The 216,560-nt window shown below is 41.2% G+C and overlaps 2 protein-coding genes, 1 non-coding gene and 1 pseudogene across 21 annotated transcripts; 2 read left to right on the top strand and 2 right to left on the bottom strand.

Moving 5' to 3' along the window:
- Positions 1-48,495: 48,495 nt before the first annotated feature.
- On the top strand, positions 48,496-115,148 carry Map7d3 (MAP7 domain containing 3). 9 transcript variants are annotated; one of them, XM_063280108.1, is made up of 17 exons: positions 48,496-48,619; positions 66,099-66,214; positions 94,451-94,543; positions 94,628-94,711; positions 95,551-95,714; positions 97,344-97,452; positions 98,634-98,726; positions 102,593-103,260; positions 104,015-104,148; positions 104,387-104,559; positions 106,478-106,607; positions 108,100-108,244; positions 108,967-109,074; positions 111,681-111,768; positions 112,286-112,472; positions 113,681-114,060; positions 114,923-115,148. In XM_063280108.1, exons 2-17 carry the CDS (start codon positions 66,205-66,207, stop codon positions 114,928-114,930), a joined length of 2,574 nt encoding a protein of 857 aa, XP_063136178.1. In that variant the 5' UTR covers positions 48,496-48,619; positions 66,099-66,204; the 3' UTR covers positions 114,931-115,148. The 9 variants fall into 9 exon arrangements, 8 of the variants coding, with proteins under 8 accessions (XP_063136178.1, XP_063136176.1, XP_038955782.1 ...); XM_063280106.1 differs by having other exon boundaries at positions 48,533-48,619; positions 102,593-103,284; XM_039099852.2 differs by lacking the exons at positions 48,496-48,619; positions 66,099-66,214 and adding exons at positions 86,865-87,238; positions 109,960-110,013 and having other exon boundaries at positions 102,593-103,284.
- Positions 115,149-119,444: 4,296 nt separating this feature from the next.
- On the bottom strand, positions 119,445-178,941 carry Fhl1 (four and a half LIM domains 1). 11 transcript variants are annotated; one of them, XM_006257672.5, is made up of 8 exons: positions 178,814-178,941; positions 158,918-158,974; positions 124,625-124,806; positions 123,464-123,638; positions 122,736-122,905; positions 122,132-122,318; positions 121,348-121,547; positions 119,447-120,944 (listed from the first exon to the last, which is right to left on the bottom strand). In XM_006257672.5, exons 3-8 carry the CDS (start codon positions 124,778-124,780, stop codon positions 120,861-120,863), a joined length of 972 nt encoding a protein of 323 aa, XP_006257734.1. In that variant the 5' UTR covers positions 124,781-124,806; positions 158,918-158,974; positions 178,814-178,941; the 3' UTR covers positions 119,447-120,860. The 11 variants fall into 11 exon arrangements, with proteins under 11 accessions (NP_001258128.1, NP_001029098.1, NP_001258129.1 ...); XM_006257674.5 differs by having other exon boundaries at positions 178,797-178,890; XM_006257673.4 differs by lacking the exon at positions 178,814-178,941 and adding an exon at positions 178,516-178,666.
- On the bottom strand, positions 163,007-163,112 carry LOC120099414 (U6 spliceosomal RNA). Its single transcript, XR_005498602.1, has one exon. It is a non-coding gene; the product is annotated as a U6 spliceosomal RNA (small nuclear RNA).
- Positions 178,942-195,851: 16,910 nt separating the features above from the next.
- On the top strand, positions 195,852-196,547 carry Btf3-ps4 (basic transcription factor 3, pseudogene 4; annotated as a pseudogene).
- The last annotated feature ends 20,013 nt before the right edge of the window (positions 196,548-216,560 follow it).

The raw sequence follows: 216,560 nt of genomic DNA, 5'->3' as shown, positions 1-216,560 counted from the left end.
TATTTGACATTGACATTGACGTGTGATTCTTTGGCAGGAGAATTTCTCCCTAATTATATTTGCTTGGGCTAATAAGAAAAGTTAGCTTAGTGTCCCCCAAGCACACACCAGCTGAACGATTTGAAGACATAGTTGATAGTAAATGGCTAGTGGTAGGAGAAGACTGAGGGAAGGCAGCCCAGACTTCAAATTTGCTCACAATCCTCATGCATATAATCAAAAGAGAATTATTTCCACCCACCTAACTGCCTTATTACATTCATGATGCAATAGCAACTTGTTTCTCAGATGCCTTTTTCTGGGCCAAATTACAGATTGCTTCTGCCTCTGGAGACTGCTTCTCACTGAGCAGCCCTGACAAAGGATTGCAGCCTGCATAACTGGACAACACAGAAGCTCTGGGGTGTCTGCTGGGCCTCAGGAATAGTAGACATAGCTCGACCCAATGGCATCCTTGCATATCCTTTCTGAGGCCCACATAGACTTAAAGACCTCAAGGAATCCACAGAACCAGTTACAAACAGCATGGGAGGTCTGGCTCTGGCATTCATCAGCTTTCTGAACTTGGCCTCAGTGTTTGCTTGGGAAAAATGAAGATTTGGAATGAAAAGGGTTATTTATGCATCTGCCTCCAGAAGGAGCCACCACTTATTTACATTAGAATCCATACCAGATAACCCCTACCTTCAAGGTCTTTGAGAATATTCGAAGACTAAGTGAGATGGCATTCACAGAGTCTCCCCAAACATCGCTTAAACATCTCAATGGTACTCTTTTTTATTTATTCTTCTATAATGGTTCCTTGTTCTAAGTTTCCATTATCCTCTCTTATCTACTTCCCCCTCCCACCAAATCTTTTTTATCCTCAGTTCCTTCCCTACTTTCCTGTCTATTTTCTGCAAATCCACTCCATTTAATAAGGATTGTGTGCATGAGTACATGGGATATATTTATTCAAGTGAGGACAATGCACCAGTGTCTATACCACTGAGGAATTCAACTCACTCTCTGTATAACTTTTAATAGTCTATAACTACTCTGGGAAGAGGGAGGTCTTATGAGCCCTGTGATAGAATGTTAATGGGTCCAGTTGTGATGGTTTTATATGCTTGGCCCAGGGAGTGGCACTATTATGAGTTATGGCCTTTTGAAGTAGGTGTGTCACTATAGGCATGGGCTTAAGACCCTCCAAATTGCCTGGAAGTCAGTCTTCTGCTAGCAGCCTTCAGATGAAGATGTAGAACTCTCAGCTCCTCCTGCCTCTCCTCCATGCCTGCCTGGATGCCACCATGTTCCCACCTTGATGATAATGGACTGAACCTCTGAACCTGTAAGCCAACCCCAGTTAATTGCTATCCTTTATAAGACTTACATTGGTCATGGTGTCTGTTCACAGCAGTAAAACCCTAACTAAGACAGAAGTTGATACCAGGGACTGGGGTATTTCTGTAATAGTCCTGACCATGCTTTTGTTTAGAAGAAGGTGAATTTGGGGATTTTGGATTTGGAAAGTCATGAGATGCTTTAAATGGGGTTTAATAGGCTATCGTAGTAGGAATATGGAAGACTTTGTTGCTGAAAGTAATTTGAACTGTGCAGACCAGGTCCAAGAGGTGACCGAAAAGAATTTCAGTGTGTGGTGTAGAGACTGTTCTTGTGGTATTTTGTGGAAGAACGTTGTCACGTTTTACCCTTGTCTGAAGACTTTACCTGAGGCTAAGGTAAAGAGATTTATATTAATTGCATTGACAAAGCAAGTCTCAAAAATGCCCAGCAGAGATTTTGTTCTCTGGTTAAGTCTCATAAAGAGCACTTTGAAGAAGCATAGCAAGCTTAGCAAGGAAAAAGATAAACTATACAGTTCGAGTATTAAACGGGCACCAGGAAGTGAAGTGAAGCAGAGTCCTGTGTTCTAGGAGAGAGGAGATTAAGAAAATGAGACTTTACTTCCGCTGTTTACCGGGAGTCCCAAACCCGTGGATCCCAGCCCACAGCAGCTCTCTGCTCCCAAACCCCGTGGGAGAGAGACCTCACTGCCTGGTCAGGTGGGCACTCCTGAGGCTGCAGAGCGGAAGAGACCACCAACACTGCCCACCCCTGCCCACATCCCCGGCCCAAGAGGAAACAGTATACGGCCTCTGGGTTCCCGTAGAAGAGGGCCCAAGAGCAGCAGGACCGCTGCGCCTGAGACACCGCCATAACCTGAAGAGAGCTACCAGATAAACAGTTCTCAGCACCCAAATCCCGTGGGAGGGAGAGCTAAACCTTCAGAGAGGCAGACACACATGGGAAACCAGAAGAGACTGCACTCTGCACACATCTCTGACGCCAGAGGAAAACACCCCACGAGCAAACTTGAGCCTCGGGACCACAGGTAAGACCAACTATTCTGCTGCAAGTGAGCTGCCTGGTGAACTCCAGACACAGGCCCACAGGAACAGCTGAAGACCTGTAGATAGGAAAAACTACACGCCTGAAAGCAGAACACTCTGTCCCCATAACTGGCTGAAAGAAAACAGGAAAACAGGTCTACAGCACTCCTGACACACAGGCTTCTAGGACAGTCTAGCCACTGTCAGAAATAGCAGAACAAAGTAACACTAGAGATAATCTGATGGCGAGAGGCAAGCGCAGGAACCCAAGCAACAGAAACCAAGACTACATGGCATCATCGGAGCCCAATTCTCCCACCAAAGCAAACACGGAATATCCAAACACACCAGAAAAGCAAGATCTAGTTTCAAAATCATATTTGATCATGATGCTGGAGTACTTCAAGAAAGACATGAAGAACTCCCTTAGAGAACAAGTAGAAGCCTACAGAGAGGAATCGCAAAAATCCCTGAAAGAATTCCAGGAAAACACAATCAAACAGTTGAAGGATTTAAAAATGGAAATAGAGACCGGATAAACAGTTCTCTACACCCAAATCCCGTGGGAGAGAGAGCTAAACCTTCAGAGAGGCAGACAAGCCTGGGAAACCAGAAGTGACTGCTCCCTGCACACACATCTCGGACGCCAGAGGAAAAAGCCAAAGACCATCTGGAACCCTGGTGCACTGAAGCTCCCGGAAGGGGCAGCACAGGTCTTCCTGGTTGCTGCCGCTGCAGAGAGCCCGTGGGGAGCACCCCACGAGCGAACCTGAGCCTCGGGACCACAGGTAAGACCAAATTTTCTGCTGCAAGAAAGCTGCCTGGTGGGCTTGGGACACAGGAAAGCAGAATTTCTCTAGGACCGGGCACGTTCTGTGTTTACCGGAAGTCCCACACCCGCGGATCCCGGCCCGCAGCAGCTCTCTGCTCCCAGACCCGGTGAGAGAGAGACCCAACCGCCTGGTCAGGTGGGCACTCCTGAGGCTGCAGAGCGGAAGAGACCACCAACTCTGCTCACCCCTGCCCACATCCCTGGCCCAAGAGGAAACTGTATAAGGCCTCTGGGCTCCCGTGGGGGAGGGCCCAGGAGCGGCAGGACCCCTGTGCCTGAGACACCACCGGAACCTGAAAGAAACAGACCGGATAAACAGTTCTCTGCACCCAAATCCCGTGGGAGGGAGAGCTAAACCTTCAGAGAGGCAGACAAGCCTGGGAAACCAGAAGTGACTGCTCCCTGCACACACATCTCGGACGCCAGAGGAAAAAGCCAAAGACCATCTGGAACCCTGGTGCACTGAAGTTCCTGGAAGGGGCGGCACAGGTCTTCCTGGTTGCTGCCGCTGCAGAGAGCCCGTGGGCAGCACCCCACAAGCGAACCTGAGCCTCGGGACCACAGGTAAGACCAAATTTTCTGCTGCAAGAAAGCTGCCTGGTGAACTCAAGACACAGGCCCACAGGAACAGCTGAAGACCTGTAGAGAGGAAAAACTACACGCCAGAAAGCAGAACACTCTGTCCCCATAACTGACTGAAAGAGAGGAAAACAGGTCTACAGCACTCCTGACACACAGGCTTATAGGACAGTCTAGCCACTGTCAGAAATAGCAGAACAAAGTAACACTAGAGATAATCTGATGGCGAGAGGCAAGCGCAGGAACCCAAGCAACAGAAACCAAGACTACATGGCACCATTGGAGCACAATTCTCCCATCAAAACAAACATGGAATATCCAAACACACCAGAAAAGCAAGATCTATTTTCAAAATCATATTTGATCATGATGCTGGAGGACTTCAAGAAAGACATGAAGAACTCCCTTAGGGAAACACAGGAAAACATTAATAAACAAGTAGAAGCCTACAGAGAGGAATCGCAAAAATCCCTGAAAGAATTCCAGGAAAACACAATCAAACAGTTGAAGGAATTAAAAATGGAAATAGAAGCAATCAAGAAAGAACACATGGAAACAACCCTGGATATAGAAAACCAAAAGAAGAGACAAGGAGCTGTAGATACAAGCCTCACCAACAGAATTCAAGAGATGGAAGAGAGAATCTCAGGAGCAGAAGATTCCATAGAAATCATTGACTCAACTGTCAAAGATAATGTAAAGCGGAAAAAGCTACTGGTCCAAAACATACAGGAAATCCAGGACTCAATGAAAAGATCAAACCTAAGGATAATAGGTATAGAAGAGAGTGAAGATTCCCAGCTCAAAGGACCAGTAAATATCTTCAACAAAATCATAGAAGAAAACTTCCTTAACCTAAAAAAAGAGATACCCATAGACATACAAGAAGCCTACAGAACTCCAAATAGATTGGACCAGAAAAGAAACACCTCCCGTCACATAATTGTCAAAACACCAAACGCACAAAATAAAGAAAGAATATTAAAAGCAGTAAGGGAAAAAGGTCAAGTAACATATAAAGGGAGACCTATCAGAATCACACCAGACTTCTCGCCAGAAACTATGAAGGCCAGAAGATCCTGGACTGATGTCATACAGACCCTAAGAGAACACAAATGCCAGCCCAGGTTACTGTATCCAGCAAAACTCTCAATTAACATTGATGGAGAAACCAAGATATTCCATGACAAAACCAAATTTATACAATATCTTTCTACAAATCCAGCACTACAAAGGATAATAAATGGTAAAGCCAACATAAGGAGGCAAGCTATACCCTAGAAGAAGCAAGAAACTAATCGTCTTGGCAACAAAACAAAGAGAATGAAAGCACACAAACATAACCTCACATCCAAATATGAATATAAAGGGAAGCAATAATCACTATTCCTTAATATCTCTCAATATCAATGGCCTCAACTCCCCAATAAAAAGACATAGATTAACAAACTGGATACGCAATGAGGACCCTGCATTCTGCTGCCTACAGGAAACACACCTCAGAGACAAAGACAGACACTACCTCAGAGTGAAAGGCTGGAAAACAACTTTCCAAGCAAATGGTCAGAAGAAGCAAGCTGGAGTAGCCATTCTAATATCAAATAAAATCAATTTCCAACTAAAAGTCATCAAAAAATATAAGGAAGGACACTTCATATTCATCAAAGGAAAAATCCACCAAGATGAACTCTCAATCCTAAATATCTATGCCCCAAATACAAGGGCACCTACATACGTAAAAGAAACCTTACTAAAGCTCAAAACACACATTGCACCTCACACAATAATAGTGGGAGACTTCAACACCCCACTCTCATCAATGGACAGATCATGGAAACAGAAATTAAACAGTGATGTCGACAGACTAAGAGAAGTCATGAGCCAAATGGACTTAACGGATATTTATAGAACATTCTATCCTAAAGCAAAAGGATATACCTTCTTCTCAGCTCCTCATGGTACTTTCTCCAAAATTGACCATATAATTGGTCAAAAAACGGGCCTCAACAGGTACAGAAAGATAGAGATAATCCCATGCGTGCTATCGGACCACCACGGCCTAAAACTGGTCTTCAATAACAATAAGGGAAGAATGCCCACATATACGTGGAAATTGAACAATGCTCTACTCAATGATAACCTGGTCAAGGAAGAAATAAAGAAAGAAATTAAAAACTTTTTAGAATTTAATGAAAATGAAGATACAACATACCCAAACTTATGGGACACAATGAAAGCTGTGCTAAGAGGAAAACTCATAGCGCTGAGTGCCTGCAGAAAGAAACAGGAAAGAGCATATGTCAGCAGCTTGACAGCACACCTAAAAGCTCTAGAACAAAAAGAAGCAAATACACCCAGGAGGAGTAGAAGGCAGGAAATAATCAAACTCAGAGCTGAAATCAACCAAGTAGAAACAAAAAGGACGATAGAAAGAATCAACAGAACCAAAAGTTGGTTCTTTGAGAAAATCAACAAGATAGATAAACCCTTAGCCAGACTAACGAGAGGACACAGAGAGTGCGTCCAAATTAACAAAATTAGAAATGAAAAGGGAGACATAACTACAGATTCAGAGGAAATTCAAAAAATCATCAGATCTTACTATAAAAACCTATATTCAACAAAATTTGAAAATCTTCAGGAAATGGACAAATTCCTAGACAGATACCAGGTATCGAAGTTAAATCAGGAACAGATAAACCAGTTAAACAACCCCATAACTCCTAAGGAAATAGAAGCAGTCATTAAAGGTCTCCCAACCAAAAAGAGCCCAGGTCCAGACGGGTTTAGTGCAGAATTCTATCAAACCTTCATAGAAGACCTCATACCAATATTATCCAAACTATTCCACAAAATTGAAACAGATGGAGCACTACCAAATTCCTTCTACGAAGCCACAATTACTCTTATACCTAAACCACACAAAGACACAACAAAGAAAGAGAACTTCAGACCAATTTCCCTTATGAATATCGATGCAAAAATACTCAATAAAATTCTGGCAAACCGAATTCAAGAGCACATCAAAACAATCATCCACCATGATCAAGTAGGCTTCATCCCAGGCATGCAGGGATGGTTTAATATACGGAAAACCATCAACGTGATCCATCATATAAACAAACTGAAAGAACAAAACCACACGATCATTTCATTAGATGCTGAGAAAGCATTTGACAAAATTCAACACCCCTTCATGATAAAAGTCCTGGAAAGAATAGGAATTCAAGGCCCATACCTAAACATAGTAAAAGCCATATACAGCAAACCAGTTGCTAACATTAAACTAAATGGAGAGAAACTTGAAGCAATCCCACTAAAATCAGGGACTAGACAAGGCTGCCCACTCTCTCCCTACTTATTCAATATAGTTCTTGAAGTTCTAGCCAGAGCAATCAGACAACAAAAGGAGGCCAGGGGGATACATATCGGAAAAGAAGAAGTCAAAATATCACTCTTTGCAGATGATATGATAGTATATTTAAGTGATCCCAAAAGTTCCACCAGAGAACTACTAAAGCTGATAAACAACTTCAGCAAAGTGGCTGGGTATAAAATTAACTCAAATAAATCAGTAGCCTTCCTCTACACAAAAGAGAAACAAGCCGAGAAAGAAATTAGGGAAACGACACCCTTCATAATAGACCCAAATAATATAAAGTACCTCGGTGTGACTTTAACCAAGCAAGTAAAAGATCTGTACAATAAGAACTTCAAGACACTGAGGAAAGAAATTGAAGAAGACCTCAGAAGATGGAAAGATCTCCCATGCTCATGGATTGGCAGGATTAATATAGTAAAAATGGCCATTTTACCAAAAGCAATCTACAGATTCAATGCAATCCCCATCAAAATACCAATCCAATTCTACAAAGAGTTAGACAGAACAATTTGCAAATTCATCTGGAATAACAAAAAACCCAGGATAGCTAAAGCTATCCTCAACAATAAAAGGACTTCAGGGGGAATCACTATCCCTGAACTCAAGCAGTATTACAGAGCAATAGTGATAAAAACTGCATGGTATTGGTACAGAGACAGACAGATAGACCAATGGAATAGAATTGAAGACCCAGAAATGAACCCACACACCTATGGTCACTTGATTTTTGACAAAGGAGCCAAAACCATCCAATGGAAAAAAGATAGCATTTTCAGCAAATGGTGCTGGTTCAACTGGAGGTCAACATGTAGAAGAATGCAGATCGATCCATGCTTATCACCCTGTACAAATCTTAAGTCCAAGTGGATCAAGGACCTCCACATCAAACCAGACACACTCAAACTAATAGAAGAAAAACTAGGGAAGCATCTGGAACACATGGGCACTGGAAAAAATTTCCTGAACAAAACACCAATGGCTTATGCTCTAAGATCAAGAATCGACAAATGGGATCTCATAAAGCTGCAAGGCTTCTGTAAGGCAAAGGACACGGTGGTTAGGACAAAACGGCAACCAACAGATTGGGAAAAGATCTTTACCTATCCTACAACAGATAGAGGCCTTATATCCAAAATATACAAAGAACTCAAGAAGTTAGACCGCAGGGAAACAAATAACCCTATTAAAAAATGGGGTTCAGAGCTAAACAAAGAATTCACAGCTGAGGAATGCCGAATGGCTGAGAAACACCTAAAGAAATGTTCAACATCTTTAGTCATAAGGGAAATGCAAAGCAAAACAACCCTGAGATTTCACCTCACACCAGTGAGAATGGCTAAGATCAAAAACTCAGGTGACAGCAGATGCTGGCGAGGATGTGGAGAAAGAGGAACACTCCTCCATTGTTGGTGGGATTGCAGACTGGTAAAACCATTCTGGAAATCAGTCTGGAGGTTCCTCAGAAAATTGGACATTGAACTGCCTGAGGATCCAGCTATACCTCTCTTGGGCATATACCCAAAAGATGCCTCAACATATAAAAGAGACACGTGCTCCACTATGTTCATCGCAGCCTTATTTATAATAGCCAGAAAATGGAAAGAACCCAGATGCCCTTCAACAGAGGAATGGATACAGAAACTGTGGTACATCTACACAATGGAATATTACTCAGCTATCAAAAACAACGAGTTTATGAAATTCGTAGGCAAATGGTTGGAACTGGAAAATATCATCCTGAGTGAGCTAACCCAATCACAGAAAGACATACATGGTATGCACTCATTGATAAGTGGCTATTAGCCCAAATGCTTGAATTACCCTAGATCCCTAGAACAAACGAAACTCAAGACGGATGATCAAAATGTGAATGGTTCACTCCTTCTTTAAAAGGGGAACAAGAATACCCTTGGCAGGGAAGAGAGAGGCAAAGAGTAAAACAGACACAGAAGGAACACCCATTCAGAGCCTGCCCCACATGTGGCCCATACATATACAGCCACCCAATTAGACAAGGTGGATGAAGCAAAAGAAGTGCAGGCCGACAGGAGCCGGATGTAGATCGCTCCCGAGAGACACAGCCAGAATACAGCAAACACAGAGGCGAATGCCAGCAGCAAACCACTGAACTGAGAATAGGTCCCCCATTGAAGGAATCAGAGAAAGAACTGGAAGAGCTTGAAGGGGCTCGAGACCCCAAAAGTACAACAATGCCAAGCAACCAGAGCTTCCAGGGACTAAGCCACTACCTAAAGGCTATACATGGACTGACCCTGGACTCTGACCCCATAGGTACCAATGAATATCCTAGTAAGAGCACCAGTGGAAGGGGAAGCCCTGGGTCCTGCTAAGACTGAACCCCCAGTGAACTAGACTGGTGGGGGGAGGGCGGCAATGGGGGGAGGATGGGGAGGGGGACACCCATTAGGAAGGGGAGGGGGGAGGGGGATGTTTGCCCGGAAACCGGGAAAGGGAATAACACTCGAAATGTATACAAGAAATACTCATGTTAATAAAAAAAAAGAAAGAAAGAAAATGAGACTTTGGAGAAAGATCCTACCCAGCTAAATTTAGATCCAGGCATGGTACACACATTTAATCCCAAGAGATAAAACCATACAGATCTCTGAGTACAAGGCCAGCCTGGGACAGAGCAAGTTCTTGGTGAAGAAAAGCTTAAATTCAGGCATGGAGGTACAGGAAACTGGCATGCAGATTTCTGAGTTCAAGGATTATCTACAAAACAAGATCTAGGACAGTCAAACTTAGGCAGTGAAGGAGTTGAAAACAGAAAGCTAGTGAAAATGTAATAGAATAAGGTGGCCATGTTACAGGTCCTGCAAACAACAGGACTCAGCAGCTTAGGCCATGTGACTCTCGCTTTGGAGTGAAATATAGAAAGGACTTCTGGGACCATTGAATCAGATTAGCTGGAGCTAAGAAATTATTGGTGATTAAGAAGAGACCAGCATCACTGAGGGGACTTCTGGGAAGTGTTTTCTGAAAGCACAAAGAAGTTGTGTTCCAGAGATAGCCAAGGTTGTACCTGGTGATGCAGCCATACTTGGTAATGTGTAAGGGTCACCTAGGTGGTACTAGATATGAAGGCATGAAAAGGTCATGAAGAGAAGCTAAGACTGGGCACTGTGAAAGACTATGGAAGGCCAATGGTGAAGGTGCAGCTTCAATTGTAGTTGATGGCCCAGGACTGAAGGGGTCTTGCAAAGGAGTTAAAGCTTGGCACCATGAAGAGAGCCTATGAGAGGGTATTGATGAAGCCTACTTGCAGCAGAAGACCTCAGTGTATTGGAGATGCCAGTACCATGGGATGATCACCAGTAGCAGCATCAGCAGTGGAGTGGATCAACCTTAGTTAGCTTAGAGTGCTACAGAGGGCACAGCCGGAGAAGTGATGCAAGCCCTTTGGTGGACCCCAGAAGATCATGTGTCAAACCCAGACACATGTCAATCACAGAAACAAGAAGCTATAACAGTGAAGTTGCATTGGAGACCCCAAGATGTTTGAGATGCCATAGCCATGGGTTATCTGCTGAGGAAAGCTGCTAACGGAGTGAAAACATCCCAGGAGAAAGATGTTTGCTGCAGTCAACAAAGATGAAAAAGGAGCTGGAGATCTGAAGACAGCTTTGCCATCAGTCATGGAGATGCAGAGTTTGGAGTTGGTCAGGTGGTTTCTCATCTTCTTTTGGAGATTACAGTTAAGTGATTGGATGAATCACAGAAAAGACTTTGAACATTGAACTTTTAGCATTGTTGATACTGCTACAGACTATGGGGACTTTTGAAGTTGGACTAAATGTATTATGCATTATGCTCTGTTTAGGTATGGCTCCCATTGACTCATGTTTGAACAAGCCTATGGGGCCAGGGAGTGGAATGTGAGAGTTTTATATGCTTGGCCCAGGGAGTGGCACTATTAGGAGTTATGGCCTTTTTGGAGTAGGTGTGTCACTATAGGCATGGGCTTAAGACCCTCCAAGTTACCTGGAAGTCAGTCTTCTGCTAGCAGCCTTTAGATGAAAATGTAGAACTCTCAGCTCCACCTGCACCATGTCTGCCTGGATGCCACCATGTTCCCACTTTGATGATAATGGACTGAACCTCTGAACCTGTAAGCCAGCCCCAGTTAAATGTTGTCCTTTATAAGACTTGCATTGGTCATGGTGTCTGTTCACAGCAGTAAAAGCCTAGGACACCAGTCTTCTGTAGGTCGACAGTGCCTCTCTGAGTTCATATGTGTGACATCCATGTCATGTCCAGAAGACAGTATTTCACAACATTCCTTTCCATCATTCTGTCTTTGCATTCTACCTCCTTTTCTACAATGTTCCCTGAGTCTGTTTCAAGCTGTGGCACATACTTCCACACATCCTCAAATTGCATGTATACACATATACACATTTTCATTTGCATGTGCACACACACAAACACACACACACACACACATACACACACTGTACACACATGCAGGATCTCCTATTGTTCCCAGCTATTCTGATCATATTATCCTATTATCACATGGCTAATAAATTATTAAAGCCACAAGATGAAAATTGCCATGAAGTCCAGGTATCAGTTATTATTAGTTAACATTGTTTTGTTGGTGACAGTGGTGGTTTTGCACAGCTCAATAAGATGATATCAAATCATTTAAGAATGCCATTTATGGTGGGCATAAATCTTTAGAGTTTACTTAGCCCTTTAAAAAGAATGTATCAGGGGTTAGGGGTTTAGCTCAGTGGTAAAATGTTTGCAGGCTCTGGGTTTGGTCTTCAACTCTGAGAAAATGAAAAGAGGTAAAAAGAATGTATAATAATCTTATAGGCTCTCTGGGCCTCTTCTCTCTTTAATTCACTAACGCATTCAGATATCAAGAGAAATGAACGATCAGCTTACAAAATCAGAAATATAAAGACCAACAGTATAAAAAAGGTATACATTTCATTATTTTCAAACATATTAAAAGAATGATGCATCATTTTTTAATAGACAAAAATTTTTATAACTAATTTTTTTAGTTAAGGTCTTAGTTTATAGCCCAAGCTGCCCAGGCTGGCCTCAAACTCATGGTCCTCTCATCTCTATCCTACCCCTCACTGTTCTGGGTATAGAAGTATATGCTTACCATGCCCTGCTCTAGACAAGTTAAAATTTTAACAAGTTGAGAATACCTAGTATTGACAAGCCTGTGGGGAAATGAGTCATTCTTACATGCTGCTAGTGGGAGGGCCAATTAAGAAGCATTTTGGAAGAGCAATTTGAGAATCCCTATGACAATTCTTATTGTGTATAATTGTACGTATACTTTTGACCTTGCAATTCCCGTTCTACTAGTTTATTCTAGACAAATATACATATACACAGAGAAAGACTCACAGAGATGCAGGTACAAGCATATATCGTTGTGGTCACGGATTTTTTTTTCAGTTTAAACAACTTCATACTCATATACAATACGCTATGATCACGATTCACCTCAGTATCCTGTCTCAATCCCTCCCCAATCCTGTCAACCCTCTTACCCTCTTCTTTCCAACTCATTCCCTTCCTACATTCTCATTCCTTCTTTCTTCCTCCTTTTTTTCATGCAGGCCATGTGCAGGTAGTCAGACCTGCTGTGTGGTCATGATTGTATGGTTCATGTCATATCGAAAAGCTTCACTCCTCTCCATCCTCTAGCTCCCAAAACATTTCCAATCTCTCATCCATGATGTTCCCTGGGATTTGGAAGGGGTGACACAAATACCCTATTTAGGGCTCAGCACCACTCAATGGTCGATTAGTCTCAACAGTTATTCAAATCTGCAAGGATATAGATTGAAGCATTGTTGCTAATGAAGAAAATTACCAATCTCTGGATATATCAATAAATGACTAGTAATGCGGCCTCTGCAACAGAGTATGAAAACACATGAGGTAGGCTTCTGTAGTCACATACTTTTCAATGCTGAACAGTTTGTGAGATGGGACTCAAGTGTGTATTTCATGGTGGCACATGCCTTTAATCCCAGCACTCAAGAGGCAGAACCAAGTGGTTCTCTGTAAATCAAGGCTGCTTTGATCTACATAGCAAGTTTCAAGCCCTCCAGAGTCACAGTGAGTCCCTGTCTCAACAAAAAGTATTAAAAGATCTGAAAGAACACACATTAATTTAAAAGTTTTTTTACCTAAGTTGAGATTCTGGGGGGTTTCATTTTCTATTCTACTTATTACATGAATGTCTTCATATTTTAAACAATATACAATTAATGATCACTTATAATCAGTAAAATAGAGATAAATGGCTGGTTTAATGAATGGATAGATACATACATGCATACATACATACGTACGTACGTCCATATATACATACATACAAAGATACATAGATATAGATAGATAGGTAGAGAGAGAGAGACAGAGACAGAGAGAGACAGAGACAGAGACAGAGACAGATCACTGTAGCTTTTCTTAGGATTCTGTAGACTTTACTTAAATGTAAGAATAGTGTGGTGTGCAGTCAAAAATGCTACACTGCATTGTAGTTCTTTCTTCTCCTAGCCCCTTGGGCAAGGGCAATTAGTGCATATAAAGCTTTCAGAGAAGTTTCTGGCAGATGAATGCTATAAAAATGTTAAACAAACAAATCCCTGTCACTTCTTTATGCTTCCTTTTACCATGGCAAGATGGGAATAGTAATTACCAGAGTCAGAAGGTGGGTGGGCATCATAAAATATGATGCAGTGCTAACATTTAGGTTATTGGTGTGATCATGTTCACAAACTGTGAAGCACTTTGTAAATGTCGACTGCGGTGTTTTCCCGTGTCCCTAGTAGAAGCCTCTTTCTTCTGTGACCTCATCTGCAGCCCTCTAAGCCCTCTTGCTACCTCCAGGCTTCTGGCAGGGCTCTGAGGAGGCAGGACTATGACAAAGTGAGCAAGACTTTGGCCCCTCTGTTTCACTAAGCAGGCGGCATTTTCCAGTGAGCCTCTCAAGGGCCTACTTTAAAGGCCCCTTGCGTCTTTGTATATGATTTTGCTGCCCATTGCCCATGTCTGCTTACATGCTGCCATCTGTTCCCTGGCGATTCTCCAGGCCACAGTGCATGATCACTCCCCAAAGTGTGTTCTCTCTTGATTTGCCTCTGCGTCCATTGACCTATACATATGCTTTCCATCCTCTCTAAACTCCATTTGTAGGTTTTCCTACATAAAGGGGGCGAGGTTGTTTCTATCATAATAGTGATATTTTGCTTTATTTTTACATGTGTGGGTTTTTTGCCTGTACATATATCCATAAACCAGGTGCATGCCTAGTACCTGCAGAGGTCAGAAGAGGGCGTCCAAACCCCTGCTACTGGAGATACAAATGGTTCTGTGTCAGCATGTCATCATGACATGAACCCAAGTCCTCTGGAAGAGCACCAAGTGCTCTTGGAACAACGAACTCTCTAGCCCTCTATTGGATGTTGGTTTAAAGGAATAGTGAAAATCATCTAAAAAGTAAAAGATAAGACCAAAGTCAGCTAGAGAACCCTGATAGCAAGAGACAGGTGCTGTTAATATGTTGGTACATTTTCTCTGACTTGATTTCTCTACGTGAGGGTTTTCCTTGTTTTTGGCTCCTTGCATTTTCACATACTATTATAGCATGAGCATGTTCTACTGTAAGAAAAACTCATCAGAAACTTGATTAGAATACCTATTGCTTTTGGCACAAGGAACACCAGGCATCATTTTATTTGTCCTGGAAGTTTCACCATTTTCAAGTGTAGAACTTCAATGGCATTTATCATGCTCACATTAGTATACAACCATCATCTAGTTATAGAATGTTTGCTTCAACACAAAAGAAAAATTGTACCCACTAAGCACTGGGTCTATGTACGTTTGCTCCTTCCCATACCCCTGGTAACTTCTAAGCCGATCTCTATGGATTTGCCTGTTCTGGGCAGTTCAGTTGGCTAGTTAGTATTAAACATCAACTTGACACAGCCTAAAATCACCTGGGAATACTCTCAATTAAGAAATCAACTAGCTGTTGGTTGACATAGGAAGAGTCAGCCTATTCCGGGCAGCACCACTCCCTGGACAGGGGAAAGCTAGCAGTAAGAAGTAGGCAGGTAGCACAGATGCATTCACTCCTGCTCTCCTACTGTGGGTGTGCTGTGACTGGCTGTTTCAGTTCCTGTCTTACTTCCCCAAAATGATGAACTATTTTGGAATTTGTGAGCCAAACAAACCCTTTCCTCCATTAAGTTGTGTTTTTCAGAGTGTTTTATCACAGTAACAGAAATGAAGTTACAATATGCAATTGTACAGTATGTGACTTCTTATGTCTAGCTTTCTTTATTTAATAGAGTGTAGCAGGTAGTAGTACGCTTCCTCCCCACTCCATATCTGAATGACATTCCATTACATGGATATTATATTTTCTTGACTAATTCATATTAGCTTTTTCATCTTCACCTATTACTAACATTTTAGGATGCTTATCAGTTATTTTGTTTCAATAAAATGTTTTTAATTCTTTCTGTGCCATTTGTTTTGCTGCAATTCATTCAATACTATTCAAAGTGAATGGTTTTGTTTTGAAAATTTTAGCTTTAATTTAGTTTGTTTTGAGACTGAATCTCCATATACAGCCTAGCGTGGCCTTGAACCCATGAACTTTCTGCCTCAGCTTCTCATATGCTGGAATTACAGGTATACACTAACAGCATGATTATTGTATGCCATTCATTTTGTTTCAGCATGTTTTTATTTCTTTTGGAATTACTGGTTAATATAGTAATTTTATGTTTAATTATGTTTAATATAAACAGCCAAATTAATATAAACAGTTAAACAGTAATTATATTTAATATAAACAGAGAAATTGTTATTTAGAATAACAATTTTCAAAAATGCATCATTTTACATTCCAACTAGCAAGGTATAGGGATTTCGATTTCTCCACACCCTCAGTAGCATTTGTTATTATTAATTTCAGAGGTATGAAAAAGTATCTCATTGTGGGTTTGCTTTGCATTTTGCTAATGATTAATGACACAGACTATTCATATTCTCCTGAGATAATTCCATATCTTCTTTGGAAAAATATCTATTAGTCCATTACCCATATTTAATTGAATAATGAATCTAAACTAAGCATTTTTTATGACTTATGAATACTAAGCCATTAACAGACATAAATTGCAGATATAGTCTTTCATTCTGATGGTTTTCCCAATAATGTTTTTGGATACATTTTTTTTCTCTTTGTATCTTTGGATACAGTTTAAAGTGTTGATTAACACTAACTTATCAATTTTGACTTTGTTATTGGTGTTTGTCATCTTGGTGTTCTTTCTAAAAATTCATTACCAAAGCTCACTCAGGCCCTGAAGATTTGCATCTAAAAGTGTTACATAGTTCTGGCATTTAACTCTTGTGTTCATTTTTGTGTCAATTGTACATTCTATGAGGTGTTAGGTTCCCACTTTGTTAGCACATAGAAGGATTTTTGTGTCTGTTTACCCCATATGTGGCTCTGTCCTATTTGAGGAGACAGAGTTACAGGTGGACAGGTAGGCGAGTGGAGAGCTGTTCATTATGCACCAATGTCAGGACGTAGACTTGGAATCCAGAAAATATGATCATAATGAACGTGTGCCTTCCCTGGGTTTTAGAGAACTTTTGGCAAAAGAACAGCAGAAAACTGCTTCTCCCTACCAGAATCTCAAAGGAAAATATATTAATTTTAAAATACATGAATAAAATGTTTAGGACTCTAAAATACAAACGATCTCAATAATGTACTTAATGTACTTAAGCTGAAAACAATAGTAAGTAATCATCAGAAGTAGTCTTGCTAACTTATGTCTTTTCCCTTGCAAACTTTTCTCTTGACATGTTCAAGTGGTAACTGGGGTTCCAGATGTACCAGCTAACATAATTTTAGAAGACAACAAACGGGGTTCTCCTATGATCAAGCATTGTGGGTATGGTCTGCTCATGGAGATCCATCCACGAAAGCATCTGCTTCCTTCTTTTTGACTGAAGACCTCTAAGCTAATCAGTCCAACAGAACATCAGTGCTTGTGTCAATTTGCCTAGGCTACTATAACAATAAACCACACAGTAGACATCTTAGAAAATTTAAATTTACTGTCAAAAATCTACTGTTTTTGTAGTCAAGGTCAAAGTGTTGGCAAATGTGATTCCATCTAGGGAATGTCCAGAAGAAATCTGTTCCATGGCTCTCTCTTAGTTTTTGGGCGTTTGTTGTTGTCTTAGTATTCGTGAACCAGTAGACAAATCCTCGGTGTATGACTTTAGTTGCACATAGCTTTTTCCCTGTGTGCATGTCCAGATCCAAATCTATTCTTTTAATAAAGATATTCACATTGCACTGGGAGCTAACTGTTCCAGTATGATGACGTCTTAACCAGTCACTTTTACAATAACTTTATTTCTAAACAATATCACAGGGTTGGGGATTTAGCTCAGTAGGGTTGGGGATTTAGCTCAGGTTTGGTCCCCAGCTCCAAAAAAAAAAACAAAAACAAAAAGAAAAAAAAACAAAAAACGATATCACATTCTGAGGTTAGGACTTCAACATATAGATTTGGGGAAGGCATGAATCAACTGACAACACTGTGAAGGGCTCAAAGCCCAGTATCTTGAATTCAATGACCATGTCTCACTCAATAAGTGTATGTCCTCACACATAAATCCAGAAGCTCTCTGAAAATGAGCATTGGAGTCAATGCTACAGCAACTGTAGAAATGTAACCCATCAGAGAGAGGAGAGAAGGGAGAGCAGTTCTGGGGAAAAGTCCATCCAAGGCCATGATAACACGTGTACTTTGGAAAGGTGTTAAAAATATAGCTTATTGCAAAAGGGTTCTCCCAGTGCACACAAAGCCTTGCTTTCAATTCCTAACCATGCAAAACAATGACAAAGAAAATGTTTCTATTGCTATAGTTAGAGAACCTGACCATTCGGCAAAGGGCACTCCATGCATGTCAAATGGCAATATCACTCATAAGGTAAGGGAAGAGCTTTTATTATCCTGAACCCTTGCTAATCAATATTGCAAAGCATTGAAAAGCAGTTGTAGACCAGATCTCTGCTTAGGAAGCCCATAACTTCTTGAGAAGCTGTATTATACAGGCGCCTGATAATGCGTGGGGATTTCATTATATGCATCACCATAGCCATAGTGTGAATAGCCACAGAGAACCAGAGTTGCTATCTGCCACCCACTAACAACACTTCCTGCTGGTCATCCCACAAAATAAATCACCTTACTCATAAACCCAGAACCCCTTTGGAAAATTAATTTGCTATGTGTCAGGATTAGAGCACAGTAATATAATGAATATGATACAAAAGGTCTCTGGCCTTGTTAGATTACATTGCAAGGATAGAGGCAGTCAATAAGAAAGTAAATAAAATAATTACCAATTGTGAGAAGTGCTCTGAGGGAAATTAACAGACTGATGAGCTAGATAATGGGAAAAATCAGAAACAAGAGGAATAGGAATGTCTGAGGTTGTCATGCTAGTTAAAAGCTTCTCTGGTGAAGCGCTGGTTTACTCCTCAGCAAACAAGGTTCACAGAGACATGGGATAAGTGGTAACCCAGATATGGGTAAAAGCATGCAGGAGAGTCTCTCAGTGGACTGTAGTTCTCATTTTCTTTTCTTTTCTTTTTTTTTTTCATTAACTTGAGTATTTCTTGTATACATTTCGAGTGTTATTCCCTTTCCCGGTATCCGGGCAAACATCCCCCTCCCCCCTCCCCTTCCTTATGGGTGTTCCCCTCCCAACCCTCCCTCCATTGCCGCCCTCCACCCACCAGTCTAGTTCACTGGGGGTTCAGTCTTAGCAGGACCCAGGGCTTCCCCTTCCACTGGTGCTCTTACTAGGATATTCATTGCTACCTACGAGGTCAGAGTCCAGGGTCAGTCCATGTATAGACTTTAGGTAGTGGCTTAGTCCCTGGAAGCTCTGGTTGCTTGACATTGTTGTACTTTTGGGGTCTCGAGCCCCTTCAAGCTCTTCCAGTTCTTTCTCTGATTCCTTCAACGGGGGTCCTATTCTCAGTTCAGTGGTTTGCTGCTGGCATTCGCCTCTGTATTTGCTGTATTCTGGCTGTGTCTCTCAGGAGAGATCTACATCCGGCTCCTGTCGGTCTGCACTTCTTTACTTCATCCATCTTGTCTAATTGTGTGGCTGTATATGTATGGGCCACATGTGGGGCACGCTCTGAATGGGTGTTCCTTCAGTCTCTGTTTTAATCTTTGCCTCTCTCTTCCCTGCCAAGGGTATTCTTGTTCCCCTTTTAAAGAAGGAGTGAAGCATTCACATTTTGATCATCCGTCTTGAGTTTCTTTTGTTCTAGGCATCTAGGGTAATTCAAGCATTTGGGCTAATAGCCACTTATCAATGAGTGCATACCATGTATGTCTTTCTGTGATTGGGTTAGCTCACTCAGGATGATATTTTCCAGTTCCAACCATTTGCCTACGAATTTCATAAAGTCGTTTTTGATAGCTGAGTAATATTCCATTGTGTAGATATACCACATTTTCTGTATCCATTTCTCTGTTGAAGGGCATCTGGGTTCTTTCCAGCTTCTGGCTATTATAAATAAGGCTGCAATGAACATAGTGGAGCACGTGTCTTTTTTATATGTTGGGGCATCTTTTGGGTATATGCCCAAGAGAGGTATAGCTGGATCCTCAGGCAGTTCAATGTCCAATTTTCTGAGGATTCTCCAGACTGATTTCCAGAATGGTTGTACCAGTATGCAATCCCACCAACAATGGAGGAGTGTTCCTCTTTCTCCACATCCTCGCCAGCATCTGCTGTCCCCTGAGTTTTTGATCTTAGCCATTCTCACTGGTGTGAGGTGAAATCTCAGGGTTGTTTTGATTTGCATTTTCCTTATGACTAAAGATGTTGAACATTTCTTTAGGTGTTTCTCAGCCATTCGGCATTCCTCAGCTGTGAATTCTTTGTTTAGCTCTGAACCCCATTTTTTTTCTTTTTTTTTTTTTTATTAACTTGAGTATTTCTTATATACATTTCGAGTGTTATTCCCTTTCCCGGTTTCCGGGCAAACATCCCCCTCCCCCCTCCCCTTCCTTATGGGTGTTCCCCTCCCAACCCTCCCCCCATTGCCGCCCTCCCCCCATAGACTAGTTCACTGGGGGTTCAGTCTTAGCAGGACCCAGAGCTTCCCCTTCCACTGGTGCTCTTACTAGGATATTCATTGCTACCTATGGGGTCAGAGTCCAGGGTCAGTCCATGTATAGTCTTTAGGTAGTGGCTTAGTCCCTGGAAGCTCTGGTTGCTTGGCATTGTTGTACTTTTGGGGTCTCGAGTCCCTTCAAGCTCTTCCAGTTCTTTCTCTGATTCCTTCAATAGGGGACCTATTCTCAGTTCAGTGGTTTGCTGCTGGCATTCGCCTCTATATTTGCTGTATTCTGGCTGTGTCTCTCAGGAGCGATCTACATCCGGCTCCTGTCGGTCTGCACTTCTTTGCTTCATCCATCTTGTCTAATTGGGTGGCTGTATATGTATGGGCCACATGTGGGGCAGGCTCTGAATGGGTGTTCGTTCAGTCTCTGTTTTAATCTTTGCCTCTCCCTTCCCTGCCAAGGGTATTCTTTTTCCTCATTTAAAGAAGGAGTGAAGCATTCACATTTTGATCATCCGTCTTGAGTTTCGTTTGTTCTAGGGATCTAGGGTAATTCAAGCATTTGGGCTAATAGCCACTTATCAATGAGTGCATACCATGTATGTCTTTCTGTGATTGGGTTAGCTCACTCAGGATGATATTTTCCAGTTCCAACCATTTGCCTACGAATTTCATAAACTCGTTGTTTTTGATAGCTGAGTAATATTCCATTGTGTAGATGTACCACATTTTCTGTATCCATTCCTCTGTTGAAGGGCATCTGGGTTCTTTCCATTTTCTGGCTATTATAAATAAGGCTGCGATGAACATAGTGGAGCACGTGTCTCTTTTATATGTTGAGGCATCTTTTGGGTATATGCCCAAGAGAGGTATAGCTGGATCCTCAGGCAGTTCAATGTCCAATTTTCTGACGAACCTCCAGACTGATTTCCAGAATGGTTTTACCAGTCTGCAATCCCACCAACAATGGAGGAGTGTTCCTCTTTCTCCACATCCTCGCCAGCATCTGCTGTCACCTGAGTTTTTGATCTTAGCCAATCGCACTGGTGTGAGGTGAAATCTCAGGGTTGTTTTGATTTGCATTTCCCTTATGACTAAAGATGTTGAACATTTCTTTAGGTGTTTCTCCGCCATTCGGCATTCCTCAGCTGTGAATTCTTTGTTTAGCTCTGAACCCCATTTTTTAATAGGGTTATTTGTTTCCCTGCGGTCTAACTTCTTGAGTTCTTTGTATATTTTGGATATAAGGCCTCTATCTGTTGTGGGATTGGTAAAGATCTTTTCCCAATCTGTTGTAGTTCTCATTTTCAAGGAACTCCAGGAAGCCACCATATCAGAGTAAGACAATGGAGAAGCATCGTGGAAAATGGGACCCAAGAGGCAGCTGGGCACCAGATCATGCCATGTCTCTTAGAGTTTGAATTGTAGTCTGTGGTAGGAGCTTCATGGACAGTTTTGAGTAAAAGAATTGCATGGTTTTTACTGATATTCTGAAAGGTTCTTCTGGCTGCTACAACGAGAAGTGATTGCAATAGGAATAGGGATTCCACTTGGGAGGCTACTGAAGTGAATTGAAAGGAGATATAGTAGTAGCCAGACCATGCTAGCACGGATGGAATACACACACACACACACACACACACACACACACAGAGAGAGAGAGAGAGAGAGAGAGAGAGAGAGAGAGAGAGAGAGAGAGATTTGGCATATAGAAGTGCATAAACTATAGTCAATGAATTAGATGTGGATGGAGAAAGAAAAGGAAAGAATTCAGCATGGGCAAATAGTATACATAGAACTAAAGGAAAATCATAAAGTTAGCTAACAGTAAAATTACTAGAACCTCATCAAGGTTTCTATGTCGTAAGAAGAACATATATAATAAAATTCTAGGCTGGATATCTTTCTCTATATACAAGGCAAACAAGGGGAAAGCCAGCATTTGAGATCTACTCTTCAAGCTATGCGTTTTCCCCGTTAATATTTTTACTGCTGGTAAATAAAAATTCTATTATCTATTTGCCTGAGGCAATACAAGGTTTTTAAACCACCTTCAATGTAATGCTCAGTCCCTCAAAAAATTGGCCTATGTTGGCCTTTCCTGTGTGTAATATGCTAGCTCCGAAAGCTCTATGACTATGCCAACTCAAGAAAACATATTATTTGAAAATTTTCAAAATAAAAATTATACACAGCAAAGTCTGAAAGGTCTAATTTTGCAGTCTGGGAGCTCTGACTATTGTCAGATGAAATGTCTGGGGCAGGCAAAAAGCTCAATGATAAAGCTCTTACTGGGTATGCACAAGGCCCTGGGTTCAATATCCAGAATCATAAAACAAATAAGCAAGGCAGCAAAAATGTCTGGTTAGTATAGTAGTATGTGATAGGCTCAGCACTCTGGGGGCTGGAGCAGGAAGATCACGATTCCTACATCAGCCTGGGCTGCACAGTGATTTGTAGGCCAGCCTGTAGTATAAAGCGAGACCATTTCCAAATAAATAAATCAAAATCATTTATTATAACACATGAAAGATGTTCTACATTATAGGAAAACACAAAACCACAGTAATATATCAGTTCGTACCACTAAGATGGCTATAATCAAAAGACAGACAGAAACGAGTATTGGAAAGCGTGGAGAGAAATCTGATTCTACCCGTACTGCTAGCAGCGATGTAAAAATGAAGCAGCTCCTTTGAAAAATAACCTGAAAGCTTCTTAAAATGTTGCTCATAAAGTTACCATATGAATCAGCAATTCCACTCCTGGACACACTTCCAAAAGGAATGAAAGCATATGTTCATTTAAGAAAAAAAAATGCTTGTGTACAAATGCTCTCAGCAGTATCATTCGCACTAGCCAAAAAGTGAAAACAAACTTAAATATGTATCAGCTGATGAACGGGAAACTTCAATGGATATCCATAAAAGTAAAGTCATGGCACATGGGTGAACCCTGGGGGAAATAAGTTAAACGATGGAAGCCAAACACAATAGGTCAAATACTCTGTGACTCTTAAATGGAATTCTCTTAAGAGACAAACTCATAGGAATAGAAGGCAGACCAATGCTTGCTAAGGTCTAACTTGGGGGAAAAGGATGAGCTTTCTTTTAAGGGTGATGAAAACTCTCTGAAATTAGATAATAGTGACAGGTACACAACTTTCTAAATACATCAAAAATCATTGAATTATATTTTAATAACCTATTTATTTTATGAACATTGGTGTTTTGACTGCATATATATCTGTGTGAGGGTGTCAGATCCCCTTGAACAGGAGTTGCAGACAGTTGTGAGCTGCCACGTGGGTGCTGGGAATTGAACCCAGGTCCTCTGGAACAGCAGCAGTTCCACTTAATCACTGAACCATCTCTTCAGCCCCCATAAGCTTGTGTTTTTTTGCCATCTGTCAAATGGCCAATTCTCACAACCTCCCAGAACAGCGGAGTTCTTTTTTGTGATGTCAGAAGTGTTCTTTATCATCACTGTCTATATAGTAGTAACTAATCACTTGTAGGAGCTCAGTGCTTAACATGTAGTTTGTGTTACTTTTATTTAAATTGACTGAGTTTAAGAGCTCTGTAGTGTAAGTATTCACCACATTGTACAGTTCAGCTCTGGAGTTTACAGAGGAATTTCCAATAGCTACTCAAACTTCATCCTTTTCGCCTTTCTCAGAAAATAAGCATGACTCAAAACAAACAAAACAAAATGGAGGGGTAACCTTTCCATGACTACACAAATATCTTTCAGATAAGGTTTCCTTACCTAACTCTTAACTACATCCTAATATTCTCTGACCAAGTAGATCTTGGCCAATTTTTTTGACATGGTTCTCGGGCCTTCCTACGCCAAATGAGCCCTGATCAAGTTGTCTCTCAATATGTGAGAACTTATTAAGAAATTTAATTCCAGACCAAATGAACTATTCAGGATCAGAGTAAAAGATTCAAAGGTATCAAATGTTGAGCTTGTTTTCAATGCCCTATGATTATGTAAAAAAAACCAGCAAACACCCCAGCTATCCTTCCACTCATGAAGACTGTTCTGAAACACATTATAAGGAAGGCACAGTGGTACATCCCTATAATCTTAGCACTTGAAAAGCCGAGGCAGGAAGAATATGAGTTTTAGGCCAGTGTGGACTACAATAACAAGACCCTGTCTACAAATAAATCTTAATTTATTCTTGTTTGTTTGTTTGTTTTGGCATTTTAGGTGTTTTATTGTCATTGCTGTTGTTTTGTGGTTGGTTTGTTTGTTTGTTTGTTTGTTTGTTCTTGAGACAGGATCTCTCTATGTAGTACTGAAACTCACTGGACCAGGCTGGCCTTAAACTCACAGAGATGCTCTTGCCTCCAGAGTGCTGGGATTAAAGGTGTGCACTGCCACACAGCACCTAGCCTCCTATAACACATTCTCCACAGCAAAACCTGCCCTGTTGCAGTTGACCTGTTCTCTCTCTCTCTCTCTCTCTCTCTCTCTCTCTCTCTCTCTCTCTCTCTCTCTCTCTCTCTTCCTCTTTCCCTCAATTTTGTGAGAACTTTGGGGAAAGGTTCATCTGAAAACCAGGAGAGCCTTCACCAGTCATGAAATTGGCTGACATTTGACCTTGAATCCCCCATTCTCTGCAACAGTGATAAACAAAGGCTTAAAACATCTCATCAGGGCAAACTTATATTTGGGGTCTTTTCTACCTGTTCTTGTGTGACCCTTTACCTCTTGCTACATCTTGCAAGTACTTGACCCCCAAGTCTACTGTTGGGCCCTTCCTGTCACCCCTGCTCTTCCCCGCTGGACTTTAGAACAGATGTTTTCTTCTTGCTGACCCTTGGGATTCTTCTATATGTGTAGTTTGCTGTACTGTCAACCTGTCCAGTTAAAGCGTCTCTGAATCACTCTCTGCTTGATCTGCCCTTAATCTCTCCCCAACAACTATCCTCACAGTTAGGAGGCTGGTGACTCGTCAAGAACCTGAAGGGAACTGAATCTTAGTTATATTATAATTTCAAGGACAAGAGATTTTTTTCCAGGAAGAAAGTAATGCATTGCTCACCAATGGAAGAACAATTTTACCTAATGATTTGATAACCACAAAGAATTACCACTTGGAGTCATAAACTCAAGATGTAAACATTTTGAAGAAACTTATAATGCTTAAAAGTGAGATCCATCCATTTAAAACCTTGTACATATCTCATAATTTTGACTAAGGACATTGCTCAAAAACATGATGCAGGCCTTTCCGTACCACGTCTCTTCTGTTTTTCATGACAACATTGAACTCATATACCACTGTTCATGCCATTCTGAGTCCTGTGTTCCATTACCCACAACTCAGTAAGGTTTGTGTAGCATTGCCACCAAACAGAGGTCTAAAGTTTTTAACATTAAACTGAGTTGATTTATAAAAATAAGTACATGTGTACTGTATACCAAGTGCCTAATGAGACCTGTGGTATAGATTTTGGATAAGAAAATAAAAGAAAAAAGTTTTTTGCCTTGAGGAAGCAGACCAGGGAAAGATAAATCAACATCTTAGCAGGTAGGTAATGCCAAGTGACAAAGTTGCCACTGTGCCCTGCAGGTCCCATTTCAAGCTTTATTATAAGAAATGCAGTTTCCCATCAGGCCCTGCATGCAGCAAGGAGCTAGTTGGTGTGTGCTATTGATGGTGATGATGATGTATTTTTCCAGAAATTAGCTCTGAACTCTGGGCATTGTTCAGATAAAACCCCAAGTTAGTGTCATGAGAAATTGTCACTCACTGGTACATATGACCTTTCAGCTAAGGGTTGATTGGCTAAATGAGCAATGTTATCTACTGAGTTCACTCTGTACAGATGAGATTGTTATATTTAAAGACAATCTTCTCCTTGATTCTTAAAATTACCGGCTACTTCGGTCAACTAACTGCCTGTCACCTATTTAACGCCAACATAGAAAGAAAGCTTCTATCTCCACTGCTCCTGTCAGAGAATGTAAGCTCAAACCCTTCTAGACATACACCTGTGTGTCACTGTCATTTAATAGATTCCTGAGCATACCTCAGTTTCCACATCTATATGCTACTAATTATCTCCATTAGCATATATAACAGACAAAAATAGTATCAGAATCCTCCAGGAAGTTTAAATAAAGCATTATGCATGGGAGGAAATAGTCCAAAAGAAAACCCAAATGTTTTATTAGGAATAAGATGGCTATCAAATGATATCTTTTTGTATAAGACCAGTTTACCTTCATTCCCATAAAATGCTGAATAAGTGCATTTGTACACTGACATTATAGCATGTCCTACAGCCAGATTGACCAACTAGGAGCAGCCAGAAAATCTTTAGCAGTACTATTTTCCAAATAGTTTATTTCTAGGACCTTCTATGTTCAAAGAAAGAATAAAAATATATTTATTGTCTTACCTGAGAGAAAGATAAAACTTGAAAGAAGAATCAATCCATAAAGCCTCTGATATGGCATGTGTTTTCCCATTGTCTACCCTGTGTTCGAAGAGTCAAAATATGCCTAGGTCAGATTCAAAAGCAACAATTTCTAAGTACGTATGATCACACTTTGACCTCACATTCTGCCGAAGGGATTCCCCTCTATTAGCCATTCTCAGTGGCTAGAACCATACTAACTGATTTTATTATACCCCTACTGTGTGTCACTTTGTTACTCACTGGGAATATAATGATAAAAAAAAAGAAGAAATACATTCCCAGAAGGCAATTAGCTCTGTGGAAAGGTCTATATAATAGTAGTAGTAGTAGTAGTAGTAGTAGTAGTAGTAGTAGTAGTAGTAGTAGTAGTAATAGTAATAGACCATAATCAGTGTGAAACTACTTGCTGTTTTAATGGTCATTAGATTTTAAGTGGGTTGTGTTTTCAGGTGTGTGTGTGTGTGTGTGTGTGTGTGTGTGTGTGTGTGTGTGCTTTTCAGTTAAGGCACAACTTACATATTTTTGTGGACTACACTGTGTTGCTGTGGCGCATGCATACTTTGTGTAATAATCATGGCAGGGTTGAAGGAACACCATGCAAGATGGCCTATTGACAAAAGTAACTCATCAACCAAGCCTTATCCTTGAAGCAGATCTGCATCTAGAAATCTGGCCTCCATCTCATTATTTTCACTCAGCTTCTCTAATTAATTGCAAGCGAAGTTTCTTATTTGGGAAATGTATTGAACGTCCTCATCCCTTTTCCCTAAGCACAATTGCGGCTTAAATATAAACTGTGCTTAAGACCACAAATTCTTACGGGAATTTATTACAGAAAGCTGGAAGAAGGCTGCTAACAGGCATTTTCTGATTCTGAGTGAAATGCACTCCTGAATGATTTGCTACTGATTTAGGCATTTTTTTCCTCCTATAGGGTAATGTAATATATTGTATTTCTTCACACTTCTATGTAGGGCTCGGAGTTAATAGATTCACTTTTACATTTAATATCAGTATAAAAGCCAATTAGGAAATCAGATGAATCTTGAGCTTGCTATGAGCACCAGCCATTAATCAGGCTTTTCATATTTACTGCATTGTACTGCCATTCTCATTAGAATAATGAGAGATTTGTATGACTTGGGTGGGTTTTCTCACATACACGCTTAGAAGTGAGAAGGTATCTAAATCTTTTGTGAATCCTGCGATAAAATGCAGCTTAAGTTTATGGTGTTATATGATGACTCTCCTGAGAATCTAGAAACTATCAGTGGGACCATACTTATTTCCATTCCTTAATTTTCCTGAGCCTCAGTTTCCTTATCTGTAAAAATGTTGATAATAATCTGCCTATTTCTCAGAGCTGCTATGAGAAAGAATCAATTAAGATGGTATTTCAAAGGTAATTTTCAAAATATAAAGTGTTATAAAAATGTGTATGATGGATTGCTATCTACAAAATGGAATTTTGGACAGCAAACCAGCCAATTTATATCTATTTTCCATTTCCTTTAAACTTTTATAAAATTATATTGAATAAATAAATCAGTGGCCATCCATTACAGAATACTATGCAGCTGCTAAAAGGAATAGAAAAGTCTACATGTCTGCTGAGGAAGGGAGGGTGCTCTAGAAGATTCCCCATATATCCAATAAAATTCTATATTACTTGCTTCTTTCATATTGACCATAAAGTGAATATATGATTTTTAAATGAAGGTAAAGATGAAAGAAAAAAGAAAGAGAGAGAGGGGAAGGAAAACAAAAGGATTAATGTTGGAAGAATGAAAAAATAAATGTATTTTTATACTATTTGTGATTCTGTGCTGTTTGGGTTTTTTTTTTCTTGTTGGTTTGTTGGTTTATTTGCTTTTTTCTTTCTTTCTTTCTTTTTTTTTTTTTTTTTGGCAACGTACCTGCAGCATCTTTACAATTTTTAGAACTAACAGGAAGAAAGAAAAGATTAAAAAATGGAAGAGAAGAGAACAAAATGGTGGAGATTGAGGATTTATTCTTTATGAGTAATAATTACTATGAAAGAAGAGAGAAAAATGAAAAAGAAAGAGAACCTGAGGAAAGGAAGAAGAAAAGAACGAGAGAAGGGAGGGAGAAAATCACTTACCTGGGAAGAGGATCTGTTTAACTTCCCACCCTGGTGGCCCTGGAGTTTCCAAAGGAAGAGTTTGCCTCACAAATGGTGAGATCTGGACTCCAAATTTCTACTTTAGGCATGAAGTGCAATGAGCAGAAATGAGAGATTTGTTGTCTGCTTGCCAGGCCTTGGGCCCCTTTTATTCTGGATGAAAACAGCCTTTCTGCTCCTAGCTTTATGAGGCATATTGGCCAGGGCAGATCCTCTTTTGTGGCCTGTAGCACGTCATGCAGCTTCTCTCCCATGCATAAAATCAGCCTGAGCAAAGTCCTCAGGTTATTACACACCTGCAATAACCCATTAATTTCAGGGCTCTTTCCCAATTTTCATTAAGGATTATCATCTGTCCCTGGTTAATTATTGCTTCAATTAAGTTGGATATATTAAACGGGTGCTTGCTCACTTACTTAAGGCTCATTTCACTTTATTGAGAAAATAGACCCTGAAGGGTAGTCAGAACTGAGTGAAAAGCAGAGGCCAAGAAGACATTAACACATTCACATCTTCCTTGGCGGTGAATAGGTTTTACTGAACCAATTCTTGAGACATTTTTTGGGTGCCAGGGGTCCAGTTTTTGTTTCAAAAGGCAGCAAGACAGTTTGGGGGCTATAATGAATATCATTGGCCATGAACATATCGCCAAATCCCATCAGAGATTCAGAAATGATCTGTACTTCACAGATGAGAACTCTAAGGTTCTCAAGAGTAGATTGACCTGCCCAGAGTCAGAGTTTGTGAGAGCAGAGCAGGAATTAGTGCTAAGATCAGACTCTCCAGAACCTGGCATTTTTGTCTCCATCTCATTTTTTAACTATCTATCTATCTATCTATCTATCTATCTATCTATCTATCTATCTATCTATCTATTTATTGTATGTGAGTACTGTAGCTGTCTTCAGACTCACCAGAAGAGGGCATCAGATCCCATTACACATGGTTGTGAGCCACCATGTGGTTGCTGCAAATTGAACTCAGGACCTTTGGAAGAACAGCCAGTGCTCTTAACTGCTGAGCCATCTTTCCAGCCCCTCCATGTCATTCTTTAAGTGGAAATTTTCAGTCTAATAGGATCAGTCTAACTGATCTGAAGGCCAGACATCTCCATGAGGAAAAAGAAACAATGTATAAGGATTATCTGTCACTAACTCCTGAGCACAGAAGTTGTGACTAATATAACAGAGAAGAGCCAAGGCTCAGTAGAAAGACAGTTGTGATTAGGACTCATCTATGTGACTTAAGGCTAGCTTCTTGACATCTAGGAAGCCCCAACACAAATAGTGGACTTCATGTATTATAAACGTTTCCTGAGCTACAATGTATAAAGGGGCTTAAATCATACCTCCAGTGCCACAGACCCTGCCTTGGACTTCAAGGCATCTTCCTTACACTAGGTATTTGGTAAATTTGTCAAAGAACATCATGGTACTTCTCTGATGTTTGCTGCTTCCCATCATGGTTGCTCATTGACCCCTCTACATACTGAGCTGTGGAAGGGCATGAATTTTATGTTATTCACAGGTTCACATATAACTAACATATATAACACATAAAACTGACAGAGGGTCCACAATCAATATTTTATATGTGAATGACAATATCTTTCTCCTTTACTATAGTGTAAATATCTTAGAAATGGAGACACATGTCTCTATTCTCTTTGTATCCTGACACAGGAGCTAACATAGTGCCTGAGATCAAAACTGCTTAATGAATATTTTCGGAACTGAAGGTTACCATGGTTTGAGTATGAATAATATTTCCAAAGTCCATATATAAAGGCGTGGGCCTCAGACTGGTACTATTAGCTCTGTGGAGCTTTAAGAGATAGAGCCTAGCATGCGATCTGTAGGTTACTGGGAGTAAACCCTTGAAGGAGACTGTGGAACCTCGGTTTCTCATTCTTTCACTTTTACCTTCCATAAAATATAAGTACTTGCTCTGATATAAGTTTCTACCTTGAAGCATTGTCCTATCAGAGCCTCAAAGAAATAATCTTGGGCTTAAATCTCCAAAACTGTAAGCTAAAATAAACGTTATTACTTCATAAGTAAGACAATTTATTATAGTAATAGAAAGCTTACTAATAGAAAGATGAAAATAATTTAGGGAGAATGTATTCAAACATATATCAGTCAAAATTGTCTGGAAGAAAATACTGGTGAGAATAGCTGCTGCTGGAGAGAAATACTGGGAGATCTTAGGTGAAAAGGAAGCTCAATTTTCTCTGCTCACAATTTTTAGAATGTTTGAATTTTAATCATTGGCTTGTGTGATTTTCAAAGAAAAACACTGCATTTTTTTCAAAGAAAATCCAACATAGTTCAATGAAATAACTAACTAGAGAGTGAAACTTTGCAAAAAATTCAAGCTAGAACTCTTTTGCCAGAAAAGAAGTGCCACCTGGGATGACTTCAGTGGGTCTCCTCCATTCAGTGGGAGGTTAGAAAGAGAAGGTTGACCTGGGATGGCTTCAGTGGGTCTCCTCCATTCAGTGGGAGGTTAGAAAGAGAAGATTGACCAGGGATGGCTTCAGTGGGTCTCCTCCATTCAGTGGGAGGTTAGAAAGAGAAGATTGACCTGGGATGGCTTCAGTGGGTCTCCTCCATTTAGTGGGAGGTTGGAAGGAGAAGGTTGACCTGGGATGGCTTCAGTGGGTCTCCTCCATTCAGTGGGAGGTTAGAAGGAGAAGGTTGACCATCTGTTCTCCATATCTACAGAGTAATAGGAAATGGGCTGAAATTGCAGTGGGAGATGAGGTTAGACATAAATAAGTCATTATTGACGACAGGGGTTGATAAATACCCGAAAAGGCTATCACAGGATGTTATGCACTCCCCATCCATGGAAACTCAAAGGTCTAGCGAGCCATATGGCTCTTGTTTGCCTTCTCACAGGCAAGGCTGACTCGAGTGACTTGAGAGTCTGTCTCCATTTCTAACACTAGAAAATGCTTTTACTTTGTGGCTATCTAAGCTGTCATCATCCTCCCTTCCTAGGTGGAAGCATTCTATCAAAGCATTTGGGAGAATGAAGATTTCCATACAATATAGTTCCAACTACCAGACAGCTGTTGAGTATGGGCTCAGCTGTTGAAGAAGGAAAAGGATCCATGATGGAGGAAAAATCATGTGATCATGTGTGTTGGTGATTTCCTAAGAGACCTTGAAAAAACAGTTTTGATTATATTTGATTGGTACCTTAAACACCACCATTAAACTAGTTGTCCTTGTCATTCTCGTGTGTTCTGTCATATTTTTGTTCTCTCTGTTAGCATCCTTTAACAACGCGTCCAATTTCTTTATATAATACTGCTGCTTGTTTCTATGATATAAATTTGTGTGCTTTTAATAAGTATGAGTACCATACCCAAAGAAAGGCAGCACAGCATAGAAGCTGGCAGAGTTTGAAACTAGACTGCTTGGGTTTCCTGATACCTTACTGCCTCACTGCAGAATGGAGATAATGATGCTGATAACATAATTGTAATGAGACCCACTTCTGACATTTTCGTATTGTAAATGGCATGCTATACATGGAGCACTTAAAATGTTGCCTATATATCACAAATTCTTTATAAGCATTCACTATCACTGCATATTCTTCCGCAGCTTATTTCTCCAGACCAACTGCGTTTATTTAGTCAATATTTGAGTGCTCACCACATAAGGTGTAAAACAGAGATGCTGGGATTTTGGAAGCAAACAAAGCTGGAACACTTTTGTCTTGCCTTATAAATTCTATGAGATCTTGTGGGACACTATGAGATCTTAGATGGACATGAAACAAAACAAATGAATAAAACATATAGCATATCAGATGATGATAAATACCATCGACTAAAAGCTTTCTAAAATGAAGATGGGGATGCCATTTCAAACAGAGAAACTAAGGGTATCCTCACACATACAGTGACCTTGAACCATAAAGGAAGTAAAGGAGTACTTTGTGGGCGTTTCCAAGGAAAGAGTGTGCTAGTCAAAGAACCATTAGGAATTCAGGTACGCTGACCTCAGTGTGAAGCCTTTCCAGGAGCCACACTGAGGTCAATGTGCCTAAACTGAAAGAAGAGAGGGAAAACAGCGAAGAGAAGAGAAATCATGCATGTCTGGATCACATGGGATCTTCTGGGCCATTCTAGGAACTTTGTTTTTGCTCTGGAGAAATGGAAAGACCATGCTAGATTTTAAAAACACACTTTACTTTGAAATAGCATCAAACTTTTAGAAAAGTTAATAGAAGAGAACAAAGAACTCTCCTCTCACCTTCATCAAGAACCTCCGAGTTTTGACATTTTGCCACTTTGCCCTTATCTCTCCTTATGCATATTTTTAGCAGTTGAGAATAAATTGGACACATCAGGCCCTTCACTCAAAATAATTCAGCAGGCATTTTCCTACCAACAATTCTCTAAGTGAGGAAGGTAGCATTGCTGTACTACTATCTCATACACAGACCCTGCTCGTGTTTAGCCAACTTTCTCACTAATGTTCTTTATTTCATTTCGCCCTTGATCCTGGATCCAGTCTAGGATCAGACATTGCTTTTAGTTGTCACGATTTTTCAGTCTCCTTTAATCTGGAAATGTTCCACAGTTTTCTTTGGCTTTGATGACATTGACATTTTGGAAGCATATAGACCAGCTATTTTATAGAATGTGCCTCAATTTGGGCTTGTCTAATCTTCATGATTCAGGTTGGGAATTTTCAACAGGAACAGCACAGCAATGATGTGGTGTCTTTCTCAGTGGATCACATTATCACACATATGTCAATTTGTCCCAGGACTGAGGATTGTAACCTGGATTACTTGATTGGGGTACTGTCTGCCAAATTCCTCTATTTCACCCATTTTTCTCACTTGTAATTTGTAAGTGAACTGTGCAAAAACACTTTCAGTCCATTCGAGTATTTTGTTCATACAAAAATCTTCAGCTCACTTGTTAATTTTTCTGTCTCCATCATTTTCTTAGCCAGCATTCTACTAAAAGGAAGAAAAGTTTGCCTTTCTCTCATATTTGCTCATCATATTAGTACAAGTTCATCGACTTTCCATTGGAATCAAAGAGTTATAGTCTATCATAAATATTAGGCTGTACCTTGGAGAAGTGGTTAAATGTTTGGGAGCATATAGTGCTCTTGCAGAGAACCTGGATTTGAATCCCAGCACCCAAATGACCACTTATAACCATCTCCAGTTCCACAGGATGCAATGACTACTTCTGACCTCCACAGTCATGATCCACATGATATTCATGCACAGATATACATGCAGACAAAACATGTATACACATACAACAAAATAAAAAATGAATGTATTATACGGATACTCAGATTGCCACACTTAGCCAGTGAATCTCCATTTTAGTTCATTTCATTTCATGTGAATGGGTATTTTGCTTGCACACACCTCATGCCTGCAGAAGCTAAAAGAGGATATTGGACCCCTGGAACTGGAATTATAGACTATTATGAACTTCTCTGTGGGTCCTGAGAATTGAACCCAAGTCCTCTGGAAGAGCAACCAGTAAACCATTTATTTAGCCAGAAAACCTTTTAAACTGGCTTCTGTCTCCTTTTGACATGGCCTCCATGTTCTTGGAGTACTTCTTTACTTTCTTGAACAAGATATTCCCGGTTTATTTTGCATTCTTCCTGGTCTTGAACCTAGAACTCACTGTTTCTCTAAGGATCCCTGCTTTCTTTTAGAGGAGAATGTTATCTAGAAACCAAGACCTTCTCAGCACCTACATGGAGGCTCACAAACATGTTTAAGAGCAATCACTGCTCTTACAGATGACTGAGGTTTAGTTCCCACCATCCATGGTTCACAACTGCCTGTAACACCAGGAGATCGGATGCCATCCTCTGGCCTCTCTGGGCACCTTATACTATGGCATGCACACACAGAAACATGTACACACATACAAATAAACAAAAATACAAATACACATTTTTGGGGAAAAAGCTTTCACTGAGTAGGAGAAGAGAGGACTATATATATGAAGTTATGCTATTAAGGCTGGCAGTGTTCCCCACAAGATCTGTAAGCTATCTAACAAAAACCCCAGTACCATACATGAGAAACTCCCTTTTGTTGGTCAAGGTAGTTCAAGGGACTCTTAAAACAATATAAGCTGTGTTGGTTCCATCAGTTGCTTCCTACAGGTTGAAAATAAGCTTCTATTGCTGAAGACACCACACACTTGGAAGCAGGACTTGTCCTACTTGTGGTCTACGTTCATAGTACCAGAAGATATATACAAACTGCCAAGTGAGTGAAGCAATCAATATTCCTACCCAGCTGTGAAGTTTGTGAACCATAAGGATGGCCAGCATGGCAAGGTGCCCCTAACAGTGCAATAGTGGCACGTATATCTTGCTGATCACCAATAGCTCTCTAATTGAACTCAAGGCCTGATCAACAGGATGTTAAATCATGAATGATTTCCATATATGTATGAATATGTGTATATGTATATGTATGTGTATGTGTAATATATAATCAAAGAAAACGAGATTATGAATTTGAAACTCAGAGATTTGAGAGAGGTTGGAGATGGATACAGGAGAGGTTGGAGAGAAGAAAGTAATGGGTGAGAGATACAACTGTATTTTATTTAAAAAACAAGGATGACACCAATGAATATCCCAAAAGAGATAGGGGGAAAGCCGACAAAGTTTCAAAACTACATAAAGAACTATAGGCAACAGACGAAAGCTGGGATCAAGGGAGGTGGTCTTCTCCAGGGAAGAGCACACAAATTGGTTGTCCAATGCCAAATGGTCAGCCCTGAAAACATAGATACAAATAATGTCACATGGATTGAACAGGTTATATTTAGGAATATACATGTATGTGTATATAATATATGCAATATACGCAATAACAATTAGTGAAAAAAGAAGCTATTCATTAGAAAGAAAATGGGAAGGGTATATGGGAGTATTTGGAGGGAGGAAAGAGAAGGGAGAAATGCTGCAATTAAATTATACTCTCAAAAATTAAATAATAATAAAAAGAAGAAGAGCACATACCCTCCAAATCTTATCAGAGCCTACTTATAGCCTTCTTCCTAATCTTCTGTGATTCCGGGCTAAGGCTATCCACATAAGTCATATTCTTTAAGCCAGTTGGGAAACTGTATAATGCCTTAAGTTTAATGGAAAAAAAATCTTCTTTTCTGAACCATTTCTTTCAGGGTCTTGGAAACAGGTTTCATTACCAGGTCTTATTAGCAACAATCAAAGCTTTAAAGTCTTTCACTCAGTTCTAAGCTATCATAGTGCTGGAAAGTATGATGCAGACTGCTGAGCTAGAAAAGACATCAATGGTCTTATCTAATATTCAACCCTGCAAGCTACAATACTAACCTAGCAGACAAGATGATCCATCTGATACAGTAATAGCGAGGCTGTTTGGGTAACTTTATTAGATTTGAGGCTCACTCCACAAGAGACAATTCATGGCTACTTCTATAAACATGGTCAAAACCCATGACTGGGGAAACCATAGGTCATAGATGAAAACTTATTGACGTTTTTTTTTCTAAATGGCTGTGTTATCCAACATCCTTTCATTTATTCATGTTTATATCCACAGATCTGTGCTGTTGTCCCTTGGTTAGAGAAACTTATCCCCACAGCAGGTAGTGGTTAGTCCAGAAACACAGTTCTGTTCAAAGTGCTGAGAATAAGCAAACTTAGCATCATCCCTCTAGGAAGACTCAGTGAACATTTAGGAAGTAGGGGAGGAAGGAATGCAAGAACTATAAGATGAGGATTTCTGTTTCCATCTGCACCCCAGAGCTAACCCTGTGCCACAGCTCTGCATATCTACCCAAGTCCTGCCCGGAGAGAGCTGGTCTCGCAGGAGTGCTGAGATCACAAGTTCACAGGCTCACAGGCTCACAAGAGGGATAAGCTCCAGGCAAAGACAACAAGGCCAGCTAACACCAGATATAACCAGATGGCGAGAGGCAAGCACAAGAAAATAAGCAACAGAAACCAATGCTACTTGGCATCATCAGAACTCAGTTCTCCCACTACAACAAGCCCTAAATACCCCATCACACCAGAAAAACAAGATTTGGATTTAAAATGACATAATGATGATAGAGGACTTTAAGAAGGACATAAATAACTCCCTTAAAGAAATACAGGACAACACAGATAAACAGATAGAAGTCCTTAAAGAGGAAACACATAAGTCCCCTAAAGAAACACAGGAAAACATAAACAAACAGGTGAAGGAATTGAATAAAACCATCCAGAATCTAAAAATGGAAATAGAAAAAAATAAACAAATCACAAAGGGAACTAACCCTGGACATAGAAAACCTAGGGAAGAGATCGGGAGTCATAAACGCAAGCATCAGCAACAAAATACAAGAGATAGAATAGAGAATCTCAGGGATAGAAGATACCATAGAAAACATTGACACAAGCATCAAAGAAAATGGAAAATGCAAAAAGCTCCTAACCCAAAATATCCAGGAAATCCAGGACACAATGTGAAGATCAAACCTATAGGTACAGAAGAAAGTGAAGACTCCCAATGTAAAGGGCCAGTAAATATCTTCAACGAAATTATAGAAGAAAACTTCCCTAACCTAAAGAAAGAGATGCCCATAAACATACAAGAAGCCTACAGAACACCAAATAGATTGGACCAGAAAAGAAGTTCCTCCTGTCACATAATAGTCAAAACACCAAACGCACAAAACAAAGAAAGAATATTAAAAGCAGTAAGGGAAAAAGGTCAAGTAACATATAAAGGCAGACCTATCAGAATTACACCAGACATACCAACAGAGAATCTAAAAGCCAGAAGATCCTGGGAAGATTTCAGATAGACCCTAAGAGAACACAAATGCCAGCCCAGGCTACTATATCCAGCAAAACTCTCAATCACCATAGATGGAGAAACCAAGATATTCCATGACAAAACCAAATTTACACAATATCTTTCCACAAATCCAGCCCTACAAGGATAATAGATGAAAAACTCCAACATAAGGAGGGAAACTACACCCTAGAAAAAGCAAGAAAGTAATCTTCTTTCAACAAACCCAAAAGAAGAGAGACACACAAACATAGTCCCACCTCTAACAACAAAAATAACAGGAAGCAACAGTCACTGGTCCTTAATACCTCTTAACATCAATGGACTCAATTCCCCAATAAAAAGACATAGATTAACTGACTGAATGCCTAAACAGGACCCAACATTTTGCTACATACAGGAAATGCACCTCAGTGACAAAGACAGAAACTACCTCAGAGTAAAAGGTTGGAAAACAATTTTCCAAGCAAATGGTCACAAGAATCAAGTTGTAGTATCCATTCTAATGACAAATAAAATTGACTTTCAACCAAAAGTTATCAAAAAGATAAGGAAGAAAGAAAAAATCATCATCAAAGAAAAAAATCTACCAAGATAAAATCTCAATTCTAAACATCTATGCCCCAAATGCAAGGGCACCCTCATTCAAAAAAACTTTACTAAAGCTCAAAGCACAAATTGCACTGCACTCAATAATAGTGGGAGACTTCAACACTCCACTCTCATCAATGGACAGATCATGGAAACAGAAACTAAATAGAGACACGGTGAAACTAACAGAAGTTATGAACCAAAGGAATTTAACATATCTACAGAACAATTCATCCTAAAACAAAAGAATGTACCTTCTTCTCAGCACCTCATGGTACCTTCTCAAAAACTGACCACATAATCTAGTCACAAAACAGGCCTCAACAGATATAAGAAGATTGAAATAATTCCATACATCCTATCAGATCACAACAGACTAAGGCTGATCTTTAAGAACAACAAAAATGACAGAAAGCCCACATACACATGGTAGCTGAGCAATGCTCTACTCAATTATAACTTGATCAGGGAAGAAATAAGAAAGAAATTAAAGACACTTTAGACTTTAATGAGAACAAAGGCACTACATACCCAAACTTATGGGACACAACGAAAGCAGTGCTAAGAGGAAAACTCATAGCTCTGAGTGCCTCCAAAAAGAAAGTGGAGAAAGCATACACTAGCAGCTTGAGAGTACATCTGAAAGCTCTAAAACAAAAACAAAAACAAAAAACCAAATACACTCAAGAGGAGTAGAAGGCAGGAAATAATCAGACTCAGGGCTGAAATCAACCAAGTAGAAAGAAAGAGAACTATACAAAGAATCAACAAAATCTGGATCTGGTTCTTTGAGAAGATCAACAAGACAGATAAACTCTTAGCCAGACTAACCGGAAGACACAGATACAGTGTCCAAATCCATCAACTTAATCCACTATGTAAACAAACTCAAAGGAAAAAAAACACATGATCATCTCATTAAATGTAGAGAAAGCATTTGACAAAATTCAATACCCCTTCTTCATGTTAAAGTCTTGGAAAGATCAGGAATTCAAGGCCCATACCTAAACATAATAAAAGCAATATACAGTAAACCAGTAGACAACATCAAACTAAATGAAGAGAAACTTGAAGCAATCCCACTAAAATCAGGGACTAGACAAGGCTGCCCACTCTCTCCCTACTTATTCAATAAAGTACTCGAAGTCCTAGCCAGAGCAATCAGACAACAAAAGGAGGTCAGAGGGATAAAAATTAGAAAGGAAGAAGTCAAAATAGCACTATTTGCAGATGATATGATAGTATACTTAAGTGACCTCAAAAATTCCACCAGAGAACTCCTAAACCTGATAAACGACTTCAGCAAAATGGCTGGATATAAAATTGATTCAAACAAATCAGTAGCCTTCCTCTACTCAAAGGATAAACAGGCTGAGAAAAAAATAGGGAAATAACACCCTTCACAATAGTTCCAAATAATATAAAATATCTTGGTGTAACTTTAACCAAGCAAGTGAAAGATCTGGATGACAAGAACTTCAAGTCTCTGAAGAAAGAAATTGAAGAAGATCTCAGAAGACGGAAAGACCTCCCATGCTCATGGATTGGCAGGATTAATATAGTAAAAATGGCTACCTTGCCAAAAGCAATCTACAGATTCAATGCAATCCCCATCAAAATTCCAACTCAATTCTTCATAGAGTTAGAAAGAACAATTTGCAAATTCATTGGGAATAACAAAAAACCCAGGATAGCAAGAAAACTATTCTCAACCATAAAAGAACTAAAGAACTTCTGGGGGAATCACCCTCCCTGACCTCAAGCTCTACTATAGAGCAATGGTGACAAAAAAAACTGTATGGTATTGGTACAGAGAAAGGCAGGTAGATAAATAGAATAGAATTGAAGACCCAGAAATGAACCCACACACCTATGGTCACTTGATCTTTGACAAAGGAGCTAAAATCATCCAATGGAAAAAAGATAGCACTTTCAACAAATGGTGCTGGTTCAACTGGAGGTCAGCATGTCGAAGAATGCAAATCCATCCATTCTTATTTCCTTGTACAAGGCTCAAGTCCTCCATAAGGATCAAGGACCTCCACATAAAACCAGATACACTGAATCTAATAGAAGAGAAAATGGGGAAGAGTCTCAAACACATGGACACAGGGGAAATTTTTGTGAACAGAACACCAATGGGCCATGCTTTAAGAGCAACAATAGATAAATGGGACCTCAAAAAACTGCAAAGCTTCTGTAAGACAAAGGACACTGTCAATAGGACAAAATGGCAACCAAGAGATTGGGAAAAGATCTTTACCAATCCTACATCTGATAAAGGGCTAAATCTAATATGTATAATACAAATAGCTCAAGACGTTAGACTCAGAGAACCAAATAACCCTATTAAAATGGGGTATAGAGCTAAACAGAGAATTCTCAACTGAGGAATATTGAATGGCTGAGAAGTACCCAACAAAATGTTCAACATCCTTGGTCTTTAGGGAAATAAATGCAAATCAAAACAATTCTGAGATTCTACCTCACACCAGTCAGAATGGCTAAGAACAAAAACTCAGGTGACAACAGATGCTGTCAAGGATGTGGAGAAAAAGGAGCACTCCTCCATTGTTGGTGGGACTGCAAGCTGTTACAGCCACTCTGGAAATCAGTATTGGGGTTCCACTATTTGAGGACTCAGCTATACCACTCCTGAGCATATACCCAAAAGATTCTCAAACATAAAACAAGGATACATGTTCCACTATGTTCATCGCAACCATATTTATAATAGCCAGAAGCTGGAAAGAACACAGATGCCCTTCAACAGAGGGATGGATACAGAAAATGTGGCACATCTGCACAATGGAGTACTACTCAGCTATCAAAAACAACATTTTCATGAAATTCACAGGCAAATGGACAGAACTACAAAATAGTACCCTGAGTGAGGTAACCCAGTAACAAAAGAACACACATGGTATGCTCTCACTGTTAAGTGGATCTTAGCCCTTTAAAAGCTCAAAATACCCATGATACAACTCACAGACCATATTTAGCTCAAGAAGAGGGAAGACCAAAGTGTGGGTGCTTCAGTCCTTCTTTGAAGGGGAACCAAAATGTTCACAGGAGATAGAAGGTAGAAAAGACTTGAGAGAAAGAGAGGAGGGGGAGGTAAAAAGGGAGCAGGATCAGGTATGAGAGTACACGGGAATGGTATACAGAGGGTCAGGAATTTGTGTGTATCAGTAGGGGAGGGAGATCTAGGGGTAGCCACCAGAAAGTCCCAGATGCCAGGAAAGCAAGAGGCTCCCAGGACCCAGTGGGGAGGACATTAGATGAAATTCCCAACAAAAGGGAAAGAGAACCTGTAGAAACTATATGCAGAGGTTAGGCAAGGTCCCAGTTTGGGGAATGGGGCCACCCACTCATCTTCACTTTTTTTTCTTATTTTTTTTATTAACTTGAGTATTTCTTATATACATTTTGAGTGTTATTCCCTTTCCCGGTTTCCGGGCAAACATCTCCCTCCCCTCTCCCCGCTCCCCTTCTTTATGGGTGTTCCCCTCCCCATCCTCCCCCCCTTGTCGCCCTTCCCCCAACAATCTAGTTAACTGGGAGTTCAGTCTTAGCAGGACCCAGGGCTTCCCCTTCCATTGGTGCTCTTACTAGGATATTCATTGCTACCTATGAGGTCAGAGTCCAGGGTCAGTCCATGTATAGTCTTTAGGTAGTGGCTTAGTCCCTGGAAGCTCTGGTTGCTTGGCATTGTTGTACATATGGGGTCTCGAGCCCCTTCAAGCTCTTCCAGTTCTTTCTCTGATTCCTTCAACGGGGGTCCTATTCTCAATTCAGTGGTTTGCTGCTGGCATACGCCTCTGTGTTTGCTGTATTATGGCTGTGTCTCTCGGGAGAGATCTACAAAGATTAAAACAGACACAGAAGGAACACCCATTCAGAGCCTGCCCCACATGTGGCCCAGGCATATACAGCCATCCAATTAGACAAGATGGATGAAGCAAAGAAGTGCAGGCCGACAGGAGCCGGATGTAGATCATCTTCACATTTTTAACCCAGAACTGCTCCTATCTAAAGGAAATGCAGGGACAAAGAGTGGAACAGAGACAGAAGGAAAGGCCATCAAGAGACTGGCCCACCTGGGGATCCAGCCCATATGCATACAGCCACCAAACCTAGACAACATTGATGAAGCCAAGAAATGCATACTGACAGGAGCCTGATATAGCTGTCTCCTGAGAGGTCTACCAGAGCCTGACAAATACATATGTGGGTGCTCACAGCCAACCATTGGACTGAGAGGGGGACCCCAATGGAGGAGTTAGAGAAAGGACTGACGGAGCTGAAAGGGTTTGCAACCCAATAGGAAGAACACCAATATCAATCAACCAGACCCCCCAAGAGCTCCCAGAGACTAAACCACCTACCAATATGTACACATGAGGGACCCATGGCTCCAGCCACATATGTAGCAGAGGGTGGCATTGTCTGGCATCAATAGGAAGAGAAGCCCTTGGTCTTATGAAAGCTGAATACCCCAGCATAAGGGAATGCCAGGGCAGGGAGGTGGGAATGGGGGGGTGGGGGAGTACCTTCATAGAAGCAGACTTATTACTGAATTTTTGGGCTTCATTAAATGAGTTGGAAAGCATTCATGTAAATGAGGCTTTACTTAATATTCTATCATTTGGCATTGTATGTGAGAATAAAGCTCTAGGTGGTATACAAGTAACAGTAAGAGTCACTCACAATAAGCAGGAGGGGGAAGTGGCTGGCATCCAGTAATCTGCACAGTGAGTAGTTCTGATGTTGTACATGGTTAGACAAAATTCTAAAACTCTGTTTTACTGTGTCATAATATTGAAGTGCCTTATCTGACACACTTCTTTGAGATTGTTCATATTTCACAGGCAAATTATACATGGCAGTTAAGACCATGAAGCTGGCTTCTGTCAACATTGAGGCCGGGCTGTAGGCATCAGACTTCTTACAAGATTGAAACATGGCTCCTCTGTGTCTCTTGTCAGAACAGGTAAAGTCAGATGGAAGGATGTTGTTCCCCCTCTCCATAGATGGTCAGAAGATGGCATTAGGTTTAATGTCTATGTTTAGACTGTGATGAATCTCTCCTATTTGTTACAGGAATATCTATGGTATAAAAATGGTCACATGGTAAGAATTCAATATAAAAGGACCCTATGAATATCATATAAACCAGCTATAATGCAAACAGCTATCAGAAAAGTCTATCAACAACAGTCTCAAAGTCACAAGAGTATGTTATGAAATTTAAATCCAATAGAGACTTTTAGATAAGTAGGAAGTCTTTTCTTTTAGCCTAATCACAAGTTACTGTGTTTTCACTGTAGTCTTTTAACAGATGTAACAAGGATTTATTCTCATCCGGCTCCAAGTTTAGCTGGCTGAGAGAAACAAGGACAATGGGACTATAGTGACCACACAACCTAAGGAGTCTATGTTAATTTTCTTGGACTTCAGAAGTAGACATGCTACCATGTATTACTTCTGACAGCATCAGAACCAAGTTTCAGACGGCCTTACTAGTATTATACCCACTATGGGAATTATAGCAAAGCATAAGAATAAAGAGGTAGACCTCCTTGAAGTTCTCCTTAATAACTTCCATTTGTCTCATTCTGGAGGCTTCTAAGTGTCCTTCTTAAAGAGATATGAACCACTAGAGGAAACGGTAGATTTAAAACCCTGAAACCAGGTCCGAGTATGTTGCTGAGATGGCTCTGCAGATAAAGGTGCTTTTCACCAAGCCCGAGAGCCTGAGTTCAATCCCTTTGATGTCTGCACATACACTGTGACTCGTGTGTACCCACAAACAGAACACATACACACAAAGAAAAAAGTAAATGAGTTTTTATTACAACTATCCAAGATACGGTAGTATGTGGCAGGAGACAAAGCCATATTGCAGAAGCAGTACCACAGTATAGATTGCATTAGGAATGCAACCATCACTTAATACATTAAGAATGATCCAATTATTAACCTGTATTTTCTAATTTTTTCAACATATTGTCTAGTGTCAAGAATATTTATTTCAAGTTTTATTATTTTATAAAAAAAGAATATTGATTTGAGGAGGCATCATAAATATTGCCCCTTTTATGAGGATGTGGTAGTTGCTGCAAAGGAGAAGTTACAGATGCTATGTTCAATATAAAATAGAAAATATAATAATATTTGAAATTAAAAATTAAAGAATGATCTGATTAGTGTCTCTTATGATGGACAAATCCCTTTAGGAGGGTTAAACCCTTCCTGCAAAGGTTAAAGAGAGAGAACTGATCTCTGTAATCAAGCTCCCCTTCCAATGAGTGTCCATTCCTAATTGACTGGATCTTTGTGATACGGTCATTATGAAGACCTCAAGTACAAGCATTTTGTTGATGTGAGGTCAAGATCAAAGTTTTACCAGATAAAAGGTTGGTTGGGCTGAATGCTGTGAGGGAAACAAGCGCCAGAAGAGACCTGTAAAAGGGAATCTACCTCCTGAAGTGTTTAGGGAACAGCTATTACATTTTTGTCAGCAGTGTTAGGCAGGGGGTGACATATGTGGCACTCAGCTAACTGCAGAGCTGTGGTTACTGGAAAAACATGTAAGAGTTTTGTTTCTTTTCTTAGGTGGTACATAGCGAGGCAAAAATAATAGGATGGAGATAAGGAGTGTCACATTAGCATTCCAGAAAGCATCTAAGTGGAATAATAAGTGAGATTGGTGGAAGTGTAAAGACAGAAAAGGGTGTTGCAGAATCCAAAAATTAATCTCCTTTCAACTAGGGTGGAAACTGTCCATCTCTGAAGTTTGTGGAGGATTCCTCAGACTCTGAAACTGAAGGTCATCTGATAGACCTGATGTGCATAATGAAAATGAACTTATGTATTTCTTTTGAGTTGGGAAACATGGATCCAAGCATCAGCACTTTGGTATTATAAGACTATATCAGCTGATACTCGTATCTGATAAGGTCCTTTTCAACTAGGCTTGATGGCTGTTTTTCTTTGGTATATTATCCATAAGAATAAACCTGCAAGCTAAAGATCATCCAGAAGCTGTTAAGACGGATGTTTTTGAAATACAGGTTGTGTCTCCTGATGACTGAAGTTGAAGATGCTTATGAGCTTCTTGCATTAATTGATTATATGTTCGCAATAAGGTAGAGTCCAAGGTGAGAGTGAAATGTCCGGGCACTTGGGGTGGCTTACCACTGACTCCAAAGATAATTCAAGACTCCCAGAAAAAAACTGATCTTGTAAATAATAAAGTGACTCATCCTATTTTAGACCATGAGATTTCCTGGCTGCAGCTTCCTCAAGCTCCTGCTGTCACATATCCCCAAACTGTGGGCCCAAATCAATCTTTCATCCTTTAAGTGACTTTTCTCTAGTATTTTGTTAAAGCAGCAAGAAAAGTCCTGAAGGGATGGGCCTGTAGCACATTGGAAGTCCCTGTCTAACATGCCCAGGGCCCTAAATTCAATCCACAGTACTAGGAACAGACTTGAGTTTGTCTTTATAATACTTCATTTTGAAATTAAAATAAAGAAACGTAACAAATATAGTATCTCCAAAAGGCGAGCGAACAACAACAAAGCCCAAGAGATGATAGCCATCTTCAAGCCAAGGAGGGAGGGTCCAGAACAGATCCTTAATTCCATGTCCCTCAAAAAGGGCCAGCTCTGCTGATATCTCCATTTACGAATTGGGGCAACAAATGTTTGTTTGCCACTTGACCACTGTTGGGGAAACTAAATTATAGCATCTCAAGGAAACAAATACAGGGCTATAGCTAACCAGGAAAGTCAAAGAATTAAAAGTTAAAAGTTAAGCCATCTTGGAAATGAACAATCGTAAGATGTATTTTTAGCCTATTGAAGCATGAAGCACATTTCCAAGATTTCAAAGGGTCCTCAAGGATTTGACTCTGGTATGTGAGCCACCTTTCCAGTTACCCACAATTGTGTTCTTAGCAAGTAGAACGTGTTTGGGAAACATGCCTAAAATAACTTTAAAATTGTCCCCATCAATATTCATTTAATATCTTGGCCAATCTATCTCCTTTCTTATGGGTAATATCATGAAGAATATTTTAATTTCATTTTTAAAATTTGGCACTTTTCAGTCAGCCATTCTAGCAGTGGTAAATGTTATTTCTATGCAAGAGAGTCTTGAAATTTTTCCCAGTATATTTTTTCCCAATTAGAGGCTTGTGTTTGATGGTGAACAATAATATCGTTTAATTCCTCTAAGGATTCTCCTTTGTGAATGATTACAGAAGCAATTACCTTGGTTTAAGCTGCTCGTTTAGTCTGGTTGTTAGTTAAAGCGTGTGATTCTGGTTCCTTCTCCTTTGAATGATGCTCATATATAAAAGTTCTTTACTTTTTCCATTTCTACAGGTATTTCAGTTGAGGTGAGAAAATCTCCGTTTCAAAATAATTTGAGGTCAAACTAACCTAACACCATATAACTATTCCTATAACTATTACTGTATTTTGTGCTGCTTGTTAATTCCAAACAATGACAATCAATGAAGCTGTCAGAATAGATTTCATAACTTTATCTTCTGTAAATGTATCTATATGATAGCATACCCTATGTACCAGGATCTAGGTTTTGTGAGTTTGGGATGTTTGTTGTTGTTTGTTTTTGTTTTCTGATGTGAGAGTGTGGTTGTTTTGTTATGTTATGTTTTGTTTTGTTTTGTTTTGTCTGGTTGGTTGGTTGGTTGTGGGGTTTTTGGTTTTGTTTTTTCTCTGTGTAGTCCTGGCTGTGCTGGAACTCACTCTGTAGACCAGGCTGGCCTCACATTCAGAGATCCGCCTGCCTCTGCCTTCCAAGTGCTGGGATTAAAGGTGTACATGTGCCACCAACACCTGACTCTAGTTTTACTTCTTTGTTTGTTTGTTTGTTTGTTTGTTTTGTTTTGTTTCATTTTTTGAGACAGGATCTCACTATGTATCCCTGACTGACCTAGAATAAGCTATATAGACAAGGCTGGCCATGAACTCACAGAAACAGTTAAGAAGGTCTATACAGATCTGTTTGTTGTTTCACCTGTTAGTAAGTAAAGTGTTCTCCTTTTCAGATAAAAAGGAGCAATAATCTTATATCCTATAATTCACAAAAGACAGAGCAACAATGTTTTACAGAAGTCCAGACAGCAAACTAAACAGGACTTAAGTGAGCTTCTGCTTGGTGGTGTGTGGTGGTGTTAGGTGATGAAGTTTGAGCCCAGGGCCTGATTTCTTAATCCCATGCTCTATCATTAAGCTTCACTTCCAGCAAGTGTTTTTTAATACAATGGTTTTTATTTGTTTGTGGAGTACTTTTTTACAGTTCAGAAAAGAATTAAACTCTTCATGTAAGTTACTATTACTATTTTTAATTTTATTTTTATCATCTTTTTTTTTAATTTTTTTTAAGATTTATTTACTTATTAGTACACTGTAGCTGTCTTCAGACACACCAGTAGAAGGCATCTGATTACAGATGGTTGTGAGCCACCATGTGGTTGCTGGGATTTGAACTCAGGACCTCTGGAAGAGCAGCTAGTGCTCTTAACCTCTGAGCCATCTCTCCAGCCCTATTTTTATCATCTTATTATGATCATGTATGAGTGCTTATGTGAGTATGTGCACATGAATTCAGGTACCCACAAAGACAAGAGGCATTGGATCCACTGCAGCTGACATTACGGGTGATTGTGAGCTGCCTAATATAGGTCCTCTGGAAGACCTGTATGTGCTCTGAACCACTAAACCATCTCTCCAGCCTTACTATTACTACTCTACCTCTGAAATAAATGACTAGGCCTTGGCCACTGTCCTAATAAGAGACCCAATAGACAAGCTGCTGCTGATACCCATGGCATATCAATACTACTTTTTGAATGAAAAGGCCAATGGGATTGTGGATACAAAATGTTAGGAAATGTTTGTGATAAACAGTTATTACACCCATTTTTGTGCTTATAGATAAGTATTCTTTACCTTGAAAAGTATTTATGCATTGACATATACTCATATGTAACCTAACCTTGGCCTACTTACATCATACCTCAGGCTATGTCATAATAGCTTGCTTAGGACACAATAAGGCCTAGTGGGTGGGATCAAGATATAAATACAGGGTCACTCCCTGGGGCACCTCAGTCCCTAGAGAAGAGCCAGAAAGAACACATCAAGACACATCTTTGTGAAGAGGCTCATTTAGAGAATTAACAACATTCTTCCACCAACCAGGTAAGCAGTTACATTTGACATTAATTAAGGCGCAAAGAATGAAGCAGACCAAGCTGACAGGACGTAGGAGGGAATGGGAGGTTCAGTGGGTGGAATACATGCAAGCAATAGTAAAGTGGAGTCGCCAAGCCAGGATTTAGGGGGTGAACTCTCCCACAAAAATTTTCTTTATGTATTATTCATGTGTTGGTTGATTGCTTTTCCTCCAAAGGGAATTGGAGACAACTGGAAAGGATCCATTCAATATAAACATGTTTGAGATAAAGTAAGAAATAGAAGGTAAAGGGATAGAAGGTAAAGGGATAGAAGGTAAAGGTACTAAGCAGGCATCATGGCCCATAAGTGAGGCAAAGATTGAGTTCTAGGGTCTTAATCCACTCTAGAAGCAAAAGGAAGAATTTAAACTAAGGGCTGGAAGAAGGCTTCAAAGGGGATTGTAGAGCAGGACTTGGAAAGGTAAGGACCTTTCCTTGGGTGACAATGAAGTAAATATCATTTTAGGTAGAAGGAGGGTAGTAGTTCCTACACTGGGACCTAAGTGTCTGCAACAGAGATGGTGGAGAGGAGCCATGGGAGACGGATACAACTGAGGGTAGGAACAAGTGACAAGTGATGCAGGGTGCTCAGTGGTTGCTAAGGTTCTGGAAGTGAGCTCCTTTCCAATCACTCAGCACCTCCCCAAAGGTGCTAAGGAACACAAAGCTTAATTTGAAAGATTTAGAGAAAATGCTGGATAACAGGGCAAGTGGTATATTTTAATGTGGCCATACAGTAACAGAATTTACTGAATTTTCTTTTTTTTTAAAGATTATTTATTATATATAAGTACACCGTAGCTGTCTTCAGACACACCAGAAGAGGGCATCGGATCTCTTTACAGATGGTTGTGAGCCACCATGTGGTTGCTGGGAATTGAACTCAGGACCTCTGGAAGAGCAGTTGGGTGCTCTTAACCGCTGAGCCATCTCTCCAGCCCCTTACTGAATTTTCAACATGCACAGACACTAAAACACAATGTACAGTCTTCCATAAGTCACCATTTCCAAAATTAATATCACATTTAGTAAAAAAAAACCTACACATTTCTCTAGATGTTGCAGCTCAAGTTTTATCACAGGGACATATGGAATATGAATCTATGATATCACAATGTTAGCAGGGAATCTGGGTGGAGACAGTTGAAGATAAGAGAGAAATACGACCAAGAGATACTTCAAGGACTTCCTAGTAAAATAGTTATCTATGGGAACATTCCTTTCCTAAAGGAAGCAGATCACGAGGTGAGGCTCACATTCTCTAACATTATAACCATGTTACCAGAAAGTACTTTTATCATCACTAAAGGAGCCATGCTGCCTCTGGGACCCTGATGACCCTTGTAGCAAAAGATCATTAGTGGAAGGGAAGGCAGGCCAATGGACACTCCAAGACAATGTGCTTGATTACCATGACAATATCTAATAGTTGGTGATTATGTCATTTAAAATAAAATGTTCCAAGAGAGTAATTTTCCCTCCAAATCACTACAAGCACCATAAATACACCATACTTTAGCAAAGAGAATGAATTGAATCTGATGCTGTTATACATGTTGTTAATAAATTATTCATATTTTAGGAAAAGATAACCATACACTGCCTGAAAAAAGCCATAGGAGGGAGGAGTCCTGGAATCTCCAAAGTGAGGTGTTGAAAGCCTCTCTGTTAGGGTCTCTCACTGGGAGAGTGCAGCCAGTGACAGTATTACTCCCTAATCAACACTTCCTAAGTAGCCAATATTCTTCACAAAATGCCAATTCACAGGACAACAACAGAGAAAGCAAGAGGTTTATTCCCTGAGCATAACACTGCCTCACTGAAATTTCAACATGCACAGACACTAAAAGAAAATTTATAGTCTTCCATCAGTCACCATTTCCAAAATTAATATCATATTTAGTAAAAAAAATACCCTACATATTACTATTGATGTTGCAGCTCAAGTTTTATCACAGGGACATATGGAAGGGAAGGGTCATGATGCTTAAGTATGGGAAATATGTCTTCATTACCCAAATATTCTCATTGGTAGAGGGTAAGCCAATAGCTAAGTTCAAAATGACATCACCTGTTACCACCAGCAGCTGTAAAGTTTCATAATTACATCACTTGTTACCACCAATAGCTGTTTATATTTCTAATGGCATCACCCGATACCACCAATAGCTGTCTAGTTTCATAATGCCATCACCTAGCTTACTACCATAGATCCCCAAAACCATAAGATCTTCATGAAGACTCTGTAGGCATGCTTTGAAAGTGTAATGTTTGCAGTTATTAGGCCTCCATAAAAGCATATGAATCTCCATCTGTGCAATTAAAGGCTTAATGAATTCATGTTTTACATGACTCTTGATATACCTAAGTACAAGATGCCCTGTCAGTAGCTGGACACACTTAAAAAAAAAGAAAAGAAGACACAAAACTTCCATTGTGAGGCATGTATAGCCTATGTACTGAGGCTTCCCATTAGAAGAATGTGGTTGTCCCCTGCTTAATCAAAACCATTGATTCAAAGACTACCCACTGTATTTTCCCATGAAAAAGACCAGACTTACAAGTTTAATCATTAAGATGAGTAGGAGAATGTGAGTAATGTCCTTTTCATGACATCTGTATGTTACATAAGACATACTCTAATCTATGGTACAAAATTCTGAGTGCCACAGATGTCATCAAACCTATACCAAATCCAGTGTGGAAATATTGCCTACATTTTATAATTCAGTTTTTGAAATTAGTTCCTATGCAGTATGCTACACCCTTCTCAATATAAAATATGCAACCATAGAGTTAGTACAGAGAAAATTGGTGGGGACAGACCAGGAGTTAATGTGTCCTTTAGAGCTTCTACACTATACACATGCCACAACACCTAAGGACAGAAGTTGAAGATTACATATTTTATTACTTCCATAACTAATCCAGATTTCTAAAAGTTCTCTCTGTGTTGTTATTCGAATTTCAGTATGAGGAATTTGATGATACTGAGTAAATCCATGGGAGGGCGAGACAAAAGGACTGAGGGAGGGAAGGAGGGAGGAAGGGAGGGAGGGGGCGTGCAGGTGAAAAGCAGAAAGGAAGGCAGAAGGGAGGGAAGAACCATGTTGCCTCATTTCCAAGTTAGGGGGAGGCACTCCTTATTGAAGCTTTCTCATTGGTGAAAAGTGAGCCAATGGCTGCACTTCTTCACAATGATGTCATCTCTTACCATGATAAATACGGTATTAAGACTTGATAGGTACCATCCTAGAACATAGTATTTTCCACATAAAACACAATACCCATACCATGTGCTCTAGCATGGGAAATAAGGATAGACGATTACAAGAATCATCTCTGGAACTGTTTTTCAGGTGTAGTCACAGTGTACATTCAGAGTATTTAAAGAAGCCATGTGAGGCATAGATGGCTTCTTCACTAAGGTTTCCCACTGGGAGCTGCTCTCTGCTCTCCTCAATCAGGGCCACGCTTCAGTTAACCACTGTGTTTACTTCTCAGAACAAAACACAGACTCTAAAACCATGAAAAATAGTCATATTAGTCTTAGTGACTGATTAGTCCCATGACCTTGGTACCTCACTAGCACACTCAGTTAAGGGAGTTACAAACGTCATCACTTCTACAGCCAATGTTTAAAAATTACTTGCATATTAAAATTCACTTTTGAACACAGGACGCTGAAATGCTAAGGTCACAAGAACCATTGCAACCACCTTTGGAAGCATGAACACTTTAAACGTTCCCATTGGTGGAAAATAAACCAATAGCTACCTGCCTTTGTGATGATATCATCTGTTACCATAGTTAGAAGCCAAGTTAATAGGGCAGCAGGTAAGGTTGCAGCCTTTAATCCTAGCACTAAGGAGCCAGAGGCAGAAGGATTTCTGAGTTTGCTTCTAGCCTGGTCAACAAATCAAGTTCCAGAGCAGCCAGGGTTGCTACACAGAGAAACCCTGTCTCAAAACAACAACAACAATAAGAACAACAACAAAGAATTGTGATTCTAATGTAGGAGTGGGCAGTGGTGGCCAACACCTTTAATTCCAGCACTTGGGAGGCAGAGGCAGGCAGATCTCTGATTTCGAGGTCTGCCTAGTCTACAGAATGAGTTCCAAGAAAGCCAGGGCTACACAGAGATACTGTCTCAAAAATATGAAAAGAAAAACCTGAGGGGGTGGTTTGAAATATGGTAAGAGTCAGAGGACCAGGAAGTCTGCTGTGAGATTGTCTCTTCTAGAAATGACAGGAAAACTTCAGCCGTGATACCCTAACAATATGGCTGCCTAAGCAAGGACCTCATCAATAAACATGCTAATATGGAAGGGGTAAATCTCATGTGTTCCTATCTCTAGATAAAATATCTAAAAGCTACTAAGGAAAGATGAGAATGGGCCAATAGTTTTTCCCAGGGATGAGGTCCCTAATTGGTTACCTAATAGCAAGTGGTCAAGCCTGAAATCAAACAAACAAGTAACACTTGTTATTGTTACTATTTAATGGTTGTGTGTGTGTGTGTGTGTGTGTGTGTGTGTGTGCGCGCGCGCGTGTATATGTGTATCTCCAATTTAAATTTCATCATTTCTTCTCTTCCCCCTCCTTCCTCTAATCCCTTTCATGCACTCCTCTGCCATATATATATTTGAAGATGGCATTAGTCATCCTTGACACTACTCTTCTCATGTACGCACAGGATGCTCTCTATCTGGCTGAAGAGACCACCAGCAGCAGGAAGAAAACATGATGCCTCAGTGTGAGGCATTGATGATCTCACCATTAAGGTTACTCATTTGAGGGAAATGGCTTGGAGATGTCCTCCTTACTCAAAGGCTCTCCTGGACTCATATTTTGATCACTTCTCACCACAAAACTCAAATCATGGGTTTGAACTGCAAGTAGTGATCTAAATAGTCCTGACAAATAGTGCTGCCTTCATGACCTCCTCTCCGTCACAGAGTAATTCATCCTGGAAGACCCAACTGAGAGGGTTATCGTCACTTGTAGATTGAATCCTATTTTGAAGCTTCACCTATACATTAGTAGTCACATATCAGCACAGGCATATTTCAGAGACTAAGAGGATCCGTGGAAGGAAGACCCTTTTACCTCCTCTGGGAGACATCATATTCTCTTTCTGGAGATATTATATTGGTGAAACATGAGCCAATGGCTGCCTTTCTTCATAGTGACAGCAAGTGATATAATCTTTTGCCACTCTATCACTTCATATCATATAGTTTACCACTAAGACCTATAACGGTAATCTTATTTTCTTTTTTTTTTATTAACTTGAGTATTTCTTATATACATTTCGAGTGTTATTCCCTTTCCCAGTTTCCGGGCAAACATCCCCCTCCCCCCTCCCCTTTCTTATCGGTGTTCCCCTCCCCACCCTCCCCCCATTGTCCCCCTCCCCCCAACAGTCTAGTTCACTGGGGGTTCAGTCTTAGCAGGACCCAGGGCTTCCCCTTCCACTGGTGCTCTTACTAGGATATTCATTGCTACCTATGAGGTCAGAGTCCAGGGTCAGTCCATGTATAGTCTTTAGGTAGTGGCTTAGTCCCTGAAAGCTCTGGTTGCTTGGCATTGTTGTTCATAAGGGGTCTTGAGCCCCTTCAAGCTCTTCCAGTTCTTTCTCTGATTCCTTCAACGGGGGACCTATTCTCAGTTCAGTGGTTTGCTGCTGGCATTCGCCTCTGTATTTGCTGTATTCTGGCTGTGTCTCTCAGGAGCGATCTACATCCGGCTCCTGTCGGTCTGCACTTCTTTGCTTCATCCATCTTGTCTAATTGGATGGCTGTATATGCATGGGCCACATGTGGGGCAGACTCTGAATGGGTGTTCCTTCAGTCTCTGTTTTAATCTTTGCCTCTCTCTTCCCTGCCAAGGGTATTCTTGTTCCCCTTTTAAAGAAGGAGTGAACCATTCACATTTTGATCATCTGTCTTGAGTTTCATTTGTTCTAGGCATTTAGGGTAATTCAAGCATTTGGGCTAATAGCCACTTATCAGTGAGTGCATACCATGTATGTCTTTCTGTGTTTGGGTTAGCTCACTCAGGATGATATTTTCCAGTTCCAGCCATTTGCCTACGAATTTCATAAAGTCGTTGTTTTTGATAGCTGAGTAATATTCCATTGTGTAGATGTACCACATTTTCTGTATCCATTCCTCTGTTGAAGGGCATCTGGGTTCTTTCCAGCTTCTGGCTATTATAAATAAGGCTGCAATGAACATAGTGGAGCACGTGTCTTTTTTATATGTTGGGGCATCTTTTGGGTATATGCCCAAGAGAGGTATAGCTGGATCCTCAGGCAGTTCAATGTCCAATTTTCTGAGGATCCTCCAGACTGATTTCCAGAATGGTTGTACCAGTTTGCAATCCCACCAACAATGGAGGAGTGTTCCTCTTTCTCCACATCCTCGCCAGCATCTGTTGTCCCCTGAGTTTTTGATCTTAGCCATTCTCACTGGTGTGAGGTGAAATCTCAGGGTTGTTTTGATTTGCAGGTAATCTTATTTTCTAAGACCGCCCATGTCACTCTTTGTGGCAGTGAAGTTCCCAGAAAGTCCTAGCCTCTATGGCATCTGAACTTTCAGGGAATCCAACTAAAACAAATAATTTAGAGTGGTGTAAATGCTATCACTTCCATAAATAATATGAATATTCCTAAGAATGCTTCAGTGTGTTCATCTCAGTGGCTGGGAATCTGTGAGAGATCATGGACTTTTTACAAAAATGCTAGATTTTTTTTCTGTGTGTATATGTGTGCATCACATGCAGGAATGCTTGTGAAGATCCATGGAGGGATTCCAGGGGCTTGTGAATCCTCTGAACTGGATGGAAGAATGGTTATTAGCCACAAAGTGTGTGCCAGGAACTGAACCCAGGTCCTCTGCAAGAGCAGTAAATGCTATAACTACAAAGATATCATTCCAGCCCCACCCCATGCTTTCCCAGTGGTGGAAGGTGGGTCAAAGGCTGTCTTGTTGACCCCACATGTTGCCACACTCAAATGTATCCTTTCCATAAGATTGAGATCGTGTTGGTACTACAAATTTCAATTAATTTCAATACAAGGATGCATGAGATGATAAGGAAGTGGGCAAGGAGCTTCTTTTGGTATCATAAAGTCTCCATTTAATCTTTCTTACTGCAGAAAATTAGGCAAATGGCTGCCCTATTTCATAATTGTTTCATTATTTGTCATTGTAATCAATAGGTCAATTCAATACTACTGAATTCCACATCATAAAATGTGTCATTGCCTGAATAATCAAATGTTATTTGAAAACCTCATCCTTCCTAAAAATAATCTCTATTTAGAACTCCTAGATTTAAGACTAGCAGGTAGGCTGGAGAGATGGCTCAGCGGTTAAGAGCACTGATTGCTCTTTCGGAGGTCCTGAGTTCAATTCCCAGCAACCACATGGTGGCTCACAACCATCTGTAATAGGATCTGATACCCTCTTCTAGTGTGTCTGAAACAGCTACAGTGTACTCATATACATTAAATAAATAAATCTTTAAAAATATTTTAAAAAATAAGTCTACCAGTTGAGTTTGGAAAAATGGATTCTCCCAAATTACAGTTATGCATTCATATCCTACATACCCAAGAATTAATGAAGGATTTAAGAAATTGCATCTGATGTTACTCTTAGCACAGGTCTTTCGCATGCAAGACAACTGTCCTGACATTGAGCTATATCCCACCCCAGATAGCAACCCTGTTGCCTCTTTGATGTTCTAGTGAACTCTCCACTAACTTTTCCCATTAGAAAAGAGAGCAAATGTTTTCTTTGTTGTTACCATTAGGCAAGGCCATTGCACGACTCACTGATGTGTTCACACTCATGCCAGAATGTCTCACGTGTTTGTTCCCTGAATGGTCATGAGAATGATTTTAGTGTGTATTGTCTTCTGAGGAGATTTATACCTGCACCCAGGTTATCTTCTATAAGAATAGAATTCGGAAGGCTCCTTCTTCCATTACTAAGACTATTTAAAAACATTACCTATGTATTGCTATTCACATTTCTGCAGGAATATTTTTCAGAGCATTGAAGACCCAAGGAGGGAGCATCCATGGTGCTTTGATAATGCACTCATTAGTCTTGCTATCCCATAGGTAGAAGCTGGCCCACTGCTTGCACTGGTTCATGATGCCATAATCTGTTGCCAGAAACAGGATGCTAGTTTAACATCACAAAACTTAAAAACCACAGGCTCTAACCACTTGAAAAAAACTAATGTGGCTGGACGTGGTGGCACATGCCTTTAATTCTCACACTCAAAAGGCATAGGTGGGCAGATTTATGAGTTTGAAGCTACCCTGATCTACAGAAAGAGTTATAGGATGCCAGGAGTATTCAGAGAAACCCTGTCTTGAAAGAAAAAGGAAAAAGGAAAACTAATGTTCCCTACATTATTATACCTCCCTACCTTTACCCAGTTTTCTGCTAGGAAAATGTCATTATAGTTTCAGAAGTCAAATTTAACTTTCTATTTTTTCATGTTTTCTTGGATATTTTTTTATTTACATTTCAAATGTTATCCCCTTTCCCGGTTTCCCATCCATAAACCCCCTATGTAATCCCCGCTCCCCCTTCTTCTCCGACCCTGTCCTGCCTCCCTGCCCTAACAATCCCCTACACTATGGGGTCCAGCCTTGGCAGAATCAAGGGCTTCTTCTCCCATTGGTTCCCAAAAAGGCCATCCTCTGCTACATACGCAGCTGCAGCCATGGGTCTGTCCATGTGTACGCTTTGGATGGTGGTTTAGTCCCTGGGAGCTCTGATTGGTGGTATTGTTGTTCTTATGGGGTTGCAAACCCCTTCAACTCCTTCAATCCTTTCTCCAACTCCTGCATTTGGGGACCCCGTTCTCAGTTCAATGGTTGGCTGTGAGCATTCACCTCTGTATTTGTCATGCTCCGGCAGAGCCACTCAGGAGACAGCTATATCAGGCTCCTGTCAGCATGCACTTCTTGGCTTCATCAATACTGTTTGGGTTTGGTGGCTGTATATGGGCTCAATCCTCAGGTGCAGCAGTCTCTGGATGGCCTTTCCTTCAGTCTCTGCTCCAAACTTTGTCTCTTTATCTCCTCCTATGAATATTTCTGTCCCCCCTTCTAAGAAGGACTGAAGCATCCACACATTGGTCATTCTTCTATTTGAGCTTTATGTGGTCTGTGGATTGTATCTTGGGTAGTCCAAGCTTTTGGACTAAAAGCCACTTATCAGTGAGTGCACACTATGTGTGTTCTTTTGTGACTGAGTTACCTCACTCAGGATGATATTTTCTAGTTCCATCCATTTGCCTAAGAATTTTATGAAGTCTTTAGTTTTAATAGCTTAGTAGTACTCCATTGTGTAAATGTACCACATTTTCTGTATCTATTCCTCTTTTGAGGGAGATCTGGGTTCTTTCCAGCTTCTAGCTATTATAAATAAGACTGCTATGAACATAGCAGATCATGTGTCTTTGTTAAATGTTGGAACATCTTTTGAGCATAAGCCCAGGAAAGGTAGAACTGTGTCCTCAGGTAGTAACTACTATGTCCAATTTTCTGAGGAATCTCCAGACTGATTTCTAGAGTGGTTGTACCAGTTTGCAATCCCACCAACAATGGAGGAGTGTCCTCTTTCTCCACATCCAGCATAACCTGTCACCTGATTTTTTTTTATTAACTTGAGCATTTCTTATATACATTTCGAGTGTTATTCCCTTTCCCGGTTTCCGGGCAAACATCCCCCTCCCCCCTCCCCTTCTTTATGGGTGTTCCCCTCCCCATCCTCCCCCCCTTGCCGCCCTACCCCCAACAATCTAGTTCACTGGGGGTTCAGTCTTAGCAGGAACAAGGGCTTCCCCTTCCACTGGTGCTCTTACTAGGATATTCATTGCTACCTATGAGGTCAGAGTCCAGGGTCAGTCCATGTATAGTCTTTAGGTAGTGGCTTAATCCCTGGAAGCTCTGGTTGCTTGGCATTGTTGTACATATGGGGTCTCGAGCCCCTTCAAGCTCTTCCAGTTCTTTCTCTTCTTCCTTCAACGGGAGTCCTGTTCTCAGTTTAGTGGTTTGCTGCTGGCATTCGCCTCTGTATTTGCTGTATTCTGGCTGTGTCTCTCAGGAGAGATCTACATCCGGCTCCTGTCTGCCTGCACTTCTTTGCTTCATCCATCTTGTCTAATTGGGTGGCTGTATATGTATGGGCCACATGTGGGGCAGGCTCTGAATGGGTGTTCCTTCTGTCTCTGTTTTAATCTTTGCCTCTCTATTCCCTGCCAAGGGTATTCTTGTTCCCCTTTTAAAGAAGGAGTGAAGCATTCACATTTTGATCTTCCGTCTTGAGTTTCATGTGTTCTATGCATCTAGGGTAATTCAAGCTCTTGGGCTAATAGCCACTTATCAATGAGTGCATACCATGTGTGTTTTTCTGTGACTGGGTTACCTTACTCAGGATGATATTTTCGAGTTCCAACCATTTGCCTATGAATTTCATAAGGGCATTGTTTTTGATAGCTGAGTAATATTCCATTGTGTAGATGTACCACATTTTCTGTATCCATTCCTCTGTTGAAGGGCATCTGGGTTCTTTCCAGCTTCTGGCTATTATAAATAAGGCTGCTATGAACATAGTGGAGCACGTGTCTTTTTTATATGTTGGGGCATCTTTTGGGTATATGCCCAAGAGAGGTATAGCTGGATCCTCAGGCAGTTGAATGTCCAATTTTCTGAGGAACCTCCAGACTGATTTCCAGAATGGTTGTACCAGTCTGCAACCCCACTAACAATGGAGGAGTGTTCCTCTTTCTCCGCATCCTTGCCAGCATCTGCTGTCACCTGAGTTTTTGATCTTAGCCATTCACACTGGTGTGAGGTGAAATCTCAGGGTTGTTTTGATTTGCATTTCCCTTATGACTAAAGATGTTGAACATTTCTTTAGGTGTTTCTCGGCCATTCGGCATTCCTCAGCTGTGAATTCTTTGTTTAGCTCTGAACCCCATTTTTTAATTCACCTGATGTTTTTAACTTAGCCATTCTGACTGGTATGAGATAGAATCTCAGTGTTGTTTTGATTTGCATTTTCCTAAGGACTGAGGATATTGAACATTTCTTTAGTTGTTTCTCAGCAATTCCATATTTTTCAGTTGAGAATTCTTTGTTTAGCCCTGTACCCCATCTTTAATTAATTTTTTATTTCATTCTCTAGAGTCTAACTTCTTGAGTTCTTTGTATATGTTGGATATTAGCCTTCTATTGGATGTAAGATTTGTAAAGATCATTCCCATCTGTTGTTTGCCATTTTGTTCAAATGAAGTGTCCTTTGCCTTACAGAAGTTTTGCAATTTTATAAAGTCCCATTTGCCGATTATTGTTCTCAGTGCATAAGCCATGGGTGTTTTGTTCAGGAAATTTTCCCAAATGCCCATGTGTTGGACATTTTTCTTCTATTAGTTTGAGTGTATCTGGTTTTATGTGGAGGTCCTTGATCCATGTGGACTTGAGCTTGATCCAGGGCACTAAAAATGGGTCGATTTGCATTCTTCTACATGCTGACCTCCAGTTGAACCAGCACCATTTGTTGAAAATGCTACCTTTTTTCCACTGGATGGTTTTAGCTCCTTTATCAAAGATCAAGTGACCATAGGTGTGTGGGTTCATTTCTGGGTCTTCAATTCTATTCCATTTATCTACCTGTCTGTCTCTGTACCAATACCATACAGTGTTTTTTATCACCATTGCTCTATAATAGAGCTTGAGGTCAGGGAAAGTTATTCTCCCAGAAGTTCTTTTATGGTTGAGAATAGTTTTCATGCTATCCTGGGTGTTTTGTTATTTCCAATGAATTTGCAAATTGCTCTTTCTAACTCTATGAAGAATTGAGTTGGAATTTTGATGGGGATTGCATTGAATCTGTAGATCGCTTTTGGCAATGTGGCCATTTTTACTATATTAATCCTGCCAATCCATGAGCATGAGAGATCTTTCCATCTTCTGAGATCTTCTTCAATTTCTTTCTTCAGAGACTTGAAGTTCTTGTCATACATATTTTTCACTTGCTTGGTTAGAGTCACACCAAGGTATTTTATGTTATTTGGGACTATTGTGAAGGGTATCATTTCCCTATTTTCTTTCTCAGCCTGTTTATCCTTTGAATAGAGTAAGGCTCCTGAATTGTTTGAGTTAATTTTATATCCAGCCACTTTGCTGAAGGTGTTTATCAGGTTTAGTAGTTCTCTAGTGAAACTTTTGGGATCACTTAAGTACACTATCATATCATTTGCAAATAGTGATATTTTGACTTCTTCCTTTCCCATCTGTATCCCTTTGATCTCCTTTTGTTGTCTGATTGCTCTGACTAGGATTAGAGTACTATATTGAATAAGTAGGGAGAGAGTTGGAAGCCTTGTCTGTCCCTGATTTCAGTGATTGCTTCAAGTTTCTTTCCATTTAGTTTGATATTGGCTACTGGTTTGCTGTATATGGCTTTTTACTCTGTTTAGGTATGGGCCTTGAATTCTTGATCTTTCCAAGACTTTTAACATGAAGAAGGGATGTTGAATTTTGTCAAATGCTTTCTCAGCAACTACTGAGATTATCATGTGGTTTTTTTTCTTTGAGTTTGTTTACAAAGTGTATTATGGTGATGGATTTTCATACGTTGAAACATTTTTTGCATTCCTGTGATAAAGCCTACTTGATCATGATGGATGATCATTCTGATATGTTCTTGGATTCAGTTTGCAAGAGTTTATTGAATAATTTTGCATCAATATCCATAAGGGAAATTGGTCTGAAGTTTTCTTTCCTTGTTGGGTCTTTGTGTGGTTTAAGTATAAGCATAATTGTGACTTCATAGAATGAATTGGGTAGTTTTCCTTCTGTTTCTCTTTTGTGGAATAGTTCGGAGAGTATTGGCATTAGGTCTTCTATGAAGGTCTGATAGAATTCTCCACTACACCCATCTGGTTCTGAGCTTTTTTTTTTTTTTTTTTTTTTTTTTTTTTGGTTGAGAGATTTTTTATGACAGCTTCTATTTCTTTAGGAGTTATGGGACTGTTTAGATGGTTCACCTGATTCTGACTTAACTTTGGTACCTGATATCTGTCTAGAAAATTGTCCATTTTATCCAGATTTTCCAGTTTTTTGAGTATAGACTTCTGTAGTAGGCCTGATGATTTTTTGAATTCCTCACATTCTGTTATGTCTCCCTTTTCATTTCTGATTTTATTATTTGGATACTCTCTATTCTCTCTAGTTAATCTGGCTTAGGGTTTATCTATTGTGGTGATTTTCTCAAAGAACCAGCTTTTGGTTCTATTGATTCTTTGTATAGTCCTTTTTGTTTCTACTTGGTTGATTTCAGGCATGAACTTGATTATTTCCTGCCATCTCTTGGGTGTCTTTGCTTCTCTTTGTTCTGGAGATTTTAGGTGTGCTTTCAAGCTTCTAGTATATGCTCTCTTCAGTTTCTTTTTGGAGGCACTCAGAGCTATGAGGTTTTCCTCTTAGCATTACTTTCATTGTGTCCTGTAAGTTTGGGTGTGTTGTGTCTTTATTTTCATTAAATTCTAAAAAGTCTCTAATTTCTTTCTTTCTTTCTCCCTTGACCAAGTTATAATTGAGTAGAGCATTGTTCAGCTTCCATGTGTATGTGGGCTTTCTTTCATTTTTGTTATTGAAGATCAGCCTCCATCCGTAGTGATCTGATAGGATGCATGGGATTATTTCAATCTTCTTGTATCTGTTGAGGCCTGTTTTGTGACTGATTATGTGGTCAGTTCTGAAGAAGGTACCATGAGGCACTGAGAAGAAGGAATATTCTTTTGTTTTGGAATGAAATGTTCTATAGATATCTGTTAAATCCATTTGGTTCATAACTTCTGTTAGTTTCTCTGTGTCTCTGTTTAGTTTCTGTTTTCATGATCTGTCCATTGACGAGAGTGGAGTGTTGAAGTTTCTCACTATTATTGTGTGAGCTACAATGTATGCTTTGAGCTTTAGTAAGGTTTCTTTTATGTATGTAGGTGCCCTAGCATTTGGAGCATAGATATTCGGGATTGAGAGTTCATCTTGGTGGATTTTTCCTTTGATGAATATGAAGTGTCCTTCCTTGTATTTTTTCATAATTATTGGTTGAAATTTGATTTTATTACATATCAGAATGGCTATTCCAGCTTGTTTCATGGGACTATTTGCTTGGAAAATTGTTTTCCAGCCTTTTACTCTGAGGTAGTGTCTGTCTTTGTCACTGAGGTGTGTTTCCTATATGCAGAAAAAGTGCTGGGTCCTCTTTTTGTATACAGTCTGTTAGTCTATGACTCTTTACTGAGTAATTGAGTCCATTAATGTTGAGAGATATTAGAAACCAATGATTGTTGTTTCCTGTTATTTTTGTTATTAGAGGTGATATTATGTATGTGTGACTATCTTCTTTCAGGTTAGTAGAAAGAAGATTACTTTCTTGATTTTTCTAGGGTGTAGTTTCCCTCCTTGTGTTGGAATTTTCCACCTATTTTCCTTTGTAGAGCTGGATTTGTGGAAAGATATTGTGTAAATTTGATTTTGTCATGGAATATCTTGGTCTCTCCATCTATGGTAATTAAGAGTTTTGTTGGATATAGTAACCTGGGCTGGCATTTGTTTTCTCCTAAGGTCTTTATGACATCTGCCCAGGATCTTCTAACTTTCATAGTCTCTGGCGAGAAGTCTGGTGTGATTCTGATAGGTCTGCCTTTATATGTTACTTGACTTTTTCCCTTACCTTGTTTTGTGCATTTGGTGTTTCGACTATTATGTGATGGGAAGAATTTCTTTTCTGGCCCAATCTATTTGGGGTTCTGTAGGCTTCTTGTATGTTTATGGGCATCTCTTTCTTTAGGTTAGGGAAGTTTTCTTCTATCATTTTGTTGGAAATATTTACTGGCCCTTTAAGTTGGGCATTTTCGCTCTCTTCTATACCTGTTATTCTTAGGTTTGATATTTTCATTGTGTCCTGGATTTCCTGGGTGTTTTGGGTTAGGAGTTTTTTGTGTTTTGAATTTTCTTTGATGGTTGTGTCAGTGTTTTCTATGGTATCTTCTGCCCCTGAGATTCTCTCTTCTATCTCTTGTATTCTGTCTGTGTCTATGACTCCTGAACTCTTTCCTAGGTTTTCTTTCTCAAGGATTGTTTCCCTTTGTCATTTCTTTATTGTTTCTATTTCATTTTTTGATCCTGGATGGTTTTGTTCAATTCCTTCACCTGTCTGGTTGATTTTTGTGTTTCCTCTTTAAGGGTTGCTACCTGTTTGCCTGTGTTGTCCTATATTTCTTTAAGGTAGTTATTTATGTCCTTCTTAAAGTCCTCTAACATCTTCATGAGTTGTGATTTTAAATCAAAATATTGGTTTTCCAATGTGTTGAGGTATGCAGGGCTTGCTGTGCTGGGGTAACTGAGTTCTGATGATGCCAAGTAGCATTGGTTTCTGTTGCTTAGGTTCTTGCCTTTGCCTCCTGCCATCTGCTTATCTCTGCTGTTAGCTAGTTTTGCTGTCTTTGACAGTGGCTTGACTCCCCTGTAAGACTATGTGTCAGCACTACTGGAAGACCAGCTCTTTCTCAGGGGGATCTGGGTACAGAGAGCTGTGGAACAGGGTCAACTCAGGGTTCAGGCAGAAACCGGAAGGATCCTGTCCCCTCAGGCTTCTCCTCTGTTCCTGTGTCTTGAGGGCTCCAGATGGGTTCCTCTTGGGCCAGTAATGTGAGCAGGAATAGTGGTCTCACCTGTGCTCTTGGGTGTGTCAGCACTTCTGAGAATCCAGCTCTCTCCCAGTGGGATCTGGGTTCCGAGAGCTGTGGCACAGGGTCAGTTCCGGGCACAGGCGGAAACTGGAAGTATCCTGTCCCAGAATGCTCCTTGATTCCTGTGTCCAGAGGGCTCTGTGAGGGTTCCTCTTGGGCCAAATCTAACTTTCTTCTTCATACTCCTACATAAACTATTCTCTGAGTTTATGGATATTTTGCAGGAAGAAGCTGTGATATCTCCATTGTGAAGTATTGGTGGAAACTGACCATATTTTCCTAAGGTCCCAGTATCATCAAACCATCATTGTATTTGACTCCTAACCCAGTACCTCTTACCATATACTCCGTTAACTCTGGATGCTTTAACCCTCCCCTTACCAGTTTTCCCTTAAGTATAGTGCTTCCAACAAGAGGGAGTTCATTGGGTTGCAAAAGCCACCTCTGGGGAAACTACCAACATATTTGGCCAATACTGTGTCTAAGGTACCCATGGATTAGAAAAGCCATAATGTTTACATGGTGTTGAGAGGCCTGTAAATCTACAGATTCCCATTGATGGAATCTGAGCCAATGGGTAGCCTCTTATCTAAGAATAGTCTTCTCCCTCTGCCAACCACAGGTGGGCTTTGTGTCAGATATAAAGGTAAAAAGGTTTCTCTCCCATTACCACTCTCCTGAGTATAGAAAAAGCATATAAGGGGTTTTTTTTGGAAGAAACCATTTAAAAGCTCATAGTCTTGAGACATTAAGTGCAAAATGTCACTGAGAGTTTGTGGAATAGGATACTTATTGTGAAAAATCATAAAGATGTTAAAAAAATCTCTGGGTATAATTATATATATAAATGTATATATAATATGCTACCTATATAATTTGCATATTTCATGAACATATAATATTAATTAATGGTGGCAGTGTCAATCAGAATATGCACGGGCCTTTTCCTGGCCCCATTGGGATCTTTTGAAACTGACTTTAATTTGCTTTCGGTATATATATGAATTGGGCCACCGTTGCTATGGAGACGTTAAAGCTCATCCAAACTTCTGTGTGGTTATGTCTGAAATTATGTCTTTGGGGAGATTCACATTATGAGAATGAGGACTGTGGGTGTCTGCCTCTCAAGGTTCCACTTGTTACCAGCTGCCATCATCTACTAAACTAGAAAGACTCATAGATTCCCAAGCCTAATAGATGATTATATTTCATAGTAGATCTTTTATCCTGTCAACCATCCTGAATAACATACCAAATTAATTTGGGGGCATAAATGGATGTGCTTTTTAGGAGAATTTGGCTCTATTTTCAGCTGTGAATTATGCATTAGTAGGAATTATTTGGACAGCATTCATCATCATTTCCGAAGTTAATGAAATTCCATTACACTTTGGTACATTTTCATTTCACCCTGTGGTAAATTAATTCTTCCTTATTCTCCCTATCTGTCTCTGTCTCCAATTCTCCTTTTGCATCATTTACAACAGTTACAAACACAGAGGAGCTTCCTAGTTCAGAGAAGTTAAATAAGGATCAGGAAAAACAGATGTTACTGATTCCATCTATGATGATTTATTCTGTGACCCAGTGCCAAGATGACTGCGGAAGACTGCTTGTTTTCTCAAATGCTACCGTTGTTTGTCCTACTCTAGAAGTCAGAGCTGGGCAAGACTGGAGCTGAAGGACTGGGCTGCTACTTAGAAGACTGGAACCCCGACTTGACACCATTCACACCTGCCACCTCAGCAGCAGCAGCACATGTCTCCAGGTGGGATGCAGAATGACTTACTTGACTGGAGGGGGTGGGGAGATCCACTGGCTAATGAAAAGGCCAGCCACAGAAGAAGCAAACCTGTAGCTGTCCTTGGTGATGAGTGTCTCTGGTTATTATCAGTCTAGTCCTTCCTGGCCCCATCCTGTTTCCAAACCTAATATTGATTGCCTGGATCCTGCTCTCACAGGTCCCCTGCCCAATAAGTAAACAAATGTCTTTTGTCTAACTCCTTAGGAACAGACCAAAGTGCATCCAGGAAGTTGGTGCAGTACTGCTCTTATAGATGGCTCTGTACAACTCTAGACTCTTTTTTTCAGATAATAGGTTAGTCACTGAAAAGGAGTTCTGCCTCTGAACACAAAAAGCACCAGTGTTTGAGTGCTTTGGAGTATCTTTGGGAACATTGCCGAGTTCTGTACCAAACTCATCAGTAGTTTCCACAGCATCAATGGAAATAATGTCCCTCACACAGACATAGCATGAGGAAGAAATGAAATAAGGCATAGGGAAGTATCAAGCACTGGGGCTAATACTTGGTAAATGGCAGTCATTATGACCATTACTGGCTCATTCTAATGTTTCCTGACCACCTCCTGAGTCTTTGCTCCTTTTGTCCTCTGTTTGCTATTATGCTTGCTTGCTTCCCATTCGTCCTCCACGGGGCTTAGAGAGGTAATGGTGGCCACCAGAACAGGACACATCCGGCCCCAACCACTATATGAAAAGTTCAAGAAATACAGAACTTCTTTCTGCAGTCTTTAATACCCAACACTGAGTTCTGTGGGAAGGTGGATAGATAGATGGAAAGACAGAGACGGGAGGCAGAGAGAGATGCTGGAAGATGCTGAGAGTCATGGAGTAGTATAGGTGGAGAGGGATAAAGATCTAAAGTCCCGCCCAAGATGAAAAACTGCAGGAAAAGGGGGGAGATAATCTTCAGTGTTTAACGATTCTGTCACACATGTAATAACTGACATAGTATACTTTCTTTGCCTCCAGAAAAATTTGTTTTATTTATGAATGAGGATTTGAATCCTTTTCAGAAATGTCTTCTAAATTCTTCCCTATTAAAACCATATACAAAAGCCATTTGACTTCCATAGATGAAAAAAATGTTCAATCAATTCGGTTGGAACAATTAGAAATTATCACAGTTGCAAATACTTCGGGTTGATGGCATTTGGTCAAACGACCCAGAATGAAATCAGCCAGATGGCAATGGCATTGATTATACACACACTGGGATTTTCCAGTTTAAAAAAATGGCTTCCCAGTGAACAATTCAGACAAGCAATAACATCACAGAATCCTGCTTACATAGAGTGGTCAACACTTTTGATTATTTTTCATCTTACTGTGCAATACATGTGTGTTTGTTCAGACTCTTCAATGATCTCTATTTCAATTAAGTCCAGACACGTCCCCTTCTGAAGTAAAAAAGAGACAGCATAGATTTATTTTCCTGTATCAGCCAGCCTGACAGATACTCAGGTAAACATAGTCATAGCAACATCTGTACAGTAAGCTGCTTGGAGCTCTTAAGCCAGGCAAGTGATTGGAGTCAGGTAAAGATAAGAGGGACCTTGATGGTAATTTATAGTTGTTGGGGAAAGGACAGAGCTAGGGAGGTACCCTATTCTTGATGAATGCAGAGACCATTAATGAGGGGAAGTAATCAATATTGATTGATTGTGGAGGGTACACTAAATCCTGTGATGACATGCCTCTCTTTATCAGTGGTTCTGCGAGAGCCACTGATCCTGGGAAGCTTTATAGAAACATCCCAACTTTAAAAGGCAGTATGGTATACAGACAGTGAAGCCTTTTCTCCAGCAATATTTCATTTAAATAACAATCATAGCAGATATACTCTCCTTTTTGACCAAACTTCATGTTAAGATCATAAACTTGAGTCTTCTCTTCACAGACCAAATTAGTACACATTCCACTGGCAATACATAAGAGGTTCACGTTCTCTGTATCCTGCTCAGCTTTGGATACTAAAGCTTTTTGGTTTTGGTTAAGCCATCCAGATAGGTACACAATGGCATCTTAGTATGGCTTGAATCAGCATTTCTCTGATGACTCACAGGGTTGAGAACCTTTCCATCGGCCTGTTTGCTAGCACTCTACTTGGTATATGGTAAGTGCTCCTACCCAGGATTTCACATCATTCCCTCCTGCTTCTTCCCCTAGTGCATAATTTCAACAGAGGCTACCTGCTTCCAATTTAAAGTAGCAGTTACAAGCTTGGAGACATAGCACTGTGGAGCAAGGGGGGGAAAGGAGATATTTGGGGGGAACTACTCACATACCATATCACAGAAGTGACCACTGACATCTCAGAGGAGGAACTGACCTAATTCTGAAAAAAAAACAATAAAAAATTCATGTGGGGTTGGGGATTTAGCTCAGTGGTAGAGCGCTTGCCTAGCAATTGCAAGGCTCTGGGTTTGGTCCTCAGCTCCAGAAAAAAAAGAAAGAAAGAAAAAATTCAGCACTAGCTCCTTTGTGCTATTCACACAACATATACACAGGTTCTTAACTAGAATGTTTTATAGTAAAATGTATACCATAGATAGATAGATTTACTTGTTATATATATATATATATGTGTGTGTGTGTGTGTGTATACATACATATATATACATATATATATATATATATTGTATATGAGATCTTCAAAGGAAGTGGGGATGAAATATGTAATAATTTGGTTTGTGAAGAGTAGACATAAGTTCCTGGTCAAAACCTGAGTTTGGTGAAAGAGTTTTTCTGTCATATACATATGTGCACAGTATATATTATGCCTTGGGTCTCAAGTGGTCAGAAGAGGACATTGGAGTCACTGGAACTAGGGCTACAGAAGGGTTTGAGTCACTGTGTGTGTACTAAAAATTGAACCTAGGTCCTCTAAAACAAGTGCTCTTAATTACTGAGCCATCTCAACAATCCTAGGTAGATAGATTGAAGGAGGTCTATAAGAAGTCATTGAGGAAGCAGGATGGTGGTAGTACACACTTTAGTCCCAACACTTGGGAGGCAGAGGCAGGTGGATCTCTGTGAGTTCAAGGCCAGTCAGGTCTACACATCATTATTATGTGCAAGCACATCTAATGCATACAAAATGAAATGAGAACTCTTACTATCATTATGATCTTCCCTTGGCACTCAGTAATGAAGTCTCTGATGTTTACTTCTTTTTCACTTTAAACACACGCACACATTCGACTCTTGATGCCTAGGATGTGAATACAAAGTTCCTTTTGCTTTACAAAGTTGCCTGGAACATAGCCAACAACAGACAATATACAACACAAGGGAATCTCATGACATAGGAGGCCTACTCTGGCTCCTGGAAAGGAGCTCATGGTCTTCCTGTCTTCTATCCAAGGCTGACTTTAGAAAACAACCGCAGCTTCTGTTTGTTATCCTTATACTCACCTTGGTGCTCTGAGTCTGGCCTGCATGTGTTATATGCACCCCATGTGTGCCCACAGAGGTCAGAAGAGCACATCACATCCCTTGAAACTGGAACCACAGACAGTTCGTTAACTGCTACGTGGATGTTGGAAATCCAATCCAGGTCCCCTGGAAGAACACCAAATGCTGTTAACTACTGAGCCCTTACTCCAAATTCTTCTCAATTGGCTGTTTCCCTTGATGACCCTCACTGAACGCAAAGATTTTGATTTTGAATTCACTTCCTCTTTCTTCCTATTTCCTGTTCACATATTTTAAATGTCCCTGGTTTATTATTCTCTGCTTTTAAAAAAGCTACAGAGAAATAAAATGATAAATTGATGTTAAACTATACTCCTGTCCAGGCTACCAACAAATGTCAAAGGAGGTGTAGAGCAAGAGAGAGATTATTGTGGTACATATTCTGCTAGGAATATAGAGATATGTGCTAGACAGGTGATGGCTGGCTGGAGGGGGTATAAAAGGGTACTCAATGATCCTCTTCACCTAATCATTAACTCGAGGAGACAGAAGGAATAGTTAACAACAAACATTAGTAGGAGGTGGATTCCTTTCTGAGACTAATTCTGTAAACACTTGTTTATTCCTGATTAGATTTTTGCCTGTGAAAGAGAAAGGTTTGAACATCTTCGCTGCAATTAATTCTTCAGTTGTCCATGTTAATGGACAGAGGCAATTGCTCTGAAAATCTCAAACAATGGTAGCTACTGCAGTGTTCTCCCCATCCGTCATATGTCTTCCTACAACCAGTCTCCTCCACCCACAGCTAGCAAGCAATTGTTTGTGCAGTCGGTGAAATGTTTTCCTGGGGTAATCTCTCCCCCTACAGGCCAATTGATTATTTCTCAAAGTATGCCAGGAAAGGAAGCTCTGCAGAGGACCATCCGCCTTGGGAGCTAAAGTGCATGCTAGCCACCTTTTTCCTGGTATTAGTGAATCGGAGAAGGCTGATTGGGAACTCAAATCATCAGGAGAAGCTATGGGATTTTAAGTAAACTGCTCTCTGAGCCTCAGCTTATTCAACTGTAAAATGGGACCATAAAACACACGGTACAATGGTTATCCTTGTTAATATCAGCAGTCATTACTACTGGTATTGTTATTAAGGTTGCTGGCTACCAAAAGCCTGGACATAAGTGAATTGTTTCAACAAGAGGATTCGAATTTGCCATACTTAAGGAGAATAAAAGCTATTATTTTTGAAAGAAAAGGCATTCTAAGCTGGGCCTGGTGACACAGACCCATAATCGCAATGTCTGTGGAGGCTGACGTAGGAGAAACTCAAAGGCTGGATCTCGAGAGTGAGTTCAGGGACAGGCTGAGTAACTTAGTGAGACACTATCACAACATAAATGGTGGGAAGAGTTGGGAGGGCAAGGGTTGACGATGCAGTTCAGCAGCCCAGCTCTCCTCTAATATGCTCAGCATCCTAGAACCAATCCCTGGCTCCGCAAAACAAACACCTAACAGATTCTTGCAGGGACTTCTGCTCTGTAGCTTCACTTGCTATTGCCTTTCCTAATGGTGGGAACAAAGGTAAGGCTCTGCCTGGCACACTACAAGCCCATGATAGGACTTCTGTCTAATGAGGTTTGTCATCCACTACAGTGGGGACATTTCCTGCAGCCCAGGTTTTGGTGAAAGTCCCACCAAGAGATCCCCGCCATGTCCCCCCATCCCAGCCTAGCAGAGAGTACCTCTTGATGCTTGAAACTTTCTGAGTTTCTGTTTCCTCAGAATCCCTCCCAGCCAGAGTGACTTGGATTCCTTTAAGTATATCCCCAGCATTAATACCTCTAGTAGACCCAGGAGCTCTATTTTCTTCCAAAGGTGCCTTGACAGATATCCACTCTCATTCAATCAGACCTGCTTCTCCTACATCAACTATGTGTGTCCTTGGTCAAATCAGTTTTCCTCTTCGGCTTCTACTACAGGGCTCTAAAAGCGAGGACTGATCTCTCCTTTCAGATGTTCTAAGGTCCTACGAATTTAGGTAGGACACGGGAAGAACACAGTATAAGTGGATGCTTGGGAGTCTAGCTTCCTCTGACAGCCTCTGAGCATAAGATCTATAAGTCAAGCAGGCTAACTACTTAACCAGGGACCAGAGTAGGTCTCCTCCCAACCCATTATGCTCAAATACAAACATGTTGGCTTGAAGATAATGAAGGAGCGCTGGAGGGATGGCTCAATAGTTAAGAGCACTTACCGCTCTTGGCACAGGACCCAGCTTCGTTCCCAGCACCTACATCAGGTAGCTCACAACTGCCTAGAACTTCAGTTCTAGGAGATGAGATACCCTCTTCCAACCTCTGCCAGCACTAGGCACACACACAGACACAGACACAGACACACACACAGACACACACACACACACACACACACACACACACACACTTAAAGCACAAATAAATAAATGGATAAATCCTTTTTTAAAAAAATTAAAAAAGAGCGGTTTGGTGGATCGTGCCTTTAATGTCAGCACTTGGGAGGCAGAGACAGCTGGTTCTCTGGGTTCAAAGCCAGCCTGGTCTACAGAGTGAGTTCCAAGACAGCCAGTGCTCTACAGAGAAACACACAGGCTTCAAGAAACCCTGTTTTGAAAAAAACAAAAATTAATTTAAAGAAGATAAGGTAACAGTTGATGTCTAATATACCAGTGGAATCCCTAAGTTAACTTCTCAACAGACTGATGGTGTTTTTCTGTGGGTCTACCGGGCTTGACTTTGTGTGCATGCCATGTTACATTTTACCCACTAGGTGGCAGCAAAACTCAGCTTTACTGAAGAGCAGAGCCTGATACTTTTTTGGGGGGAGAAGGGGCATTTTTATGATGACCTCTATTACACACATTCAGGTTTTAAGTATCTGTTTTATTTTCTGAACAGCCAAACGTGTTTGGCTCCAATGAACAGTAGTCACAAACAAATTGCAGATCTCAGAACGGGGCATCAAACTTGATAAACTTCCTGGCACCATGTAGACGGATGGTGTGCCAGCTCAAATCCTAAAGGTATCAGTAGTTCAACAAGGAACAGATCCTCTGGATTCAACTGTAATGATTCATTTCCATTGTCAACTTGTCACAATCATAGAGAAGTGTATCAACAAGGAACTATCTAGATGAAGTAGGTATGTAGGTATGCCTATGGAGAGGTGTCTTGATTTCATTAATTGATGTTCAAAGACATGGCCACTATAGGCAACAACATTCCCTAGGTCTGTGTTCTGCGCTGTGTAAGAATAGAGAAAGGTATTTAAGTACTAGTAATAATGTACGTATTCATATCTCTCTGCTCTTGATTGAATATGGTGTGTACTCCTGGTTCAAGTTACAACTGTCTTGACTTTCATGGTACAATGGACTGTGACCTGGAATTGTGAGCTAAAATAAACCTTTTTTCTTCCCTATGAAAAAAAAGAAAGGGGCATCAAGCATAAAGCTAGGAAAGACTGAGAATAATCACTGGGGGTGATCTCATGAATCCGCATAGGTGGAAGAAAGTTGGAGTGGCTCGCCTGATGTAGTTAATGGCTCAGGTCTCCTTACCTTCAATGTCAGTCCCTTACCCTTTCCATCTCTTACCCTTTCCATCAGAATTAAGTGAGATAGCAAGACACATCGTACTCATGAAGAGGTTACACACAAGTAGGCATTTCTTGCACTGGAAGGGACAATCCACACAGTTAAGTATGTCCCATGCCAGGACGTTTGGTTGATTTCCTGTGACAAAGCCTGATACCACATACTCCATATGGTTCCTCTCCACAATATTGGACAGGATATGCATTTTCAAAAAAATAGTGATGATTTAAAGAAATAAAAAATGTCAACCTACGTAAGGCCTTTCCCAGTGTGAAGGGTATCTGATTTGAGTTATGAAGGTTCCATGGGTCTGTCTAATCCTGGCTCTCTCCCTTAGGAGAAGAATGGACAGAGGATAGTGACTTCTTCAAGCCTATCCTATTCCATCAGTTACTCACAAAGACAGGAGGTAAACGAGACTTTTCCCTGAAAGTTTTTGGATTCAACATCTGCAACACCTAATCTCTTTAAAGATATGAATAAGAAATTCTTGTGTAAAAATACTGGTGAGTACCATACAGGCGCACACTCTGGCAAATAACAACCTCTAGCAGGACGGATCGCCAGGGCCATGCCCCTCAAAATATATTTTTCAGGACAGAAACCACTAAGCCCATCCCACCTCATGGCTATTAGGCCAAGTTATGTGGCTAATGGAAACCTATAGAATCACTGTAGCTAAATTAGGGACTGGACAGAGGCCTCGGTAGTTAAGAACACTGGCTAATATTAAAATGAGAAGGGTTTGGATCTCAGCATCCTCTAATGCCCAAGACTCCAGGACTAGGGGACTCAACACCCTCTTCTGGCCTCTACAGACACCAGGTATGTGCATGATACACATCCCTACAAGCACTCACACATGCATGTAAAATCATTTTTTTCTTGAAGTTTGGGACAGGCATCATGGCACATATCTTTAATCCCAGCATTTGGGAAGCAGACACAGGCAGCTGTCTGTGAGTTTGGAACCTAAGTGGCTTAGAACAGCTCCAGACCAGCGAAGGAGATATAGGAAGACCCACTCTGAAAGAAAGAATTGCTAATCAGTGCAGCTAAAGTAAAGCCAAGTGCTAGTAGAACCTTACATTTACAAAGTGACCACCCATTTTTGGGCACGGCTTGTTTACACTTTATGAGGCACCTTGGCGTCTTTATTTCTATTTCATTTGATACTTAAAACACTATGCAGACAGTATGATGAGTAGTCAGGCATATGTGTGCAATCCCATGCCCCAAGAGGCAGAGACAGAAGGATCATGTGAGCCTAAGAGTTTGGAGCCAAACTAAACGACATGTGGAGGATGCTATGACCCAAAAAACAAAAACAAAAACAAAAACAAAAACACCAGAGGGAACAAATGTTCTAGAATCAGGCAAATTTGAATTCGTATCATAGAAGGCATATTTGAGCAATGTGACTCTAGGCATGTCAATTTCCTTCCTTTCTCACTTTTAATTTTTCTTTTATTTGGTAATATCCCAGGAGGGCATGCATGTATGTGTGCACTCACACAGGTGGGGAATGTCATGGCTTCAGCATAGAGGTCAGAGAAGTATGTTCAGGAGTCTATTCTGTTTTTCTACTGTGCATTCCAGACAATGGACTCATTTTAAGGTTGGCAAGGCAGGCACTTTTACCAATTAGCTGGTCTAAGTTAAATATTGTGCTAAGCCTCAGTTTGTTTCCTGTTCCATAAAAATGGGATGAAGCATTCATCCTAAGGTTTGTTATGAGGAGCAAGAAGTCATAGACTACACTCTCAGACACATCACTTATTAAATGATGAATGATTTGTAAGTGATCAAAGATTATACCCCAGGGTACATGGATCCAGATAGAATCTCATAAAAGGGGGCAGGGGGTGTGTAGTCCATGGGTATGAACACATACCATGAATCCCAGCACTGAGGCAGAGCTGAGACAGGATTACCATGAGTTTGAGCGAGTATAAAGTACACAGTGAGTACCAAGCCAACCAGGGTTACATGGGAAGACTCTCTTTCAAAAGAACCAAGCCAAAAAGGCTACAGGAGGGCCAGGGAAGTTTAATTATCAGCTGATATTTGGAACCTAAATCACCAGTTTATGTAATTGAAGATGTAAGCAAGTCTCTAGCATCCGGTTCTATAAAGCACTCTTCCTACTGTGGCTTTCACAAGTGCTTTGGTATCCATTCCCTTCTGCAGAAGCAAGGTTGTTTCTGATTCTACACACAAGAGGAAGTCACAAAAAGGCCAGCAAAGGGCTGGAGAGATGGCTCAGCGGTTAAGAGCACCCGACTGCTCTTCCAGAGGTCATGAGTTCAATTCCCAGCAACCACATGGTGGCTCACAACCATCTGTAAAGAGATCTGATGCCCTCTTCTGGTGTATCTGAAGACAGCTACAGTGTACTTATATATAATAAATAAATAAATCTTTAAAAAAAATCAATTAAAAAAAAAAAGGCCAGCAAAATACTCACTGTGGGAGGGTTAGAGAGAAGAAAGTATAAGCGGAGATCCCTCAAGTTCCTTTCTAGGCCTAAAGATAGCATTCACCCCTTCTCCCCAATGATCTAGTCTCCCCATCCCTGTTGCTACACAGATATGACACACAGATATGACAAACTGATGGAGGGTGATTTGGTTTGAAAGCTCTTCATACACATCCTCCACGCCCTCAGCCTCCTTTTCCCAAGACCATACTCTAAAGAAGCGATCTCAAATAAAACAGACGGTAGGAGAGTGGGAAAATTGCCAGGCCAATTCAAAGTTCACTGTTTTTAATGATGGAAATCCTGGAAGAAGGAATAAAGAACCAGTCCTGAAGTTCATCAAAAGTAATCTAAAGGGGTTGGGGATTTAGCTCAGTGGTAGAGCGCTTGCCTAGCAAGCGCAAGGCCCTGGGTTCGGTCCTCAGCGCAAAAAAAAAAAAAAAAAATCTAAAAGCAGATAACCTATTTAACCAAACGAAATGCTATTTAGGCGTTAGGTAGTAAGTATGTGGACTGGATTAAGTGAGAAATGTTGATAGCAACACTATGTAGATGGCAACATTACATCTAAGTCTGGCTAAAATATATGGCCATTGATACAAAGAAAAACTGTAGTAGATAAATCATCTTCACACTGATTTGGTTTAGCTACTGTGCATGACATTTAAAAACACAATCTCCAGGCTGGAGAGATGGCTCAGTGGTTAAGAGCACTGACTGCTCTTTCAGAGGTCCTGAGTTCAATTCGCAGCAACCACATCTGTAATGGGATCTGATGACCTCTTTTGGTGTGTCTGAAGACAGCTACAGTGTACTTATACACATAAAATAAATGTCAAAAACACACACAATCTCCTTTAAGCCTCAGGATAGCATGCTTTTTTGATAATTTCTATATTCATAGATTCTTCTTGAACTATAATTTGTATTGCATATTATAACTGCTGCAGCATTTAGAAAATGCAAATTTCGAATGAATGGTCTTGCCATTTACTAGCTGTTAGATCTTGAGCAAAACACTACGCCTCAGTTACTTCTTTTGTCAAATAAGGGAGAGGCTAAATCTTAGTGTCTTTGAGTTGTCGGAAAACCAGACTTTTGGTTTTCCTTCCTTATGTGGTCCTGGGAATGCCAGCTCAAAAAGCATCCATTAATGGAATTTGAAATATATGGTGAAAAAATGCTTGGTGGTGTGGGCCTTTAATCCTCACACTTGGGGGTCAGGGTCAAGTGAATCTGTGAGTTCAAGGCTACCCAGACCTACATGGTGAGTCCTAGAGACAGTCAGGGCTATATAATGAGATCCTGTGCAAAGAAAAAGAAGAAAGAAAGAAGAAAGAAACAAAAGAAAAGAAGAAAAGAAAAGAGAAAAAAGGAAAACAAGAACATTGGTAACTACTCTGGAGAACAGTGTCACTGATCTTCCTGTTATGAAGCAATTCTCAACACAAAATCTTCTATTAAAATTATTGCTATTTCTGTGAATTTTGGAGACCATGCTCAAGGTGCTTCCTTTCCACCACATCCTCAGAATTGGCAGTAGTGTAGGTGAAGGGAGAGGAATCCAGGGTCTAGATAGCTGAAGTTGACTGGTTCTACTGTGGTATCTCCAAGGCTGAAGGAAAGCTTGATACCCCATTGTTTTCCATTAGCTTTCAAGTAACCTAGTCTTCTAGGTACCACAGAAGAGCTTTCCTGAAGGAGCATGTGCTGCTACATGCTTGCCCTACCACTGTCTCTGTCCTTCAACAAAGCCTGTATGTCTTCCTCTGCCAGAAACCACCAAGGCCGAGGACCTATGGCTCACATTCTGCACTGCATACACTCTCTTGAGAGATGCTTTCTCCTCTTTCTGTGAGATTGACTTTCCAGTAAGCCTGTCTCAGTGTGTAACAAGTGAAGGGAAGGTTCAAATGCCACGGTGACAGTCATGCTAGCAGAGAGCCATCTGTTTAGAATATGTTTGCTCTCTCTGACTTCTGGCTTCTCCACAAGACCAGCCTGGGGCAGGTCTGACTGGGCCTGAGACTCCCCACAGTGATTTGCAGTCACCCCTTGTCAACAGACTCTACCTTGTCCTCTTACTGAAGGAGGCTTTATCTTCCCCAGTCGCTGAGGGAAGTGCTGGCTCTCAGGGAAGTTCCAGGTTTGTTTGTTTTGTTTTGTTTTTGTTTTTGTTTTTTGTTTTTTTTTTTTTTTGGTTCTTTTTTTCGGAGCTGGGGACCGAACCCAGGGCCTTGCACTTCCTAGGTAAGCGCTCTACCACTGAGCTAAATCCCCAGCCCCCCAGGTTTGTTTTCTTAAAAGAAAGATTCCAGCATGGGAATGACTTATTTACAACCCCTCCCAAAGCAAGCCTGTTTGTTAGAGAGTTACCCACACTTATTATTCTTTGCCTGAAAACTTGATTCCTGTCTCCAACTGCAAAAGCTCTCAGCCACCATTTGCATTATAAATGCTTGCTCTCTAGGCCTTCTCTGTCTGCCTAGCTGATCTCCAGGTGGAACATCTGCCGGACTCAAGCCCCACAGGAAGACTTAAGGCACTGCCGGTGAAGGGCCACAGGGGACTTTTTCTTTTCTTTCTAAAAACTCCTACCGGGGTAGGGTTAAGCGGCAGAATTACCTATTTCAATCTGAGCTCTATAACTCTGTAAATTCAAGACCAAACTCATCTACATAGAGTTCCAGGCTAGTCATGGAAACGTAATGAGACCCTGGCTCAAATAATAGTGATAGGGGATACTTCTCATACTATTACTGTCAAGGACAGGTGAAGTGGTGTAAATGAAGTGTGCAATTCACATACTGCCTTCTAGTAGAAACTGTTATTACAACCAGCCACTTTCATGAATCCTGATATTTTACATCAACTCGTTAGAATCTCAGTGAAACAGTTATAAGCAGCGGTCAATACTCGTCATTTTGCAGATGAGGAAACTGAGGCTGAAGGCCACATTGTCCTTGGATGGCTCCACTGGGTCCTGGACCCAGGCTGTTAGGTTCTAAGCCCACAGGCTTTTCAGCACCCTGCCATGGCGGGGGGGGGGGGGGTTGCTGCCTGTACCAGTCAGCCAATCAGTTATTGCCCTGCTAGTCCGTTACTCACATTTGAATGCTTATATAATGACAGCATTTCTCCCTGAACCAATTTCCTCCAAATGTCATTTCCTCCTTCTATAAACAGACTGAACACATCCCTGACTCCCAGTTGAACAAAGCCATTTCACATTTCAGATTTTCTTAACCCCCGCAGTAAGCCCTATAGCAATTCCACAGGTCCATGGCTAAATTCCAGCTCACTGTGGAAGATGTGGGAATAATGGAGGCTAAGAAAAGAGCAAGAGAGCAAAGAGAGGTGCCTTAAGTGCTGCCTTACCCAACTATTTCCCAGCAGCCTACGGACTAAGACCCAAATGAAACATATGGAGATGGAAAAAACATATGTTGTGCATACCGGGGTCCATGTTCCTATTAAATATACAAACTGGGTCATTTCAAATCACGAGAACATGAAGTAAGCTACCGAAATATGTCCACAGAGTCCAATTGAAGTCACTGCTTTACTTCTCATACCTTTCTTCTTGAAGAGACACATATCAGCAGGAAACCAGGACACACAAATCTAGAAAAGCCAAAACCGGGTCTGCCCATCCTCACCCCCACACCAAGCAAAGAGGAATTGACTGTTAGTGCCAAAAGACTGATTTACATGGACTTAATTATCCCCAGGCAGAATAGCAAATTTCATCATCATCATCCACAAAACTTTACTGAATGTGAACCATACAGAAAACATGGTACTGGCCACTATGAAAAACTCATACAAGAGCTTGCCATTCCAAGTCTGTTAAACGCAGAAGTGCTATTTCTTCCCCAAAGTCTCTCAGGTATGCTGGGGCCTGGCTGTCTCCCCCTTCCCATCGTGGATTACAGATTTAGTAGTTCATTTAGCCTTTGGTTTAGCCTGCCAGACACTGTTTTCAGTGCCCCTCTTCCTCTTCCTCAACCTACTGAAAAAAGAAAGTCCTGAGTTTTAGGAGTCAAATTATCCTGATTTTGAACCCTGACTGAGAGGTGGGGGGAGGGATAGGATCAGGATGCAAAAGCCTTCAAACCAAGATGAATAATGCCTGGGAGGACGGAGTGAGAAACGAATCTGGAACAGCAAGGGCCAAGCCCAAGGAACCTTTACAAAAAGGCTCGATGGACAGCCAGAAGTGCGTCTTCCAAACTTTACAGCACCTCCTTGCATTTCCCTCTGAACTCTTCTCAGTTTCCTTCGGTGAATATTAGTCAAACTCCAGCTGCGTTGCCTAACCGGTCCTGCCCAGTACCAGAGCAAGCAAACTGTAATGCTCATTTTACATTTCTTTCAAAAGATAATTTGGATAGCCCTTCACATGTGAATAGAAGGCAGCATTAGAAAGAGTGTCGCGAGAGCCAGGTTTCATCTATAGGAGCTGGAGTTAAGTCCTGTCCCTGAGTCCAAAAGAAAATGTAAGGACTAAATTAGTAATGCTAATACTCTTTCCTACCTGTGGCATTCTGGGATCAGTCTTTCCCAGTAGCAGTAACAGCTGGAACTCAAAGCAGAGCATTCCCTGAGAACAAAGACATTGAGCTTGTTTGTCTACTAACTCATACACAACCTTAACTTTTCCCTCTTTTCCTCCTTCTTCTGCCTTTGCAGTCTTGACTGTGAGGCCAACTTGAACCTTAGAAGGATTACTCCATTGTTGTTGTTGTTGTTGTTGTTGTTGTTGTTGTTGTTGTTGTTGTCCTTTACCCCAGCTACACACAAAGACCAAGGGAACCCATTAATGAAACCTGCTTCTGGTCTTAGGTGCTCACATGTACATGTAGGTCTCAAGCTGCCCCCACAAAAATACTGTGCTTTCCAGTGAATCCCTGTGTAAGATGTGAATATTCTTCCATTCCCTAATGTTCATTTAGATAGCTCACTTGAAAATGTAGATAGCATGGACCAGCACATGTGGTGGGCAAAATAGGGAAGTGGGCATGCTGTGTGTGTTACGTCAGACTCTTCCTCTTCCACAGTGATCGAAAATATTAAGGTATCTAGTGCTATGACGCAATGGACCCTAAACATTATTCAGTACCCTTCTTTAGGAATATATGTTATATAAATAACATTTACAACACCAGCAACTATAAGCATAGGACCAAGCAATCTTCTTTTAAAGATTTACTTATTATATATGAGTACACTGTCCTGTCTTCAGACACACCAGAAGAGGGCATCAGATCTCATTACAGATGGTTGTGAGCCACCATGTGGTTGCTGGGAATTGAACTCAGGACCTCTGGAAGAGCAGTCAGTGCTCTTAACCGCTGAGCCATGTCTCCAGCCCCGCAATCTGTATCGTAACAAAGCCTCCTGATTCTTCATTCCCTTCCATCTGTATCTTGCAGAGTTTTAAATCCTGACGTTCCTTTAAAGGGCACGCCTTGCCGTTTTATGCTTCTTGGCATCCTATGAACCTTCCTTTACATTTCAGGACTGTTTTTAGAATAACGGTGTTTATTCTACTTTATTTGAAGTCAAGGGGAAAAAGACATCTTCTTGCCCCTTAATAATTTTAAGTCTAGACCTTTTCAACACCCCAAGAGGCCATTGCAAATATTTTCATGCCTTTCTCGTTTGGTATCCGAGGAGGTTTTTAGTACTTTCTTTCATTTATTTTGCAAATATTCCTTGAAGGATAAACAGTGTGATAAATGTGCTAATTTTCCTTCACACACATATTTTGAAATGAGGCCCAGTGTTAGAGCCAACCCTTTCTAGAAGGGAGTTCTTTAAGAGTCAAATCCATCTCTATTGCAGGCTATGTTAAACCCTTGTTTTTAAGGACTTCCTAGTCAATGAATGTTAGGACTAGGTCAAGACAAAAAGTGAAGCAAGTGTACCTTGGGGCTTATCAACTGAGCAATCAGGAGGTATGCTGAGAGGAGCACTAGCCCTAGAAACAGAGATCTCAATCCCGACCCTGTGGCTGTAGTGCTAATTTGGGCAGGTTAGCTGCCCTTCTGTGTCTGTGTGTGAGGCCTGGAGGGTAATGGAAGCTAGCTCACCAAGTTGTGGTAAAGACTATGAGAAATAATCCATGCGAGACCTGTAGCACTCTGCTTACCCTTGAGTGTTCATCCAATGACAACATTTGCTATCTCCTGGAAAGTACGAAAGCTTTACCTGAAGCTCCAGCCGCTCTTTGCCGAGGCCACGCCCTTCCTCTCTGAGCTCCGTCCAGTTTGTCCTTGATGGTACTGATGACTTCTTTTTCCCCTTCTCCTTATTTCACTTTTCCCACCCTGATGAGCTCAGGTGATGAAAATCAGCCCTTCATTTCAGGTAAGAGCTTCACTCTGTAAATTGCAATGGCACAGAAGCAGAGGCCCCTGAAATGGGAAAGCAAGGCCCGTCAGGTAGTCTAGGAAGAGAAGGCTCTGAAGTGTCATTTGGAGATATGGAGGGAGGGTGAGGACAGAATGAAATAGCATTTCCTGTGCATTGAATTCAGGGCAAGAGTCAGAGAAGAAAGGGAGGAAAGGGCAAAAGTAGAAGCTGGTCCCAACTCTGGATGTGATAGATGAAGCTGACACATAGTTAGGATGACTACAAAGTGCCACCACATGGCTTAACAGTCCTGGAACACGACCGCTATTGTGGCTGCTTCAAGGCAAATGTGTCTGAGTCAGTAAATTCTTCTGGATGTTTATTCAATATGAAGTCAATTTTTTAAGGTATACACACACACACACACACACACACACACACACACACATACACACACACACATACACACACACACACACTGTCACTGCTTCAGACACACCAGAAGAGGGTATCAGACCCCATTACAGATGGCTGTGAGCCACCATGTAGTTACTGAGAATTGAACCCAGGTCCTCTGGAAGAGCAGCCAGTGCTTTTAACCACTCAGCCATCTCTCCAGTCCTGAAGTCAAATTTTTAAAACTTCATCTTTAATTGAGGCAAAATAACAATTCTTAGGCGTATCATGGATATGATTTCTGAATATATTTCCTGCTAATGCAAGATTGGAGGGGAAGGAACAGTCAAATGAGATACCAAAAACTCAGCAGGATTCCAGTTCTCTTCTGCTCACAAGGGAATCTACACTTTCCAAATTCAGGGAGGAGAGAAGAGGCCCTTCCAGGTTTCTTTGCCAGTTCTGAGTCTGTTTTGGCTCCCAAATAAACTTTGCTCTCCGTAAGCTGGCAGCCTTCCACTCCAATCTTTTTCTGAGAAATGTAGAACATAGTTGGGGCTCCATAGGGAACTGTTGCAGCCTCAAGGAAGCAGTGTAAGTGTCCTCTGGAATCAATCAAGCTTAGAGTCAGCTTGAGATTTGCAGACCCTGGAAGGAAGGACTTCATTCCTTGCCTCTAGGAAGGACTTCATTCCTCTGCCTCTGTTAGAGGCACAATAGGTGGTCAGTAAAAGTACAATTGAATGCCTTGCCTCACTGCATGAAAACTAAGTTTCACTGCAGTGTATCAAAGATGTTAGAGCAAAAGGCTAGCTATAGATTAGACAGGTATTTTAAGGCCCCTCAATGCTGGGCACAGGGGCACACAACTGTAGTCCTAGGAATGAATAGGCTGAACCAGGAGGGTCACATGTTTAAGGCCAACTCGAACTTCGGAGTAAAACATTATTTGAAGATATAATAAAGGGGCATCTCAAGTAAGGAAACAAAAGGACCCTGGTTGGATTTCTGTCCAGTCATTAAATAATGGAACAATTGGAAATTCTGAAAACAAGTTATGATATTAGATAACTTTATGTACTCTGTAGTTTTTAAAAAAAAAAAAAAACTTAAGTGTTATCGTTTTAAAAGACATTTGGGGGCTGGCTGGAGAGCACCGTTGCTTTTCCAGAGGACCCGGGTTTAATTCTCAGCATCCGTGTGGTGGATGACTCACCAACTGTCTTTAACTCCAGCCTTAAGGACTCAATATCCTCGTCTGTCCTTTGTAGGTACTGCATATACATAGTGCACAGACAAACTCAGGTAAAACTCTCATGCATATAAAAGTAAACATACTTTAATTAATTAATTCATTAATAATAAACAAGAGGGTTTTTTTAGTTAAAATACAGATTCCTTAGATGAGTTTGGAAAACAGATGAAGCCATGTCTTGTTCAGCTACCATAGTCTGAAATGAACGAAGACACGCTTACCCTGCATCTTAATCTCAAGACAAAAGTGCTGTTTTTTTTTTCCTAAAGCCCTCTTTGGTCACTCCAAGCACAAGTGATTTCTAATTCCTCTGGCCTCTTAGAATAATTTTACTCATCCATCCAGCCCTTCACACATTGTCAGCTTTTGGTTCTTTGCAAATGTCTTAGCTTTTCTTCCTTTCCAATATCCTGGCTAGTTTAAGGCCTTAAAAGTGTATAACAGACTGATGGTGGTAACATAGGCCTTTAATCCTAGCACTAGGGAGGCAGAGACAGGTAGATCTCAAGTTCGACGTTAGCCTGGTCTACAGAGTGAGTTCTAGGACAGCCAGGGCTACAAAAAGAAATCCTATCTCAAAAACAACAAAAGAGGCTATAAATACTATAAGAATATGTATTTTGCTGTCTCGCATGTAATTCACAAATTCAAAGGGTTGATATGTAAAATTAAACTGAAGATAAAATTTCTAGATTAAAAAAAAATGAAAACATGGCCTTGAGAGTTGGCCCAGTAGTTAAGAGCACTTGTTGCTCTTGCAGAGGACCCGGGTTCAATTCTCAACACCTAGCCATCTGTATGACAGTCATCTGTAACCCCAGTGACCACTATGGTCATCAGAGATGCATGTGTTGCACATACATATATGCATGCAAATGACCTGAACATAAAATAATGAAATAAGCAAATCTTTTAAAAAGAAAGAAGCTAAGCAAACCTGTAGAAGAAGTCAAAGAATGGGAAAAGTAAACTGTGTACATCTATCTAGAGGTTTGGGGAGGAGTTGTTTTTATGTTTGTTTGTTATACATTTTAGAGTGTTTGTCATTGTGTTTTTTCCCCTAAATACTTACCAATATGTTTTTGATATTGAACTGTCACTCCTAATTTTTTTAGCATTTATTTATTTATTTATTTAATTTATTTTATGTATGTAAGTATACTGTCACTGTCTTCAGACACAACAGAAGAGGGCATCAGATCTCATTACAAACAGTTGTGAGCCACCATGTGGTTGCTGGGAATTGAACTCAGGACCTCTGGAAGAGAGCAGTCAGTGCTCTTAACCACTGAGCCATCTCTCCAGCCCTTAGCATTTCTTTCTTAAGGGGGCATTTTTCTATGTGCGTACATGATTTTCACAACCAAGGAACTTGTCCTTGGTACAGTGCTATTTACTGTGCTGTTCATACTCAAATGTTTCCAATGTCTCCACCATGAGCACCTTTTTCTAGTCCCAGCTGGGAATTGAGCCTTCATGAATGTTAAGCCAGAACCCTACCACAAAGTTGTATCTCCAGCCTTTGAGTGAAAGATTGTTGTTGTTATTATTATTATTATTATTATTATTATTATTATTATTATTATTATTATTATTATTTTGAGACAGGGTTTTTCTGTGTATGCCTGGCTGTCCTGGAACTCACTCTGTAGACCAGACTGGCCTCAGACTCACAGAGATCTGCCTGCCTCTCCCTCCTGAGTGCTGAGCTTGTGCCAGCAAACCTGGACTGAAATCAAGGTGCTCAGCAGTGTTTCTAGACTGTCCTTGGTCTGTTGAGGCTCTTGTGATCTAAAGTAACTCCTCAATTGTACAGTCTTTCATAAAATTGGCATTTTATGTCACCCTAAATTTGTCTGAATGTTCCTTCATTTCTAGATTTGGGCTGGACCTTTTAAAAGTAAGAAACGACAGGGATGTTTATGTGTTTTGCCAGATTGTCTATCTGTGATGTCTGTGTTTTGCATGTGTGGGCTTTACTAATGTCCTAAGCATAACTGTGCCATAGGAGCAATCGTGGCTACCGTCCTGGTTCTACTGCAAGATGCTGTACTGTACTCGCTGAGAAGCAGGGCTTTGATGCTCTAACTGATTTTGTTCCCCTCAATACTTTCTGTCCACTTTAAACTTGTGCCAGAGCTAGAGAGGTGCTTTGTTTTGTGCTAACTTTCATTTGTGTCGAGTGCTGAAGGGTTTGAGCTGTTGTTTTAAAAATTTAGTGACCATTTGTGTTTTCTGTCCTTTGAAGAGGTCTGTTTATGCCTCTTGACCACATTGGAAGATCATCTTATATCCTTTCATATGTTTGCACGTTGTAAGTTACACCATTTATCTTCTATTCTAAAAGGTTTCACCTTTATTTTTAAGTTGGGTGTATGGGGCGGAGTATGTGAGTGCAAGTGCTCCTGTAGGCCAAGGGCATCGGGTTACCCTGGAGTGGAATTGGGAGCCATCTGACTTGGGTCCTCTGAGGGAGCAGTATTTATTCTTATACACTGAACCTTCACTACAGATCCCGTTTCTCTTCACTTTCATGAGATTTCCTTACATGAGATGAAATACATGCGTACTCTTGGTACTTGGGGTCCAAATTCGAACACTGTCACTTACTGTGTGACCCTAGACAAATGATTTTAATTTTGTTTAGTTTCCTTGCCTGTAAGTTGGGGGTAGTAGTGGTACATACTTTCCAGGAAGTAGGGGGCTGATAAGTTTATGTATTACTGCAAGTGCTAAGTGTCATGGTACACAGTAAGGGGTGGGTTGTCAGTCGCTGTCACTGCAGTTAAGAGCTCCCATATCACCTGAAGACTCAGGTGGGGTTGATGAAGACTCAGAGCTTTGTCCTATAAAGAGACGCCTGTACTTTCCTCAACCATAACTGCCTTCCCATAACCTTGTGTTAACATACACACTAATAAGAGAGGTGACACACCATCTATTCCCCTCTCACATCCTCCACCCCCAAACTGAGCTTATCATGTAGTGCTTCAAAGTACAGGAAGATCCTTAGCAAATGGGTGTTACCTGAACTTATGGATGGGGAGCTATGGAATGTTGCAGCATTCCTAAGTAGAGGTGATAAAGGGAAAAGAACTTTCAATGGCTAAGTGGGCAGCAGATTGGCTGGTGCCCAGAACGCATCGCGATAGAGCCTCTAATATAAGAAAAAATTTCCTCAGACAAAGTTAATAGCTTTCCAGCCTGTGTAGCGACCTGGCACGTGAAAGCTAATGCTACCTATATTGAAGGTCTGTGGGAAGAGCGGGGACTACCCGAGCCCGGCCCCGCCCCGCCCCCCGGGGTCCCTGCCCAGGCGGAGGCCAAGGCAGAAGCGGCGGCGCCTGCGCTCTGCCGCCCAAGAACCTCCAGTGGTTCTCAACTTCTCTCTGAAGATGGCGGACCCCACTTTTGCTGGTACCACTAATGGCACATCTTTGCGGGGTCTACGTGAACGATTGGGTGAGTGCGATGGAGCAGGCAGTGGGGTTGATGTAGCCCCAGGAACCAGTAGAGTAGCGTGGCTCCGCAACTTTTCTGTGGGGAATTCCCTTGTCTTGCCTGGTCTAGGATCCCCCTCATCTCTCTGAACACCTTATGGCTGGGGCAAGAGAGATCAGAGAACCGGAGCATGAAGGAGAAAACATTGGCCAGCGCTGTCAACAGTCCAAAGACCACTGCTGGGCGGGCGGGCGGGCGGGCGGGCGCCACCAAACCCCTGCTCCAGCCGGGGCTGCATCGGGGACCAGTGACGCCGGAGCAACTGAGGGAAAGCTCAGAAGTGAGTGGGCGCTGGTCCGTGCTGGGCACATCCACACTTTGGGCTGGCCCTGCCAGGATCCGAAAGTTTGGGTTTTCCCTGCATCCCAAGGTGTTGGCTTTTTCAAGGTCAAGATCAAGGGAGGAATGAGCTGGTGCTTAGGGCTAACAAAGTTGCAAAGAGACTTGACTCTGTAAAGTTGGCCTCGTGATTTCATCGCTAGACTGAACTGAATGAGAATCCTCACCTACCAATACTTTTTCCTCAACAGGTCTTATAATCAAAACTTTTACTGTCTGGGGAGAAAAAAAAAGGTTGGTGGTGTGTGTGAATCTTAACAATTTAGCAGCACCTATTTAATTCAGGAAATTGTGTGAGGAGGTAATATTTCTTGCTGCTTGCTTTCTGCTTGCTGACAAAGCTAGTTTGCTCAGAAACGCCTGTGAATAAAATTATTTTGATTGCTATGAAAATCCTTAGGGAGTTTTACATTGTAATTAGATGTGTGTGTGTGTGTGTGTGTGTGTGTGTGTGTGTGTGCGCGCGCGCGCGTGTATTCACTTAATGGGTTTATGCATTTTAGTATGCTAATACTAAAGAAATATATTTTTAAAATCACATTTTATATTTTCTGCACATTGTTTTAAATTAAAACCGTTCAGCCAGTTGAGCTTTAAAAACCGTGTAACTTGTCGCTTCTCTCTCCTTGTTTGTTTAAATTCGCACATGATTTCTCCGTTTAGAACACCTTACTCAAAGACTGGGACTTAGAAATGCAGTCAAAGCTACTAAGACCGAGACCCAGATTATCAGCGTTTTAGTGCCGGAGAAACCTTAAAGTTGGTCGAGCAGCCAGAATCCCAGACTCAGAAATCTCGAGCAGCTTCCACAGCTTGAAGGTGTGCTGTCTTGGGCAGCCCGCTATTTGTGTTACTGTTTAGAAGAGTGCAGTCCGCTGAGAGGAGTGCTCTGCTCTAACAATGGCTGCTGGACACAAAGGTTTCAGCAGTTTCCCACCAGCCTTCATCTTTCAGTAGCTATTTGTTCTGCTGTCAGTTGTTTCCTGAGCAGAGAAAAAAAATTTAAAAACGATTCTTTTTTAGAGAGCAGATTCAAAAGAATGTGTGCGATTATGCCATTCAGAAGTAATGTGTGCCACAAAAATACCAGTAGTAAAACAGGGACTGAGACAGAAGAATCTACTCTTCAAATTTAACCAACTTGTACTTTATCTGAGCTGTTAGCTCCCTAAGACTTACAGGCAAATCTGTTTTCTTTCCTGAAATGGTAAGACCTCTACGCCAGCAATTGCAGGGGCACGTTCAAGATTACCCCTTAAAAAGAGTCCCAGGTAGCCCTTCCCCCATGCAAACCAACATCCCAAATCCCATTCATTCTGTGAGCACTAGGGCTGTCCCTTTAGTTTCTTAATTATTTGAACTATCTGTCTTGAACTGTTACGCCTTGGTAGTTAATAACCATACTTCTGTGATATGACCTAGGGAAATATTCGCTGCGCTTTGGCACAAAGGTAAGAACAGTGTTCTCCAAGCCCTTGCCCAGGATTGTGGGGAATTTGAGATACAACCGTCCATGGAGTTCAAGGTTCCGGAGTCCTCTATAACCCATCTTAATGCACATAGTCTCATTGTTTCTTTCCCTCAATTTGCATGCCATCGTACTGATGCTTGCTTCTCACCTTCCTACACGTTGACAGAAGACATGTCTTTGGTACAGTTTATATTTATTTGCCTTAATTTAAAAAAAAGTAAACACTGGCTCTCCTAGCATCTTCCTAATGCATCAGAATAGAGCCTTGGGGGTGCTGAGGGCATGGAGGTGTGGTTCCAGGGGGGAAGGGCACATTGCTTAGCATAATAGAGGCCCTGAGTTCAATCCCAATCACCATACAAGAAAGACAATGAGCTACTTTTTAAAACCTTGCCTGAGCCTCACATCCAGAGGAAAGGTTCTTCTGGCTTGTCCTGAAAGTGGCTTAGGCAGTTAGTGTATAACCAGCCTAGAAAGTACCTGATATGGGTAACTTATAAATATCTTGTTATATTGAACTCAATCTCTCAGTATCTGCCTGTTAATACTTTGCTTCTAGATTTGGGTCTATAAATTCTTGATTTTTTAAAGATTTATTTATTTATTTATTTATTTATTTATTTATTTATTTATTTCATGTATGTGAGTACACTGTCACTGCTTCAGACACACCAGAAGAGGGCATCAGATCCCATTACAGATGGTTGTGAGCCACCATGTGGTTGCTGGGAATTGAACTCAGGACCTCTGGATGAGCAGTCAGTGCTCTTAACCACTGAGCCATCTCTCCAGCCCCCAAATTCTTGATTTTTAAACGACTTTTATTTTGTATGTATGAATGTTTCTGCCTGCATGTAAGAACACCATCAACATGCAGTGCCTGTGGAGGCCAAAAGAAGGCAGTAGGACCCCCGGAACTGTTAGTCCACTCCCAGTCTATACAGAAAACTGAGCCTGAGTCCACTTCACCAGGAGTGAGTGCCCATACCCAAGTCACCTCTCCAGCCCAAATACTTAATTTTTTACCTTGACAAAACGTTTTTCCCTCAATTTCATACAAACTCTTTGAAGAAAATACTTGGTTTATAGTATCTTGTCTGTCATTTTATGTTTTCATTTTCTTTACTTTTTTTATTGGATATTTTTTATTTACATTTCAAATGTTATTCCCTTTCCCAGTTTCCCTGGATATAATCCCCCAAGTCCCCTCCCCTTCTATAAGGGTGTTCCCCCTCCCTTCCCGTCCTCCCAAAATTCCCTTACACTGGGGGGTCCAGCCTTGGCAGGACCAAGGGCTTCTCTGCTACATATGCAGCTGGAGCCATGGGTCTGTCCATACGTACTCTTTGGATGGTGGTTTAGTCCCTGGGAGCTCTGGTTGGTTGGTATTGTTGTTCTTATGGTGTTGCAAGCCCCTTCAGCTCTTTCAATCCTTTCTCTAACTCCTCCAACGGGGACCCTGTTCTCAGTTCAATGGTTGGCTGCTGGCATTCAGATTTTTTATTTGTCACACTCAGAAGACAGCTATATCAGGCTCCTGTCAGGATATACTTCTTGACGCCAGCAATATTGTCTGGGTTTGGTGGCTGTATGTATATGGGCTGGATCCCCAGGTGGGGCAGGCTCTGAATGGCCTTTCCTTCTGTCTCTGCTCCAAACTTTGTCTCCATATCTCTTCCTATGAATATTTTTGTCGTCCCCCTACCCCTCCACCTTTATGAAGGACTGAAGCATACGCACTTTGGTCTTCCTTCTTCTTAAGCTTCACATGGTCTGTGGATTGTATCTTGGGTAATCTGAGCTTTTTGGGTGAATATCCACTTATCACTGAATGCATACCATGTTTGACTTTTTTTGTGACTGGGTTACCTCACTCAGGATGATATTTTCTAGTCCATCCATTTGCCTAAGAATTTCATGAAGTCATAGCTAAGTAGTACTCCATTGTGTAAATGTACAACATTTTCTGTATCCATTCCTCTGTTGAAGGGCATCTGGGTTCACTCTAGCTTCTGGCTATTATAAATAAGGCTGCGATGAACATAGTGGAGCACGTGTCTTTGTTATACGTTGGGGCATCTTTTGGGTATAGGCCCAAGAGAGGTATAACTGGGTCCTCAGGTAGCTCAATGTCCAGTTTTCTGAGGAACCTCCAGACTGATTTCCAGAGTGGTTGTACCAGTCTGCAAGACCACCAACAATGAAGGAGTGTTCCTCTTTCTCCACATCCTCGCCAGCATTTGCTGTCACCTGAGTTTTTGATCTTAGCCATTCTCACTGGCATGAGGTAGAATCTCAGGGTTGTTTTGATTTGCATTTCCCTTATGACTAAAGATGTTGAACATTTCTTTAGGTGCTTCTCAGCCATTTGGCATTCCTCAGCTGTGAATTCTTTGTTTAGATCTGAACCCCATTTTTAATAGGGTTATTTGTCTCCCTGCGGTCTAACTTCTTGAGTTCTTTGTATATGCTAGGTATTAGTCCTTTATCAGATGTAGGATTGGTAACATTCTTTTCTCAATCTGTTGGTTGTCCTAATGACAGTGTCCTTTGCTTTACAGAAGCTTTGAAATTTTATGAAGTCCCATTTGTCGATTCTTGTTCTTAGAGCACAAGCCATGGGAATTTTCCCCTATGTCCATGTGTTTGAGGATCTTCCCCACTTTTTCTTCTATTAGAGTGAATCTGGTTTGATGTGGAGGTCCTTGATCCACTTGGACTTAAGCTTTGTACAGGGTGATAAGCATGGATCGATCTGCATTCTTCTACATGTTGACCTCCAGTTGAACCAGCACCATTTGCTGAAAATGCTATCTTTTTTCCATTGGATGGTCTTGGCTCCTTTGTCAAAAATCAAGTGCCCATAGGTGTGTGGGTTCATTTCTGGGTCTTCAATTCTGTTCCATTGGTCTATCTGTCTGTCTCTGTACCAATACCATGCAGTTTTTATCACTATCGCTCTGTAATACTGCTTGAGTTCAGGGATAGTTATTCCCCCTGAAATCTTTTTATTGTTGAGGATAGTTTTTGCTATCCTGGGATTTTTGTTATTCCAAATGAATTTGAAAATTGCTCTTTCTAACTCTATGAAGAATTGGATTGGAATTTTGATGGGGATTGCATTGAATCTGCAGATCACTTTTGGTAAAATGGCCATTTTTACTACATTAATCCTGCCAATCCATGAGCATGGGAGGTCTTTCCATTTTCTGAGGACTTCTTCAATTTCTTTCCTCAGAGTCTTGAAGTTCTTGTCATACAGAACTTTCACTTGCTTGGTTAAAGTCACACCGAGGTATTTTTTGAAGGGTGTCATTTCCCTAATTTCCTCTCAGCCTGTTTATACTTTGAGTAGAGGAAGGCTACTGATTTATTTGAGTTAATTTTATACCCAGCCACTTTGCTGAAGTTGTTTATCAGCTTTAGTAGTTCTCTGGTGGAACTTTAGGGCTCACTTAAATGTACTGTCATATCATCTGCAAATAGTGATATTTTGACCTCTTCTTTTCCAATCTGTATCCCCTTGATCTCCTTTTGTTGTCTGATTGCTCTGGCTAGAACTTCAAGAACTATATTGAATAAGTAGGGAGAGAGTGGGCAGCCTTGTCTAGTCCCTGATTTTAGTGGGGTTGTTTCAAGTTTCTCTCCATTTATGTTTTGGTGTGCAAGACAAGGTTTCTCTGTGTAACAGCCCTGGCCATCCTGGAACTTGCTCTGTAGACCCAGGGTGGCCTTGAACTCAGATATCTGCCAGCCTCTGCCTCCCAAGTGCTGGGATTAAAGGTGTGCACCACCACCGCCTGCATCTGATGTACTTTAAAAAGCCATACATCACTAAGTTAACTTCTTTACGTGTTTTTGTGCTGCCATTGCTAGTCACAACTGGAATTATCTTTTTTTTTTCTTTTTTAAGGGCGATATAACAACAGAATCTGAGGAAATTCAAAAAGTCATCAAATCCTGCTACAAAATCCTACATTCAACAAAACTGGAAAATTTGAATGAAATGGACAATTTTTTTTGTTTCTACTTCTTTTTTTATTAATTTTTTTTTCGGAGCTGGGGACCGAACCCAGGGCCTTGCGCTTGCTAGGCAAGCGCTCTACCACTGAGCTAAATCCCCAACCATTAATTTTTTTATTAACTTGAGTATTTCTTATTTACATTTTGATTGTTATTCCCCCTAACCCCCCCTCCCCTTCTTTATGGGTGTTCCCCATCCTCCCCCCATTGCCACCCTCCCCGCATAGTCTAGTTCACTGGGGGTTCAGTCTTAGCAGGACCCAGGGCTTCCCCTTCCACTGGTGCTCTTACTAGGATATTCATTGCTACCTATGGGGTCAGAGTCCAGGGTCAGTCCATGTATAGTCTTTAGGTAGTGGCTTAGTCCCTGGAAGCTCTGGTTGCTTGACATTGTTGTACATATGGGGTCTCGAGCCCCTTCAAGCTCTTCCAGTTCTTTCTCTGATTCCTTCAACGGGGGTCCCGTTCTCATTTCAGTGGTTTGCTGCTGGCATTCGCCTCTGTATTTGCTGTATTCTGGCTGTGTCTCTCAGGAGCGATCTACATCCGGCTCCTGTCGGTCTGCACTTCTTTGCTTCATCCATCTTGTCTAATTGGGTGGCTGTATATGTATGGGCCACATGTGGGGCAGGCTCTGAATGGGTGTTCCTTCAGTCTCTGTTTTAATCTTTGCCTCTCTATTCCCTGCCAAGGGTATTCTTGTTCCCCTTTTAAAGAAGGAGTGAAGCATTCACATTTTGATCATCCGTCTTGAGTTTCATTTGTTCTAGGCATCTAGGGTAATTCAAGCATTTGGGCTAATAGCCACTTATCAATGAGTGCATACCATGTGTGTTTTTCTGTGATTGGGTTACCTCACTCAGGATGATATTTTCCAGTTCCAACCATTTGCCTATGAATTTCATAAAGTCATTGTTTTTGATAGCTGGGTAATATTCCTTATGTCAACAAACGCCATAAACTTTTTAAAGATGTATTTATTATGTATACAGTGTTCCACCTGCATGTACACGTGCAGGCCAGAAGAGGGCACCAGATCTCATTATAGATGGTTGTGAGCCACTATGTGGTTGCTGGCTCATGACCTCTGGATGAGCAGACAGTGCTCTTAACCTCTGAGCCATCTCTCCAGCCCCATAAACTTTTAAGTCTTTGTTGAATTGTTGTTGAACATAAATAAGTTCTTAGCCCATCTTTTCGTGATTGACGAAGATCAAGCAGTAATGTTTTACTTCATAGAAAAGATCCAATCTTTCCCCATCAATGACAAATGGTTATGGATTTCTGTTCTTCTATAGGCTGCTAATGTCTCAGGCTTTTTCCTTATCCTTGTGTTTTAGTTGCCGTAGCTCAAGAACTAGCTGAAGAAAGGAGACGTAAACGTGGTCTTGAGTCTTCTGCAGTTTCACTTAAGAAATCGTCATGTACACCTGGTATACTCTCAGTGATATTCTGATATATCAGTGCTGTAGCTTTGACATTTGATAACATACTAATGGGTAATTCCTCTTTTGTAGTTTTAGATGGTTCTGTCCTTAAAAATGATGTCAAACAGCAGCTAGCCAAGGAACGCAGAGAAGAACAGAAACGTCAGCAAGAGGGTATGCATAGTGGACAGTGCTATCTATGCACAGCTCATGTTTTCCTCACTAGGCTTTAGTCACTTCGCTTCATCTACTTACATGACAAATTATAATTTTATTACATAAAATATTACATTTAATTAAGTCCATTTACTAACCAACACCACAGAGGCCCCTGAAGAATCTGGGACCGATTTATTTCATTGTTGAAGGAGGGGTTTAAGTTAGCTTCGGTCATTGAAAATTGAAGTCTGGGACTCTCTTTGACATTGTGAAAGTAAGCAGAATGGGATGTCAGTAAAAATGGGACTTGGTATAAATGAAAACTTTCTCCAACTTGGGTGCATGCTATAAAACTGCATGTTCTTCTTTGATCCAAATCAGCTGACAAATGTTCCGATTTATTCAAGTGGAATATTATAAGTGATTTTTTTCATGGTAGTAGGAGAGAGTAGTGTGTTAGGGAGAACATTTTATGACTGGACAGGTATGAATTCTCTGGTTGCAGTCAGAAAATAATGACTAGTAAAACAAGCTCTTACATCATGGGGTAGACTTTGAAGTCTATTCATGTAACACAAGAAAACATGTCTTCCTTCTTTGGAATTTTAGTTTGGCTAGGCCAAGAGTCATCTGGCTTAAGCATGCCAATTCTTGCCAGTTCAGTGAACACCTTGTGAAAAGTGGTTCTTTAATGCCTACATTTATTTATACACTGTGCATGTTATTTACTAGACCAGGTTATGTTGTCTTAAGACTGATAAGGAGACAAGGTAACATTTTTTCCTTCTATGTATGTAATGTGGAAAACTTTTCTTGGCTTTAACACTATGAAAATATTGCTTGGAACATTTCAGCCAACAAGGAAAAACAACTGCTTGAGAAAGAACAGAAGGCGAAGCTGCAGTACGAAAAACAGTTGGAAGAAAAACACCGCAAGCTGAAGGAACAAAAGGAAAAGGACGAACGACGACGAGCATCTGCAGAAGAAAAAAGGAAACAGAAGCAGGCAGAAGACAAAGTATGGCACATTAAAGTCTGTCTGTTTACTGTGGGCATCATGTACACTTGAGATTGCTGACTCTGTAGAAAGGAAGGGAATCTCACCTTTTACTATTTTCTTCCGTTTTCCTTAACCTCAGCCCAAGTCCTTAAACACTAACTTCAGGAGGAAAGAGGAAGCTTGAAGGTGCAGACACTGAACCCCTTTGGCTTTCAGAAGGCAATCTCAGTGTATCTTGGTTTGGGTTTACTCAGAACTATTCTCTACGATCTGTATAAAGACTCCAACCCCAGCACACCACCTCTCTGACAGGTCTCATATGCAGGGTGATTTCTCCAAACTTACCTGGTCTTGTCACTCCCTGAGAAAGTATGAACCATTATAGACAGTTTGAAAAGCAACAATCATAAATTAGAAAACAATACAGAGTGATTAAGAATCCCTGGTGGACAACTTCAGTCCGAGACAGTTCCAGAATAGTAAAAGAGGAAGTTTAGAGAGAAACAAAGAACACAACAGAAGCAAATGTCAGTGTAGACAAAAAAGGAACCAGAGACGTGGCAAGAAAAAGAAAGGCTAAAGGAATTCAACACCAAAGAACTAGTGGGGGAGAGGCACAGGCAAAGCCGAGTATACTGACATTGTTAAAAAAAAAAAAAAGTATTATGTTTCCCTTTAGCCTAAGAGGAGCAGGGCAGGCTCTGTAACGATGTTATGTAACAGTTGCTGTTAGGCTAGAGAGGTGGCTCAGTGGTTAAGAGCACTCACTGCTCTTTCAGGGGTCCCAAGTTCAAATCCCAGCAACCACATGGTGACTCACAACCATCTGTAATGGGATCTGATACCCTCTTCTGGTGTGTCTGAGGACAGCTACAGTGTACTTATATATAATAAAAACAGTTGCTGTTAGGAAGCAGAATACCCCTGGCCCTAAAGATTTTTTCACTGGAACATAGTCCATGGTACGTTATAGTATAGGGATGATACACCCCTGAACAAAGAACTCATTTCTAAGCATGCACTTGTTCTACCACACCATGACATGTGATTTGTGTGACTGTTATCCTCACCAGTTCAGGTTGCAGGAGAGGTCAATAGAAACATATTGCTTGCCTTAAAAACAATTCTTACTTAGCACCAGGATTTAAGTTTTAACAGACAGGAACATAATAGATGAATAACTTTGACTTCTGGACATGTCACCATTTTCTCTTTTCACAAAAGATACAATACTTAGAAAATATCATCCATCCAACATGATAAAATGAATGATTGAGGGAATCAAGCAGAAGTGAGAACTGAGGGAGGCAAACAGCAATGTAAAGCACTGATTACTTGGCAGGACAGGACACTCCAGTCTTTGTCCAGTGGCTTTAGAACTTTGGCTCCATGCTTTCTAATGATAAAAGTGAGAAAAGAAGCATGGTCAATTCCTCAGCATAGCAGTCAGAAAAGAAAAACAAGTTACTCAGTGATAGCATGGAGATTCATTAATGAAATTGAAACATGTCTCCAAGTATTTTAAACTTTTATCCACTTAAAAAAGAAATGTAGCGATGGAGTTAGTTTTGGAAACAACTTAAACCTTGGCTTTAGATTATGGTAATCTAATAACCATATAAAATGGTCTGGATTTTTTTTAAATAGGAAAAATTTAAGGCTGTTGTGTCTCGTACAATGGAGCGATGCAATCTCATTGATAAACGTCAGAAAAGGTGGTCGTGGGAGGGTAGTGTGATGAATACTGACAAATCTGGTAAGTAATCTAGTTGTTAAATTTCAGTTTCTTAGTGTCCATTTTCACTGTCAGTTATTGGTAGAAGGCTGCATGCAGCACGAGCTGTTCTTTATGTCCTAAACGAAAATGTGATACAGAGTAAACTTCTATCACCTGCCAAAGCAGAACCAATAAGATTTTATAATGGATTTTAATTCAGAATATGCTCAACTTTATTTAAATTTACATTAAGCACAAGAATGATGAATATGTAAATATTTTTTTATAAACTAAGTCCAAGGCTGGAGAAATAGCTCAGTCATTTTAAAGCATTTGCCTTGCAAGCTATAGGACCTGAGGTTGCTCTCCAGAATCCACTTAAAAATAAATTATGTGTAGTAATATAAACTCCCAGTTGTAGCACTGCAAAGGTAGTGGCTGATTTGTAATAGCTCTTGACGCTACTTTATGATTTCTTGAAGTATGCTGATGAAAGAATTACAGGACTTAGGCTTACACCTGACGTCATCACATTATCAATCCAAAGAATTTTCATTTGACATAATAGTGTTAATATTTATTTTATAAGACTAAAAGAAAAAGAAATCTTGTTTAAAAGATGACCCTTCAGTATCCTAAGCTAGAATATTTCAGACAAAATGGGAAGTATTCACACAAAGCCAACTGTTTTATAGTTTTGTTACTTTGTGACATCTATAGCAAATATAATTTTTTTTTGGTTTAAAAACAGTCATAATTAAATTACCCATTATTGTTAGACATTACCATGGATGGTTTTATTAAAGGTTATATGTTTCAATTTAGGAAGATTGCTGTTGTCAAAATTAGATATTTTCCATATTAAATTTTATCATTTTGGGTTTTTTTTTTTTGAGACAGGATTTTACTGTGTAGCCTTGACTGTCCTGGAACTCGGTCTATAGACCAAGTTGTCCTCAAACTCACAGAGATCCTCCTGCCTCTTGAGTAACCCCTGACACCACCTGGCATCATTTTCTAAGTAACTCTGTTCTCACTTCAATAAGATAATGAGCAAATAATTTTAAACTTTGTGGCTGTAGACTATATAATATTTGAAATTAAATAAATTCTTTGAAGCAAGATTTGAAAAGATATTTAAACTGCCTAATACACCAAGTGAGTCACTCCTGAGTTCCTAAGTAGTTTCTAGAAAAGTGATCTTTGCACTTGACGTTTAGGAAAACCGGAAAATAAACGAAGCTCCTCTATGAGTAGAAAAGAAAACCAATTGCAGACCAGTGGTGATTTGCAACATGTGAACAACAGACCAAGTGAGTGCTTATTTCTAAGTAGAAATCTTAAATTCTGGTTTAAAGAAGTGTTTAGCTCAGCTTTGTGTTGCTTAGAAAGTTGTTCAAGAGAGGCTGGAAAGCTGGTTCAGTGGTTAAGAGAACTTCCAGAGGTCCTGAGTTCAATTCCCAGCAACCACATGGTGGCTCTCAACCATCTGTAATGAGACTTGATGCCCTCTTCTGGTGTGTTTGAAAACAGCTACAGTGTACTTACATATAGTAAATAAGTCTTTTAAAAAAGGAAAATTGTTCAAGGAAACATGCTTATGTATGTGTGGCCCAAAAAGTAGTCAAAAGTGAGCTCATGGATCTGAAAAAGAACAAGTAAAGGGAGGGGTGTATGGGAAGGTTTGGAGGGAGGAGAGGGGAGGAAGAAATTATATAATTATGTTATGGTCTCAAAAATGAAAAAACACTTTTTGAAAAACATCATTCAAGAAAGTGCCAGGAGTTAGGAAAGTGCAAGAGTAAATAATCTGGCCTTTCTTTCCCATGTGCTGCAAACTTCCTGGCATATGCGCATATGACAGGGAGTCTAGAGTGAAGCTGAAGCAATCAATCAGACGATGTGAGTGTAAAGAGATTTGTATTGCAGGACTACTGTTCTCGATTCACTTTAAACATTCCATGAGTTCTCATTGGGGAATTATAAATTACTGGCTCCATTTTAAACAAAGCTTTACTCTGTCGCCTTCATGGTTTTCCTGCTGATTTTTCTTTTTACAAGAATCACAATTATTACTGAAATATTTCTTTAAGTTCTCTTTAATTTTATGTTTATTTAGTGATTGCATGCATGCATGTATCCATGTGTGTGGAGGCCAGAGGAGAATTTGTGTCAGTCAGTTCTGTCTGCCGTGTGAGTTCCGGGAATGAAAACAAGACCTTAGGCTGCATAGTGGCACAGTCTCCCATTACCCATCTTCGTCTCTCTGTCTCTGTTCTTAGTGTTGTTTTTTTGTTTATGACAGGATCTCACACTGTAGCCCTGACATAGTCCAGGATGGCTTTAACTTCATAGCAATTCTTCTGTCTCAGCCCTCCTCAGAGCTGACACAGCAGGCATCAGCTCCTTGCCTAATTTTCAAGTGATTTCTTTCTGACAGTTTTTCTCCCCTACCATGTCCCTTCTTGTATTGTGTTATCCTATTCAACTTTGCTCCTCTGATACTATGATAAAACACTGGCCAAAGGCATCTTAGGGAAGAAAGGGTTTGTTTGACTTACAGCTTGGACTCCGATTGCTCAAGGAAGCCAGGGCAGGAACTCAAACAGGAGGTTGAAGCAGAAACTGTAAAGAAATACTGCTTCCTGGCTTCTTCCCCTCTGGCTTGCTCACATACATTTCTTTTTTTTTTCACATACATTTCTTATGGGGATCAAAGCCTACATCAGTCTGCCATGAAGAAAATGTCCCACAGTCATGCATGGCCACAGGCTAGTCTGATGGAGGCAATTATTTAATGGAAGGTTCTTCAGTTTCAGTCATGTTGACAATGAAAGGTAACCAGTATACACGGTTCACCCTACTACAGAAGACTTTAGCAAACTGAATCAGGTTAAATCCTTTGGAAAGAAATGCAATTTGTGCTAGGGATCTTTATAAACATAAAGACTGTTAGAGCAAAATACTTATGTAAAAACATCACTTTTGGCAAGAGAGTTTTATTCAGTCCCAGGTTGCATTTGGTAGTGAATTTTTGTCAGTGGTCATAGCCAATATATCTGTCTTATCTGTAGGAATCACTGTGAAGGTTGATTTGCTAGAGATAATCGTTTTCTTCATGTGTAAGTTCTATTATAGAGACATAGGGTGGGAAATAGTTCCGATATATCCTGCCTGCCTGCCTGCCTGCCTGCCTTCCTTCCTTCTTTCCATCCTTCCTTCATTCCTTCCTTGCAAGTTATTGTATTATGTGGTGGCCTGTCCCCCTTCTTCAGCTATCCAACAGGTTAGTGCAGTCATATGACAGTTCTATTATTAGTGATAATTCTTGCATTTGTGTGCGAAACTTCCAAATGAATGTTTGTATTTGGATTCATCATGTCCTGCTTTAATGCAGTTTTTAGTAGGAATGAGAAAATATTCTTTGTTAATTCTATTCTAAAACAGCCAAGTATGCAGTGCTTTACATATTCATCTGAAATATCTAGACCTAGCTTAGCACTTAACATTTTGCAGAGGACACAGGTTAGGTTCCCATCGCCCACATGGCAGTTCACAACTGTCTATAACTCCATTTCCAGGGACTCTAACATCCTCTTCTGGCCTTTGAGGGTACCAGGCATGCATGTACACACACACACACGGGGGGGGGGAGCAGAAGAGGAGAGGAGAGGAGAGGAGAGGAGAGGAGAGGAGAGGAGAGGAGAGGAGAGGGCAAACACTCACGTGTAAAAGTATCTTTTATTTGCCTGAAGTAATTATTGTCTCTGAGGTTTAGTGCCTCATTCTGCTAACAGTCTGCTCACTGCCTACTCCAGGTAGCTTCTAGCCTCCATACAATCTCATCTAGGTCCAGAATGTTTTCACCCTCTGAGACTTGCTGCTCAATAAGCTCACCCCTTCCTAGTTCTTTCTGAGCTCTGGCTGGTTCAACTCAAGTGTTCTTCTGGCTTAAACTGTCTCCAAGCTGACTGATTTAATCTGGCTTCTCTCTCTCAGCCTCTCCTGAATTGCTCTGCTTGGCCTCATACTAACATTAGCAATCTGCTCTTTTTTTTTTTTTTAAGTTTTACTTATTTATTATATGTAAGTACACTGTAGCTGTCTTCAGACACACCACAAGAGGGCATCAGATCTCATTACAGATGGTTGTGAGCCACCATGTGCTTCTGGGATTTGAACTCAGGACCTCTGGAAGGGCGGTCAGTGCTCTTAACCGCTGACCCATCAATCCAGCCCTAGCCATCTGTTCTAATCTTCTGTCTTTTCATTATCTGGCTCACTCTGTCTTCACCTATGTCTAGCTTGCGCTCTCTCTCTCTCTCTCTCTCTCTCTCTCTCTCCATCTAAACCAGTAAAACTGCCTGCTTCCTCTCTCTCTGCATTGCTCTCTAGCTTCCCTTTCCTCTTTCATGAGAGTTGGACACATCATATTTTGTCAAATCTTTCTCTGATTTGTCACTTTGTCTGCCACTCAATTGGATATCACCTTCAAACTTTGGTATTCTTTCTACAAACTAACTTTACCTTCATTGTTTGGGATTAAAGGTAAGTACTAAAGGCATCCCTATATTCTGGTCAGAAGGATTAAAGGTATGGGTTGAGGGCTGGTCAGAATGAGCCAGATAATGAAGAGACAGAAGGTTAGAACAGGTTGCTAATGTTAGTATGAGGTCAAGCAGAGCAATTCCAGAGAGGCTGAGAGAGAGAAGCCAGATTAAATCAGTCAGCTTGGAGAGAGTTTAAGTCAGAAGAACACCACAACTAGAAACAATCTCTGTGTTCACAGTGTGGTCAAATACTCATGCCCATAACAACACTTGTGCACATAAAATAAAAGTAAATCTTTTTAAAATGTGGCAGGGATTTTGAAATGCAGTATGATAAGAATAGAAATGTTTTGCTGCAAGTGTCCACTTTATAGGCCAGCTCATTTTCATGTGTAGTAAACCACTGATATTACAGAATTCTGTTGATGTTGCTTCTGTAATACTAAATTTTTGATGTTCCAGTCTATGTCTATGATACATTTCACTTAACAATTCCTATTTTCTGTGAAATTTCTATAATTTCCTATTAAAAAGCCTCTTTTCTCTGTTCATACTGTGTTCATACTGTGTACACAGTAGTCAAATTACTACCTTTATATGGAATTTACTGTGTTCTCATTCACTTATAGGCATGACCAAATATGTTTTCCGCTATGTTACTGTACCAATGTTTACTAGTGAAGAGCTAAAGTCTTCTGCTATGTTCTGTAAACCATCAGCAAAAGCACCAGTTACAGCAAAATTAGAAGTAACACCCATAAAGAAAGTAGAAACTCCTCTCAAGGGAGATGTGGAAGGACCAGCAAAGGTGGTGAATCTAGAAATCCCACCCAAAATAACAATTGAAGTACCCTCTCCAACGAACTTGGAAGAACCATCTGAAGGTGATGTGGAAGTAAAACTCCAAAACATGGAGGACATCTCTAAAGTTAAAGTGGAAATTTCTCCAGAGGCAGATGTCAAAGTATCTATTGATGAGAACATAGCAAGATACCCTAAACCAAATGTTGAAGAACTCCCCTCAGTGAGTATGGATGCCTCTTCAAGTATTGAACCATCCTCCACGGTGAGTGAGGACTCATTCCCCTCCCCGAGTACAGCATCATCCTCCTTTGTGAGTGTGGAAATATCTCCTGTTGTCAGCTTGGATGCCTCACCTGAAACAAGCATAGATGCCTCACCTGAATCAAGTATGGACTCAGGGAGTATGGAAGTGGCCTTAGGAAACAATCTAGAAGCACCTCTTCAGGCCAGTGAGGAATCATACTTTGATGAGAGTGTGCAAGAACAACCTCAGGTAAATGTTGCAGGATCACCAAAGGTGAGTGTGTAAGCACAGCCTAAGCGAGGGGAGTGTGTAAGCACAGCCTAAGCGAGGGGAGTGTATGAAGCACAGCCTAGGCAAACATTAAGGCATTGCCCACGGTGACTGTGGTAGCACTTTTGAGGGAGTGGTGGAAGTTTCACCATAGGCAAGTGGGAAAATGCCTTCTAAGATGTGCAAACATCTCCCAAAGCTAAAGGGACTCCAGAGGTTTGTTAGTCCGTTAATGTGAGATGCTTCCATACTTTGAGGAAAAAAACATTTTTGAAGAATATTCTGGATTGTTCAGTGAGGTTTTAAAATTGAATTTGAATTATTAAAATAGAAGTTTTTTTAAGATATATTTTTATTTATTTTTCATTATACTGCTGCTGTCTATAGACACACCAGAAGAGGACACCAAGATCCCATTACAGATGGTTGTGAGCCACCATGTGGTTGCTGGGAATTGAACTCAGGACCTCTGGAAGAGCAGTCAGTGCTCTTAACTGCTGAGCCATGTCTCCAGCCCCCGAAGTAGATTTTAAAAATGTATTTCTATGATACACTTGCATTGTGTAATCTCTTAGTTGAGAGAAAAAAAGTATCTAATTTTCATGAATTAAAAGAAAATTAGAGACTTCAAGAACCATGACACTATTTTATTCAGAGTATTTTCTTATGAAAAGATAGATATAGTATAACAATTGCTAGCAATTTTTTTATCTTATTGAATTGGTATGTTCAGAACCCAGAAATGGACAAAAGGAACGTAAACCTAAACCTTACCACCAAGAAACAAGCACCATGCCACATACCATGTTACCGATGGCCATCATCTCCTGCCCTTGGGTGGCGCCCACCTTCTCCCTTAAAGGCTCTGTAAGTAACCTATTTGCAGTTCCTCCTTATGTGAATTTTACTGAAACAAAGGTATGTCCAACATGAAATAATATAGTATGTAAGGTAAATAATTGCATGTGGGAAAAATGAAGTAGCTTTACTTTGCCCATTATGAAAATCTCCAGTTTAAAATGTCCTTGTAGTGTCACTGTATTGCATTGTATAAAATCATATACTGAGAAGTAATCCATACACACTTGTTACTTTTTCATGGCAGGCAGAGTCGAAAGATACGACCTCCGTCTCCCCTACCAGTCTCATCAAGATTATCAACGAAGACTTCTTTGTCATATAGAATAACCCCAGTTCAGAATATCCTATATGTGCCAAATGCATTAGGTATAATAGCAGCAAAGAAAGACAACATCCAAAAGCACATGATCCAAAAAGGTAACTTCTTTCTCTAAGGAATTTATTGTAGCATCACAGAAAAGCTTGAAGTACTTGAATCGTCATAATTGTATTCCTAGTTAACAGGACTTTGGGGAGTGGTCTTTGGTTTAATGAGAATTAACCAAGCACTGGTCTCTGGAATGCTTCTTCTCTGCTGGCTTATCCACTCCTCTGTTTGGAAATTTTATTTTTGGAACAGTTGTTAAAAGCATAATTTAATTGAGAGGGTTGATATATTATTCTTGTGGGCCCTTACAGTTCAGATATTGGTTTGATTTCGGTGGGTTCACTTAGCTACCGGTGGATGAATACATTTCATCAGATGTAGGCCAGTTTCCATGTACATACATGACATGTGCTAACTTGTGCTGTATCCATTTTCTTTAAAGTGCACCCTGTTATTTTCCCTATCACATGAATTTTTATAGATGTCAGTGCTACTCTGTCTCAAACATAATAGAGAATTTGGTTCTTATAAGAAATTCCAGTGAATTCTCTGTATCAAATTATCTTTTATTGTGAATTAGTTATTCTTGATATCTTAAAATTTTCATTTCTATGTAGTAGTTTATCTAATACAACAGAATTGGTTGTATCAACTAAATATTAGAATATACATCTCTGTGTTGAGCCAGGCATGATGGCACATGGCTTTAATTCCAGAACTCAGGAGGCAGAGGCAGGTGGAATCTATGAATCTGTGACTGCCTAATCTACAGAGTTAGTTCTAGTATAGCCAGAACAAAGCATATAGTGAGACTCTGTCTGAAACTATATATACATATATATATATATGTTTGAGATATATATTTTGAGATATATAGATGTATTTAATATATTTAATATATGCCTGATTTTACAGATAGTCTTGGCTTCTTTTGTCACCTGCAGCTATATACATGTGGTTATCAAAGAGTGGCTAACTATAGGAAACAAAAGTTGTCAAAGTTTAGGCAAACAGCAATAAAAATAATGTGCAAATTCCACATATATGCAGATATGATCTGTTTGGTTGGGTATTTAAGGGTTTTTTTTAAACATTTATTTATTTATGTATAGTGTTTTGCCTGCATATATGCTTATACACCAGAAGAGGGAGCCAAGATCTCATCACAGATGGATGTGGTTGGTGGGATTTGAACTCGGGACCTCTGGAAGAACAGTCAGTGCTCTTAAGCGCTGAGTCATTTCTCCAGCCCTGAGTATTTAAGATTTTTACTCCTCATTTGGATCAGGCATAAACTTGACTTCAGCATATTTTACTCTTTCCTCATAAAGTCCTTGATTGACCTGTCTTACATAGTTAAACCAAAGCAGAAACACACCATTGCATTTTTAGTATTTGAATATGTGCTTATTTGAAAGAGACAACTTGCTAATTTTGTTGTTTGAGAATTGGGGTTTGAACAATTTCCCTAATTAGCATTTGATTTATTTTGATCTGTGTGATGGTTTGAATAAGCTTGACCCATAGGAAATGGCACTATTAGGAGGTGTGGCCTCCTTGGAGTAGGTGTGGCCTTGTTGGAGAAGTGTGTCACTGTGTAGGTGGGACTTGAGGTCCTATGTTCAGGCTCCACTCAGTGAGGAAGAGAACCTCCTCCTAGCTGCCCATGAGAAAGCCTCCTGGCTGCAGTGAGATCAAGGTGTAGAACTCTCAGCTCCTCCTGCACCATGCCTAACTACACATCACCATGCTTCCGCCATGAACCTCCTGAGCCTGTAAGCCCCAATTAAATGTTGTCCTGTTAAGAGCTGCCTTGGTCATGGTGTCTGTCACAGCAGTAAAAACCCTAACTAAGACATTCTGTGTTCATATACTTTTTAATGTTGGGGGGGTATCTCATTTACTTCTTTGTGGGGTTGAAAGGAAGTTGGTCCTCTAATCAATGTTTCACATGTTTCTTTAAACTAGAATCTGGTTATAAAAGTATGCCAAGTGGTGAAGTTGCCAAGAAAGCTTTGGTACAGGTGCAGCATGCTGCTTATGAACAAAAAGGCAAAAAGGAGAAAGAAAGAGTCCAGAAAGAAGAGATAAAGCAAAGGTCAGCACACAATAATCCTTTTTAGCCTAGCACCTTGGGTCTCAGTTCAAACTTTGAAATTTTGCCCTCAAATTCTAAGTTTCAAAAATGATAATTTATTTTTTTCTTCAGTGAGGAAAAGTCTGTCATTGGCTTATAATCAAGTAAAGGAGTGTGTGTGTGTGTGTGTGTGTGTGTGTGAGAGAGAGAGAGAGAGAGAGAGACAGAGACAGAGACAGAGACAGAGACAGAGAAACAGAGACGGGGGGAGGTGGGGAGAAAAGAAAGAAGAAAGAGACAAGGTGGTGGTGGTACACGCCTTTAATCCCAGCACTCAGTAGTCAGAGTTTGAGGTCAGCCTGGTCTATATAGTGAATTCCAGGACAGCCAGGGCTACACAGAAAAACAAAAAAACAAAATCGTGGGTTTGGGGGCTGGAGAGAGTAGAAGAGGAGGAGGAGGAGGAGGAGGAGGAGGAGGAGGAGGAGGAGGAGGAGGAGGAGGAGGAGGAAGAGGAGGAGGAGGAGGTGGAGGAGGAGGAGGAGGAGGAGGCAGCGGCGGTGGCGAGGAAAGAGAAAGGACAAATGAAAACCACTTAGCACTTAGAAAGTTCCCAGACTGTAGAGAAACACATCCTTGTCAGTCTCCATACATCCTGCACCACTAAGATGTGGTAGGACAGTGTAAAAAGAAACCAAAATCACGTCCAGGATTCCCTGTCAGCAGCAGCACTAGAGCACCCAGCATTTCCGTTTACCTTTATGGGAAGGACAAAAAGACATGGATGGGGTCGGGTGAGGAGACAGACAGAAAGATACAAACAGATATTGAGAAAGGACTGAGATTGATCTTCGTCTCCAGGGTCTCATTTAACCAGTGAGTTACTCCTAGAAGACTGTAGTTCAGCTGTGTTCACTTGAACGTGAATTTTCTTGCTCTTCCACCTTTTATGTTGTATCTTGTAATGCAAATTCCTGTCCACAGAGTGTACAAAATATCTATAGTACCGACTTTATTTCTGAGTTACAATTTTTAAAGTACCGTCGCTTAGAAAAAAGATACTTTGAACAGCAAGAAATTTATAACCTGAAAGTTATTATTCCTTGTCTTATGCAAACAGAGATAATCTAGCACTCGAAAGCACTGAATACTGACACACAGTTAGACCCTCCTCCAGATTACCTGTCATCCCTAGGTGACATCGGTGTGTTCATAGCTAAAGAAGACGTTAAAGAGTCTGTCTAAAATAATTAAAGACTGACTATTTTTCTCTTGCATTTGTGTCTAAAGTGGTCGTACTTATTGGAACTCCTTCTGCATGCCCAAAGGTCTGCTTCCCTCATTTAAAAAGGGTCAGATTATATACATCTTGGATAGTAAGAACTCAGAAAATATAGCAAATCTGCCATATATGTAAATTGTATTACTATAATACACTATAAATGCTTCAATAGTCCTGCAAGCTACATACACTAGCAGCTAAAAAATACTAAAGTTGTTTTAATATCCTCAGCATTGCTAGGAAATCAGAAGTTATGGAGAAGAAACTGAATGAAGTCCCAGCAGGAGAATCCTCACCACGCAAAGATGAGCAACGAGAAAAAGATCCAACAAAGCCACTTCTTGAGTTACCAGAAGACCAGAAAGAACAGCTACAGGTTTGTGACATTGGCACGGGGAACCAGTTTAGAAAGTGCATTTGCAATAGATAGTAGCAGTCTGGACCACTGAGCAGACACAGCGTTCTCTGGCTGCAGTTTTACATTATGGTCTCCAAAAAAAAGACATTGCCATAGCCTACCTTATCTTTTTAGCTTTAGTGTATCATTCATCAGAATGATTTGCATGTAAGTTCCTTAAAAACTTGTATACCTTGGCAGGAAACTTGGATACATTTTTCCCCATAGCTTTTAAGAAATGGAAGAAAGTTACCTCCTTGCCACATTAATAACTTGAAAACAGGTACTTTTAAAGCAGTGGTTCTTAACCTGTGGGTTCTGACCTCTTGGAAGGACAGAATGACCCTTCCACGGGGGTTATATATCAGATATTCTGCATGTAAGGTATTTACAGTTCACAACAGTAGCAAAATTATAGTTAGGAAGTAGCAATGAAGTAATTTGATGGTTGGGGTTAACATAACCGGAGGAACTGTATTAAAGGTCACAGCATTAGAGAGGTTAAGAACCACTGCTTTATAGTAAGATGGACAGATATTCAGAAGGGTCATTTTCATGCCTGAAACATTTCAGATCACATTAATCTCAATCTGTGCTTTTTAACAAGACTTTGAATATGGATAATAAATGCGCGCCAAACTAAAATTTTCTTGTTATTCAGATATAGTGAAACTAGTAATATTTTTGCACAAATTTCCTAGAAAGGGGACAGCGCCATGATGAACCCTCACGACAGTGCTGAACAGAGAAAGAAGGAACAGGAAAGAATTATGCTACAAAATTGGCAAGAAAGATTAGAAAGGAAAAAGGTAATTTTCTGTTATATGTGTTTTGTGTTAATTAATGTTGAAAATCCTGAATCAGGTATGTGTTAGCCCTCAGCTGTGTCCCCACTGTGGCTGTTTACCCAAAGGAGCTGACTTCTGTACAAAAGGCTGTCCTTTTATTGGTGGTCCTGGACCTCAGGGCTGGCAGTATAGCAATGTCTCAATGTACCAAACCTGTAGGATCAATGTTCTTTTTAACAGGATGATTCTAGGCTGACAGAGGTTAGTGGAAGTTAGAGTTTCTAAATTGGGCTGGCTTTGCAGTACATATGGTGGGAAGAAGTGGAGGCCTCTTTGAAAGCCCATGGTTTGGAAAGTTTGTGAGGTAGGGCCTCATTTTATGCAACTCTATGCAGTGCTTGGGGTGGGGTACTACAAGGTCTCTGTCAGTCCAAGGCAGCGAGCAAACTAAAACTCTCCTCACCTTATGCACTTGAGAGAATTCCTACCCCTCCCTAGAGAGCATCCTTCTCTGGTTTAGGAAGGAGACCTCAGGGAGCCACAGCATCATTAAAGTGCACTGTCTTCATTAATGTTCGATGCAGTCATGGTCTAAGAGTTCTGAGTAGTTTGCAACGATATGTGTTTAGTCTAACATGAATTTCCCTGCGTGTGAAAGGGGGAACGTGGGATTGCCATTGGTGTGTTCATGTTGTGACAGTAAGAGCAACTGCTGCCACTCACAGCGTTTTATAGATGAACCAAGAACCAGAAGAAGAACACAGCTGCCCTGAGACTTTTGTTAAATCTGTGGTTTTGAGACAGTCATGGGCATTGCCTGCTATACAGTGGGGTACTCAACAGCTTCAAGGACACTGTCTTTTTTAAAAATCTTTCACATTTACATTTTTCTTTCCCTTTAAATAGAGGGTTGAGGAAATAATGAAGTGGACAAGGAAGACAGATGAGAATACCTCTAAGGTAGTCTCCGCCCACACCCAAGTGTATATGACTTCCTCTTCCTTCCTGCTCTTGGTATCTCTTCATTTTTATCAGTCTGCTGGTAATGAAATACAATGTCACATATGTATGTCGCTGGTCCTTAAGGACCTAGAGCTTGCTTTTCTAACTCTAGTTTGATTTCATGTTCTCTTGTGTAAAATGCTTGCTTAGGTCTTCTTGCCTAAAACTTTGGATCAGTTTGTCTTTTTCTTATTTTTTAATAGTTCCTTGAATAGTCTAGATCCCACTTTTGTGGTTGCTGCTGTCGCTGTGCTGTTATATGTTTGAGGCTGTCTTCTTGCAATCTGTGCCTTGTCTTACTATCATTTTCTGTTAGGGAGAAGCGCCTAATGTTAATGTTGATTTTATAAATATCGTCTGATAACTTAAATGCTTTTTATATACTTCCTGAACACTCAGACATCCACTTTGATGAGCCTTTGCCCATCATGTGTCTAGCTGCCGATTCTGTCACCCGCATTTCTTACTGATTTGCAGGGCTTTTTACCTACTCTAAGTAGAAGTTCTTCGGAGGTATGTGTTTCTATCTTTTAATATCTTTTTGTGAAATTATTTAGCCCGTTCCCCTGTCTGGGGATGGTTGCTTGCATGTGTTTTCTCCTGACAAGCCTTTTGAATGGAGCACATGCCCTTGAGACTTATTTTTCTCTACATTCTGGCCCATTTACCTTTGGTTACAAGCTGTTCTTTATACCTGGTCCTAGTTATCCCCGCAATAAAAGTACATGACAAATGTCTTATGGAAATGTTGTTTCTAAGAAGTGTAGAGTGTTGTTTTGATACCACAGTTTAAGCTCCAGGTGTAGCTTGCCACTACCAGCCCTCATTCAGATTCCCTTGGACCTACAGATAAAAAGCAACAACAATAACAACAACAACAACAACAACAACAACAACACACACACACACACACACACACACACACACACACACACACTAGTTAATCTTAAAATGCCTTTGCTATCTCAGAGTCTGGGTACTCCTAAACCTCTCCTGTCACCCCAGTCATAAGTGGATAGAGTGGCCATTGGCCACTCCAAACAAAACCTTGCATGGCTAGTTAGCTTTATCTTCTGTTGCTACTGTCTCTTCCCCCCTCTCCCCTTCTCATTCTCCCTGCATCCTCCTGTGCTACTCTGAGTGTTCCACCCCATCCTCAGACATTGGTCAGTGGGATCTTTATTGATCAATCAAGAACCAATTGGGGAACAGAACCACCCCCTACAGAGAAGTGCTTTGAGTCACTACCTCAAAGCTCGTTCAACTCATTGACCCAAGAGCTTTTACAACAGTACTTGCTCCTGTGTTCATCTTGCTTTTGCTTACTGTTCTCACCCTGGCTTCACTAGCATTCTAAGCAGAGGATGAATATGAGGTGAGGGCTTGGAGGCCTTGCCTGCACTCTTGTTCAAGGGAATGGTTCATTTTCAAGTGTTGCCCTAGCTGACAAAATTAAGGTCACCTGCCTGTCATGAGGGCAGTTAAGGAGATCGATTCTTTTTTTTTTTAACCTTTTATTCGAAATGCCAAAAATTGTCCAACCATGTAATCTTTACTTCTTTGAGATTCTAGACCAGGATGGTCAAATACATATAATCATAACTTTCTCTGCTAACCATACATAGGCTTCAGAAATATCTTCTTCATCTGAGGATGACGCTGATGATGAAGACGAAACAGGAAGTGAAGACTCTGTTGAGATGCTTCCATCAGGTTTGCTTGGCCCTCGTGGTGGCATATACGAGCGGTGCTACTACCGGAAATGGATTGGCTTTAAGAAGCCTGCTGAAAATGCAGACAGAGCACAGTGGGTCTGCTTTTGAATGAGAGGAGAGCTGAAAGCAATAAGGAGCATGTGAAGTCAAACCAGATTCAAGGGCAGAATCAGCTAGTTGGGAGATTGAGGGGTCAGGGGTAGGAAACAAAACCAACCTTTGACACATCAGTCCTTACTAGCAAAGAAAAGATGGAGTTCTTTAAAGATGTGTTCCCTATCATCACCAGGGAATTAAGAGCCAGACAAATGAACGCACATGCGGGGCAGTTCTCAGCTGGCCTGCCATGTTGAGGCTGCTCAGGCTAAGGCTGGGTCTCTTTGCCCAGACTAATGCCTGTCTGGCTCTCACTCCCATGGGTAGGGACTCCCATTCTATCACACTAGGATCAGAGGTTTTGATTTCTCTTGTCTATGTTGTTGAAGTTTCAGCTTTCGTGGTCTTCTCTCCTCTAGGAAGAAAAATGTCCATGAAACACAAAAAGTTTCACAAATATGCCAAGATGAAGCCTCAAAAGTTGGTGTTTTTGCAAGCGGGAACTGGTGAGGTTGATACTGAGAAAAATGTATATTTTAATGGGGACGTGAAAGATGCCAAACAAAAAGATCCCAAATACTCTACAATTCAAGCAAAAGTCTCAAAGTAAGTCTCTTAGCACTTTAGTCATCCAAGTAAATATGGATGTGGGGAAGTATGAATGGCATTCTTAGAATCCGGAATAATATTTATTATGATTGAGCACTTAGTTTGCATATACCAAACATGTCAGGCCCCAACTTAATGGAAATAAAACAATGTCTACAGCAGTCTCTGGGCCAAGATCATCATCCCCATCTCTTACAGACAATGAAACTGAGATAGATACACGAAGACTTTAGACATTAAGTGCGAAATTCAAACTCAGATTAATCCGACATCAAGTTGCTTGTGTTTTCATGATAACTGTGGATTCATTTATTGAGTGTATAAAACAGGCACTACCTGTCTTCATTTTCACTGCTACTCGGAGATTGATAAGCATATGCTTCTTTCACATAATGTAAGCAGGCTCAGAGGTTAAGTGGGCAGAGTAGGACTTGGTTGTTAAAAATGAACACTGCCCAGATGATAGCCTGAACAATTATAAAGCTCTTCGGCCCACTAGAGTATATAAATGTCTGCTAAGGGGCTAGGTTCTGGTAACAGCAGCAAAGGGCTACCACACTGAACTCTTAAACCAGTTCTTTAGTTGCCTCTTCCCATCTGTGTCCTTGACTGACGTTAAGAAAGGCAACGGGAAGCTAGAAAGATGACTGGGTGGGTAAAAACACTTACCATATAAGCTTAAAGACCTGAGTTCAAATCCAAGCATCCACACAAAAAGCCAGGTGTGACCACGTGCCCCAACCTGTAGCCCTACTTATGGGATTGGGGAAATAGAGATAGGAGGGTCCCTAAGGCTTTCCAGCTACCAATTTAGCTTCAGGTTCAGTGAGAAGAGAGAGCCTGTTTGAAAGGAATGAGGTAGAAAGTGATAGAGCAGAGCATCAAGTATCCCCTTTGGCATCTTTAGCATATGCGTGTGATAGCGCACGCACATACAACACACACACACACACACACACACACACACACACACACACACACACACGGTTCCTGGGTTCGGATGTGCCCTGGTGTCTCCAGGATATCTAGGATATAATTTGAATGACACTGTGCTCTGTAATCTACATGGTTCCTTCTGGCCCTTCTCATTCTAATATGTGGAAAGGTGATTTATTATATCCAAGGCACCCCTTAGAATTTAAATGATACATCTCCTTTCATGGTTTTGGAATAACCAGGATTCTAACTACAATATTTCATTCCAGGATATCAACTAAAAGACCACCTACCCGCCCAATAAGAAGCAGAAAAATAAAGGAAGGTGGCACCACCATCCGTCCTACTCAAAGTGTCACTACCAGTCACCAGTGGTTTTGTGATAAGCTTATAGACCTTAGTCACACCACTGAATCACCTGTCGTAAAGACCACTCCTGGTAACAACAAACAAAGTTCAACTGATCCTAAGATATCTCACCAAGGTCCTCAGGCACCTGCGGACCACAAGAAAAGAGTCAAAGCTGTCTCTGCCCCTTTAACCGAGGTTTTCTCCCACCTCCACATAGCTGGAAGAGCAACTAATCTTGAACATCCCTTTGCTTCCAGCTATTCCAGACTGGCATTTGGAGGAGAGGTAGAAGACAGTGGTGAGTTCGTAGGAATGATCTTCACTAAGTTAGATTTGAGAGAATCTATGACTTTATACTGCATCTCCTGCCACATATAAAATAAGTCCTTTTCAGGATCTGGCTTTCTCTGAGCTCTTGCTCCTGACTCCCAGATAAGTACAGTGGAGAGCAGGGAGAAATCTTTACACTTTATCTTTCATCCTGCACTTCCAAACCAAAGGGCTATTGTGTTTCTCTTTAAGAGTTTGTCAGCCAGGTGGTGGTGGTACACATCTTTAATCCCAGCACTCAGGAGGCAGAGGCAGGTGGATCCCTGAATTCAAGTCCAGCCTTGTCTACAGATAAAGTTCTAGGACAGCCAGGGCTATGGGGAGAAACCCTGCCTCAATAAAAAAAAAAAAGTTGTCAGGATTAGGATAGTGATCATCAGGCAAGCTTTAGGGCCGGAGTTTGATCTCCAGCAGTCATGTCAAAAGCCAGGTGTATTCTAGGCACTGGGGAAGCAGAGACAGGAGGATCTAGGGTTTGCCAATGTAAGCTGAGTCAGTCTGGGATTCAGTGAGGACTTTATTTTTTTTAAAAAAAAGAGCCAATAGTAAGTAGAAGGCATTGGACAGCTAACTCTGGCCTCCAAATTCATCAAGACAGCATGCATATCCACCTAACCCCTCCCCAACAAAACCCTTCCTCTTGTCAAAAGCAGTGTGGGCTCTTTGGGCATTGGTGAGGTGGGCATTTAGAAAAGAACACCAGGGTGTCAGAATGTGCTAAGGGCTTGGCCCAATAGTCAGTCACTCCGAGGGGACACCGAGGGTGAGTTCCCATGACAATATAAGCACCTAATCTACTCTTTTTTCTTATACTTTTCTTCCCTGGTTAGATGTGTAAATCCTGTGGGGCCTTGAAGATTGATCGTCTTCAGTCTATTAAAACTCCCAAGGCCAAGACTCAAAATTGTCTCCTTTATACTTGAACCTAGCAAAAGAAATACCTGTCCAAGAAAAAAAGGAAAACAACAAACAAAAACCCATCTGACGGTCACCGTGAGAAAATGTTAATATCACTAGAGTTTTAATTAAAAAAAAAGTTTCTGTTTTCCTTGAAAACATCTCTGTTGTCTCTTTCTTAGGTGTTCTATCCAGGAGTGTGTGCTTCAAGGGGATTCTTCAATGAGTGTCTCTATGACAGGATCTATTTGAAATCCTAAAATAGTTTATTTCATGGGGACACTACTTCAACAACTAGAAACATTGATCATGTAGAGTACATAAGAGATTCCTGAGGAGTATGGAGTGTTCACAAGACTTGTGTCAGACAATTCCTAATACACACCAAAGGTTATGGGACACCACACTGCCTGTGCACATGTGCCTCTTACAATTCCGCTCTGATCCCTGTCCAGTGCTGATGCTTCCAAAAGCCAGGATCTGAAAAATAGAAGCTTAGAACCATCAATGTCTTTCATGCTTTCATCAGTGTTTTGTGTTGAAGCACATAACAGGGCTTAGCCACAGCGTGTATTATAATGTCACATACATATAGCAGTACTTGGCTCTTGTCTCATGGAGTCTGATTAACTCCCTTAAAGATTGTATACTTCTATCTTCATCCTGAGGCCTGTCCTTCAGTATATACCCCTATCTAGGCGCTTGTGACACATGAAGAGAAAAGCCGAGCTATTCTTCAGTTCCAATGCAGGTGCACAGATGTATACCTATGCACGTTCACACATGTGTACACACACACATGCATGCATGCGCACACGCAATGTGACTCCATAAACCTAGGACAAATATTCCTTGTCCTGACACCAATGACCTTCAGTGTTGAATCACAAATGGTTTAAAGCAGGGCAATGTTGCTTTGGCCATTAAGAATTTGCAAAAGAAGACAATTACATTTTCCGATCCTTGGTCCTTGCTTATGTATTATTGCAGGATGCATTGAGTTTAAAGGATATTTTTAGATACTGGTCCTTACATGTAGACAGCAAAAGGTGATTGTCCTGAAAGACAATCTTCTGATATTTCTCTACATGTGCTGAATCACTTTAAGTAAGTGCCGTATGACATTAATGTCTCAGATAACACAAGCTTTGTTTTCATTACGATAATAGAAATGCAGTGATGGTTATATGAAGGGGATACCAAGTGTCAAGCAAGACATGAATACGGGGTCCTGGCAAGTGCAACAAACAATAAAATCTTCATTCTCTGTTCATCTAGATGGTGGTTATGCAGACTTCCAGGTTTAGAACAGGAAATCCGTGTGTCTTCAAACCCTGTTCTTCTTTGTTGTTTTAGTTTACTTTTGTTTTTCTGATAGGGTTTTACTGTATAGCCCTGGCTGTCCTGGAACTTGATCTGTAGACCAGGCTGGCCTTGAACTCAGAGATTCCCCCAGCCTCTGCCTCCCAAGTGTTGGGGTTAAAGGTGTGTGCCACCATTTACTGCCGAGCAGAAAGTTTGGTATTTATTTCCTGATTGACCTATTATAGCTAAGACCCATTTTAAAGTAGGTTTTGATAATGTTTTGTTTTTACTATGGTGAAATTCATGTAATCTCCCCTCCCTCACTCCTTCCCTCATTCCCTTTTCATTATTTGTTAAGTCTGGATCTTGCTGTGTTGCCAAGTCTGGTTGGAAACTTAAAATTTCAAGCTGCCTTCTGACTCATGTGGCTCCCATGTAGTGACAGGTATAAGCCGCTTCACCATTAGAAATGACCATTTTTACCCACATATGTACTTTTTGAGGCTGTGCGATCCCCTTTTAACCCTTCGATTTGTATCTTCCTTTGATAAGGAAAACATTACAGAGTGTGTGTGTGTGTGTGTGTGTGTGTAAATGTATGAAAGGCTTACATCAGTCTTGTGTCATCTTTCAGGAGCCACTTTGGCTTTTGAGACAAGGTCTCTCCCTGAGGCCTACTTACTAGGTTGGTCTGCCTGTTTCTACCTCCCTGGCACTGTGGTTACAAGCATGAGGCCCCCACACCTCAAGGTTTTAGGTGGGTGCTGGGAATCAAACTCAGGTCATAACGCTTAAGAGACAAGCACTTTACCAACTGAGCTACCTCTCCAACATGAAACTTTTTAAAAACTGCTTTATAAGTCTATGCTGACTGTTGGTATGTTCTTACGTTACACATTTCTTCATGGGCTAAGTGAACCATGTCACTGGCCCAAGGTTTGAATCTTAAAATGTGGTTTGTCCAGGCACTGTAGCACTGTGCCTGTAATCCTAGCACTCTGGGAGACGCTAGCATGATTATTGGAAGTTCCACTGACTGCACAAATCAATTCAATCTGTTACTCATGCTTTACCACAGTAAGTTTTGCTTTTTCTACAGTTGGCCCCTTTATCCCTAATCTTTGTGAACTGGTGCTTATAAGGCTGTGGCAGCCATGGTTCACTGTGGCCTGTAGAGTAGGTGGAGACACCAAAGCAGTTTGTCTGGTGCTGACGACAGAAGTCTCGCTAACACTGTTTGCATAGTCCCCGGATACCAGTTACCCACTAAATTCTCCTGTGACTGTGCCATATGCACACAATTTTGAAATGAGCCATTCTTTCTTTAATGAGTACACTGTGGCTGTCTTCAGACACACCAGAAGAGGGCATCAGATCCCATTACAGATGGTTGTGAGCCACCATGTGGTTGCTGGGATTTGAACTCAGGACCTCCGGAAGAGCAGTCAGTGCTCTTAACCACTGAGCCATCTCTTCATTTTTAAAAAGAAGAAACAAGCTTGGTGAATTGTCTCCTGCCCAGGATGTGAACCCAGGCAATCCTGCATCGGTCCTCACCCTGATAGATGCAAGTTATGTTCTTGTCTTGATGAATGCTTCTCTGCTTATGGTGTAGTTACTAGCTATGTAACCCCCATTTCTCCTGAACTCAGTCATGCCATAAATAGGTGTCTTCTATAGTGGATATCCTGATGACTTTCCTTACTGGGATGTCCATTTCTGTGACAGTGCACTGTCATAATTGACATATTAATAATACACTCAATATGACTGCTCTCCTATGAGCTGTGTAACAAGCTCATAGCAAGCTTAATCTCTCTGAACTTGTATTTTTGCTATCTGGAAAATGGGCCTAGCATTTGTTGTGAGATTAGACCCAGTGTGTAGGAAGTGTTTGATCTTACACTGTTGTAAGTTCAGTGTTAGGGGTAAGCAACTGCAGAGACAAATGCCTGGTGGGTCTGTTTCTTGGGTATGGAAGGATGTTTTGTTGCAGACGTGGACCAAGTGGTAGAGGTGGTTTTGGGTATTTTAGGCAGTGTAGCTTAAAAAAAAAAAACATTTTATGTCTGAGTACACACCAGAAGAGGGCATCAAATCTCATTACAGATGGTTGTGAGCCACCGTGTAGTTGCAGGGAATTGAACTCAGGACCTCTGGAAAAACATCCAGTGCTCTCAACAAGTGTAGCTTTTCTTTAGCTGGTGTGGCGCAGAGGCATGGCCTCAGAAACCTGTATCCTAGGTGCTTTTCACTGGTTTAAAGCTGTTTCCACAGTTAATTTCTCTAAAAAGAGACATACCCAGAGGGGATGGTCCACATTCTTAACTGTCAATCTCTAGCACAACAGAAAAAAAAAGGCTTGAAGTGGATTCTGACAAGTTTCAACCCTCTTCTCAGATGGCAGATGCTTCAGCAGAACAAGAGACCACTCTGACCCCATTGATTCTCAAGATTGTGACATTCACCAAAAAGATCATTTTTAAAATTTTTGCCAGGGCAGGGCTTGTGGAAGCCTAACACGTTGCCACCCCTACACTCCACCTTTAGCTGCAATGTAGCTTATCAAAGTGCCCGAGGCTTCTGGAACCTCCTATAGGAGGAAGCGCTGGGCACAGAAAGTGAGCACAATGGGCACACATTGCTCTTGGCCTCCTGAGCTCTCTTAACCCCTGGGGCAGAGAAAGGGTGGGTGGGTGGGTAAGAATGTGAGCTCCAGGAGTTCCAACTGCATGGGTTGCACAGTATCCCAGGCCAGCCTGCTCTTCCCTATCTCTCAACAGAAGACGTGGGCTCAAAGCACAAGCTGGGTAAAGGTAGGAAGGACAGTGGGTGAGGATACAACAGCACAGGGTCCTGGGCTCTGGAGAGCCAACCAGAAAGGAAAGAGGGAGGTCTCATTTGGGATTCCCTTCCTGCCTGTCCTGCCCAAACAAGAAGTGTCAATTCTTGCCTTTCGTGGGATGTGGAAATCCAGGAAGCACCATGAGGTGGTTTTTGTTTTGAAAACTGGACCAGAGTGGCCCTACAGGTTTGTGCATCGCAATGAACTCTTTCCTTGAAGTCAGGAGCAAGGTCCCCCAAGTCTCTGGGGTAACAGTATATTACATTCTCGTGTTTCCTTTGGGCAGAATAAAAAGGCAGGAGGCGTGTTCTTTCTATGCTGCTTTATTTTTGTAAGGATACATTGAAACATTCGATGGAAACAGCTAATGACAAATATGGAAATGAGGTGTGGGCATCTAGAAGCACTCCTACAGTAATATATGAGTGTATTTTCATTACATCTTTACTTTGATATTGGCTCGTTATACATGTGGTATAATGGAGAGTACGATCAGGGAGGCAATCCTGCATTTCAGAGGAGGAGGAAACCCAGCCCTGCCTGTAAAGGGTGAGGGCTACCCTGACAGCCCCAGAGATCTAACTCAACTCTGCAGGGAAAGTTCTCTAGGAATCACAAGGAAAGGGACTCTGCACTCTTCCTGAACGCAGACAAAGAGCAGACAATGGTTATGCTACAAGGACTTCACCTTGTCACTACTTTGAAACGTATTCTTGTTGATGACAGCCCTGTGCCTGCTCAGCTGCCACTCTAGAGCTTTTGTCACTTCTACAGGATCAATCGCAAAACTGCAGGAACGTTTGAGGAGGCTCATATATTGTCATGCAAGTTTCCAACTCCATAAACTATTTTACTACTCATTAAAACAAAATTTTTAAAAAAAATGAAAAAGGACAGGAGAGTTAGTCTTGTTAAGCTTCCAGAAGTAGTCACCGTGGCGAGTTTGTTCTGAAACAGGCTTGTTTGCTCAGATCTGCTTAGGTGCTCCAAATCACCTGTGTTCCATGGTTTAAAGTAGGAACGCTCAGAGAACACGCCACATAGGGGAGTCAAACATTAGTAGGGGGGGAAAGTCACTTGAGAATTACAGCAAAGTTCAAAATGTTAGTTCTCTGGAAATCTGTGTTAGTCGTGTGAAAGCACAAAAGAACAGAAGGGAGGTCAGAGTTTTGATAAGGAAGTTAAACCATGCATTCTGGCAAGTTCTTAAAAAGGCGAGGAGGGAGTTGGAGCAGCCGCTGCAACTCCTGCACAGCAGTCACGTGACCGCACAGTGCGTCCCGACTGAGCCCCAAAGGCATCTCAGTGGGAACTTTGTCGCCTATGCTTTTTGCTTGCATCATGAAGTGGCTACATGGTTAGCACTTTTCTGCTCTATGGGAAACATGCAGAAGAGTCAGTCTACGTTTTTGTTTTGCCATTGCAGCAACAGAGAAATTATTTTTGCTGCGAGGTTGCTCTTTTCTAAATTCTAATATGATCACTGTGTGTCCTCGGTTGATTAATACTGTAAAATGAGAGCAAAGACAGAAAGAGCAATTTGAAAGAGGTGAAAGCCCACTCTTGCCCTATGGATGGTGCAGAGAGAGTGAGCAAAGGACACAAAGTATGCTTCAAATGCCATTTTACAGGACAGGAGCCCCTGTCAAGTTACAGCTTTTTGGCACAGTCAGGACAATACACCTGCTCATTATGAAAGACAAAGCGCTTGTTGGCCAGATTCACGGAGCATTTTTTGCAGTGGAAGCAGTAGTCGTGCCAGGATTGTCCTTCATAGGCCACCACACTGGAGCCTTTACCAAACCCTGTGGAAAAACACAAGAAAACAGAGAGAGCTGAATGAAGACTGATGAGGAAGCCAGGAGTCAGAGATAAAATGACAACTTGCCCGTTCATAGAGCCGACAGGCACACAGTCAGTGTCTGCCTGGCTCTCTGCTCCCCTCTACTCGACCGCGCATTGTCCCCCGCGCCGCCACTGTCCCCCGCGCCGCCGCAACCCTTCTATGGCTGTCAAGGACCTGAAAAGATGCCAGAGCTCAGCTAATGGCTTCCTTGATTTAAAGAACCCCTGTTCCCATACCACCACCACTATAGCTCTGTGACGAACACCGACCTCCCAGCATAACAAGTCTTTTTAAGTCAGGGCCATGACATCAAAGTGGCCACCAGGAGGCAACCTTGGGCTGTTTGTAGGGTGTACACTTACCGGGCCTCGAGGAGCTGCTAAGCTTCGATTTTTTCTATAAAGAACCACCACCCACGAGGGACAAGTCCTCTCTCCACCCGGATGCCTGCCCCGGAGGTTGGCGCTGGGAAACAGGGTGAGAGGCAAGCGTTTCCCGTGGCACACTGGGGACTTCCTAGCTTTAGAGACTGGGTGGCTCACTCTTGACACAGTCCTTTTCCCTGAGGATGGCAAAAGTCTTCTCAAATGTACATTTCAAGGCTCCCCCGGGAGATGGGAAAATTGGGAAAGGGCCCAGGGCACGTGGATCGCGGCCGCGAGATGAGGAATGAAGTGATTAGCTTTGCTTCTGATCACAAGAAGGTTAAAATTAAATAACAATGACCCTGCTAGCAGACCCTACTGAACTAGCCTTCTACTCTGGGGTGGTATAAAGCCCGGTGAAAGCTTTCCATCCTCCCTAACCCTCCCCTTTCCCTCTCTTTACCCCTGGCCTCCCACTAGCTCCTCCCACCTGTTTCCTCTTGCCCTGTACCCTTCAGGCCGGGGCACTGCCTTGCTTTCAGGCTTGCCTAGCATGGTTAGTTGGTCAACAGTAGTCAGGAAGGGCTGTGCATTCCTTGCAAGGATTAACCTGGCCTGGGAGACAATCCAAAGTATTTGGAGGGGCCTTTAGGGCCACAATGGTAGGGGTAGAAGAATGTTGTCTAAGGGCCTTTTGTGGATGGAACCGACGCCAGGAAAATGAGATGGTTACCATGCCAAAACCTAGCGTGGCAGACTTAGCAAGGACTCTTTAGCCTACCAGTGATGGGGTTCTTGCATCCAGCACACTTCTTGGCCACAAAGTTCTTGTAGCAATCCACGCAGTAATACTGGTCCTCCACAGCGGTGAAACGCTGCCCCGCCAGCTTCTTAGAGCAGGTAACACACACAAAGCACTCGGCATGCCAGGGCTGATCCTGGTAAGTGATTCCTCCAGATGTGATGGCCTAGACCAGGGAGTGTAGCACCGGGATTCAGATTCAACAACCAGGCACTGTGCTGGGTGCTTTGGGATACAGTATCTCATTTCATTACCACTACAGCCATGGGAGGAAGGTGCTATTATTATCCCCAATTTACAGATGAGGAGACCAAGGCCTAGACAAGGTGCGCCTCTTTGGAAGGTAATAAAGTGGAGGAGTCAGGCCTCCAGAGCCAGGGCTGCCGGCTCAGAATAGAGGGGCACAGACAATCAGCTGTGGCACTGCTTTCTAAGCCTTGGCTCCTCGTCTGTAAAATGGGCACAATAATTCCTACGTCACAGGGCTATCATGAAGATGGAATGAGATAATGTGCGTGCAAGTGCTCTGCAAACTGCCAAACTCCAGGGAAACAGCACTTGATGCAAAACTACCACAACATACCTTGTTGCATTTCACGCAATGCTTGGCAAACTTGGTCTCATGGCAAGTCACACAGTAGAAGTCCTCCCCTTTCGGGAAGAAGCTTCCGGTCCCAATGACTTGCTTGCAGTTGCTGCAGGTGAAGCAGTCTTTATGCCAGATGGTGCCCTTGTACTCCACATTCTGGTCTCCTGCAGGGGGAAATGATTGGATAGCCCCACTGACAGGCTCTGCAGGGAGCCGCATCCACTCAGCTCCCCAGCCCACCCCCAGAGGTGAGGGGATGCAGGCCCTGCAGTCAGTGGCCTCCCTCAATCTATCTGAGTGCTACCAGCAGTCATGCCAACCCAGGGTTGTGTCACGGGTGGGGATCCTGGCTGGACCATTTAGGAGGGGTACCTGAATCCCCACTCCCCACCTCCAGCGCTGCAATGACTTAATAGCTCCACTAGGGGTCTGCCTAACCCAAAAATGCCCGAGGAAGCATGCATGGATCACTTACTACACCCAAAAGAGGAAATGCTACATACTTTTCACTTCATTCTCTTGCCACAGACTGTTCTCTCCAGTGTTCGTTAGTCTCCGAGTGTGTGCTTGTGTGTGAGCATATATATGTACGCATATATATACACGTATGTATATGGGTACATATATATGCTAAAATCTCAAAGCAGCTCACAGCAAAGTTAGCCCCAACATGACAAGCAAGCACACAGCATGTCTGCCCTCAGGGTGGGAGGGGCCAGTACCTGCCACAATGGCCTTGAAGCACCCTTTGCACCTGGGGGAGTCCTCCCGAGTGGCGCACTTGTTGCACAGGATCTTGCCATCCTTGGACACAAAGGTCTCACTGGCCAAGGGGTGAAGGCACTTGGCACAGCGGAAGCAGGTGTCGTGCCAGTAGCGATTCTTATAGTGCACCTCCTGGACATCAAGCAGAGCAGGGTGGCCACTGTGAGGGGCACTGGGACCAGTGGCCGCAGCCTTACCATTAGATACGAGGTTCTCCAGGGCCAGGTAACTACTCACGCCAATGTCAGCCCCCTCCATGCGGGGATGCCCTGTGGTGAGTGCTTTTAGGAGTAACAGGAAGAGTAGTACTGTAGTGAAGACGAAAGCCTCCCAGTTCCCAAAGCACATAAGAGTAGTGGGGGGAAAGCCCCCATCACAAATCTGCAATCCAAAAGGCTCCGGAATCTCAAGCGCTTTAAGGGTTAACAGACAGATCTCAGAAGGAGAAAAGGACACATCTGGTCTCACGGGCCAGGGCACAGTCACAGTGTCAAAGCACAACACACAGTTTATTCTGTGTCCCTGGGGAAAGTAAGACCCTCCAGTCTATTCAGCTGCAGTGCATAAATGCCATTCCACAGACAACAAAAGGAGGCCAGAGAGGATGAATTCGAGAGGAAGCATGCAGGAGCTGGGCAATGCTCAAAAGGGGTGGGAGGGAGAAAAGGGAAAGGGGGGAAATGACAGAATTATATTAATTTAAAAAACACTGTATAACATCACCTTCAGGCTATGTACATAGAGTACATATGTACATTTACAAATGTAAATGAATTTTGGGTTTAGACTTGAGTATCATTATCAAGAGCCTTCATTAAATATGGAGAAGTATTATAAAATAAGAAATCCAAAAAAAAAAAAAAAAAGCGCCAAACACTTCTCTTGCTAGCCATTTCAGATAAAGGCTATCAAACCTATACTCGCAGTGCCTTAACAGACCATCGCGTCCAAAGACCATATCATATATATTTTAAGCTAGGGACATGAGAAACACCTGCCTCAAGTAGTCAAGGCTGCTGTGAGGAGAATTCAAAATGGCAGCGCTGCTGGCAAGGCTACAGGAAAACACCTGAAGCCCACCCAGCCTGCCCCGTTGCCCCATCAGCTACAACAGTTACCTTAGCATCAGCGCTTATGGGCTTGCGGCATTCCACGCAGGTGTTGGCGCAGAACTTGTCAAAGCACTTCAGGCAGCAGTGACGGCCATCCTTCTGCACATACTTCTTCCCCTGCAAGGGGTCCCTGCAGTAGTGACAGTCGAACTTCTCAGACATGGTGCCCACCTTATAGCTGGAGGGACCTATAGGGGCAAAGAAGTAGAACAAATGAGTAAGGAGACCACAAAGATGCTCAGCCATACGAGGCCCTGGAGGTCCCAGTGCACTACTGCGCATGTACCTAGGAAAACCGAGTCCTCAGGGTGGAGCTTCCACTTAAGCCTGGCTAATTACCAAGTGTCACAGCAACAGATGCTTCACTATGGCTCCCAGGAAGAAAACGCTTCTGATTCGAACTCTTAAGTGTCACACACAAAGGGCCAGTAACTCCCTGGGGACATGTCAGAAATCACTGTGCTGACTCAGAGGAGAGCAAGTGGGCCAGACCTTATGCTGGCTAAGGTCACCACACAGGAGGATTCTGGGAGATTCACACATTGTTGAAAAGTAACCAAGAATGGAAAGGGGAATGGGAGGGTAAGGTAGAGCAGAAAAAATAAAAGACTATTGGGCAAGGCAGGTGTACTGTGTGCACCACAGCACTGGTCCACAAGATGTCTTACTCGCTTGCACAGACAGTTCAAAAGAATGGGGCAGAGCAGGGCATGGAACCACTGCTCCCACGGCTGCCCACCACACAGCAAGCCAGAAGCCTTCCTGCCAGCTCTGACGCCATATTCTGTCACCTTTTAGGGTGGGGGCAAATATTTTCAGGTGGTCTCACTTCCCTCCTGTCTATACAGTTCTATTAATCCAAACAGAAACTTAACAGCTAAGTCATATTCCCCACCCACCCACCCACCCACCCAGGCACACATGCAGCCCTCATGAACTTGTTTCAAATGTTTTACTCCTTGAAAAGATCCCAGAGAGTTTTGTCCCAGATAGTTTCCTAGTGGCTGAGGTCTGGGCATTCTCGCCTGGCCTGGGCACACTCTGCAATTATGAATGATTTGTCACAGTGAAGTATGGTTTGGGGACACATTAAAGTCAAATCTCTCTCGGGTCCAGACAGTGAGGGCTGGCCTATCCGAGCAAGTATTACTTTTTGGTATAGCCGCTGTTCCCCACAGCAGAAGTTTTAAGTATAATGTGGAAATCCGACTTTTGCAAAGGGCTAATCCAATCATTCCGAGAACGTCGTCCTCCCTCCACTCCCTTCACTGTCCACCAGCACCCCAGCTGTGTTCCTAGGCAACCCTAAGTAACAAGCCTACAGAAGCCCAGAGCCCCGCTAAGGTCCTCTGCTGTCGGTCCCTTTGCCAAGTCATTTTTCTAGAGAATCCTGCCACCAGGAAGGGTTTCTATTAGTCCCACTTTCTTTACACATATGCTAATTTTCTTCTCCCATTAAAAAAGGAATTTGCATAAGTAAATAGACAGTAATTATTTAATTTGTGTTAGAACCACAAGAACTGAGACCATTTGAACTGAAACTATTCATCCTGCGTGTACTTGAGAGAAAGAATGGAGAAAGAAATGAGCAGTTGCCTGCTACTCACCGCAGCTCTTCCACCAACTGAATGGCCCCAAACTCCTGCTCTGGGTTCTATTCCCAGGTTTTTTTTTTTAAAAGCAACCACATGTCCAAGTTGTTTGGATTCTGCTGCCATGGGCAACCAAATAGCAGAGTGAGCTAAGGAAACCACACCCTTTGTCTGGGAACGCGCTTGGGCCGAGGCTGGTGAACTCTCATTTGGACTGTCACTCTCTTATGTCAGGCTCTCTCCACAAGGGAAAGTAGGGCCATGGAACATACACAACGTCCACTGACAGACACATCCACCACCCAGGCCCTCATGTCAGAGAACTGACACAGGAAGTACATGAGTGACATTTCTGTAAAATGACCTTTGCTTGGCACAGTTATATCACTGTCAAGTCAATAGAGAAAATGAGAAACTAGCCCTTGCCCGTGCTTTTCTCTAAGAACCCTATGCAATGTTGTCTTGTGTATCTAGGTAGACACAAACTACACACACACAAGGAAGCCTGCCCGATCTCCTTGAGTCACCCAGTTACTTTGAGGCATCTGTTGCAACTTCTTGTGGCCTACAGGTACAAGTACCTGTCGCCATGACAGCCTGTGGAAAAACCCTTTCCATCTACCTGGTCTCTCCCATTTGTTTGCTCTGCCATGTGGAAATTGTGTAACAATTGGTTGTAGACCTCAACATAGATGGGCTTTCCTGCTAAGAGTTGATTTGAAAACCCAACTGGTTCTTTAGATACCAGGTAGTTGCCAGGTCAGTCTGCTGGTACAGACCTGCACTCCCTGCTCCTCAGGGGAATTAGACAGAAGGATCCCAGGTTCAAGGCCTATCTGCTCTATAGAGGGAATTCAAAGAGCAACTGAATGAAACTGCCACCTCATGATTTTTTTTCTTTTTTTTAAGTTTTAAAAGGCTCAGGATAAAAGGGCACGATCCCTGTCTAACATGCATGAGTCCCTGGTTTTAATCCTTTAATCCTTTAAACCATAAACTAAGTCAAATCAAAGAGTAAGTACAAGGAACTCAAAGGATCAATGGCTCTAAGTGCCAATGGCAAGGGAGCAGATTTTGTACAGCACAGCAATCCTATCGTCCATATTTGAAAAGCAGTCATTCTCCCTTACTGGCTTGTCTATTTCTTGTTTACCCTCACTCTCTCAATGTCTAGAAAGGCACTAATGGATTCTAAATACTTAAGAACTGAACTGATTCCCACCTAAAAGGGGTCCTACCTTTTGGTGTTGCTGAGCCCTTCCTTTATGGTTAAAATAAGTGCTGGCATCACACAAAAGGAAATAAAATGCTAGAAAACACAGCAAATTTCATTTATAGGCACCTAGGAGTTTTGTCTTGGCTTTACTTTTAGACAAAGACTAATGCTGTAGCCAAGACTGGTCGTGATCTTGTAGTAAACCTTATACTTTGACCTCTTAAATGTTGAGATTTTTACAGGCATACTGTGGCACCTCGAGGTTCTCAAGAGAAAGCTAGTTACACCAGGGTTCAGAGTACCAGACAAGATATCTGCCAAGCTTTCCTTCTTTTAAAAGCACATATTTTCAGAGACAATCCCAGGAGCAAGGTTTCAGCCTTTTGACAGTGTGACATGTGCCGATTCACACTTATAGCCGTCCTAGGATGCATGGAGTCTGCAGGCTGAAGGCTGGATATGTCTATAGCAAAGTGTATTAGAAATATTCATCAATGAAAATATACACACCTCCACTTCATTCCTTTAACACAGGCTCCTAAAACACACCAAAGAGACAGTAAATGGGTCAACTCCAAGTTAATGGTACTGGTTTAAAAAAAGTCCTCAAGACTCAATGCTTTAAGTTTTAGCTTTTGGCAGGACGTCTCTTTAGGTTGTCTGTCTGTCTGTCTGTTTGTCTGTTCTTGTTGTTGTTGTTGCTGCTGCGGAGACAGGATTTACAACCTTGGCTGCCTTGGAACTTGCTCTGGAGACCAGGTTGCCTCGAACTTGAGATCCACCTGCGTCTGCCTCCAGAGTGCTGGGATTAAAGGTGTGTGCTATGGCTGCCACCACCCTACTTATATTTTTTCTATTTTAAAAGCAGGAAAAATCAGGATCACCTCAGATTCCTCCCCACAATATACTTAAGGCCAGATTCTGTATGCAGCTGGAGAAGACAGATTTCAAAGGGTCTATTTTAGGACTGATTTTTAACAGTTGACTCAAGTCACTTCTATGTGTGGAAACAACTATTAATCAAGATAAAATAGGCAAGTCTAGGAATGTTGGATTTCTCATCTAATGCAAAAACAATTTGGAAATACTTAAAGTATGTAGTAATGTCAAATACATTAACTTTATTTATTTATTTAGCAAAAGTCTAAGTGAAACTTTGAGCAACCTGAATTATTTAACCTCTCATTTTTTTTCTAACTATATTAGTTAGTATAAAACTATTTCAAGCCCTTATAGCATATGCTTTACTACAAAGCTGGAGTAATATATTCCTACTGGTGAGACAGTCGCTACACCAAAACCTCACATAAAATATGCATAATACTTTAGGGACAAAACCATTCCCAGGAATTAACATCAGGTGCTAAGGACAAACAACAATGCTGGCACAAAGGTCCTTAAGGAGGATACATGTCCTAAGTGGCGGGTGCCAAGGAAGATGGAACCACATTTCAGAATCCGTTGCGGGGAGGTGAAGCTGGCAGTTTACCCCTCGCCTTCATTACAAATCAGCAGACAAGAAAGGAAAAGGGACCGCCTTTGTGGGGCTCTCTCTGCTGAGTCTCACATGCTTCCGCATTTATCTCTTTAGAGATAATTCTATCCCCTTAGCCATTTCTAAGTACATGAAATGTTCAACCTTTTACACCCTACAAACTTCTAGACACATTTGCTTTGACCTACAGTGGTTTTAACTTGGAAAGGTCACCTATCATTAAATGAAAATATTGCTACATGCACTGACAATGCTGCTTCCCTTGTTGCTTCTTCTGGACACTGTGTCCTAGGGTATCCTCTCGGATGAATTTTAATCTCGGAGTGGCCTTCATTTGTACATGGAAGTGATGTTTCTGCCAGTATAATAGCAGCCGAGGGACCTAGTTCAGGACCTTATATATAGAAATTATTCACTGTGCTCTACTGGCAGACAGATGGGAAAAGGTCACCACTGTTGACCTTCTAAAACTTCAGTGTGTGAACAAGCACTCAAAATGGATGCTGATCCAATGATCCGAGCCGCTATTTCTAGGCAATATTGACTTTTCTTTTGGGAGAATTTTTTTCTTTTATGAACCAAATTCTCTTCTACATTTATGGGTAAATGAACCTGATATGGTGCAAAATCCTATGTCCTGATTTTAAAGCTCAACTCCCATTATCCTAAGGTCCTCACATTTAAACAACACCTCTCAGTCATGTAAATTGTCATCTGATTTTTCCAAGATATCTTTGGTATAAATGTGTTTAAGGAAAGCAATTCTGGATGCTTCACTTAAGACAGATAGAAATAGGGCTGGAGAGATGGCTCAGTGGTTAAGAGCACCGACTGCTCTTCCAGAGGTTCTGAGTTCAATTCCCAGCAACCACATGGTGGCTCACAACCATCTGTAATGGGGTTGGGTGTGTCTGAAGACAGCAACAGTGTGCTTATATACATTAAGTAAATAAATAAATCTTAAAAAAGACAGAGAAATATAGCTAAGTGATGAAATGTTACCTCTCCATTCTAAGGTGTCAGCCTGACTTTCTTTCTATGCCTGCTTCAAAAGACACATTATTCTTCATTTAATAAGCATGCTTCCTCTTTCAGGAAAAAAAAATGAAAAACTTGATTTATATCCAACATGCCAGGAGGTGCCTACAGAAACATAAGTATCTTAACCAAAGAATTTAGAGACTAGAGAAGTGCATCTATCAGTTAAATGCTTGTGTGAGCAGGAGGAACTGACTTTGGCTTCCCTGCACCCACATGAAAAGGTAGGTACACTGGTGTGTGCCTGAGGGACTAGGAACAGGACAATCCCTGAAGCTTGTCCTGGCCAGCCATCATAGCTGAACTGATCAGCTCCAGTTTCAGTGACAGACCCTGCCTCCAAAAATAAATAACTAAAAACACCCAACACTGACCACTGGCCTTTCTACAAGCACGCATATGAACGTATGGGGATACAGATGTGTACACACACACACACACACACACACACACACACACACACACTTAAGCAGCCTCACACAGATGTGTACACACACAAGAGAAAAATGACCTAGCTTCACATAGAATCATACACATATCCACCGAACACTTAGAAGCAAAGAACCAATGTGTATCTATTAATTAAAGCAGGGAACCCCACTGTAACACTTCTTAGTGTCTACCTGTTAGAGAAGATTTGTATTGCACAAAATCTTGCTTGGGGTTTCATATACTTTCTAAAGTCTTTCTTATTAATGCTCATTTGTCCCTCAAACCAAGTGGTTCAAATGAATATTTCAGGAGAAAGTGGGTGTTCCGTGGAGGCACCCTTCTTTCTCTGTATGCTTTGCCTGACTGCTCTAACCAAGCAAACAGTGAACACCACCCAGAGGGAAAACAAAAGCCAGCTCATTGCTTAGTGTGGCAAGTCGGTGTCATAGCAATAAATGTTGGCTTCCAGAGAAAAGGACAGAGTGCACTCCTCGGGACATTCAACAAATGGAAGGAAGCCTCGGCTGATGAATAGGACACTTGTGTGACACCTGGAGGTGTTGTCAGACGCTTGGGAATAAACACCTAAATAGTCTCGAGGAGATGGAACTTATGAGTCATAGGTGAAAAGCAGTCTCTCATCAAATTTTGTAGAAAATTCAGCAAAAGTTTATTATTGTTGCTTAAAAATACAACATGAACATAATGATTCAGTGTTATGCGTAACCTCTAGAATGCCACATTTGATTCAAAAAATTAAGAGCTCTTTTGCGTCACTGATGTACAGATACCACCATTTTAGTTCTGTGTGGTCTAAGAAGGGTTGGATATCAATTATTAAATGAAACTGTATCTGTGTTTATTCTTCCATCACACAAACCTGGGACTTACAGACTCTGTCTTGGGTTTTAAGAAAGCACTTCTTCCAATTCCTCTCTTCTTCCCCCAACTCTCAATTTCCAGTTTTAGCATTAAAAGGGGAGGGGCAGTGGGCACTTGGCAGGCAGAGGCAGGTGGATCCCTGAATCCCAGGACAGCCTGGTCCACAAAGTGAGTTCCAGGACAGCCAGGACTACACAGTAAAATGCTGTCTCACAAACAAAAGGCGGTGGGTGCTGGCAGGTGTCTGAAGTAGTTTGTTGACTTGTGAAAAAAACTAGTAACTGCAGGATATAAAAAATAATCTGAATTCTCTCTACACCCTATCCATGGACCTTGACTCAAAAAGCCAAAGAGTAACAGGAATTAAATTGATGGGGTTTTTCTTTTCAGACAAAAATGTCCACTGCTGAAAGTATACAACTTTGTCCTTCAAATGTCCTACTTGTATGGATGGCCATTAAAAATGAGTCCAAAACCAAAGATCTGAGCCTTCCTGTTGCTTTCAAAGCCCAGTCGTCTCCTTCTGTGAGGGCTTCTCTCTCCTCTATGAAAGTAGTTACTCTCTGCTTCTGTGAACCAAAGACCTTCCCACAATGCAGACTGTTAGTCCTTAATTTGTAAAATCATATAATAACAATTTTGGTATTATTTATTATTTTGTAGTTACCACCTAAGAATTTAAGTAATATTTTTTAGGCAGTCCAATTGTAACTAATCTACCAGTTGATGTGGAATCAAGGTCTATTAGGAAAACTAGTCCAGCTAGTGGGTTGGTAGAAAATCACCACTTCAGACATGTGGTACCAATCCATGTTGGTAAAACAATCTCTGAGGGTTATAGAAAAATCATCAAACAGCCTTTAAACACATGATAACAAAGCGGAAAGTATGTATTAATGTGAGGAACTTCAGTGCAGTATATGTGCTTGGAAATACTGAAAAAAGGAATTTCTTCAAAAACTGTTGCCATTGTCAAAAATATCAACAGGCAATCCCAAGTTTCAACCATAAAACTTCCAAACATAAAAATAAAAAAAGTAAAGAGACTACCATCAATAGTCCCTTAACCTGAAAGTTGGGAGACAGGACCAAGTGTTTGGTTTTTGCCCAACGAGCTTCATCAGCTCCAAGCAGGGGAGCTGTTACTTGGGCAGAGGGCAGCAAAGCAACAGCTACATTCTTGGCTTTAGGGAGTGACAGAGGCAGCAGATAATTTCTCAGGACCTGGCTTCCACCCACCAGCCCCTATTTCACAGGCCAAAAGGCTCCCTAATGCCAGGCTCTAAAACTTGAGGAAACCCTCACTCATGGTCCGTAAGGAATAGAAAAGTTTTTCAGCTAAGAATAACAAATACCATGTTTCCCATAACAAAGAGACCTTTAACTGATTCTTTAGAAAAATTAAGAATATTGTTCAAAAAAAGGAAAGATGTCTTAAGTCATTTATGGATACTTTGTTACAGATAAAATCCTCCTTCCATCTCCAGACTCAATTTCCCTTTCCCTAAATACCTAGAGTACTGTAGAGATGAATGACCCAAAATTCCTAAAACCCAGGCCAAACAACAACAAAATCAAAGTTCTTTCCTCATATCATATCTTAGTTTCACACAAGGCATCCTGAAATGTAAAATAAAGTAAAAAACAAATCTAACAAAAAAAATCAATCAAGCATCTAAGCTAATTTGAGGAAGAAGGCTTTCATCTTTAAAACAGAACGAACAGCAGCCAGGATTTACTTACCATTTACACAGCACTAAAATCATTCAATTCAAAATTATCGTTTAGACCAGTGACAGATTCATTGGCCTGAAACAACTATCCTCTGGATCAGAGAAAGAACGGGGAGATTTTTTTTTACCTGAGTGTCTTTGAGAAGCCATGGCTCAGAGGCCAAGTTCAGGAGCGGCACCTACACCCGTCTTCTCTCAAGCCCAGATGATGAGGCTCATTTGTGAACATACATTTAAGGGGAAGCAGCTCACACAAAAATAACCAAGAGCAGATGTCCCACCCTCCCCTGAGATCACAACCTTAATCCCACTAGAAAATTCTTAACCATTTTAGGTGATCCAAGGGAGAAGAATAGGACCCAGTAAAAATACCAAACGCTACATATAAATACCTGCGAGGCTACTCAGCATCCAAATTTGCTTCCGAGCCAGAAAGGCCACATAGAAAGTCATCCCTGGACCGGGATAAAATTGGACTCAGCTCTGACATAGCTTAATGCTGAGCCAACCTTATTAATTTACTTTCTATGCCACAGGAGCTTGCCTTTGGTCCTATAAATAATGCATATTTGTTCCGCTAATGATGAAAGTAACAATAGGAGATGGACTTTTGCTACCAGTGTAATTAAAGGAAGACACCACAATGAGAGGGCTTAAGAGCATTATAGACATTTACTGTCTTCCTGGATATGGACCAGCAAGTAGCAGATCAGTGTGACAGGGAACAATTGTAAGCGCCCTAAGTCCAGCATCAAACAGAACAGTATGGTACGGATCCCACACGCACGCACGCACTCTTTGCTACATCTACCATAGAGACAGTCTACCTGACATTTTTCCTGTTACAGATAATGATAAAAACAAGAATAAAATATCAACCATCATACATATAGTAGTTCCATGAGATAACATTGGCTGGACACTGGTGATTGTGAACAGGTTCTAAGAAAAGCCTCAAAGTCTGTCTAGGAGGACCTTTCCTTTGCCCTGGCTCCCACCTCACTGGCTTCCTTGCTGTCTCCTGTACCTCTCAGCCCAAAGCCTCTCCCAGCTGTTCTTCTCCCCATGTCAAGTCTTCACTCCAAGCCACTCCAAGAATAAAGTCTCCAACCACACAGTTCTAACTGGGCGCTCCCATCCTCGCCCTGCTACTATCCCCAATCCAGTGTTCCTTCAGTTCCACCGCCCTTCTAAAAGCAGACATCAAAGTGACTTCTTGTTTGTGTTTGTGTTTTTCTCATTCTTTCTTCTGCTCCGTGTTAGCGGCTTCATTTAGAATATAACTGAGCTCCCAGGAAGTACTCAAAAGCTATGTGTTCGAGGAATATATTAAGACAAGCCAAATGTGTCAATTAATCCTCCAAAACACAGTCCCATCTAGACTCTAAAAAGTGACTTTGGTTATACACTCCAGGAAAGGGAGCAGACTTTCACTGAGGGACAGGCCCTGGGCTAGATACTTAGCAACCACTATCTTGTCTGATTGGAGTAGGCACATGTGGTGTGGCGAGATGGATAAATGAGTTTCCCAGTTATTTTGGTCTTCAAGCTTTCGAGGAGAAATTTCTCAAAAAGATAGCTGAAATTTCTGCTTACTTACTCTTGCTTATCTGGAAACTGACATAAGAATAAAATTCAGGATATTCAGTTGAAAAAAAAAACAAGCCTAGGAAAATAAAATACATGACATTGTGCTCACTTCCACACCTTCCTCGATTCTTGTTTTTATCATTTAACATTTCCTTGTTCAGGATGATAAACTTATAACAGGCTGACTACTTACAACAATACCACACCCTTAAAATCAATGTACACTGTTCACCTAGGGTAAATGCTCTTACTTTCTTAGATAATTAACCTTACAGATCTTTAGTAAGGCATTCTTTTCAGTAGGCCTGTGTATTTTTAAATGCCTAACAGTGCTGTGGACAATAACCTTTGTATAGCTAATGCTGTCTCAGAGGACATCAGTTCTCGTTTCAAGTTTGACACTGGGGTGGCAGTTCATTTAGGTGTTAGCTCATTTTGAAAAGCAAACACAGATTATGGACATATGGCTTCATGAAGTTGGCAAATACACTTGGGTCTATTTTGCCTCAAATATAAGAGAACATATAATAAAGATAAGAGAACTATTTTGTGATCGCTAGTCAATGACAACAAGCCAGTGTGATCTGAGTCCTCAATCTACTACTGCATTTATTCCACTTGCGACAAACACCAACCATATACCTTGGCTTAACTAAGTAAGAGACTTTATAAGGCATAACTGCCATCTTCTTGGACATTGGCTCTGAATGTTATTATCATCTCTCACAAAATTAGACTTTTCACCAAACTAAAAACATTATGGGATATTTTTGATGATATTGTTGGTTACCTTATGGAACTTGATGGGAAGACCCTCTTGAAGAAGATACTACATATGGAGTCTTAGAACATTGAGAAATCAAGCTAGTATTCATCTTTAAGCTTCCTTCCTACTGGGTAGCTTTCACAGTGCTGGAAGGTACTATATACAGTACCAGAAGAGAAGAGTAATCATTGTCTTACCCAGCTATGAACCATGCAAGTTACAAGAACAACTGGACTGATAAGATCAGCCTGGTGGGGCAAGAGTGGCATGAATGTTATGAGAGTAACCAACCACTTTATGATTATATTTAAGTCCCACCTTACAAGATGAACACCACATCCGGTGCCATTATTAGAGCTAAGAACTGATGGCTGGACAGGTCATAGACTATAAGAGAGGGCATACTACAGTTACTCTGCTATACGGGCATAGTATTACCTGACTTCTAATGAATTACTATTATAGCCACGAATTAGTGCATATCTCAACTCTCATCAGAGTCTTCTTTTTGTAGTAGACGACAATTAACAGAAAAATGCCATAATTGGTCAAAGCATAAAGGCTAATACTGAAGAATGTTCAATCCTAAATAGGACTTCTATTCTACATCCCCTTTCCCAAGGTTTATAGGTGTTTGTGGAAGAGGAAAAAGAAAGAATGTAAGAGCCAGGTGTCATGGGTGACCACAAGGAAATAGTGTTTTCCAGCCACAACAGGGCCTTTGCACATATGAATTCATAGCAATCATGATACTATGTACAAAACCTTCACAGCGCTAGCCAGACAAAATCCCAGTTTAGAGGGTGGATACCAAGTACAACCTCTAGCTGAGTAGCTATTGCCAACTGATAGCTGCTGGGAGAGAAAGAATCCTTTTTCTTTAAGGCTGTGGGCCCTGGAAGGGTGACCAGGCTTCAGTGGAAGGCCACATACCTAAGAGTATAGGAGTCACACAAACTGTACTTGATTGGTTCAAAAAACAGACAACACGGGGCCACGGGAGTTGAATGTGGTAGAATGTTAGAGACAGACGTGAATATGATCAAGATATATTGTATGAAATTTTCAAAGAACTAATTAAATTTGAGGATAAAATGGAAATAAATTAAAACGTTAAAAATATTTTATATGAGTAAAATCATTTCTCAGTAACAACAGATAATGGTTCAAACAGCTTAGTGGCTTCTTAGCAGATACCCAAACAGTCATTAACTTCATTGGCATTTGAGCTAATGTTGTTATACATCAACAGTATGATGTTTAACAATCTCTTTGATAATCATTGTACTGTTTACAAAAATGTACTGTTTACACTACTGTCGGGGAAGTTGGCTGGCAGTCAGTCAACAATTCTCTTTGGCACCTATCCTGTGCTAGCCAGATCAGGATGAATTTTTATTGAGTGCTAGGCACCAAATCTCTTCAGTCCCCTCTAGCATGTGATCCTCTCAAGGTCATTTATATCAGTTTATCTACTCAGTCGTGTCCTCTAACTATTCATGGATACATTCTATCTTCTCAATGGGATCTAGCCATGATTATACTACCCCATACATTCATCTTTCTTATATGAAAACCACTTCTTAAATATTACTACTATGTGCTGCAAAGTGATTTTCTAGACAGGAAAAATAAAGTGTAATCCTTACTGTGAAGTATTATGTGGATAAATATACAAATTATTTTTGTGGAAGGCAGAGCATGATATTACAGGAAAGACATATAATGTTAACACTATTTATCATTGGCAGAAATTATGTCAAGATCAGGACCAGAAAACAATTGATAGAGATCATGGCACCTATGCCATGACTTATTCGTGAATAGTGAAGACTGTACTGGGCAAAGAAGGTGGAAAGGCCATTCAAGAAGAAAATAGAATGTGGGTCAAGTTTTGAGAGGAATACGAAGCCCACTCAAGAAGCAGGATCAAGTGTTGTTGGGAGAAGTCTATTACAAGCAGAGTGGCAAGGAAGTAATGCAACCAAGACTAGAGGCAGGAAAGCCAAAGCACATAGGGCTTAGTTTTCGATTGGTGCACAGGAAGAGTATGACCTTAGCAATATAGGCAGTGATAAGGGTAGCTATCAGAGGAAGAGCCTAAAGGCTGGGAAGCGGCCTTGAAGGGTACTGCATTTGACCAGATATTATAGGACTAAAAGAATGTGAGATGCTGGCAATGGGGACAGAAAGGAAGGACTAGGTAGAGGGGATATTATAGGACAGGAAAATGGGGGTTACTGGTTGCAAAGGAGGGGATACAGACAACAAGCCACCTGCAGTTGAGATTCTAGGTGAGCAGGAAAATACGGAAAGGAGTGGCACTTCATTCAGTCCTCTACAGTAACATTCTTCTGTAACAGCAACAGCAAACACACTTTAATGGGATCTAGACCTTTTAAAGCCAAGAAAGACTGAATGTGAGATAACAATGGACTCTCACCTGTGAGAATTCTCATGCTGCAATTAATCCTAAACTCTATCTCTCGACTGCCACTGTGTGGATCACACTACTGAGTTCAAATGGGTGAAAACAAGAGTCAAACAGCAAATTCAGTGACCCATTTGGTGCACGTATATCTCAGGAGCTCCTCCTCATTCACAGTGACTTCTGGTCAGCCTTTGGTCTCACTCTATTTTCTTTTGACTCAAGACATTTTCCAAATTACTGAAAACTTAAACAATTAACTACCACTAGTCGTGGCCAAAATCAAGAGCCTGATCATAATCCCGAATGGAGTCTTGGTGGTTTCATCATGAACTTTTATATATTATTTTATTCTTGCCTACTACTAATAAATTAATACACTGTATGTTTCCCTCAGTATAATTTTGTCAGACTAAAAGTCCCTCCACCACCATTTCTCCCGAGTGAGTCTAAACACAAGATTAACGCATCTCGTCATGTACTATGATATGATGTGATTCAGTGTTGACCTGTCCAGAGTATTTTTCACCCTGTGTACTCCTGCCAGAAATAAGTCCAGAGCAGCCTCAGCCATCTCGAGTTCCTGGCACTCTCTAAGGCTGGAAGAGCCCTATTGCCAACTGACATGTCCAATTTTGCAATGTCACTTCTTAAATGTCACAATTCCCAGCATACCCATGAAAGAGCAAAATGAAGGAACACTCTGGGACCACACGAGTGCCATATCATAACACAAGAGGCAAATGAAAGCCCAAAAGTCTGCTTGCTCCCAAGGTCTCAGAATCTCAGAGAAAAAACAAGACTGGCTATGGAGAGGGAAATACCCACTACAAATGGCAGAAGACACACAAAACAAAGACTACAAATAGCAAGGCGAATTGAAAATGCCACATAAGTGTAGGGAAGATAATTCACATTGCAATTCACCATGGCCCAGGGTTTCTTTATAATACTCACATGGGGTTACGAAGGAAGTACGTGCCATGCTCCCTTTCCTTTGATTTTAAAAAATGTCATTCCATGATTAGCAATAATTTTAAAGTCTCTTGTCCCTCAAGTCTATCCTTTCCCAAATTTTTAAAGACCCTCATCAAAAATACAGAAACTATCACAACCATATCCAATAGATGTTTCTCATGAGACTCTGACCAGAAGTCACCATTAATGTAATTAACACTGAAGGTATGGCTACTAAAGTAAGGCTTTATAATGGCCTCAGGTATTAAAACAAATGAACAACAACAACAAAAACCAGAGGTGGTACTTAAAAGAGAAAGAGAAAATTGGAACAAGGAAATAAGAAAACTTTTAGAAGAAAACATATAATGTAAATATAGACTCTCAGATAAAGAGAAAATAAATGTCTTATGAATCTGAGATGCTACTGGTAGAGATAAATCTTTGTCATATTTTAGGTGTTAAAATTCTCTCCTAGTCTATTTCTACCAGTCACTTGTGATCTATTTTATTTCTCTGTTGCCATGTGCCATGATTCAAAACACCCTTTCAAGCATCTCCAGTCCTGGCATTCACCAAGTCCACCTGTTATGGGCCTTTCAAGCCTCAGAGAGATGTTAGAGGGCTAAGCATTCCATGGCGCTATTCTATCATTTACCCAGCTATCCTCAAAGGGAAGAACAAGCCAAATAAAGTACCCATGCCTTTAGTCTTTCTTTGGTAGTGGGGCTGGAATCCAGGGCCTTGAACATGCTGGGCAAGCACTCTATTATTGAGCTACAACCCTCCCCCTTGTATCTTTATCCTTAGTGCTGACAACTTTGATTGACTGCCTTGATTAGAAAGAGTCCATAGTTCTTCACAAACCCTCCTCCTTCCTTGTATGAAATACTCAGACTGGTGGCATATAAGCTGTCTTCTTCTTACCAAAGGACTAGGGTGGCTATTTTACACTATTATGCATTCCTCTCCTCAAACTATAACCAGAGCATAGCTCTTGAACTGAAGCTTTGTGGTTGAAGAAACTCAGGAGTGATTGAGTGGGGTTTGCTCAAAACAGAGTCAGAAAATGTGGTGGAATGTAAGGGTGACAGGAAAAAAGAGTCCAAGAAGTGCCTGGATGCCACCAGGAAGCCCCTACTTTGTTAGGTGCTGGAGGTAACCATTGGAGGAGCCAATCTGGATTTGGGGCAAACTGAAAAAAAAATCAAACGACTAAAGCTCACTTGGCTTCTATCTGTCTCTGTTTGCCCCACAAATGTCTCAATCTAGACTCCACCCAAGAGTACTTACAAGCACATCCAAGAGAGTGGCAGCCCACAGTGACTCATGTTGAGGGCAAACAAGAACAACTTTCTGTGGAAAGAGCTATTCTGCTGTGCCATGCCAGGCACTATTTTGTGAAAACTGACCTGGTAATCTTGGTGTGTGGTCTACCAATAGAATATAGCTCCAATGGGTAGCTTGTCTTCCCTGACAGTCAGTCTATAGATGATGAGAACAGAGATTCTAGAAGGAGCAGAATACATTACAGGTCAAGTCTGGGGTATTCTCATTTGCATAGACTATTTCATAGTCATGCTGAAAATAATTTCCAACTCAAAGACACTGTTCCTCATATACAGTCAAACTGATTCCAATAAGGGGTCTTTAGTCATTATAGCACAAAACCTGGGAATGAGGCTTATGATAAATGATGATTGTGGTTCCTCATCTTTCATAATTATCAACAGAGACTAACTTGATTCACTAACTCTGAGATTTGGGACAATTATGAGAGCTGGAAATAAAACATAGTGGATTCTCTCATGTGACACTAAGAATCTAGTCAACAAGACTATAAACTCTGGCTAACTTCAAAGTGACACCGAGCTGTAACACAGAAAGACTAGGTTGAAGGGATCCACCAGAACAGCTGACGCTTCAGAAAAAGAGTGAGCAGTTTCAGATCTCCGCGAGCGGAACAATATGTTCTCTACGGTAGTCGGCAAGCACACTGAACACAATGAGAACACAAGGACAAGCAAACGGGCCTCACGGAAAGGAGTGCGGTAGGGTTGTGGATAGCACACAGTAGGAGAGCACAGGCTTACACACAGGCAAGGCCCTGGATACAGTCCATTAGCATACCTCAAAAAGGATCTTAACTAGGTCTAAGGTGGCAGAAGCTAGTAAAAGACATACTTGGAAAGACTGTCCCATTAACCTTAATTTCAGCCCATCTTGTTCTCTAAAGTTTTAGCATTATGTATATACATGGTTTTCTTGCACATATATTTGTCTACCATGTGCATGGCTGGTACTTGTGGAGGTCAGAACAGGGCATCGAAACCCCTAGAACTAGCATTTTAGACAGTTGAGAATCACATGTGGATGCTAGGAATGAAAAACAAGTCTTCTGCAAGAATACCAAGTGCTTGTAACTCATGAGTCATCTCTCCAGCCTCATTCTCACTTATTTTTGAGCAGTGGAACAATCAAAAAGAACAAATATGGGGAGTGTGCACCTCTTGTACATGAAGCCAGATTACTTCAGGTATGAAAAATGAGACAGAGTAATTAATTATTCTACTGCATTCAGGGACTTTCAAACTGTGAATTGAACAGAACTTTTCAAATTCTCCCGTAGAAGAAATTTAAGCCTTACTTTTACATGAGATTAGTTCAACAATCATCATCTTAAAGTAAAAGAAATTGTGACTTTCCTCCAAATTTAATATGGGTATATGTTTTATAAATATGAAGTTCAGGTAAAATAATGTATTGGCTGATGCAATGCAGTCTGGAGCCATGTCTAGATGGAGAGTCTACCTTTAACACTTCTTTAGCGTATGACATAAGAAAATTTTATTTAACTTCTCTGATATTCAACCTGCTCATCTATAGAATGGAAATAATGATGGGACCTATGTGATACTATTCTTATGAAAAATTAAAGCATATTTGTAATTCAGCACAATGAGTGACACACAGCAATCACTACATATTATTTATATAACAACACTGCAAAAAATGTAGTTGTCCCAAACACCAGCTTCCTGCAAGTAGAATTTATTAAGTTCACCAGTTCACAGGAGGTATGTGGAAAGGAGATAAGAACTTGGGACCTTGGCCAAGAGTCTGGTTTTAAAGACCATGGGCCTGAGAATAACTAGAGAACTTGGAGCAAAGTTCAAAGTCCTCAGGACTCAGAGGAATGAAGGCTGGCACCAGAAAAGCCCATAGGCAAGGGCTGCATATCCAAACACGAATAAGAATGGTTTCTGAACAAACAAGAGAGACCAAGCGACAACAAAGCTCTCTGGATTCTCAAGGGCATGGCTAGGTAGATGGAGGGCACCTGCCTAGTCTTGGGGTGACTACAGGTCTTTCCTATATCCTTCCTACAAAGAAAGAACCCAATTAACAAAGTGATGAGAAGGCCTTTTTTGACCAGAGTTTACAGACATTTCAACATGACTTCTGAGTATGAATAAATAAGGAAGATTAACTTTGGCTCACCTGCATCTCAGAACTTAAGTTGATTCTCAGCATCACCAACAAAAAGAGGCTGCTTATAGCTAGGAACCAGCTCTGGGATGCGGACCACAATTGCATTCTATAAGCCAATTTTCAGTGAATGCCAGGGGAATGTATATCAAAGAGATATTTGATTAAGTCATGTATAGGACAGACTCAGCAGTTCAAGTGAATTTGCCAGTGTTGGATCATAGCTTGAGGAAGTATGGGAAAGGCCTAAGGTCTCAAGTGTTAGATATAAGGCACTGTTTGCTCTGCACACGATCAAACACACACCAAAGTCATCCTCACATGTCTATGCCAAGATGAATTCCAGGTTAAAAATCAAAAAGAATAATTTTCTAACCAACCTGTGGGCAGGACAAATGTAATGGCAGCAACTGGCCCTCTACACATAGCAATTCACAATGAGCCAGTCCCTAGGAAAGAATGTGACTATGGAAAAAAAAGCTCTATTGTCAGGTATACAGAGATCACCAAGACTCCTAAAGTTTATCTCCTCCTTAAACCGTATGACTCAACTCACTCCAAGAGAACAAATGGAAAGAAACAGGAGCAATGTAAAACTCCTGGGAAGTAATAAGACAAGAGCTGCGGAGAGCTGTGGGGTCAGCTTGGAGGAAAGGGCAGACTGCTCTCATGTCTTCCCTAGACTTCTGTGCAAACTCCCCTCTAGTGGCAGAGCCTAGGGAAGGCCCACAGTCATAATGTCTCAACCCCATGCCATTAAAAATTAATTTTACTCACACTTCTAGCAATCAGGGATTCATCTGCCTTAACAGTATTCCTCTACAAAATAAAGATTGTTGGTGAAATGGTAGTAAAAGAAGCCAAAAGGCATCAAGTCTTCTGGAGTTACCAGCAATGGTATGTAAAAATATTTCAGAATGACAGTATTTCTTATGTAGAAAACTCAAGAAAGCTGTGCATGGCTTTACATGTTCACAATGATCATTAAAGCTTCCAAGTTCTAGACTTCACCAAGTTGTAGTAGAGATAAAATACACGACAAAAATAACACAGCATAAGAACCCACCCTTTTAATGCACATACTTCAATATGTCTAGCACATTCATATAGTTAAATAACCATCCATACTATCTAACTCCAGAACACGGTTACCACTCCCAAAGAAGCCTGGCCTTCTTAGCAGTCACTTTCTTCTTCCATACCCAGTCCTTTCAATCTACTTTCTGTCTCTATGGAGTTGCCACTTCAGCGCATGTTATATTATAGAAATGGGATCGTACAACATGTAGTGCCCTGGCTAACTAGGAATTTATATCAACATGACACAAGCTAATCATCTGACAGGAGGGAACCCAAATTGAGAAAACACATCCATAAGATCTGACGCTAAGGTATTTTCTTAATTAGTAATTGATAAGGGAGGGCCCAGCCCATTGTAGATGATGTCATCCCTGGGCTGGTGGTCCTGGGTTCCATATGAAAGCAAGCTGAGCAAGCCATGAGAAGGAAGTCAGTAAGCAGCACCCTTCCATGGCCTCTGCATCAGCTCCTGCTTCCAGATTCCTGCCCTGTTTGAGTTGCTGTGATGACTTCCTTCTATAATGAGCATTGCTTCTGGAAGTATAATCCAAATAGACCCTTTCCTCCCCAAGTTGTTTTTGTTCATGGTGTTTCATCACAGCACTAGTAACCCAACTAAGACAATTGGCATTCCATGTCCAATCTCTTTCACTAATTTTATTTCATTATTCCATAGCTGAATGATATTCTAATATATAGATGCACAATATATTCTTCATTCATGTATTAGCTGACACATTTGGAATGTCTCTACTTTTTTTTTTTAAAGTTGTTACTAATGTGTTTTATTTATGAGACAGGCTTCTGTTAGAGGTAAAATTGGAAAGATAAATTACACAAAATCAGAATTCAGAGAATTCTGGAATCTATTCTCAACATGGACTATTTATATTTAGTTCAAAAGCATGTCTCTACTTTTTGAATAGAATAAGTAATGCTACTAGAAGTATCTTTTTGTGAGAGGATTTTTTAAATATGTGCTTTTACATTTTCTTACATTTATTTATTTAGTGGGTTGTGTGTACACATTCAGAGCTCAAAAGACAACTTGAGGGAGTTGGTTCTCATCATATTGGTTCCAGGAATTGAACTCAGGTATCCTGGCTTGGCAGCAAGCCCCTTTACCTGTTAAGCCATTTCACCAGTCCTTAAACATATATTTGCACACCTTTAATCCCAGCACTTGGGAGTCAGAGGCAGGCAGATTCTATGAGTTGGAGGTCAGCCTGGCTTACAGAGTGAGTCCCAGGACAGCCATACATAGTTAGAGCCTGTCTCAAAAATAACAAAAGTACAAGAGTATATACTGAAACGCTATTCTCCCATTGCCTGTCACCACCTATCCACTTCTTCCTGTGAATTCATGCTCATTGGTATGTTTGAGACAGATTCACATCAGGTACCCCAGGCTAGCCTTAACCTTGTGCTCCTCCTACCTCAGCCTCCATTGTCTTCTGAGGTTTCCAGAGACACTGGGGATCTAGGAAGCTAAGTATTCCTTATCTTTTTCACTCTTTTATAACAACACAAATTAAACAGGAAGAGGCTGTGAATATGAGAGGGAGTCTGGGGGTATCAATATGGGAAGGGCTGCAAGCGAGAGAGGGAGAGATTATATATCTTAATCTCTTTATAAGTCTGGGGATATTTTATTATATATTCAGTTCTTTACCTTGCTTTTTTCTGTTTATTCCGTTGCAATTTCTATTTCTATTTAGATATGCGCCCATGCCAGTACATAATGGGCTTCCATCATTTAACATGTAGACAGTATGCAATTGCATGGATACAGCACAACTGAGTAGGTAACTCCACTGTTTCCAGATCTCAACTTCTACTGTTTTCTCTTGATAAACAGTGCTGTGAAAACATGTTTTTAAAAGATGGGATGCACAAAAAAAAAAATGTAGCAAGTCAAGAAGACTCAGTCACACTGAAGGGATGGGAGTTTTAACTACAGAGAAAAGAAAAGAGAAAAGCAAATGGATATAAGATCTCAAGAGGATCAGGTAGCACTCAAAGCCCAGTGAGATGGCAGGTTATTTCCGTGCACAAAGAGAAGATGCCATCTAGAAATCTCATGCCAACTGTGCTAAGATAACCTTTAGTTAATAAGCCGCCCAGAGAAGAAATAGCTTTTGATTCCAAGTGTACACTCTTTACACCAAATCAAAGGACCTTGCCTTTGATTTTAAGTAACTTTAAAACATCCAACTTAGTAAAAAGCTTATATGTATCTTGTATACACCACACACTCATGCAGAACAATACCAAGAGGTATTAGTGTCAATACAGGACCTACTCCTCAATTAAGGGGGCAGGGCTTGGTGTTCACTAAGACTTTATGCTGAAAAACATTAAAGTACATGGCGATCAAGTGTTCATGTTGTCTTCTTTATCTATCTAAAAAAAGGAAAGGTAGCCTCCCAACTAGGGATTACGATGGGAGCAACTTGAGCTGGGCAAAGCCCTTCTGGATGCTGAGACTGGAGACGTACCACTGATGCATACCACCAAGAAAGTGCACAGCTCTGAGTCACAGGTCTGACCTTAAAACTGCATGCTGGGAAAACAGAGCAACAGCCCTGTTCATTATGTAAGCCTACCATGGAATCTTCAATTATATCTCCATCAGAAAAATGTAGATTCGGCCTGTAGATGTTCCCACTTCAAAGCCAAGAAGGCCCTGCTGCTCAGAGCCTCACAGCTCAGTCGTTTCTGAAATGGGCACTTGCTTTTTAAAGGTCATAAAAGTAACCAAAAGAAGGGACAAAGGGTCCTTGACTATTTCTCACTGATTAAACAATTTCTGCAGTTACACAAATTAAATATCACCAGTACCATTACTCCAATTTCACATTGAGCATTTTTAAAAAAAAATTAGCTGTGGTTTGCAAGAGAAGGGTTGATGTTTATAAATCGTAACGAAATGGAATTTTTTTAAACCAAACACCTTACCCTTAAGGTTCAGGGATCTATGAGGAAGAAGAGATGGAAAGATTGTAAAAACCAGAGGTGGTGGGTATTCTGAGGGAACTGTGTTTAAAAAGTACACAGCTAGATGTTAATGTGAAGTGTTGCAGCAAAACAGAAGTATATAAGGATAAACAAATCTACTCTTATTTCCCTTCAAACTATCTCTCCATTTAATGTCACAAATACATACTTACACTTATATGAATTACCATATTGGATCGGGGATGATACACAGACGACATGAATTCAGGAATATAAAACACGAAATTTAATTATCAATATTTGAACAAATTCAAATACCATTTCAACAAGGACTAGTAGTATATATGTGTAATCCTAGCACTTTCGAGCCAGAGGTGGGAGTATTACCACAATTTCCAGGTCACCCTAATCTATACAGCAAGTAATGGGCAAGCTTAGACAATCTCCCAAGACTGTCTCAAAGAACAAACAAAACCCTCGGTTAAAATGTTAGTACAATCATTGAGATAAAAATATTGAACTTAAATTCATTTTAAGTCTTTTATTTAGCAAGATTGAGAGCAGTGAGTACTTTGTTCTGGGTTTAGTGTTGTACCTAGAGGAGGGCCGCCACGCCTGGAACCCATTTCTCCACCAGTGTGACAGTTGGACTGCTGAGTTGTTTACCAGAAAATTAATTTGTGTGTTCCTCAATGAAACAGGGATATCAATAGCTGTCCTGCTTTCCCTATAGAATTTCCATAAATGTTATGTGGTCAAAATATTATATGTCTCATATTGATCCATAAATAAATCAGGCTTGGTTCTATGTAGATGTCCTCAGTTTTCACCTGACTCCTATGTCTCACGGCATAAAACTTTGAGGCAGACTACTATGAAAAGACCAAGAATCTCTGTGATTAGAAGCCTCTCTCTCGGGTTGGGGATTTAGCTCAGTGGTAGAGTGCTTGCCTAGCAAGCGCAAGGCCCTGGGTTCAGTCCCCAGCTCCAGAAAAAAAGAAAAGAAAAAAAAAAAAGAAGCCTCTCTCTCACCTTGGCACAAACTTTCAAGTACATTGGATTTAGAAAACAGTAATATAGGTTTTTCAATTTCACAGAGTTGAACTATTTCAATCCTCTTATACTTCGATAACATCCAAGCGTTTGCAAAGACACTAGTAGCTGGAACAAATGCATAAAAGGCAAGCTCACATAATTTTGGTTTTTTGCTTTGATGTATAAATCAAAAGCATTCGCTCTCCTCTACGTACTTGCATCGGGTATTTTTAGCCACTTTAAGTAATTGACATGGTTCATCCTTCATTCTTTACAAAGCAAATAACTTGATCAGACTTCAACAAGTGGAGAAGTATAAGGACAGTTAGTTGTAAGGATTTTATTTTGTAAAAGAGGCAATAAAAGAAGGAACACTTCTGTTCTCTTGTTTAAAGGGCTAGAGCTTTAGCAACGACTTGAAGAAGTGATTAATCCCTCTGTAACACAGCCAGGACAGGGTTTATTTTCCTACTGTTATGATGGTAACTTAGAACACACAGAACAACAATATCAAATATCAATTCCCTCCAGAGCCGTAACTTTCTAAATGTAGTCATTAGTAATTTGTCAAGATTGTCATTAGCCACACAAACAGATGCTCACTACTCAGCAATCTGAACTTCTGTGCCACCTTCTATCCTCAAATGCTAGTAAATGTAAACCAGGTCCCTTTTTAGTGGAACAGCATTACAGATGCTATAGATAGACAAACCAAGACATCAGACTAATACCTTACCGTAAGAAGGGAGGGCAAACTAAGACTAGAAGCTCATATAACTGTCACCTGTTATACTCGTAAATGCGGAGAACTTTCCCCCTGCTGACTAGCCAAAATCTCACAGAACAGTCAAATTTTAAATATTTTAAACATATGCCTTATAGTTAATATCATTAATCTCACCTCGTTTATGGAAATATCACTGAATTGGTGGTACTATATAAATGACCTACAGAATATGAAGTATTCCTAAATTTTATTGGTGAAAATAAATCTGATTTGAAAGCTTAATGTGCATACGTAAATTCTAATAAAGTCTTTTATACATCTGACCTGTAACAGAAACTGGATATAGCTTAAAACTCACCTCATATATATATATATATATATATATATATATATATATATATATATATATATATATATATAAATCAGTTTTATTATGGTGGTTATGAAGCTATCACAGGACAAGTCAGTCACATGCTCAGATCAAAGGGCAAGTCAGTGGTAGATGAATCAAAAACTTTGCAACCTAATAGTCTCTCTCAAGACCATGGTGCACATTATCCCACCATGCCAATGAGTTTTTATAGGCAGTTAATGGGTCATGTGTCTGTACGAAGCAGTTGGTCAAGTTTATATAGGTCTTTAGTATAATTCTTTGCGATTCTCTCTCTCCTAACAACAGAAGTCTATTTCCCAACCCAAGCAAGAGCAGCTGAAAACCTAAATGGACCACAGAGGATTAGTCCCTGCAGGAGTATGGAAAACTTTTAAGGGCCTTCCTGGTGGCTACCTCAAGAGTACTGGTGAGTGCTTCCAAAAGGAAACATGTCCAGTCATCCCCACAGCCAAGGAAGTGTTGGGATCCAATCTGGGGGACAGAATGAAAGGACCGACAGAGCTTTAGAAGACCAGAGGGAGAGCTTTCTGCAGAAGCAGGGACAACAAGCCATGCCCTGGAACCTTTCATGTCCATCCCCACATGCTCTATTTGGTGTATCGAGTGTTGATTTAATAATTCGCACTTAACACTTTGACTTTAAGACCAGGGCTTGGGACTGAATCCAGCACAGACCAATTTAGACTTCAGTTAGCTGCTCTCCTGCCTTCTAAATGCAACAGAGAAGATGGCAAAGACCAACATTAGATGAGAACAACTCTTTTAAGGACGATCCCAATTCTATAGGAAGTTATTTGGCTTCTAAATGGTGAAAATAAAATTTGTAAGTATACCCTCATTTAATGAGAAGTCGGCAGAGCCCAGGTCACAGAAAGAGTTTAAAATTTAAAATAAACCACTGGTTGTTTTTTTTTCCCAACTCTATGCTGGAATTCCAGAAATACTATTACTTTTGAAAGTACAGTTGAAGAATTTATTTTACATCTTTCATTGCATGCATGCTATGCCAAGTTAGCCACAATTGTGCAGTGTTCAAAAAGCTAGACTTTGAGCATATAAAATATATAAAGTTAACTGCTGAAGAAATCTGCTAGCTTTTCACTGAAATACATCTCCAGGTTAAAAATACACTGGCCTGCAGAGAGATACAACATAAACAAGCAGAACAGAATGTAGTTACAGGCAGAGTACAGAAGAGAAGCACACAACTAGGTAGGTGGTCACTGAAAAAAGTCAGCTTTGAAGATCTTCATAATCAAATGTTGGTAGAGGTTTATGGGTATATTGCTCTCAGGATGCAGCTGGTAGAGTACTTGCCTCCCATGCAAATGATCCTGGATTCAAACCCTAGCAAGGCAAAAACTCTAAGTGTTGGCACACATCTACGTGTAAACCAAGCACTAGGCAGGTAAAGGCAGGAAAACCAGAAGTTCAAGGTCACCCTTAGCCTTTAACTGAACAGTTAAGATGAAAGCAAGATTAAGCTATGAGATCTGTCTTGAGAGAGAGAGAGAGAGAGAGAGAGAGAGAGAGAGAGAGAGAGAGAGAGAGAGGAAGAAGAAGGAGGAGGAGGAGGAGGAAAAAGAAGGAGGAGGAGGAAGAGGAGAGAGGAGGGGGGGAGAGAGATGGGGAGGGAGAGAGAAAGAATGGGGAAGTAAAATATGGATATGGAAAAATGTGAAAACTTGAACACAAGCCTGCACAAGCTGTGGCCTCCAAAAGGTATTAAAGACCATGGGCAGAGAGAGCAATACCATCTGGCATGGAAGGAGGCAGAGCAAGTGCCACTACCTCCAAATGAAAGGACTGTGCCAAACTCATTTGAAGGCTTTACTGGCATAGAGAGTCCTTAAAACTCTCATACGGAACAGCTATGTTACATACATGCATTTTCAGACTTTTAATAAAGTTTCCTAATCCATTCACAGTCCCTTCTGAGCGATGATGCTGGATCTATCAGCCTCCAACTTCTTAACTGTATATCCCCCTTTATGGCTGTTTTAAATTTAAAGTGTATACTCATCCATTCCCAGATTCCTGAAGGCACTAGAAAAACCTAAATATAACAGATGGGTAAGTGCTCACCGTAACTGGAAACCCAAATGTAACACCAGCTCTCACAGGCCAATACCTTAACACCAATGGCTTTAGTGTAATGGCCTTTCTGAAGACCTTTTGTCTCTAGTCTCCCAACAGAAATGCTACACTGACATTGATGGATGACTGATAAGTGCTAGTCAAATTTTTATTTTAAGTTGACATTAATAACCTTTACTTATTTTAAAGTCAAACAGTAAGAGTTCCTGCAGAATGCTGAAACGTACTAGAAAACACAATTATATGTGTCTGCTGGTTTAAGTTTTTAAAAATAGTATAATAAAAATTTTAATGTAAGTAAAATATTGCTACACCCTCTGAAACACTTTGGAAAATCCCAGAAATCTATGAACCATAATGTAAAAGTCATCAGGCTGAAATTACTTTTTTTGTACTCTTAGTACTTATTATTAAATTATTATTAAATTTCTGGACCTTAGACATCATAGGAAAAGTGAAGCTACATTGGTAAACAACTAGCTACCTGTGACTTCTCACCTGGCTATCTAATGATATTGTAGAACTAACATTTTGTGTTACTGTCCTCCATCCCAGCTATCTGGTGTTATTCATATGCAAAGAGCCCCTAGCTATATTTCCTAGGCCAGTCTTCTAAGACTTATTAGTGCAAATAATATGATCATGAAATGTGGTGAGCAAAGAATATAGTATATGTGTTTGAGTACTTATTGATAGAAATAAAATCCCTAGACTCTGAGCATATTTCACACTCGAGTTAGCATCCCTTCCTAGATACCACCAAAATAAATGTCAATATCTCACCGAGTCTGATAATGCATTAAAAATGTCAAAATTAAAGCCATGGAGTGAAATATATTCCAGATTGTTACAGGTTAAATAATCTATAGTAAAAGATTTAATTACAGGATCCAGATGACATGGTTAGAATTCTCTGAAAAAACAACAACTAATAAATAGATGGAGCAGTGCTGCAAAGGACGCCATTGAAAGGGAAGCTGAAGAGATGGCTCTGCAGTTAAGAGACACAAGACCTGAGTCAAAATTCCTAGCATCCACATGGCTCCTCCCACCTGACTGTAACTCCAGTCTCAGGGAATCTATTGCCCTCTTCTGGCCTCTGTAGGCACAGGTACAAAGACTTACACACAGGCAAAATACCACAACTAAGAATAGCCATCACACTCAATTCACATGAAAAAATTTTTAAGCTAAAATGTGTTATGAATCTCCTAGCCAGCATACACTAACAACTGTCTATGACAGTGCTCACTGTCAAATCTCTACTAGTCCTAGGCAAGAAACACATGGGATACCTTCAGTGAATTATTTTTCAGAATCTTCAACAATGTATAGAAATTATATCACACATACAACTCTCATGGTTTAGAAGACGCTCACAAACTCAATGAAGAACACAAATTAACACAAAACTCCTATGTTCCATAGCTTTTCTTTTCAGATTAAGAACAGTCTAGTAAGAAATCAGCAATCTAAGAGTTTGAGATGATGAGAGATGGTCTATGGGGTGTGAAGGTTACCTATCTGGCTGACAGGACAAGAGAATGTGGCCACTATTCAACAGCCATTCTATAGAGTTCATCCACTTCTCTTCAAATTGGCTTCATTCTTAGTGCTGTCTTAAGTAGAGCAATTGGAACAATTATCAACGCATCACATTGGGCTTTCAACATGTGACATAAAGTGGATAGAACAATAATAAGGACAGCAGCTGTATTGTTCAGCCTTGGTGTTATTGGGGGCTTTCAGCCTTAATCTGTGATTTGCCTAAAAGCTTTGGCCTCAGACATTCTTCTCACGGTGGTCAGAACAAGATTTATAAGATGTACCTATGAACTTGACCTAATACATTTTCTAAGATATGTGAGTCAAGGTTTCCATTCTAGAAACTGAAGAGTAGCCAGCACTCATCTCACAAGTGTGGATGGTTCACAAGTGAGCATCTGTTACTGCTTCTCAAGTCTTGGACCTATTAATAGAAGAGGTGATGAGAGACAAGACTGTGAAACAACCTCCATGTCTATGAAGACTTGGTGCTATCTCACAAAAGGTGTCTGATTTTACCAATTTGTATTGGACCTGAGTTGAACTTGATGCTTGCAGAAGAAGGTCAGAAGGTCCCTTGCCACAGCCTTTGCTGTAAGCCTTATTTAAGGTTAAGGGAAATTTACACGTGAGTTTGTTCTTAGAGAAGGTGACAGAACTTAGAGATACACTTTTCTTGAGTACACTAATGCACTATGCACTAGACTTAAATACAGTAATCCACTCTGGCTTCACTTTGGATAAATTGCCTTTCCTGAAACTGTAATGTCTCTGTAAATGTCCTCCAACCATACAGCAGGGACTGCTAAGTGCTGTATGAGCATTTAAACCAGCTTAGGTCCAGCATGGCTTGACTCTAGCTACCTCAGACAGATACTCTGTCTTTATGCACATGAGGCAGGTATAGATGAAATGCTTCATTTGCAGTATCCAAAGCCGACTTCTAGGGAAATTCTGGTCAAACTAAAACTTTCTCATGCACTTCTATGGTGCTGTTTAACAATTTAAACTCTGCAACAGTCTAAACATTTGTGAGCATGTAAATTTATAACTATAATGGATAATCTTTAAATAAATAATAAATATTAAAATTTGTAACCAATGCTCTTTGATTTAATATTCTACAATAAACTCTTATAATATGTTCACAAAGACACACACAATGACTAAACAGTACTTTAGCTCACCAAAAAGAACATCATTGTTCAGATACCAATAATGCTACATACGTATATGTGTTGTTAAGTATGATGTATACTCTGAACACTGAAGATTACAAAAATCAAAGATTCTGGGAAGTGTGAGAGACAACTCAGCAGCTAAAAGCACTGGCTGATCTTAAGGACCTGAGTTCGGATCCCAGCATCCACACAGCAACCTGAAGTCTGTAACTCTAGTTCCAGAGGATCGGATTCTCTCTTCTGGTTTCTGAGGGCACCAAGAAAACTCACGGTACACACACACACACACACACACACACACACACACACACACACACACACACACTGGGGTGGGGACACTCATCCACCTGAAACTCTTAACACACACACATACACATACATACATAAACACACACACATACACACACACACACACACACACACACACACACACACTGGGGTGGGGACACTCATCCACATGAAACTCTTAACACACATACACATACATACACACACACATACACGCACACATACACATACATACATACACATACACATACACACACACACACACACACACACTGGGGTGGGGATACCTATCCACGTGAAAGTCTTAACACACACATGTACACACACACACACACATACACACACACACACACACACACACACACACACACACACACATACACTGGGGTGGAGATACCCATCCACCTGAAACTCTTTTTAAATACAATTTTAAGTTGAAAAAATCCACAGCCTCTACAGAGACCACCTTTGAGAGCCTGAATAGGACTCTTTCTGTAAGTGACGTGTATTTCTTTCCTCAAGTGAAAATGAATTCCTTTTCAGTAAAAGGCTGGGAAAAGTTAAGAGATGTTACAGAAGGTCAAAGTTAAGTCCATTAAATCCCAGACTCAGATTGAGTTGCCATAGAGATAGGGGAGATAAATAAACCAGTAACCTTAACAAATGTGCTGCACCTCTGCCAGACATATCTGTGACTTACCATTATTTTTCCTTAAGTATCTTTTAGTCCAAACATAGCAGACTGTGAAGACTCCAAACCCAAACAGAACTAGACCCAAAAGAAATATGAGTTGCTCATTCAAGCAAAGGGCAAGCAAGGGAGTGAAGACTTCCCCCTCCTGCAATGTGCTCTCCCTTCCCCTTGAAAAATGACTACAACGTGAAGCTCTAGAGGCAATGACATATGGGGAAAATATGTGCTGCCAAAGCCAGAGCAAACCATGTCAGGAAAGAAAAACAGACATGAAGTACCTGACCTAATTAAAAGAGACACAAGTACATCTGAAAGAAAGATGAAGGGAAGGGGCACTGGGCAAGGACCATTACCCTGAAAGGAACTTTTGTAGGCTTCTGCAAAGGCCTGGAGATGATGGGCGTGATGCTGCCCTCCAGTGAGAACATGATTACAATCCTTCTCCAGGGTACACTAGGCCTTTAGACATGAAGAATCAGCCCACATCAAGAAGCCCCAAAAGAAAATAGATATTCTTTGTCATGGGAGTCACCAAGAACACAGGAAAGAATGAGACACAGGAATCTGAGCTGCTACAAAATACACAAGAAAGAACTGTACCATTGGAATGCCACATTTAAGTTCTGGCCAGGACCAAAGGGTATTATATAGCTCATGGTTATTTACTTCCTGTGTGATAAACAGGGATATTCCGTGATGCGTAAAGTAGTTAAAAGCTCTCAGCCTTTCAGTACGACGCACTTATGTTAAAATGGATATGCATCATGAAATCTCAAATAAAGTGCTACTTACATTCATCCACGTGCCACCCAGTTCCTGTCCATACATCCATATCACCTTGCATGGGTATAACCACGATATATATATATACAATTTTGTAGTCTTCACTGTAGTGTTTGCTAGCTATATTCCTTTGCATTAATAAGCACACATCAGAATTCAGATGTTTAACTAATTCAGGCCATTCCGCCATAGAGCTATCGAAATTGACCTAGGCAGAAGTATGTCTTGAGCCTTATGTCTGAAATCCCAAGTTCTTAGGAGAATACAGCACGGGGATCCTAAGTTCAAGTCCTGCCTAGCTCCAGAGTGAGTTCTGAGACCAACGTGGGCAAACATGTTGAAGTAAACACGTCACAAGTAAAAAGCAAGCTGGGGATGTTGCTCCCTTGTAGGATGCTTGCTTAGCATGCAGGAGGCCCTAGGCTCAATGACTAATACTGAATAAGATAGTACCTGTTGAATAAATAAAGTAGTTTTTTTCTAATGCTGGACACTTCATTCTTACAAGTAGCACTATGATGAATACCTAAAATATAGGTCATTTTTCTCTTCTTGGGACAATGTGTCTTAGGGCACATTTCCCCAAACAGGATTACAAAACTTGAAGGTATACACATGTGACTTCTGCCACAATCTACAAGCTAATTCACATCACTCAAGGAAGGTGGCCATCTTAGCACTGCACTCCATTTTGTTTCTCTTGTTTTAAGGGCGAAGATAGCCTTAATCTATGTTTCAACTGTTCGTCTTTAAACACCACTAAGGCTAATGGCTTCATGCATCTGCTCACTTTGTGACATACTGTGACTATCTTTTATCCATGGACCTCCCAAAGAGTTTGTTCATCCAATGGGTCTGGAACATCTACCTCATGCCAGGCCTATGCGTATATTCTTACAATTTGCATGATATCTGTATATAATGCCAAAATTATCTTTTTATGTGTGTGGCAAATTTTCTGGGCATGGTTTCCTTTTGTTTATAATTACCCTTTTCACGGTAGAGTTAGAGAAAGACTATCTTCTTTTCTGACTTTTCCACCTTATTACAACTTACATGGTTATTTCACACCTATGGATTTGATAATTAGCCTATTTTCTGCAGTCTTACATCAATGTATCCTAATATGTTGTTCTCTGAAAATTAAATGTAAAGTTCTTGTCCATAATTCATAATTCTTGGGCCTCTAACATAAATAATATTTTTCTAGAAGCATATAATTTAGAATAAAATCTCACACAAGTTTTCTTTATCCTCTACATGTGGTATGTTACATTAGAACTGGTTGTGTTTTTTAGCTACCTTGCTGCAATCAGAAGGGAACTGAGGTGTACTGGAGCAAGACTGACCCAAGCAAGCCTTTGTAAGAAGAGACTGCTCAAATATCTTTCTTCTTCATCAGTACCATCAGTAAGTGTCCTTCCCCTATTAGGGTTCACCTGCCACCTTAAAGTGAATCTTAAGCACGCCCTTAAAATGAACGTGGTTCAGCCCAGAAAAATAAACCTAGTGATCCGCAAGACGACAGGGTAATCTGAACTTTGCACCCAATCTTATCTTGAATTGAGACTGAAAAGCCAAGTGCCTATGTGAGCACAGTGTTCTAGTAATGGCAACAGGCTCCCACCCTCTGTGTCAAGAAGACTGCAGGGAGGGCTGGAGCCGGTGGCAAATCTCTCCCAGCCTGTGCTCTCTGCAAAAGAACAGCGGCAATTTGGCGGCAGCCTGTAATAGCCGAATGGGAACACAGGGTTTGTGGTGCCAAATCTTCTGTATCTCAAGACATGGGAAATGTGGATGTTTAAGGGTGTGAAATCTCTCAATTTTCAAGGCTGGCAACTTACTAGCATTTTAAAACAACATCTCTGTTTGCCAGATCCAGCTTACCAGCTTCAGACCATAGCTCTAGACTCAAGAGTTCTAAACTCTTTAAGTCTGCGAAATCCATCTGTGCTGATTTGCATGCTGACTACTTGGGTTCCAAGAAGAGAGATCACATCAATATACATGACACACATCAAATCATTGTGACTACTATCTTTGAGGATTTTGTTTGGTGAATATAAAAAAAAAAAACCTGCCAGTTCAATAATGAAAAAAACCATATGGCAGTTACACAAATATTTCCGAAATGTAAAAGTGTATTCAATCCATTAACAATACTATCATTTCTACAGTACAAATCAGAGTACTCATTTTACCCAGCTCACGTGTCTGCTAACAATTATGTTGTGAGGGCTGGAAAGAGGCCCCAGGTTTGAGGAGCACCCACGTGGCAGCTCACAAGAGACTGTAAATCCAGTTACAGGGAATCTAGTGCCCCCTTCTGGTTTCCTCAGGGACTGGACAGACACATATACAGGCAAACTACCTATACACAGAAAATAGGTCTTTAATGGTTTTTATTAAAGGATCAGGTTGTGCTCAACTGTGCTAATAATTTTATAAACTGAAGGCAGTCAAATGGAATAATATCAATTCCTACAATTATAAACTTTGTGGAAGATAAATTCTCTATAAAGTTTAAAAGGGACACATCATTTTAAATTTTCAACCATCCTCCTGCAGAAATTGCACACTCCATTTTCCTGAATGGTTTAATTAGATCCCAAATAACTTTCAAAATAGGGTGTGAAATGCAGGGCTTCCATTTCTTCTCATTTAGGGGCTTTCGGTCCGAGACAGCTGTTGCTCCAACCATTACCACCTACTTTCTTGTTCATACCTGCTTATTGTAGAGGAAGCGGAAGTTGCAGGCTCAAGGATCAGAGCATAAGTGAGACCTTGATGGCTTTCTTAATATTATTACAAGGTAATATTTTAGAGAGCAATGCTCAGTCTCCTTATCTGGTAAAGAGAAAATTATCTAGGGCTGCCGTATATCTGAGGAGCATCGAATCCAAAGTACCTGAATTTCGTCCTAACACTCCTGCCTTGATACACAATGGGGCTCAGTGGACTAAAGGAAGAAATTACGTAAGATTCAGCAGTATAACTCTGTGTGTTTCTGTAATGATTGATTCAAAAGAATTTAGCAGATTTACCTAGGTAGAGAAGGTACCAACACCGCAAATTTCTCATGTATGAAACTGGAAACCTCAACAGGTACAGTGCTCCTAAATATCATGTCCCTTGAATAAGTACAGAGGCTGGGGGACATTTCTACATTGTACCCAGAGTAGACCTCCCTTAGATGTCTCCAGTTATTTTTATAGATAGATGTCCCTCTCTCAAGGAGAAATAAGGAAGCCTGGATCATCACAGGACATAAGTTAGCCCCAGTTGAAGGAAGCAGAGGATGGCTAGCCAATGTGTATAGTAAATGAATGTCCAGGCAGTAGTGGCTCCATGCACCAATACAGCATGGCTGCTTCTGAACTTGAAGGCAAATCCAAAAAGAAAATTAAATTAAAAGGGAAGCATGTTGGCTCAGACTATTGTGACCCAGAAGAAACACTCTATGGTGTTCCTACCACCAGGTTTGACAGTGGCCTGACACTTTTCACCCAGAACAGGGAGTGTCTTTGGGTTTGCTGCCCTTGGTTGGCACCAATTTCTCCAGTCACCATGAGGAGCCCCCATTCATAGCAGTGGCTGTCCCACGCAGCTTTTCTGCTCCCACTGCAGACTGAGCTGCTCTTTCATCCCGTGCAAATCTTCCCACAGCCCCATGGCACCTGCCACTTTCACTGTCATGCTCCCAAATTCAAAGCAAGTGAGATTTGTGCTCGAAAAGGCATTCCCCAGAGAGCTAATATTTAGGATAAGCAGTGATATTGGTCGGGCCAATTAAAATAAATCTTCTTAAACTTGTCAAAGAAATAAAACTCTTTGTACAATGCGAGAAATTGGAAAGTCAGGGATCAGCATAAGATTCCATAGCAATTAATAATTCTCACCTCACACAGGGTGTGTTCCGGGAGGGCTGGGCACAGCTAAGAACAGCTACCAGTTGCCTAAATTGGAGAAAAAAACAGCAAAATTACCTTTGTAGAAGCAAAGTCATAAATTAAAACATTATTTTCCTTTGAAAAGACTCATAGCAACACATTCCCCTTTGTATTTACAACTAGAAGAGTTAACAGAACAGCCAAGATGTTCTGCATATTTCTCCAAATGTCTGTTTATCATATAACATTAGCCCTGGCAGTGGATCTGGCTCCCTCATTATCAAGCTGTAATAGCTCAGACTCTCAGCATTGTTAGGGAAGTGAGCTCATGGCCTATTTCAGTTTTAAATTAACACTTGGCAATCACTCTGGTAATCAAAACAAATGATTCAGTCATTTAGAATAGATTTATTAGTTGAACCTTTCTTCCTTTCTCTTTTAGCATCTTTAGAATATTCTGCCACAGGAGAGCTCTGATCCATCCAGAGTGTAGACCACAAGTCACCAGAGGAATGGTTAGCTGTTGCCATGGAGATGAGGTTATCTCCCACCCACAACAGGATTAGGAGGCAGGCTAGTTTGCACGCTCTTCCCTGCATGGATGGTGCTGTGGTACTAGGAAACAGGTGTCCCCTGGCTGCTACTATCCATGACACGAATGCACCCCAGTGTCCTCCCCACACACAGGCAGATGCCCCATGAGCCTATACACATCCCCATTTTCTACCTTGTATCACTTGTAAAGGGAACCTGGTAGAATGACAACTCCCCAAGGAGGTCCGTACTTAGGTTTTGTTTATTTGAGAAAGGATCTCACCATGTGACCCATGCTAGCTTCAAATTGCGGATCCCCTGCTTCCACCTCCCCCACTGTTGGCATCACAGGTATGTGTCACCACAATCGGCTGCCAACTGTTTTGTTCCCACACCCAGAACAGGCTGTCGGGGACTTTCAATGGGAATAGGACAAACATAAATCAAGGCTTGCAACCAGGCTCGGAATCCCTCCTGTACCCCCACAACCACTTCCAGACTGGTTCTCAGCAGGCAGTGACTACAGACTGAATTGTGTATGTGCTAGACAGGAGCTGGTGGAGTTCATCTTACACACCAACAGAGTCATCTGTTTATAAAAGCTTAACGATGATGTTCTTAGATCAGGACAACTATTTTGAAGTCCAAATGGACAAATTGTTGACTAAAAGGATAGAATTCTTCAACCTGGGCTCATATGGGGATGAATTAACAACCAAAGACTGAATTAACAACCAGGGAGCCTGTATGGCTCTGACCTAGGTGCTCTGCACTGATGTTACAGTTGTGCATCAAAGTGTTCTTGTGGGATTCCCAACAGTGGGAACAGGGTCTATCTGTGACTCTTTTACAGGGATCCTTTCCTCCTACTGGGTTGCCTTGTCCAGCATTAATAGGACAAAAAGTGCCTAGTCTCATTGCAACTTGATACACCATGTTTGGTTGATATCCATGGGAGGCCTGTTGTTTTCTAAAGAGAAATGGAGGAAGAATGGATAAGAAGGGCAGAGGAGAGGTGGGGAAAGGGAATGAGGAAAGAGGAGGGAAGGGTAACGGAGGTTGGGATGTAAAAAAAATAAATAAATGTATTTATATACAAAAGTTAAAAGTAAGAGATCAAAGTATTTTGGAAATTAAAAAATAAATAGTAACTAAAAAAAGAGGGCTTTCTGTTGTTGGCCACATCAATCTGTGTCAGTGGGAAAGACACTTGTTTAGTTAGAAGCACTCCCAAAGGACTATCTTTTGCTCCCTTTCCCACCTACGCAGGAGGAAATATTCTCCAATACTACAAAATCATTGTTATTGATTTCATGTTACATTTTGTTCGTGCTAGAGAATGTTAAAATGTTTCATGATGGCAAACGCAAAACCCTTCTTTCCTATTTCTAGGTAGGCTGCATGGCATACAGATACAAAAATCCCATCTCCCACCCTCAGCCACTCATATGGAACTTGCTGCCACACCCTTTCATGCAGCTGTGAAAGAACACAGCATGTTACAGCTGGTCTGCACACACGCTGCCAGATTCTCACAGGGTGGGGTGAAACACTGGCTCCACCTCATTACATTAGCTGCCCAACCTCCCCTCCCTGAACTTCCTAACAGTAACCAACCCACAAAGGCAAAGAATCAAAATGCATATAAAATGCATGGCTGTTACTCGAAGAATATTAGATACACAACCACCACTTCTTACAGCAGACAAGCAGTTAAAATGCTATCAACATGATAACTATTTATACTCCCACGGATACTGGATGCCAAATATATTCATTAGACCCAAACCAACTTTAATCTCAAACTTCATTTCCTCACACTCTAGCTTCCATATCCCATTTCATCTTCCCCTTCCAGAACTCATTATTCCTGGAGAGAGATGCAATTTATACTGGGTTCTACTCAAAAGGAATTTGGTTCTCTAGTTGAAACGCCAGGTAGCTTCCCTCCTAAGATCTTGGCCCTACAAATGTCTTCTCTGCCTGCTCACTACCTATACAACTTCTTGCTGGGTAGGGAGAAGTTACCAGTTCAAAGATGCTAGCAGACCAGGATACTGGCTACTCATTTCAGAAGTCCTTGCACATCATATCTAATGTTCTCTGACACCCTCCAGAGGGCAGAAGAGAGAAAGACTCAGACTGAGGAGGCAAAATTCACAGACTGAGGTCCAACTGAGACCGATGGAGCTATTTTGCCTTCCATAATTCAGAGTTTCCTCACCAGTGACCAGGAGAAAATCTACTGTGAGACTTGAACTGCATCTGCGTCTTCATTTCACTTTCTTCTCTGTACTAGTGTGTCCTACTTAACATCATTTGGGGTCTTACCTGTGTGCACTTTTCAATATGTACACTATAACTGTGGCTTTGACCTGATATAATGTACAATATTGGGTCAACAATATTTGCAAAAAAAAACCAACAAAAAACAAAACAAAAAACCCCAAAATACAGGAGGACAGCCAAACACTGAGTAAATGTGATAATGCCAAAGTAATCTAAAACAAGATTGGAATATTTTAGGGTATATGCTTTCAAATAAATCATGCTAATCTGATCCTGTTCTGACAAATTAGTGAGTCAAATTAGAAATGTCATTTTGTTATTCTGGAATGAGCCAGACATGTCATTTAGTAATGTTTAAGACACTGGGGTTTAACAAAAGTATTGTAGCCATAGACACTGATGACTCTGTCATTATTTTCAGCCAAGCTTAAAGGATCCCCAAATTGCTAACCAATTTGGTGAATTACATGAAAAAATAAAATAAAAATGCAGAGACAACGGCTGTTGAAATGAACATAAATGACCAGCTCAATCAATCAAAATGGATGATCTCCATGGATTCACTGTTTCCTTTCCCATGCTTTGGATATGATTGTCATGGCAACCATCCCTTAATCCTGTTCTTCAGGATATTCTCTTCCACCTAAGAAATCGAAGAGGAGGGGACCCAAGTATCCCCTTAATTTGACATTATTTGTGATGGTAACCGGTACGCTCAGACTTCCCATTCACCCTTCTGTTACCTAGTTCCCTACTTGTGTTGATGTGGGAGTCTGAAAGACTGGCATATGTGCCATTCAAAACACACTTTCAATGTTGCCATAAACTGCAATAATAAATGTAGCTGAAATGTCTGCTGGTTCCTTCTAGAAGAACTGAAAAGAATTAAGAATAAATGATTCAGATAAGAGATGCCTTATTTCAATGATTTCAACATAAGACCTCCAGCGGAACCAGTTATTCAGTAAGCATTAATACAGTAAGCAAGGCAACTTTTAAGTATGTTGCAGTCATATAAATGTACCACAGCCCAAGTTGTGTTATTCAAAGATTAGGTATATAGTAGATATGATAATATGCACTTTTACTCTAAAAATAATTACATACAATTTTCTACATTTATTTATGTATTTATCCATGCCTTTAATCCCAGCACTCAGGAGGCAGAGGCAGACGGATCTCTATGAGTTCGAGGCTGACCGGGTCTGCAGAGCTAGTTCTAAGACAGGCAAGGCTTCGCAAAGACTCTGTCTAGAAACCCTGACCTCCACACCAAAAAATATGGAATACTTCATAAATTTGCATATCATCATTGTGTATGGTCATGCTAATCCCCTCTGTATTGTCTCAGTTTTACTATACATGGCATTTCATTGAGCATTTCTTTTAGTTTGGGGTGTGAGGAGATGCGCCTACTTATGAGTATGCACACGGAAGTCACTCTCTGCTTTCATCTTTGAGACAGAGTCTCTCACTGAACTCAGAGCTCACCAATTGGCTAGACTGGCTAGTCAGCAAGTCCAGGGATCCCCCTGTCTCCATTCTCCCTAGTACTGGGATTACAGACTTGTAGCCCTGCCTAGATTTTTAAAATGGGCTCCAGGGATCCAAACTTGGGTCAGCATGCTAGTGTGGCAAGCACTTTATCCACTGAACTATCTCCTCAATCCTTCTACATTATTTAACTACTCTTCACAATTTAGAGATAACTATCACCATTACACAGTTTTGGGAAAAAATCAGCTCTCTTCTTCAAAGGCATCTGCTGTATGTGCTACATATTTAAAGCTGCAATCAGTCCAGATTTTTCCACAGATTTGATTTCATTCAGAACCTAAAAAGTGCACAGATTTCCCAAAGTTGGAGCAGTGAGCATTTTTACGCTTTCCATTGGAATAAGTGGGAACCTGTTTTAATAGGTTTTCAATGCAGTTTAGAGATGTGTCTTTCCTCTAAACCAGCAAACTGTGGAGGAGGGAAAGAAGACCCTTGCCATCCGGATTCCAAGACTAAAGATGGAGACGCTCTTTCCACACCCATGGCTTCACACAAGTTCCAGGGACCTCTGGCCAAAAGAGAGATTAAGAAAATATATGTGTCCCCTTTGATTGCGATGCAAAAATATGAATAATATTCACAAATTCCAAGAGTCATTAAAATAGACAACAGGAAACTAGACCTATTAGACACTGGCAAAAGAATGCATACGGAGGCACGTGTCGTATGGCAAAATCAGCAAGAAAAATGGAGTGACAGATATGTGCTGAAGTCAAAAGGTAAAACCTCGACATTCTTGTCCTCTGCCCTAATGTTCGATGATATTTTTGTTGTGTTTTAAAAATAAGAAGATAGATGTTCTTTCAATGACCACTACAGTGGCTCCCAAATAAAACAAATGATAAAATAAAAATTCACTTAATTGACTGAGAGGCTTGAATTAGTCATTGCCAAGTTTACAACTTTCCCATAACTCCAAGCATTCTTTCATTTAAAAAAAAAGCAGCATTTTTCCACTCTGTCATGATGACTATGGGTAGCTTTTTAGGCACATATAATTTCTATTTTTATATAAGTCTCTGTAGACCCCTCTGCAATTATAGAGCTAAGTGAAACCCCCTGAAGGACAGAGGACTGTCTAGAGTCCATGTGACAATTTTGACAGCTGTACCAGAGCACTGGTCCTCCTGGATGCCTAAGCACAACTAGCCCTAGACCCTGCCCATTCTTCACCAACAAATGTTCACACTCTTTCTTCCTTATCATCTCCACAGTCCAAGCTGTCTGTTAACTGCAGACCGATTACATCATCCGACTTTTAACCTTTTTAAAAACTTTATGTGTCTCTGTTTTGTCTGTGCACGTACCCAATGACCCTCAAAACTGGCTACACTTGGGGAACCAGAGAGATCAGTGACATATGGGTACTGTTACAGTTTGAATGCGCCCCCTCCAAAATTCAGATGTGAAACTTAATGGCCAGTGTGACATTTATCACTTGGTAGACCCTTTAAGGGATCAGAGCACCAAGGCTCCTCCCTCTTGAATGAAATTAAGGACCTCACAAAAGACGTTCCAGAGCGTTGAGCCCTTTAGCCTGTCTGCCTTTCTCCTCATGTGGGGCCTTTGCCAGGCAGCACACCCTTCCAGTGCTATAAACAGGCCATGACCTTCCCTTCCTCTCTTTCCTCTACCACCTCTCCTGGCCTTCCTTGGTGCACAAATGTGATTATTTCCATATTCTCTAAAGTTCATTTTTAAGCATAAACAAGGCAACATTAAGACACAGGTTAAGTCCTTAGGTGGCTTAATCATGGAGTATGAAACCTTGGTGACTCAGATTCAGGTCTCTTACAAAATGGCTGACAGAATTCACCTCTAGGCCTTCCTCTAGGCACTTCATTCCACAGGGTGCAGCATTAGGGCACCAAGTTGTAAGTGGAAAACAGTCCTCACCAGACAATAAATCTGCTGCCACTTTCATTATGGACTGCTCAGGCTCCAGAATGGTGAGAAATAAACTTCTGTCCTTTTAAGTCACTCAGTCTTGGGTATTCTCTTATAGCAATACAGAACGGTACAGCGCATCAGACAACGTTACCCGAGATGAATCTTAGCTGTAGAAAAAGTTGAAAATCACTGTCCCAACTTCAGACAGCACATAGTAGTTCCATAGTAGTGGAGATCAGACTACCTAATGTGGGCCCTCTTCCTAACACAGGGCAGAGCCCCATCCCCAGCACTTCTGACTCAGCCAGCTTGGGGAGAGCTCATGAACTTTCTAACAAGGTTCTAGGACATAGAATCTAGGTGGTGCTCTGTGCTCCGGGTCCAAGGATCTCACACAGAGAGGTGCCAGTGTGTAGTTATAATCAGTACAACTATATGATATAAATAGATATACCATACAACAAATAGTAATTAAAAACAAATAAGTTATATAACTACAGATTCTCTGAAAAAAATTTTTTTCAGCAGGGTCTGTCTGTGTAGCCTTGACTGTCCTGAACTCACTGTGTAGACCAGAGGTAGATCGGCCAACCTCTAGCTCCCTAGTGCTTGGGGAAAAAAGCACAGGCCATCACATCCAGGCCCTTTCCTAAAATCTTAAACTATGGGTATTTCAGATTTAGGGTTTTCCCCTACATTCTGTAATATTTGTTAGACTTTATCACATAAAACTCCCTAATCTGAAATATGAAATGCCCCAATACTGGAACATTTAAGGATATTTATCCTTGTGCATCTCATTTAGACAGAACGAATGGAGCATCCTCTGAAATATCCACACTTGGTTGAGACAATCCAGTAAATTGACTTTCTATAAAGCAAAGTCTCCGTGCAGGAATTATCGTCCCAGAGAATCAAATGATCCTCAGGGTAGGGTTCACAGTTCCTCGCTCTCCCCACTCCCTGTCCAGCCCCGCCCAGTTCAATACTCTTTCTACCACATCCGTGCTGAATTGCTAACAGCATCTCCAATTATAGTAACCACTCCTTGCCTAGAGATTGATTTACTGGTCCATAGCATGTAGCCCACCCGTGTGTATGTGTCTGAGGTTAAGCACTGACTACCATTTGCTGGTTTCCCTTTCTGTACTCAGCCCCTTCAGAGCCTTTGTATCTGCCACTATATGCTATAGAAACAATGGCAAACATATAAAGAAAATGAACATGGGTCTGAAACATGGCAGGGCTGATAACCAAGGTTACAAGGTGACACAATTTCTGCTTTCACATTCCCTGTCAGAAAACCTTGAGTCCTGTTTTATTCTGAAGAAACTACTACAGCAATAAAGTTCTGAGTGTAAGAAAATTATATAAAGAACAGTGCGCTGATAGCTATGGTCTGCTGGCCTATCTTTTTGTCATGCAGGGGTCTTCCTTCTTCTTTAAAAGATAATCCCAAAATGATCACACTAAGGATAAGGAGGAAATTAAAGGAAGGGGAAAGGAGAGATGGCAAGAAGCCAGAAAGTGACCTTCAAGGGGACTAGAAGGTACCATCACACACCTGCCCTGTAACCAGTGCCATTACCTTCTCCAATGGTACCAGGTACAGTCAACGCTCCATATCCACAGGTTGCACATACACCGATTCAACCAACTTTGTATGGAAAATGTTCCGGAGAGAATATTGCATGCATGTGGAATATGTACATTTTCTTCCTATAATTATCCCAAATATTGTAACGATGGGTACAGAGCATTTATACTACCTTAGGGATTGTGAAGAATGTGGTTTAAAATTTCCAGAAGGACATGCATAAGTAATATGCATACATACATTCTAGGAGTAGGGTTCCTGCTTTGTGCCATGCATTTTGTAGGCTTTGACAAATGTTGGCGATAGATACTATCTTTCCAGTGCACTCTGAAGAACACTAAATGCATATACCTTGAGCGTTAACTGCTTAAGCATTGTTAAAGGAAGCATCACAGGAATATCATAAACCCTTTCTTTAGTTTTACTGATTCATTGTTCAAAGACTGTTGTATAAAGTAGCCCAGGAAATACATTGTTTTCGTTCTCTAAATACCAGCCTTTCACGACTCCCCAGCCTCCAGCGTGGCTCCAAACTTGAAAGGAGTCTCAAAGTTTTATTGGATCACGAAATGAAAAGTCGGAAACACTGGCCCAGAGATGCTCAAATTCCTGTTTGCTGACCACTCTATCTGAAGACATTTACCAAATGGCTTTTTTAAGAGACAGCAGAGGCAGTGCAGAAGTAGTAGCATGAGGAGACAGGAAAGACACATAAAGAGAAAACCAGGAAGGAAGACAGAGAGGGCAGCCACAGGGCAAAACAGGAGTGGCAGGGGAACGGGCACAGACCAGGGTCACAACTATCAATGGAGTGGCAGCAAAACACTTCCTGACTTTTGAATTTTTCTGACAGTAAAAGAGAAAGGGATGGATTGCAGCTGGCTACAGTAACCCCCAACTTCCCCAAAGAATTACTCATTTAATTCAGTAATACAAGTGAGAAATGACAATATACCAGAAGCCTGTTCTACACATAAGTGTTAAACATGGTACGTAGTCTATACACAAAAAGCCCCAAATCAGCCCCAAATCTGTTGGAAGGTTCATGGGTTATTCCTATTAACTGACTTTGTGTGTCTATCTGTGTGTACCTGAAGATACAGATGTCTCTACCACGCAGCATGTCACATCTCCACCAATGACATCATGATTCTAACCCTGATTATCACTGAGCTGAAAAGAAACTCCTCAGACTGAATTTCTCTGTACTCTGGGTGTATGTATGAGAGCAGAGAACATGCAGCTCAGTGATTCAGCTAGACTGCATGGCCAGCAAGCCCTAGGGACTGGCCTGTCTTACCTCCTTCCCCTGATCCTAGTGGTGCTGGAATTGTAAGTGTGTGTCCCCACACTTGGCTTTTTTAATAAAAAAAAATTAGCTGTTGGCTATCCAAACTCCGATCTTCATGCTGAACATCATGTTACCAACTAAACTACCTATCTCCCCAGCCCCTTCTGTACCTTTTCTATTCAGACAGACAAGTAGCTATCATTTCCTTTCAATTGCCTCCAATATTCAGTATAAGATTCTCTATGGCTATTAGCTATTAAAGTTATTAGTTATTAACAATATGCTGTTCCATACACTGTAGATGTCTAGTAGGCCACACTATCTAGCTTTGTACAAGTATATTCTCATGTTTGTACAGTAAAAAAAATCTCCTGACAAGTCTCTCATTTAGTAACATAACTGTATATAAATAAGCATCTTTTCCCTTTTTTATTTCACCATTAATTTTTAGGCAAAATTTCAACAGTTTCATTTCCTGGGGTTTTTGTTTGTTTCTGTTTGGCAGTGCTGGGGATTGAACTGGATGCTTTGTTAATCTAAAGTACTCGCTCTCCCACTGAGCTCCAGCCCTAGCCCACTTTTCCTGTTCTTGAGCATTTGACTTTTCAGGAGATTTGTGTAAGAAAATACACTGCTCTAGTTAACACAATTGCTTCTCGCTTGGCTGTAATTTGCCTTCAGTCCAAATAGGTAATGAAACTATGTGCTAAGTAGTTTACTGAGGTGACCAGGAAAATGTTTCAAAAAAGCCACATATTATTCCTCTGTAATATTACTTTGCTTTAAATACAGAAAACAAGACTGCATCTTGGATACAAATCCAGGTTTGGTTTGGTTTGGTTTGGTTTTATAGAGGAGGATCTACAAACTTAAAAAGCTAGTTTGGCAAGGGGTTCTTGTACAAAAGGTTATACAGTATATAACAGTAGTTTCATGGCTATACGCGTTTGTCACAACTCATCAAATTGGAGCTTTTCAATGGCTATCATTGGTCATATATAAATGATGCTCCCTAAAGTAAGCATTTAAGCAGTCCAGCTGCTTTATTTTCACATACAGGTATAAACATGCACCACCTCCTTTTAATGTGCGGACTTGATTTCTTGTTTCCCTTTCTAGATTTGGTTTTGTTGAGACTGTGTATCCCAATTTGGTCTCAAACCTATGTTCCTCACCAACACACCCATTAGAGTTTGTTTCCTTAGTGTGATTTATTTGCTACATTCGAAAATATCTTCTCAGTTCTTCCTCTCAGAGTCTAAATCTCTTGTGGCACAGAAGAAACGTCTCTGAACAGGGTGATGTGTATGTGTGTGTGTGTGTGTGTGTGTGTGTGTTTATGTATATATATGTATGTGTGTATATATATATACACACACATTTTGTTAATTCAAAATCATGAACTTTATAATTTACATTCCTCTCCCCTATTTTTCTCCCTTCTCTTCTTCTCCCCCTTCTCTCCAGGTTTCTGGCAAGCCTGGAGAGAAACTCACTCCGGTAGCCCCTCCCCAGCCACATGAAAGTGGTTGCACTTACAGCCAGATGCCAGCTAACAGGTCCACAAACAGGAATGGTGCAGAGAACCAGTGAAGTTAGTTGGCTTAAAGTCTTCCTAACAAACTGTACCTCTCCCACTGAACAGGAGCCAACCGCCGTAACCATACTCTAAAGCCAGAGTGAATGACAACTCTGAGGCACGCAGTTAGTTTTACACCTCTTCATCAAAGTCATTCTTTCAACAAAACTGCTGTATATCCAGCTACTGTCTCTGGAGTACGAAAAAATACATTGAAAACCATGTGGCTCCAGGTAGCTTACGCTCAACTTCCCAACAACAGGGAAGCTGAGGCAAAAGGACTGCAGTGACTACAGGGCCAGCCTGTCTAAGAAAACCAACATAAAAATACAACCTCGTGGATACTACAAATCCCTTTTATTACAATCCCTTAGGAACATTTGGATCTTAGAATATATATGCCATATTTTACATGGGCAAATAAAACATAACTTTGACAAGCAGTGAAGAGATGGAGATTTATTTTGATTGCTGCCTTTTTATTTAGGCTGCACTGCATTTTTAAAAAGTCCTCATGAGTCTTCCATCTGTACATGTTCTATCTACCCTAGTTCAAACGACAGTATGTCTCCACAGTTTAAATCGGAAGGAAAATCCACTCTCAGATGACAGACTCGTTGTACTTTCAAACCCTACAAGTTGCTGATCACTGGCTGGTGATGGACCGCATTCACTACACGGCACGTGATGAGCCAGAGCAAAGGCTACCTCTAGTCACAGGGACAATTTCCTCCTTTGTTCCACTCAGTCATTAGCAGTAAGGATTCACGTGCATCATTGCACACCCTGGTACCCTAGTTATAAAGAAAAATTACTTTGCATTCCCACGTTGACATATATATGTATCTCTCCTTTTTCCGTTTATTCTATTATGTCACTGGGATTTCTTTATTTGCTGACACCACATCGTCTCACCTTACCACTTCTCTGAAAATCATCCAAAGTGGAGAAACAGACCCAGCCCAGTCTATTTACTATATGTACAACTGTGGCAAATATGGATAAGAAAAAGGCGGAAACAGTGGCTGGCAAATGTGCCACAGGAATGATCCTGAGGAAAAGGAAGTGGGCACAGTGAGATAGGCTGACAAGTCACCCTGAGGGTAAAAAGACGTGCAGTGGGCATACAGACAGGGGGATCCACATAGCTACAGAAAAAAGTCTTCCTCTAGGAGAAATGCAAGGAACCCTAAAGAACTTGTTTTTAAGATTCATTCTGTCTCTGTCTCTGTGTCATTCTCTCTCACTCCCTCTCAGTGTGTGTCTCTGTGTGTGTGGGGGGTGTGCAAATGAATTTGACTGTGGGTGCCCACAGATCCCAGAGTATCTATTTTTGAACGGTTTGAATCCCATGGAGCTGGAATTAGAGGTGGTTATAAGTCAGCTGCTTGCCATAGGTGCTGGGAATTAAACCTAGATCTGCTGGGAAAAAAAAAAACAAACTACAAGTGCTCTTAACTGCTGAACCATCTTTCCAGACCCAAAAACTTATTTTTAATAAGATTAATTTTTTATTTCATGTATGACTGTTTCACCTGAGTGTATACGTACTACATAAGTGCCTTGTGCCTGAGGAGGCCAGAAGAGGGCATCTAATCCCCACCGACTGCAATTAGAGATAATTATCAGTGACCATATCGTTGCCTGGAACCTATCCCAGGTCCTCTGCAAGAGCAGCAAATGTTCTTATCCACTGAGCCCTCTTTCCAGACCCACCCTCAGGAACTTTTTTTGAGTGTCAGATTAAAATAAAAGTGTTTACAACTATCCATTTATGACTATAGTGCCAGAATCTACTATAACTTAATTTCCTACCTGGATCTAAACAGTTATAAAATTTCAAATATCCTAAAATTATAACAGATGTCTCGTTTTATAAAGGAAAAACATTTTCCATGGAGAAGCCTTCATTGTGGTATTCTAGACTACCCCATCCAAAGAGTCTTTAAGTTGCCTTTCATTTTTATACTTACTGTCCCTTGGGTCCTCCTCCTAGAGGTTGGGACTACCAACATATCCTCAGAGCTGGGATAAGCATGCTTACTGAAGACTGAATTTAGCAACTCGAGCTTACATAGCAAGCCCTTTACCATAAAGCCATCTCACCTGCCCCAAAACCTGACATGTGCAGGTATAGGCCACCAAAAAGTTTAATTCAATTTAGAAAAACAAGAATCTAAGCCAGAATTTTGTCATTAACTAAGCCTCCTTTTCCTCATCTGTAAAAGGAAGGGAGGGATGAATTTCTGATATTGAAATCCTTACGAATCAAGCAGATGGGAGAGAAACATGGGTGCGTCATTCTTACCTTCTTATACAGGAGCAGGCCACATGACAGGTCCAATTCCCTCCTCACCTGCAATACGGCTGTGACTGGCTAGCTGGGCAGCTCGAACTCCATCTTTTGAGGGTTTAGAAAACCTGAGAGTAGTTTCAAATTTGCAACTTTGCAATGGACTTGAGTCCACCAAGAAAAATTGGCTGCATTTTTAAAAGACTCATAGTTAGTTGTCACTAACTTCTACATCAGCAACTCTCGGTCTGTGTGTCACAATCCCTGTGAGGATTGCAAATCACATAATTTCCATCGTAATTCATAGCAATAGCAAAATTAGTTATGGTAGTTATGAAATAATGTTATGGTTGGGGATCACAACACGAGAAACTGCTTTAAAGGGTCCCAGCATTGGGCAGGTTGAGAACCACTGGTCTAGGTGGTAGATCATAGGTGCTTTCCATTTGCTTCTCAAGGCCTGTCTGTAGTACAGAGTCCTAATCCTCTCATCGAAAGATCTAAGTTACAGAACATATTCTGCATTCTTACAAGTTTTACCAGATTTCCCATCTATCTGAACTTAGTGGGGTGAGTCTGGGGAATGTAGGTCCATAGCAGTGCACTAGTCTAGCATGCCCAAAGCCCATTTCCATACCCCACACAACAAAGACTAAACCAAATCACAATCAGGGGGGTGGGAGCAAAACCAGGCAGTACCACCCTGCATGCCTGTATGCAGTGGGTGATTAGCACTTGGCTGATTGCTGTGGTCAGAATCAGGACATTATTATCATAATCACAATCTATGGCTGAAAAAAATATATATATATATAAATCTATATAGAAATCACAACACGCATTTTATCTCAATAACTCTTCCCCCCGCCCCAGCACCCTCGCCCTGGAGAATCATGGTTAAAATTCCTTTCCAACTTAAAATAAATGAAGTGAAAGTCGAGGACCCTTTTCTGCACACCCCCCCGTCTCTCTGTCTCTGTCTCTGTTTCTCTGTCTCTGTCTCTGTCTGTCTCTCTCTCTCTCTCTCTCTCTCTCTCTCTCTCACACACACACACACACACACACACTCACTCACAAAACTGCTTTCCAGACAAAATATGATTGTTACTGGGTTGGTTTTTAAAAAATCTTTCCTCTTTGGGCTCTAAAACAAAATACATCAAAAGTAAAGATAAATATTTGGCTCTCAAAACAGAACACCCCCAAATGGAAAACACAAATATGAATCTAATGTTTATTATAAAAACAACTTCCATAGCAAGTGTGAGTGTTCAAATGTATAAAAAGAGAAGACTACATGCTGTCATTAGTCCTATAAGGCAGTTATAAAGAAGGGAAAGTGCCTGGCTGGATGGCAGAAAGAGCATGCCCAGGTTTGTGATTATCTTCCTTAACATTTCAGGAAGTAAAGAAAATAAAGTTCTCCAAAATTAACACAGCTCCTTTGGAGAAGAAACAAAATCCACATTAAATTCAATTCTCATCAGTTGAAGAAAGAACAGATATTCACCTCCTCATTCTCAACATCAGTACAGCAAACTCCATTGGCAACACACACTTTCTCTAAAATTACTTTTTATCCAGGACCAACTGACTCCCCCCTCTGCCCCCCGTATGTCAGCTCTACACCAGTCTTGACAGGGGAAGTGGCTTAGCCATGGGACCTCCGACTCAAATCCTAACTGTCTTTTATCAGTTGTTCAGTCTAGAAACTCTTTTTTATTGTGCTTTGTTTTTTTTTTGTGTTTATTGTTTTTTGTGTTTTTAGTGTTGTCAAGACAAGTTTTCTCTACGTAGCCCTGATGAGGCTAGCCTGAAACTCTGAGTTCTGCCTGCCTCTGCCGCATAAGTACAACCCCAGGCCTGGCCCCAAACTCAGACTAGGAAACATGCATGACTCTGTAGAACTAAGTAAGAGGATCAATCCAGATTGGGTGTGTCAACCCAACTAGCACACTTCTTGAAACGAGGTAGAAATCATTAAAGTTAGCTCCCTATTCCCGGTTCTCTCTTCCCTTACTACTTACTCCAAGCCTGGCCAAATTTATCATTCCTGGCTTTAATTAATGTCCAGCAAACTCAATGGTACTTAGAACATACAGCAAATTTCATTTTTTCAGTACCATTTTTATTATAAAGAACTTGCTAATAAGAAAGCCTATATATACTAAAGAACTTGAATAGCATTTAAAAATTGTGTCAGTTAATATTTTTAAATGATGCCCTCCACAAAAGAGACCATAAATTTCAGAACATTTTTGTCTTTACTTCCAAGGCTAACAGCAGTGAGACCCAAGGCAGTTCCCTGTCTGAACCCAGTTCCTCATTTACCAAATAAGAGAAATATGTAATGTATGCAAGTACCTGGAACCGAGGGCCATAAACACAAGCTGTTATTCTAATTATTCAGTTTGGTGGGCAGGAACTAGCCACTTTGAAGTCTAATCAAATGAGCTCAGCCAAGTACTCTACAGGGTCACATGAACACACTGCTATTGTCCTTTCCTCTCCTGGAATTATGTGTTCCTGGGTTTGCAGAGGAAATTACATCAGCATCAGCATTACTGAGACTTCAGGCTGGACTCATCTAGGCTGGGGTTGCTGCCCTGCAAGTGCTAGGATATTTAAGCAACATCTAGTGACTAGATTCCAGGAAGTGCATCTGGGGAAAAAAAAAAAAACCTCCTGGGCATTGTCCAGTGACCCCTGTGTGGCAAACTCCCTGGGGATGAAGAGCACATTCCACAAACATAAGAATCCTCCAAGGTCTCAGAGGGAACCCAGAAAAAGATCAAATGTTTATCAAGCTGCTATTAAATACTAGACCTCTTCTGGGCTCCATCACCCATGACCAATTAGAATTCAAAACTGATCAAAGGAAAGTGGTTGGGGGCCCTCAATGTCACCAGAAAATATTTTAAATCTAAATCACAGGAAGGGAGGCTGGTCATTCACTTTTAATACTCTATACAATAATGGAAAGATAAATTTAGCCACGCCTTTAATCCCAGCACTCAAGAGGCAGAGGCAGGTGGATCTCTGTGTGTTTGGGCCAGTCGGACTACACAGCGAGCTCCAAGACAGCCACGGCTACATAGTGAGAACCTGTCTCAAGAAAAGAAAATAAGAAAGGTAAATTTAAACACCTATAAAGCCTACCTTACATTTAACTTATAGAAAATATCTTCACACATTGCATATATATGTATCAATGATCCATGCTGTGCCCCATAAATACATACAATTATAGTGACTAAATAAAAAAGAGAAAAACAGGCCGTTTGGGATGGCACATGCCTGTATTCTCGGCAATAAGGAGGCAGAAGCAAGAGAATTGAGAGTTGGGAGATGGGTTCCATTACCTACCTATAGATAGCGAAAGTCACAGGTGAGCAAGTCTTCTCTATAAAATGACACAGTATTCACATATAACCTACACATACTATACCATATACTTTACATCATCTCAAATTACTTATAATATTCAAAATCATGTGAATGCTATATAGTTTCCATACACCAAAATGAAGTCTATAAATGTTTACTAAAGCTATCAAATTTGCAATTCTCAATAAGATTCATTGAATCCCAATCTATATTACCCAAAATGAAAAGGTATGCCACAAACGAAGTCACCACAAAGAAATGACACTGTGTGCAGGACTGAAAAATGTTTAATGTATTCACAGTTGCTATGTGGATATTTAAAAGACTCCAGACATCTCTCTTAATTATTCACAACAGATTAACTGACTAATCTTTACTTTTCTATGATCATAGCAGAAAGGCAGGAGCCGTTTCTTATATACTCAGTATCTGGGTAGCAGATACAAGAACCTCCAGCACAGTGACTGTAAATGTTCGTTGGAGAAAGGAATGGTCATATATTTTGCTTAATTACGCACTGTCCTGGCAGAGGGGTGGAGGCAGAGAGGGGTGCAGAGGCAGAAAGAGAAGGGGGCAGGGAGAGAGAGGGAGGGAAACCTTTTCTTTTCTTTTTTTTTTTTTTGTTCTGTTCAACAGGAGCTGAAAGAAAAGAAATTCTTAAGGAAAAATAATTACAATATTCTCCCTTTTATCCCAAATCCAAACAACTGGGTAGTTCAGTTAACAAAAAAAAAAAATGTGCAGACAAAAGTTAAGGAAAGCAGCCAACGAGATAAGGACTAAAGTTCAAGCAAGCAGGAACATTTGTTCAACTCCCACAAGGTTATAAAAGCCAATGTTGCTGGCACCAGGGGGTGGGGGTAGAAGGAGGGGTGAGGGGACGAAGAGAACCAGGAGGAAGAGATTAGGAAAACAGGGCAAAGCTTCAGGAGATTAGCTGCTGTGCCTTCAACAAATTATTTGTTTTTAATGGCTAAACTTAGGCTAGGGATATAGCCCCATGCTAAAGACAACTGCTCCACACGTGAGGCCCTGGGTTCCATCTCCAAGACTACAGCAAATGAATAAATAAATCTTCAAACTGAAGGTGCGATGGTGAGTCTCTCACGCAGAAGTTCAATTTACAAGTTACTTTAAAAATAGATAATGAGTGAAATCTCTAAGATTTAGAACAATTACTTCACCACACTGTTAGTTTCTGAAAGTTCATCTCTTTTGCCTCCCATCTTACAACAGGTTCTCCAAAAGCCAAGTAAAAGACTCCCTTTGCTTCGTCTGCTGATGCTCTTTTTCACTACTGCACGGGGACAGAACACACACCATGGAAAGGTAGAATGGGATACACGACAGCATAAGCAAATGCACTTTTGTGAATCCTGTAGACCCATTTAAGTACTGCTAGTTTTAACATTGGCAATAAGCAAGTCAATCTCTCATTCAGGTAACCCATTCATTTACTATATATTAAATTATCTCCAAAAAACTCATAAAAGAGGTATTTTATCAATCTGCATATTACACTTTTTATTTCATCCCCCAATCTCAACTTGCATAAAAAATGTTTTCCTTCTCCAAAAAAAATTAAATAATAGAATGGAAGGCTAGTATTTAGAAAGCCATGTATGGTTACAGACTCTATGGTACTAGTAGAGCGCACACTTACTAACTTACTATATGGTGGTTTGTACAAATCATGGCCTAGCTAACAAATTTCCCGTTGCATGAAGATTCTATTTGCCCTTAAAAAAATGTTAAATACATGTTTTCAAAGACTGAAGGTGGACCAACCAAAACAGGGAAGCAATATTCTCTTAGCACATTTAAGGCCCATAGCTTTTTAATGCATATTCTTCTTAAGCAAATATGGGCATGCATTTCCAAAGACAAAATTACCAACCCCAATCCCTTTTCAAGTGTCTGGAATGAGGAGTAGCCTGTTCCTGGGGATGGGCAAGGGTGAGAACTCCTTACCCAATTCCACGTGGCCCATCATTTAAACTTACACTACTCTGTGAACACTCCCATTCCCAAGGAACATTATATTTATATTTAAACGGCCTTAATCAAGATAACAAAAATAGTCCCAGTATTCTATAAACTCGCAATACATTGGATAACATGGAGAATTACAAGCAATTACAAAATGATAGCTCCAATTAGCAAAACTGGATCTATTCCAAATCCAAATCAAAAGAGGCTCAGATAGTCCCAATGGCATAATTTAAATGAAGAGAACAGAGGATTTCCAGCAAAGACATGTGTTCCTCTCTTGCTGTGTTTCTACCACAGAACTCTTGCCCTTCAGGAAATTCAAAAACCAAATCTGAAATCACATTCATACACTTTGTCTCCTGGTCCCAATGTGCCACCCTAGTTGTGTGTGTTAAGGGGGGGGGGAGGTTATTAGAATGAATCTAAGAATCTCGAACGGTCCAAATGCAGAAAATACACAGTACATTCTGTGTTTCCCTTAGTCTTTCTGATTCAAACCTCTACCTAGTTGTGGAAGACTAAGCAATGGAAACTTCAGAAGCAGAAACCTCTTCCCCAGAGTCCAGGACAGCATCTAGTGGGAATTTTATGCTTTCTGAAATTGAAAGGTCACACCCAGCGGTCTCCCTAACCCACTTAGCCAAGGCTCAACCAAGGCTCAACCTAAGTGCTAGAACCTTCCTCTTGCATCCATGCTGAAGCTGAAATCCAGTCGCCTCTCCCCACCCCCAATCCCCATATCACTGCCATTCCCCTCGGAGAGCAGAACCACGACCAGCCTTCTCCCTCCCTTACGATTCTTCTTGCACTCCCCTCCTTCCACCACCCCCCAGCATCCCCAAAGGGAATACAGCAGCTCCCAGAACGTCTCCACGAACCAAGGCAGGTTCCACCTTCCTCCCCTGCCCAACAGGCGCCATCCTTAATGTAAAAACCAATGAAGCCCCCCCTCCATCGTCGTCATCATCATCCCCTGCTCTTCTCAACTGCTGCTAGCTATCCTTTAAAAAGAAAAAACCCAAAGGTGCCCCCACCTCGCCCAACCCCCACTGCCCGCCGTCCTGGGTGAAAAAAACCAAAAACCCCCTCTTTTTACTCCCACCCTCCATCCTTGCAGAGGAAACACCCAGAGCCGACCCCCCTGCACCCCGGCCCCCCAGGGGAGCGAAAGCCCTGGGGAGGAGGCTTAGGCACGCACCCTAAGGGACCTTGGAGCCCCAGGTTCCGCAGCCCCCAACGTGGGCGAGGCAGCGGAGGCCGGAGGCCGCAGGTACCCAAGCCCTGCAGGTCGGCGCTGCCCCGGAGTGGCGGCCGCGGAGCACGAGCTGCGGCTCCCCAGGGACGCGGGAGGCGCGGGCGCGCGCGCGCGCGCACACACACACACACACACACACACACACACACACACACACACACACTCTCACTCACTCACACACTCACTCACACACTCACACGCGTGCGGAGGGAAAGCGGGCTTACTGTCTGGGGATGCTCACCCGCGCAGCTGTCTAGGCGGCACCGGCGGCCGCTGCCAGCTCAGAGAGCAAAGCGCGGCAGGGACAGCGGCGGCAGCGGACTGAGCCCCCTCGGCCGGGCGGTTGATGTAGGGCGCGGGAGGGGCGCACGGGGAGGGGCGCACGAGGGTGGGAGGGAGGGAGAGAGGGAGGGAGCACGCGCGGGGGCGGGAGCGGGGGCGGGAGCGGGGGCGGGCGCAGCCCACTCGGGGCGGGGCGGGGTAGGGCGGAGCGCGCGTCCGCCTGGGCTCTGCCCGTGGCGCGAGGGGCTGTGGTGCGGGGGAATCGCGCTCGCGCGCGGGAGCCCAGTCGGGCAAGCGCGGGAAGGGGGCGCGGCTGCGTGGGCCCCGCCTCAGGAGAGGCCGAGCTGCCGGCTAGGCGTGCACGATGCGCGCCAGAGGTGGCCGCGAGCCCGCGGTGGCGCGGCTTCCCGGAGCACCCTCTGTGAGCGTCCGAAGGGCACGCGGAGGGCGGGCCAGGGGCGCCCACCGCCCCCTCCCTCACGGACTCAGGCCTTCACCGGCTGCTGGGGAGTCACGAGTCACTGCAGGCAGCGGCGGCCAGAGCCCGGGAGGTGGGAGCAACAAAGAGAGGCAGTCAAGGTGGCCTCTAGCCTCTCCAAGGGCCTCGCTGACCTGCATGGCCCAGTACAACCAAAGATTGCAGATCTCTTGGTTCCCACCACGCTGAAAGACCCACCGACGACCTCTCCCCTTAATAACATGCTGGACAGAACGAAAAGCGCCTTTATTCAGAGGGCTTTCCATCATTCCTAAACCCCTCACAGCAGAGCCTCACATAGTGACTCCTTCGTTCTTTCACTAGTTGAGTTCAGTGAGCTTTCAGCATGTGCCCAGTACTGTGCCACATGCTGTAGATACAGCGCAGTTGTGCACACACTGCTTTATTGGTGGAGGAGGACAGATTATGAGCAAATGAGAAAAGAATCACAGTTGGATAAACTGCAGGATAAAGGGGACATAAATAATTCGAGAAAGAAGGTGGTGTTTAATCTAAGCCTTGCATGGTATGAAAGCAATGGGTATAAAGGGCCAAGGGTGACCTTTCCAGACAGAAGGAGCAGAGGCAAGGAAGCCAGAAGCATTCCACCGTGTTAGTGGGGGGAAGTAGAAGGACTTGGTAGAAGAAGGTTGAAGGAATTGCAGGTGAACTAGAGAAATTTTCTTTTTTCCTTTTATAGAGGACCTGAAAAGGAACTGACCAGGAGACATGAGTAGTGTCAAGGAAAACTTTGAAAGGTGGGGATAGTCAGTACTTAGAATGTCTGGTGAGGCAGGAGAGAGGGCCATTAAAGGAACCCAAAGTCTTGATTTTAAAAAGCGAAGGCCAGATAGGAGAGGATCAGTCCTTCATGCAGAAGCAGATGTTGCAAAGAGGTGGAGCAGCTGTGTATTTAAACCAAACAAAAGATCTCAACACTGTTGTTTGCCCCCAAGCTTCGAAATCCAGGTGATGGCCTCTTTTACCAGACCCAATAGTTATTTGCGAAATTCCTTTCTCTACCTTGCTACCCAGAGCCTGGGTCTCTTTTCTCATTCTGAGCCCTTAGGCTCACTGAGGTTTGGTATTTCTGGATTAGTGAAAAAGTCTCACCACACATTTCTTAGGAAAAGAGGCTGAGCTGCCCTGGGCCTGGAACAATTAGCACCACTTCAAGCTGCTCCCTGCATACCATCCCTGGGCTCAACCAGAAAGAAATAGCCAAGATCACTCAATGAAAGCCCTGGGTGGCTCTGGACAGAGAGCCTGTGACTGGAGATTTTCAGATGAAAGCCTGGGTTCTGGCAGTCCTAACAAGGTCAGCTCCACCACCTGTCTCTGCTAGGCCAACTAAAGGCACAAGCGTTAGTAAAAAGTGGAGAGAGATTTACTCTACAGAGCCACATTGAGAAGGGGAACGAAGAAAGGTCTAGTGACTCCCAAGTTCTTCTACCGTGAGGATTAGGATTGACTAGAGCCAGAAGTATGTGGAGCGGAGCAGCGCTGTGTGTGATCTGGAAGTTGACACACCACTAGACTCCAATCCACCCCACCAGGCAGTCTGAGTGTAAGTTGCCAATGCTGTGTAATCTCTTCTTGGAAAGCAGGTTCCCCCTTCAATCTTTCCCTTTACCCAGCAGGAGATTCCTGTGACAATTGGGATTATTTCATTAATCAGCCAGCCAAAGGGAGGAGCACAAGTATCTTTAGAGTCGGTCTTCTAACAGGAAACTACAGACACTTTCTTAAGGGACCTCCTATTTCCCAATTTGTATAAATTGTCCCTTTCTTTCCTTTCACCTCTTTGCCCTTCCTTCTTCCCTTTCCTCCTTCAACCCCCACCAACTCTGTTCCACGTCTTCCTTCCTCCTTTCTTCCCTACTTCCCTCCCAGGAAGTCTAAGGCACCTGAAGTGGGAAGAGCCCCACCTCTCCCACCACCCTAGTTAGAGCTGCAGGCAAGGTCAGTCCTGCTCTCCATTTAACCCTTCACTTTCTTGCATTGGAATTCAACTTCCAGAGGTCACAGAAACACAGGGTTTCATTTAAAACATATATAGAACTGTGGTGGTGTTGCTGAATAAGAAGATAGAAGGAATGGAGTTGTTCAAGTTCTGAGTTCGTTTTAGAATATTTTTGTAATCATCTAACGTGAAGATCGACCCCAACACACACACACACACACACACACACACACACACACACACACACACACACACACGGTAAATTCAGATAGCATAATCTCAAATCTGAGTATGCTTGGACTTTTTTTTTGAGTGGTGTAATAAACATGAGGAAAGGGATATTGTTATGAGTAACAAAAGGTATATTTTAGTATGCTGAGGTCATTATACAGTGTTCACACTCTAAATTCCTAAGGTCCTAAGCCTATCTCCCCAAGGCTGTTCACCTAAAGGTCAGCCAGTCAGTAAAAGAAGTCTCTAATTTGAGGATCAGGATCCCGAGGGAGACTCTACACCCACAGGACAGATCAAGGTGGTGTCTCTCCAGATGTGCCGAGCAGAGCATTGCTCTTAGTCTCTGCCTATATGCTATCCCGTGGGCGTCATGGGGGGCCTAGGAGTATGTCTGGTTATCTTGAGTTACTGATGTCACTTGAGTTCTGGTTATCAGGAGCAGCCTTGGTTGTAGTGGGGATCCTGACTAAGCTAATTTTACCTCTCTAACAGGAATTTCTTCCTATGCTCATTACAGATACTCAGTTTCAATAGAATGTTAAGTCCTCTTTGAAGGAAATATGGAGCATTTAACACACAAAGCAATCAATCCTTTGCCTTCTCTTTGAAAAGTACTGTTAGAGAGACGGCTAAAAATATAGCTCATTATTAGAGTACCCACCTAACATAAGCCTTGCATTGTGGGTAAGAGGGTGAAGGAGGGGGAGAGAAAGAGAGTTACAAGAATTATCAGTACAGTTTATATTCACCATCTGATGTAGTCTCATATTACATATTATGATTCTCACCTTATAGAGGATCAGAGTGAGGCAAAGAAACTTTGGAGTCAGAATTTAAAAACAAAATATGGGAGCTTTTGAGCCCACAATCCAAACCAATAAACTGTAACTCCAAAACAGCAAAGGAAGGCTGCTCATCACTTTTACCACCAAAATTCTATTTGGTTACTTATTTCAGGTAAGTGATTTGTTTTCTTAAAGTGCCTGAGTACCCAGATCCCCTTCCAAAAGACATCATCAGACCTAAAACACTTTCCACTCAGAGCCTGTGTGGAACTGCATCGACCTGAACACTGTACATTTCCCTCATCTCTGTCACTGAAGTTCATCCCACCTAGATCCCTCTGTGTGAAATCTTCCCCACCTCTACATTTCAAGAGTAGCACAGCCTCTGGAGATCCAGAGTTGAACTCCTCTGTGTCAATCTCATCCTAACCTATTTCTCTTCTTCTATTTCCTGTCTCTGATGTTGCTATGTCACCCCCAGGATTCAAAGTAAAAAGAAAAAAAAATTCCAATTACTTTTGATTTCCCATCCAATAAATTCCAAGGTCTGCCTGAATTCTCCTTCTGAAATAGTAAAGCCCCACTCCCTCTTCCAAGCTGCCCCTTAGAATCCCAGACAGAATCCTATAGTGCATAAATCATGCCGATTAGCAGACCAGGTGATACTGACATACCAAGCAATGTCATGGGTCTGTTTCCACCAGGAAATGGGAAGCACTGAACATGTCCCTCCTGCTTCTATATCTCCAGTTTCTTGGAACCTGGAAGTTATTTTAAAGGTATTTCTTGGAGGAGAGAGAGAGAGAGAGAGAGAGAGAGAGAGAGAGAGAGAGAGAGAGAGAGAGAATAGTATACTAAACTGTCATACAGCAAACATTTTCTTTAATATAGGATTCATTTCTTTTGATTAGTCTCTCTCTACCCATTCCCTCCAAACTACATATACACACTAGGCTATTTAAAATGTAATGCAAAATATTATTCCATAAAAGATAGTCCAGTACACATTGGTAGAAGATAAAGACCCTTTTTAAACGAAAGCACAATGTCATCATACCTAAGAAGAATTTACTAAAAAAAAAAATCCTTTGCCATCAACAAATAGGTTTCAGAATTCCCTAGATCTCTCACAAATGGTTTTTATCGATTTATTTCTTCCAAAACAGGATATTTTTAAAAGCCCATTTAATTACACTTATCACTCCATTTAAGCTAATGTTTCCTTGATGAATAAATGGCTAGGTGTGTGGACAGATAAATTCTCATTAGCGTCTCTCCTTTCTTCAGCACTCTGAATTTTACCCATTTTACAAAGAACGCACGGAAACTCTTCTGGAACAACACAGTCCAAAGTAAACTCTCCCCTTCCCCACAGATGACAACAGAAGTTGTCATCAAGACCTCTTGCCCTTATTGTGCTAATCTTTTGTCACATTGTAAAGACAGTTTATCTCCCCTATAAAGTTCCCAGCTCCTAAAAAGTAAATGACAGATTTTGCTCATCAGTGCACAGCGCTGGGCACCAAGAAAAAGGCCTTGCTAAAAGTTGTCTCCTGCAACTTTTACAACTTTTACAGGTGTGAGTGTGGCCTCCTGTTGGTTATGTGGTCCAGGGACATACTGTAAACTCATGCATCTTCAAACATTTTTGCTGGTATGCTTCCTACAATAAATTTGGCAGCCTGAATACCCTTCCCTATATAGTATATGAACTAATATATAGAAATCTTTCACACCATTCTCAAATAGCAACAAACAAGAATTTGTTTTTGATCTATTGTAAATATTTACATTCTATATCACTTTATTTTGTCTATCCAGTTGAATCTAAATATTATCACTATTTACTAAGTACTATATGTTAAGTATATATACTAAATACTAAATACTATACCCAGCATCAGGCACTTAAACATAGGCCATCAACTTCTTTTCCAGTTGAATATTTTACACTGTTCTCTGTATTGTCTCCTTAAATTCATATCTCCATCCTCTTCTACAACAGAGGTTTGACCTAATGTAACACATTTTATGCATATGACTCTGGATTTGATCACCTGACACAGACTTTTCTAGTAGGGAGACTGTGTTCATGCTTTTCTCGCCACCATAGATTACTCAGTCAAGTTTCCCATATTAGGAGAAATCACAGCAGTCAGCACACCTTTGCATGCAATGGAGACTTGTCCTGGGAAAAAGCACTTTCAGGTTCAGGGATGCCATCCTCCCTCTCCTGCCAGATAACATCCTTATTCTCTTTTTGAGACAGACTCTTATGTAGCTCAAGGGGGCTCCTAGCTCACTGTGTAACTGAGGGTGACCTCGAACTTCTGATCACTCTGCTTCATTTCCCAAGTGCTGAGAAAATAGGTATATGGCATCATTTGTGATTTATTGCTATATTTCTTTGCAAAAAAGGACATAAATTAAAATTAAGCTTTTATTTTAGCATTAGGCTACACACTAGGTTATATATGTTCTGTGTTACTAGAGATTTTAGGGACAAAGGCAGGAATTTGTCATTCCCAACAAGTTAGGCTCAAACCCATCTTTCCATATGAAGGTACAAGGGTAGTAGTAAAGGCAGAGAAGGGTGATTGAGACAATGTGGCCACTAAGAAAGAGGTCTGCAACCCCATGTTTGTCTCTGGAGTATTAGAATGAGATTGTGGTTTGAACAAAAGGCAAGAAATGTGTATAACTAAGCAGTCCTGGCCAATGGGTAGTTCCTTCCATCACTGACTCCACATTCTCTAGACTCCAGTTTGTCCTTGAAGGTGGTCTGGTAAGTTGTTAGAACTATGTGAGATCTCTTCCTGGGAAGTAAGTTCCTCTCTAGCTGGTACCAGGCTTCAGCATCCTCCTCCTCCCAACAGGAGAGAAAGTTAATAAAATTAGTAAATTCCTAAGGAATCTATTCTAGTATGAATGAAATTATCTTCTTAATTTCAGTTTTGAAATGCTGATATAGTGCAGAATTAGGAAAGATTTTTACATATTGATCTTGTACCCTACAACCTGTTGAGTCCTCTTATTCCTCGGAAATGTATAAATATATTTGGGATGGTTTTATATTATTTTTCTTCTAAATTTATTTAAACTTCATTATAAAAATGTTGCAAAAATTACACACCAAAATTAAGCATGCCCAACTCAATGAACAAAATTCATAGAAAACCATAACAGCTAGGTATAACCTAATACATGGCTAGCTGTACACAATAGTACGTACTTTGTGTTTCAGTGTACAGGAGACTTACTTCAGTGCACAGTTTTACTCTTAGTGTAGTATGGATTTACATACTTAGTGTAGTGTAGACTTGGGTTTACATATGTGGGTTAAATTTTTATATTCAATTTTATTTTTGTATGTAAATAATAATGTAATTATAAAGCAAAGTATGCAAAAGAAACAATTATCCTTGAGTTCCATTATCATCTACTCCCTTTAGGCAAGCAATTTCCGTAATTTCTGGATAATTTTATCTGTAAAACATACTCTGCAGATATTAGCAGATACATAAGTACTTTTCCCTTTTTTTTACCTAAATGGTAACATATTTGCCTGGTTGGGTCTTTATGTCAATTTGACACAAGCTAGAGCCATCTGCTAGGAGGAACCTCAACTGAGAAAAGGCCTCCCTAAGATCTGGCTGTTGGGCATTTTCTTAAGTAGTGCTTGGTATAAGAGGGCCCAGATCATTTATGCCCTGACTTCCTTTGATGAGGAAAAGTGATGTGGAAGTGTAAGTCAAATAAACCTCTTTCTCCCCAACTTACTTCTGGTCATGGTGTTTAATCACAGCAATAGTTAGCCTAAGTAATACAATATTATAGATAATATTTTCCATCTTACAAAGATGTATGTTAAGATTCTATTTGAAGCATACTTTAAAACTTGAAAGTCCTTTTTAGATCATTCTGTTTGCTTCGTTTCCTCAGACACTGGGTTGTACATCACTCTTCATGGTACCCAACATACTTAGAAACTTGGTCATTTTGTTGAGAATCAAGTTTCTTTGGAGATTTTCCTGTACATGACCATGCTCATGAAAGTAGGTTTTCAATGGTCTCAGTTCTGGTCCTTCTGTTTACCAACAGCTCAGGTCATACATAGCTTTTCCTGACAAGATTTAGCAGTTCTAGCATCCATAACCATATGGCACAAACTAGATGGAGGTCTAAGAACAACTAAAGTTTAAGCCTGAAACTCTGGCCCAGTCCTGGTGTGTGTGTGTGTGTGTGTGTGTGTGTGTGTGTGTGTAAGAGTGGGAAGCTGGGCCCTGGCTTCTCACTGGGAGGGAAATTCCCACGGATTTGTGACACTCCCACCAGCTGCTTCTCCTGTTTGATCTGTAAAAATTTTCCTCTATCATTTGACAATCGCAGACTTTTAAGTACATTTCAAAGGACCTCCTGGATCCCTGCAGCAATATTGGGAGAGTCATGCATATGCCTCCTTCACCATGGTTTCACCGGGAAACCATTTGGTTATTTCTTCCACATTGTTCTTCTTTTTTTTTCTTTTTGTTGTGCTAGAGGTGAAACCCAGAGCTGCTGGGTGGCCAACAGCTCTACCATATAATCAAACCATCCAGACTCTTGAGATACTGAAATCCTAAAATACATTATCACACCTGATGAAAGCACAAGTCTCTGTTTGGGCTCTATTTTAAAATGAGAAATTTGCCTCCATAACATAGAGAAACATTTCCAATATATCAGAATGGCTAGATTCAAAGATCTCTGCATGTAGGCTATCTCCTCCTTTCTGCTACCTAGATTCACCTGGCTGTATGCTCTTAAAATAAAAGGAAATCAAAGCTCACCCTGGAAAGAAACCTTTTCCTTTCATTTTTTTCATCTTTCCCTTCAATTACACTGATGATGTCATTAAATGCTGAAATCACTTCTAGGAAAAAATATCCCTGCCACCTTACTCAATATTCAGTATTATTCCCTAGGACCTGAAGCCTTGTGCTTTTTTTTTAATGGTAAGTTATTTTAAAGAATTCAGTCATGATGATGAATTCTCGCTTCTGGGCAGACCTCTTACACTGCCATCCTCTTGGCATTTCTTCTCTGATGAATGTGTACTTAGGCTGTGCGTGACATTTTTCCTGATGATTGCGTTTCACATCTTTTATTCGGCTCTAGAAATGCTAAAATTAGATGCATTTTTCAGTCCCTTGTTCAATGGGGAGACAAAAGGCGTCCTCTGCTCTTTGCTATTTAACAGGCTGATGTGCTGACTAATTCTGCAGCAGCTTTCTCCATTAGTGCAGTGGCTAAATATAGCTGTTGACATGGTGTCTGATAAAAGCTAGTTAATTAAACAACATTTTTCATCCATTAATATTTCTATTGTTGACTGTTTAAACACAAACAGTATCACTACAGTAAAAGCAAATCAAAACAAGGGCATCCACATATTAGAATATGTTAGTATCGTTTTCAGCCATTTTTCTGTTACTACAGAAATGAAAGCTGCTGAGAAATGTCAGCAACATTTTTTTTTTCAAAATAATGTCAGACAGCACAGGCTGATGTTACCTTTATGGAATTATGGGAGCTGATGGAGGCCAGAGGGACCAACTAAGGTAGAGTCAACTAGGGCTTTAGTGGTTTGTACTTTGTGGGGTTAAATCTTGTATTATGTCCACACTGCTGCATGCAGACCTCTGCCCTACATATTTATGTTACAAATATGCCTAGGTCTGCTCAGCCTGGGGTAAAATGCCACGTAGAGGTGGCGGAATGTTAACAGCCTTTGAATTCTCAAGCATTAGAGAACTCATGGCTCAGTCCATCTGAACATAAATGGATGGAAATTAATTCTTGACTTGTTTTCTGGGGTGGAAAGATCTAGGCGTATGAATCACTTTGGGTCAAGATTCTGTCTATATTTGGGAATTGCTCAAGAGGTGCTTCTCTGTTAAGCCGTGGCATGAAATGACTATCAGTGAAAGGAGTCCATTTTTTTTCCTGTTGTTTCCCCAATAAAACTCAGCTCTTAGGGCATGCTGTTAATTGCTATGAATGCAAAAAAAAATATCAACTACCTTATTTCTGTGGCAGGAACGAAGGTACAAACAATAGACATTCTTTGTTGGTGCACCTGACATTGTTGAAAATGCTAGAGGTAAATGGTTTCATTTACTCCTTAGTGACTTCATGAAGGACATAGCCTGTTAGCGTGTTTTATTTGAAGAAGCAGAAGGTTCACTGGAGTAAAGGTTTGGAAGAGACCACAGAGCAATCAAAACAGGTTGCTGATATTTCAGGCCAGTCCTACCCCACTATACCTGAATGGATAGAATAGGAGAGGACATTTTAGTCCTAGACAGACATGATCCCCTATCTCTACCACTTTTGAAAAGTCAGTGATTAGTGATATGACCCATAATGAACACGTTCACCTCTGTTGGGGTGTGTCTGTATCAACTATTGTACTATTTCAAAGAATTGGGCAGTTCTCAAAACTAACACGTACTCATTTATCCATGTGTACACTCACCCTCAACCACCTGTCACCCAACCCTTTGTGAGTCACGCAAAAATCTTCCCCACAACCAAAAATTGGTGTCCTGTCTGATCCCTTCTATTCTTGTCTATTCCCAAGAAGTGATACTTGTGGCACTGATGCCTTCATTGGCACGTGTTAACTTTTGCAGAGTGTCACCTGACCACACAGGTGGATATAGACTGAAGCAGTCCCTCTGTTGTGCAGAAACCATCTCTTACAGATGGAACTTTCCTATACCCTGCTACTCAAGGTCCTTTCAGTGACAGCCTGTCTCCAAAGAATTGTCCCGGGTCTGAAAACTTGAACAGTACAGATTGACACACCATTGTGGAAGACTTGGGAAATGTAAAACATAACCTATATAATAGAATTCCAGGACCCCAATGGTTTCTAAAGCAGAAGAAAGCCACAGGCTATGGCCTGCAGGCCTTGTAAACCTCCCCGGTTGTTCCTATCTCCTATTTCATTTCCTACCCTCTCCCATGCCCTGTACACTTCCCACTTCCAAACTTTTTTCATTTATTTATTCGTTTATTTTTTCACTTCATTTCTGATCATAACCGCCCTTGTTCCCCTCCTCCCAGTCCCATCCTTACAAATTCCTCCCCAATTACTCCCTCAGAGAAGGGGAATCCCATCTTGGGTACCACCTGCCCTAGGACTTCCAGTTCCAGAAGGACTAAGTACCTCTTCTCCCACTGAGGTCCAACTAGACAGTCCAAGTAAGGAAGGGGATCCAATGGCAAGCAACAGAGTCAGAGAGAGCACCCGCTCCAATTGTTAAGGGACCCACATGAAGACCAAGCTTCATATCTGCTACAAATGTGTGGGGACCTAAGTCCAGCCCCTGCATGCTCTTTGGCTGGTGGTCCAGTCTCTGTGAGCCCCCATAGGCCCAGGTTAGTTGACTGTGTATGTTTTGTGGTGTCCTTGACCCCTCTCTGGCTTGCTCAATTCTATCCCTTACTCTTCCACAGGACTCCTTGAGCTCTGCTTGATGTTCGGCTGTGGGTCTCTGCATGTGTCTCCATCTGCTACTGGATGAAGCCTCTTAGGAGACAGTTATGTTACGTTCCTGTCTCCAAGCATAGCAGAGTGTCATTAATGGTCAGGGTTTGGCTGTCTCCCATGGTGTGAGTGTCAAGTTGGGCAGTCACTGATTGGCCATTCCCTCAGTTTCTGCTCCATCTTTCCCCCTGTGCATCTTGTATGCAGGACAAATTTTCGGTTGAACTTTTTATCGGCTGGTTGCTATCCTCCTCCCTCCACTGGAAGTCCTGCCTGGTATGGGTGGCTGCTTCAGGCTCCATATTACCGCATTGGTAGGAGTCTCAGCTAGGGTTCATCTCCATAGACTGTCCACAGTGTCCCAGGTCTCGAGCTAGTCCCAGAGATACCTCCCCCTAAGGATTTGCATTCTCTCTCCCAGCCCTCTCCACACACCTGATCCCCATCCCCACTGTTCCCCTCCTCACCCCCTCTCCCACTCAGTTCCCTCTCTCCATCCACCTCAGAGGACTATTTTATTTCCCCTTCTGAGTGAGATTCACACATCCTCCCTTGGGTCCTTTTTCTTAGTTTCTTTCAGTCTGTGGATTGTAGCCTTCACACTTTTGTCTTTTTTTTCCTAGCTACCTAGATCAATCCCCCCCAACACACACACACACACACACACACACACGCACGCACGCACGCACGCACGCACGCACGCACGTGCACACACACACACACACACACACACACACACACACACACACACCCTCATATGGCTCCTAAATTGTCATTGCCCTATCAAAATAACACTCCCAAAGCTGGGTCACACTCACCGTAGCCCATGTTTGAATCTTTTTTTTTTTTTATTAACTTGAGTATTTCTTATTTACATTTCGAATGTTATTCCCTTTCCCGGTTTCCAGGCAAACATCCCCCTCCCCCCTCCCCTTCCTTATGGGTGTTCCCCTCCCAACCCTCCCCCCATTGCCGCCCTCCCCCCATAATCTAGTTCACTGGGGGTTCAGTCTTAGCAGGACCCAGGGCTTCCCCTTCCACTGGTGATCTTACTAGGATATTCATTGCTACCTATGAGGTCAGAGTCCAGGGTCAGTCCATGTATAGTCTTTAGGTAGTGGCTTAGTCCCTGGAAGCTCTGGTTGCTTGGCATTGTTGTACATATGGGGTCTCGAGCCCCTTCAAGCTCTTCCAGTTCTTTCTCTGATTCCTTCAACGGGGGTCCTATTCTCAGTTCAGTGGTTTGCTGCTGGCATTCGCCTCTGTATTTGCTGTATTCTGGCTGTGTCTCTCAGGAGCGATCTACATCCGGCTCCTGTCGGCCTGCACTTCTTTGCTTCATCCATCTTGTCTAATTGGGTGGCTGTATATGTATGGGCCACATGTGGGGCAGGCTCTGAATGGGTGTTCCTTCTGTGTCTGTTTTAATCTTTGCCTCTCTATTCCCTGCCAAGGGTATTCTTGTTCCCCTTTTAAAGAAGGAGTGAAGCATTCACATTTTGATCATCCGTCTTGAGTTTCATGTGTTCTATGCATCTAGGGTAATTCAAGCATTTGGGCTAATAGCCACTTATCAATGAGTGCATACCATGTGTGTTTTTCTGTGATTGGGTTAGCTCACTCAGGATGATATTTTCCAGTCCCAACCATTTGTCTATGAATTTCATAAAGGCATTGTTTTTGATAGCTGAGTAATATTCCACTGTGTAGATGTACCACATTTTCTGTATCCATTCCTCTGTTGAAGGGCATCTGGGTTCTTTCCAGCTTCTGGCTATTATAAACAAGGCTGCTATGAACATAGTGGAGCACGTGTCTTTTTTTATATGTTGGGGCATCTTGTGGGTATATGCCCAAGAGAGGTATAGCTGGATCCTCAGGCAGTTCAATGTCCAATTTTCTGAGAAACCTCCAGACTGATTTCCAGAATGGTTTTACCAGTCTGCAATCCCACCAACAATGGAAGAGTGTTCCTCTTTCTCCACATCCTCGCCAGCATTTGTTGTCACCTGAGTTTTTGATCTTAGCCATTCTCACTGGTGTGAGGTGAAATCTCAGGGTTGTTTTGATTTGCATTTCCTTTATGACTAAAGTTGTTGAACATTTCTTTAGGTGTTTCTCAGCCATTCGGCATTCCTCAGCTGTGAATTCTTTGTTTAGTTCTGAACCCCATTTTTTAACAGGGTTATTTGTCTCCCTGCAGTCTAACTTCTTGAGTTCTTTGTATATTTTGGATATAAGGCCTCTATCTGTTGTAGGATTGGTAAAGATCTTTTTCCAATCTGTTGGTTGCCGTTTTTGTCCTAACCACAGTGTCCTTTGCCTTACGGAAGTTTGCAGTTTTATGAGATCCCATTTGTCGATTCTTGATCTTAGAGCATAAGCCATTGGTGTTTTGTTCAGAAAATTTTTTCCAGTGCCCATGTGTTCCAGATGCTGCCCTAGTTTTTCTTCTATTAGTTTGAGTGTATCTGGTTTGATGTGGAGGTCCTTGATCCACTCGGACTTAAGCTTTGTACAGGGTGATAACCATGTTTGAATCTTAATTCTAACTTCAACTTTCAGAAACAATCTGTTTCCTCTCTCCTACCAGTATGTTGCCTTGTAAGTGGGCTTGGTCTTTTGGGATTGCTGTACTACCCTAAGTACCTAGAATAGCACTTGCTATTGAGCTTACAGGTGCTCAAGCATGTATTTCTCTTGCTGTAGAGACACAGGGTCTCTCATATGGGACACAGGGTCTCCCACCAGCTAGATACATGCTCTACCACCTAACTGTAGCCATAGCCCCATCGCGGAAATATTTATTGACTAAATAGAGGGTTTCTTACTAGCCTGCTTGTAGGTTGGATAGACAAGTAAATCATAGATGTTTGAAAGAAGAGGAGAGATATGAAAGGAAGAAAAGTTTTACAAAGTCAGATTTAAGCTGGAAATGTAGGTTAAAATAATGTTTCATTGTGTATAGATGTGGCCGATCTTGATTACCTGTGGCTTTTTCAGAACTTCTGTCAATGAGTTACGTTTTAAAAAAAACAAAACCCTAAATGTATCCAGAAGAATGTCATCCAAGCAAGAAAATCCTTTGAAAATGTAAAATAATTAACCAGCCCTTCCTTAACTTTATCTGTTATATAAATAACATTCTTAGTGTCAGAGTTCAAACAAGTATTGAGAAATTGATAAGTAATTAGCTATTGACTAACGCTGAGCAGTAATGATGTCTCCAAACATCAGAGGGGGATTAATGAATCTGGTCTGGAGTCAGAGTCTCAGAGGCCTCCTGGGGCCATCATTTCAACTCCTGAATACAATGAGACAGAAGAGGGACCTCAGCAAACTGCAGCCTGGGACAGGCTGAAATGATTGAGGACTAGAGATAGTAAGAAAAAAATCACAAGTCCCAAGTTTTTATGTGAAACTACTTGATTTTTTAAAAATGTTGGCAACTAATTTCGCTATTTTTAAAACTAGCAGAATGGCCAAATGAAACATGTCTGCAGGCTGAACTTGGCTCCCAGACCCCTGCCCTGGCTTCTCAGATGCCTCCAGTCTGACAAGTTTCTTTTTTTAAGCTGGCACAAAATGTGGGTAAACATTTTAAAACTTCTGAGCAGCATAGAAACTTCTTTAAAACAACAGAAAATATTGTTTCAAGTAAAACTCATATTTATCCCACACTTGAATTTTAACCAGTATACAGATGTTTTAATAAAACTGCTTAGCCTTTATTTAAGCATAACAAAAAGGGAGCTGGAATTTTAAAGACAATCCTAGCTGGGACATTTTAAGGCCAAGATGAAGAAAAATGGAGGAGCAATCTCCCTAGTTGAGAGGTTGGTGTGAGTTCCTGTCTACTCCTGAAACCCAAATTAACTGAGAACAGTAACAGCTGAGTCCTGATCTTGGCTCTTGAGAACAATTTCATCTCATTGGATTCATTTTTTTTCAGCCCATTAAAAAAAGGGAGAGGTTAATACCAGCACCCAGGAATTTTCCAAGTCCTTAAGAAAAGGATTCGAATTCCAGCAAAACCCACTAACCCAGGGAGCACATTAAGTATCTAAAGTACTAGCAGACTCGTTCCAGGGACAGTCAACAGTTTACACTCACTTCTTTCTAATAGGATGGGGCTGGTTTGGCATTTTTATGATAATGTTAAATCCATTAGTGAACTCAATTGTTTCCACATTACCAAAACATACTAATGGGATAATTTCATTTTTGAAGCTTTATTACTGTGTGGGACATTGGAAAACATTGGAATCTCTGAGAACAATAACCTGAAAAGAGTAATGACTTTTGATTTTAAACTCCGAGGTTGACCACAGTGATTTCTTTAAAACAATACTCTTATTCCAAATACTAGAGTAACAATACAACAATCACATAAAATAATGAAATTGTTATTAATTATTATTATTCTTTTGGTGTAACAGAACAGATATAAAGCTTGTACTCTAAAAGTGCACTATATAGTGGGTATGCTCTTAATCCCAACACTTGGGAGGCACAGACAGGCAGATGTCTGTGAGTTCAAGACCAGCCTGGTCTAGAGCATAAGTTTCAGGACTCCAGAGGCACACAGAAAAACTCCATCTTGAAAAACCAAAAAAAAAAAAAGTACACTTTATTATAAAGAGATTAAAGACCCTAAACCAATTCAAAGGCATCTGAGTTCAAAGAGCAAAACTTTCACTAGTGTTAAGATGGGAACAACTTCGGAACTGACCTACAATTCAATATAACCGCTAGGAAATTTTCAATAACTTTCTTCTGTGGGCAGGCAAAGCAAATTCGCAAACATAGACAGAATTGCAAGGGCTATGAGAGGCACCAAGAGCAGCTGTATTCATAATGAGAGTAGAATGATGGCTGTCAGGGGATGGAGGAGAGAGATCTATTTACTAGTACATTGTCTGGCCTGACGAAAGGGGTCCTTTTCCTTTCGCTGCTGTGTCTGCAGCCATGAGCATGCTCAGGCTACAGAAGAAGCTTGCCTCTAGTGTCCTCTGCTGTGGTAAAAAGAAGGTCTGATTGGACCTCAATGAGACCAAAGAAATTGCCAATGCCAACTCCCGTCAGCAGATCAGGAAGCTGATCGAAGATGGCCTGATCATCCGGAAGCCTGTGACTGTCCGTCCATTCCCGGGCTCGATGCCTGAAGAACACCTTGGACCGACGGAAGGGCAGGCAAATGAGCATAGGGAAGAGGAAGGGTACTGCCAACGCTTGGATGCCTGAGAAGGTGACCTGGATGAGAAGGATGAGGATCCTGTGCCGGCTTCTCAGAGATAGCTGGAATCTAAGAAGATTGACCGCCATATATATCACACCCTGTATCTGAAGGTCAAAGGGAATGTATTCAAGAGCAAGAGGATTCTCATGGAGCACATCCACAAACTGAAGGCAGACAAGGCCCGCCAAGAAGCTACTGGCTGACCAGGCTGGGGCTTGCAGGTCTAAGACCAAGGAAGCACGAAAGCGCTGGGAGGAGCGCCTCTAAGCCAAGAAGGAGGGGATCAACAAGACTCTGTCCAAGGAGGAAGAGACCAAGAAATGAAGCTTCCCTCATGTCTGTACATTGTGGCCAGGCTGTGGCCTCACGTGGATCAGTCATTAAAATAAAACAAGCCTTTGTCCTTGAAAAAAAAAAGGCGTCCTAAAGTTGAGTTTTCATTGCTGCCGTTTTATGAATATGCTACTGAACTGCACCCTTGGAATGGTTAGAATGAAACATTTAGTTTCTCTATATTTTTTTCTAGAAATAGTTTTGACTAGCCAAGGAACTAAATAGATAATTCTCCAAAGAAAATAAGAAAGCATAAGCATATGAGAAGGTGTTTAACACCGCTAGTCAATAAGGAAACATGTATTAAAAGCACGAGCTCTAGCTGCCATCTTGTGTCCCCGCGTGTGTGCACCTTATCTCAGCTGCTCTGCCCAAGACTCCCAGATTATGAACCTTAGTTCCCCGCGCGGCCTCATTTCCACTCCGACAAGATGAAAGAAACGATCAGGAACCAGGAAAACTCGCCAAACTGCAGGCACAAGTGCGTATTGGTGGGAAAGGAAGTGCTCGTAGAAAGGTGGTTCCCAGAACAGCCACAGCAGACGATAAAAACACTTCGGTTCTCCTAAAAGAAGTTAGGGCTAAACAATGTCTCTGGTATTGAAGAGGTGGTTTACAAAGCAAGGAACAGTGATCCATTTTAACAACCCTATAGTTCAGGCGTCTCTGGCAGCAAACACCTTCTCCATGACAGGCCACGCCGAGACAAAGCAGCTGACAGAAATGCTTCCCAGCGTCCTCAACCAGCTTGGAGCAGACCGTCTGACCAGTCTGAGGAGACCGGCTGACGCTCTGCCCAATCTGTGGGTGATAAAGGCACCAGTTGCTACTGGAGAGGATGACGACGATAAAGTTCCAGATCTGGTGGAGAATTATGCTGAGGCTTCTAAGAACGAGGCGAACTGAACTGAAGCACCTTCTGAAGAAGTGACCCTTGCAGAAGCTACAACAGGAGCTGCTGTTTTATATCATGAGGGATTTTTAAAAAAATTTTGTTTATTATGGATCTGATAAAATCTAGATCTCTAATATTTTTAAGCCCAAGCCCCCCGGACACTGCAGCTCTTTTCAGTTTTTGCTTATGCCTAATTCATTCTTTACAGCAAAGTAAGATGAAGATGCCCGGGCATAAAGTGTGGAAAGGGTTAATAAAATTCTTTGCCTAATTAAAAAAAAAAAAAAAACCATGAGACTGTTCCGTACCCACTAAGATAGAACAAAAGACAAGCAGTGACTTTTGGGGAGAATGTAGAAATTGGAATTTGTGTGCTCTATTAGTGGAACTACAAGATGCTACAGCTGCTGTAGAAAACTGTATGGAGGGCCCTCAAAGAGGTGACCATGGGCCAGAAGTGGTGGCTTATTTCTGTAACTATTCAGTTATATAGTGAAACCCTGTCTCAAAACAAAATGTTGTCTATGGGGCTACTATATGAAGAATCGATTCTATGTCTAACTTCATAGATGCCATGAAAAGTGAAAAATAAGCCGGGTGAGGTAGCACATACCTTTAACTGCAGAACTTGGGAGGCAAAAGCAAGTAGATCTCTGAATTCAAGGTCAGTCTGGTGTACACAATGAGTTCCAGAACATTCAGAGCTAGACAAGGAGAACTTACCTCAATAAGAGAGAGAGAGAGAGAGAGAGAGAGAGAGAGAGAGAGAGAGAGAGAGAGAGAGAGAGAAGTGAAAATATAGCTGACAAAGTACTGCTGAAAGGAACATTGTTCATAATAGTTCCCAGGTGAAAATACGGTGCCTTTCAACTGATGAATAATTCGGTGTGGAATATGGATATGATTGGAGCAGTGTTCATTAGCACTGCACATTGTGGCACACACTTATAATCCCCAAACTAGGAAGATAGAAGCGGGAGGACAAAGTGTGCAGCCATTCTCAACTGCACAGCAAGTTCAAGGCCAGCATAGGTCACACGAGACCCTATCTCAAAACAATTAAATTAAAAGCCAATGATAAGCACGCTGGATGTGGATGGTGCCTCCTGAATTGTATCATTGGCTTCACTTCAGAACTGAAGACCTTCCAATGACCCCCAGCAGTCATAAATTCATTCGGGCAATCCTTAATTTCAATGTGAGTGGCACATCTGTACCTTACCCCACCAAGAAAGAAGATTTGAGAACAGGTCCCACCTTCAGCACATTACAAGTAAGCATAGTGATGGTCCTTAACATTAAACAGGGGCTTTGCATGCAATTTTACTGCTGACCATGAACTTGATTAAAATAATTTGACCAATCAAGAAATTAAAAGGGAATGACATACTGATACATATTGCCACATGGATAGAATATCTTTCCCATTGTACTAAGTGAAAGAAATTAATAAAGATCATATACATTTAAAATGGGATACATATACATTTTAAATTGGATAATTATATGGTATAGAAATATATCAAGGAAGCTGTTCAAATGTGGTGGGCTTCTTTCACACGTAAGGAAATTGAAACTCTCTCTATTTTCCAGACATTGAAAAATCACATACCTGTTGTCCACTGAGCACAGTGGTAGTAGAGTTGTCCTCTGACTTCTGTTTGTAAACCATGACATGTGTGTGCATACGCACATGCATACACAACACACACGGTAAATAAAAAGTTTAAATGCGAGTGAGGGCTGGCACACAAGCTTGACAACATAAGCTGAATCACCAAAAACACTGAGAAGAGCAAAAGAGAATTAGCTCCATGGAGTTGTGTCTTTTGACCTCCACACATGGCATGTGTGAATTCTCTCTCCGTCTCTCTCTCCGTCTCTCTCTCTCTCTCTCTCTCTCTCTCTCTCTCTCTCTCTCTCTACCTCTCTCCCTCTCTCATATGATAAATAAAAATAATTAAATATTTTTAAAACATGAGGAAAAATAATTTTCAAGCTAGCATTTCATTTTAGCTATAAAACTAATCAAGTATGAGGCAAGACATCATTTCAGAAATGCAAGGGGACTACTGATTTTTAAAATCTTTATTACTGGACCCACCTGAGGAGAATGAAGGACAAGGAGGCATGGCCAACATGTGAAGGGTCTGGGAGAGAGAGGCCCAGCTGGGCAGCCCTCTGGATCCAGAGCAGCCAAGATAAGATGTAAGATTATGGGGGCTTGCGGCAGTGGATAGATTAACTGCATGGAGGTTAGGAAGTGGCCCAGCCATTGAGTTGATTAAAGCACATCAAAATAGAAAAAAAATTACCAAACAAACCTACTTATATGGAATATAGGAACAAAGAGAAAAATCATTTTCCCAATAAGACAAATCTGACTATCCAAACAATAGTGACATCCTCTGCTTAGTAAGCTAAACGCTAGTGGCCTTGCTATAGCAGAAATCTGTGGAGCATCCTACAAGCAATTTCTAATAGTCTATTTGTTCTTCTTAGAGTTGTATCAGACATCATAAATTTTCATCAAAATCTGCTGGAAGATGGGACAGTTTTGGCTTTGTGATTTGGGTAGGAATTTCTTAATTCTTGGGAGGAGAGGAATGTAAGGCACGCAAACAAAGATGATGACCAAGGGGAAGGATGGCTCAGGTACCCCTCTTACAGGCCATGGGAGGATATGTGCAACAACAAGGATTAACACAAGAAGAAGGAAGAAATATGACTTAAGAAACTGGATCCCATCAGAGTAGCATAAAGAAGGCTCAGCGTGGCCATTGCACAGCAGGCTTTGAGAACAGGCAGGCAAGATGGTTACAAAAAGCTGGCAGACTCTAGAAAGGTGGTGTTTGAGAAAGAAAGGGGGGTCGGTAGAATATCTAATAGTGCAGAGAAGTTATGAAGGATTTCAGATGTGTGGGTGAGAGATAAGGGAAAAGAAAATAAAATGAAAAGATGATTAGTGAATGTGGGACAATACATTATAAGCCAAGAAAAATAATCATTGTATGGCTTCGTTCTATGATGAATGGTATTCACATAGTTGTAACAGTACACATGTTTGTAGTCTTTCAAAACACGGGGAAAGGGCAGTGCACCTAATCAGAATAAGATTCTCAGATTTTCATCTGGCTAATGCTTTTCTACCATAACAAGAAACTGATAGGTGATATCTGAAATGGATCAGTGTAGAAATACCAAGAAAACACTACTGTAAAGGAATGTGGGCTTAACTAGAAGAAACAGATAATAGTGTTTCAGTGGCTGCTTCTATAGGGCAGAACTTGGGTGTGGTAAGGGTGGGCAGTAGGATCGAAGATTTTCATTATATGAATTTTAATTCTGAATCATCTGTTTTAATAGTTATATCCTATTGATACACAGTTTTATTTGTGAAAAATTAACCCTAGATATATTGAAACTCTACTAACCTGTGAAACTCTCTGTGAACCTGCTAAACCACAGAGAGTCAAGATTTAATTAGAAGGATGCTAGCATAATCTTAACCAGAAATAATAGTAATAATAATAATAATAATAATAATAATAATAATAATGAGGGGCTGCCTCACTCCAACTTGCCAAATGAATACTCAATGAAACATATTCAACTGAGAATCATTTTAAACATTTTATACTTATCAAGACCTTTTGTCCATAAGGAGTCTCATTAGACTGCAATCTCAGGGTAGGGGATTTGTCTGTGTTGTGCACTGCTGTATCCCCAGCATCTGTCTGGATATCTCCCGAGTAAATACATGAATATAAACACATGCCTACAAAGCCAAATTGCGTTCTTTCTGGTTCGTAAGGTGATACATATTTAGAAAATGGCTGCTTCCTCAGATGACAAAAGAATAATAGTCCGACCACTGGTCTCTCATGAAACAACAACGACAGAAAGAAGGAACGGGAGACCTAGTGATTCTTATGGAAAGCAGGCTTTCTGTGCCTCCAAAGCCGAGATACGCTCTGTAGCACAGATGAGCATAATCATTACAAGGATAGTAGCTGGAGCTCAATTTGCTTGACCTAAGAGTCCAGGGTTGCTAAGACTCCATTTTATCTTCGGCAAAGAAACCAAACCAAATGCATAATTGCAAAACCAGAATCTAAATACTTTCATACAAGGTGTTTTGACAGAATTCGGTGTAGAATCCCAAGTCTTACTTGGAACTTGAGAAAGCAACAATTCAAGAGGCAAAGTGCCCAAGAAGTAAACTATTAAGTTATACAACTGTCCCTCAGAGTGCCAGAGGAATTCTGACCCAATATATTAGGAAAAACAACAAAACCTTGATTTCTCTCTAACTGAAAACCATTGACCATTAGCATTTAGATGGTACACTCACTACTTCATTCTTCTAGAGAACTCTGAAGGCTGAATTGTCTACACATTTTCAAATGGTAACAGGCATGAGCTAGGGTAGGTTTACTGTTTTGGTTTGGTTTGGTTTGGTTTTTGCAATGCTGAGAATGGAACCCAGGGCCTTGCCCATGTAGGCAAATGCTGTACCGTTGAGCTCTATCTTCATCCCATGGCAATGCTTTCAAATAAACCCAACTATTGAAATTGTTGATAGAATGCTCACCCAGCAGGCACAAAGCTCTGGGTTTGTTTCTCAGCATTGCACAGACAAGGTGGAGTGCTACATGCTTGTTATCACAGCACACGGTGTGGAAACAAAAGGCATAGAAGTTCAAGGTCATGTTCAGCTATAAAAGAATTTTAAGGCAAGCCAGGGCTACATAAGATATTCTCCCCTCACCAAATCAAGCATTGTTCACCAGGAGAACATGCAAGTGGCATGCATTTAGTCTTCAATGTAAAAGCTAAGGAAGACTTTGTCATTCAGCCAATATCAGGACTTTTGCTGAGTACTGGTGATTTGCAAGCAATCTAGATGGGCCCACTCCCTGCCATCATAGAGCTTGCAGTCTCATAGGGAGAGCTAGACCATAACCAAGAATACAGAGAGCACTTGGAGTAGTGAGTAAAGCTATGGGAATACATAAAATGGCGTAAAAGAGTCGCCTGTGTGTTGGGGGATGGGTTCTTACTATAGTATAGTATAGTCACTACAGTGACTGCACTCTTTTTAAAAATAGCAATGGATCTCTGAGATATTTGCTGTCTACTGAAGGATAATGCAAAAAGGGCAAAGAAAAAACTTCTATCATAGGATAAGATTTTAAAGAAAGGAAAGAAACAATGGGGCAAGAAAGAAGTCTCAGCAGTTAATACTGGCTGCTGTTCTAGAGAACATGGACTTAATTCCCAGTACCCACACGAAAGCTGACAACTGTCTATAACTGTAATTCCAAAAGAGGTAATGTGGTGTGCATACATACATCAGACAAAACATTCATACATATAAAATACACTTTAAAAAGAAACAAATGGCAGGACAGGACATAGTGTGACCAGAATAGGTCTTTCCTAAGAGGTGCTAATTCAGGTGAGGCTTCATGAGTGACAAGGGACTCTGCATGGGCCGTGCTAAGCAAAGAATCTTCCAATCAATGGGAAGATAAAGTTCTGAAGTGTCTGAGATGGGAAAAGATCAGACATTTCCAAAAAGGAGACTAATGTAGCTTAGAGAGCAAGAGGGTAAGTGCAAAGAAATGGGCTTAGAGAAACAAAGACCAGCTTTTTTTCAGCTTTTCCACCCACAGTGAGGAATTCTAGTCCTTTTCCAAGGGCATGAATCTTTTGTCCTCTGGCCTCTGTTCCTCAACAGTCATCATTATCAACTTTCACTGGGAATGGGGGGGGGTGAGGGAAGAATGAAAACTGGCTAAAAGAATAAGAATACATTAGCTTTGGCTTTAAACTTTTCAAAGATCCTCAGCTAGTTATATGAATCTGGTAGTTAAATGCAGCCCTCTTGTAGGTCCTTCTGGCCAAGTTACCTAATTCCTTTCTGTTGCTGTGATAATACACTCTGACCAAAAGCATCTTGAAGGAGGAAAGGACTTATTTTTATCTTATATTGAGGGACATTAAGGTAGGAGCTCAAGTAGGATCTTGGAACAGGAACCATGGAGGAATACTGACTCACTCATAGGCTCATGGTTAGCCAGCTTTCTTAGACATCTCAGGACCACTTGCACAGGGAATGGTGCTGCCAACAGTGGGCTGGGCCCTCCTACACCAATTAAGTCAAGATAATCCCCAACAGAGATGCCCATTGGCCAGTTTGATTCAGATTCAGATTCAGTCAAGACACCTGTCTCAGATTACTCTAAGTTGTGTCAAGTTGACAGTTAAAACTAAGTAATGCACCAACCTCGTAGACCAAAAAGAACATAAGTCCACTTCCCTTTGATTCTCTAAAATGGCTAGAGAAAGACTACTTCCATCTCTTGGCTTTCTACTGCCTTCGTTTTAATTAATGAGTAACTGAGGTGGTAGCTCAATTGGTTATATCCTGCCTTTGTCCAAAGAGGGGTAAATCACATTGAACTAGGAGGTATGACAGAATAAAGAGTGATGAAGAGATCGAATTCATGACCAAGAGAAAATGTGGATATGAAGATAAAGTGAAACTGGAAATAAAGTGAAGACACTATACTGAAATGCTGCCATAGACGGATCACAAACCTGTCTAGAGGCTTCCTGGAGAACCTGGGAGAGAAGGAAGGAAGACTGCTTATCTTGTTGATAAGATAAACCAGTTTTTCCAGACTTAGTAACCTCAGAGAAATTCCTTTAGTGACTTCTACTAGATTTTTTTTTTAGAAAGCATCTTGATTAAGAAAGGTCATATCCATATGCTGTGAGATTCACATGTTCTAAATGTTCGATTTCATTTATCATGTTAAAGCATTTTACATAAAAACACCTGAGGAGGTTTTGTAATCAGAAGATAAAATTCTTTTTAGATTCTTCAAATCTAATGATTTATGAGCTGGAGACGATGCAGCCCAGTGGAAACATGTAAGGTATAGACTTCAGGCTCCAGTGTCAAAGTGGGGAGGGAATAAACAGAGCGATTCATGTGAACAATGGGATAGTGTCTTATTGAAATACTCGGTTTGTTGGCATATTTCATCTAATTGGTAATTTTAAAGATCATATTAAGTCCATTTTATAAGATGGAGTCAGGGAAGTTGAGTAATTTAGTTGGAGTCAGAAATTTAGTGAGAGCTCAAAAGTAGAAAGTTACCCAACCCCATACTCTGCAATTGCTTAATATGGGTGGGTTCATTTTGCCTGTTTACAGATTACTAATTTGGTAATGTTTTCATCTCACGTAGTTAAAGTCCAGAAATGCAAAAGAAGTCCAGGAATCCAAACACTCCTATGGCCCTATTTCAGATTGCTAAACACAGATTAAGTGTAAGTAATACACACCAGTGGTATAAATGAAGAAATAAGATGTTTGCTTTTTTTTGTTTTTAGAATAACATATGAACAATTTTCTTCTCAAACCTTAAAAATGCCATCACATTGGCCCAGAGATCAGTTTCTCAGAACTTGGCTTATTATCAGTTAGTGACATATGGCCAAACAGGAGTATATAGATAATATCTCACTGGAAAAATGTGAACTATGAAGATATTATTGTAAAACATTGCTATTTCCTCTAAAACATATTAACAGAAGGATAAGGAGTCCAAAAGATTTGTAAACGCATCCTCTTTGTTTATCCAAGAATTTCCAGCTCCTTGTAAAGTATCCTGCAGAGCCAAGCAAGGAGCCGAACATTCTGGAGCCTGGAGTCCTAGAGCAGGACATTTTATGATCTCTCCAGACTATATATAGCATAGTATGAGAATTGGAAGGGCTTTGGAGGCCAAAAGGTAACTATGTGAATGAACAGTCTATAGACCTAGCAAAATGCTGGAAACATAGTCGGTGTTCAGTAATTGTATTCTTAGCCTCAATGCAAGGGAGAGAGGAAACAAGTTAGCATCTTAGTTTTCAAAACTCATTTTGAAAAAACTAAATAAAATAAATAACTTTAAAAAATAAAGCTGGGCTGTGGTGGCACAAGCCTTTAATCCTGGCACTTAGGGAGGCAGAGGCAAGCAGATCTCGGAGTTCAAAGCCAACCTGGTCTACAAAGTGTGTTCCAGGATAGCTAGGGTTACATAGAGAAACCTATTTCAAAACAAAACAAAACAAAAAATATGTAGACAACTATTTTTATAACCTAAGGATCAGTAAATTAGCAATTTTCTTAGTCAAGATACAAGAAATACTGGCCATAACATGAAAAATTAATAAAGGGAACAATCAAAATTAAAAACTGGCCAGGCATAGTGGCATATACCTTCTTTAATCAGCATCAGGAGGCAGAGTGGTCAGACCTGTGTGAATTCAATGCCAGCTGGAGCTACACAGTGAGACCCTGTCGCAATTTATTTAAAAATACTCCTCATCAAATTACACCACCATTACGAAAATGAGCACTGAAGGCAAAGCGTGATAAAAATTATTCACAGTATGTAAGTAACAAAGGACCAAAGACAGAACCTCAGTAAGAATGGACAAAAGAACTGAATGGACACTACAAAAGAGAATGACACAAAGGGCCGGGAAACATACAAAAGGATGCTCCACATTATTAATCACCAGGGAAACACAAGCTGAAACTAAAATGAGAACGCCATTTCACACCCTGCAGAATGGCTAGATTCAAAAAGACTGTCAGCAGAAAATAATAGCGAAATAAAGACCAGGCAAACTGAAGCAATGGGAACCCTCATGCAGTGTTGGTGGGAAGATAAAATGCTTAAAGCCCTTGGGAAACTCTTCAATGTACCCTATAAAGTTTAGCATTTATTCACCTAAGAATTCCACCCCTGGATATTTATCTAACAGAACTCTTTATTGCATTTGCGTTTGCAGAGAAACTCATAGAAGAATGCTAATTAGTCTTAGTCATATACCCAAAAGTTAGGGGTGGAGGACTGAAATGTGCACATATCAACAATAGAAAGGGAAAATTGTGGTAATTTGTATTAACTTAATATGATTTGTTACTACTCATCAGACAGAGGGACCAACTGCTTATATACACAGCAACATGGATAGATCTCTGTATCCCCGAGAGGTCTCTGAGTTGTGGTCCTCTGCTTCAGCTTCCCATGTACCTAGTTTAATGGGCATGTGTCACCAGGTAAGAGGTCATTGATGATTATCAAAAGCAATGTTGAACGGAGAAAAACAGCTAGGGTAATACATGATTCCAATTATATGATGCTCGAGAATAGAGAAAACTACTCTGTAGGGCTGGAGAGATGGCGCAGAGGTTAAGAGCAATGACTGCTCTTCCAGGGGTCCTGAGTTCAATTCCCAGCAACCACATAGTGGCTCACAACCATCTGTAATGGGATCTGATCTTCTTTTCTGGTGTTTCTGAAGACAAAGAAAAATCAAATGGCTAATTAGAAAGAACGTGTGTGTGTGTGTGTGTGTGTGTGTGTGTGTGTGTGTGTGTAAACTCATTGAGCTGAACAAAATACTAATTTTATTATGCATAAAATTAAGTTTAATTATATGTAATTCTTTTTTTTTTTGTTCTTTTTTTCCTTTTTTTTTTTTTTTGGTTCTTTTTTTCGGAGCTGGGGACCGAACCCAGGGCCTTGCGCTTCCTAGGTAAGCACTCTACCACTGAGCTAAATCCCCAGCCCATGTAATTCCTTTTTGCAGTGCTGGAGCTCGAACCTTGCACATGCTAAGTAATTGCTCCATGTCCCTGATTTGTAAACTCCCAATAGAAGAATGGCCTCAAAGCCTCAAACAATGACAGAAAGATCTCTGGCTCTTATTCAGGAAATCTCTAAAAACCTCCAAACAACAAAGGCTCTTATCACTGCTCTTGGTTGCACCATACTAGACATTATTGCTAAAGACACCACATACTTTTGGTGGTAGAACACAGAGAAATCAGTCTAGAAGCGGGTTGGAACTGTCTCCCTGCTGGCTGACTTTCATAGTGATGGAAGATGCTATACAGACGACTAGGTGGGTGGGGGAAGACTCACCGCTGGTCTCACTCAGCTCTGGGTCCTGCACACTACAGTACTGACTAGCTAGGTAGGATGTACCTAGCTACACAGTGTCGTACTAGTGCACCACTGGCATTAACTGTTATGGGAACCATCAATAACTACCCCATTGAATTTGAGGCTTGCTCCACTAGAGGCAGTTCATGCAGGGTACCATAAACTTGATCAACACCCCGAGCTTGGGAGATTATAGGTTGCTAGCTGGTCAAGGTTTCATACATATATCTCCATCCCCAAATATTTGTGCTGAGAAGCTTCATTTTGCAGTGGGCAAGGGTTAATGCTAATTCTTTGTTGGTCAAAATGAGAATTAGTGATGGTGTAGTTGGGAGGGGAATGTTCGAGGGATAAGCAAGGACATCTGGAGGGGTGAGTGTGGGGTGCAGATGATTGAAACATTGTATACATGTATGAGGCAAAGGAAAATCTAGATTGGCATGGGGTTTGTCTCACACACAACAATTTAGCAAGGGAAAAGTGGTTGAGGTGGTGTGAAAGCCACTGTAAGGACCTGGGAATTTGAGGGTAAAAAGAAGCCACTGGAGGCAAGCCCTTGGAACACACAGGATGATTTTATTTACATTACAAAGGGATACTCTGATTGCTCTGTGGAGAATAAACTGGAGGGATTGGAGGTGGGAAAGATAAGAAACAAAGTGGCCTGTGAGAAAGCCTTGGCTTAATCCCTTTATCTGCTTTACCTCTTCTCCTGTAGCGGTCTCAGTCCTTCTCTGACCCTGAAGAATGACTGCAGACTGCATCTTCAAAGCTCCTTTGCTGGCTGGATTCCGGTCAAACCTACACAACACCGGAATCAACAGGAGATTACAAGGCTGGGGAAGAATGGAGCGAGACCTCATTACCAGCACTCCTGAATCTTAGGCCTTCCCTTATCAACAAAGTCCTGGCTATGCTTGTGTTTTTTGCAATTCCAGCTTCTGATGTTTCCTGGTCTTCTGCTTGTTTAGTTAGCTTTGTCTATGCCTTGGTTAATACTTGAACCATCAAGCACTCTTGCTATTCTCTTTCCAGTGTGCTGCTTCCTGCAAATACCCTGAATGACGCAGGTGGTTGTTTCAGGCTAAAAAGTGCTGATGGCTTGGACTACAGTGGGGCCATCAGAGGTAGTGAGAAGAAGGGACAGTTGGCATATATTATACTTTAGCTGTAGAAATACAGGAAACCCTTCTAGTTTGGAGGTAGGAGATGAAAGAAAAAAGCATGGAGAGCGTTCTCTGGGATTCAGCTTAAAGGGATTGGTGGTAAGAGTCATCTAGACAAGAAAGCAAGGGAGATGTAGGTTCATAGGGGCGAGATGGGGGAAGTCAGGAACTTTTTGTTAAGGCAAATTTGTGTTGTTGATCAGGCAGATAAGTGGAGATGGCATATTAAGAACTGTCTGGAAACCAGTAAAGAACTGTAACTAGAGACGGAAATTTGGAAGCCACTGGCAGAGTCTGCAGCTTAAAGCCATGGAGCAGGATGAGATGACATAGGCAGAAAGTACAACTGTCCTGGAGTGGAGCTATTCTACAGAGAAGCATGTGTGTACCTCAACAGGTCATGAAAAAAGAATGAAGCATGAATTGAAAAGGGCAAGGAGAGGAGGAGAAGGAAGGGAGAAATGATGTAAATTATAACCTCAAAAATAAAATATGTTGGGGAATCCCCACTGAGTGAGAGACAGGGTCCACTCCCAAAATGAGGAACCCAAAATGATCAGATATTCACTCTCTGTCATCTGCAGAGGACAGACAAGGGCATGTGCCCTAAGCTCAGGCAGCCTGGGACACTGTTCAGGATTTGGAATCAAGATCAGTTGTTGGAAAGAAGTAAAGAACGGTTCTGAATTCATCCTAAAGGAAGGTATAACACTTAGAAGTCACAGGCAGTGGCAACTGCCATGGTATTCAAAACCAATGTCCAAGCTAACATCCTACAATGGCAACAGAAAGACCCAAGCAATCTCTTCCTGGGGCGGGAATTTGCCTAGGACTCTGGCCCCTGAATTTATCCCTAGTAGCAGGACAGTTTCCAAACCTAGTTCACTGGTATTCTTGGAAACTCTATTTGCAACCTAGCTTCCTGCCTATGAGTTTCTTTTTCCATAGATTCATCATAATTAGTTTCTGTTGATTGAGAAGAACAGCCTGTTAATATAATCCCTTCACCTTGGTACACATGCACCAAACACCTGCTGAATCAGTGCTCTGTACGGTTTCCAGCTTGAAATTGCTCAGTATGAAATCACACACATTTCTACCATGGCTGCTGTGGCCTCATAGCAAGAGCTCTCTTTCCTTAATTGGCAGGTTTTCTTAGAATGTTAAAAGGGCGAGAAAGAAGAGGTCAGCAGCTGAAGTAACTGTCATTTCAAATACAGCAGGAATGAACACATTGACTCAAGGGTGAAGTCAGTTCCCTCCTAAAAAGGCATGTGGGAATGATTACTCAAGGGGAGCGGCTCTCTTTAGCGCCTCTGGTATTTCATAGGACTCTCTATATCAGCTCACCCAGCATTTCTCATATTTTGAAGACACGTTATGGAAACCCATGATCTGGTTTTAAGATATGTCTCCACAATAAAGCAAAGACACCTATGCTTCCCAAGGAGGATAAAAGAGCTCGTGTTTCACTCTTCAGAACTTTTTTGAGATAATTCAATTTCTTCACTCTTCACCCCTGCTTCAAATGAAAGTTAACTGCTGTCTTTGAAGAAACTTAAAAAATTATTGAACAGCTGGAGTCTCAATTGACTTTGGCAAATGAGACAGAGAGAGGAGAAGGAGGGAGGGAGGGAGGGAGGGAGGGAGGGAGGGAGAGAGAGAGAGAGAGAGAGAGAGAGAGAGAGAGAATGATCTTTCACTGTTTTATTTTACATTTTATTGACTTTCGAGCTGCTTAAGGGGCCATCTGTTGCTGGGGATCCTGAAAATGAATCAATTTTCTGTCTATATAAGGACCCAGATGTAAAGAGAAGGCCAGCTCCTCAGCTGTGGTATAAACCCAGCTCAGGAGGGTGTGGAGTCAGTTGGAGCCCTAGTTGTGTGTGTGTGTGTGTGTGTGTGTGTGTGTGTGTGTGTGTGAGAGAGAGAGAGAGAGAGAGAGAGAGAGAGAGAGAGAGAGAGAAACAAAAAAGAAGTAAAGTAATTTCAAAGGGGCCAATATGGTAGTTTGAATAAGAATGACGCCATATGCTCATGTATTTGAATGCTTGGTTCCAACTTGGTGGACTGTTGGGAAGGATTAGGAGGTGTGGCCTTGTTGGAGGATGTGTGTCACTGGTGTGAATTTGAGGTCTCAAAAGCCCACAGTGAAAAGCCTAGTCTCTTCTCTTCTCTCCCTCTCCCTCTCCCTCTCCCTCTCCCTCTCCCTCTCCCTCTCCCTGCCTCTCCCTCTCCCTCTCCCTCTCCCTCTCCCTCTCTCCCCACCCCTCTCTCTCCTATTGATCAGGATATTGCTCTTATCGTCTGTGCCAGCACCATACCTGCCAACATGTGCCCTGCCAGGTTGAGAATGTGCTACCAGCCCTCCAAATCTCTAAGCACTCCCAGCTAGGTGTTGTCCTTTATAAGGGTTGCCTGGGTCGTGGTGTCTCTTCACAGCAATAGAACAGTGACTAATGCAATCAGTATAGGGTTGGGAATGTCTAGTGATTATCTAGCATGCAGGAAGCCCTGGGTCCAATCCTGAATACTCCATCAACTGGGTATGCTGGAACAATCCTACAGTCCCAGTGCTTGGAATATGGAGAGGGGATGGGAAGGTGAGAAGCCCAAGGTCATCCTTGTCTGTACTGAGTGAATTCAACACCACCCTGGGATACATGAGACCCAAAAGACAGGGGTCAATAGTTGTAAAAATCTGATCACCTCTCCATACCTATATTCCACCTCCATTACCACTTAGTCTTGTCCAGGCCTTTTGCAGCTCTCATATGGCTATTCTAATCCAGGGTCTTGTTAAAAATGCAGGTTCTGGCTGAGCAAGTGCATGTCAGTGTCTGGCATCCTGTGTGCTACACAGGCTTCCGAGTCCTCAGTGCGCTTCTGGCATCAGCTTGAACGTTGGATAAGCAGGATGTAGGCTGCCACAACATCTCTTGCTTCAGTATTTCCAGCAGGTTTCTGGCTGGTCTTCCTGCCTTTCGGCTTCATCACATTTTCAGTTGGTTCTTCCCACAGCACATAGAATGGTTGAGTTATAAGCTAATCTTGAATCTGTAACATTCGCCTGAATAGCCTCTCTACTTCATGTTGTTCATGACTTCTGACATCCTTTGCCTGTAGCTTTAAAGTCCTGGATGGCCAGGAGCCTGGTGGCTACTGTGTCCTCTCTGCCTTCCACTCACTAGCTTCATGCACCGCTGCTTCCTCAGAATCCATCTCAGTCCCGTTTCCTACATTGCTGTTTCTCCCCTCCCCCCTCTATCTACCTGGCGAACAAATCAGGCCCTCAGTGTTCTCTAGTTAGTGTTTTCTCTCCCACCCCCATCTTCTGCCATCAGCACAGAGGGAGTGGCTCTTCCTGGAGCATTCCCACTGTGGCCTGAAAACAGCCCCGCCATCAACGTTATCTAGCAGTTTTGTTTTCACAATCACTCCTGGTGCTCCGTGAGCTAGCTTTTAGCCCTTTCTCTGGCAAGTTGCTCTTTTCTTTCTCTCTCCTGTCTTCTATATCCTTCCTTCCTTCTCATTTCTTTTTACTTTTTCCCATCCTTCCCCTCTCTTCTCTCCCTTCTCTTACCTTTGTCTCTCCATCTTTCCTTCCATTTTGCCATAATAAACTGTTTAAAATGTATGAATTCTCTTGTCTGAGTACTTTGCTCTTTCACCTCGCTGAAATACCCTAATGTACTTTGTTTCCTTTCCTGCCTCTCTCCCCCTTCCTTCTCTCATCTTTTCTTTCTTGTTTGTTTGTCTTTCCTTCCTCCCTTTCTTCAAGTTAAAGTTTTATTCTGCTTTCAATTACTTATATCAGTCTGCGGTTATGTATATGTGAATGTCGGGGCCAGATGCCCCCTTGAAGTGATTGTGAGATACCTGTCATAGGTCCTGAGAACCAAACTGTGGTCATCTGCAACAGCGGTGTGTTTTCTTAATCAGCAAGCCATCTCTCTAGCCACTTGGCTTTTTTTTCTTTTTTACACAGTTTTATTATAGAATTGCAGTAGGGTCATCAGGGAAGGCTTCCTTTTATAACCTTCTGAGCCTTCCTACTCATTTTCAAGAATTCAATTTAGCTGTTACTTGCTCCAAGAAGTTTTCATTAATAATTCTTACCTCCATCTCATCCCTCCACCGCCCCTACACAGATTAAGGTTCCCCAGTACACGCTGTACAAACTCATCACAGTACTATGACACTATATTGTGACTACCCAGCTAGGCTGTTCACACATCCCTTCAATCATTCACTTAGGAAACAGTTAGTGAGCACTTTCTGTTCTGGGCAGCAGAGATGCCAGTTCACGAAAGAGACAAAAATCCCATCACGATCTCTTGAGACTTGAATTCTAATGGAGGAGACATAGACTACACAGACATGTGCCTGACGGTGACAAGATCTGTATATAAAAATCAAGCAGAACAAGGCAGCACAGGACTTGGAGAGGCTGTGCTGCTCAGTGTGGTGAGGAAACTCCTCTTGAATAGTATAGTACTTTTAGCAAAGATCTGAGTGAAGTGCGGAAACAAGTCCCGCAGGTACCTACAAGTGTTTGACCCAGAGTGAGCAAGGATGCAGGCCATGGAGATGTTGCATGGTGAGCACCTGTAAGAAGCTACAAAGGCTGCACTGGGCTGTGAGGAGCAGAGCAGGGGGAAGTATTGTTGAGCTTTTCTGAGGGACTACAATCACCCTGAATGAGGAAAGACAGGAGTTTTGTGTGTCCTTGTTCAACACACCTCATATAATAAAGTTGAGTACATATCAAAAGCTGGCATTTACTGCACCCTGCCATTATCTGTAATGTTCACACTACCCACCACGGGGAAGTATTGTGAACCTGAGAGCACACATAAAGGCCGTTGAGGCTGAACGGCTCCCCTAAGGTCAGTTAGCTAGTGAGCCCTGCAGAGAGCGAGACCTCGGTTCTGATGGAGAAACTGAAGCCCCATAACAGAAACAGCAGTTCAAAGTCAGTCTTGAGAAATGCCAAAGCTTTGGGAGCATGGAGTAAGATAGTCGCTTATTTCAGTGGTGAAATAAAAGGGCATGACACACAGTTTAAAAGCTAGAAGTGTGAAAACTACAAAGAACCTACGCTCAGAGATGCTCATCTGGACACGGACTGCCAGAGACACATGGCAGGAACGAGAAGTGGCAATCCTCGCTATGACAAACTGGGTGGCCTGAAACAGCAAACATGTAGCCTTCTGTTTCTGAGGGACAGTGGTTTAACAGAGTGAAACCTTTTAGGGGACAGTCCTTCCTTCCCTCCTCTAGCTTCTGCTCCTTCTAGAAGTTCCTCAGCTTGTGAGTATGGAACTTCCAGTTTCCATCTCCATCTTCAGTGGCTTTCTTTTCTCTCTGTGTCTGCAGCTTCTCCTCTCTCCCATACAGGGATCTTTTTTGTTACTTGTGGAGACCATCCAAGACGATGCAGAATCATTTCATCCTGAGACCCCTACCTTCATTCCTTTCCGGTTGCTCGCTCGGAGTACATTTCCCCTCTCCCTAGTCTCACCTCTTCCTCCTTTGTCACTCTCCTTTATGCCCTAAGCAGCTTTTCATCTATTTTTATGCCGTATATACATACATAATTTTATGCACCCATACAAAATATAGGATCTACAAATGAGAGAAAGCATGCAATATTTGCTTTTCTGAGCTGGGCCTGATTCACTTCCTAAGTGATGTCCAGTTATTATGGCTGAAAGAAGTCCATTTTCTCTTCTTTTTTGGTTTTTATTTACATTTCAAATGTTGTCCCCTTTCCCAGTTTCCCATCCACAAACCCCCTATTCCATTCCCCCTCTCCCTGCCTCTATGAGGGTGCTCGCCTCTCCCCCATTCACTCCTTCCTCTCTGCCCTGGCATTCCCCTACACTGGGGCCTAGTGCTTCACAGAAAACAACCATTTTCAACACATACACTACATGCTCATTATCTGTTCCCCTGTTATTGGACACTGAGGTTGGTTCCATTCAATCTTTCACTTCATTCTAACTGCAGAACTCTTGCTGTAGTTTGTATTAAATGTATCTCTTGGTTTGATTGGGACACAGGATGTCCATATTAAACTTTGCTTCTAGCTATGACCATGATGGTTTTCCAGATGAGATTAGCCTTTCTGTTAGTGGAGTGAGTAGGAGCCGATTGTCCTATCTCTGAGGACAACCTGTGCGAAGACCAGCCTGGAAGTGAGTCTTCTATATGCAGGCAGAGTTTCATTTCTTCAGCCTGTGACCTGAGTCCTTTCCCAGGTTAAAACAAGCCAACCCCAGATTCTCTAGTGCAGTGGTTTTCAACCTTCATAATTCTGTGAAAGGGTTGGGGGGGGGGGGTTGTTGCCCACAGGTCTAGAATAATTCCCCTTGCTTAAAGGAAATTGACTGTGGACTTTTACCACAGCTTCAAAATACTTTCATAGAAATGACAAGGTCAGTGATTAATTGAATAACTAGGGACCATATCTTAACCAAGATGCATAAAAGTAACTACCAAAGAATTTAAGTAGCCATAACTTTTTTGTTTTGTTTTTCAGATTAGCCCAGGCTGACTTAGAACTCATTACGTAGCAGAGGATAACCTTAAACTTCTGACTTTCTAACTTCTACCTCCTGACTGGATGGAAGTACAGGGCTTTTTTGGGTTCCAGACACACTCTCCTCTCCAGCCAATCAGCCATGTCCCCAATTCCTTGGCAAAAACTCTTGAAAATGCTTGACAACATGTGTTGAAGTAAGACACACTATATTCTCTATGAACCATATTCTGTTAGCTTTATAACTAATAAATATCTCTACAAGTTCTCTAAAAATGTTCATTATAATGCTGTCCATATTAATCTCAAAGTGGAAACAACCAAAATTTCCATCAGAAGAACAGATAAATAAATATTAGGGCTATTCACTATTTAGTAAGATGATTACTTAACAGAGAAAGTTATTGTATGCAGCAGTATAGATGTATCACACTGATATAATGCACTTTACAATGCATTTGCAAATAAATACTCTCTATTTAAATATATTAAATTTGAATAACATGCCTGAAACAGGAAAAAATCTATAATGTTAGAAATTAGGATAGTGGTTACCTTGGGGTGGTAGTTATTGACTATAGAGAACCATGAGGCAGACTTTTGGATTTGGTGTTGTGACATATCTTCATTTGAGTGAAGTATACAGGCTTCTGTGCATGTGTGTGTGTGTGTGTGTGTGTGTGTGTGTGTGTGTGTGTGTGTTTGAAACTGAATACTCAAGACTTTTGAACTTTATATTGTTATAACTTAAAACTTTATAAAATACGAATTTTGAAAGATTCAGAAAGGCACAAAGAATGAGTTGAAACCAACAAGATGGTTTTCCTGTCTAATAGCCTTAGAGCAGAGCCTGAGAAAGACTTGATTTGGCAGCATGGAGACTGATTTGGGGGCTCTAGTCAACCACAAGTTCTGTGTGAGTCAGCCACAGCCATGGCAAAGGCAGCCGCTCGTGTAATGCAAGCTGTTTTTGTAGAGGCAAAGTCTCTGTTATATTTCATCTTGTTGGCTCGAGACCACCCTTCTCAAATCTCTTCCAATCTTGATTGTGTCATATGGGACAGAACAGGGTTGTAGAAAGGACTAGGAAGATAAAATAAAGTCTTGGAACTGTCTTTCTCGTGAAGACAATGTTTTTTAATCCTGAGCAAGAGTTCAACAAGTTGTTTGTTTTCAAACTAGATTTAGATTTACAGACTAGACACAACACTTTCTGAAAGTTGTTGACAAATTTAAGAGGATCTTGGGGCCAAGAGTTAAGATGGTAATAAGAAAATTAACCCGGCCATATATGGAGAAGCTTGAGACCAAAGAGAGGGGGTGGGAGGATGTGGAATGTGTTTTATTTGGAATATTAGAAAGGCTAGTTTATGGAAGGGGACATATTTATTCACTCCTGAGAGCAGAACTACACCCATAGGTCAGTGTAATGCTAAGGCCAACTGGGGTTGTATATTAAGAAACAAATTAGGCTTGTTGGTGCAGACTTGTAATCTCACCACAAAGGAGACTAAGACAAAAAGATCACAAATTTAAAGAGCTGGATAGGCTACAGAGTGGATGTAAAGACAGCCTGGGCAACTCAGTGAGACCCTGTCTAAAATGAAAATAATACTGGGCTGGAGACACAGCTGAGCGATGGAGCAGCTGGCTAGCATGTGCAGGCTCTAGAAGCAATCCCCAGCATCAAAAAATGGGAAGGAAGGAAGAAACACAGGGAATGAGGAACAGAGGGAGACAGAGTCTAAATGGCCAAAGTCCTGTGAGAGATAGAGACAGAGAAACAGACAGAGACAGACAGACACGGACGAGAGACAGAGACAGAGAGTCAGGTCCCCATAGGAAGAGTTTAAGCAGCTGTTTGATAGCCTCAGAGTAGGAAATACTCAAAGGTTCTTTGCTCAGAAGAGAAATGGTCAAGCATGGCACCAAGGAGGAGGCAATTGGGATCTAAACGACAAGAGATAGAGACAGGGCTACACAGTGAGACCCCATCTCAAAAACAAAATGCTAAGACTTCTGTTTTGTCTTTGTTACTCACTTGCTCTTAAATGTGGTCAGTGGGCATGTTTGTAAAACATTTTATACTAGGAGTGCACATGCATGTCTGTGTACCAGTTGTATACTTGGTACTCAAAAAGGTCAGAAAAGGGTCTCTGAGAACTGGAGTTACAGATGGTTGTGAGCCACCATGTGGCTGCTGGGAATTAAAAATCCAAGTCCTCTAGAAGAACACTTAGTTCTCTCTCTCTCTCTCTCTCTCTCTCTCTCTCTCTCTCTCTCTCTCTCTCTCTCTCTTCTTTCTTTTTTGATGGGGTGTTAATTTTTTAGACAATGTCTTTTTACGTAGCCCTGGCTGGCCTAAAACTCACTATATAGACCATTAAAGATATGTGCCACCATGTCTGGTCACAAAAGTCTTTCTTTCTTTCTTTCTTTCTTTCTTTCTTTTTAAATCTTTATTAACTTGAGTATTTCTTATATACATTTCGAGTGTTATTCCCCTTCCCGGTTTC

Source organism: Rattus norvegicus, chromosome X (assembly GCF_036323735.1).
Source record: "Rattus norvegicus strain BN/NHsdMcwi chromosome X, GRCr8, whole genome shotgun sequence".
Taxonomy (NCBI): domain Eukaryota; kingdom Metazoa; phylum Chordata; class Mammalia; order Rodentia; family Muridae; genus Rattus; species Rattus norvegicus.
The sequence above is the reverse complement of the archived record's forward strand: the minus strand, read 5'-3'. Positions and strand labels throughout refer to the sequence as shown.

Coding starts and splice junctions, on each gene's coding strand:
- Map7d3 (XM_039099852.2), top strand. CDS start 87,010: ATGCTACCTATATTGAAGGTCTGTGGGAAGAGCGGGGACTACCCGAGC. Junction 94,544..94,627: donor GAAATCGTCATGTACACCTG/GTATACTCTCAG, acceptor CCTCTTTTGTAG/TTTTAGATGGTTCTGTCCTT. Junction 111,769..112,285: donor TGTTGAGATGCTTCCATCAG/GTTTGCTTGGCC, acceptor TCTCTCCTCTAG/GAAGAAAAATGTCCATGAAA.
- Fhl1 (XM_006257671.5), bottom strand. CDS start 133,156: ATGGCTTCTCAAAGACACTCAG. Junction 124,807..133,134: donor GGCTTCTCAAAGACACTCAG/GTAAAAAAAAAT, acceptor TTGCCCCTATAG/GTCCCTCCAGCTATAAGGTG. Junction 123,639..124,624: donor CCATAAGCGCTGATGCTAAG/GTAACTGTTGTA, acceptor CTTGATGTCCAG/GAGGTGCACTATAAGAATCG.